Below are 288,358 nucleotides of genomic sequence, written 5' to 3'. Positions count from 1 at the left end.
ACTAACTCCATTGCTCTAAGCTTCATATTAACAAAAGGGCTAAAATTATGGTAAATTGAAGTTGGATAAAAAAGACTCTAAAATTGAATAAAGCAAGTCAATAATTAATAATAATTAAAATAAGTGTTATATTAAATCTCACTGAACAGAATGTAAAGTGATATATCGTAACGTAACAATGTCTGTGTATGGAAATCATACCTCTTCACAGTAATGAAGAGAAATTTTTAGGTGACTAAACTGTCCAAATCTAAATCAGTGAGAGGAAGAGAAAGTGTGAGCTTTATAATTCCCAATTCAGTTGTGATAGATAAAATCAGGTTTGCATCCATTGGTTTTGCAATTTTGGAGTTTAAGGTCAATTAGCTGGGCATGGTGGTGGAAGCCTGAAATCCCAGCACTTGGGAGTCTGAGGCAGGAGCATTAGTGTGGGTTGGAGGTCAACCTGGGCTACATAGTGAATTCAAGGCCAGTCTGAACTATGGAGCAAGGCCCTGTCTCAACAAACAAACAAGTCCTGGTGCTGGAAGCCAGACAATTAAAAGATGCATGCATAATAGTTGGAAAAAATGACTGAAGGATGTTTAAAAGCTATAAAGATCACATAACAAAAGTGTCTGTGTAAGAAAATGGAACAAGGAAACTGGAGAGAGAACTCAGCATCAAGACTTTTTGGCTTTCTAAAGCAAAATTTCACATTTCTTCACATAAATAAATTCCTTTATGCTCTTGTTGGTTTCTGCATGAAAGGGAGTCCCTTTGTTTACAGCAATATCACTAGGGCTCTAGTTAAATTACAGTAGGCAGAGGGGATGAGTGGAAAGAGTCTGAAGTTCTACTTCAGTCATTCAAGGCACACTTGCAGGCACAGAGGATGTTTTGGGACCAATAAATAATCAACAACTGTCTTTTCTTCTTGTTTGGGAAAATCCCACCATGAATACAGTGATGCTACTTCATATACCAAGAAATATCCCAGCCTAAAACTTCTCTATCACCAAATCCTCCACAAATAAGATGGTCTAATGAATCCCAGTTAATTCAGTACTTATTATTTGAAAGGTACAAGCATAAAATTCATGTAAAATTATACCAAAAATGAAAATAATAAGAAAGGATGTGAAAAAGAAATATTTTTACCATAGCGATGTAAAACCTAAAAATGATGTACATTGCAATCAAATATAGGCAAATAATATGAAAAGACTAAAAGCGTAAGTGCAATATCTTAGAACAATTGACAAACAGGAGGTGATAATATACTATACCTTTTTTTCAAATAGAAATATTAGACAAATGAAATGCTCCACACAAGTGAAATTGAAACAGATAGGAAATAGTTAAAATATGATTTTAGGAAAACAAAACAAAGATAATGCAAAATACAGATATCCCAAAGATATACATACAAATAGTAAATGAATTAAAGACATGTGTAAGTCAGAAAAAGTACGACTCCACATTCCTAATAGGAAATCTTCTAAAAAGAAAGCAAAATAACAAAGTAGAAAAAAAAAAAAAAAGATGTAAAATGTATAATAGATACCGTGAAATAGGAAGAAATTATTCAAAAGGAAAAAGGAACTAGAGTGAGGAAAAGCAGGATGGATGGAAGGGAAAAGAAAACACACAAGCCAGTTATAATATTATTGTCTCTTAGTTTATTGAAAATAAATGGTGGTGCTAATATGAATTAGAGAAATTTTTATTCCCATGTCTTATACTCTGAGCAACTACCTTAAAGATAATAACATGCACTGTGTTAACTATTGTTGCCCTTTTGTTATTTCATTAGGATATTTTGTTTTATATTTTTTCATAAAATAAAGCTAAAGAAAAAAGATACAAAAAAGAAATGAAAAAGATAAACAAGAGTAAAAAGATGACACCTGAAAAAGATCAGCATCAGAGATCTATCTAGTCTTATATTCTTCAATGCAAATATTCCATGGTTGCGGATTAAAATCATTAGAAAAATTTCCTTGAAAAATTATATCTATCACACACTATATATAAGCATAAAGTCAAGAGAAAATCAGTTTTGAATATGCAAAAACTCAAGAATGTTGTTCTCATGAAGATATCACAGGAAAATGTTTGGAGAAACAAGTGAAATGTGAGGGGACACAAAAGCAAGAGAATACTGGTGAGAATTTACTGGACTGATTTGCAAAATTAGGGAAAAATTCACAGTGATGATTAGAGTCAGAGAACACAGGTAAATATTATGGTGCAGTAAAGCGTGAATCAGTTAAATACAACTGAGTGGAGAATAATAATAAATAATAAATGAGCTGGGAGACAGAATTAGTGCATTCTAGCAAGACTTTCAACAATAACAGCAGGAAATTATTTAAAGAAAAAATAAACAATAGTATTTATATAAGTTACACAAATTACTTCAATAGAATTGGATGGTGGGCTGAAGTACCAATTCAACATTTAGAGAAAACAGCAAAGCAAACATAATAAAATAGGAGAAAGTAAGATGTCAAGTTAAAAACAAACAGGCAGTAAAAAGTAAAAACAAAAATTTATTCTGAAATAAAATCATTACAACCAAATATGAAAGAATCATTTTATTTTATCATGAAAAGACATTCAATTATTTGGTCATGGATGACTTCCAAATAACCTGATTTACTAAATCTACCTTTAAAAATTACAAATTCAAATCAATGATTCCAATGAAAATATTGTGTAAAATAGCACAATATAATAATCAAACAAAAACTGAATAAATATGCACATAAATGGCCATATAAGCTTAATAACATTTTGAGAAATTTTTCTTGAAATGAAGCAAAGACAAGACTGAAGTCTGAAATTCAAAACAATAATTTATTTATACTTATGAATGACATAACTACTAGTGAGATAATAGACATGTAAATCATCACTAAAATTAAAAAAAAAAAAAAAACCACCTAGCTAGTATGGACATAGATTAAATACTCCAATCTATGACTCTGATTTGAATGTATCTCCAAATAATTCCAATGTTGAATCTTTAATCAACAACTCAGTGTGTTGGTAAGTGGGATAGAGCGGTACTGAGAAACGTGGCCCCCTGGGAGCTCAGAGAGGACTTAACACATTCTTATAAATTGTTACACTAACAAATTCAGGGACCAGGTCTTCCTCTTGCCCTTCCTCCTTGCCTCCCTGTTATTCTACCATGGGATAGTGAAGCGTGGAGAACCCCAGGTACACTGACAGTGTGTCCCTGAGGTGCAAGCTTTGGAGTTACGAACTCATAAAAGTATTACTCACAAGTTTCCACTCTGTATTATCTTATGATAACAATAAAAAGACTAAGGCATATAGTAATGTCTACTTAAAATATTACATGAAAATTCCTCTCAAAGTCTAGAAAATAACACTAAATATTAAAGAATTTTACTTGATTTTAAAAAGTGAGGCAAATAATTATCTTTTTAATGATTAAATGTATCTCAGAAATAAGCATTTTAGAATGTCGTGACAGACTAAGGAAAACAGCCCACATTTTTGCAAATGATATTTCAAATTTGATAAATACATGGGAATCCACTGAAAAAGTAGTGTGCATAGTTAAAAATAGTGGTATAAAATTAATATCAGTACATAATTAACTTAAGAACACATAAAGAGTGAGAGTAAGGCCTGAGTCTTCATCACCATTGAAGTGATGTATTGTCTACAAATAATATAAAATAAGAAATATGAAAAATTGAAACTTTGAAAAGCTTCTTCAGTTAGAAAGATGAACCATACCTTACAAAGGCATGCCACCTTCCTGTAGCAAAAATAAAAATCTATACATAAAAGCTGTAAGTAAATAAAAGAGCCATAATAAGCCAGAAAAAGAATATATGTCCATTGCCTTGTAAAAAGCAACAATATGGGGACTGGGAATTTAGCTCAGCTGCATAAGCGCCTGATATCAATAAAAAGCAACAATTCACCATGAATTGCCTGGTAAGTTTCACATGATCTCAACAGAGAAAGGTTTTGAGATAAAAAGAGAAGGCGCCAAAGAAAAAGATGATAAAGTTTAGGTGGGACAATTTTGAACATCTTGAAACTCTTGAAAGGAAAGTACAAGGTAGAGGAATCATCCTATTAGTCATGAAATCTCAGCAATTTCAAAGAGAATTTTAATACCTACAAATCTGTAGCTCCAAGAACCAGAGTTGAAAAAAAAAAGCAAAAGTATATTCTTAACTTTTTTATTCAGTAAATACACTTCAAGTCATTGAAAGAAGTGATGGAATGTTCGATTAATTTTACCACAGTAACTGATTAGGGAATGGGAGCAAAGTTAAGTACCGTATCAGTCATATACCTGACGCTTGGATGTAGTCTGAGAGGAACAAACTGTGAAATATAAAACATTCATATAATAGTAGATGAGTATTTATAACTTTATAGACAAGAGCTTATTTCTGAATATTTTTATAACTCACATTTTAAAGTTAATTGATGGAATTTTGGAGACTGGATTTAAGTACCCACTACAGCGTCTTGCCACCATCTCACCCCCAAAGCCATTCCAGACCCTTGTGCCATTTGGAAAGTGTTATTTATACTGCTCTCCTGTACTTGGATAATAAAATTTTAACAGCTCAGTAGAGAAAGAAAAGGAGAAATAAAGAACATGAACATATATTTTACAAAAGACAGTCCACATAGTTTAATGGCAACATAGTCTAGAGGAAAGATTTTCAATGTGTTATCTTTCATATATTCAGGACTTAAAAATAATTTTGAAAGTATCTCTGTTTAAGACTTTGTCAAAGAGGCTATTAGAGAAAAAGCACATAGTACTTAGGATCACAACATAACACAGGCTTTAACAGCAATTAGACTTTCAGGATTAAGTATGTCAATATTAAACCTAGGATTTGAAAGCACTCCTAAATACCCATTCTTTAACTTTCCATTGAAAATTTGCTGAAAAAAACTGTCTCTATTTCAAAAAGACTTGGTAAGAATTAGCTAAAGTAATATATAAAATGATAAGTGACTACCTAAACAAATACTAAGTATAATCTAAAATTGGGAGTGCAATCAATGCTTCATATTAAACCAAACCAACAAACCACAGGCCACAGTATAGCTGCTGGAACACTATTTCCATGAGAGAATATATATAGACCAACGTAATTCCTAATTAAGGAAAAGAACCTAGAGTCAATATTATTTGAGTACTTAGAATTTAAATTTCTAACGTATTTGAAATGTTTGCCATTTCTTTGTCAAAATCCTCAGTTACCAATTTACTTTAATAATTGACTTGCTCTAATTCTATGATGGAATTATTATAATAGATTTTTTTTTCTTTTTCCTTTTTATCAGTACCAGCGATCAAACTCACGACTGCCTGCTTGCAAGGCAGGCGCTTATGCCACTGAGCTAAATCCCCAGCCCCTATAATAGACTTTTGATTACAATGTGTAGGTATTGTTTTATTTTAACAATATTGGATTGAATATTTTTATTATAAATAATCGAATCTTTTAAATGTGAAAAGAATACAGAATACATCATTCAATTAAAATAACTTCTATTTTATTTTTATTGTTTAAATAACATAAATATTTTATGTTTAAATCTAAGAAATGATAAAATACATATGAATACTATAATTTATATATAACTATAACTATAAATATAACTGCAACTTAATATTTAGATGAGCTATTATAATTCTTTTCCCTATATGGGAATATATGCATTGCTATATATAATTTAATAATTTTTAATTTTTCCTTTTTTGAGTCTCATTACACTTCCAGATGGACCTGAATTTGAGATCTTCCTGCCTCAACTTACAGAATAGTTATAATTCCAGGAATAGTCAACCACAACCAGGTGAATTTGATGTTTTTCATTAAATAACTTAGTTGATATTTACCTACTGTATAGTTTTAGCAATTTAACAGCTCTTTCTGTTTTTTCATTTTATTTATCTTAGATTTCTCAATAGAAAAGGTAAAATAATCAATTACTTGAGAAAAATTTGTATTTTCTAGATATATTCTGTGAGAATACATTTTAAAATATTTTAAGTATATTTGAACTTTCATATGAAGGTCCTTTTGTCATTTTTCCAATTAAATAGTTTACCACAGTTTTGTATGCATTTGATCATATGCTAAATTAATCAATATAATAGGCAAAATTTTAAAAATCTATTCCCCATATCTAAAGTGGGAAGTGAAGTGGAACTTGTGCATATGATGAAGTAGATACTACCTGCTTTATACAGACTGGGATAATCACCTAGCGATAATATTATTCTGTCTAATGTTCCTTGACAGATTTCAAAGTCTTGCTAACCTTAAAAAAGCAACTTGAACTGTTGGGGATATGACCATGTGGCCAGAGGGAGCTGATGGACCTTGAAAGCTGACAGCAATTTGATTCTATTGTAGCAAGAAATTAATTCCACCTATAATCGATGAGGTTGAAAGCAAATCTAGTGTTTAATTTGTAAAAAAAAAAGCAGCTCCAGATCACACTTTCAGATTAGATGAAGGAGAACCAGAGCAGTGGTCCTCTGATTTGTGGCTGCACTGATATCCTGAATCATTTCAAAATATTTACCTTTCATAGTCATTTGACTTTTGGAAAGAACTAGACGTTTCAGGATGCCAGATCTTATGCATAAGGCAGATGAGTACACACCTGTAATGCTTTTATGACCCTGCCTTTCTGTTAGATGTATTTTTATTTCAACTTGTAAAAACATCCATAAAACAGGATTTCCAAAACTGTTTCAGAACATAGAAAGAAGTGTTTTCAAAGGAAATGGTTGTGTTTTGAGAGGAATTAATGGCAATGTGTGTTCTACTGTGATACATTTTTTAAACATCCTTCATATATTTTGATCATACAATGTGCACAATATAAAATACAAAGAATAATATGATAAAATGATTTTCAAAAAGGTAATCAACTATAAATGATATCACATAAAGATGCTATTTTTATTCTGCTCTTGTCAGTTACTTAAAATACCATGAAAATTTATATTCAATAAATGTACACAGCATTTTAACAAGTTGTTACACTATAAAGGACATTAGCATTTTTATATTTAAAATTTTCATCATTGCAGATATAGTTTTTACGAATTTTGATTGTTCAACCTAAAAGAATGAAGAATAAAGAGTATCCAGTTATATATTCTAGTTCTAACAAAAATTTCAATTACCCAAAATTGGACTTTGAAACTAAAATATAGATTAATCATTTCACAAATAAAATACAATAAAACACATTTTTTAAAAAATCACTTGAGAATTATTCACAAAGCCTTAACACTTCAAATGTATCTATTATCTTACTATAAAGTGTTTTAAATCATATAACTATTAAAATAAAGGATAGCAAGAAATGAGGAAGTAGATCCTTTGCGTAAGGAAAGGACCAGGAGTCAGTGGGTGGGGAGAGAAAAGGAGGTAAGAAACAAATTTAGATGTGTATATCCATAGACCACCTCCCCATGATGAGTGTAATTATGATGTACTGCAAACACTAATCAAACTATTTTTAAGTAATAAGACTAATAATAACATTGTTAAATAATAACAAAAAAACCATTTGGAATTCAAAAATCATCTGAATGAACTACAGTTGTTGTCTTTAACTCATAAGTAATACTATTTTAGTTTAACCATGAGTAAATCTGAATCAAAGTAACAATATGGTATTTGTATGCAAGACAAAGAGTCCTCTGACTAGTCATTTGTACACTGCTCAGTGATACTCTGTGTAGCACAATGTTCTGAGACTAGATTACAACAGATTGTGCTTTACCTCCGATAAAGGAACAGAAAATCAGTATAATATTGTGACATGCGTATTGTTTGAATAAACAAATTTGAGGGTAAAAGTATCAAATCATTCTTGAGTTAAATAGCTAAACGCAGATGTGGCATTTATCCAAAAATTATTCTTATACATGAGAGAAAATATTGAAGCAAAAATGTAGAGATCTAATTTCTTTTAATTTAACTCTCCTTAAGAAGTTAAAGCAATGATTTTAATTTATAGCAATAATCTCTTACATGACTAATTAATAGTAGATAATTTACTAGGAGTATTTACTGTTGTTTATGATTATTTCATGTGAAACAGAATGAAAACAATAAACTTCGTAACACTGTAATGCCAATTACTTTCTTAAAACATACCAACATACCTTTGCTATCATTAAATTTTTCTTTAAAATTTAAATCTAGAGATTAACTTATAAGAAATAATTGCCATTGAAGTTAAATTACATAATAAAGTTTTAAAATTATCACTGTAAAAAAATCTTCATAGAATTGTGTAATTAGAACGAGAGAACATTAACAGATAAGAAGAAAAATATGGGTACATTATGGTAACATTATTATTGCTGATCATACATCCTCTCACTAAATAAGTAAGTACAATATCCAAGCTGAAGAGAGACTTACTGAATCTTATTTTTAGGAGAAAGATTAAAAAATCCTAAGTGACTTTTACCTTCAATAATGTTTAAACACTGTCTCTCAGAGCCATTTTTGAAAATACCAAGGTAAAGATTCTATGACAACTTTTGGCTGTCCTTTATAGTATTTCAAAAGAAATTTGAAACAATTATTTATTCCTTTAATTAGCATTGATTGACTGATTTTCTGGATGCTAACGATTATGTAATATTAACATTTCCAGATTTTCCCTTTAAATTTATGGTATCAGAAAATTCCCAATATCATACCTTTAAAAAGCTTTATGCATTTTGTCTAATCCTTCAATGACTAGTCAAATCCCATTAAGCATTTCGGGAGCTGTTCCTTAGCTGTGAGATTTCAAGTACTTTCTGTACCAGTTCCCTATGTTATTACTTAGAGAAGAGTTGCACTCTTGGTTTCTTGAAGTCAAACATTCCTTTGGTGCCAATCACCTGTGATAGAGAGTAGCATTTGTTACTTCTAAGCCAGAATATTTGCTCACCAGTGTGAAGCTCCAAAGATCTCTTTGCCTTCTGCATCACCGCTATAACGGAAGCATATGTGGAGATATGGATGCTGGAGAAGCAAACATCTGGAACCACTGAGCTGGAACGTGGAGAAAAGTGACCCCAGAGAGTGGCTCACACACATGGCAAGATATGAGTGAGCAAGTATATTTGTTGTATTTATCTACTGAAATTGAAGTTTATTATCCCAGGTGACTCAGTCTATTTTAACTAACCTGTTTTGTTTCCATTGTCGAATCGTAATAAAATTTCTAATTTTATAGACAATTAATTTGATTATTTCTCTTAATTTTTGTTTCTAGATAAAAGAGTGGCTAAATTGATTTGTTTTGAGTTTTTTTTTTTTTTTTTTTTTTTTTTTTAAGTAACAAAAGAGCTAATCACAGAAGCACTGTGTCACTGAGAATCCCGTGTCATTCAGTAGCTACCAATATCTTTTGACTTGTTTCTAGCTCTGGGTAAGTCTATAAACTGTACTCTGTGTCAAATGGCTCCCTACTGAAAATAAAGAAATCAGGAGGCAGTGATAGCAAAAAAAGTTGTAAAATCTTATGTCACAGGCTAGAATCGTTAGCATAACCTGAAGTGTGATTAATGCTACAAAATTACTTCTTAAAGATGTAAACATGTGACAGTTTCATGTTGTATGTCTACAGACTGAGTTTAAAGAGGGCTCTCTGTTGTGGATCTACTCACAGTGGGAGTTCATCTGCCCTTTTCCTTACTGATATCTTCCTTAAGTTTACTTCTGTTTCCGTGATATGCATGTTTTTTACTTGGAGTACGACTAAATGGTTACAACCCTAAACAGGTAATTTATATTTTGAATAAATTTTCATTCTTTTATCTTTAATAAAAGTGTTTTTCCAGTGATATTTAAGAAGATTTATGAACAGTCCTGTTAGAAGCTGTGAGAGTTGTCATCTGTTTTATCTCACATTATGTCATGCTTTGTGGCAGATAACACAATGTCTTTACCTATGGGAGTTTCAATTTGTATACGAAAATATTAATTCAGTCTTTTATTATGTAATGAGTTCCGAAGATTTGAGAAATTATATGCTTGGATTAAGCTTTTTGAGTGTGTTAGCAAAGAAGTCAACATAATTATCCATCATTTTCAGCTTGTACCAAAACTCTTGGATTGAGGCCCATTGTTCATGGGTACTTTCTTTTGTGAATGGAGATTGATGTGATTTGGATCAAAAGTGTTCCTCCAAAAGCTCATGGATTAATCCATTGTTGAGTTCACAGCTGAATGTGCTTTTAGGGGGACCACTTTTTAGAGGAAGTAGATCACCGGGTGTTCCTCAGCCCTTTCTTTTCTCTGGAGAATGTCAGTCAGTGCTTCTGTTTCTTAGCTGTGTCTCTGATTTTAGTGTCTCAGAGTACTTGGTGTCACCTGCTCAACATTTTATGTGGGAAAATTGGCTTTTTTGTATCCCATATCTAGTCCAATATGCACAATTTGTTATCATTAAACTAATCATTTTTTAATTTCAAACATCATTCAAATCTCTTTTTTTCCCTCAATGACTTCTTAGTTATACTCTCAGTTTATGTAAATAAATTTCTTTTTTGTTTCTATTCTGTGTTTGGAGAGAAAACATAACTACATGATCTGAAATTATCTATTTTATTTTTCTTATTTTAAAAAGTATTCCATTCAGTGACTGGGGTGCATATATTTCTACATAGATAAGCGATTTAAACAAAATTGCAATGCTTTATTTGTTATCTTTTATTTTTATTTATGAAAGCTCTAACTATAGGTAAGCTCTCATTAGTGCTAAGTCTGTAGGATAATATTTCTGCAAACAGTAAAAGTTAATTATCCCTCATAGTAATATAATAAGAATTAATTGCATTAATGTACATCAATCTGGACATATGATTTATTGTTTGATAATTTGTGGAATTGTTTGTACATATTTGTTAAATAAATAATCCAAATATTTGATAATCTATCTAGATTTGTTAAACATCTTTGGCTTAGAACATGCAGTTAATACAGTTTAAGTGCATTGTTTGATTATGGAAGGGACATAGAATATGCTTTCTTTCATTAAATAGGTATAAAATTTTGGGTTTTTTTTGCTAATATTATACTTTTTATGATTACAGGTCAATTTATTGATTTTACTATTTAGTGTAGCTTTTTATTTTAATATGGATTTCAAACACAAGCATAATTAGATTCATCAATCTTTATAATATAAAACTTGCTAAAATTTGTTTATATTACTTCTCCATAATGCACATTTTAGAGCAGGGCATGATGGTTCATGCCTGTAATCCCAGCATTTGGGAGACTGAAGCAGGAGAATCACTGACAGTTTCAGACCAGCCTTGGCTACATAACAAGTCAAAAGTCAGCCTGAACTACATAGTGAGACTGTATTAAAGGAAAAAATGTATATTTTCAATGAATTGTCTTTAACTTTACATGTTATATTCTTTAATGATAAATAGATGTATAAAAATAAGCAAATTATGTTAAGGTGAGATACAACAATCATAACATGTAACACATAAATACACATCTTAACTATATGCGTTCAACTTATGAATTTCAGTATCCATTTTTTTTCAAACTGGGGCTAATTTAAAGGAATGAGATTAGGATCATCCTAAAATATGATGTTTAATTAAGAAATTCAGTCATTAGGAATATCGATATATTTATACCCATTCCTGTCAAAGCAATATTGTTAGTAATTGAGGTCACAGATACAGGATAAGAAATGTAGGATAGGTAAACAGATTATATATAATCACACAATAGAATATCACATATTCCTGAGAATAAGTAAATTGACTCTACCCACAGCCATATCAATGAAAAAAAAAACAAATATGATAAGCAATAAATGCAGACATAAAAGAGATAATATCATTTATGCAGGAACAATAACAGACAGAATTATGTAGTCAAGAATCAAAACAGAGTTACCCTTGCAAAGATAATAATTATCATTGGAAAGTAGCAAGGTTAATTTTATATAGCAGTATAACAGGGCCATGAAATTCCCAGATATCAGATTAAACTTTATTTCTGGATATGAATATAAGGGTATTTCTGGAAGAGGTATTTGAACTGGAATACATTATAATTTGTATTGAATGAAATATATAATATGAATGTGCATTACCCACTCCAGCAATGACCTGATTAGAAATGAAAAGGTAGAATTTTAGGTTTTGAACCCTTTTTCTTGAGCAGAAACATAGATATTTTTCTCTTGACATTTCTCATCCTCAGATATTCAGACTCAGTATGGAATCTATATTACTGACTGGCTGTCTCTTAGTATTCCAAACTATAATACTGGCTGTCCTGGGTCTCTGCCTTGAAGATGGAAGAGTGTGTAGATTGTTGGATCTCTCTTCTCTCCTCTCCTCCCCTTCCTTTTCCACTCCCCTTCTCTCTCCTCCCTTCTTGCCTTTGTCTGTCTCTGTCTTTCTTGCTCTCTTTTGTTTGTGCTCTCTTTCACTGTGAGCAAGAGAGGAAAAATGGGTATGCTATACAGATAATCTTGTACTGCTATGATCAAAGTAATAAAAATTCACAGTGAATGCTGCTGCAGAGTAGCATCCAAAGAATAGGGAGAGAACTTTAACATGGGAATCACCTCATGCAACCTTAGTAACAACGTGTGACAAATTTCAACTTGCTCAATGTAGTTAGCTGGTTGTGAGCTATGGCTGAAGAAATTTGCAATTCAGAGTGTGCCAAAAATCATGAATCATGATCATCACATTAATGTGACATTTCATCAATTTCATTGGAGTTGCATGATCATGCTATTTCATATTCTAGCTTAAGAAATATCATGACAGAGCATTAAACCTGTGTCTTTGTTTATGATACTGAGACCAATGCTCAGAATTCTCAATTAAAATTACTCATTTTTTGTTGTGTAAACAAGGCCTATCAATCAATATCCAGCATCACAGAAATGTTAGAGGTGTTTAGTTTTTACTTGGATGGAAAGATGCAAGCTGAGATTGAACTCAGGGATACTATGATGAACTGTGAATATTAGAGCTCTGAGTACTATAAGAACATTTAAGAAATGGTGCACATAGAAAACAGCTTGAGAAATGGTCATCTTCTACCATGATAGTGCTCCATGTCACATATCACTTCTAGAGGGCAATTTCTGTTGAATTTAAACACTGTAGTGCATCTTCACCCAACTTATTCTCCAGATATGCCACCCTGAAACTTCTGGATCTTACCCAATATAAATATGACCATGGAGGTACATGCTTCTCCTTAATTCAGGACATTGAGCCAGCCACAACAGTGTAACTGAAGATACTGACGAGGACTTTGAGAGTTGCTTTAGACAATGACCAGAATGATGGGACAAATGTGTGCAAAGTGAGGGGGAACATTTTGAGGGAGAGTAATGTCAATGTGTTTTTAATTATAATAGATTTTAAAAATTTGAACGTTCACTGTGTTTTGACCATATACATATATGCATAAATGACATACATGTATGTATTTATAAATATGCACACAATTTTTTCTTTAAAAAAAAGAATAAAAATGATAATGCTGATGCATATTAACAATGGTTAGTATATTGTGTATTGTTATCTTAACAGGAGTTTATTAGATTACAAAATATATGCATGAAAAGATGATCAAACAATGAAAACACAAATAGTTCTTCTTTATGAACTAACAGAGATTAGTAGTACAATTTATCCTATTGTATATGTGTATGTGTGTATATATATATATATATATATATACACACACACAAGATTTTATATATATAAATAATCTTTTCCCTAATTTTTTCTCCTTTTCTCCATACCAATTTTCTAGTATTCCTTTCCTTTTGAGCAGTTTCTTTCCCTTTCCCAGTATCTATTGTACATCATTTTAATCATATTTACTCTTTCAGTTTTTTAAGGAAAAGGTTTACTGTGAGTCTGATTTATTTCACTTATGAAGATAGTCTCAAGTTACATTCATTTACATATAAAAATATCGAGTCTATCCTTCTTTATACCTGAGTAGTACTCCATTGCATAAAAATACACCTTTTTAAAAATACATCCAATGGGTGATGAAAATTTGGGTTGTTTTCAAAATTAAGCTATTATAAAACATGCTGCTATAAACACAGGTGCACATGTTTTGCTGTGTCATGATGTTTTCAATTTTTATGGGAAAATACCCAGAAGTGGGATAGCTGGAAGTAATGAAACTTCACATCCTAGTTTTCTGAGGAATGTCCACACTGATTTCCACAGGTCTACACTCCCATCAATAGTGGAGAAGTATTCCTTTTCCCCCACAGCACAACCAGCATTTGGTATTGGTTGATTTCTTGAAGATAGCTATTCTTTCTAGAGTGAGATGGAATCTCAGTGTTGATTCAATTTGCATGTCTCAAGTGACTAGTGATACTGACCATTTTTTCATATGTTTATCTGCTTATGTTTCTTATCTGTTTATGTTTCTTTATCTGAGAAAAGGATATTCATCTCAGGTGCACATTTTTGGATTGGGTCTTAAATTTGAGAGACCCTTTTTTTTTTTTTTTTTTTTAATCTTTATATGCTCTAGGTAGAAGTCCTTTGTTTGAGGGACAATTGGCTAAAATGTTTCCTGACTCCGTGAGTTGTTTCTTTTAACTCAGTTGCTGATTCCTTCTGATGTACAAAAGCTTTTTAGTAAGATGAGGTTTCAATTGTTGATTTTTTTGCTGTATTTCCCATGCAATCAAAGTTGTTCATGAAGACTGTGCCTACACTTAGGTATTTAACAGTTCTACCTTTTCTCTATTAAAGCAGATTTAGTGTTTCTGTTTTAACATTTAGGTCTTTGATCCATTTTGATTTCAGTTTAGTGCATACTGAGAGACTTCGGTCATCAACATGTGCAATGCCAGGTTTTGCAGAGACATTCACTTACGACACTCACTATCTTCCAGGGAACATGTTGACCCCTTTGTCAGAGATAAGATGGCTGACTGTGTTTGAAGTTATTTCTACATCTCTTAATCAGTCCAACCCATGCTTGGGTCTGTTCTTTTTGCCAGTTCCATGCTGGTTTTTTTACAGTACCTGAATACCATAATTTCAGGACAAGGATTATGATGCTCCCTTTGTTGCCCAGAATTGATTTTTCTCTTCTAGATTTTCTTCTGATTCCAAATGAATTTTAGGAATATTTTTTCTATCTCTGTGAAATATGCTATTGATATTTTGATTAGGATTGTATTCACTCTGTATAATAATTTTGGAGGTATGGAGATTTTCACTGTGTTGATTGTTCCAACCCAAGAGAAAGTGTTATCTTTTCATTTGCCAATATCTCTTCAATCTCCTTTTTCAGAATACTGTAATTTTCAGTGTAGAAAATTTTACTTCCTTTGTTACATTGATTGCTATTTCATTTTTTTTCAATCTTATTGTGAAAAGTGTTTCCTTAATTTTTCTCTCAGTGTGCTTGCTGTGTATATGAATTCTAATGATTTTTGAGTGTTGACTCTGTGTTTAGTTATGCTACTGAATTTGTTTATTAATTCTAGAAGTCTTTTGGTGGAGCTTTTGGAGTCTTCTGTGTTGAGTATCATGTCATCTGCGAATGATAGCTTAACGTCTTCCTTTCCTATTTGTTATGGATTGAGAACTAGTGGTCAGTTTAACGCGCCAGCTGGATTACATCAGCATGCATTGAGTGAAGATGCTGCTCCACCTGAGGAGGGTTGCCAGGATAAATAGGTGGAGAAGAAGGAAGGTGAGAGGGTTGAGGCGTTAAGGAGGCTTTGTGGGTTCTCCCACGAGTTGCTCTCTGAGCTGTTGGTTCTCCTGGAGAAGCTTGGGTCCTCACATTGAGCACTGCTTCCTGGCTCCTGAGGGGAAGACATGTGCTGCTTGGTCTCCAGGATAAACTCTGTCAAGCTGTTTCCTGGCATGTGCCCGACTGTGCTTGTGGTGGGAAGAGCTCGGGGCCTCTGTGTCACTGAGGACACGTGTGGTGCCTTTCAGGAGAGCCCCAGTCTTTGTTGTGAGTGTGACTTCTCGGCTCCAGCGTAGAACCCTCATCCCACTAGCACAGCTCCTTCATCCTGCTGGCATAGACTTTCTCGCTTCTACCGCTGACCCTTGGGTCTTCCCAGAAAGGATCCTTAAAAGAGACTGGCGAGAGTCCTTCTTGTGGGCTCTGGATCTCCAGTTGGACTCATGGAGGCATTGTCCTGAGCTCTGGGTTTTTATCTGGACTCATGTGGGACATTGCTGTGGGGTTTAGGCTCGTGACTAAATAATCTGTGTCTTTGGTGTTGTGGATAGATTTCCTGCATTCTCCTGTGTTAACTTCCGGTGACCATTATAAAAATATAAACTCTATGTCCCAAACCTAGTTGTTCTCTGTGTACAACCCCTGACTACAACACTATTCTTATTCCTTCTTGTCTAATTTCTCTGGCTAATGTCTTCAGAACTATATTGAGTACAAGTGGTATTAGTGACATCCCTGTCTTATTCCTGATTTTGGATTGACAGTTTTCAGTATTTTCCCATTTAGTATGATATTGACTGTTGATTTATCATAGATGGGTTTTATGATATTGAGGTAAAGAGACTATATTCAAATTTACTCTAGGATTTTTTACCATGAATGAGTGTTGGACTTTTCAAAAGCCTTTTCTGCATCTACTGAGATAATGTGATATTTGTCTTTAGCTCTTTTGATACCATGTATTATGTTTATTGACTTGTGTATATTGAAACATCCCTACATTCCTGTGATTAATCTCATTTGGTCATGGTGTATAATCTTGGTAATTTGCTGGTATTCTGTAAAGGAATTTTGCATCTATGTTATTAAGGAGATTTGCCTATAGTTCTTTTGTTTGATTGGACTTTTCTCTGGTTTTTGTACCACAGAAATATTTACCTCCAGTAATAAATTGGGGAGAACTGCTTCTCTTTCAATTTAATTAAAGAGTTTGAAGGATATTGGCATTAAATCTCTTCTAAATTTCTGGTAGAATTCAACAATGAATTAATCAGGACTTGGACTTTTCTTTGTCATTAAATTTTATTTTTCTTTCTTTATTTATTTTTCTTTTACCTTTTTTTTTTTTTTTTTTTTTTCTGCCTGAGACAAGTTCTCACTATGTAGTTCAGGCTGGCCTTGGGAAAACTTTGTAACCCAAGACTAGTCTTGAACTTGCTACAGTTCACCTGCTGCAGCCTTCTGAGTGTAGGATTATCAGAGTATACCACCATAACCAGTTTGTTGGCAAATTTTTAAATATGCTTTCTATTTCATTAAGTGATGTTGGGTTATTTAATATTTTATATCTTTTTCATTCAGCTTGAGTTTGTAGGAATCCATCTATTTCTTCTATGTTTTCTGTTTCATGCTAGTAAAGGTTTTCAAAGTGGCTATTGATAATCTAATTTCCACAGGATCCATAGTGATCTCACAATTTTTATTACTTACTGCATGATGAATTTGAATTTTTCTTTACTTTTTTCATAAGAGTAGCTAGGAGTTTGTCTATTTCATTTATTCTTTTAAATATCAACGCTGATTCTTTGATTCCTTGTGTTGTTTTCTTAGTCTCAATTGCATTAATTTATTCCCTGATCTTCATAATTTCTTCCCTTAAGGAGAATTTGGGCTTGATTTGCTCTTCTTTTTCTAGATGTGACTAGCATTAGGTGTAGCATTAGGTTTTTCATTTGTGTTTTTATTTTTGTTTTCCTGTGAGAATTCATTGCCATAAATTTCCCTCTTAGCATTGCTTTTATTATAGATTTCTGTAAGTTGTATTTACATTTTTGTTTGATTGTAGATTTTAATTTCTTATTTTATTTTTTTCTGTGTTGTATTGATTATTCAGGAGGCTGTTGTTTAATTTCCATATGTTTATGGAGTTTTTACACTTTCTTTTGTCATTGATTTCCAATTCTTTGCACTATGGTCAGATAATATGCATGCAGTTTTGTTGTGTTGAGTTGTTTTGTGTTTTGTATTAGGGATCTAACTCATGACCTTGTGCTTATGGTAGGCTGTTTTGCTGCTGAGTTATTTCCCTGGCTCTCATGGTATTATTTCATTTCCTTTGTATTTACCTACACATATTCTATGAGCTAGCATATGGTGTGTTTTAAGTGAATTCCATGTGCAACTGAGAAGAATGTATAGTCTTATGATATGGGTGGCATAAACTGTAAAGATCTACTAAGTTCATTTTTTTACAGGTTTGCTTCAGTTCTGTTATTTCTTTGCTGAATATTTTTTGTTTCATTTATCTGTCACTTTGTGACAATAGGGTATCAAGTTCCCTGTCACAATTGTGCTATTGCTTATATATTTTTCATGTCTATTAATATTTGTCTTATATAGTACAGTGCTCCCATATTGGGTGCATATGTGTTTAGGATTATTTCTTCCTCTTGAATTACTTCCCTAAGTATGTAGTGACTTTTTTTTTATCTCTTTCAATCATTCTTTGTTTGAAACTCTCATTATCTGAAAGGAAAATAGCTATCCCTGCTTTTTTCTGGCTTCCTGCTGCATGGAATATTATTCCCCATCCTTTGATTTCTAATCTGTAAATTTCTTCTTGAGATGAATACATTTCTTGTGTACAGAATATTGTTGCCTCTTGCTTCTTGATCCATTCTGCCAGTCTGTTTCTTGTGATCGGTGAACTGAGGTAATTTACACTGATGGTAAGAACTGATATGTGTTGACTTGCCTTTGTCATGTTATTTTCATGCACTTAGTTCCCTATTTTTCCTCTTTGTTTAATTGCTTGCCCTGCTTGGTAGTTTCTTCTTATTGTTGGAAATGTGGTCATTTTTGTCTCTGTCTGGAATATCTCTCAGTGTCCTTTGTAGTACTGGTTTTGTGGTTATGAATTTCTTCAGCTATTCTTTCTCTTAGATGTATCTTGTTTCTCCATTAATTTTGAAAGATAGTTTTGAAAGTTATATAAATCTTGATTTTTTTTTTATTTTGGCTGCTTCACTTGTGTGTATATGTCAGGTTTTTTTTCCATGTTTGGGAAACTTTCTACTATTACTTATGCAAATAGGTTTTTTTCTTGGTATGTTATTTGTGTTGGCTCCTGTTTCTCACTGACACCAATTATTCTTATAGTATTTTTATTTGCATCATCTAGTAGCTGTTCAATTGCTGTTTCCTGATATTTTGTTTTTTTCAAGAGTTCTTTCCTTTCATGATCACTGTGATCCTGTCTTCAAAGTCTGAAAGTCTGTCTACAGTTTCAACAGTTTTGCCACATTTCAATGAAATTTTTGCTTTTGTGAATATCTTTTTTAATCCTTTTCATGAATTTCTTTTTCTTTCCCATATTGATCGTTCATAATTTCCATCTTTTTCTGTCATCTATTTTCTTATCTTTATGTGCTCTGGATTCACTTAGCATTTCCTTTAAAAATGAATACATTTTTTTAACCTGAAAAGTTATTTCTGATCTGACTTCCTCCATAGCCTCATGGATTTATTTCTTTACTATGGTTGCTACCATGTTGTGGAGTGCCAATGGGAGTGGCTCCTGCCATTGGCACTGTTTACTTGGGTTCCCATGATGCTAAAGAGGCAATGGGAGAGTCTACACACTAGTTTTTGTAGATATAATCTATGGCACATTTTATTGATTTTAATTTTTAATTTTCAATAGTTCATGTTTGTAGCACTAATGGTTACATTCACTATAGGGGATTAGTACATGTACACAACACCTCTCAAAGTTTTACTGTTCTACTCATCCATTTTTTATTTTGCCATCACCATATTTTTTTATTTATAAGTCCTTATAAATTTAAGCACCATACATGCAGATTAAGTGCCAAACTAATAGGCCAAAACTATAAAAAAATAAGACAATTATATTAAATTGTTGTACAGTTTTAGATGCACAAATGACGCTTGATTAAAATAACTTATTTTTTCTCTTTTCTCCTACTATCTGTGTTTTATACTTTTTAATGTGCTGAATTTTTCATACAAAACAACCAAATGCTTCTTAAAGACTCCTGACTGACACAGTAAAGAGCACAGTGGAGCATTCTGGGATGTAGGACAGGTTCTATGTCTTGATCTGAATGCTTATTTCATGGATATGTTCATGTTATGAAAATTGTAACTTATGACTTATGCATTTCTCCTCTTTGTTATTCTAACATAAAAATTTCAATGTCTTTTATCTTTGCTCCCTAATGACCTAACTTTGAAATAAAGAGAAGGGTTGTATTTTCATAACCAAGTAAAACACACCTAAATATACTAATTTAAATAAATATATGGGGACTGAGGTGATAGAGTTCTTGCCTTGCATGGACAAGGCCCTATATTAGATCACCAGTATCACATACATGCAAAAAAAGTAAGTAAGTTTCTAAAAGTAAACTTGAGTTATACATCTATCTTTCTGAGTATTAAGAGAATACTTATATGGATTTTTTATTTGTTTTATGATATTTATTTATAAAATCATGTTTACTAATATTTTCTAGTTTTCATAGTGAGCTAAAGGATTCTAGTATTTATAAAACAATATGTACACTTGATTTTTATAGTATATATTCATTATCTCTTCTTTAAACATGCATAATCTATTCGAGTATATATTTCCTGGAGCCTCCATGTCAATGTATATAATTTATTTATTATATGTGTATATGGTCCATATCATTCTTTCAGGCTTTAATAATGACTGAACAAGACTGAACTTTTATGCATGCAACTCTGTTGTATATAAATACATTACAATAAATGTGTATTCATTTCAATACTGAAAGATCTGAAGAAAATCAACAGAGGTATTTAATTGTTGCTTTATGTCACACACTACATTTCTATGTTCTCCAGAATTGAAACATGATATACACTCAATACGTTAGTGAATAAATTAAAGAACAAATGAATGAAGAAGTATGAATAACTGGCTATCATATTTTGAACAAAACCACATTTAATTATTAAGCACTTGAGACACATTGAATGCTAGGAGATTGCAGATTCTGAAGAGGTATGCTATGAGGAATTTACCCTTATGATGTACTATTACATTACTAAAATATTTCAAAGCCAATTTAGTTTTGATTACGTTACTCACCCAGAAAATATGGGATAAATGGTGGAAGCTAATGAGTTCAGGGCTTCCATTCAGAATTTTAATAAATATAAAGAAACTTCTGGGATTGTGGGGTTGTATTAAATGTTTTATGAAGGAAAATTCTGTTTTGGTGGTGTAGACCTTTACAATTCTTTCACTGGGAGTTCTAAAGCAAAAATTATGCTGTTAAACCCATTTGTAACAATGTCACATGCAGTAGTTTTCTTTGGATTAAGTCTTCCAAGGCCCCAAATTAATACAGAAAAAAATACAGTTGTATTATTTTGCTACTCATGGTATTTAAACCATTATGTCACATAGAAATTCGTGAAGTCAGATGAAACATTTTAAGTATAGTGTGAGATATGACTTTTACTAGAGACACAAATATCAACATGAGGTTCATGATTTTCAAATAGCATAATAATATCTTCCAGGAATTAAAAACAGTATTTGTCATATGCATCTGACTCCTGTAGAGCCCAACTAAAAATCAGGAGTAAAAGAGTTTTCATATTTATATATTCATATGACTCAATTATAATTCTTAACATTTAATTATGATATCTCCACAAGTGGTAGAAAGTGATAGAATTAGGTTTGATAAAAGAAGTGGAATTTGGGTGGGACAAAATTGGCAAACCGGATTGTAGACATTAGTTTTAGCCAATCCAAAAGGAAGTTTGAGCAAAGGTTGCCCTAGAAAAATGCAACATAATGCTACCAAGGACCCAAACTACAGCAACCTATCAGCAGAAAATCCAGAATCCTGAAGGTGTTAACACATGGATACCAGCTATCTCTGCAGCTGAGAGGTAGATTAAACTGAAGGAAGATTCCAGCGATGCAATACCATGGTTTCCACCTTTCCTAGAGATCCTTTCCTAGAGGATCCTAGAATCCTCAGTGAAAGTCCTCTAGACATTAATTCAAAAGCAGTAAGTGAACGTACCACAGCTAAAGTAAACAAGGATTTTTTTTCATGTTCGTACAGATGGTGCTTTGTTCTAAATGAATATCTAAATGTGATATACTTTGGCTTTCATGATTGTTTATTTTATAACTCTTGAGAAGGAGCAACAACAAAAACTGTATGATAGTTCAAAGGACTTGATTAGTGGTAGTAGAGAGCTGAGTTGAATTTTTCCTAAATCATTTTTGTAGCCTAATAAAACACACATAAGCAATATGTACTTGAAGTATAATATTGCACTTGAATGTCATAAGATTACCATAATGTTAAAGCTTTACATCCTGTGATTATTTTACATTTTTTAGTGTTAAATAGACCACTGTTTCTGAACAAGACAGAGAACGTGAGTCAGATCTACATTTCAACGTAAAATGAAATTTGGAGAAAAATCTAACAGAAAATTGGATACATTTGTGATACATTTTTAGGATAGTTATCTTTGGAAATGTTAATAAACAAAATAATGATATAATCAAGTTCATTCTCCAAATATTTATGTTGAGTGAATGAAGGCATATATAGCATGGTACTCATCATATGACTGCATGCATATGATGTCTTGGAACAAGTAAACTTAATTAGTCCACAATACTAGAACTAGTAAGAATGATTCTATTTGCAAGAGTATTATATGTAAAAGGACAAATGGGGGCTTCTACATCTTGATAAAGAACTGAAATTTTCTAGATGTATGGATTTATGAAAAATTGAATATTTAGGATCGTTTATTTGTCTCAATGGATAAAAATTATACCTCAGTTTTTAAAAGTTCTTCTGAAGCCTTCTAACCATACTCAAATAACATTTGAACATTTAATATTTAATAATAGCAATTTTTATTTACCACCTAAAATGTTGAATGATTGGGATTATCTGCAATTTTAATCTTAATGTTCTGTAATAGCAACAACTCCAAAAATTATCTCTGTGTGAATAGCTTATATATATATTTATTTCAAATTAATTTTTATTACACACAGTCCAAAGTGATGCACTGTCAGGAATAAAGGTAATTTAAGCAATTTAGTATATGTGCTGCTGAAGTGAACACAAGATAATTTAAACAAAAAGGCCAAAACAGATGCAGAACTATTTAGTCATTTTTGTCATTGAGTCATTTTTTGAGATAATTTTTACCACAATTCCTAAAAATCCTGTAACTTTTGTAAATATTTCATTTTTGTTTCTTGTAACTTTAAAAGTAGAACAAAAAAATTTTAAATGGAGATAAATAATATCATGAATTATGAGAAAATATTCCTATAAAAGTGCAGCAAATCCAGACAAGTCACAGATGAAATGGATGTACAGTGGTGTACCACACTGGCATGTTGTGAAAAATACACAGCATTCATGAACAGATTAAAATGCTGTCTCATGGACAAATGATAGTTTCCAGAAACAATGAACTCTTCAGGGTGAGTCTCAAGGCCTAATTCACTTTTTGCTAAATCAAAGCAATCTTCCACATATACTGACAGAATTTTCTAAGAATCAAGTAAATTCTTCATCCTTTTGCCAGTAAACACTAAACCTTGATTAAAAAGTCTGTGGTCATTCTTGAAAATAGGCAGGAAAGAAGACATTGTATTGGGTACTGCACAATTTATTATTGATCAGATTTAGATTTTCCTAGAATAAATAACTCTATTTTGTGCAACATGAACCCTGAGAAATTTATCTGAGAAAACCATGGGAGAGTTGCAGTAATATATTTTTGTCTACTCTGCCACTCATAAAAATAGATTTCACAAGCAAATGCTATATTTTGCCAGTGTCATACTGCCAAAATCTACCAAAAACAAATCAACAAGATGAAGAATGCTGTATTCTATGAAATTTTACAATAATAAATCCAAACATACAGTCCTGGATCTTAATACTATTTGGTATATAATACCTAATTAAAGAAATTTAAACTACAGCTTTCTATAAAGAATATATGTTGCACAATGCTGATAGCACTATATGACTAGAAAGCTTTTCAAGTTTGGGGAAAAGCATACTTGTGTCTTCTGTGGGCTGCAGTAGTCTATGATTAAGTCAGTCCTATTTCTGAGAAGCAATGGATGATGAGTGTGAGAACCATGAGAAGTAGATTGATTTTAAGGAATTTTCTTGATCTTGAGGGCATTGCTCTGACAAGAAGATAAAAATGTCAGTTGCTGTCCGTTGCTGGAAATAAACACACACCAACCAAGGTAAGGTGGCCCGTTGTGGTCTAAGCAAAGCGTTGCTGGAATGGCATCAAACTCAGCGTACCTAGACATGATTCCAGAGCTTGCCCCTTCCTGGTCTATCAGGCTCATAGCCAACTCATCACGATGATTTATTGATTTTAATTCTTTAATGCTCTTTTTAAAAATCATCTGCCTTTTTTTCCTGCTGCCTTTCCTGCTCTCAGTAGTACAGATTCAACTTCCACAATATGTTCATGATTACTCATTCCTCAATTTCCCTGGTTTGACCCCAAAAAAGTTTTCGTTTCACAAATTTGATCATGTGCTCTTGCTCCATCTCTCTCTGTCTCTCTCTGTCTGTCTGTCTGTCTCTCTCTGTCTCTCTCTCTGTCTCTCTGTCTCTCTCTCTCTCTCTCTCTCTCTCTCTGTCTCTCTCTCTGTCTCTCTCTCTTCCCTCTATTTGAAATCAATGTAAGCTGTTCAACTTTTTTGTTTCTTTATATGGTGCTTTGTGGAACATATTCTTCTAGAGTTGACAAAATAAAGTACCTTAAACTGAGTGGCTTACAAACAAAAATCAGCATTTGTTTGTTTGTTTGTTTTTCATTCTGAAGCCCCAAGTCAAAATGTTAATAAATTTGTTTGTCTTAGCTTTCAGACTGTGCCTTTTCTCTGTGTCCTCTCTACCTCTTTACTCTATGTCATCATATGGTGTGTCATATTTCTTTTTTTTTTATTATGAGTATACTAATCCCATAGGATTAGGCTCAAAACAATATGTTTTCATTTAACTGGACTAGTTTAATGAAGATGTTTCCCTTAATGTAGTTTTATTTTGGGGTTTTCTAGTAAAGTGGTCTAAATATTATGCCAACTCTTCACTCAGGTGGTACGGCCCTTGAAATCAAGTGTGGCTGTACCACTTACATTGTTATCTCACCAAAACCTTTGCTTATTATAATCATTTGTTACTCAGAGGCAACACATGGCTCTCTCTTCAACCTGCACCAAGGAAGCAAAGAATAGTGTCCAGCTAGAGAAAAGTTCACAAAAGTTGACCTAGCCTCAATGTAATTCCTCAGTTTATACAAAAGGTGGTAAATGTTCCATCTCATAAACTGTGTACTTTTTCTATAGCTCTTGACTCATTTTCAGGAAGGTAGAATATTAGTTGACTTTTTATCTTTTATTGATCACTGGTAATGCATATCACAACACTCACAAGTTCATTAAAATTCATAACAGTTTGAAACTTCCCACACTTTCATCCCATCATTGGCTTTTTATAATTACTATACCTTTCTTTGAAAGATTTCTTCAAGATTTTTGGACTCGGAAGTTGTTAAAGTTATCAAATTTTTCTCCTATGTTCTAGTCCATTTTCTTAAATTTTCTATTGTCTTTTTTTGGTTAGATTTTAAATTTTTGCAAGAAAAATGTGTATCTTTTTTGATGTCCCCCAACAATTAGCAAAATTGCATAAAATGATAATGGAGTAATTAGAGGCAATGCTTATATATAATTAAAGTGTTTGATTTTTTAAATTTAATATTCCAACTATTCTACTTACAACTGTAGTTCAGTTTGCCAGTAGTGTAGGGCTCTCATATAGTACTGTTTCAAAGATATGCTTTATTAGCTGATCTGGTTAAGGGAAAAAAAAGATACAAATGTCTCAAATGTTATAAAACAACTTCAAATTTTTTTTTCATTGTCTAGATTCAATAGTGTAGCTGGAGCAAGGGTTGCTGTTTCCAATTTAACAGAAGATGTAACACTGAGACTCTTGGGAAGGCAAACAAACTTCTGATATTAAATGGGAAACAAGGCATAAAGTCCCTACTCAAATACTGGCTCTAAATCTGTGCTTGTCCTCAGATTTTTAAACTCCAATATTTTGCACAGAAGGTCTTTATAAACTTTGAGAAAAATGATAAGTGAGTACTTTTTGATTGATTTAGAAAAACATACAGGAAATGAAAGCCTATGTAAAGTAGCATGACTTGTAAAGCCCACAGTTGAATGCATTTTAAAGAAAAGAACTATTTGATAAATATATTTGCATGAATTTTCAAGTATAAATCAAGAGATTCAGAAGTGTAACCCAAGAAGAAACATATTTAACAAAATATGACCTAAAAATAGGATTTTAAAAAGTCTGATATCCAGGTCTTATCATATTCTCATCCAAGACTCACTTATCTAACATTTAAAATAAGTTTCTACTATGTCAGATACCATGGTAGTTGATAAACAAAGAAAAAAGCCCATTACAGAACTAAATGAAAATAAATGAATAAGAAAGAATAAAAAGCAATACTCATGGAATTTTTATTGGTTGCTTCATAACTATGAAGATATAGCTTAAATTGGCCTAAAAGCAACAAATAAAAGCTCTAAGCAGGTGACTGAATTATTAATTCAGGCATCACACAAACCTCACAACACCTGTAAGCATATTATGTTTATTAGGAAAATGTTTAAAAATACTAGAGACGAAAAAGAAGATAAACCACCTGGAAATAGCTGGCTACTTATGTATAAAAGAATTAGTATTGTCTTTTATAAAATAATGCTCAATATGCTAAATTGCTTATAAACACCTAGAAATCTAATGCACATGACTATGTAGTATCATTATGACATCTTAATAAACTTCTAAAATCTCTGTAACATAATTTTTTTGTTTCTAACATTTTAGTTTTTGCTTTTAATTATACTCTCATAGCCTCTCCTGTAGCTTACGAGAAATGTTGTTTATCAATGTTTGTTTTTAAGTCTAGCATATCACTATCAGCAATGCCATAACATCTATAAAGAAGTTTCGATAAGGTCTCACTTAGCTCATTAGACATTTCATTATCAATGAATTATTTTCCTTTAAATTTGTTCATAGTACATGTGAAGAGAACAATAAAAATATATCATCTGTACAAAGTGTTATAAATTGAGGTTATTTGCATTTTATTCTGAAATCTTTAGTCGAAACAAACTGTTTAGAATACTATAGAAAATAGTGCATATTTTATGAATTTGATACAGTATAAGTCATGAGGACTAATTAAGTCTAACTAATATCAGACTCAAGATGGGTATTTGTCATTTTTATTGTGATAGAAGTAATTAAAATAATTTTATGAAAGAATTATACATTGACAGTTGTTATTCTTTTTTTAAAAAAGTACAGAAAAGAAGTTTTTACAAGATAAATAACATTCATTTTAAGCTACGATCAAACATTTTGCTTTGTTTCCTTTGGTACCAGGGATCAAACTCACAACCATGTGCATGAAGGCAGGTGCTTATAACACTGAGCAAAATCCCTTGCACCAAACAAACATTTTAGGCAATTCATCAAGGAACTTTTAAAAGGAAATCTTCAATATTTAATTTAATTTAAAAACTGAACAATTAAATCATACACATCTCTCTAATGAATAAATAATTCCATATTGTCTACGTATTTGGTACATATATTTAACATGTATGTCAGCATGTATGCATGTTCACATGTATTTTATACATATATTTATAAATGTATTTTAACAAAACTATAAAAAATTTTCCAAGAAAAAAGGAAACTACTAAATGGATCAGTTTACCTATTTTTAGAATATCAGATCATTTGAAATTGCCTGAAAATGTATAATTCACTTTATGGGCTCTAAGAATGTATTTTAAATGTCAAAGAACTCTCTGGAAATTAGAAATTATGAATATTTCATTAAATCCAAAAGAATCAAGCAGTGATATCTGAGCAGTGTAAAAACTGTTAAGTATATCTAAAATTTAAAGCCTGCAACTTAAGAGTACTCCTCTGATGGTCTATAGCACAATACAAGAAAATAATAAATGAAAATGTACATAATATGAATTATTTTGTCTTTTTATTTCCTAATAATAGCATAAAATCATTGAATAAAGAAGTGAAGACTGGTTACAGTGTAGATTATGAACCTGAAGGGGCAAGTCAAACAAATATTTTCTGTACACTGAATAAGTCATTTCTTATTTTCATTTCAGTGAAAAAAATCAGTTTGGAGGGTAGCAACATATCTTGAATAAACCAAATGTAATTTGGATGAAATAAATTTTAGGTATTTAGAGATTTTATATTCTCTCAATTTTGTAAGCTGGAAGAAACAAAGTACAATATATGTAGCTCTAGTCTTCAGAGAATTTGTTATAGTTACACCAGAAATAAATGTATGTTGTTTTATATCAATGTCTCCACTACCTTTGTTTGGTATAGATGTAAATATGTCCTTAGGATTTGAGTTGAGGAAATTAACGTATTTGGATTTACATTTTTAAGATATGGATTTCAATATAATCTTTTTAGGGTAGAATGCACTAAGCAGTATACCAATAGGATTTGTATATAATTTGCATATGTATTTGTATATGTGACAGGTAAAGACTAGCAGAAACAGAACAACAAAAATATTAAGAAATAGATTTAGAAAAAAACATACACTGAAGATTTGGAGCTATTTGAAGACTTACACTTGGAAAAATAATCAGTAACAGAAGAGCATATAACTGGAATGTTTAGAGTAAGTCATTTAAAGAATTAGCTGTGGACTTTCAAACAACATAAATTCATACTTGATAAAACTGCCAGGAAAAATTGTAGCTAAGGAAATGTAGGTATGAAACAAATCATTTTAGGAGACTCACTCTATAGAGAATAAAATAAATGAAAATTTCTACTAATATAAAGATAACTAATGGTACAGAAAATATGAAAATATATTTACGTTTAACGATGTATGTTTATGATAATCTGTCTACCTATATATCTTCTCTCAATCTGTGTTAACTTGTAGCTATCTCTTTTTTAGATTTAAAGAAAAATTACTTATTCAAAAATACCCAAATAAACTGGAGAAAGTAATGGCATTTATGTTGTTTTGTACTCTGAAAACAATAGTTGTATATTTATTTTATAGTTGTGTTGTTAAAGTATGTATGTGAGCATTGAATATATCTTTTAAAATTCCACTTTCTAATTTTGCAATTAATGTTAATATTGAATCTTTTAGACAAGATATTGTAATTTCTTTTTATAAATAAAATTAACACCACTGGAACATGGACTTCCACTGATGTCCTTATTCCTCACTAAGCATAATTAGAAATTAGAAATATAAGTAAAATTGGAGAAGGCTGTGTTAAAAAATTAGTTGATCAAATCTGCTTCTGTTAACAAATGAAATCACATTAAGGAGAATAATAAGAAACTTTAAAGTGAATATTCCCTGAGAAAAACATGTTAGAAGGTGAGGAGATGTGTTTTCTTCTAAAGATGGTGATCTATGAAAAAAAGTTTTTGACTGGCTATAATTAGTTCACTTGAGCTTTGGTATTTTTAATGCCTACTTGAAGATTCAATACCACATTCTCTACCATTGAATCCCCTTAAGTCAAAAAGTCTACTTTTTGATCGAGAATATTCATAAATTTGGTGTCCAGTATAAACTTCCCAATTCCCCAGATACTTGCAACAGATCTAAGAATAAATCACAGTCTGAGTCAGGCTGCTTAAGGATACCCAATGGTACTCAGAGTTACAAAGAACAGTAAGTGAGAAAGGAGATGAATTTTTCAGTATTCCAAGGAAAATAAAGTAATATCTAATTTCTTTGTACTTCCTGTAATTTGAATACAGGTGGAGTGTTCCGCAAGTTTCATGTTTTGGAAGCTTGGTCCCCAGCATGGAAATGTGAGGGGTAATAGACTCAAAAATATTTTAAAAATGTTTAAAATAGTAAAAAGAAGGTATTAGGCCCCGAGATCATGGGGCTAGCTCCCCCAGAGGGAAACAGTGGTCTTCTGGAGTGAGTTCTTGCTAGAAAAATCTGTCATAAAAAGCCATGATCTGACCTCTGAATCATTTTCAGCCTTGTGTTTTTTCCTCTCATTCATGTTTGTGCTGCTGCTTACATCAAGTTAGCTGGCACCAAGCACTGGTTCGGGGAGCAGCCAGATGGTGGAATTTCAGCCAATGAAAATGTGAGCTGAAATATCTCTTCTCTTTATAATGAAGACCTTTTTACATATTTTATTGTTATAGCACAAGATATACTAACACAGCACTGAAATATCCTAAAGCTATGTGCTTTGAAACTATCTGAAGCATCTTTTCAGTTTTCTTCAATTGTAAATACTAGTCATGGTTATATGTTCTATTAATGTTTTATACCCCAGTTAGATGTTAAAACTTAGCTATTTTAAATCAATCACAATACATAAACAGCTTGCCTTTTATTGCAAAAAGTGACATGAGTTACAGAGAAATTAACAAATCAAATTTTCTAGAATATTCCAGTGATTCTTCAAATTTTATTAAGAGATTCAGCACACAGAATGGTTCCCTCTGCATCTTGCTCTAATTTATTTTGTGAGCTTGACCTTGCGTGGTCACCTATTTTTATTCACTTTTTTTCTTTCCATGGTTTTCTCAGTAAATTAAAACTAAGAATAAATGGAAAAAGGATTACTAGCCCTTATCATTGAACAACATTATGGATGGCATTAAGAGTTACAGTTAGAGCTCATCATGCGGCCTATGAATCAACTTCTTATGAAGAATAATATCATTTTTTAATCTATGGGGGCTTTATCTTTTTTTTTTTTTTCGGAGGGGGAGTGGGACTCATTTGAACATAGATCTCCATGACTCGTAATTTGTGTGGTACATAGTCAATTTCTGGAAGCACTATACTTCCTATTTGCAAGTCAATATAAGTAAATGTGACCTTCAGGTCTTTAGAGATGAAAAGAGACAGCCTTAAAGCTAATTCACTGTGTCACCTAAGCTCTCTTCCCCTCAGATAGAATGAAATATTGAGTCTTCCATCTAAGTGAATTTACATGTATGACCAATAAAGGGCATTTAAAATAACATTAAATGTATATCCAATTGCTGTTTAATACTTCCAAATTCTATTTAACCTCTCATGCTTCAAAAACAAAATGTCTTCTAACAAAAATAGGTTAATTTTATAAAGTTAATGTATCTAAACAATTATGACCTTGGAAAATATGCATCCATTATTAAGATGGTCTTTGAGTAAAATGATTATCATGTCAAGATAAATGAGGCATGACATTTAATGCTCAATTTTTACAAAAGTCTCAAAAGTGGAACATAGTGATACTTTGACATTATACATGGTGTAAAAGGTGATTCTAAGTGGAAATAAATGATTTAGTTTTGTAAAAACAGCCAATCCTTTCCTTTGTTCTAGCATTTTTTAATCAAACTGCTGTCACCTATGAACTTTATTACATGTGTTAGCATTAGTAATTTAAATAAATAGAAAGCATGGATTATTCATCCTTGATGGGAATAACATATGTAGTACTAATGCAATATGCAGGTTGTAAAATATGGATTATCAGAAATACAGTTTATGCTAACGTGCACATGTAATAATAAAAATAAAAATTTACAACTTACAACTTACGACTGAAACGATTACATATATCTTTTCAATATGAATGTCTTATCTAAATAAGGTAATTCAGGACACTTAAATTCATTTTAAATACTTTACAAAGTAAATATTAATGGAAAATTTTAAATGTAGAATAATAATAATGAATATTTGCTGAGTATGATACTACTAAGATTATTTTGCTGCAGCACCTCAGTTTCTCATCAGGACAAATCCTTTGGCTAGTTCTTGTCTTCTCTTTTATTATGAGAAAACTGAAGCCCAAAGAAATACAACATTTTATCAAGAATTTAGAGCCAGTTAAAAGCTAAGCTGGGATTTCAAGTCAAATACTTGTTCTAGACTTTCCAAACCATACCATCTATAAACATAATTTTTATTCATATGATCTTTTTTCATTGAATTATAAATGCATATAGATAACTATGAGCTTCAGTAGATAGAAAAATAAAATGCTGTCTGGAGTTAAATTCTATGACGATACACTAGTTATTGGATATAGTGCACTGTCATCTCTATTTTCTTAGACATACTGCTTTTCTAGTAGGGACAGATAGCCAGCATCATAAAAACTCATAAGTCGTTGCTTTTATTTCACCATGGGGAAATTTGCACAAATCTACAATGCAAACAGTCAGTCCCTTTTGAAGGTATTTGTAAAATACATGTCTGTGCACCTGTTCCTTTGAAAGTTTTACTTTGCAAATACTTTGTTTTTCTCCTTCTGGAGAATATATATATATATATATATATATATATATATATATATATATTCAAATCATTCCTCTACAAATATTTCAAAAGTATTTTCCAATAATTAGAATTCCATAGTGTGGCTAAAGTTGCTCATATATAAAGAAGATAAGTAATACTGAAGATTGTCTCATCAAACTAAAGCAAATATAGGTGTGTCAATGTTGTAAATCACAATCTGTGGAAAAGGGCTGCATTTTGTTTTATTTTTCCTCTGAGTAAACCAATTGGCTGGAAGTCATCAATGAAGACAGCTTGCCCTTGGGCAGACTGAGTTAGAGAAGGCAATTTCAAGGTATATTTCCTAAGCTTTACCTTTAGCTATAAAGTAAACATGACATGCTCTTTGGATAGGAATAATGGTCACTCTTGTCCCTTGAAGGTCACTTCCCCTTACTTAATCTTGATCTGCACCATAGTCCTTGCTATGATTTGCCAATGCAGGCAGTTTTGAATAATAGCTGGAAGACCAAGCTTCCTCCTGCAGTTTTCTCCGGTGTCTTAACCACCTACCCTAAGAGGCATATTTTTTTTTAAAGAAGATAGGATTCACTGGTGTACCTAGGTTAATTACAATTCAAGACAAACTTAAACCATATCTGTGAAGAGACTGTAAGTTACATACTAATGGGTCTTGTATAGGCCTCAACTGAATTGCCTTTCATTCAATACTGTAATCCACAAGCCAACTCTGCAAATAGCTTGTGGGTAATATTTATTGCAGATTAGCATTGGGTTTTATATATAAACCCGCAATATATACATATTTCAATATAAATGTTTTTGTCTGTTTTATACTCTTATATAAGGCAATGTGCTAGCAGGACCTATATTAATATTCCGGATAGAATTGGAAGAACATAATAGTAACATATACTTTTCAAAATTATGAGGTACCCACACAAAGGATACTTTACTATGAGAGACCATATGCCACATGCAAAGCACTACTTTTTAATGGAAATACTGGCTCATAATCAGGAAGGAAGTGGTCATTTAAGCTTTTTCTAGCTCAACATTATGAAGCTTTAACCTCATTGTCTTAAGTTCACAAATCTGTTTCATTTTTTTAAATATGCAACTAGATGTGTATTGCTAAGGCATAAAGATGATACAAAATTAGAGTTTTCAAAAGATGACACATGTTATCATTCAAACATCCAAAGCACTCCTGGTAAAACTGGGGCAAAGCACATTACCCTGAAGGGTAACAGTTGTGCCAAGGAATGCTTGGCAGATCCAGTTTTAGTCAGCCCAAGCTATTTTCTCTTTACCATGTGGCACTGTTTCATTTAACTATGAACATATGGAACTCACTAACTATTTTAAGAAAAACACAGTGTGAAGCCATTCAGTCCCTGTAGGGTAATATACAAAAGTTACAATAAACAAAGGAGAACAGAAATTTCTATATTTTAAATATATCATGAAAACTGTTACAAATGTTCTATTTTATGATGATTCATATAGAATGTAGAAGAAATCTAGTTCTTTGAATTCAAGTAAGAAAGGAAGTGTTATTGAACATTATTTCTATTAGGATTTGGATATGAAGAAAGCAAAAACTTCATCCCTACATAAAGGAGTAATGAATAGTTACTATTCACAGATTCTGACCTTAGATAAACACATTTCTTCTGTCTCTTTTAAGGGGCATGGAATGAGGAGAAGGGTCTCAATATTGTTTCTCAGATGCAAGGAACAGTTGTAAGACAGGGAGGTTGCCACAAAGGGCTGAGCAACAGGTAGTATTATCATAAATATTTATTACCATGAATAGGAAATAAAAGACATTTTTAAAAGCCTTTTCAGTTGATGTAGGTAAATTAGAAATTTCCTAATATTAATTACTTATTATACTATTATAAGAAAGATCTACTAGTTAATTTGTTATTTGGAAAGAAGAATTATCCTTTTGTACTTAGACAAAAATTTCCTTAAATGATGGGTAATTGGACACAACTTTTTTTAGGTACTCCAAAAAAGAAAGAAAGAAAGAAATCTCAAGAGTTTAGAAAATAAATCAGCATCTATTGATAATTTATTCTAGAAATATCTACTGAACATCTTTAATATTAACAATGTATAGGGGGAAATGTCTGTAAAATTCAATCACCTGGTTTTCATGAATTTTAGATTCTGTCGAAGTGAAATCTAGTACTGTAGATATTACATTTTTCTTTAACTTATATTTCAATGTTTACTTGTATGTCTTCTGTGTCTTTAGTTTTGAAAAAAATTACAGTATTTTCCATCAAAGCAAACTGTCAGAAAAGTAGACTGGCATTTAAAAAAAAAAAACATAATCTAATTGGCAGAAAAAAGCTACCTAAATTTTTGTATTACTAACACGTATTTCTAAGGGATATCTTGAGTGCTAGTAAGAACGATGTATTGTCTCTATATTTCTTAGTATTCTGCAAAGCTGAGAAGGTTTTTTTTTTTTAATTTTAAGGAAAATAATGCCATATAAAATTGGAAAATAAATAATAGAAAATGAAAGAAATATATCATTCCTTTGCTATATCACTGTATTTCTGCTGAAAGTCCTCAACACTCAGCTCATGAATTATTTTTCTTGTTTCAAAATATTTAGTTCATAATAAATATTATATTCAGAAATTTTAGTTTTAAGGGAAAATATACTATATGTTTACCTTGCAAATATATGAAACAAGTTATTTCTTATATTTCAATATTTATAATGTTAAAAAATATTTTTAAGAGAATATAAAAATGTCAGATGAAGATATGCAAACCAATCACAAAAAGTGGAGGTGAGCTCTTCCTAATGTTTAAAAAAATCTACATCTTTTCAGAATAAATAAGAAATTTCACCAATCGGAATTATGAATGTCAATGTGCTATGATACTGATCAAGAAATTTTACTTTAATAATCTTTATACCCATGGTATCAGTCAATTTAGCCCCTGCATATTCCAGAATTCTGATTGATTTTACCTGCTGTAATTTAATCCAATTACTTAAGTAATTTTTGTAATGCAAATTTTTAAAATTTAACATGTCACTAGAAATAAGATTATCTAAATTTAAATAATAACTCAATTGGAAAATACTGTTCACCATTTAGTACTAGATTAAGTAAATTAGAAGCTAATATAACTGCTTTGATTATAGTTTTAAATTGTAGATGTGTTAAATATAACAAAATTATAGATCCTCAAAAGCTCCAGTAAATGTTTGCTTCATTAATTAAATTTTAGTTATTGAGGATTTATCAGATTTAATATGATTTGGTTAATATTGGTGAAAGGTCAAATCTAAAATAGTATCAACCATTTCTCAATTCTACTATTTTTTGACATTATAAATCCATGATCCAAAAGGTTTATTAAGATCATACTCTGGAGGCAGATTAAAAATGAATTTTTGAAATTTGTATTTTAGACACTAGACTGGGCTCTGCAAGTTTCATGACCCTAGCTGGGCCATGCCCTGGGACCTTCTTTCAATCCAGGGAACTGGGACTGCATAAGGTGAGTTCCAACACACTAGCAGGGTCTGGGGAGAGTTTAAGATCATTGCTCGCAGTGGACAAAGTCCCACGCAGCTTCTGGCCAACTTAGAGGTTGGGAGTTTTTTCAGGCCCAACTAGACCATGCCCAGTGACCTTCTTCAATCAGGGGAACTGGGGACACATGAGGTAAGTTCCAGCACATTAGTGCTAGTCTGGGGAGAGCTTTGGGCCATCACACACAGTGGTTGAGAACCCCACCAGCTTCCTGGAACACAAGAGGTGGCAAGGGAGGTCCTATCAACATGACTGAATCATGCTAAGCAACCTCCATTCAGTCCCAGGAGCTGAGGGTATAGGAGGCAATTTCCAACACACCCAGCAGTGAAAGGGTTTTGGCCCAGACAGGACTCTGTAGCCAGAAAAGCCTCAACCAGAACCAGGAAGTTCCTATCTCCCCCACCCCTAGGAATTTACCTGTGGCATCATCTTCCCCACCCCTTGGAGCTTACCTATGGCACCAAACCTAGGACCAATGGGCAAACAATGCATCCCTGATGCCCCCTTAGGTTTCACCCCAAATCGAGGCTACTTACATACTTCTGACGCCACGTGTCCACCAGAGAGAAAGCCAGACTGAGCAGTTGGGGGTGCTGGTTCTCTCTTTCCGTGTTCTCAAAATAAAGGCCTCTTTTGTTTTATACTTCTCATCTTTTGGAAATAATCCTATCAAGCAGAAGCTTTGAACCATTACTTGAAGCAGAAATATAGGAAAGACAAGACAAAAGACCAAAATTCAATCTCAAACTTCCAGCCCATCCCAAGAAAGCCCAGAAGCCATGTACATAGAAGGAAATATATGCCATATATCTGAAATGCCTGAAATAATAGCAACTGAAATAAAAGAGCAACTCTGGGAAGCTTTAAAGAATTCAAATTAGAAATAATCTCCCAGGTAAAAGAAGAAATGATAAAACAAATAAAAGAAATGCTGAACATATCTAAAGAAAACACAGTTAAAAACTTAGAGGAACAATGCAAAAAGATAGAATCCCTGAATGAACAATACAGGAAACAAATGAAATACATGAAGCAGATTCAAAGAGATATACAGGAAATCAAAAATTCCATTTAGAGTTGTTAAAACCATCTCAATGAAAGTGAAGATAGAATTTCAGACCTTAAAGACAAGATTTCAGCCAGTGAACAGTAAAGAAAAGATCTCTTAAAAATAACAAAGAATCAGGAAATAATTCAACAGCTGCAAGATGATGCAAAGGAAAACAACATAAGATTGATAAGGATAAATGGAAAAAGGGGACAACACAAATAATATCAGGCTATTTATAGATAGCTGAAAATATTCCAAACATGAGACTGGAAACTGACATTTGGATTAGTGAAGCATATAGAATTTCAAATATCCATCATCAAAATAAAACTATACCCAGACACATAATAATGACTATCCTAGAAATCCAACATAAGAATAGAATATAAGAAGCAGTTAGAGAAAAAAGACAGATCACCTATAAAGGAAAATCTATTGGAATTACAGCAGACTTCTCAACAAAAATAATGAGGTCAAGAAGAGCATAAAGCCAAATATTTCAGATTTTAAAGGAACATTAATTCCAACTTAGACTGATGTAATCTACAAAACTGTCCTTCAAAATGGATGGAGAAATAAGATATTTCCATGACAAAGAATAGCTGAAGAACTTCATGATCACCAAACTAACCCTGCAAAGAATAATGAAAGACAGTCTAGATGCACATATGAAAAACCACTAAGCAAGGCAGACAATTAAACAGAATGGAAAGCAATAGCAGAAAGATAGCATGTCAACAATAAACCAATATATAATCATTATAATCATAAGTGTAAATGGTCTCATTTCACCAGTTAAAATAAACAGACTGGCAGAATGGATCAAGAAACAACATCTAATCATATGCTGTCTATAAGAAACCCATCTAACCCAAAAGGAAACTCATGGACTGAATGTCAGAGGATGGTAAACAATACTTCATGCAACAGGAACTCTGAAAAGAGTGGGGTAGCTATTCTGTTTGCAGACAATGTGAAACTCAAATCAAGAATGATCTGAAGAGGTAAAGAAGATCACTACATACTAGTTAAGGGAAAACTTCAAGAGGAAGTGATAACAATCTTAAATATATATGTACCAAATTGCTAAGCACCCAGCTATGGAAAGCAAGTATTAACAGAAATTAAAAATTAAATAAGCAATAACACAATTATAACAGGAGACCTTAACACACCATTGACACCAAGGGAGAGATCAACCAGACAGAAAATCAGCATAGAAATAACAGAACTGAATCATACCTATGAATACATGGACTCGATAGACATATACAGAGTGTTTCATCCAACAACAACAGAATATACATTCTTCTCAGCAGTACATGGGGCATTCTCTAAAATAGAACAAATACTAGCCCACAGAACATATTTAAGTAAATGCAAAAGAGTTGAAATTAACCCATGCAAGTTATCAAATCAAAGTGCTATGAAACTAGAAATTAATGATAAAAGAAACTGCAAAAATCCCACAAACGCATGGAAAATGAATAAAACCCCCTTGAGCAGTCAGTAGAAATTAAACAATACCTACAAGTAAACAAAAATACAAATACAACTTACTGGAATCTGTGGGATGCAATGAAAGCAGTCCTCAGAGGAAAATTTGTTGCACTGAGTTCCCACATCAGGAAAACAGAATGGAAACAAATAATCAACTTGATGCTACACCTCAAACATCTAGAAAAAGAAGAGAAAGTCAAGGCCAAAGCCGAAAGAAGGGAGGAAAATTATAAAAATCAAAGCAGAAATTAATGCAATAGAGACGAAGGAAACAGTCCAAAGAATCAATAAATCGAAGAGTTGGTTCTTTGAAAGAATAAATAAAATTGATAAGGCCCTAGCCAACCATATTTAAAAGAGGAAAGAAAAAACTCAAATTCATGCAATAAGGAATGAAAAAGGTGAAATCACAACAGACTGTGAAAATACTGATGATCATCAGTACCTATTTCACAAACCTCTAGTCTCATAGGTTTGGTTTTTTTTTTTTTTTTAGTATTTTTTTTTTAATTTTATTTAAGGAGAAAAGAAAAAAAAAGCAGGGAAAGGGTACAAGTTATACAGATTTACAGAAAAAAAATGAACAGTAGGAAATCACTAGTTAATGGATTACATATTGTCATCTTAGAAATAATTGTTCAAGTCACAAAATTAAAGCTTGTAAAGTGGACATTCCATCAATGATACTGCAAACAGTTCTGTTCATTGATCCAATAAAACTCCGTGATATCATTTTCTATCTTATACACTTAAATATACATGCAGTTATATAGTTTGGAGCACTTTCTTTTCCTCTCTTTTGTATCATGACTATTACACATTTTGGGTTTCATTGCTCCCACGGTTCTTATTACTTTTTTGGAAGAGAGTAAAACCTAATGTGACATAACAGAACAGAATCGGTCAAGTCAAAAGGGTGAACATAATAGATAATGTAAAAACATAATACAAGGTGATCAACAATGGTTACCATAATGCCTCCTGCTATCTCTAATAGAATTGCCTATATCGTTAGTTATAATACAATTGAACAAAACAGTAAAGAATAAAACCGACAAAACCAAAACATTGGAGACATTGTAGGTCTTCAAAAGTAGATAAAAGTCAACAAGAATGGGCGTCATAATGAATCTCATTATCTTTACAGCTGATGCCTAAACTTTCGAACCTGATACTATCCAGCAAAACAGAATAGGGGAACATCAGTTGAAAACCAGATGGTGAGAGTAATACAGGGCTTTAAATCAAGGTAATGAAAAGTCAAAGTGGGTTACTATAATATATCCTGCTATTTTTTTTCCTTTAATTAAAAGGATAAAGATAAAAAAGTAAATAATGGAGTGGAGATTGAGATAAAAGAGGGCATAACAACGAAACAGCGCAGATCAAAACATAACCATTTAAGCAGAATAGTGTTTCACCACCAGATAATCCTAACCTAAAAGTAGTTACCATATTGTCTCTCTCTTTGAAATCCTTGAGTACAACTTCGTATACTGTAGCATTAAGTATATCAAAACAATGTAAAACCATTCAAGAGAATGACAGCATTACAGAGTATTTAGAATCGACTAACAGGAAATGAACAATGGTTTCTGTATAATCTCCTTGTCTTTAAAAGGTTTTTGCTTATACTATCGTACATACTAAAATCCAATAAGATACAGCCTATTTAGACCATTGGAGACAGAGGGACAAAAGCTAGATGAGACTTCAAAACAAGATGATACTAAATCAGTATTACCTATTAAGATGTCATTTTCTCCAAAATAGCTGTTCCTATCATCCAATCTTCTCTGCCTCATTTCTGTTGAGCTCTTTTTCTGTCAGTAGCTGTCAGTTTGTCTTCTTCATTTTGTTCTCTGCTCCATTCGTTGTGGCCTCTCTGCCATTATTTCTGGATTCTTTGTATTTTTCTTTTTTTAGAATATCCTGCAATACTCTCTGTAGAGTTGAATTGGTGGTTGCAAATTCCCCCAGTTCCTCTTTATCCTGGAAGCACCTCGTTTTTCCCTCAATTTCCAGGGACAGTTGTGCAGGATATCTCAATCTTGGCTGGGGATTATTATCTTTCAAAGCTTGAATTATTTCCCCCCACGCTCTTCATGATTTGATGGTTTGTGCAGAGAAATCTGCTGTAATTCTGATGGGTGTTCCCTTGTAAGTGGTCTGTTTCTTGTCTCTTACAGCTTTTAATATTCTGTTCTTGTATTGAATTTCTGGAATTTTTATTATTATATGCCTGGGTGTTGCTCTGTTTGGGTTGTAGGTAGCTGGGGTCCTGTATGCCTCATACATCTGAGTATCTTTACCTTTTGCTAAATTAGGAAAATTCTACTGGATTATTTCTGTGAGTAGCTTTTGTAGTTCACTTGTTTGTGTCCCTACTTCTTCTTTTATGTGCTTAATCCTTAAGTTATGGGTCCTCTTATCATCTTCTTGTCTTTGTATTATTGCTGTTTGTTTCTTTATTATTTTTAAGAAGTTTTTCATTTCATTCTCCCATATTACAAGTCTGCCCTCCAGTTCAGATAGTCTGTCCTTAGTTTCTTTCAAGCTGTTATGCCAGTCTTCTATAGACTTCTTAGTATCTTGGTAGTCCCTTTGAACCTGCTTCACGTATTCTATGCTTTCTCTGTTTTCTCCATCAAACAATTCTCCCCTTCTTTTCTGTTCTTCCATTCCACCACCTGTTTTTTCTTGGGTGGTACTTAGCATTTCTCTAACTATTCTGCATACTTCTAGCTTCAGGTCGTTGATAACTTCATTCCTGAATTGGTCTATGAGGCTCTCTATATGGTGCCTTATGTGTATTGGTGCGGTGTCTGCTATTGCCTGTTTCTCAGAATTGGGGGCCGAGGAGCCTTTCTTGTTGCTGCCTCTTCCCATGCTGCCTCTTCTTCTCTGTTCCTTATATATGCAAACTTATCAGCCACAGCCTGATCGAATTGCGCCAGTTAGGTGTTCCCGCTCACCGCTGCGCACCAGGGAGTTACGGACCAGGCAGCCTATGTGTCTACCCTCCCGGCCACCATCAGGCTCTGGGATCTGGGTTGGGACAGCCCACCAGGTCCGCTGGCAGCGTCACGCAGGCCAGGCACTTTTCACCAATCCCGCCCGAGAGGGGGATGTGTGGCTGGAGTCGCCACCGCGCCCTGCTCCCGCAGGACTGCTCGGGCCCAGAAAGTCCTCTGCTGGAGTCAAACTGTGGCAGAGTGTCAGTTTCTCTCACTCACCTCACCACAAGTCAGTGCACACCTCCCTGCCGTTCGCAGATTGCCGTTCTCAGAGCTTCTGCACGTCTCTTTCCTTGCCGAGCCACTGTAGAGGCAGCCAGCCGCCACGCGGCGGGAAACCCAAATCGCGGCTCACAATGGCGCGGGGTCCAGCCTCCACACCGAGGCTTTTCTGTTCATGTTTTAGCACCAGGACTGCATTCCAAGTTGGTTTCTCTCAGCCCAGTTCGCTCCTGAGTCAGCAGAGCATATCTCCACCTGCTTATGTCTCCTTAGTCCGCACCATTCCTGGCTTCTGAGCCAAGTCTTTCAGAGAGCCTCCGGTAGTTGCTGTTATCTGTCCGCCATGTTCTCCCGGAAGTCAGTCTCATAGGTTTGAAAACACATAAGAAATGGGCAGATTCCTAGAAACATATGAAGTACCAAAACTGGGTCAAGAAGATGTAAAAGTGCTGAATAACCCAATTTCTATTAATGAAATTGAAAATGTAATTAAGTTCTCACCTACAAAGATGAGCCCAGGCCCTGATGGATTCACTGTGGAACTATACAAGAGATACAAAGAAGACTTAATTCCAACATTCCTCAAACTCTTCAATGAAATTGAAAGGGAAGCAATTCTTCCTAAGTCATTCCTGGAAGCAAATATTACTCTAGTAACAAAACCTGAGAAAGACCCAACTAAAAAGTGAACTACAGGCCAATCTCCCAACAGGGTGCAGCAAATCATTAAGAAGATTACATACCACGACCTGGTGGGATTCATCCCGGGCATGCAGAGATGGTTCAACATACATAAATAAATAAATGTAACCCACCATAAAAATAGAGCCAAAAGTAACAGTCACATGATCATTTCTGTAGTTGCAGAAAAAGCTTTTGATAAGGTCCAACATTCATTCACGATAAGAACCTTACAGAAAATTGGAATAGATGGTCTTTACTTCAATATGACAGAGGCAATCTACAAAAAATCCAACAGCCAGCATCATATTAAATGGCCCAAAACTGAAAAAGCCTTTACCTTAAAGTCAGGCACAAGACAAGGATGTCCTTTATCACCACTCCTATTCAACATAGTACTAGAAAAACTACCCAGAACTATTAGACAAGAGAGGGAAATAAAAGGGGTAAAGATAAGAAAAGAAGAAGTTAAATTATCATTATTTACAGGTTAATGATACTCTACATAGAAGACCCCCAAAACTCCATTGAATCCTCCTATGTATAATAAATAAATTCAGCAATATACCTGGATACAAAGTCAATACTCAAAAATCAATAGCATTCCTATACACTAACAACAAAATCACTGAGAGAGTAATAAGTGAAGTCACATCCTTCACACTAGCATCCAAAAAAAATGGAATGAAAGACATCAAAGATCTATACAGGGAAATTTATAATATCCTGAAAAAGAAATTGAAGAGGATCACAGAAAATGGAAAGACATCCCTTATTCATGGATAGGAAGAATAAATATTTTGAAAATGGCCATTTTCCCAAATTGTTATACAGATTCAATGCAATCCCAATGAGAATAACATCAACATACCTCATAGATTTGAAGAAATCACTCCTAAAATTCATCTGGAACCACAAGAGACCTAGAATAGCAAATTGGCAATTCTAAGCAGCAAAGGCAAGGCAGAAGGCATCACAATCCCTCATTTGAAGTTATACTACAAAGGAACTATAGTAAAAACAACCTAGTACTGGAATAAAAACAGATCTGAAGATCAATGGAATAGATTAGAAGACACAACCACTACTACAAACCATTCAACCACTTGATCTTTGAAAAAGGGACCAAATATGTTCACTGAAAGAACCACAGTCTGTTTAATAAATAGTGCTGGGAAAAACTGGTTCTCCATATGCCGAAAACTAAAACTAGACCCGTGCCTCTCACCATGTTTTAAACTAAAATCTAAATGGATCAAAGATCTGAATATTAAAACAGAAACACTATATCTGTTGGAAAACAAATTAGGTAAAAATATTTAAGACCTAGGAGTAAGTACACAATTCATGAACAGGAATCAAACTGCATGGGAAATACTTCCCAGAATCAATAGCTGGTATCATGTTTTATTAAAAAGTTTCTCCATGTCAAAAGAAATCTCCAGTATAGTGAAAAGAAAACTCACTAACTGGGAAAAATATTAGTGAACTGTCCTTCAGACAAAGGACTTCTGTCTAAAACATATAGAGAATTTTAAAAAGTCAGACCCTGAAATTCAAAGATCCAATCAAAAAATGGGCATCTGAGATGAGCACACAGTTCTTAAAGGAAGAAACATAAATAACAAATAAATACAAGAAAAAATGTTCACCATCATTGATCATTAGAGAAATGCAAATTAAAGCAACACTGCGATTCCATCTCACTCCAGAGACAATGGCCAGGATCAAGAAAACTACCAACAACAAATGCTGGAAAGGCTGTGGGGAAAAAGAAAGTCTTCTGCACTTTTGATAGGAGTGTAGACTGGTGCAGCCATTCTGGAGGTCAGTCTGGAGATGTCTCAAAAACATGGGATTGGAAGTTCTATTTTATCCAACTATTCCACTTCTAGGCATGTTCCCAGAAGAACTGAAAGCATCATACCACAGTGATATATGTGCACCCATGTAGCACAATTTGTAATAGCTGGATCTTGGAAACAACCTAAGTGTTCATCAACTGGGGAATGGATTAAAAAGCTGTGATATTTTTGTACAATGGAGTACTACTCAGGTCTAAAGAATAATCACTTGAGATATTTATAAATAAATGTATGCAACTTGAAACCATACTCATAAGTGAAATAAATCAAACTCACATGTATAGATACCATATAGTCTCCCTAATATAAGTAATGGCAAGAGTACATAAGATTTTATGGCAGTCATAATTCCCCATTGCATTGCTTTGAAGCCTTATAATATTTGCATTCATTAGTTGGAATGGTATTATTGTATTTTGCTTGATTTTCATGTGTGTGCTGGTATGAACAGCTATTTTGCAGAAAATCAGCCATTGCTGATTTAATATCATCTTGCTGTAAAGTCCTACCATGCTTTGTTCTTATTTCCATTGGTTCTATCATTTTGTATCTTATTGGATTTTAATACGTGTGATAGTATAATGAATTTTTAATTGAAAATTAGATAATATAGTAACCATTGTTCATTTTCTGTTATTTGGCTCTGAGTGTCCTGTAATATTTTCATTCTCTTAAGTTGCTTTATACTATTTTGTTATGTGTGATACTATTGTATGTGAAGGTACGCTCAACTATTTCAAAAAAAGGGATATTATGGTATTATGCTAGTATCGGGCTGTCTTGCAGTGAAGTACTGTGTCGCTTGCATTGTTCTGTTCTGATCTGCTTTGTTCTGTCCTCTTTTATCTTAATCTCTTTAAAATTAAAAAAAGAAATTTATATTTTATATTAAAAACCCTTTTTTAATGTACCACTTGGGGAAGAGTTCTGTGACATCCAGATTCTCACATCTAGGTATTGTCATTAAATTCTACATGTGCAGCATGCCAGTTCAGAACTTCTTCCATATTCAGAAATTTGAGTATTAGTTTCAAACACAATGAGCTACAGGAAGGCTTGTTATTAAGAATATAAAATATTTTATTTTTATGAGGAATTGTCATTGAAATAAAGATGAATTAGCTAATTAACCTTTAAAGGGGCTTTCAGTCCATGTTTACTGAATAATGCTTACTGCATTCTGACTTACAATGCTTTCCTAGTCATTGAAAAGTGATGTTAGAAAGTGTAACTGTGATAATGGGTTTGCAGTGATCTGACTTTGATAGCAACTGAATGTCTTTCTTTGTGACATGCTGTCATATATTGGATGATAGCTTTTTATCTGTAGCTCTTTTGTAGTCAACTTGCATCATATCCTTACCTCTATGAGAAACTCTATCTCAGGTAAATATACTGAAAATACTTTCTTGTGCCAAACTGACTTGTTTTCATTTATTTCTATGTTTAAAGCATGGACATGGTTTTGTTTCATTTTGCTTTGTTTTGACAACTTTTCTGTAAATATTAAAAAGCAGAATTCAGTAATGAAACAGTACTGGATAAGGATCTTTGGGTTTCTTAAACCACTTAAGAGGCTATAACAAAGTACTGTACCATAAATCAAGTGATTTATATACAGCAGAAATGTATTTCTACAGTTCTGGATGCTAAGAGGGCCAATATAAAAGCATCAACAGAGTCAGTATCTGGAAAGAATCCCCTTCCCATCAATCACTTCTTTTTACTTTTCTTCCCTGAAGAAAAGCCTAGGTATCTCTCTATAAATTCATTTTATAAAAGTCCTTACTCCAATCACAATCTAAACATTTCCAAAAGTTCCACTGTAACTTTGAGAATTTGAATTTAACACATAAATCTGAGAGAACATAAGTATTGAAACCATGGTGAAATTTGTTGGCTTGGTTAGTTTTGGCTTTGGTTGGCTTGGATTTGTTTGGTTTGGACTGGTTGGTAAGAGGACTTAACTCAGAAAAGCTGAGGTATACTCCCTTCATTATTTTGTTGTGAGATAAGGTCTTACTAAATTTCTCACACTGGTCTTGAATTTGAAATACTCCTTCCTCACTTTCCCAGTAGCTGAGATTACAGACATGCCCTGGACCTGTATGCAGCAGGTTTCTATAATTATTGTTTTTAAGTGTTGTTTTCCTGATATTGAATGTCATGTTTTAGTTTTTTAAAAGCTAAAGTCAGTACTGGTAGCAGCCTTTGAGATTGTATTTTTAAAGGTCCACTTTGATCTCTAATGAATCCTCTAAAGCTTTGGGATATCAGTGACTTCTACAAAACCAACAGGATATTAATGGGAAAAGTCAGAGTTTCACCTGAGTATTCCAATTGTAATTCTCTCTTCAACATTAGCAAATCCTAACACTGAGCATTAAGAAGCAAGTCTGTATCTCTACTCCAAAATACTTACTTTATCAAGTTACCCTCAACACATAAATACACAGGAATGTCTAAGTATTCTGAGACATTTTCCTTCATAAGTATATAAACCATCTCCTTACCACAACAATAAATTGCATTTTCTGTTTCTTTCTTTATTTTAAAACTTCCTTTATTATGATTGTTGCTATCTCGCTGTTCTATAACATTGACTGTTCCACTTGACTGACTCTTTTATTGCAGTTGTATTAAATGCATTTATTTTTAACTTTTTTTTTTAATCTGAGGAGGAAAAATATTATTGTTCTGTTCTCAATCGGTTAATCAGAACGCCTACACATAACGAGGTCTTTAAAGAGACTTTATTTCTACAGATTTTCTTTAGCTTTAATGTCAAATATGGTGAATGAAGACTTTTCAGCAAAACACATTTTCTTTGTGTATTTTTATAAACCATTTTAGTTCACCTTTAAGGAAAAAAAATCTGTAAATTCCAATAGAATTCTTTTGTCTTCCTTTATTCATCATTAGGCCAAGGGCTGGAAGGCAATCTTTTGTGATTTATTCATTTTGAAATCATCTCATTAATTAAGGTAGAAGTACATTTACAATAATCACTGGTAAATGATGTGAAAAAATATTTAGCCCACTCTTCTTGATTGTCCTTTCATAGTTTTCAAATTGCCATTTAAAAACTTCATTTGATTTTAGTGATGAGTATTTTGCTCAATATAAGAGCTCAAGTTTTAATTTTGTCTTCTGAGACCAGTGAGCCTCTCTGTTGTTTCTATGCAGTTTTGCTGGTTTTTGTTGCTTACTCCTTGACCGTGACAATGGAGAAGACATGGAATTTCTTTGATATCAAGGTCGAGATGACTACAAGACTCTGATTTTCAATTTACGTAATTAACAATCAACTAAACAGCATCTCTAAATGCTCAGAGTGTATATTTCTCATTTATTGATGTAAGTTGGATCTTGTCACTTGCCATACCCAAGTTCCTTGTTTGCTGACAGTCAGGTATAAAGGTAGCCAGCTAGTAATCTGCTTGATTGTGTCTTTCAATAGCTTTCAACACACCTTCAGATGGAGATAGAGAATTGGAGAAGAGCAGGAATCACAAAACCTCCAAGACAGTTACTTAAAATGTTAAACATAGAGTTAGGGCTGATGAGAGTTGGGGTGAAAGCTGTGCGCTGATGGGAAAGTAGACTTGGTGGTAGGCCTTAAATGCTGAAATAGTTTTGGAGAGTGCCTGAGTGCTGAAGAAGGAGTTGGAGGCAGGACCATGGAATGCATAGGGGTGGAGGTCGGGCAATAGCCTGCATCCCGAGGTAGAATTGTGATTGTGGGGGAGCATTGGAGGCTGGGGCTGTGCCTCCTGAGGTCATAGTTGGGGTAGGGCTGGATGGGTGAAGCTCACGGTGGAGCAGGGTAGGTGAGTTGTGAAGTATGCTTGAAGCCAGGCCCTTGAGTTCTGTGAAAGTTCCTTGCGGGGAAGTGATTGCTGATATTTACCTGGGATGGAAAAGGGCCAGGTGTAGCTGCAGGGATATGAATGGGGCGAGACTGTAAACACCGTGGTGTAATTGGTGGCAGGGCTGAAGTGGGGTAGGTGAATGAATACTGGTAGGGGTGCAGAACTGGGTTGTAAGCTGTGGCATATTTGGGGACAGGCAGGGCCAAAGGGGCTGGATGGAGTTAGGGGCGAGTCTTGAGCCTGAGCTGCGTGAGGCTGTGAGTGCTGTGATGTAATTGGGGTGGGGTAGGGCTGACTTGAGGATGAGGAGACAGCCTTGTAGGCTGAGCTGTGGGGTAGGGGCCAGGGCTGTGAGGGCTGTGGTGTAAGAGGGAGCAGGACTATGATGAGGGTGCTGAGCTAGTTAAGGGTGGAGCTGTCTGACAGCAGCCTGAGGGGGCTCTCGGGAGAGGCGGGCCTGTTAATGTCATTGAGGATTTAAGGGCAGTGGGGGGCAGGGTGGGCAGTATGGGCCATTTCGAAGGTCCAAGGGAGAGGCAGGGTGCTGGGGAGTGCAGGAGGGGGAGGGACCTATGAAAGTAGGGAGGAGTTAAGGGTGAGGAGGTCGTGGGCCTTGAAAAAAAATGTTAAATACAGACAATTTGGTATTTTGACTTTTGCAGCTAAGAAATTAATCCTGTATAACTGTTTAGTTTGGACAGCCAAAGCTTTAAAGGAAGTACATTTACATATGTAATCAGATCACATGTGATTTATAGCTGTGTTGAGGAAAAGCATTCTATATCCCTTGGAAGGCAAATGTATTCATGGTACTGAACCATTTATAAATATGTCCTTGTTCAAGGAACTATTTAATTAAAGTGAATGTTTTAGAGGAGGCACTCATCTTGCCAACTTCTTAGTGTTTACTATTTTGATTAACCAAAGGGGAACACAGCACTTGCTGGTTGTGGAATACTGTGGTCAAGGTCCAGCTTCTATCCATTAACCCATTGCTGAACTTGAAAGCCTAGATGCCCAAATATGTGTTGTCTTAGATTATACTTGCTCTAGATGACAGTTAAATTTTTTCATCTAACCTAAACGTCACAGGATAAAAGTGATCAGCACCATTCCTATCAGAGTCACTGGAAATTATGAGTCTATAGCTTTGTGTGACTTCGATTTTATTATCTGTGATAGTAGGAACAGCTATTTTGAAGAAAACAAGACATTGTAATAGCCAGTGCTGATTTAATATCATCTTGCTCTGAAGTCCTACCATGCTTTTGCTCTTTTGTTTCCTTTGGTTCTATCATGTTGTATCTTATTTGATTGTATTATGTGTGATACTATAAACAAATTTTCTATGGAAAATGAGATTATATAGTAGCCATTATTTGTTTTCTGTTATTTGGTTCTGAGTGTCCTGTAATACTTTCATTCTCTTTAATGGTTTTATACTATTTTGTTATGTTTGATACTATTATTTATGAATTCATGCTCAACTATTTCAAAGAAAGAAACATTATACTAGTTACTGTTAATTACAGGTTAATTACAGGTGAAATACTGTCTTATGTTCTGATCTGCTTTGTTATGTCCTCTTTTGTCTCAATCTCTTTAAAGTAAATTTTAAAAATAAAATAAAATGCTAAATTATGGCCAGTAAAGAAAAGAATGTAAATCTACTGTGGAATTTGATTTTATCTCAAATTGTCTAAAGCAGCTAGTTATCTCAGTACTGGCAATATCTGAAATCTCAAAAGTGAGACCAAAAAGAGGTCTAATCACAAAATGTCTTCTTGTATTTTATCATGAGAATTAATTATGAGCTAATTAAAGGAATGATTACAGTAGTTCCTTATTATCTGTGGGGAATATATCCCAAGACTACCAATAGATGCCTGAAATTCAAGTTGTCTCTGAGTTCTACATCTGTGTTAATAACTACACATGTATAGCTATGATCACTTTAGTTTATAGATTAAGCAGAGTCAGAGAATGAATTTTAAAAAAAAAACAGTTATATCAATATACTTGAATGAAGTCTTGTGAATATGATCTTTTTCTCCCAAAATATTTTATTTCTTCTCTGGGCTATAATAATATTTTCATGTCCATGGATGTGTATTTTCAGCTTTCCTTTCACTGGGACAAAATACTTGATATCCACAATTTAATGGAGAGATTTAACACGGCTTGTGGTTTTCAGAGGAATCAGCCAATCAATGGTCAGTTGGCAGCAAGACATAAATGACATAATAGGAATAGGAAAAGGAAGCACTCAGCCTCATCAGAGAAAGAGAAGAGAGAGAGGTGGGGAGAGACAGACAGAAAGAGAGAGAGAGAGAGAGAGAGAGAGAGAGAGAGAGAGAAAGAGAGAGAGAGAGACAGAGACAGAGAGAGAGAGAGAGGGAAAGACAGACAGAGAGAGAGAGAGAGAGAAAGAGAGAGAGAGAGAGTTGCATTCTTTCAGGTCTCATTCCCAGAGATTTGTGTCTGCACTTTTGGTCCCTTCTCCCAATAGCTCATTTAGCTGTTATTAGTCAAGTGATGAAAAAGAGTCTTAATGCTTCCCATCACCTTTCCAAAGCCCCATTCATAAATATAACACATTTGAGACATTTATCTCTAAACCATAACACCATGGAAAGTAAAATCAAGACAAGATGAGATCCCTTTAGATCACATTGCTTTAGAGCTAATGATTTTAGTAAGATTTATGATCACTTTCTTGGAAATATGTATGTCAGAAAAGATATAGTTTAACACATATGTTATAAAATGACAGTTCTTTCTGTCACTTCATTTAATTTTATGTCTTTGCTAAAATTATTTACTTGATCATTACATCAAGTCACTTATCTTAAAGCTTTTTAAATAATTCAAGAATTTTAAAAGATGATTTCAGAAAGTGCATAATTCCTATGAAAATATTTTATATATAGAAGATATTCGGTTTTCTTTTACATAAAATATATATTTAATTATTGACATTGATGACTCTAGTGATTAGGTGTTTGTGATTATAAGTAGCATAACAAAGTGAAATGATAATATAAACACATTTTCTTGGCTCTTGTAAATATTCTCTCTTGAATTCAGGATAATTTCTCCATAGTCTGTCTAGGATCCTGGGCCAAGGTGTTGAGTACTAATACAAATATTTTTTTTTTCCTTCTAAGACCATTTTATTTCATGGAGAGATAAGTGCAGAGCCTTTTTCACTACAAAAAATAAAATAAAATTATTACAATCTGAGCTCAAGAAATCATTTTGCAACTTCCTCTGTTATTTTAATCTTCAGTTTTTATTTTTCAAAAGAACTTCAAATTCTGTACTCCAACACTTATATGAAAATATTCTTTAGGCAAGGTTATTGGAAATAAAGATGTACTTGGAAACTAAGGAAATGATTGTACTCAGGCTAATGCAATTAGGGAAATGTCCATTAACAAGGAACATCTGAAAGAAGAATAATGGATGCCTGGATTTTAGAAAACAAGTAAAAACAGAAAGTATGGTCAAGATGTCTTATGGCACACAAAGAAGGGTGCAGACAGGCTGCAGGTAATGAATTCAGAGCATGTGTAGAGTTTTTGCCATCAGCAATTTCTCCTAACTCAGAACTGGGATATTTCTCAGTCATTACTGTTTCCAGATGCTCAGGGTCCAGATAAACGTCAACACTTTCAGCTCTGCTCCTTTTGTTCATAATGATTACTATTTTCATAGAAATGATCCAAAAGTGAATATAGTTCTCCTGAGTGGTGACGTTAAAGGAAGGAGCTGTTTCTAAGATATTCCTTGAAGGCCTCTCTGGGGAGTGCTTCCTGCCAAATGCAGTTGAACCATTATTTGAGAATCTGTTTGGCTTGCAGGCTTGAATTGGAAGCACCTTTTAAAAACAGATACTTAAAATGAAAGCAATGAGACATTATTAATATGAAATGATGTGTTAATGCAAATGGCTGGGAGTTGAACCACAAGGTTAACCATTTCAGTGTACGCCAAGATGTTGCTGAAGGAAAATCACTCATTTATGACTTTTAAACTCTTTAACAAGGATTTTATTGTTTTTTTAGTTGTTTTCCAGTCATGGTTATCAGTCATATAAAGGCATTCATAGTCCAAACATTTTTCCAGATTTCATATGTAGAGCAGACAGGAAACTTTCCAGGAAAATTACTTCTCATGAATTTTCTAATGTAGCCACGATTCTTTGAGATTGGTCTCAAGTCATCAAGTTTTACCTCACAAATCTTCTTTAGTTTGGGAGTAAAAAGTATTTGGAAGACTATTTATACTGATAAGAATTTAGTCAGCCAAATTTTTATCTTTCAGTGTTGTCAATTCAAGAAGAGGGGGGAAAATGTATATTTTAATGATTGTAGTCACTTTGGAAAATTAGAAGAATTGAAATTTTGATGAAGATTAAAAACAAGCAATATTTTCCAGTCCAATCTTTTGTATTTCAATACAAACCTTCTGTTAGACAAAATTTTCTAGGCAAAACGCATAGGAGATATATCTTCATATATAAAAATATGTATGTATCTACATTATATATATGTATATGTATTTATTGTATATATTTTGTATGTGTATGTGTATAGTATATATATGTAGAGTATGTATGTGTTGCAAATATATGTGTGTATATATGTGTGTGTGTATACAGAGCATGTATATATAGAACTCATAAGATATACATGTTTGTATGTATATCTATGCATGTCTATACATATGTACACATGTATATATGTATTTATATAGTATATATACATTTGTGTGTATGCATTTTATATATGTGTATAAAAAGAAAAAATGTATAAAGAAGTGATTCACTCCATAATGGAGACAGAGAAATCAAACAATCTGCTAATATGCCTTCTGAAAAATTAGGGCACGAGAGAAATCTTCTGTGTGATCTGTATGATCTTGAAAGCTTGAAATAGCATGTGGATTTCAATCCACGACTGAAAACATAACCACCAGGACCTCAGAGAGTAAGAGAAAACTGGTGTCTAGCTCAAGCAATAAGTCATGAAGGAGTGAATATTTCCTTTTGCTGTTTTTCATTTTCATTTTATTTGTTTATTTTTTATTTTATTTGTTTTATTTTATTCAATGGATTGGATGATGTGACCTACATCAGAGGCAATCTACTTTACTGAGTCCAAAGATTCAAACACTAATTGCATTCAGATATATTTTTCACAGACACTGCCAGAAATAACATAATTTTTACAATGCCAAGATTAATTTTTAAATGAGGTCAGAGCAGGAGCAAAGGATATTATAAAAAGTAAGCTTCCACCAAGTAAAATTTGGAACATTAGGTAGCAATTAGAAATTCATACATGTAGTTCAAGGAAAAGGAATAGGGTTGAAATCTGTTATAACAACAAAACAATCTCAAATGTTATTCTGTTACACAATGACAAGGGTATAATTAAGGAACTTATTGACATCAGACTGCAGAATGGAAGCAAACAGGTTTTCTTGCACGTTATTTGACATTTAAAATCTCTTTGAGACTAGGAAGCCCTAATTTAAAAATTTTTTCACCAGATTTTATCTGCACTACTTCTACTTTGAGACAAAGTTCTCTCTTACTGGAAACCTCAAGAGAGGTCCAAGACTGGCTCCTGCTCTTGCCATTGACTACTACTGATCAGGAGCTGCTGTGACTGGCAGGAAGGCGTCCCAGATGAGCTCTTGTTCCTGCTATTCCTGTTCCTGCTATTCTTGTTCCTGGGAGCTGCTACATCTGGCAAGAAGCTGCTCAGAGATAGGGTCTTGTTACAGCCATTGTCCCATCGCTGAAGACTGGCAGAAAGGGGATCTGAGACAAACTCCTGCTCCCTGTATTGATGGGACTCAGGGACCAGAGACTAGCGAGTCTGGTCACACAGTGCACAGTGCACATGATGGACAGCAGTTGGACTAGTAGTGCTAAAGCAACTGTAAAAATGTGAGCCAGCAGGTGGCAAGGTAGGAGAACTAGCTTTGTGCTTGGGGTCAAAGACATGAGGAATGCAAACTAAGTGGGTAGTGACACCTTTTCTTTTCCTTTATTCTTTTGTTTGTTCTTTTTCTTTCTTCTTTCCTTGTTCATCTTCTCCTTCTGCTTCTTTTCTTTTTTATTTTTGAAATCGCTGAGAACTCCAGTCACAGAAGATTAATCCCATCTTCTAAATCCAAAGACAAATCTCAGACCCAAACAGCACAAATCCATCTGCAAGTCTGCTTGAAGTACACATTCTGGGATCAAACTTGGACATATCACAGAACTGTACACACTTGAGGCTGGGGATTTAGCTCAGCGGCATAAGCACCTGCCTTGCAAGCAGGCAGTCGTAGGTTCGATCCCTGGTATCAGTAAAAATACAAAAAAAAAAAAAAAAAAATGTAGACACTAGAAAAATCTCACTTCTTTTATCTTTCTCTGTCTGATAGGTTCTCTTCTTGGTTGACCCCTGGATTAATATGTTTTATTTTGATGTTTATTATTTTTATTGTTTGTGTTTTTGTTTCTTTTCTGCTTTTCTCTCTATTCAATTTTGCTGTTTTGTTTTTCTTTCTGTATGCTTTTTGTTATTTTATTTCCATGTATGTAATTATTTTTGTTCTCTGTTTTTTCTTTTCTCATTTTTCTTCTTTTCCTTCTCTTTTCTACCCTCTTTTCTCTCTTGTTTATGAATTAATCTCTAAACATTCCCGTTGTATCATTCCACTTGTCTTCTTCCTCTCTTTCATCAACTATCTCATTTGATTTTATGAGATTTCATGGGGATAAGCATTTACTCTCTTTTTTCTGGTTCATTTCAATACTCCTTTGCTGTCTCTTCCAACCTCTCGCTCTGGTATCCTACAATTACCTAGAACTTGAGTGACCATCCTTTGCCCATCAAATTTGCTCCTACTATATTTAACCCTATATACCTCTTCATGCTATCCCCTATCCCTCTTAAATCCCTGGATAACAGGGCAAAATCACTCCACCAAGTGGAGAAATATTACATACATGTTCCTGGCATATATTGGGTTATATTATATAACTATAGAATTTGCTCCCATTGTTAAATATATCAGGCTAGTTACCAGGGTTTGTCAATAGCTGTGTTGTACTTGAGTCTGCTGTTAATGATAAAAGCACTGCTTTAACCAGTATGTCTTAATTATTTTAATCAGTTTTTCTCCCTGTATGACAACAGTGAGCTTGCAAATTACCATAACTGTCACCATTATCTAGTATCAATGGAATGGCTTTGAGTAAAAAATATAGCAACTCAACACTCTTAATATATTGGAAAGGTAATTTTTTAGGATTGAAAGATAGACCTAAAATCAACTGTATCTAGAAGAGATCTTTGAGGAACAGACATCAGCTAGGAAATCCTTGACACCAGGGATAAAGCTAACAAACATAAGGAATCTAAATGCATCAAAACACAAAAAAAGATAAAATAAAAAAAAAATAGAAAAAGACAAGAGGAAGAAGCAAAATGCAACCCTAAATGTTTAGTCTACCCAGCACAAGTCCAGAGCACAGAGAGAGACAAGAATGAAAGAAATTAAGGAATACAAAAATTTTAAAAAGTAAAAGAGGAAACTGATGCAAACCAAAAATGCCATAAACAATAAGTGGTATCAATGAAAAAAAAAATCAGACAAAAATCCAGGGGACTAAAATCTCCACTAAAAGTATCCACAAAGGATTTAATCAAGTCAATGATGCAAAACTAGACCTAGAAGTCAGGAATGTGGCTAGTGACTATAAAAAGAAAGTTAATTTTAAAGTGGCAAGGCATCATGAAAAATAATTTTTTTACAAATAATGGCAGAAAACTTTCTAAATGTGGGCAAAGAAATTGACAGAGAAATAAATAAATCATATAGAACTCCAAATAGCCATGACCAAAATAAATCTACACCAAATATAATAATCAAAATTCCAGAAATTCAGCACAATAATAAAATACTAGAAGTAACTAGAGAAAAGAAACAAATCATCTATAAAGAAAAGCCCATCAGAATCACAGCAGACTTCTCAACTCAAACCTTCAAATCAAGAAAAGAATGGAGTGAGATATTTCAAGCCCTTAAAGCCAGCAATTGTTAAACCAGATTTATGTATCCTACAAAACCATCTTTCAAATTCAACTGAGAAATTCCATGGCAAAGAACAAGTGAAGAAATTCATGATCACCAAACCTGCACTACAGAATGCCCTGAAAGATATCATAGAAAGGATTAATGAAAACCATAAGCACACAAATGCCAATAGAAAGAAACCACTAATCTGGGGAAGTACTTAAACAGGAGAAAGACAGGAAACCACCAACAGGAAAATAATATCAAAACATAAGCCAATGCCATGCTGATTTCACCACAGTAGTTTTGTAGTATAACTTCAAATCAGGGATTGTGATACCTTCTGTCTTGCCTTTGTTGCCCAGGATTGCTTTTGCTATTCTAGGTCTCTTCTGCTTCCAAATGAATTTTAAGAATAAAACCAGAGATTTAATGGAACAGATTAGAAGATGGAGACAAAACAACAAAAACAGTAAACCATCTTATCTTTGACAAAGAGACCAAACATCTTTACTGGAATAAAGACAGTCTCTTTAATAAATGTTGCTGGAAGATTGGCTTTCCACATGCCAAAGACTAAAACTAGACGTGTATCTATCACCATGCACTAAAATGAAGTTAAAATGGATCAAAGGTCTAAATATTAAAACAGAAACATACATCTACTAGAAGATAAGTAGGTAGAAATCTTGAAGACAAGGGTAGGCAAGGAGTACATGAACAAAATGCAAACAATATGGGAAATGCTTCAAAGAATCAACAACTGGGACCTCATCTTATTAAAAAGATTTTGCACTTCAAAGGAAATCACCAACATTTGAAAAGCAAACCTACCAAGTGGGAAAATCTTTAGCCAGTTGTCCCTCAGAGACATGACTTATATTTAGAACATATGAAGGATTGAAAAACATCGGGGCCCCAAAACTGGAACACCCAATCCAAAAATGGACATCTGAGATGAACATACAATTTTCAGATGAAAAAATACAAATGGCAAACAAATACATGAACATATGTTCAACATCACTGGTCATTCAAGAAATCAAATTAAACAACATTGAGATTCCATCTCACTCCATAAAAAATGGCTAGCACCAAAAAAATCAATCAAAAACAAATGTTGCTGGGTCTGTGGGAAAAAAAGAAATAATTCTCTGCTATTGGTGAGAGTATAGACAGGTAAAACCACTGTGGAAATCACTTTAGAGATTCCTCAAAAAACTAGATCTCATTTAATCCAGCTACCCTTTTCAGGATATTTACCAGGAGTACTGAAAACACCGTGACACACTGATATATGTGCACCCATGTTTATAGCAGCACAATTTGTGATAGAAAAGTCTTGAAAACAATCAAAATGGTCAACAACAGAATGGATAAAAAAGATATGATTTTTAAACAATGGAGTGTTATTCAACTATAAAGAAGAATGAAATGAGGCTTTTATAGCTAAATGGATACAACTTGAGATCATACTCATAAGTGAAATATATCACACTCACATGCATAAATTTCATATTGTCCAGTAGTGTAAAAAAAAACTGGAAGAGTAATAAGATCCAAAATGTACAATAGATATTGTGAAAATGATAGGGAAAGAAAGACCTCAAAAGGAAAAAACAACTGGGATAGGGGAAAGGAGAAAAGAAAAAAGGGAAAAGATCATATGCATATAGGTATATGCATATATGTAGGGGATGTATACACACACACACACACACACACAACTATACTACTTATCTCTGTAAGTTCAACTAAAAGAACAATGCATGCTTTCATTATTTGATTGTTGATCATTTTTGATCCCTAAATCTTATAACCTATTTCTAAGATAATAAGTTATATTAACTATCATTAATTTCCTTTTTATTTTAAAGAGAATAAAACCAAACAAAATGAAACAGAATAAAACAAATCAAAACAGCAAGAGCATTACAAGGCCTCAAGACAAGCTAATAGAAAATCAACAATGACTAGCATAATGTTTCATGTTATCTTACAAAAAAGACTGCTCAGGAAATACAACAAAGAATAAATAAATAGGATCTCATTAAAAAATCTTTTGCACAACAAATGAAATCATTAACAAATAGAAAAGACAATCCATAAATTGAGAAAATCTAATAGCCAGTTGTCCCTCAGTTAAAGGACTTATAACTAGAACACACAAAAAATTGAAAAGCAAAAAGCAAACCTTTCAAATTCAAGACCCAATCCAAAAACGAGCATCTGAGATTGCTATGTACTTCTCAGATGAAGAAAAATAAACAGCATATAAATATATGAAAAAATGTTCATCACTGGTCATTCAAGAGATGCAAATACGGCAATACTGTGATTCTATCTCATTCCAGAAAGAATAGCTATCATCAAGAAAACAATCAATAACAAATGCTGCTGTCACTGTGGGGAAACAGAAACACTTCTCCCCTGATAGTGGGTAGGTAGACTGATATGAGCACCATGGAAATCAAGGTAAAGATTTCTTAAAAACAAAACAAAACAACAGACTAGGATTAGAGGTTCCATTTGACCCAGATACTCCCCTTCTGGGTATTTCCCCAGAAGATTTAAGAACATTACACCACAATAGACCTGATAAAAAAAAACATATGGTTTTTATATAATGGAGTATTATTCAACTATAAAGTACATACATTCATATTTATAGCAGCACAGTTTGTAATAGCTAATTCTTAGAAACAACCCAAATGCCCATCAACTGAGGAATGGATGAAAAACTTTGTCATAGATTAAAAACTGGTGGTCAATTTAGTGCCAGTGGAATTAAATTATGATGGTGCTGAGTGTAGATTTTCACCTGAAGAAAGCTGCCAATATATAGAGACAAGGAGAAGGAGAAGGGAGGCGTTCAGGCATTGAGGCATTACGGCATTGTGGGTTCTCCCATGTGTTGCTGTTTGAGCTATTGGAAACTTCAGGATCTTCTGAAACCAAAATCTCTTTCACATACCTCAATAACACATAAGTCAGAGGTGAAGTATTTTTTTATGTAATCATGCAAGAGTAACCTAGAAATGTTTAAATAAATGATGCTTATTTATTATTCCTGTTATTCTTACATGTGTACATATAAGTACACACATTCTTATGCTTCATATATCTGTGGAATTTTTGTAAATATTTGAGTTTTCTGGATAGATGCAGTAACTATCTGTACCAACCCTTTCTAATTCAAGACATGATAACCCACAAAATACCATATAGAGGAATATGTAGTATGTGTAGGTACAATCACAGTTTTAGGAATAAGTTAAAGAAGGGTGTTCTGGATTAAAAATTGGTGGTCAGACTGAGGATTTCACTCGGCAGCATAAGCACCTGCCTTGCAAGCATGCAGTCATGATTTCAATCCCCAGTATTGCTAAAACAAACAAACAAACAAGCAAAAAAACTCAAAAACTGATGGTCAAAACTTAATGCCAGCTGGATTACACCAGCATGGTGCTGAGTGTTTCACCTGAGGAAAGTTGCCATCATAAATGACAACTTGGAGAAGGAGAAACTATGTGTTGAGGCTTTGAGGTGTTATGGGTCCTATGTGCTGCTGTTTGAGCTATGGTTCTCCTGGAGAAGCTCTGATCCCTACATCAAGCATTGCTTCCTGGCTTTGGAGGGGAAGACGTGTGCTGTTTGGTCTCCAGGATGAACTCCTAACACTGGCTTCCTGGCATGTTCTTAACTGTGCTTATAGTTGGAGAAGCTCAGAGCCTCTATGTTACTGAGGATGGCTGTGGTGCTTTTCAAGACAGCCCTGGTCTTTTTTATGAGTGTGACCTCTCAGCTCCAGTGTAGAACCCTCAACCTACCAGCACAAAACCCTCAACCTATCAGCACAGCTCCTTCACCCTGCTGGCATAGACTTCCTAGCTTCCACCGCTGACCTTTGGAACTTCCCAGCACAGATCCATAAAAGAGACTGGTGTGAGTTCTTTTTGTGGGCTCTGGGCCTTCAGTTCTGGACTCACTGGAGGCATTGTCATGAGCTCTGGATCTTCATCTGGTCTCATATGGGGCATTTCTGTGGGATTTGGGTCCTTGGCTAAATATTCTATGTCTTTAGTATTGTGGATAGATTTCCTGCATTTTCTTGTGTTAACTCTGGGTGACTATCATAAATAATATATTATAAACTCCATGTCCTGATTCTAATTGTTTTCTGCACAACCCCTGACTACAACAAAGGAAAAAACTCTCTCTTCCTCTGGAATCATTAAAAGGAATGATGTATTCCTGAAATAAGTTGCAGCACTCCTCTAATCTTCACCGCCCTAAGGTAATTTATCTGTAACAAGAAAAATGTAACAAAAAGAAATGATAAACTCCAAAAGAGAAACAGCAAGACAAGAGACCCTGAATTCTGAAAGCAAAACTCATTCTGAATTCCCCGATTATTTGGCAATAACTTAATATTAATGCTTCTGCCATATGAACAAACTTTTTGTCATATTTAGCTAAAAGAACTTTGTCTAATACATTATTTAAAGACAAAAGCTATATTTTATTCATATATTTATTCCCAGATTTTACATAATGCCTGACACATTTAGGTAAAGGACTTAGTGAATTTTATATCAATGCATAAAACTAATGAATATTCTTCAGATTACCTTGGGTTAATGCTTTCATATGTTCTAAATTCATTAAACGGCAGGATGAATAAAAGTTTAAATCTCCATTAAACTATATAGATGCATTGTATTGAATTTAAAGTCATATAATTTATATGCAGTAGAGCTACCTTATGATACTGTGAATAAGTATGACAGAAATATAAAAATCAGGAACTCTTTGTGACTCTTCTTTACTTTTACAATACTTTATTGGGTTGGATATTGAATACATCAAGATGGAATTTTGGATGAATCCTCTGAGTTCCTAGTTTTGTGTTATAATAGTTTCTGATCAATGATGTTTATATCTGTAAAATACTGACAGCACCAAATACCTGCATAAATATCAAACAACAGAAAATCTCATTTATTTGTAGTAGAAAGTTAAAGGCACACATCATTTAGAACAGTCTGTAAATTTCTTCCAAAGGAAACACTCTTATCATAAAACAGAGCAGGCAAATTCCTTGGTATTTTCCCAAAGGAACTGAGAAGATACATCAAGAAAAATCTGAAAATAAGTGTTTATGGCAGTTGTGACATTTAAATCTCACTTGATAAACTGACTGATTTGAGACCCACCTAGTTACGCATAATTCTGGTTCTATCTAAATGGGTAATGGAGGAATGACCTTGGGATGCATATCTGCTCCTTTCCCGTTCCTTCCTTTCTGGTGATTTATCCCTTTACTCTGCTTCTCCACCAATATGAAGTGAGCAGTTTCTGTTTTTTTTTTTTTTTGTTTGTTTTTTTGTTTGTTTTTTTTTTTCCACCATGCCCTTTCATAGTGATATTTTTGCCTTGGAATCAATTGTTCATAGACTGAAGTCATGAGCTCACAGTGAAACATAAGCCAAATTAAATATCTCCTCCTTTAAGTTGTAGGTTCTGAATTTGCTCTGCTCAATGGTTAAGGTGATTACTACAGAAAATTGGTACTAGAAAAGTAGGTTTTTGTGACTATATCTGTTCAGATTATTGTAATTTGTTTACAGGAGAAATATGGAAAGGTTTGGAGATGCAAGCTAGAAAACTCTGGAATGCCATAAGCAGAGTCTGCTGGGAAATTCTGACCTAAACTCAGAAGATAAGACTACTTTTGGAATGTAGATGGTAAAGACCTGTCTGGTGAGGCTTCAAGTGGGAATAAGTGCTCTATTGGGAACTGGACTAGATTACATGTTACACTCTGTCACTAAAGGAAAACAGTAATGTTTACACTTTGCCAGTGGCCTGAGACTTTGCAAAGCACTGAGTTTAGGAATAGTGAGCTAATTAGTCTGGCAAAGGAAATGTCAAGATGACTCAACATTCAGGCTGTGACATGGGTGTTTTAATGCTGCGTGCTTTAAATAAAATACATGATGAAAAGAAAGGAAATAAGGCAAGTGCATGTGAAAGTTTTAAATTTTGGTCTGAAAAGAAAAATGTATAATGTGACCAAAGAAAACACAATTTCACAAGAGAATAGGGGTGCCACTCCAGTACGTTGAACAGGCACAAAAAGAGAAGACATTTTGGGAACTAGCAAGATTCTACCTACAGAATCAAAAGCAAGGTTGCAAAAAATATAAAGCTTTCATTTGATAAGAGCGTGTCTGAGTCCCTGTTTGAGAAGGTCTCCTAGGAAATCTGTTCCCCATGATTCATTTCATTATGCTTGATCATCCAAGTACTCAGTGTCCACCACAGTTGTGACCCAAGGAGACCTGACCACTGCTTGAACTGGGAATATTCTCTTGATCGCATTTGTTTGGACATACAGAATGAATGAAGTATGTGATCCTAAAAGTTTCAACCAAGATTTCAAAAGAAGGTATAGAAACCCAGGAAAAGTGCCTATAAATGGTGATCCATGAAGCCGTGACATTAAAGTCAAATGGGCATGGATATCCTAGGATATCCTAGTATGTCAAGAATAGCAGAACATGGAGTATATGCCAAAGATGGCATATAAATAAGAAAATAAGCCGAATTAGCTCAAGAGCAAGGCCATGTGACTGTGATCCATAAGACAGTGGGGAGGGGCCACCCAAGAAGTTTAGAATTAACTTCTCATAACCAAGTGTCAAATATGCCGAATATGGAGCTATAGAACATAATATTTTCCTCAGAGAGTTTTGGGCCAGCTTTGGTCCTATTTTGTTCTATCACTCTATTACTTCCTTATATACTTGAAATTTTTACCCTGTGTAATTATACCTTGAGAAGATACAACTTTTTATTTTTACTGCTATCTGCAACTGTATTTTCTGTTGGGCAAAATTATCAACTTGTTATTTTCTCTAGCGATTAGGTGTGACTGAAGGAAATGTTTTTGGGTTAAAATTGGCAAGGGATGAAATGTGATGGTTGAGTTCAGTTTTCACCTTAATTGGCTGGGGAATAACATAGTTCTTTATAAAGCTTTTTGGTGGATCAGAGAGACATGATATTAAGAGCCTGTTTCTGGGACCTGGACCCTTTCTCTCTGGAGACTTTCCACCTCTGCTTCCTCACAACTTACAGTGACCAGCTTTAATTCACCATGACCTTCTGCCATGACATCTTTATCTTAATGCCAGATATTTATAGTGCTTAGTTACCATCTTATTACTGAGACAAATTACCTGACATGCACAAGTTAAAGAAGAAAAGGTTCATTTTAGTTTACAGTTTGTAGATGTTTCAGTTCATAGTTGGATGGTTCCGAGGCAGGACAGTATGGCAGAAGAGAAACAGGACATGGCAGGGCAGATAGAAAGTAGTGAAGCAATAGTTCTGAGCCTTCCTTTCCCTTTTATTTCATTCACCCAAAAGTCTGTTGTTTGATAACACTGAAACCCCGGATGCAAATTCCAATTATCCATATCCAGAACTCACTAAACCAGTCAGTAGACATATTCTTAACCTGTATTTGTACACTCTAGATCCAGCCACCTTAGAAAAGCACCTGCTATTTGCCTACAAGTTTTTGAGGAGACATCTAGATACAAGCCATAACACCTTGAATGAAACTTCTGAAACAATGAGATCAATTAAATTTCTCTTCCTTTAATTGGTGGAATGTCAGGTACTTGCCCCTAGTATGAACTACTATACCAGTTTTATTCATAATTGCTAAAATTTGAAAGCAACCATTATTTCTTTCATCATGCAAATGAATCATAATCTCTGATTTACTCAAATAATGGCATATTATTTAGGACTGAGAAAGAAACCTGCTGCCACACCATGAAAAGACATGTAGAAAGTTGCATACATAGTCCTATGTTAAGGAAGCTCACCTTCGGAGGTTAATAGCTATATAACTGTAAGTACTTGTCATTGTAGAAAAGGCAAAAATAGTGGATAGTAAAAAGGGCACTGTTTTTTCAAGCCTAAGGGAGTGAGACACATTTTTAGTTGAAACATATACATATATATGCATATATTTGATGCAGCAAAACTATACTGCAAATTATAATGGTGGGGGCTGGGGATTTAGCTCAGCGTCATAAGCGCCTGCCTTGCAAGCAGGCAGTCATGAGTTCGATCCCCAGTACCGATAAAAAAAAAGGAACAAGACCAAAAAAAGTTTAATGGTGAACAGATTGTGATACATTTCCCAAGCCTTACAGGGAACCCAAATGTAAGCTATGAACTTTGGGTGAAAATGATGCATTAATATATGTTGATTTATGTTGTACCTACATTAGTATAGGGAGTACATGAGAATTTCTTTATACTTTTGCTCTGTTTTCCTGTGAACTTAATACTTCTATAAAAATAAAAGTCTATTAAAACAACAACAACAAAAACTAAATCATGCATCATGAATATGTGTAATAAACTACAATTTAAATGATGAATTTCATTTCAAGGTAAAACTTTCTCATATTTATAGGTTAGAGTTAGTAATTTTAATCGCAGTCAGGTAGAGTTGGATCACCATTGACTATTATCTCTCTTACCACTTTTCACATCCCTTAGTTATTCCTCAGCTTGCCAAAAACCAATATTTATATCCTCCATGACACAAAGGATAGTAGAAAGATGGGTGGCTAAGAGAGAGTATTGGGCAAAATGTTCCAACTGGTTTAAAAATGTGACACAATGTCATAATCTATGTGCATAACTATTTTTTAAAAACACTTCAGATGTGCAACTTGTTTGCATATTATTCCCTGAGAATCTTTTGTTTTGGTTTCATTATCTATCATGACTGATTGTTACTGCTACTGTGGTGCTAAGCATCTAGAACCAAACGAAGCATATTTCCCTACAGTTAATTAGTGTTTAAAGTTGCAATCTTGAAAAAAAGTTGCCCCCACAGCATTTTAGTATGTATGATACATAACTTTTCCTCAAGAGACAGCCAGGCATTCAAGAAAACTGTGTGAATGAAAATTTTCCCGCCTATTGTGTTGTTAGGCATTTTAACAACATCATCATCAGTCTTTACTTTCAAAGGGTAATTTTGAAGCTGAATTGTCTCCATTAAACTTCTCCCTCTTAAGTATGCAGGGAAGCAAGTCCATACCCAGCCAATTTATATTTCTTCAAAAATCTGCATTAAAAAATCCTCTAATATCTTGATTGACTTTTACACTTAATCAAGGTATATAACTATGACATTAAGTTTTGCCATCTTTTTGTTGCCCCAACTGTTAGTGACATCAATTTTACTCATAGAAGAAGTCACCACATGTAAATCATGTTTCATGACATGTTTATGATCCTACATTCTGGAAAGATATAACACGCTTTTGAGTTTCACTTCTGGCATTTTATCAGATTGATGACATTAAGAAGTGATAGTAAAACTGTGATCCTCAGCTTTTTATTTTAAAAATTTGGAATACAACAGCACATACTTCTTTGGACATTGCTAATGTAAATGATGAACTTACCTTAAAAATTATCCATGATATAGCAAATTTCCAATAAATGTTGTCTACATAACTATTGTTACAAAAGTTATCATGTTTTATTATATTCACAACTTTGACTAATATTTTAGTGACAATATTATACAGAAGTAGTCTAAAAATAACATAATCATTGTTCAAACTAATTCATTTTGATATTTTCAAACTTTTATTATTTGTTTGCTTGCTTTTTGGTGTTAGAATACCTCAAGGTATTTTAACACCATTCTAAAATTTCTGGTTTTTTACTTCTCATTTTTTATACACAGTGTTCTAATGTTTTTTTGTTTGTTTGTTTGTTTGTTTTTTTTCTTTCTTTCTTGTTGTTATTATTGTACTGGGGATGGAACTCTTGATCTCGTGCTTGCCAGGCAGGTGCTTCACTGCTGAGCTAAATCCCCAGGGCTAATCATTTCATTTTTAACATTTTTCTTCTATTTTCTTTGTTGTCTGTGTTCTTCACTTTTTGTCTCATGTTTAAATAATAATTATTCAATTTTACAACTTGTCAAAAGTTATTATGCAATACTTGTATTTTAAATATATTTTAAGTGTGATAATGAACTGAAAATATTGATGAACTTTGTAGCTTGTCTGAAAACAAAATCATTCACAATTTATACTCATCATATAAGAAAAATAATTACAATTTAGACTCTGATAGAGGATCCTTAGAGAAATATAAATCCTTATAAACAAAAAAATTTTAATGTATTTGTAAAGAATCAAATAGCTAATGTCTATCTCCAAAAGCTGTCTGACTTGATAAGTGAAATGAAGGCAAGTTTAGCTGAATGAATGTCTTTCACAATCAAACATTACATGGGTATTGTGATAACTTCCTGTTCTGTTCCATTTTATAAGAACAGGAGATTTACACAGATGAAAGAGGATCAGGTAGCTTATTCCCTTTGGTTCTTCTAAATATCTCAAATTTAAGTATGGTAAAAGATAAAGAAATGATGAAAGATCAAGTTAGACATGACATAGAAATACAGCATGTTAAAATAAAAGTTCCTTATGATCAAAGCTGAAGAAAATTTTGCATAAAAGAAGTATGGAAATAAATGACCCAGTCACTTAACAGGGTTTCAAAATTTATTTTGCCCAAGGCTGAATACAGAAGAGAATGTAGACCATACTTCCTTCCATTGAACAATAAAATAAAAGTAAATTGTTTTTTCAAAAATCTATGCCTAATATTTTAAATAAGAAAAGCTTACCAACAGCTACTTCCTCTTTACAATGTGCCCCCAGTTTTACCCAGTTATTAAAATATTTAACAATTCAAACAAATGCATACAGATCAATTTAAGAGATTACTATCTGTAAGGTTCTGTCATTAGTGATTTGTAAGAAATCACTTGCAAATAAAGGTTTTCTCTCATTCCTACTCTTTTGGTAGTGATCAATTTTTAATATCTATGTTTATTCTCATTATCTAGAAAATAACACATGGTTAATGTCTGCATTGATTTATTTTCTCCCACTATACCTCCTTCTATGTGTCAGTTACATACTATGGAGCCTCAACTTATAAAATGACTTAGTTTAAAGCATAAGAAATACTCTACTTTTCTGTAAGTTAAAATACAAATGACAATACACTAAACTGTCTGCATCACAAAACATGACTAAATTGGGGCTGGGGATTTAGCTCAGCAGCATAAGGGCTTGCCTTGCAAGCAGGCAATCGTGAGTTCGATCCCCAGTACCAATAAAAAGGAAAAAGATCAAAAAACAAACAAACAAAAAAATGACTAAATTGAAAGATCAAAGAATTCAAGAGCCAATTATTACCTCTCACTTATACACACACAGCTGTAGAAGAACTTTTTTATTTCTCTCCTCCCTCCTTTTAACTCTTCCCTTCATTTACAAAGCTTTGTTTCTGTTTTATCCTTCTTTTACTTACTTATTTTTTACTTTGCCTTCTTTCTTTTGCCTCTCACCTTTCCCTAATTCCTCCTTCTTTTGAACTAAGGGGAATAGGGCTGAAGGGAGGTGAGGGTATTGAAAAAAACAAACAAAAATAAATGGAGCTCCAGTTACCTAAAATGTCAAATGACTGATACTGCTCGTGACAATATTACAGCTTTTGGGCTGCCCACAGTCAGAGAAGCGGGTGTTCTTCCCTCTGTCTGGTTTGAGCCAGCAGTTAAACATGACTTGCTGCTCATTGACTTGCTATAGTTTTGTGCCATATCTTGAGTATAGGTCCTCAAGAGTTTCTGATTTCATTGTTTAGTGTCATGTTTACCATAATGTTGTCTCCTACAAGCTGACCACCAGGTATCTCAGGGTATATTATGAAATAGATTTTTTTTTTCTCAATGGTTTTTTACACAGCATGCATTCTTCTTTAAGAGCAAATAGACGTGAACTTTGTAGCCTCCATTGCAAGTGACAATAGACAAGATGAGAGGAAATGAAGAGCTGCCCTATGACAAGGTGCAGACTCTGGCATCAGTGATATAGAATTGGGTATGAAACAATGGTCATCTTTTCTCTGAATGACACCCAAAGGGAACAGTTCAGTAAGTAATGGAGAAGGAAAGTAGCCCGGTACTTATGACCTGTTTCTGTAATCATGGCAAAGCCAACTCTTAATCAATAGTAGGGGAATTCACAGAAAATTATTTTCAGAGTGCTCAGCCAAGATTCTCCACCATTATGCAAGTATCATGATCTTCATTATCCGCTTGACTGAGAAATCTGCCTAGATTAGAAAAGTAAAATTCTGTATGCCCAGGTAGGTCATGGATTGTTTGACCCCTTGGCCCTTCCTCCCTGATTCTTTCCCTGATTGTCTGCTTCCCGGTTCACATGTAGAGAGAGCTTTGCTCTCCTATCTCTTCCACTGTAATGGATTTGCCTCACCTGTGTTTCATTGCAGAGGACTGACATGCAGTGAACATGTACTAATATCCAGCCAAAATCTAACTTTCCTCCTTGGAAATTGTGTAGGTCAAGTTCTTTGTCTCAATGTGGACAGGAGACAAATACAGCAATCATCAAATATAAGAATGGATTTTCTATAAATGCCAGTATCTTTCAAGAATGACCCACAGTCACAAATAGCTAGGAAAAGTAGTGCATAATGTCTTTCTACTCCAAGTAAAATACTTTCCATGAGTGTGCACATGAGGGGGACTTGTGTTCCTGGTTGCAGAAGCTTAGAGAAATCTCCAATTTTCTTATTAGGAGTAAGAAAGAATAATATATTCTTGATGTGAATATCTCACTTTTTACTTTTCTTGTATTCCTCCATTTCTCTCCCTTTTGTTTTTGATTGTTAGATTGCTTACTTTTTTGCTTTCTTTCTATCTTCCAGAAACAACATAAAAATTTGCTTACACTATGATCATGGACCTGAGGATAGAGTTATACTTTTCTAGGTCACACCTTGAATGACATCATTCTTACTAACAAGCTCTGTGTCCTCACAGCCCATTTACCTATGAATTCATCACTGGATAAAGTGCTGAATGTGTATTGTACCTTACTGCCTCCAAGGGTGCCCTCTATTGGGTCTTACCAGATCAATGTCTTGTCTAAACCACTACTATGTGTTTGTTGATTGATTGTTTTGCACAAAATGTCCTCAGCGGGTAGCAACATCCTGATTGCCCATCCTAAGAATCCACTCTGTTTCCTTGTCCTGCTGGGTTTTGTTCTACAGAATGTAGCCTCTACTACTATCAGGATGGTGGTGAATGGATGGAACTTGCATTGATAGGGGCAAAGGTACTACCCTTTCCTGTCCTCTCCACAGCACTGAATTGTATGGCCAGTCATCTCAGCTTTCTAAAGCCTTGAATGATTTCTATATTTAGAAAGAGTGGTGCTTCAAAAGATTAAGTTTCAAACTGTTAGGATTCAACATATATTTTTCCTTTATTTATTTTTCCCATCTGAGTGTTTCAGAACCAGCAATTCTGTATGTGTGTATTTTGGAAAAATTTGCCACCAAGTATATATTAATAGACGATAAAAAGAAATGTCAAAGAGAAAATGACAATACTAGAATGTAAAATTTTCTGAATACATTCAACCAGTAAGATTTAGTATATGTTGAATGTAGAATAAGAAAGAAGGGAGAGATTTCTATTTCTTGATCTTTGAAGCCTAGTAAAGAAACACAAGAGGGTAGAACTCGTGAGTGCGGATCTTTTCTCTCTGGATCTCCAACCAGAATGACTAAAAATCTCTGTAATCCAAAACATAGATTCAGCCCTTTCCTTCCAGTTCACTTTACCACATCTAGTCACTCCTCTGCACTACACCACTTCACTACAAGAAACTCTGTATTCTGTTCTGTTCAAAGCCAAGGCATTCTTCTGCTCTTCCTAAAAAAATAAGGACCTCTTACTCTTGGCAACTGTTGATGGATTGTTTTAACTTAACAAACTTAGAATTTAACTAAGTAGGCTCAGCAATTCTATATCTTTTGTATAGAGGACATATTTTGGAAGAAACCCTGCTCTTAATCGTCTCGCTGTTCCCTCTACATATACAAATACCCACCTTATAACTCTAGAAATCTTGTCACTTTACAGTAATTATGAAGTCTTTCTAACATCTAAACATGAAATACAAATTAAAACAATACTGAAATTACATCTCACTCAAGAAAGAATAGCAAAGATCAAGAAATCAACCAATAAGAAATGCTGGAGGGACTGGGAGGAAAAAACAACCCTTTTCCACAGTTGGTGTGGGTGTAGTCTGGTAAGATTACTATGGAAATCAGTTTGGAGGTACCTTAAAAAACTAGGACTAGAGGTCCCACTTGACTCAGTTATCCTGCTTCTGGGCATTTTCCCAGAAGAACTGAAAACATCATACCACAGTGATATATATGCACATGTTTATAGCAGCACAATTTGTAATAGCCACATCATGGAAACAAGCCAAATGCACATTAACTGAGAAATGCATAAAAAAAGATACGGTATTTTTGTATGACGGAGTATTACTTAGCTATAAAACATATAACATTGATGCTTTTATAGGTAAAAAGGATGAGACTTGAGACCATACACATAAGTAAAGTAAACCAGACCCACGTGTGTAAATACCATTATTATCTCCCTAGTGTAAGAAACTGAAAGAGTAATTAAAACCCAAAATCTACAATAGATATTGTTAAAGGGTAAGAAACTGCTCAAAGAGGAAAAATAACTGAGACAGAAGAAAGTAGAAAAGAAGGAAGGAAAAAGATATAATTATATATATATATATATATATATATATACATAAAATGGCTAAGATGATTATACTACTAATTCTAATAGTTCTTAACAAAAACCGTTAATACTGATACAGTTAGATGAGTTTTGCATGTTTATATTTGGTAATCTAAGCAATTCTTTTGAAGATAACAATATGCCTTATTTCAACCATTGTTACATTCCTATCACCTTGGTTTGAAAGCCTATATTGTTTTGTTTTGGGTTTTTTGTTATTGTGCTGTTATTGTTCTTACATATCTCTTTTTTGTTTTTCTTTTCTTTTTCTCTTTAAAATAAAAGCGAATAAATAAAATAATAAAAAATATGAAAAACTGTAAAAATAAGAGTGGACTGGTATATACATATAATAAAACAAAAATTCAAGGTTAAAATTCTTTGTTGCATTAGAATTTTAATAAAAAATACAGAGGAAAAAGCAAGAAAATTTTTTGCAACCTCCAAAGTAATGATTTTTCAGGCAAGAATCATCAATGACTCCTAACATACCAGTAAAAATTTCAAAATGAGCATGACATTTAAAAAACTTGAAAACATTTCTCATAAATCATATTTCAATGCAAAAAGAATATAATAATATTAAAGAGTAAAATTTGCTGAACACATTAACATAGTAATCGAAATTAACATCATCAACACTGCGATAAATTGACATTATGTGCTTTTAGAATATGCTCAAGTGAGAACGCATTATTTATGATTTATTCCCACCAAATACATTATCTGTCTCTAGTCATGAGCAAATATATGTCGGCATTTGCCTAGGGGAATAAAATCTGAACCTGACAACCAAGATGTCTGCCCTAATGGAGCCCACAGTTTAGAAATTAAAACAAAAATAGAGGAAAGTTGCTTGAGAAAAATAAAAATGGGATTGAAAAAGTAAAAAATAAAACAAGATATTATATTCAGAATCAAGTTAAATAAGTTTGATACTCTACTGGTGAATCTCCTCAATGAGACAAAATTCTCAGTAGCCACAATTTAAAGGAGGAGATGTTACTTTGTTGATGGTTTCAGTCCATGATTGGTTAGCACTACCCAATGATATCATGAAAGAAATGCATGGCGAGCAGAGCTGTTTAATTTATGGCATAGAAGGCAAAGCAAGGCAGGACAGGCCATGGCTACACTTCCATGATCTTCCCAGGCAAAGCAGGTAGTGTGCTCCACCAATCCCAAAACTACTCAAATGGAAATTCCACCCTAACCACCATATTTCATTGCTACCCAAACACATTTCCTTAAACAATACTGAATATACAGATAAACACATTAGTAAGTTTATATGTCCACCTACCATTATACAACAATATTGTATATAACTGTAAACTTCACAACCTCTTCCCCAGAGATGCAATAGTTCTAATGTTTTTCAAAAGCCCAAGTCTCTACTGAAGCACAAGTCCCATTTACAGGTGTGAGTTTCTGTAAAAACCATAGAACGTTACATAATCTTAACATAAAATGTTAGGGTGAACATGCTTATTCCAAATGGGGGTAATAAAGGGGTAGAAAATCATTGGATCAGTACAAGACTGAAACCAACAGAACAAATATTAAGACCTATACATAGCTTGATTTCTAGAACTCAGAACACATAGTGGTAAAATGTAAGTTCTGGCAACAAAATCTGTCTCAGTCATCTTCTCATCACTGTGAGAATATACCCAATTCCCATAATTTAAGGAGAGTTATCTTTGCCTCGCATTTTTCAGTATTTTCAGTTGGATAGAAACAAGCATGAAACAGCATGCCATCTCATAAAATCAGGAAGTAAAGCGAGAAAGCAGGAGCTGGTGACATCATCCAACTCCAAACAGAACTCATATCTGACAAGACAGTCATCTGCTGAACTCATCAGTGGTTAAATTTATTGATAGATATAGAGCACCATGATCCAATCACCATGGGAACCATGAGCTATTTAGGTAATACTTTGCATCTAAAACATTACATTTTTCCACGGCTCCCAAAGACTGATGTTTATCTCATTATGCTGAAAGCATTCAGTCCACCTCTTTAGAGTTGCCAAGTCTTGACATTTCCAAGATTGCTGACAAGTCCAAGTCCAAAGTCTACATTGAAACTCAAGGCCAAATCTTAGCTGTGAGCTCCTATTAAACAAAGTTAAGTTGTTCCATCATAAAATAACACATTCTATTTTGCTATATTACTATTCTAAGATGAATAAAAAGGTAATATATAAGAAAATGGCCTAAAGCAATAAATGCAGCAACATACACATAAATCTGGAAGTTCATGACCAGCACCCAGGGCCAGCTGTGTCAAGATATGAACACCAAAATACTTGAGTGGTGCCACTTCTGTAGTACTGCCATTTGTAGCCCTCATGGCATGGATCTTGGACTGACTCACTTCCCGAGCTTTCCCTGGTTTGTCTGAAAGACTGCAGTTGGTATCACTGTAGCAGATTACCTTTCTGTACTTTATTTTCCATCATAAGTAGGTTTCAAATTAATCTACATGTTTTCCAAAATCCACATCATGTAGAGTATACATCAGTTCTTTGAGTAACTCTTCAAAAATTCAGAATGTTGGATACATTCTCCATTCTTTTCCTTCACTCCTGTGTGACTATGAGTTTCAAAACATTTTATGATCACTCTGAGCCTTATTGGCTTCTATTTGTAGTACAGAAGATTTTCAGACCCCCTGATGTCTCCTGTTTTAGCATCCCTCAGGAATACAAACAATTTAGATTTTGTTGGCACTGTAAGTCAGTGGACACATACACCATTGTCTTGGCAAGTCTCCTAAAAGTTGTATTCAGATACACATTTCACTCTTTTTTTTTCCCCTGAGGGAACTTCCATGAGCTAATCTAAGCAATGATGTCTCAGGACCAGAGAGTAAAGATTCCAAGCATAGGAAAAGGATATGATATCCAGATATATAGGGATACAGAAATCCAGCCAGCTATAACCAAAATAGATGTACACCCAGACATATAATAATCAAGATTCTAGAAATCCAACACAAGAACAGAATAGTAATAGCTGTCAGAGAAAAGAAACAGATCACCTACAAAGGAAAGCCCATAAGACTCATGACAGACTTCTCGACACAAACCATTAAATCAAGAAGAGTTTGGAGCAAAGTATTCCAAGCCCTGAAAGAAAATATACCCCAACCCACATTGATGTGCCCTGCAAAACTGTCTCTCAAAATTAACGGAGAAACAAGATGCTTCCATGACATAGTGGAACCAGGGGAGTTCATAACCACCAACCCAAGCCTACAAAAAATACTGAAGGACATTCTTGAGTGAGAGAAAGAAAGACTATGGTTTCAAGAATAGCAACAGAAGAGGATTACTGAAGAGAGAAAACAGTGGAATGAAGGGAAAAAGTAGACAACCAACAGCAGAAAAATAGCATTGCAGTGATGAGGCAGAGAAAATTGGCCATAATCACTAACATGGATTGCCTCAATACACTAATAAAAAGAAAGGTAAGCAGAGTGGATCAGGAGATAGGACCATAAAAATTCTATATATAAGAAATGTATTTAACCTAAAAGAGGGCTTATGGACTAAAAATCAAAGATGAAAAAATTATGGTTTATGTGATAGGGATCCAGAAAAAGTGGAGATAGCTCACCTATCAGCTGCAAATTGGTTAGAAAGACCTAACACTTTTATACAGTGGAGAACTACTCAGCTATAAGAAAGGAAAGCTTTGAGACTTTTGTAAGTAAATGGATAAAACTTGAGACCAGGGGTAAAAAGGTTCAGAACCACTTAGGTAAATAGAGAGTTGTCTCTTTAACCTAAAAACTAAAGGAGTTAGTGGGATACAAAATGTACAATGCACCCTGGGAAAGTGAAAGGGGAGGAATTGTCTAAACAGGGAAGGCAGAGGACACTGGCCATCTTGTATTATGATATGAAACCTCTATTGCTTTCATCCCTCTGTTTAGTTTGGTTACATTCTGTTCCAGTTTGTCTACTTGTACTAGATTTGAGGGCATAGACAATTATTCCAAAGATAGCAGGTTATACTATGGTAACCATTTTTAATTTCCTATTAACTTAATCTGAAACCCTGCATTGCTTTCACTGTCTTGTTTTCACTGATGTTATTTGAATCTATCTTGTTCGACTGCTGTCTTGTCTTGACTGATTTTATTCAAATCTGTTATATTTTATAGTATCAAGTCTGAGAATATAGGCAACTACTCTGAACACGATAAGATTCACTAGGATATCCATTCTGGTTTGATTATTACCCTCTTTTGAAGTCCTATAATGTCTCCAATGTTTTGGTTTTATTGATTTTATTCCTTACTGCTATGTTCAATTTTACTGTACTTGATGATATGGGCAATTCTATTGAAGATAACAAGAGACACCTTGGTAACCATTGTAGATCACCTTGTATTGTGGTTTTAAATTGTGTACTATGTCCATCCTATTGTTTTGAATGATCCAATTTTTTCTTTTCTCATTTGGTTTTATTCTTTTAAAAATAAAAAAAAAAGAAAATCATAGATAACGAAATAAGATGTTTTGTTATCCATTTCAGGATGAATTTTCAGCTGTGACCTGTCACTGGTACTATAACCTCTAGAGTTGTTTCTTGAGGTCTTATAAAGGTGTTTTGCTTCATATATGGCTGCTCATGCAGTGTCTCTGTCAAGAAATGGATTCTATAAATTATTTAGTTACATTTTGTTTATACAACCCCTACCACATAATATAGTTTTAAACATGTGATTTCACTGGTGGTACACAAAGCACATACACATTTTTTTTTCTTTTCTAATATACTATCCATTAAAAATTTTGGATAATTGAAATGTGGAGAATTTTATTTCCTTTTTATTTTTTCTTTTAAGATTATTTGTTATTTTTTCAGACAGAAAAAATACTACTTTTATATATCTAATATTACTTTTAAATGTAAATCAGAATTTCTAATCTTACCTTTCCCTCCCTCAAAATAAATTCTTCTCTCAAAGTCCTTCTATATATAACCTTACTATTGCATTGATCAAGTCCAAGTATTTAAACCCTACTTGAAATATCTGTTTCTCTTTCCACACTTTATCTGACAGGCAATCTTATTAACTTTATATTTAAAATATGTCTCAAACACAGCCAATTTACATCTTCTTCATTGCTACCATCTGGGCTCATATCCTCTTCAACTTTACCTTAGATTATGAGAATATACTCCAAAAATTATTTCCTGCAGTTAGCCATGCTCTTTTTAAATCAATGAATGCATTTAAAAAGATCTTCAGACAAAGGATACATGACTTTTTACTCAAACTACTTATTGATTTGGCCCATAGTCAAAGACAAAGTCTATTTACAGTGTTATGCACATTCTTTTTTTTTTTTTTTTTTGTCTTTCTCGTTTTTATCCGTACCAGGGATCGAACTCACGACTGCCTGCTTGCAAGGCAGACGTTTATGCCACTGAGCTAAATCCTCAGCCCCTGTTATGCACATTCTTTCATGATCCAGAACCTTCCTGTTGACACCTGTCCTATGATACCCTGAATTTGTTATGTTATGTTCCTTGATTATGCCAAGTGTGGTCTAACCATTCTTTCTTCTGGGATAGTCCTTTCCTTTGTAATGTATTGGCTAACTCTTTTATAACCTTCAAATTTTTTGCAGATATACCCGTCTGAAACAGATTGAGTCCTATTTGTTATAAGCAACTGAATTAGATAGAAATATTATAGGCTGTCAGACAGGGTGAGGTCCTCAAAGGTGTCAGGGTACAAGGCTAAATACCTCACAACTGTGTGTGAAACAGACATGTCTTACTGTGAGCCAGGCCTCAAGTCAAAAGATCAAACAAATGCACCCATATCTTAAGGATTAATAACCTAAGTAGGTCTCTGTCACCCTGAGGAAATCAGGAGTCACCATTCCAAACTCCTAGGGAAGAGACACTGCTCTTTAAGTGTGCTTACTTGCTATATGACTCACTTCTTCATTTGTACTCAATTTAATCAATTTTACCTGAGCAATTAATCTTACAGATTGACCTTAGTTCTGTCCCACCTTATACCCACCTTGCAAGTTCCCATGTGTTCCCCACATTAGACCTGCCTCACCTTGTGGTTTTGCTCTACAAAGTCTCTGGAAATGATGGAGATGTTGGCCACTAAGAGGGGACCTCCTCTTTCCCTTAGACAGAAGCTCTTTCTCTCAGTAAATATATTCTGCTCTATTGTTTCTGAAATTTATTCTTTGATTTTAGGATAACATGAACTTGTACCAGATATACAGTAGGTTGGGATTTTCGTTCCCTGTGTCATTATCTTTACACCATATTCATCACAACCTTTGATGATAAAATGTGTAACATCATCTGCTTCATTTTACCATATACACAAGCCAGTTAAAATAGAAAATGCCTTCAACAGCAATCAGTTTATATACAGTACCTACAGACAAATATGCCCCTGCTATAGGAAATATCAGTCGATGATTTAAATATTCTCTGTGGTAGTACACTACAAAGAAAGCCGTTTAGGAACTTTTAAGTTTTAATATGTGGGATACAATATACTAATGAATTCAATATGTTATTTTAAAATCCAATGCCTCTCGAATATTTTCATTCTGTTTTCTGTAATGGTGAATTTATATGTCTAAATTTCCAAAATTAAGGATTGAACACCGGCATCTACAGCTTTCAGTCTTCTTGAGATTCATTCAGCAAATCCTTTGAGTACACAGAGTGTGATAGACTTTGGAATTGGAGCTGATATTACTGAAATACATAAATTTATTCATTCAATTAGGAAGATCAAATCTAGCAAAAAAAAGAGATACAAAACTGTTCTTAAAGCAACAAAGTATTCTATGTTAATAACTTGAAGTAAGAAAACTCAAAGTGGATAAATCATAGAATAATTACATGAGCTTATAAGCAGTGATTGTGTATACGTAGGTATGTACTGTATCATATTACATTTCTGTCCCTTAGAGTGTTTGATTAGCTGCTAGTTTATTTTATTATCTCCTAACTATTAAACAGCTCTAATGCAATTTACTGAGCAAAGTAGATATTGATCATAGTAGAAGAGGGTATTAATCGTAACTAGGAAGAAAATGCAGGCATTTCGTAGTGTTGTTAACTGAAAAATCAATAGAACTCTCATCTCCTAAGATTGTGGGACTTTGGCTATGTGTGTGACTGCACATGGCTTCCATACTCTGAATTCTTCTCTGAACCCTGAGTGTCACAAATTTAAGATGACAGCTGCGTATTTACCTTGTCAAAAATTTCAGGTTCAATAACTGGTTCACTTAGCAGCTTCATATTACTACTAGTGTGATATGATAGGCAACTCAAAGTGGCATATGGTAAAACACTGATACTTCTTGGACGTATCTACAAATATGATTTTTAAAATTGTATTCTGGAAAGTAGAGAAAGAGGAATGTTTTTCTATCAATTATTTTGATAAAAAATAAATTAATTCAATTGAGTTTTTTCAGACTCAACTTTATTATTTAAAAATGTCAGGTTAAATAATGATGAAAATAAAATGAAAAAATATTTGAAAGGTAAGCCAGTTGTAACCTTAAAAATGCATTGCTATAAAACAATGCAGTTAATAAACTCTTGTGTTCTTACTTTTCAGAACTGAACTCTCCAGTTTAGATTTATGTTTAAAGTTCTCTGATTACACATAAACTTTCACTTAGAATAAGCACACTCACATATTCTTATTCCTGCTTTGTGAGATTCTAAAGAACTCAAGTAAGATTTCATAGCTAAAATCAAATGCCTGCTATTTGACAAAAGGAACAAAATTTTATTGCTTTTTTTATCAAATATAAATCACTTTAAAGAAATATCAAAGTATTAATTATTTTAAAAGCACACAAATCACTTGCTCAAAACAAACTGGGCTTCTTACGTGTCATGGTCCCTAAGCACTCGGCTTATGGTTAAAAACCAGAATGTTAAACTTTGAATACATTCCTTGTCCAAGCAGGCTTCTAATGATTTTAAAAGAATACAGGAGATTAATAAAGGCCTTTTTATTAGCAATTAAAACCCTCCAATTATATCATCAGCATGCCACCCACCTAGTCTGAACAGTTCCTATCCTATATATGACAAGAGACCAGAGTGAAGGAAATTGCAAGTGTAAAGGGTCAGGAGGGTTTGAATGGAAACTCCTTACAGCATACTAAATACAACCTTACCAAAGAAGTGCTTTAAATTCAAAGATGATTTTTAACTTCAAATTAATATTAAAATAACACACTGTAGGTTTCTGCAAAAGTATTTAATGTATTTTAATTTCAGAATATGTTTATTTCAACAAAAATATACAGTTTTTAACATCAAGTGTTTTTCTTTTTTGTTGTTGTTATTCTCCCCCCAATCATTATTTTCTTAAGATTATAGCCTGACCTTGATATCACATTGTTGTGTATTCAAACATGTAATCTACATCTCATGACTACTTCCTAATAAAATACAGATACATTAGCTTAAAAATAAAATTAAAATCAAGTATTTTCTCTTTAAAATTGTCTTATATTTGTCACATGTTAATTTGGAGTTCTTAAAGTATTGAAGGTTGTTTCAATTTTTGGTAATTCATAAAAACATGTTTTCATCTATGTTCATCTATGTTCTTCCCACTTATGTTCTTAACATTTTATTTAATCATAGGAAGTCAGTTTTGCTAGATTTATTAGTACCATGACTAAAAATTAATGCATTCTCTTTCAATATGAATGAATTTTATCGCAACCAAAAAAAAGAGTAAGTGGAGACATATTTATTCTCTTTGAGAAAGGGTCTTGCTCTGCAGCTCAGGCTTGCCTTCAACTCACAGAAACCCTCCTGTTTCAGCCTCTCAAGTGGTTTGGTTGTAAGCACGAGCCATCATGCCCAGCTGAGACATTTTGAAGAAAATACAAGTTTATCACTCTAATTAGTTCATTTTATTTGAATGTACAGCAAAATTTATTTTAGTCCCCTAAGAAAAATTTTCACAGGTTTAAGGTAAAAGATCACCAGATTTTCTCCTCCCAACAAAATTTCTTCAAAGGGCCATTTTTGTGTAAATTTAGTAAATTTACGGGCTATAATTGAGCCAGAGATAGACATAATAAAGCTTGATTATAAAATCTGACAAATCAATAAAATAAAAAGGACATTCTTGAAAGGGATTATCTAGAGAACATTTTGTTTGAATTTCTGAGGTAATACTTTTTTCTCTAGTTTTACATTTTACTATTTCCTAGTGGGTGGCTCTTACTTTAGATATTTTAGTTGGCCATGGTAGCTTTGCCTGAGCAATAGAAACATCAGAGTCACAAATATATTAACCTAAAACAAAAACAGGTACAGTGGCGGCCCTGTTATAATTATTAACTTTCAAGTGATAGTGGTTCATATTGGCTGAATAAATATACATTAACAGAGTTTAGGAAGCTTAGTACTTGAAAAGTTTCTTAGTGGTTATTTAGTAAGACAAATTTTTCATCCTGGGACTCAAGCTCATATACAAATATTCCAAGATGAGCAATGCAAGTCAGCCTCTATTGGGGAAAGAGGGCTGAGGATGGTTCTATTCCATTTTCCATCATATGACTAAATAATTCTGGTTAGATTATTCCCTATTAGTCTAAATTTACCTCCCTTTATTTTGAAATAGCTTCTATTTAATTTACTTATTTTAACAGAAATTTAGATATGCCTCGTGTAAATTTAGCACTATTACTTGCTTTTTTAGTAACTTATCCAATAGCTATATCATATATGTTTAATAATTGGGCTAGTCTGACTCTTAGGTGCTTATGGAGTGCCTTTCTTCTAGATTTTATATTTTCATGAATAAATACAGATAAGAAGAGTATAGCATTTTATTTTATTCATTTTTAATCTTGTATCTGTAGTGTTAGGAATTCAAACCAAGATGTCAAGCCTGCTGGACTACTGCTCTACCAGGAGGTAACATCTCATTGAAGAATTGATTGAATTTTTAAATATTCTAGTGAGGATAAGCTTCAATAATCGATTACTTACCCAAGGGAAACACGAGGGAGTAAAAAAGTTTTACTCTTGGAATTGTTTCACAAATTGTATTCTCAGAAGTTTGAATGTAATCAAATTTGATTTTCAAAAGAAAAAGAGAGAAAACAGTATGGTACTGAATTAGAGAACGTGTTTTATAAAGGTGAAGTAAATTTGCATTTTTGATATTATGATTTTATTATTTTGTTTAGCATCCTTTTAAAGTAGTTAATTTTTGTCATTTTCAGAGATAACTTGTTTTCTATACAATCAGAGAGAATTAGTATTCTATTTATCTATGAGTGTTTTATTTAGAATATTTTTCCTGCTAAGTGAATGTAAATAAAATCTACTATTCATAGTCCACTTTTTATTTAATGATATGATGATCCATGATTTTTTACAAAGAAAGACACAATTTTTTATTATAGGCAAGAAATTGTGAGCAGAATTTCAACTTGTATAATAAAATGTATCAATTATTGGACATTCCTCCTTTTTCCAAATAAAGGACAAGTAAAATAAGGTAAAATGTAATAAGTGCTTGATAGTGTTCTTTATTATAGGCTATACAGTTGCTAAATTAGTGCTATGTATTACAGTATTGGCAATGAAAATCTGGTTATCTAAAAAACACTATATGCTCTCTTTATAACTAATCTCTGTATATGTACACTTTGACCAGGTATAAACACATGCTAACATTTTTTTCATGAAAGAGAAGAATATTGTCAGTGGACACACTGACAATTAAACACAGGGTGACTTCTTGTTTTGAATTTAATACAGTAAGTTACTTTGTGCAAGTCATGTGATCTCCATGAAAATTATTTGCATAATCATATAATGAAAAACAATATATATATATATATCATATAGATATACATGTAATATAATTAATCAATAAAAGACTCAAAATAATAAAATATTGATGAGATTATGAATATGTGAGGAATAGTCCATTAAGTTTCTGAGGATTCACTGTTGACTACCCACAGTATTCTAGTGAGTAGTTTAGGTGTATAATTCTAGAAAAGAAGAAATGATACAAATGAGCACTCGTGGCTGTTGTATCATAGTGTGAAGAAACAGAAGACATGGGCAGAATGTGAGATGATGATGAATGATGGGAGAGAAAATAATAAAGTATGGGAATGGGAGAGGCAACACGGGGCTACTGGGTGACATTTTTAGGCTAATGATGTACTCTGAAGAGCACAGGTAAGAACATTTGAGCAGAGATCTGATGAAAGTGTGAGAATACTTGATGTATATGACTCCAAGGTGCAATCATGCTTCCATTCAAAGAATTACAGCTGAAGGCAGGATACTTAAAAAAAAAAAAAAAAAAAAGGTGAGATTAAACTGGAGAGAAGCTGAGAAGAAAGTAGCAACTTTTAAAAAAAGATCATACAATCCAGATGTAGAAGCAAATATATTTTCTGAAACAATTCATATTACAAATATGTCAAAAATATAAATCACCTACTGGGTGTGGTGATACAGACCTATAATCTCAGCATTCAAAAGAAAGAAACAGGAAGATCTTTAGGTTTGAGGCAAGTCTGGGGCTAAATGGTGAGTTCAGGGATCTGGAACTCGGAAGGAGACCCTGTCTCAGAAAGAAAATAATAATAGTCATGAACAGAAGAAACAGAGTTTCCCGACTGTTTAGTCACCTTTAATATTTTATTACTATTATGTTATGGATTAATTGGGAGAGATGAGGAGCCATAAAATGCTTCAAGTCTGTAAAGTTTAAACAATGCTGCTTTATAAGTTTTCTACATTTCATATTGTTTCTTTTTCCTTTAATTATTCTTCATCTGTCATACTACAGATTCATTAAGGACACTGTTTACTTCCTCAGGATATCAGGTTTTGTCTTTGCCTCTTTATGTATCATGTAACACAACTAACCACAATTCCATTTGCAGTCTGACAACAGATTGAATGGAGTGTGACCATTGCTCCTCACCAATTATTACTAATAATGAAGTCTAAGCTTGTGTCCTTTTGGCAACTAGAGTTCACTGCTGGCTCTCATTTAGTTCACAGTCAGATAGCTTCCAAATGTGTGTGTGTGTGTGTGTGTGTGTGTGTGTGTGTGTGTGTGTGCGTGCACGCACACACACACACACACACACACACACCCGTCTCTCATACTGTCATGCACAGATGGACTTTTTTGGACACAAGTCCAATGCTGAATTCATTTTTATTAAACTGCATTTTGCTAGATTTAGTCTTACAACAAATTACTAATTTCTTTTTAATTGCTGATTTTTCTATTACAATTTTCTAATACGACTTGCAGCCAAGATTCCATTTTATATGTAACCAGTAACATAAAATAATCCTCTATTTAATGAGTGATAGTTGTAAAGGAATTCTCATAGTTCTAAATTCGGAGGCTCTCTCTCAACTGTTTTGTTCCTTATTACCTGGAATCCAAAATGTTACTATGCAAGATACATTCCAAGTTTTGTGGTTGTGTCTTTCAGGTGCACTTCAAAATATTACAGAAATTTCTTCAACTAGAAAACAAAAACTTTAGACAGAGGAAGAAAAACTGAGTGAAACATTTCAAAAATTATCTTCTTGATACAATGAAACATAAGTTGGAACAAGTAGTTTAAATTAATTTAAAGTAGGATATATTTGGGTAGAATACATCTTTATATATTTTCTTACAGATGAAATTCTGTTTGCTGTATTTTTGTGAAAAACTGTTTTAATTTTTTTTGTTGTTTTGTTTTGTATTGGGAATTGAACAATTGAACTCAAGACCCAGGCAGATGCTTCTGCCACTGAGCTATATGCCAGATCCAGAAAAACTCTTTTAGTTATAAAACAATTTTGCACAACAGCTTTTAAATTGGACAATCCAAATTAAATATATATTAGCATACTATAATTGTCACTTTTTTTAAAATACAGAACTATGAAAAGTTTTAGCAGTCTTTAACTTCACCTTAAGATTATTTGCCTATTATTGCATATTCCTCTCACACATGTGGTTTTATAACAATGTTTGTCTGTGTGTTTGTTTCCTTAAGAATCTACCTTCAGAATTTTGACCTCTTTATAAAAGGAATGTTGAATTTTCTTTGTATGAGCAATCATTCAGAGGCTCAAAGTGAACTTCTACTCCTAGAATATGTTCTGTGTTGAGCATTAATCATTATGAACTTCATGAAACTTTTCCTTTATCATTGTTTAAAAATTAGGCTTCATTTTTTGGCTCTATATATATATATATATATATATATATATATATATATATATAAATTTTAAATATATATATATATATATATATATACACACACATAATTAATATTCTTTCAGGGCAAGAAATTCTTTTATTGTTATTATTCACTTTGTGTAAAGCAAGGAAGAATAACCTCCTACTGTGTTTGCTCAAGAGGCCAGGAAGTGCCTGTTCTTTCTGGACACGGCTAAAATGCTTCCCTCTGTGTAGTGAAGATCCTGAATTAACTGATACTGGAGTCAAGCTCTGTTAAATAGACCACTTCCTTTCTATGAAAAGCTGTCTTTTTCAGATCTCTGGCTTCCTCTTCTGGGGAAACTCATGCTCTGATCTTCACTTGAATGTATGTTGACCTTCAGGTCTCATAGGTGGGTCTACCCCATTCACTGTGAGTTTTCTTCTGGTGTGAGGTTGCTTTTATCACGTTTTCAGGAAAAGGCCAGGTTTTCATCTTCTTTTTTTCTGCTGAATGTGTCAGATCCTAGAAATATTTCCCTGAAGCATTGTTACCGAGACCTCTGGTCCTGCCAGCTTATCCTGAATGACCAGAACCAAAAAAAAAAAAAAAAAAAAAAAAAAAAATGTTTCTTTTCGTCTACAAGGGTCGAATTAAGTTATTTTTAAAGCGACACATGAACTTGTAGAAAAATATGTCAACTGAGGTACAAGTAAAACTGAGAGTATGTCATAAATACTCTGGTCAGAGAGAAAAATATATGGTCCTATAATTTAGAAGAAACAGCCAGAGACAGCATCCTTGGAGCATTAGATATATAAATGCAAGAAGATTTCTGTTTAGGCTGCATAACAATGCAACAAGAGATTGAAGATACTGACAAGGCTTCAAAAGACCTGGCAATAAAACTGTCTCTTCCCTCTAGAGCTATTTCCAGAAGTCATTGTGAAAAAGTCATTGTACTGTATGTATTATGTGAAAGATTTGTCTTTGCTTTTGCTTGTTCCAAGTGAAATATTTACTTCATTCTATGAAAACCTATACAAATAGCATGACTAAAATCAAATAAGACAACAATAAAGAGCCTCTTTGTTTCTTTGTTTTCTAGTTCATACCTCAATTCTCCTGCTTAAAAGAGATTTCTTTTCGAGCTGAGTCTGTTAGTCCTGTTATTCACTGAGTCTGCAGCATTGTCAATATAATGTTCAAAACGGTTCTTTGTTCCCACTAACACTGATTTAGCAAGTTATCAATGAACCTGAAAATAAGAAAAAATACCATGTAAATTAATCAGTGAGAGAATTTTTCAGAAAAAAGGTATTTTACCATCTAATAGTTAAGGAAATTTGTAGAGAGATAGAAAGATCAAGAGGTCAAGAAAAGGATCCACTCAGTTTCTATCATACAAGTTAAGTTGTCACATGATAAAAGTTGCTTTGTTATACCAAGTCTTTTTTCTTACAAATTCTATGTCAAGAATTAAATTGATATGGGAAAATCTCTTCACAAGGATTTTTAAAAAAAAAAACTATAAAAGGGTGGAATAAATACATTACGATTTTCAGTAGACACTATTTTTCAATGGAAATGTGTCATAATTATGAGACTCAGATAGCAGAAATGATATTTTGGCTTGAATTTTTGAGGACAGTCAATAGGCATTCTCTCAATAACATTGCCACCCCATCCAGAGCTCTTGTAAATAATCTAGACACCATCCACTCCTCATGTTTTCTCACCATGCCTAGAAAAACTATTTGATAAGCCCAGCTGATGGTGTCATTTCCCAAGCTCTTTCACACACCTTCTTCCTGCTTTCTTCCAACAGTAATGACATTATATTGCTTAGAGACTCATAGTATGTGATGAATTTACTATTTAATAAGTAAATAAGTCCTGAAGATTTTAAGTAGTTTCTGTCTTTCAAACTTGTATCATGCACTGTGTCTTCCATATACATCAGAGTTATCATTACCTAAAATTATCAAAGATAACAAAGAGAATTTGAAATTATGTTTAGAACACTACATAAATGCTATTCCAAGAAAACAAACCAAAACTCCAAAATAACTAAGTAAACATTTCAGTTTATACACACCCCATTTAGGAAAAATGATAAACATAATAGTAGCTATATGCTTCTTACTAGCATTTTCCAATCAAACTCTTCCAAAATTTACAAATACTTTATGTGTAGAATTTTAAAAAGTGTATTATGATACATTGTCCTGGATTATTTATATTCTGCCATATAATTGTCTTTATCAATGTTTTATGCTAATTTCCAAAATTTATCATGAGTAATTTTATTACAGTAATTTTATTTAACCTATAACATTTATTTATTGAGAAAATATCTTTTGTGATTTACAGCTTCTATTACTCCTTTGATATACATTAACAGAAAATATTGTATATTATATTATACTTTATATAATTTTGACCTATGAAATGTTAGTTTCTGAATAGGAAGGAAATTTCATCTTCCATGGTAAATTATGTAGTTGTATAATTAAATTTTTGAATAAAAGCATCAAGGAATAATTTTAAGCAGTAAACTCTTACTGCTTTATTACTAAAAATCTGACACCTGTTATTGAATTCTCCAAGTTTAGTGAGGTCATAACCATGTGAGAAATTATTTACAGAATACTATTTTCAGTGGTTAATTTGAATATTAATTGCAATGTATCATCATAGTTAAGAATTTCTTCAGTTATTTTTGGGAGTAATAAAAGGAATATTCAAGGTAAGAACTAACAATATTATTTAATTTTTTTTTATCTTGAAGATGTGATAAAGTCTTACAGTCAAGACTTTCCTTTTGCTAGTATTAAAGATTGTGTCAAATCATAACATTTGAATGGCATCTTGCTCATGATAAAGCTTTAAAAATATTTTCATTAAATTGCATGACTAAATCTTGAACAAACAGGAAATATGATATGAAGTTTATATGGATATTCTATATATCAAAAATTGTTCAAATTTAAGAAGTCTCAACCAATTTTTAAAGATATATGAACAGATTTTCTTAAACAGTCTCAATTATATTTAAAAATGCTGATTTAAAATTCATACTGAAAGACTTTCCATTTTAAATTATATGTGTCATTTGAAATTATCTTAATTGAATATTGTTACAAATACTCTAGCCTATTAAGAATGTACTTTCTGCTTGCATTAGTTTCAATTGTTAAATGTTGCCAGACCATTTATCTAAAGCCTGTTACTTAAGAATCTCTATTTAATTTAAAGAAAGGATAAATAAAGCCCTTTTCTTTCAGAAAAAAAGATGCAAAACAAAATTTAGAAGAAGAATACTGTTAGGGTCTTAATATTTCAATGCTGATATATGTGTTTATTGTTGTCAATAAATGTTACAATGAATGAGTATACTCTACTTCCATATTTAAAAAGACCTGATTGAGTGAAGAGTTAAAGAAATTATTTGTTAAGATTCTATAGTCACACACACACACACACACACACACACACACACACACACACACAACACACACAGAGTTCCTGAAGATAATTTTAAATTCATGCTGTTTTAAAGTATCATCAAATGAAATTTTATTTAAAGCATATTGTTAACTGAAACTTCATCTCAGTAATGTTTATGGTTTTGGTTGGGACACAGAGTGATAGAATTAATTTTCAATTTCTACATATTAAGTGGCAGCATACAACACAAAAAGTAACTCCCCTCATTGAGAAAAATGAGGCTGTTCATTTTTGAAAGTGTATTAATTCATGGAATGCACTAGAGACTAATGTAACAACTGTGAAACATAATCAGGACAGTTCAAATAAGATAGCTTGATCCATTAAAATCTCTACTCATTTCATTCAAATAATTATCTGAGGTATCTGGGAGTTGGTAATACATATGGAGCTATTTCTTTGCCAATGACTTGTTCAATAGGATAGCTACAAAGCTCATTAAAATCACAGCAGAAATACAAATGTTACAACCAGTTTGGGAAAATGTTGTTTGTTCATACATAAAGTCTTTGTTATGTGTGAACAAGTTTATATTATAATTATCAACAAATAACTAAATATTTATCTTTCCATATGTTTATTTTCTATAGACACCAAAAAACAGAATTGTATTTTAAAATACTTATATTAAGGAACAAAATGAAGGATGGATGATAGGAACTAGGGAGGTAGATCTTTTACAAAATAGAATGAGAACAATAGACAAAGGAAGTAGTTGATATTCTACTGAATTTTATTCGTATCAAAAAATTCCAATTATTTAAAAATGCATTAGTAGGTAAACAGAGGTAGAAAAACTCTTAACAATTCAGAAACAAGTTTTACACTCTAGAAATTGTGATGTGTTTTATCTGACTTAATACAAAAAAAATTTGTAGTCATGATAGCAGTTTTCATAGCCACAGTTGATTACTATACTTTCTTTACTATTTTTTTCCCATTATTGTCTCTACTAATTTCTTTCAAAAATAATTTCACTGCATTTCAATTTGAAATAGAAACAAAAGCTATGGTGAATAAATCAAATTTCCTTTGTTAGTTTCAATTTCAAAACAGTGAAATTGACATTGTCTAAACATATCTGCAATTATCCTCTGTTTACATATTAGAATTCACACAACTTATATTAAAAATAATCCATAATTAAAACTTTTATAAAATCCAATATAAACTGAGAATGATTTAATTAATTAACACTGATAGTTACAAATACTTGGTGGTTAGAGTGAATTGAACTCATATATTGAGTCAACTAGTGATGTTTGTATATGTGCATGTGTGAATGTGTGATTTTTAGAGCATTATTTAATAATTACTTACTATTATTTCAAGAGACACTTCTTAATACTCATTAAAACACCTGCAATATGTATCAATGCTTAGATGGGTAGTTTTCTTTCTGGTAATAGATGAAAATATAGAGAAATCAAATTTCAGCTTAGATTTTATATTTCTCTTTATTATTGGATTTTTCAAAGTTCTTCCAAAAATAAAAGAAAGCATAAAGAAAGAAAATATGAAATGCACAAATTATAACAGATACTTGAGGCACAGAGACCATTTCACACATTAAAAACAAAAGGTAATTTTCATTCAGAAAATGAGAATATCACATTCAGCCTCTTAAGAGATTATATTGTAATTAAATAATTAGAAAATAGAAAAGCTGAAATATCTTCTCTGACTTTCTTAGTTCAGTATAATTCTTTTCAGAAATCTAAGATAACAATTATGTATTTACCAGATGAATGTTATAATAAAGTTTATGAGAAAATCAATCAAGTCAATCAAAACAGTCAGTATTTCCGAGTTTGAAATATATGTTCATTTTACTATCTCTCTACTCTTTCAATATCTCTGTTGAGCACCTTTTCTGCCATTATTTTTCTTTGAAACTCTCCACTTCATCCTGATGGCTTGCTTCACTTGCATAATCTCCACTTAACCTTTAATGTTGCACATCCCAAATGAAATCGACATGAGTCAATTTGTCCAAGAGAACAAAGGAAAGATAGAGCACAAAATGTACTGTGAAAATGCATGTTAAGAATATGATAATTGAACAGATGTTGAACTACATCGAAAAGATCAAAATGTTTTAATAAATCAGCCATCAAAAGTCATAGAGACAGATAGCAAAAAGGTGTTATTTCAACTGGGTAAACATGATTTTCCTTCATTTCTTATTTATTTCCACCACTGAACATATGTAGTTCCTTAAAAAGTATGAATTTCTTAAGTCATGCATTCATAGTACCACCAGATTTCTTGATAAGATCTAAAGAACATAATATTAACAAATTGTTTCTATGCACTGGTTCTTGGCAGAGAAGTACATACAATTAGTGTTGTGCCTTTCCTCTCATAGGGAGGTAAGAGTAACCATTCTCCCTATGTATACACACTGTGTTTTACTTTGTGATCAGGATCAATACAGGACAAATGAATCCTAATATACAACAGCTAATCTTCCTAGAAGCCAAAGATGTTGCCAGTGTATAACAAAAGTGGAGGTAGTAGATTATTTTTATATAGTTTGTGTTAAAATTACTGGAAAAGATTACTTTTTGAAAATTTGAGGTTTGTACCCCAGTGAGTTGGTGAAAAAGGGAAGCATTCTAGGCCAGAATGCTCACATTTTGAAGATACTTTCAAATCCTAACTATTATCACAGTTCATTCAAGACTGTAAAGCATATATAATTGGCAAACTGAGTCCTTTCTTATCATAATTAGTTTTGTGTAGATATTTAAAAGTGCTCTGGAAATTATAAACATGGAGATAGGAGAATGTTGCTTTGCAAATACAATAGTATCTTGGTACCTAAATGCTTTTGTCTACTAACAGTTTGGTTCACAAACAGAACCATTTGACAAGATTTGATTTTGGTTATGTGCTCTGTGATTGGCTATGAACACAATCAGAGTCATCTTTCCTGCACAAACACAAATATTTTTCAAAATCATGGAATAATTTTTTTTTACAACTGACCTTTCAACATGGCTAAGTAGAGAAGACATTGTGGAGTTACTCAGAGAAAATCAACTAAAATCACAGGTAATTGTAATTGCAAAAAAAGAGAGGGACATACAACCTAATGCCAAGGTCATTGTAAAATAAGAGACTGTAGATCAAATAAAATATAGATATGGGATCATAAAACAGGGAACTAGTCCACAGGGCTGCTGATTTGTTGCCTCACCTACAGACAGAATAAGACTGCCTTACTAGGAAGTTTTAAATAAAGAAAAGAAAAAATAAACAAAATACCAAAAATGAATAAATTGAAGCAGTGCGGTTCACTCAAATCACACAGGAAAGACTTTGGATATTAACTTCTTTGGCTTTTTCACCTTCCTCCAAACATTGCAGCTCAGCAGCAAGTTCTGCCAAACACATAGAAAAGCCACTAAGTTTTACTGCTTTATTTTGTAATAGTTTGTTTGGTTTTGTGTTTTTCTTGTGCCATACCAGCCAACTGGAAACTCTAAGGATAACAAAGTACTCAGGGATCACAATGCATGTAATGAGGAAAAAGTCAGCCATGTCACCCTACTATGCCCCACCCTGCAACAAGTGGCATGGTGCACAGAGATGTGCCAGTGCAAGAAAAGAGATGACTATGCAAAGACAAAGAGGAGTCAGCTATATATGGCAGTCTCAGGTTGTCTCTGTCTGAGAATGCTGCAGCAAACAGGATAGAGACACAGAGAGGAAACAGGTAAGGAATGGGTGTGCTACCAGAGGACACAGAAAGTAACTGGCTAAAGATTCTGACTCTCATCCTCCACGACCAGAGGCCAAGATCATTTCCACATCCCGCAGTAATTCTACTGCATGCTCAGTGGGATTAGCCATCAGTTTAGGGCTCTCTGACTTTGACACTACTACAGAAGCTGGCAATCCCATTCCCAGAAGTACCACATGCTGTTTTGTCTCAGGTTACTTACTGAGACCCCATTCATAATTTTCTTTTTATTCATTTTACTTATTATGCTTTTCTCATTATCATTGATTCATTTGGTTAGGTTTTTATTTTTATTTTTCAATTAATCTTCTTTCTCCCATTTCTCAACTGATTCTCTTGATTTTATATTTTCATGATTGAACACTGTCTGTAATCTTATGATTTGCACTGATAATATTTTGATTACTCCTTCATCATTGCTTTCTTGTCCCTTTCTCTAGTTTTCCAAAGGTTGCATGAACATCCTTTGTCCTCCACTCTAGCTTCCACTATATTTCTCTTCGTTTATCTATGTGTTTGTTCTCTATCCTGCTTAAATTTCCCCACTACATGGTAAAATCATTCTACCAAGGAGAAACTCTTTGTATACAAGTTGCTGATTTATGTTGGATTTTATTATGTAAATACAAATCTTGCTCCTATGGCTAAAGGAACCAAATTAATAGTTACCATAATTTATCAGTTTCTAAACTGTGCTTGATATTATTGTTGCTGCTAAATTCGCTACAGTATCTAGGATGTTCTACCTGTCATAATAAAATATTCTCCCTTCTATAATAACACTGTGATTATCTGAGGTTATAATCATCACCTTAGTTCAGTACCAAAGGTCTGAGCCAAATATGTAACAATAACTTTAATAAATTTGGAAGGCAGGCGCTTTGGAAAGACTAAAAATCAATAACAACCTACACCTAACTGACATCTCTGAAGAATAGACATTTCCTAGGGAGGACATGATACTAAGGACAAAGCTATCTAACGTAAGAAATTTACAAGTATCAACACCAAAAAAAAAAAAAAAAAAAAAAAAAAAAAAAAAAAAAAGAAAGAAAGAAAGAAAGAAAAGAAAACAACAAGATGCAAAAGCAAAATCCAACCCCAACCCCAGTTCTCCAGTTCATCCAGGAGAATTCTAGAGGATGAGGTAGTAGACAGCAGAAACAAAACTCCTCATATTTCTGCAATGATAGTCCATAAGTTTGAAGATAGGTGCATGATACTATAGAAGAAATCAGATCAGAAATAATCTCTCAGAAAAAAATGATGATGAGCATAGTGAAGCAAATCTGGAGAAGACATAAATTAAAAAAACAAAGAAATATAGGAAAATACTGGAACTATGAATGATCAACAGAGGAAAGAAATGGAATCAACAAAACAGTTTCAAATACATATTCATGAAATTAAAAATTCCAATGAAAGTTTGCAAAAACCACAGGAATAAAATTGAATACAAAGTAGCAAACATGGAAGACAGGATAGTAAATAATGAGCACAAAATGAATGTTTAAAAATAACAAAGTACTGTGAAAAAACAACCTAAAAACTTCAAGATGATGAAAAGAAAAGTAATATAAATTGATTGAAAATTGAAAAAGGAGAAATCCACACAAATGACATAAAATCTGTCCACAGAAGTAATTCCAAAAGACTTTCAAAGCACAGAAAAATAATTTGATTGACAGATAAATGAATCACACAGAACCACAATTAGCCATGGCAAAAATAAATCTACACCCTTATATATAATAATCAAGATTCTGAAAATTCACCACAAGAAAAAAATTTCATGTATGATGGAAAGTTGGTCTGAATCACAGCAGACATTTCAACACAAACACTTAAGTCAAGGAGAGTTTGGAATAAAGTAGCCCAAGTTCTGAAAGATAATATCTTTCAGCACATACTGATATACCCTTAAAAATTATCTTTCAGAATTAATGAAGAAATATGATACTTCCACGATGAAGAACAACTTAAGAAATTAATGACCTGCAAGCTAGCTCCATAAATTTTTCTGAATATTCTAGAGAGAGATAACAATGTGTACAATTCCAAGAACATCAATAAAAAGAAACCAACAGGCAGGGCAAGCAATAAAATAGAGAGAAAAGACAAGAAACCAAAAACAGAAAATAATATGACAAGGGTAAGCCATTACATATCAGCTATAAACATCAATATAAATGGTTATCATTCAAAAGAAATACACCAGCAAATTGGATCAAGAAATGAGATACTGCATGCAATATGCTGCATACAAGAAACACATTTAACTCAAAAACAAATTCATATATTGAAACTGAAGGATGAAGTACTATTGTACTCAATCCAAATGAATTAAGAAAAAAAGCAAGGGTAGTTATTACATTTGTAAAAAAATGTGAAATTCAAAGCAAGACTCATTAAAAGAGATAAAGAAAATCACTACAATATTGTTAAGGGAAATCTTGAAGATAAATATATATCAATCATAGCTATATATGCACCAAATACATTATTCTAAGCTATGCATGTGACACTCTCCAAAATGGACCACATATCAACCTAGAGAGCATGTCTAAGTGAATGCAAAGGATTTAAATTGCACAATACATATTATCTTACCATAGTACAAGAAATTGATAAAAATAAGACACAGCAAAAACTTCATAACTACATAGAAATTAATACTCTACAGAGCAAATGATGGTGGTCACAGAGTAAGCTAAAGAAGAAGTTAAATCATATGTACAACTAAATGATGATGCTCCATATCAGAATTAGTGGGGCCTATGAAAGCAATCTGAACACATAAATTTGTAGCAGTGAATTCTCATCTCAAGAAAACAGAACAAGCTCAAATAAACAACCCAATATTGAATCTCAAATTTCTAGAAAAATAAGAATAGGTCAAATCCAAAGCTCAAACAAGAAAAGAAATATACAGATGGAAGAAAAAATTCATGTAGTTGATACAGTAAAACAATAATAGAATCAATGAATTAAAGGTTTGTTTTTTAAAATATTAAATAAAATTGATAACCTCATAACTAACCTTATCAAAAAAGGAGAGAAAAGACTAAAACTCATACAGAAGTGAATGCAAAGGTAAAAGTCATGACAGGTTTTGCAGAAATCCAGAAGATCATAAATACCTATTTTGACAGACTTTAATAAAATGGAGAATCAGACAGAATTGGACAGATTCTTAGATAAATACAAAAAACAAACCAGAATCAGAAGATATAAAAATCCTAAATAACCAAGTATCAGTCAATGAAATTGAAAATACAATTAAATCTTACCAACAAATAAAGACCTGATGATTCATAGCTGAGTATTTCAAAATAAGTAGGGAAGATCAAATGCAATTACTCCTCAAACTCTGTAATGAAATTGAAAAGGAAGAATACTCCAAAACTCATTCTGGGAAGCAAGTATCACCCTTATATGAAAACCAGAGAATAATGCAACCAAAAATGAGAACTACAGGCCAATACTGCTTATGAACATAGATAAAAAAAATTCTCAATAATACATTGGCAATGGAGCAAATTATCATACAATTATATAATACAATGGAGCAAATTATCATGACGATTACACATCACAGTCAAGTAGGATTCATCCCAGAAATGCAGGGGTTTTTCAACATACACACAAATCAAAAAATGTAATATACCATGTCAAAAGAGCAAAGGACAAAAAATGACATGATTCTCTCAATAGATGTAGAAAAAGTATTTAACAAAATGCAACACCAATTCATGATTTAAAAAAAAAAAACTAAAGGAAAATCACAATATGTTGTCTTTACCTCAATCTGGTAAAAATCATCTATGTCAAACCAACAGCCAACAGCATAGTGAAAATGGTCAAAGACTGAAAGCTTTCACTCAAAAATCAGGAATAAGAGAAGGGTGTCCGCTATTAGCAGTCCTATTTAATATAGTTCTGAAAACAGAGCAGTTAGGCATGCAAAGGAAATAAAAGGAGTAAAGATATGAAAGGGATAAATTAAATTATTATTTGCAGATGACATGATACTCTACATAGAAAATCCCAAAAGCTCTACCAAAAGACTAATAAATTTATTAACCACATTCAGTTGCATAGCTGGATACAAAATCCACACTCAAAAATCAAAAGCATTTCTGTACTCAAGTAACAAATTTATTGAGTGCTAAATTAAAGAAGCAACACCTTTCACAGTAGCATTAAAAAAATAAAATTCTTAGGAAGTGTCTTGGTTATTTTTCTCTCATTGCTGAGACAAAATACTGATGTCCAAACTTAAGGAAGAGAAGGTTTATTTGGCTCAAAGATTTTCGCCCATAATCAACTGACGTCAAGGCATGATTGCATGGCAGAGTGGTAGCCATTCATGGTTGTGAAAGAAAGAAAAGTGGGGCCAGGGATTTAGCTGATCGGCATAAGCATTTGCCTTGCAAGCATGCAGTCGTGAGTTCGATCACCAGTACCAATAAAAAGGAAAGAAAACAAAGAAAGAAAGAAAGAAAGAAAGAAAGAAAGAAAGAAAGAAAAGCACTAAGATCTAAAATGGAGTGGGTTCTTTTCCTTTTTTCTACTGAATGCAGGCTACCACCTCTAGGGCAGAGACAATTCTCACACCATCTCTGACTCCTTTTGAAGAAGCTCAGGATATTAACAAAATGAAGACTCCGACCCCTGCTGAGTCACTTAGTTAAATTACTAAACTCTCAGTTTGACATAAGAACCCCCTGGAGTGGTAATCGCATGCCCTCTGCATCCAACTATGTAAAACTGCTGAGTTACTTAGTTTAGCTTCTAGACTTTAAATTGACATAATGTATCAAACATTGCAGTCTACACCTTGTCAACTTGGCAACCAGACACATTTCTGGAAACAGGTTTCCAGACATAGACAATGTTTACTCTTATTATTTAACAAGTTGAACATTACAGTACAGGCTTAACAATCCTTAAGAACCATCATAAAGTCTGTCAACATTATATAAAATATTAGAACCATAACATTTTACCCTTGCCCCTCCAAGACTCATAGACATTTCTTTTTGCAAAAGACATTTAGTCCATCTGAAAGAGTCGCCAAAGTCCTAACAGTCTCAGCATTGTGGAAAAGTTCAAATCTAAAGTCTTCTTTGAAATGTAAAGAAGGGGGCTTCCGGGAGAACATGGCAGATAGATAGCAGCAGTTTCAAAGACTCTGAGAAACAGCACTTAAAACCCAGGAATAGTGCTGGGTGAGAAATCCTAAGCAAGGGGAGATATACTTTGCCAACCCAGGAATGAACTAAACAAAGAGAAACCAACTGGAAACGCAATCCCGGTGATATAACAGGAACAGATAAGGTCTCAGCACAGAAGATGGACCCTGTGCCACTGGAAGCCAGGATTTGAATTTCTGCAGCCGCTGCTGCATCCCAATAGGCATGGCGAAGAGAGGTGCGAAAGCTCTGAGAGTGGGAAGCGGCTAATGGAGTTGAGAGTGGGACTGGCCAGGAGCCCTGCATCGACCTGTGGTGAGTGAGCAGATCGGGGACCCTTCCAAAGAATAAGAGGCTTCAGCAAAGGACATACTGGGAAAGGTGGGCTGGCCGGGAGAGGATGCTGCAATGACTTCAGTCACATATTCCCCTCTCAAGCGGGATTGGTGGGGAGTGCCTGGCCTGGCCTGTGTGACGCCACTGATTAAGACCCAATAGGCTAGCCCAAATCAGGTCCCAGTGCCTGGAGGTGCACCCTAGCAGTAAAGCCTTTGGTAGGTTGACCTGGAGGGACGGGCCCAGCATAGGCTGCCCAGGTCTCTGTCTCCCTAGTACACTGCAGTGGGTGGGAACACCTAGCTGGCGCAATTCAAACAAACTGTAACTGACAAAAAAAGAAACTGGGCCTCCTCTATACACTTATATAAAAGGAACAAAAAATATGAGAAGAGGGAGCAACAAGAAAGGCTCCTCGGCCCCCAATCCTGAGAAACAGGCAATAGCAGACATGGTACCAATAGATATAAAGCGCTATCTGCAGAGCCACAAAGAAAAGTTCAGGAATGAAGTTATTAACGACCAAAAGCAAGATATAAGTAGAATAGTTAGAGAAATGCTAAGCACCACCCAAGAAAAAACAGATGGTGGAAAAAGAACAGAAAAAAAGGGGAGAATTGTATGATGGAGAAAATAGAGAAAACATAGAATATGTGAAGCAGGTTCAAAGAGATTACCAGGAAATTAAAAACTCTATCGAAAACTGGCATAACAGCTTGAAAGAAACTAAGGATAGATTTTCTGAACCAGAGGATAGATTTATAATATGGGAGCATGAAATGAAAAACTTCTTAAAAAACAAATAGCAACAATACAAAGGCTAGAAAATGATAAGAGGATCTATAACTTAAGAATTAAGAACATAAAAGAAGAAGTAGGGACACAAACAAATGGACTACAAAAGCTATTCACAGAAATAATCCAAGAGAATTTCCCTAATTTAGCAAATGGTAAAGATACTCAGATGTATGAGGCATACAGGACCCCAGCCACCCACAACCCAAACAGAGGTATACCCAGGCATATAATAATCAAATTTCCAGAAATCCAATATAAGAACCGAATATTAAAAGCCATCAGAGACAAGAAACAGATCACTTACAATGGAACACCCATCAGAATTCAGCAGACTTCTCTGCACAAACCATCAAATCACAAAGAGCATGGGGGGAAATAATTTAAGCTTTGAAAGATAATAACCATCAGCCAAGATTGATGTATCCTGTACAACTGTCCCTAGAAATTGATGGAAAAACAATGTGCTTCCAGGATAAAGAGGAACTAGGGGAATTTGTAACCACCAATTCAACTCTACAGAGAATACTGCAGCACATTCTAAGAAAGGAAAATACCAAGATTCCAGAAATAGTGGCAGAGAGGCCACAATGAATAGAGCAGAAAGCAAAATGAAGAAGACAAACTGACAACAAATGACAGAAAAAGAGCTCAACAGAAATGAGGCAAAGAAGATCAGATGGTAGGAACAGCTATTTAGGAGAAAACAAGACATCATAATAGCTAGTGCTGATTTAGTATATCATCTTGTTTCGAAGTCCCATTAAACTTGTATTCTTCTGTCTCCATCAGTCTTAAAAGGTTGTATCTTATTGGATTTTATTATATATGATATATAAGTAAAAACCTTTATAGATAAGAAGATTATACAAAAATTATCTTTCATTTTCTGTTAACTGGTTCTAAATACCCTGTAATAATGTCATTCTCTTGAATGGTTTTATAGTGTCTTGATATGTTTGGTGCTACAGTATACGAAGTTATACTCAAAAATTTCAAGGAAAGAGACACTATGGTAACTATTTTTAGGTCAGGATATCTTGTAGTGAAACACTATTTTGCTTAAATGGTTGTTTTGACCTGTGCTGTTCTGTTGTTATGCCCCTTTTTTTTAAATCTCAATTCCTTTTTTAAATTATTTATTTTTTAAATCTTTTTAATTAAGGGAAAATAAATAAAAAATAGCAGGAAACATTATAGTAATCTACTTTGATTTCCTACTCACTTGATTTCAAATCCTGTATTGCCCTCACCATCTTGTTTTGACTGATTGTCCCCTATTCTGCTTTGCTTGATAGTACCAAGTTTGAAAGTATAGGCAACAACTGTAAAGACAATAAGATTCATTACGACGCCCATTCCAGTTGACTATTATCTTCTTTTAAAGACCTGTAATGTCTCCAATGCTTTGGTTTTATTATTTACTGTTTTTTTTTCAATTTTATTATAACTGGCAATTCTGCTTAAAATAGCAAGAGGCAGTATGGTAACCATTGTTGATCACCTTGTATTTTGTTTTTACATTATCTGTTATGTCCATCCTTTTGATTTGACTGACTCTATTCTGATATGTCACATTTGGTTTTACTCTCTTCAAAAAAGTAATAAGAAGTGTGGGAGTAATAAAACCCAAAATGTATAATTGTCATTGTACAAAAGAAAAGAAAACAAAGTGCTCTAACGTTCATAACTGCTTATATGTATAAGTGTATAAGATAGATAACCATATTACTGAGTTTTTTTGGATCATTGAACAAAACTGTTTGCACTCTCACTGTTTGAAAGTCCACTTTATATGCTTCAATTTTGTAACTTGAACAACTATTTCTAAGATGAGAATATGTAATCTATTAACCAGTGATTTCTTACTGTTTATTTTTTAAATTTTGTATTACTTGTACCCTTTTTCTGTTTTTTTCTTTTTCTCTTTTAAAAAAGTTTCCTTTTATATAAAAAAAAGAAATGTAAAGCGAACTCTTAGCTATAAGACCCATGTGCAAATGAAAAGTCAAACACTCCTAACATTCAATGGAACAAGACAAATATTTTCATTTTTCATTCCAAAAGTTTCAAATAGGGGAATACAAGGATTGGGGCCAAAGCAAGTTCAAATTCCATCAGAACAAATATTAATACCTATAGTTCCATGTAAACCATCTCAGTCAATCTGTGGTAACTTGTGAGCTCCAAAAGGCTTGAGTGATTCCACCACTATAGCACTTCTGGTGGTTATGGCTTCCTCAACTTTTCTCTTGGAATGTCTTTGCTCCCTCCTTGCAGCTTTTCTTAGTTGATTCACATTACTGAATTTTCCAAACTTCTGGATCTCCATTGCAGCTTCTGCTTCACCTTCACAGCTTCATCATCAACCTCCCAGGGGCACACTGAACACTGAGTGCCCCCCCCCTTCTGAAATCAGAGTGGAAATCTTCTCAACCCTGAAACTCTTGCATTCTGAACACACCTAAAACCAGTACCCCATAGATGATGCCAAGATGTGCTGCCAACTGGATCACTAATTAGGCTTCCCTGGGCTGTAAGGGTCAAGTGCTTGAATTGCTGAGAACTTTGAACAAAGTTTGGAGGAAACAATTCTCTATGCTGCCACCATTCTGGAACATGGTACTTTGTGACTTTCTCCTCAAAGCAAAGGCTTTCATTTTTGCAGTTTTAAGGCTAAAAAGGGTGGAGACTTGCTGCTTTTTGTGATGCATTCAGGCTATATTTTGCATTCTCTTATTCCTTTTCAGCAGTCAAGCTATCCTCAGCTCTATCTCTGTCTTTCACAGTGTTCCTGGAGCTTCCCTTCTGGTCAACCTTAATATGCTTCAAATTATTTTTCTGAGTTCTGATCTCTTGATTCACAACATAAACCTGATGAACAGGCCCCAGCCACTGCCTCAAATTTAGACTGCCTTGAAATTTTTTCTGCAGGGTTAATTAGTTCACTGTGCTTAATCTCAATTTCAGGCAAAGTCTCTGGACATGAGCAAAATACAGAAAATTTTCTGACAAGCCATAACACACACATTATCTGGACTCAAACAGCAATTCAATACATTTTTCCAACAAAAATCTGAGCCTAGCAGGATTTCTATCATCCTTCTGATTTTAGCTCTGACCAGAATCTCCCATACAAAACAGTCAATGCTGTCTAGCTCTAATCTTTCAGATACCTCTCCAAACATTTTAAAACTCTTCCCAAAAGCCATTCTCAAAGGCTCTTGAACCACAAGGTAAGGTATTGTCACAGCTCTATCTCTGGTATCATATTCTGTATTGGTTATTTTTATTGCTGAGACAAAATGCTTACAAAGTCAAAGAAGGAATGATTTATTTAGCTTAAAATTCATGGAGATTTCAGTCCATTATCAACTGACTCCAAGATAACGTGGTATAGCAGAAGGAAAACCAGTGATGTTAGTGGAAGACAGTAAAAGCAAGAAGAACTAAAACGGGGGAGTGGGGAAGCCTCTTTTCCTCTTTTTAATTCTATGCATACTACCACCCCTATGGTAGATGTAGCACTCACACCATCTTCATGGCCTCCTCTTACAGACGCTCAGGATGTTTACATAGTGAGGACCCTGGCCCCCTGTGAGTCACTTAGTTAAATTTTTAAGCTTCTCAAGTTGACACAATGAACAAGATCCCAGAGTGGTAACTGCATTTTCTCTATATTGTAGGATGTAAAACTGCTGGGTTACTTACCTAAGCTTTCAGACTTCTCAATTTTAATGTATCAAACATGACAGGAATCAGGCTGCATTGAAAATGACAGTACTCTGAAAAAGGAGGTTGAAGAAGATAACACAAAAGGGAGAGACATTCCTTGTTCTTGGAGGAAACCGAGGTTCAATAGAACAGATTAGAAGATACAGAAACAATTCCAAACACATTAAGATAATGACATTTGACAAAAGCACAAAAAACATTCACTGAAAGACTGATAGCATCCTTCATAAATGATGCTGGAAAAACTGAATCTCAACCTGCCAAGGGTTAAAACTAGTCCCATGTCTTTCACCATGAGCTACACTAAAATCAAAATGAATCAAATATCTACACATTAAAATAGAAACATTAAGTTTAATGGAGTAGAAATCAGGTAGAAATCCTGAAGACATAAGTGTAGGCAGAAATTTCATAAACAAAATTCAGACTTCAAGGGAAATATTACAAAGATTCAACAAATGGGATTTTATTATTAAAAAGTTTTTACACAACAAAATAAATCACCAATAGAGTGAGAAGACAACCCAAAGAATTGGGAAATCTGCCAGGTATCCCTCAGACAAGGACTTAAATCTTAATTTTTATGGAATATATAAATTATTTAAAAAATCAGACCGCACAAATTCAAAAGCCCAATCCAGAAATTGATATCTGAGATGAACATGTACTTCTTTAAGGAAGAAATACAAGTAGCAAGTAAATACATGAAAAAAAAAATGTTCAGAATCAAGTGACATTCAAGAGATATAAATTAAAACAATAAGATTCCATCTCATTCTGGAAAGAATAGCTTTCATTAAAAAAATCAACCAATACAAACGCTTTCAGGACTGTGGGGAGAAAGAAATCCTTTTCACTATTGGTGGAAGTGTACACTTGTGAACCACTGTGGAAATCAGTGTGGAGATTCCTTAAAATATTAGAATTAGAGATGCCATTTGACCCAATTATTGCCCTTCTGGGTGTTTTCCTAGAAGACTTAAAAATATCATACCACAGCAACATATGTGCACTCATGTTTGAAGCAGAATAATTTGTAATAGCTAAATCTTGGGAACAGCCCAAATGCCCATCAACCAAGGAATGCATAAAAGAAATGTACCTTTTTATAAATAATGGAGTATTATGCAGCTGTAAAGAAGAATGAAATTGAGACATTTATAGCTAACTGGATGGCCTTTGAGACCATAATCATATGTGAAATAAATTGGATGCATGCATGCAAATATAATTTTATCTCTCTGGTGTGTGAAACTGAAATGTAAGATCCAAAATGTATAATAGATACTGTGAAATACTATTTTTTTTCTTCAAAAGGAAAAGGAAAGTAGGCAAAGGAGAAAAGGAAAGAAAGAAAGGGAAAAGAAAATTGAGAAAAGAGTAAAATAGAAACAGAGCCTTGTAAAGTGAAACTTTCAAAGGAGGTGTGGGTGTTTCAAGGAAGGGGACATTTATGGGGAAACAGAAGAGGAATCAAGATATATTATGTACATGGACAGGTATAAGTTCTCTGTGATGAATTTGATGAATATATCTAGATTATTCAAATAAACATTTAATTTTTTTTTAAAATGTAGAACAAAGCAAATTTATGAACACAGGTGACATTGTATCTTTTCGTGAGAATTCAGATCAAATGTCTTTTAGAACTACAATTGTTAAACTACTTCAGAAAAGCAACTGTGAAAAGGAAAATGTTAGTGTTTGGGCTTGAACATTTTTCTGGATATATTGTGGATTTTGTTTTGTTCTGTTTATGTTGTGGGCAATTGGCAGATAAGTGCAAAGTTTGGAAACTGGTCCCTGCAAGTTAAAGATCTTGCCAGTGTCGTTAATAGGGTGAGCACCTTTTGTATGCACTGTGTTGGGATTCATAGAAAACCTTGTCCTTTGAAAATGGCCTTTGGTTTCAACTATTTCTCAGCAATTTGTATGCTTACACTTTGAAGGCAAAGAGATAGAAATGAGGAGGAAATTTTTCAAGGCAAAATTCTAGAAACTACTTCAGAATATATAACCTTATATATTATTGCTGTCCACACAGTTAACAAGTTCTACCAAAAAAATCTAGTTCTAGATAAAGAGGTATTCAATGTATAGAAAAACTACTTTTACAAATAACTTTTTGGGATGTTTTTGTAAAATCAGTAGAGTGACATATGTTTGTGAATCACAGGTGATATTAGGAGAGAAGGAATTGCAAGAAATGAAGGATTTTAGGTACAAATGCTACTAGTTAGCAAACATTTCTAAATATAATTGTTCTTTCATGTGTTTACTCAACACTATTCTGGATAAAGTGGATAGTTTGAGTCCATTTTGAAGCATCTAATCTTTCTATGTTTCCAAGTGCACAAAGTGCATTGAAAATAGAGGTATTTAAATAACATACTTTTATATTTTTCCTTTTGTTAAAATTAATAGTGAATACCTGTTTTTAAGGAATAGAATGATCAACCCAAATTTTATGTCAGTTTATAGAGGAAGAAAATAAAAAGACTATATACACTGTTCTTTTTGTCAGCACAATTTGTTTACTGTGCATATAAGTTGTGTACAAAGAACAAAGAAGTCCCAATGTTCAGTATCTAGACTTTCTAGATGTAAAAAAATGCAGTAAATGGCAAAAGTACAGTTAGTAAACTAACTTAATACTCTTTGTATTAAAATTCCTAAGAAAGACAATTCTTAAAATGTCTTAGGAAGAAAGAGACTTGTTGAAGTTATCACTAAGCATTACATATACATATTTGTCTCTTGGATTGATAAAAGGAAAAAGAGATTTAGGAAAAAATGTTCTTAAGTAGATGATGATTTAAAACTAGACTCCTGCCCGGCATGGTGATGCGCATCGTAATCCCAGCACTCTGGGGGCTGAGACAGGAGGACAACTGTGAATTCAAGACCAGCCTGGGCTACAAAGTGAGCCCAAGACCAACCTGAACTACATAGCGAGACCCTGACTCAAAAAAGGCAATAAATAAATAAATAAATAAATAAATAAATAAATAGAAGTAGAATCTGTAAGTATATGTGTGCAATTTATTTGATGCCAATATACCTGTAGTGAGAAATTTAAATTCTTGTTGTAAACACCTTGCATTTTAAGATAATTGAAGTTTACCTATGTAAAAGTAAGGGCCTAAATCAAGGCCTTTATGTATGTTCTGTTACTGAATAGGCATGTTGGATTTTTGGAATGAAATTGTTAAACCTGATGTCTTGCAGTGGACATGGATTGTTCATAGAGTTGCAGAGGGGACACCAGCAGAAAAGAAAGTAGTCTTTGGCTGCTAAGTGAGTTCAGATTGGCCACTGTTACATATGTATATTTCAGTTGATATTGTTGGTTATCAATGGTAAGTCCTAATGATCAAACTGTGTTAGAAGTAGCAACATATTCCTATATAATATCTGCTTTGTTTTGTTTCTAGAAGTGACCTTTGTTAAAGCCACGTCTTAGATTTAATGTGATGCTGAACTCAGTCTTCATCCTCCTTTTCCTTAGGAAGGAAAAGGGACAGTGAAGGTAAAGGCTCTTTGCTGTAATCTCTGTATCTGGAATATAGATTTAGATTTAATCATAGATCTATATGTGCATTTTTCATTAAGTACTTGGACTTAGTGTACATAAAGTTCATACTCTACTGCATGGCATCTAAGCTTTAGAGATGCATAAGATGACAATGAATGATAAAAGGGAGAGATAGTCAGTTAGCCAATCTTCAAGTATCTTTTTGTCATAGTTGAAAAAGTGCACCTAAGACTTGGAATTATTACACAGCAGGTAGGTAGTGTTACACTGGAATCAGCGGAGTACAAGCTTTATACAAGGAGGAATTTGTGCTGTGTTCAGGCTTACATTCTGGTGAGAACCATTAATGAGCAAATCTGTTCTAGCTCTGTTATAAGGACTATGTTAATAATTCAATGAGAAGATATATTTTCCTACTATCATAAAAGTAAGGAACCCATTACTTTCAGGTACAAGGGTACACTCTGTTATTTTAGGTATTATTTTAAATTGAGAATTAAGAGAAAGCAGTATTTTAATTGTAACTCTGCCAATACTTCTATCTAGAGGATTGTGACTATTTTTGTCTTCATTGAAATTTTTGTTGCCAGAAAACGAAGGAATACAATTTCTTGTAGCAAATTTAGTGTAGTATATTCTTGGTTATAAAAAAATATATATATATATACTCCTGTAACTTTGGGACTTTTAATTGGTGAATATTCATGATGTGTAGAAAAGCATGACACACACTGTACAATCTCAGTCACACAAAGTGACATGTTGTATATATACATGCGGGACCTAAAAGGACACATCGCACTAAGCTGCTTATGACTGCAGATGGCTTTGTTCTTTGCTTCTTCTTCTTTTGCTCCCTGCAATGCAAATATTAACTTTTAAAAGTTCAAATACTTTGTAAGAAAATTTTAAAAATTAAGATTAAATAAAATTAAAATTCACATCCTGAACACATGAGTTCCCTTTTCAAGTATTCAGTGTTCACATGTGATTATCGGCTACCACACTGCATCATGAAGAAACATTTCCATTACTGAAAACTACTCTCATAAAATACTGATATAAAGACTGAAATGGAAATTATTTTTATTTGTATATAATAACTTAAATATTATTTTATGTTATTGTCCAACTTCTAAGTATTTTAAAAAATTATTAGTGTATAATGAACAACTTATTATTAAACAGTGACACTACTTCAGGGTAAACAAATCGAGTATATTATTTTCAAATAATGAAAATAAAGTATTTTTACCATTTGTTTAATTTTATCTATGCTTAAATATATTTTTGAATACTTATATTAATTAGTAGACTATCAAATCATACTTTGGAAATAATAACACTTCGTTGTATTTGGGAAAAATATTTAGAGACTCAAAGTTCATTTTTTTCACTCAAAACCTCTATAAGAAATAACTGTTGATCTTCATAATGGTCTAAATACAAAAAAAGGTTTTTTTAAATGGAAAAAATTGTTTTAATTTGTATTTACATGATGAAATCTAGTTAAAGTAGAATGTTTCAGCTCTTTACCAAAAACTGTAAATTCGTTTAAGAGAAATAGAGCATCTAAAATTTTCGTCTATAGATTTGTTGTTTGGATCTCATTTACATGTACTGCAAAGATAAAAATATCACTATTTGAAAATCACTTATTACTGTCTTGTACCCATGTTAAAATGGTTTGATTCTTGATATAAAAAATACTATTGACTAGAATAATTGTCCTATTTTACAGTTTAAACATATTTTTGGTTTTTGTTTTCAACATAAAGGACAAAAATTATAAATATTTCATAAATTGATATTTCTATAGAAATGTACACATTTACATAATTAAATTACTCATTTAATGCATTTGAGTTTTTGAGAATTTTTACTCTCAAAATATTGCTTTACTCCCTTTTTATTTCAATTTATATTTATTCTAGATTAAATACATGTCATAGCCTGGTGCGGTGGTGCATGCCTGTAATTTCAGCACTCAGGAGGCTGAGAAACGAGGACAATCATGAGTTTGAGGCCAACCTGGACTGCACAGTGGGTTCACGACCAGCCTGAACTACATTTGAAGATCCTATCTCAAAATAAACAAATAAATGAATAAAACATTTCATTCTAGATCTTTTTGCACAGTGTTTTCCAATGTCCTTGTGATACAAACCCTAATGAATTATTTGTAGCTAGATCATCTTAATACTACTCATATCCAAGATGAAGCATTGATCTTCAGTAAATCTTTTCAACTATACCTAGAAATATGGTAGTCTCATTTATTTATCACTCACCGTCGTTCCAGCCACCTCCTAAAAACACTATTTATAAGCACGTGAGGATTTGGGGATCATCTGGATACCCCAAGCCCCAAAATAATCATGCACATCCTTTTGTGCAAAAGGAGCTTAGTCCATTTCTTAAAAATAAACAAAGTCCTAACAGTTTTAGCATTACTGAAAAGTCTAAAGTCTAAAGTCTCCTCTGATATTTAAGGTGAATTCTTCACTGTCTCTTTAAAATTAAAAAGAAAATTAAGTACTCTTCCAAAATACAATTTCACAAGATAAAAATTCCCATCCCCAAAGGGACAAATAGGAGAACAGAAAGTAATGGGACCAAAGCAAGACTAAAATTCAGCTGAGTCAACATTAAGTCTGTAGTTCCATATCCAGTACACAAGGTAATCTGAAGCAAGATGTGAGCTCCAAAGAGCTTCTGTAGCTGTGCCCCTATAGCATTAGTGGAGTTGCAGTTCTATGGCTTTTCTCTTGTGTCAGCTCTACTCTTTCCTTGAAGTTTTCCTCCCAAGTCTCCTGGCTTCTTCCACTTTCTGGGGTCACCACTGCACGTTTGCTTCACATTCACAGCGTCACATACTGACTGGTTACCCAAGCCTCCTTCTGAAATTAGTGCAAACTTCCCTAACCACACAACTCTTTATATTCTGCATGCACTTAAAACCAACGTGGATGATGTTAATGTAGTAGCAAAATGCATACTAACTTTCTGCCAAATCAAAACACAAATGATTGGGTATCCAACAGTCAATGTAGTTCTTGCTTCTCAATGAAAATTCCAATCTTAGTTACTTTTCTCCCATTGCTAGGAAAAAAATCTGACCCCCAAATTTAAGGAAGAAAAGGTATATTGAGCTCACAGTTTGTGAAGGTTTCAGTCCATAATCAGCTGGCTCCAAAGCAGTGCAGCATGACATGGAGGGGGGCACCCCTTCAAGTTGGCAGAAGACAGCAAAAGCAAAAATAGCAAAAAGAAAGGGAAGGAAAAGCCTCTCTTCCTCCTTTGTATTGTAAGCAGGCTGCCATTCCCCTAGGGAGGGTAGAGCACTCTCAACACCTCCATGCCTTTCTCTTGCAAAGGATAAGGATGTTTACAAATTGAGGCCCCTGGCCTCCTGCTGAGTTGCTTCTTTAGCCAGTATCTCCAAACATTTCCGAATACTTCTAGTAAGGCAGTTCCAAAGGCTCTTGAATCACATGGCCAGGTATTATCACAACAGCAACAATTCCACTTCTTGTAACATAATCTGTACTGTTTACTTTTTATTACTGAAAAATAATACTGCATACTCTCAAATTAAAAGAAAAAAGGTTTATTTTGGTTCACAGTTTGTAGAGATTTCAGTCAACACTTAACTGACTCCAAGGCAGGTAGTTTGGCAAAGCGTATTCCAGAGGAGAAACAGTTCCTGGCATGGCCCACAGAAGTCAGTGAGCAGCAGCAGCAGAGCCTGCCGTTCTCTTTTATCCCTAGCAGGCTGCAGATCTTTTAGGTCTACTAGACATATCCAGAGTGGAATTTCTATCCGCAGTCAGTCTATTCAGTCATACCCAGAACTATACTAATCCCATTTAGTTATCACACATCCTTAATCCCAGCATCACACATCCTAAATCCACCCACTTCTGAAAAGCCTCACTTATGAGTATGTAAACCTTTTGGGGGCATCTAAATATAAACCATAAGCAGATTTTAAACACTGTATAGAGTCTAACGGTGCACAAAAGGAAACAAGAATATTTACCCCAAAACTTGTGGCATTTTGAATATAGAAGGAATCCTATATAAAATGATTTTTTTCTTTTAGAATGCATTTGAGTCGATGATTCTGTCAAATTCATATGCAATTTTATCTGTGTTATGTGAACCCAGAAGATTGTGGTATAAAAATTTACAAGTTAATTGTTGCCTTTGGATACTTTTTGTCTTAGTTTGGAGTGAAGAAACGGGGATAGAACTTTCTACATCTCAAAGAAAATTCATCTTGCAGCTTTGCTTTTTTTTTTTTTTTTTTTTTTTTGGTACTGGAAATTGAACTTACAACCTCTCAAAAATGTTCTAATGCAACTAAATATTACTTTGCATCTTGTCATGTTGAAGCAATAGAAAATATGGAATACAAAAAACCAGATTTATAAAGACTTGCTTATGGAAAGTTGCTGTGAGTTCTCTACCACCCAGAGGAGATAAAGATGCTTTACTTGCATCATATTAAAAAGATAGGCTCTAAGGAGATTAATATTTACTCCATTACATTTGAGGAAGGAAAGGGAAAACAGGGCACTGCTTTCTGATTTCTATCTGAGAGACAGAATGACTAAAAAAGATGCATTGTTGGTTCGCTGCTAAGATGTGGGCCAAGGCAAAGCAGAATATCAGGATCTACATGGACTCCAACACTTTGTATGACAGTTTAATGAGAATTTCTTTAGTGAGAGTGGAATTACACAGAACTTCCCTCATCAGATCATTTTTAGGAACTGCAATAAAACCATATAGCAGTTATACAACATGCAAAGGTTAAAGTCAATGTCAACATTATTAAGAATTGGAGAGAATTATACTACCAACTTAAAGGAGGGTACTCCTATGAGATATATATTTATATATATAAAAGGTTATACATATATATACATGGTTCCTTCATATATATAATATATACTATATATTATATATAGTATATATTATATGTATATTATATATATATATGATATAGACACATATGTATATGATATATATATATATATATATATATATATATGAAGGAACCTGTTAAAAACACACAATGTCATATAACATAAATTTATTTTTAACAATTTTAGTCTACAAAATTGTAGAATCATCTGAATTTTTTATACCAGTTCACTTTTGCTTTATATTTTACTCAGTTACATCTTTGGACAAATATATGTTTATAAATCTCAAAAGTAAGTGTTATGATTGATACATTGTATCAACTTGAGACTTTTAGAAGTTTAACTGACAGACTCAGCAGGAACCCAGAATCCTTACTTTGTAAATACCCTCATCTTGTGCAAGAGCAGCTCACAGAGATTTTGTGAGTGCTACATACCCACTCTAGAAGTGCGATAATCTACAAATACTATAAGGGAGGAAAAGAGGCTTGCTTTTCCCACATTTTTTGCGCTGTTTGCTGCCTGGAAGTGTTGTCCCAATGGCATGGCACCTTGCCTTGGAACTAGCCAATTATGGACTGAAACCTCCAAAAACTGTAAGCTGAATAAACTTCTCCTTCCTTCATTTTGGGGCTTTGGTGTTTTGTTTCACAATGAGAGAAAAATAAAATTAACCAAGACAGTAATGGAGAAGTAATGAAATATTTGTAAATTTCAGGAATGGTGGAAATTTCAGTAATATAAATTTTAGAAAAGATCAGGCAACCATCTGTCTTTTCTGAATATCATTGGTTTCATGTCACCATTTTTACAAGAGATGAGAAGGAATAACCATGACTTTAAAGTGATTTAAAGTCACACTGGTAATGTTAATGAATACAGAGAAGTTAACATTCTAAGACTAGTGTAATTATAATTTGAAGTTTATTTTTACTAAACCTAATACTTCTCATTTAAAATGACAGGGAAATATGAATTCATAGTTTTTTGTTTTTTTTTTAACCAAGAGCTAGTGGGTAAATAATCACAAAGCAAGCAAATTTCAAAGGAACCCTGGAAAACAAGTAGAACTGATTTTTTAATCTATGTTCACAACGTAATTTAAAATAAAATTGTGTGAGATCGTCTATGTGGCTCTATCCTACATTTCCCTACTATCTATTTAAAAAACAATGGCAAATTATAAAGGTTTGATTTTTGGGCTCATCTCTTTCAACTCATGTTGCCAAGCAAATTCTCATTGTTCTGAAACATCTCAATTCTCCATGTATATCTTCATATTTATATATGGGCAGAGAAGAATGATTAAATGGAAAGCATGATTTGGAAGCAAAGCAGTATGTATTGCTGTCAAGAATTTGCTTACAGTTGCAGAACTATCAGCGCTAAAATACCCTCCCCCCAATTCTCCATCTCAGGGTGACAGAAAGGGTAGGTACTCCATCCATTCTGTACTTTGAGTCTCTTTATTTAGCAGCTCCTCCTTGGTGGTATGAATCCTTGTGCACATCAGGGTGCCATCTGGCTCTCTTTGTCTTATGCTACGAGTAATTGCATCATGGGGATCCATAGATGGTAAGATTGCTCTGGGAGTACATAGTTCTGTTAATGCTCCAGAAGTTCAAACTTGATGGAGAGAGAGGGCAAAAGAAACAGTAACTTGCTAACTTGTCAGCTTAGACATATCAGACACCTCAGCTCCTTCACAGCTTTGTACCTACCATTCCTATGCTAATATTTTTAATGATGTCTTTTTCAGTTTTCTAGACTTATCTCAAAGTAGAGCTACTTATTGATTTAGATTTTATAATTCTGAAACCACCATAGTCAATCTCAATTTTTCATACTACTCATTTTCCTGAACAGTCACACACCTGGTGATAATTATGTGGTCAGTGACAGACAACATACACAACAGTAGTCCCTAGAGTTGAAAATTTTCTTTTGCATAGTGATAGTGTAGCCAGCCTTTCATTGTGGCAAATATGCTACTCATGTGTCCGTGGTAATGCTCTTGTAAACAAGCCTATTGCACTGTCATGTTATAAATATAGCATTTCATATTAAGTTTAGTACATAATAACACTTGAAAATGATAGCCAACTCTGTTAATGATTCATAAGGGCACAATATAATTATTATTTTGGAATGTATTCTTTCTTCTTATAAAATGTGTTTTAGTGAAAAACAATACTCCATTAAGCCACAGCACATACATATGCCTCTACTTTTTTGTGTTTCTTTATTGCACCATTTTTTCTTGTGCTTCATCAATCAGATGTTTTAAAAAGTTTATAGTGGGATGTTTGTGGAATGATGAAATTTCACAATGACACACTTCTTAGAAGAATCTATGAGTAAGTGATGTGTGGCTATACTTTCCACTAGTGCTGTCTCCAAAAGTGCTAGTCTAAATATACTCTGTCTGCTCCCCATAGCACTATCTATAATCAGTGAAATTAACTGAAAATATTGATGTGATTTTGAAGCAATCAGTAAGTAGCTTTGATTGTTGCATGAGAGAAAAAAAGAAATGTTAATATGATTTTGTCCAAGGAGGTGAGGGTTTAAGGCTTGTTGTCATGTATCACCGATGAAGTGTCATTTTTCCTACAATCTATTGCCCTTGTCTTCTAGATATTGCTCCCCTTATTGATTATCTTGAAGCTGCTTGGTTTCACATAACAGAAACTGAATGGTAAAACAAGATCTTTATGTACAGAATTTGGCATTTCAGCCCTAATCCATGTGTGATCTCTTAGCTTGAAAACCTTGAAAAATAGATAGTAAGTCACTGTCTCTCATATGTTACTTCCTTTTGCAAAGCTAGAGTATTTGAAAACAAAGCCAGATTCCTCACTTCTAGTCTTCTTTTGCTTTTAAAGTTCCCTTAATTTTTATGTTGCAGTATATCTCATAATTCTAGTCAAATCCAGGATTTGTAAATGATCACTTTGGCAAACACTTTCATTTGTTGTTTTGACACGACTTACAACAAATTCTAACAGTATATACTATATAATCTGAGGGCAAATATTCTTTATGATTGTCTCTTGTAAAAGCAAAGTAGATTAATAATGCTTTAAAATTACTTTATGTTGACCTTGGAACACTTTTCATCAGCAGGGTTGGTAAATTACACAGGTTGTCATCTAGCCTTAACTTTTCTGCTAACAACTCCCAATGTGACCTTTGTCAGCAACTTGTGTAATTTATCCTCTGTCCTTTCATTTATCAAACAAAGAGGTAGGATAGGTTTGACTTCTTAAAAGCTTCAATAAATACAACCTAGTTGTTAGTTATTTGTTTCTCAGTTGTTTAAGAAAAGAAAATGTACATAAGGTCTTCAAGAATATATACTTATAGGCGATCATGTTGTTTTTGTTTGCTTTGATTTTTTGTTTTGCAATCATGCTTGAGAATTAAATTTAGCTATCTGTAAAATCCCATACTATTTATTCAAAAGAACCCTAGGGTCACAATTGGCCGATGATTTTTTACAGAATCTATGTTTTTAAAATCGCAACATGTAATAACTTTTTATTCGTTACTTTATTAAAAGGAGCTCAACAATAATGAGGTAAACTAGATCTGGGAACACACAACATAATATCCTCAGTGTGCAATTTTATGCATCCCTGTGATTTTGATCTTACCTTTTAATGTTATTTTAGTTTTCTGAATCCTACATTCTCTGGGCTATATGGTCCTCATTATTGAAAAAGCAACCAGTAGATGGATAACGTTCCAAATTACCTGTGGTGGAAAATATTGCTTTTTATATTTCTCATTTGGAAAGATTAGAAACTACAAACCAGTTTGAATAGGAGTAAATGACAGACATGTGGTCTTTTCTACCCCATTTACACGAACTCACCTGTGACTCTTTAGCCACAATAAGTCCTAGTGTAGATTTACCAGATGCTCACAGTGAATGAAGGTTAGTGAAGCAGCAAAACAGAAAGCATCATGAGCTGATGCTCCCCTTGGCGACTTCTTGAAGATACGTTTTCCTCAGGATTTTGTAGGGAGAAAAAACATTATTAGTAAAGGAAATACAGGAGAAAAAATATACATAATGCTGGTGATTCATCTTGATTTTATACATACAGAATTATTCATTTTCTATATATATGGAAACACTATATATATGGAAACATATATATGCATATGTATGTATCTGTGTATATATGACATATATGTTTATGCCTGCATATATATGAGTGTGTTACATGTGTGTGTCAGCCTGTGTGTGTGCTCTTTGTACAGTGCATATTAATCTCACGAAACATTGAACTTCGTGGTGGATTTTCACACATACATAACATTTAACCATATTTATCTCCCCATCACCCTTCCTTACACCTTCCTGCCTTCCTTTTCTCCTCCTCTTGTGGAAGAACTAGTATTTTATATTTTTGTTTAAATAAATTCCCCTTCCACATGCTTAGACATTAACTGAGAAGTCTGGAATATTTTCACAGCAACATTTTCCCCTATGTCCTCAGGCAAACTGCATCAGTGTGATAAAGTCTTTCGAGCAGATGGCTTTTCACCACTTACGCTTCACACATGGCCATGCCTTGTTCCTTAACCCAGTTTGTCTAAATCATAGCTCAAGGTTCAGTCTAGGGCCATAGTGAGAGGGAAAATGTGTATGTTGTTTTATAAGTTATTTTAAAATATTGTGTTTTAAGTATACAGGCATATCTTTAATGTCTTTATCATATTGCTATATTTCTCAGTGACACTGTTAGGGAGTAAACCTATTTTTATTTTGATTAAGGTTTTGCCAATAATTTGTTCATTTTCACATGAATTCACAAGGAGGTGGATCTCTTATATTTCTTTTAAATTCAAAATGCTTTAAACGTTGGTCATTAGGCAATGTAAATTTAATTTTAGGTTTTATAATTTAGGTATAAAGTTATAGCTGAGAAAATCACATAATATGTAAATAACTTATTATAAATAGTAATAAAAATAATACATTTGGCAGTAATTAATTCAAGAGGTTATTTTCTCTTTATAAACAAAGTATAGTAAAAATGTTTGCACAGCAATTACCAACAGAAATGCCTATGCTCTTTAATATTTCCATTTGAATTCCTTACTCATATAATTTTTAAACAGAACCAGCATATATATATATATATATATATATATATATACATATTTATATGATAAAAATAGTCTATGAATTTGATCTTTGTAAAACAGGTTTATTTTGTTTTTTGCTACTAATTATATGTTCTGTTCTCTCGATTTAGATCAATGTGGCTATCGTACAGAAAGCACTGTTTTCTACTTGGATTCTCTAGTCAACACACTCAGCATGATATTTTACTAACTCATACCTCCATTCGCTACCTCACTTTCATTTTAATATTTAAATCTAATTGGCAAAAGCACAGCTTATGAATTTTATCCCAAGCATCATTGCTAATTGAGTGGTGAATTATTCAAGAAAAGTGGGAACTTATCTGACAGAAAATATAGGAAAAAAATCTAAGAATATTTAAATATGCAAAAATTGCATTGTTTATGCTTATTAAAATTTAATAATAAATTTTCCGGTGTGCAGGATTACTGCTTTTGCATATGTTTTAGAAAAAGATAAGAAGGCACTAGTAACATTCATGGGAACTCAAGGGTGATAAAATAATGCTCTTTTTTTCTGTGATTCTGTTTCTACATCTATAATATTTAGACTATATTCCTTGAGTGCTACTACAATTTTTTCAAGTTGTCAGTAGTTGGGAATATCTTGGCTTAGATAATATTTGATTAGAATTGATTTAAATCATCATTATCAAGCATATGTAAACTATTTTCCTGATCAGTGAACAAATTTTTAATTATCTTCATTATAAATTACAAGTTATTCAAGCAAATTTTTTTTTTAAGATTGTGGCAACTATGTATGAAATTCACTACAAGAGGCAGAGTTGAAATACAAATACCCTGGAATTCTCATAAACTCTTAGGAGCTTCACTGACCCAGGTTTAAGTCCTAGCACTGAGCACCAATTGGAGCAATCAGAATGACAGTGTAGAGGTAATATGCTAAAAATGGCAATCAATAGGTAACCTGCTGTAAAAACCAAATACAGAAGTTTCTCTCCTTTATTTCTGTTGCTCTTCTTTTCTACTGTTCCTCATTTTCGCTTTAAGTGACTTTCAGTGGTCACCTACAATGCTCACATTTCTTAGAGTAAATACAGATGAAGAGGCTGGAGTCCCTGATCTAAGGTTTTGATTTCGTGTTTTCTCTCTTCATCAGTGTTTACATTAAGAAGCAGGTAATAAAATGGAAGTAAAGTTACTGGCCTTGTGTTATTTTTTTTCAGTGTGATCAATGTTTACACATTTTCAGTCTGGGTTTTGTGAAATATTGTTTAAAGGCAGACATAAAATACCTTTGAGTGGACAAAAGGTGATAGGAGAGGGCGAGGATAACAAGAAGGGAAGAGAGAGATAGAGGAGAGGGAGAAAGAGAGAACGAGACTCAGACCTTCATGAACTGTTTCCTAACCATGATTTTAGTTTTGCAATTTATATTTATATACTTACAGTTTCTATTTTGTACTATATTCTTTTTTGTTTAGTAGAACACATTTGTAAAATAAGATGTTTACATTGTTTGTTCTTTGTATCACTATGTATCATGTTTCTAGCTTAGCATGTGCTTGTGTGTGTGTGTGTGTGTGTGTGTGTGTGTGTGTAGGCACACACCCGTGCATGTGTATTAGAATTGATTCCAGAGGTGCTCTACCCACAGAGCTTTATCTCCAACTTTTAAAATAATCTTGTTCTGATACAAGGTTTCACTAAGTTTCAAGGTAGCTTTGAACTGTGGTCTTGCTTCCTCTGTCTCTGAGTAGCTAAGACTGCAGCATGTGCCACTATTCTGGGACAAATATGTACATTTAATAGTTCATTCTAATTAATTTTCCTGTGACTTTGAAAGCATTGACCACAATTCACTGTTATAATTTAATGTGTAATTAGCAAATATCTTTGTGACATAATTTAAAATATGTTTTGTAGAAGTTTTTAAGTTTTGATGCATTTTGTTTGATATTACAGTTAGTGTGTCTAATATTCTTGCAAATAGTCTTTGATTATACTCTTTACACTAGAGCCACTAAAGGAAATTTCTAGTGGAAAATATATTAATTTTATCTATGATTATTGTGTTATAGCTTCTAAATTTTTGTGCCAATATTGTTATCCAAAGATTTGAAAACAAATACTCATTATGCTCTCTTTGAGCAAAGAAATTGTATGCATTCCTCAATTCAAAGAAACATAAAACTTAAGTAGACCTTCTATAATTTGCATTTGTTCTTTGTGAGGTAGTTTGTCAAATGTGTTTGCCCTCATTTCTGTCATCTAATTTTCCTTGTTTTATTGATATATATATATATATATATATATATATATATATAACCATCTTACTAAAATCACACATCTGTATTCTTTAATGTTTCAAATGATTAATTGTAAATCAGTATTTACTTTCTAATCTCATTTTACACATATGACACAGGAGCATGTGAAAACTTCCTCAGGCATTTTCTGGCTTTTCTTCTGAGTCATGAAATTCATATAAATTGGCTTCTTTGATGATTCATTTCAAGTGACTCAAAGTTTATAATTATCATTGAGTATTTAAAATGAAAAAAACATTGGGCATATTGTGGTTAATCAAGACATATTGTCATTAATCACCATCAAAATATGGTCTTTTGCTTTAAACACAGTTATCCCATCTTCCTGGCCAGTTTCTGAAGCAATTCTGGATGTTCTCTTGTCCGTGTCTCTAACTGCACTGTTATGACTGCTTCTGCCATTTGAAGCCTTTAAACACATTTGTGTTTCATGACCATCTGACTTTGGGGAAGAGCCAGAATCCGTGTGGTGCAGATTGTGAAAATGGGTGGAAGTGAATACACCGTGATATGTTTACTAGTTTACCTTTCAGTTGAAAGGCACTTGGCAACAATATTTATTGTATTTTGAATCACACCTCATGAAGACAAGAAAGAGAACTTCCAGAACTATTTTAAAATTGAGAAGCAGAATGAGTATGTTAGAAACAAGGAGTATTTCAAGGAGATTAATGTCAGTTTTTCTGTTAGTATGATATTTTTAAAATTTAAATATTCACTATATATTCTTTTAAAAATTTTATTTACTTTTATTGATACATATTTGCAATATATAATGACTGGTTTATGCTGGCAAGTTGATACATGCAAATAATACATTTTAGTTACATTTTAAATTCCCTTTACCACTGCTCATCCCCTATCTCTTGGTCCCTTTCCTCTTCAAAAGAACTTCTGGTTGTATATTATCTTTTATTTTACTGTTTAACTTGTTTATAATTTGGATTTCTCATATAATAAAGCCATACACTATTTAGGCGTGTTTGTCTACTTTCTTTCATATACACTTATGGTCTCCAGGTACAACCATTTTCCTACAAGTGAGTCAAATTTATCTTCTTTATGGCAAAGTAGTAGTCCGTTTCTGTGTGTGTGTGTGTGTGTGTGTGTGTGTGTGTGTGTGTGTGTGTGTGTGTAGATATAGATACATATATGACCTTTCTTTCCCTTTTATCATGCTCTTTATATATTGGTTTACTCACAGGAGATAAATCATATGATATTTAAGTTTGTGAGTCTGATATATTTTATATTATTACATTTTCATACATTTTCCCACAAATGGCTCAAATTTATCCTTGTTTCTTTATAGCACAGAAGTACTCCATTGTATGTAAATATTACATTCTTTTATCCATTCATCTGTTAATGAAACAATGGTCTACTTCCAAGATTTGGCTCTTATGAATTGTGGTGCTATGAACTTGGATACGCATGTATCACTATAATATGGTGCCTTTAATTCTTTTAGGAAGATCCCCAGAAGGTGAAGTATTGGATTCAATGTAATTTCATTTTTTAGTATTTAGAGAAATCACCATATTAACTTCCACAGCAGTTTTCCTCGTTTACATTCCTACCAATAATGTAAGAGTTTCTTTGCCCTTAAGCCTCACCAGCGTATGTTATCATTTAATTTTTTGATATTTGTTATTCTTACTGAAGTAAGATGAAATGTCAGTGATGTTTTAATTAGCGTTTCTCTAATACTAAGTAATATAGAACGATTTTATGTACCTATGGACCATTTGATGTTCTGCTTTAGATAGTGTTTATTAATTTTTATTTCCCAATTTTTGATAAGGTTTTATTTGGGGGTATTTTTCATAATTTACATACCGTACATATTAGTTATTTCTCTTCTGCATATTCTGACTATCGTTTGTAAGCAGTATGTAATGATTATGAATAGCATAAAACGAAACTAAAACTATCATAACATGAACAATGTTATTAAAATAATTCATTCTCAACCCTTTTGATATTTACATTTTCATCAGTTTTTGGAGTCATCAAAATTAAAAATTTTTGTGCATCTTAAAATTTTAATTTTTATTAGTACATGTTTGCAAAAGATAATTACGTTCAATGTAGGTAGCACCTATGCATAGCATACCATTTTTTTAGCATCATCAAATTTATTCATTTTGAAATCTTTATCAAGGTAATTACCATCAACACAAATTAACATCCAGACTAACAAACAAATCAAAAACATATTAAACAATTATACTAATGTAGGTAAATCTTTAGATATGTTGCCCAAATTGGATTACGATAACATTTTTCTTTTTTTTTTCCCTGTTGTCTGAGGATTTATTGTTTTTGTTTTTTTGCACTTTATTTATACATTTGGCTTCTCACAGAAGAGAAACTATGCATTATATAAATTTGTGTCCGATTTATTTTATTTAAGATTATGATCTCAAGAAGCATTCATTTTCCTACAAAATGATCCGTTTATCCTTCTATAGAGCAGACTCCTACCCCATTTCACATAAATATCACATTTTCTTATCCATTCATCTCTTGATGGATTGATAGGCTTTATTTGTCTTCAATCTTTTCCTCAAAATGAATGTTCTATGGTGATATATTGGAACAGTAAACAGTCAGTCAGTTTCTGCACATCAGAAAAAAGAATGTCTTACCATGAAGTAGGTGCTCTGAATATAAGGCTTGATCTTCCCAACTGACCTTTGCATTGTCCCTTACAAAAAGTCTGGTGAAAATAAAAGTCTTCTTCAGGAACACCTTTATGGCCTATTTTATAAAATTTATTTGTAAGTTTTTATAGCTTTCTAAAAATAGAGACCTACAGATCTGAATCATTTAAGTGGAACAGATACATGCACAGCATTTATTTTTTCATGAAAATATGCCTGGCATACACCATTGCTCCTCCTTCCAGTATTCATCAATGTCTCATATTTGGGACACACTAATATGCTTTCTATCTGCACTTGTGTTTATTTAGGGTTCGTCCTCCTTTAAGCGAACATTCTAACTAATTAGTATATGACTAATAGGTTATGCTAAAAGATTAATGATCATTAGTCTTTACTACCAACATTCTAACTGTGTAGCCAGGTGTTTGTTATGTTTCTGGATTTACAATGCTTTCATGCAGAGAATTTCATCTCACCACACAAGTTATTGCAAAGCCACATCTCTGCTGAAATCAGAGACTTGGCACTGCACAATGTGAAATCTTGTGGGTAGCTGCCAGTCTTGCTTCCCATTGTGAAGCTTTCTTTGTCAGAGAAGCAGCATTAATATTCTATTAAATTATTATTATTATTATTGTTTGTTTGAGACAGGGTCTCACTATGTAGTTCAGGTTGGCCTTGAACTTACTGTGTAGCCAAGGCTGGTCTTAAACTCATGGCAATCCTCCTGCTTCAGCATCCTAGGTTCTGGGACTACATGTATGCACCACCACAACTGACAGCATTAATATTCTTTTAGAATAATTATAATCATCCTCCATAAATAAATATACAAATGTGCCATCTGCAATAATCCGAGTGTATGACAGCACACTCTGTGGGCATCTGTAAGGCCTTTGACCTTCTCACAGTGGGAAATGACTCAAACTCAGTGTAAAGTGATTACCCCCCTTTTTTTCCTTTGCTCCACTATCATTTAAGTCTAAGGCCATCACACATCCTCTCTGTCATTTTTATGTGGGAAACCCTCAGTGATAAGGTGACAGAGTTTGACAACCTATTTACCTCCCTGGTTACTATCATTCATTCTACTGACTTTTTTATCGCTATTGTGGAGATAAATAGGTAATTGCCTCTTTCTTGAAGATTTTGCAGGATGCTCTTGTAAACACTGGACAAAAATTCACAAATGATTTTCCAAGTTTAACTATGCTGTCACTATTACATCAGTAATATCCTATGTAAATAGTTTTTAAAATTTTTGTGTAATTATACAAAAATACAGACTAATACATGATGACTTCTTCACAAAATTTGAAGGCAAAATATCCAATACAAGTACAATTTTATGTTTTAAAGATGCCAAAATAATCAGTATGTTAGAAACTGACAGAAATTACTTAATTTGTCATTGTTACTATCTTTACTCTTTTTTTCCTGTTCTTTATTTTTTATGAATGCATGTTTGCGGTATGTCTTCACTTTCTTTTTGTGATAACTGGACACGACACACTGCAATTCCTTTCTCCACCCTCTCTCACCATTCCTTCATCTTTTTGTCCCCTTCCTATTTGAGAAACATTTGTATCCCTAGTTTATATTACATTTTATGTCACTCTTTATTCATAATTTGAAATTCTTATATAACATAAACTATGTGATATTTAAGCTTGTGGAAGATTATAGTTTCAAGGTAAAACTGAGTCATTTCTTGGGAAAACCAATTCATCATTATTTTTAAATAATTTTCTTTGTGTGTTAATAGAGTACATATTTTCCAAAATTTTATTGGCTTTTATTGCAAAGATTCAGCTTTATAATGCATGTTATTTATTGTATATATAATATACATATATTATATATAATATACATATATATATTATACATACATTTATGTATGTATATATACAGCAACATAGCTACAAAATTGGTTCTAAAGGTAATTTCAGGAGTTATCACATTAATCAAATATATCTACACATTTATGTAAACAGATTATAGTTATAAAATTTAGAATGTCTATATTTTTCTTTATCTTTTCAAAACACTGAGAGCCTAACACAGTGGCTCAGATGTGCTCTTCAAGTATTATACTCTGAATTGTATCTCTAGGCCTGTGTTTCCATAATACATATTTCTCACAATGTACACATTGTATGTATCGATTCATTAACATTATAAAACTTGCTAATTTACAAATTCTCAGAATTATTTACCTTACTTTAAACTCAATTTTTTTTTTGTTTTCAATTTACTTGGACCTAATACTTCTTTTAGATGAGTAAGTTAGTGATTTAGAATAATTAAATGTTAAAATAGCAAATCAGTTTTATAAAAATTAAATCCTATAGTCGTGCTACTGTATAAATTAATTGGAAAATACTTACACATTTCTCACTGATTAAATTAAAATTATTTCTGAGGATTAAAGAAAGGATCAAGTACAGTTTTACCATGCTATGGAATAAAAAAAATTCTTGCTATACAGACTATTGCAAGTGTTTATGGTGTTTAACATTCCTATTATACACTTAACATTTTTAATTCCTTGTAGAAAATGGCATCATAAAATCACAACTGACAAATCTTAGGCATTCCTATTCAATTATCATCCAATTCTTTGAGCACTTCCTGTTACCTAATGAAACTGTGCTTAGCCTGCATGTCTGTAATATGAAAAATAGGGTTCTTTTCCTATCCCTGTCTCACTTACTGAATTACAGTGGACAATAGAGAGATACCAAGTTAAATGTTATTTCCATGGAAGTGAGACTTTGTATCTGACCCCTTACCTGCTAGATCTCATTAATGAGACATAACATGAATGAGAAAAATAACAATAATTTGGGATACATTTCTTCTGGAAAAAGTAACAATGCTATATAGAAGTAAGGCTAAATTATTAGACTGATGTGAAAAAAAAAAAAAACATAAAATGTAATCATGAGTTCCAACACAGAGATTCATAGATCCTCACAGGACTTTTTTCCAGAAGCTAACTCTCATTTTGTGATTAAGAATTTGAAAATCTATATTTTAGCAGTTGTGCAAAAACTTCAAGTTTTATTTTATTACATCTCTGCAAAATTTGTAATATTGCACATATTATGATCTTAATAATTCATAATCTATTTAATCAATTCTTGTTTAAAATTTCATGCCTGTAAAATAACCACTCATTCAATTTAGAATTTTCCTTCTCGCATTTCTGCTTGATTATGATCTAAATCAATGGATACCATCTTGATCTAGCATTCAACAGCAAGTCTATGCTTCCCAGTCATTTCTGTTTGCCAAAGCATTTATGTGTAGAATTTCTGATATCATCAACAACTCTTACATAAAGCTACATTTTTCCAGATCTCTATTTTCTGACTTAAAATCCTGTTTAGACTTCTGGCTGTGCACTATAATTAGAATATTTTCATATTTTTGTTATCAAAATTTAAATCTTTGCAAGTACATAACACTTTGACTTCTAAGACTATTGATCATATCATGATTTTCCAGATGCTGTGTGATACACAGTAATTAATATCTGTGTTCTCTGAAAACTGCAATTTATGGGTTCTGTGGTTGCAGCCCAAATCATTTTTGTTATGTTAACATCACAAGAAGACCAAGGGTATGGAAAGTAAACCTCCACAAAATACCACAAAAATATTTGCTTAATATCATTTTTGAGAATTAGTTTTAGTTATCGTAATGCAGAGAAGTTACTTCTTGATGGTAGACAACAAATGCTTGCGTGTGAGCTAGAGGCATAAACAAGTGAGAGATAAATAATATAAGAACATCTAAAAAATTTATTGTTTGAACATATATCAGTTCAAACGAGTCAAAGATTTTAATAGTGAAATACTAATAAGCATTTTTGTTTGCAACAAGTAGACAGGTCACACACAAAAAAAGATGGAATGAAGGAAAGAAAGGTGACTTAATATAATGTCTTAAAATATTGTTTCACACTTGGACATGTAGTATGATGCAAATGTTCTACATGTATTCTCTCACATCATTTGATATCAGTGAATTTAATTCCCTTTTGTATGTCTTCTAAGTTGCTTATCTTTCTTGCACACAAAGTAGAGATTTTTAGAAATATGCAAATACACAAAGAAAAAGGCCAAAGAACATTAAGTGTGAGCAATAATTTTAAAATATAATTTTATTTTAAATAACATGGACTAATAATTTCCCAAATCCCTTCCAACTTTAGCAGTTTACTATTATTAACTTTGAGGGGAAAGTATAAAATTACTATATAGACATGAATCTTATAAACTTGATTTGTAAGGGTTATTCAGTTGATGTGGAACATATAAGACTGATCATACACAGAAATAGTGTAGGAAATGCAGATGAGACAAGAAAATAAGAATTATATTATTATTGTTTGCGTTTAGCTTTCACTTTGTCATTTAGTATAAAAACAAGTATACCAATACCTAATTTATTTCATATGTGCATCATTTCAAAAATTTTTAGGTCACATTACTTGATCTATTTCATTCCACCAGCACAATTTATTGCAAAACTAGAAGAGAAGTTGCATCACTCTCGGATGAATTTGAAGATACTTGCATATAGGAGGAGGAACATACTGTGAATTCATGGCCAGGTGGATGCCTGGAGACCATTACCTCGGAGGGAGCTGTGAGAATATTGTGAACACTGTAAAGCATATTGTTTTAGATCTGTATATTAGGACTGCCTTTAAATTTCTTTTTTAAAAATTGTCATATTTTTAAGCATCTTCCTTGCACTAATAAGTAACTGGATGGGAAATGCAATATCTAAACATGTAGAGAACCATATACTTTAGGCACTTGTCTCATTTCCAATTCAGACTTCTTTGTCTTTGAGTTCTTTAAGAACTGTGCTTTCTTCCCACCAGGCGCCTGTCTTCTCTCTGCCACCACATCTGCTTGTCTAGGAAATGCAATTTTGCATTCAGTTATTTCAAATAAGTTTATTTGGTGGAAAAATTTAACTATTTTAATACACGCAAATATCATGTTTCTGGAACAATCAAAAAGTGCTTTTGTAAGACAGTGTGATATATTGACCCAATTCTTAAACAACACATTGCCATTTCATTTTCAACTTTTTATCTTGCTGTCATTTTTCTTCAGAAATTTCCTATTTCTGTCATATCTTCTGTTAATGTGTTATAGATTAATAGTGATAACCATACAAAAAATTAAGAGAATACAAAAAATTGAAAAACTATCTTACGCTAAATAAATATAACTAAAGAATCCATAACATTTAAAATTATAATCTGATTATACTATAAAGACTTTATATGTGTATTCTAATTTTGTAATATATATTCAAATTTACAAATATACATTTATAATGTATATATTTACATATAGTATTTGCATACCTAGTGTATGCATATAAAAAGCCATAATAAACATATACATACAAATACCATGCATATAAATAAATGCACAGAACGCACATTGAATGTATATATAATTTACTTTAGTTTTAAAAACATTTTATATACATATTAAGTATATATAAAACATTATGCATGTGTATTTACACCTAAAATATAATATATATATTTATATATTTTTTAAAATATACATAATAAATGTTTTACAAAGCAATAATGCATTATTCAGTGTTTAGTGGTTTGTCAGTCATCAACATTTAAAATATTTAAAGTAAACTGACATTTGTTGCACATGTGTTAGTATGTTTTTATACAAATAATATTCTCAGGGCAGTGAACTTCAGCAGGTAAAGTTTTATTATTTCCCAGCCTCCGCCGCTTTACTTGTTCAAAGAATTTAAACACTTTTGTAATCCTTTATTAATAATATTTTTCATGTATGAAAAAACAAAATGATGGATATAAGACCACTGACCATACAAAAAAATCACTTACAAAACTGTAATTGCTACAAACAAAAGAAAAATAATATGTCTTTTACATGATACATTTGGTAATCTCCATATTTATTAAATTAGAGAACCTATTATTTTCTATTATATTAAAGTGTCTATTTCTAGCTAACTTTATTATTGTAAGAAAGCAACAAAAGAAAAATTGAATATAAGGGGTAGTAAGTCAAATCATTAAACAGTCTTGCCTACACGTGGTATACTTACCAAGAAAGCAAGTATAAAAAGATGATTCATCTGTGCATTTTTATTTTACTTTTTTAATTGAATGATAATAAAAGTAAATTTTGTTCAACCCATTGACAGAAACTAAATCTGTGCATACAAATAGAACACCTACTTAAATAGTTTTTGCAAGTTTTAAAACATTAAATATGCATCTTCATGCAGAAAGAAGTTCCAACGTTCAGAGCTGCTGAAATAGTCTTAAACTGCCCACCCAGATCTGCCTATGCATAAGTTCATAAATGATAAACACTCGTTTTAAGTTGGTTCAAGTTACCAAACCAGTGTGACTTTCAAACAATAATATATCATTTTAAAAGAAATAAGGAAGCTTTTAAATGATTTTAAATTAAAAGCATTTGCAAAGAATATAATTCTGTACCTTCACTGTGGTTCTTTGTTATATATTGGAAAACAACAGGGGCTGGGGATTTAGCTCAGCAGCATAAGCACCTGCCTTGTAAGCAGGCAGTCATGAGTTCAATCCCCGGTACCCATAAAAAAAAAAAAAAAAAAAAAATAGTTGTACTCATTCATATTTATTTTGATCCTACTGAGCTACCTGTTTGAACAATAATGCTTTCTTGAATCTCATTATTTGATGATGTGATTGTGATACTGGGTTTCACTGAGAAAATCAACATAAACATGATCGGAATTCATGCATATTCTCTATGACTGCTGTTTTTAAGATGTCATAAAAATAAAAGTTTCCTTACAATGTGTCTTAATTTAAAAGCAAACCAAGAGGAAGTACTTTTATTAAATAATTTAAAAACTCTTTTTACCTTCACAATCAAGATTTTTAAACTTCTCTCTATATATAAAATTATATGAGATGTATTATGTACTTAGTTAAATTCATGCATATACCATGACAGCATACCAAAGTAAAAAATTAAATAGATTTGTCATTTTATTTTGCTCAATAAATATTAGGCTAAAAGTTTACACATTTAAGCACTAGCATGCATTAAATTTCTATTTTGTTCATATCACCTATATTTCTTATAAAATAATACAAAAATATGTAAAACTAAAAACTTTGATGTCTATCACATTTAGCATCTTTTCCTGTTTGGATAACCTTGTATTTTAATAACCATTATTTTTATACCTGTTTTCTAAATAAATAAAAGTTGTTGCTACAATTTTTTATATGAGAGCCTGTGCTCATAATTTGGTGGAACATGCTTCAAGTAGTAGCCTGATTATTTCCATACTTCAAATTTTTCTTACAAGTTGATGCTCAAAATTTAAAGAAGAGGCAGTAGAAAAGAAAGCCCCAAAATTTTGTAGAATTCCTTAGCTGACTGAAAAACGGTGATGGAAAAAAAGACAGTAAGGGAATTGTGAGTACAATATGAAACTGAGTCAGAAAGGTTAGAATTTACAACAACCAGTTATAAGTTCTCCCTAAAAATCACGTATCTTTGTATGATATTAACAGCTGAACCATCCTACTGACAGATTCCTGTGTAGCTGTGTGGGATTTGGTGGGCACCAATCTGACAAAGTGACTAATGAACTCGGTGTCTTAAGTTTCCAATCACCCCAGGTCTGCTGGAAGCCTCCCCACTGCATTGTCCCTGATGCCGCCTCAGCTTCATCCTTGTGTCAGCCTAGTTTTGAAACAGCTGCCTCTCCATAAGAAATTCAATCACCTCAAGAATGCTGTAGGAACATTGAAGATTTAAGAAACAGTGGGGAGGAATCCCTGGTGTAGCAATCTGCTTTCTGTCATCTGGCTGTCTCCTCCAAAGCTCTGTCTCTTCCTTAAACCCCTACCTGCCCTGAACCCCAGGTAGTAATTATTTTCATTTTTTTATGCAGAGTTTCTTTTCTCTTCACTGCCTAGAATCCTGGCAGTGAGCCACAAATTCAGTTCTATATTTCACACTACAGGCCAAGAAATCTTATTAAAGATGAGTCCCAACAGTGTGGCAGATGCCTCCCAAAAGAAATTATCACAGCAACTGATTAGGAAAAATAATTTGGTTTAATTCTTTATACCAATAAATGTAGATTAAAGGTACATATGGAAGCTGAGCTCTTCTTGAAACTTCTGTATCATCACATTGATCCAAGCTACCTTCTTTTATTCATCCTGAAGGACTATAAAGATAAAAGTATACCTGAAGTGTTTTGTCTGCTTGTTGTCTTGTCACAGAATCAGACACAACAAATTTAGAGACTCATAAGAGATAGAAGACAGATGTGTCCTGGTTGTGATCAAGATGTGAGTAAAGAGCTCTCATTCAGAGTAAAGAAAATGCCTGCTCTGTTCACACTCTCCATTTCATCTTTTCTTAACCTCCACAACTCTGTGCTTCCTCTCAGACAGCCAACCTGCTCTCATTTTGGTGAGAGCTATTCCACTGCCCAAGATGTATTTACTTGAGATATTTATATTCCTTCACTAACTTGCGTCCTGCTTTGTGTAAGATAAGTTCAAAGACTCTAACAATGAAAACTGTGAAAAATAGCATCGTTCCAACCAGCACGCACATGAAGTGTTGCAGGAACACTGTACACATATGTGCACGTACACGGATATCCCAATCTCCCTGAACTCATTTTATCATTCTCTGTAATACTTATTATTTTCTCATCATAAATACTGTCTCAAGCCTGGCCTGGTGCCACATGTTTATAATTCCAGCCTTCAGGAGTCAAGACATTACCCTGGGTTTGAGGCCAGTTTGAAATACTTATCTACAAAAGCAAAATCAAAGCAAAACACAAAAAAGAGTGTCTTAATAGAATCCAATAAAGTAATTGTTTAACTCTTAAATCTATTCCTTTTGGAAATAAAATATAAAACATGCTTTTGCAATGCATGCCAAAAACCATGAATTTCTTTCATTTATTCTATAAGTTACTTAGGTTTTATTTGTCTCAATTTATGCAACTATAAAATAGAAGGTTTAGCAAATGTGATGTATCATGCTTTAAAAGATATAAATTCAGATGATATATTTAAAGAGATGGATTAATTATTAGCCCAAAGAAAATGACTCGGTATCCACTGATATCAAAATTTTTTGAGGACAGGTAATAACATCGATAACAAAATAAGTAAATAATACTATATTTTTGGTACTAGTAGTTTTTTGGTGGCCTTGTCTAACTTTCAAAAAATATAGCCTGAGATAGCGATTTTTGTCAAAGAGATTAGAAGAGTGCTACTAGAAGAGAAAGAAAGAAGAAAGGAAAACACCATAGGGAATGTGGTCTTTACTGCAGAGCAGCTTAAGCCTGGTCTCTTCATAAATTACACCACAGAGTATTTGCAGCGAGGGCGCCAGTGTCTTATGACCCTGTGATAATCAGACGTGGCTGTGGGGCCACAGGAGACTCCCATGGCAGGCCCTGACAAAGAGGCCTCCACTTGCTTGAAGATATCTATCTTGAAAAGAAAGCAACTTTGAGTTATGGGCAGGTGATATCCACAACTGCTAAAGGACAAGTCCACCCTAAAATGGGACAGAGGTGAGTCCTCAAGTAAACAGCCCTCTTGACAACTTCCAAAATGTTTCTGTCATTTCATAAGTTTAAAGATACCGGTTACAGGGTTTGAAATTTATTCACAAATGGTTTCATATATATTTAAATAGCAATAACTCATGTTCCTTCTATTCTCCGCCTAGTTTGTAATTGAACTGCGATTTTAGATTGGTGATCACACTCAATTTTGTTGCCTCCTAGGAATCCCTGAAATTCAGAAAGCATGCTGTGGGATGGTGATTGATTTCTTTCAGTTTGTTTATCTGAAATTTCAAGGAGATTAACAGATGGAATGTCAGATTCAAATGAAGCCTTATTGCTTTAAGTGAAAGAGTAGCAATTAGGTTGTTGTCTAAGGAGGTTAACACTCTGACAACCTGCCTTCTAAAATACTTACCATTAGGATAGGCTACTATAGATTCTAAGCATCAGAAACAGCCAATATGTCCTAGACCACTGATAAAAGTTTTTATCCTTGAATTGTATTTCTGTTAGATACATCTGCCAATAACAATAGCTCTTTTGTTACTTATTACCCAAATATATGATGAATAGAATTCATTTTTAAAGATTTTTATGGCCTACGATACATTATAAACTGACCAATATTTAATGAATAAGGTGTCAACACACACTAAGCAGATCATAAAGAAACTCAGGAAAGTAAATAACAGAAATAGTTCTTTGACTACTGAGAATTCAAAGCTATGTTTAAGCCAACTTTAAATGATCTGATGTCTCTAAGGTTTAGCACTTAATGAACCTTTCTTCACTCATTGGTCTCACAAAAGTGAATACAACAAAAAGCGTTTTAATGACAAAAAAAAAAAAACACGAAAGTATTATACTCATTCATAATTAAGTCAATCCCAGATAGATGGTACTTTTTACATGATTTATGGCTCAGCACTTTATGAGTACAGTAGAGAAATCTACAGTGTTTTCTCTCCCAAGTTATATATGCAAGCAATAGTGGAAGGAAAAGCAAAAGGAAATATATAAGAATAATAATATGCACATCATAGGTTTATAATAAATACTTCATAAGAACAGAAGAAGATGTGATTGATGAGAACATTGAAGCTTTGCAGTAGGGTTTCTCCATCTTGTTTCTATTTGGGCTTAAGTCAGAAATTGCCTAATGTCAGAAGCTATACTGTGCATTGTAGGGCATTTTCTAATCTTTCAAAACCTCTTTCCACTAAGTTATAAAAAAGAAAAGTAACTCCAGTTATGCAGCCATTGTGGCAACCAAATACAGTATAGTTCTCTGTATTCTCAAATATCACATGTGGGAATAAAGCCCTCCTGCTTGAGGCATACTACTTTATTTTATAATATGTCAGGTGGCAGAAGTTAAGTTATGGTAAAAACATAATACAAATGATGGCAAAGAGACTGTTATTCAACAGTGTTGCTATTTATTAAAAGGATACTTTTTTTTTTGGGTAAATGAAGGTACATTGTCAGCTAAAGAAGATTAGGTACTGAGAGGACAGTGAATGATAGAAAGGAGACCTCAAGACTACTCTTTTGTGAGCCTGACTTCCCAGAGGCATCTCTGAAATATGGAAAATAGAAAGTTTTCCTCATTCATAGGCTTTACTATCATGACGTGTATAATGTACAGAAATGCTAGAAACTATCTTCAGTATTTTTACATGCATAATCCGTTTCACTGTCTTCAACTTTTCTCACTATGCATATGAATAATGGTCTGGGGATATATAGCTCCAGTTGCTCCTCTTGTGGCCCTTAAAATTTCCTCTCTATATTCAATCAAAAAAATAAACTATACTAATAAACTATACTAATATATTTATTTTCACCGTTAATGTATGATTAAAGGCAATTTTATTTTTTATACTTTTGTCAACTCTCAATATAGCTATTCTTTATGTAAACATTTTGTAATGAATAAAGATGTTATTGAAAAATATATTGAAAATTGAAGCTCAAAAATTATTACAGTAAAAGACACTTTGATATTAGTCCCCTTAAAATTAGCTCTCCTTGCTTCAAATAAAATTATTTTGCTGTTTGTGTTACTTTCTGAAACAGTACTGGAAGTTCTCCGTTGTGTATTTTTAGTTGTATTATCCCAGCTTTCTTATAGGCTTCTTTAAGTTCAAATTGTTCACATTTTAATGTCATTTTGACTTTAAGAAAAAGTCAAGGAAGCACAAAGTAACAGATTCAGTGAAAAAAGTGCATGAGGATATAAGAACAAGGTAGAGGTATCAAAATCCTGGACATCAAGATATACTACAAAGTTACAGTGACTAAAACAGCATAGGACTGGCAAAAACACAGACGCATGGATCAGTGGAATAGAATAGAAATTAGAGAAACAACTCAAGGTACACTCAGCTGTGTGATTTTTGACAAAAGACCAAAAATTCCTTCACTGGAGGAAAGACACCCTCTTTAACAACTGGTGCTTGGAAAACTGGCTATGCACATGCTGAAGGTTGAACCTGAACCAATATCTCTTACTATACTCTAAACTAAAATCAAAATGGGTCAAAAATCTAGACATTAGAGCAGAAACACTTAATAAGCTGGAAGATAAAAATAGATAAAATTCTTGAAGAAACACATGTGGGTAAAAGATTTTATGAGCAAAGCTCTGGTTGCACAATAAGTAATGCCAAGAATCAATAAATGGGATCATATCAAACTGAAAAGCTTCTGCACAACAAAGAAAACCTTCTGTGGAGTGAAGAGACAACCTACAAAATGGAAACAAATTTTGCCAGCTACTCCTCCAACAAAGGGCAAATACTGAGAACAAATAAAAAATGCAGAAAAATGAAGTCCCCCCAAACTTAAAAAGCCAGTTAAAAATAGAGACCTGAAATGCATAAATACTTCTCATATGAAGAAATACAGACAATACATATATGAATAATATTCATCATCACTGGTCTTTTGTAAAATGCAAATTAAAATAACACAGATTCTATCTCACTTCAGAAAGAATGTAATTAAGAAATCAATCCATGACAAATTTTGGCAAGGCTGTGGGGAAAAAGGAACACTTCTCACTTGTTGATGGGACTATGAGCTGATACAGCCACTTTAGAAATCATTATGGAGATTCTTCAAAAATATAAAAGTAGAAATTCCATTTGACCTGCTATTCTTCTTCTAGGTATCTTCTCAAAAGAGTTGAAGACATCATATCACAATTATGCATACATACCATGTTTATAGCAGCATAATTAATTATAGGCTAAATCTTAGAAATAGCCTATATGTCCATCAAGAGATGAATAGTTACAAAATGTCTTGAGCCATTTGTAAGAAAACTGATGTGCCTTGAGACCATAATGTTAAGATGTTAAGTACTATTTTGCTTAAATGGTTATGTTTTGATCTGCGCTGATTTGCTGTTATGCCCTCTTTTATCTCAATCTCCATTTTATTATTTACTTTTTTAATCCTTTTCATTAAGGGAAAAATAAATTTAAAAAATAGCAGGATATATTATAGTAACCCACTTTGACTTTCCATTATCTTGATTTAAAGCCCTGTATTGCTCTCACCATCTTGTTTTGACTGATGTTCCTCTATTCTGTTTTGCTTGATAGTACCAGGTTCGAAAGTTTAGGCAACAGCTGTGAAGACAGTGGGATTCATTTTGATGCCCATACTGGTTGACTATTATCTACTTTTAAAGACCTATAATGTCTCCAATGTTTTGGTTTTGTTGGTTTTGTTCTTTACTGTTTTGTTCAATTTTATTATAACTAATGATACAGGCAATTGTATTAGAGATAGCGGGAGGCATTATGGTAACCACTGTTGATCACCTTGTATTATGCTTTTACATTATCTATTACGTCCGTCCTTTTGATTTGACTGACTGTTCTGTTATGTCACATTTGGTTCTACTCTCCTCCAAAAAAGTAATAAGAACTGTGGGAGCAACAAAACCCAAAATGTGTAGTTGTCATTGTACCAAAGAGAGGAAAAGAAAGTGCTCTACACGATATAACTGCATGTATATTTAAGTGTATAAGATAGATAATGATATTACTGAGTTTTGTTGGATCATTGAACAGAACTGTTTGCAGTCTCACTGTTGGAATGTCCACTTTATAAGCTTTAATTTTGTAACTTGAACAATTATATGTAATCCATTAACTAGTGATTTCCTACTGTTTATTTTTTTCTGTAAATCTGTATAACTTGCAGCCTTTCTCTGCTTTTTTTTCTTTTTCTCCTTAAATAAAATTTTAAAAAAATTTAAAAAAGATGTTAAGTAACTCAGACACACAGCTTAAATATGACATAGTGTCTCTTATGTGAAAAACAACATATATAACATATCTGAATGACAGATAATATAAAAATATTGTAATTCAGTGTGTACAATGTATCCAAAATGTGCTTGACTTGGTACAATCATCTTAAATGTTTTATAGGTTCTTTAGCTTATTAATCTGGTTTTCAATCTTAGTATGTGTGATAATTAAGTTTATAATATTTGATAAGATAAATGAATCTAAAGCTAGAAAAATAAAAGAGGAGTAGGAGGGTAGGAAAAAGGGAAATATGTTATGTATATACACCAGTTTCCCACACTGATTGTAATCAGTAAGTACTTCAACATGTACTAATAAAAGTAAAATACAAAAATTAAAAGAAAAAATGAGTGGATGATGATACAGCATAATGCATTTTTTTGTTTGTTTGTTTCTTTGTTTTTGCTTCTAAGACAAAGTAACAAAAAGAAAAAAAAGGACAAGATCTCAGCATTGTGGTTCAGGCTTGTCTGGAACTCACTATATTGCTCAAACTGGTTTCAAACATAGTGATCCTCTTATCATAGCTTCTCAAGTGTTGAAATTACAGGCATAAGCCAGCATGACCAGTCCATCGTAATGATTTTAGAAGCTTGCATGTCTACTTGAATGGCATTCAACAGCATTCACCATAATTTTTATCACACCTCATAATTGTAGTATAAATGCACAGTGAAAAAATATTCAGCTATAAAAATCATGAAATACTATCATTTTCCATAACATGGACAGAACTGGAGATTATTATGGTATGGTATGTGAATTATCTAGGACAAAAAAAACATTGCATATGATCTCTCATAAATTATATCTCAAAAAATTTATCTCCAAAAGTTGAAAATGAGAGTGGTAATTATTACAGGCTGGTGATCTAAATCAGGGTAGTGACAATTAGACAATAATAATGCACTGTACATTTTACAAACTTGGAAGAAAGGAAGTTGCATGTTTTCAACACAAAAAAATAATAATGAAGAGGTATATAAGTTTAATGTACTTTAAACATTATAAAAATGTATGTTACTATGAAACTGTTACTTAATTCCCTATTAATATGTACAAGTTTTATGATTTATTTTACAGACAGAGTTGTTACATTGCCCAGGCTGGTAATGACCAAAATTTTGTGTTTTCAGGTACTTTCGTTGCCTGATTTTCAGGACATCCTTGCATATTTTTATATCACCTTGCAGTACTGAGATCTTAGAATGAGCACAAGACTTCCTGCTTTTGTTTTAAGTAACACAGCCCTTTTTCCTTGGACCAAGAATATTATGTGCTCATTTAGCACATATGAAACTGTGACAGAAAACCTGATATTTTCTACTGCTTGATGCTCTACCTTCTTGTGCACATCTTTTCTTCATGAAAACAATGACTATCCTTGCCTATACATCAGAATTTCTTCTGAGCACAGAAAGTTTAACTCAGGAAATGGCTCAGTTCTAGAGAAATTAGAATAATCATACTGCAACTTCTATGAAAACTCTATCTTGCTCTCTCTGTCTCTCTGTCTGTATGTCTATCTGTCTGTCTCTCTGTCTGTCTGTCTGTCTCTCTCTGTCTCTCTTACATCTTGGCTTTTCTCTCCCTGTATTTCCCACTCTATTCTGTTTTCTATCATTTCTCCTCCCATATCTTCATCTTTTTATCTCTTATTCCTGTCTTTCTTTTTTGTGGTTTTCATCTTTGGTTTCTTTCTTTCTACCAGTATTCAACTCTATGTTTTAAAATAAATTAAAATAATTAGTCTTGAATGCCAGGCATCATCAGGAAGAGATGTGTTTGAAGAATTACATATAGTTTCTGTAAAATAATTTGTAAATTGATTAAAAGAAACCCTCAGTATTTAGTTTTAACCCTAATTTATATACAATTTGTAGACAATTTTATTTGTTGATATATGCAGAAAGGAGAGAAAGGGAGAGAGAGCTCGGAAACTGGCTCTAAAACTGTTCTTAGGTGCTTTCTGTTTTTCCTTTCTACATGGTTAGAGCACTCACTTCATTCCTCAGACTCCGCCATGAGACTTGGAGTGTCACTCTTCATTGTTATTTTATCTTCTCACTCCATAGAAATAAGATTTCTTGTGTAATTAGGTTTATTCAAGGAAATGAGAGCAGTGAGCTCCAAAGAGAACTTTAAGGGCCAGCAGATATTTCCACTATTGTCCGTCACCGTTTGCTGTCAGATCAGCAATGTCCCATGTAGGACAGATATAAAACCTGAAAAAGATGATCTGTCTCCTATTTTGATGCAGTCACAACATCAGTAACGATATCATCTGTTTTTCTAATGTCTTTACCTTCATTGTCTACATTTTTTATTTTAGAAAGGGAAGGTCATTAGCCATGCAGATCTTAGAAGTACAGTATTACCAGTATCTTAGTTACTCTACATCAGTAATGTAAATGACTGGGGATACTTTAGACTTAAAACACTGACTTCTGGATTGTGAGCTCTTTTCTCCACACTTTCTCAGCACATTTGATGGACTCTGGTCAATCAGCCACGAAAATACTTAGAGAAGAAAGAGAGTTAATATTAAGCGATAATATTTAAAATGAAAAATTTTTTTGTGTTCAAGATTGAGCCCAGGATCTTTATACCCAGACCATTTTTATATTTCACTTTGAGAAAGGGTCTTTTTAATTTACTTTAATTTACTTTTTAATTTCCCAGGCTACATTGGAAATTGCCTCAGCTTCTCAGAGTGTTGGAATTATATGTGTGCTCCACCACGCTCAGATGTTTTTAAGAGAACTTTTTTATGGACTGATTTCTCTAATTAGCTTTTGGATAGTTCTAACTTCATAATAGCTTTCTGTATTTACTTTCTCAGTGAAAGTGAAGTGATGTAAAGAGTTTTTAAGGTCCATTCAATACTAACATGTAGTGATCTCTCCCCAGAGTGTTGTTGACATTTATCACAATGATTTTCCACTTTGAGGAGGAAATTTCTTTCTTATATAATAATTATCTGACAAATTGAGACTTTTCCTCTTTCTCTATGACCCTTAAACATTTGAGTTTACTTAGTTCATAGATGTAAGTTCTTTCTACTTTCACAAAATACAAAATTTAGGGCCACTATCAATAATAGAAATAGATAGTTCAACCAACTTGAAAAGGCAAGGTATTTAAAAAGGAACTTACCAAATATTTTCTGCACAGATAATTGTGGACTTATTATCATGTATCATTCAGACGCTACTATCAGTAATGTTTAAGATTGGATGAAAGTGTATAACAGTTCAGTAGGATTTATCCTGAATCATTTCTAGAGAAATACAGTTGTCATGAGTCACCATGAGAGTCAATACTAATTAAGACTCAAATTACCACCTTTCTAAATGGCATGCTGGTTCTCCATGGGTAGTAGCAATAGGCTGTAAAAATGTGGAGTCAGTTTGACTTATCCTTTACGTGTTGTGAATCATCCTTATGGTAAAGGGAATATCCATATAAATCAGGCTTCATTTAGCACCTTCTTTAGATCATAGATGACTGAAGCCTTCAACTGCGATACTTTTTAAATGTTGGGAATTCCTAAGAAAAATTTCATTCTGATATTGAAACTGGAAAGATTCAAAATAAATTAATGAGATTAGCCATCTGCAGAAGTGACCCACTCTAACAGATGGTTTCTAAATGTGAAAATGATTACACAAGGGTGTTTCTTAAATCTCATTAAAGAGGCTAAAATAAAGCCAATGTAAGATAAACTGCAGCCTAATTAATTGTTACTTCTTCTATGTAATGTCAACAGAAGGCTAAGGCATGCCTAAATTCTGGACAAGGAGAAAGAAAGAAGAGCAAAAAGGCCAGAATATGACACTGGCATGAATTCATTCAACACTTACTGAACATCTCCTTACGAGCCAAATATTATATAATATGTTGCCTGGTGCTCAGAGAATAATAAAGGCAAATGTTTGTATTAGCTTGGCAAATATTTCATTCTAGTGTAGAGTGTTGGCTCAAACAACCAGATATTATTAATACTGTTCAGAAAAGTCTTCCAAATTCCACCAGTCAATTTTTCCTCATAAATTTTAGAGCTTATGTCTAATTTTTAATTTAATCATACTTAATTAAGCTTATTTTATTGAGAAAGTACTAAGTGGTAAAATTTTGATTAAAAGTAAGATAAAATCAATAACAATTATATATAGATGTATTATTTTCTGCCTTCAAAGTGTAAAGTTGAAGGAAAAACAAAATCAATGAAATATAGCCATATTATTTATTAAAAGTATATAAGAAGGTGCACAACTTTTTATTTGACATTGGGAAGTGGAGTGTGGCATGAATACATTTTTGTGAAGGGGATATCATGAGCTGGCTCTGAAAGATTTCAGCAGCTCTACAATCAGCAAATATCACTTTTATCAGTAGATATAATGATGATGATGCATTAAAAACATGAAAAATAAGGAACCAGAAAAGCTTCTGGAATACAGTAGTAATGGAACTAGTTAGTAGTAAATAAGTATAGAAAAATATTTGTAAAACTATCATCATTAATTACATGCCAAAATAAATATAGTAGATTTAATTCTGTAGAATGCCAGAAATCACACAAATTTTGACCTAATGTATAAATGAAGATTGTGGTTTTACATTTCATTGTTTCCATGCACAGCTATAAAGTTGCTTTTTGACTTTTAAACTAATCTATCGCTATTATGATGAATACACTAACAGGTGAACATCCCTAGGTATATTGATTAAATCAACATCCTGATTTTAAAATACTTAGAATTAGTAGCCCCATGATATAAATGTATAATGAAATCATAAAATAGCAAAAAGTTTTTGATTGATATTTTAGCCATCCTTTTTTTCCTACACTATGATAAGACTCAAAATTCTAAAGCTACATTATCACTGAATTAAAAACTAAAATATGATAAATTTAGTGAAATAATAATTCTTTGTTAAATGAAACTTTTCTCTCTCAAAGCTACTACTGGTAAATAATCACTTTATTGTGCATATATTCTCTTTAGAATCTGAAATATGGTAGTTGCTATTGTCTTCCCTAATTTGGAACTTGAGGACCTAAAAAGACTTCATCATCCTGTAATGATTTGATTAGTTCTATAATATGCAATAAGTATAAAAAGTGGGTGAAGAAAGGGACAACTATTTGTAAGAAGCTAGAGACAGTTAGATAATGAAGATCTCCAGTGAACTTGCTTTGAAATCTGTATTTCTTTAAATTGTTTTTTATTTTTTTTAAATGTTCTGTTCTGTTTTGATATGGTTAATCTTACCCTCTTTGAGATGTAAAACAAATGTGTAGGACTGATAATCATATTACGGAGCTTTTGTTCGATCATAGAGCAGAATGGTTTGTAGGGTCACTTTTTGAATGTCATTCTAAATACTTTAATTCTATAACCTGAACAGCTATTTCGAAGATGACAATGTGTAACTTATCAACCAGCAATTTCTTACCTTTTGTTTGTCTGTAATTTTGTATTATTTCTACCCTTTTTTTAATCTCATGTATTTTTTTTTCGTTTCCTTTTCTTTAAAAAAAAAAAAAAAAAGATTGGAGCATTGTTTCCATGATACATTTCCTAATGAAAAAGTCTATCTTCTGAAAGTGTTTTTAAATGTGTTTTTAAAGCACATTTTAATTTGCACTTCAAGTCTGAGATTATAGTTTTAAAGTATATCATTTAAGTTCTTCATAAGGATTTTTAAGATTACTGACATGAACAATTTTACACAGCTACTTTCCTTTTTTCAAATATATGCATGAATTATATTTAACAACATATCCACTGTGTCCACCATATATACTCTTAAAAGTTGCTTTGGAGAAAACTGTCATTGAAAACATTAAAAAAGAAAAAAAACAAAGAAAGAACAGTGCTTCATTTGAAAAGTAGGACACAAGTGAAAATATGTTTCTTTTGTGTGTTTTAATTTCTAAGAAAGAGTTCTACTTTCTGATTTCTAGGGAATGTAAAACCAAAAAAAAAAAAATGTTGTACTTAAATATCATAATATATAACACAACATGTAAAACATATCTGTGGGAAAACATGTTAGTTTTAATTTCTTTCTCTTTCTTGTTTTTTTGTTTTTACTTTTTTCTTTTTAATTTAAATTTCTTAACTGTTTTTGTCACTTTCTTCATATTTAGGAAAAACTACTGGGCACAATATAAGTGAAGAAATGTTTATTATATGGCTTCTAAAATTTTCAGTCCATTTCTAGCTTGTGCCAAGGCAGAATGGTAAGGCATCAGGACACTGCAAAGTGAAGCTGCTCAAGGCATCCCTGTGGGGAAACAGGCCCCTGTGGGGACCAGAGATGAAGACATACCTTCCAGGCCACACTTCCAGGGATCGGTCTCTTTAGACCGCACCCTTCTTCCTACCAGCAAGTCAAAATCCAAACTCTTTTCTGAGAAAGGGCAAACTCTTAGCTATAAGCCTCTGTGAAAATTAAAAAAAAAAAAAAAATTAAAATAAAAGAACAACATGGAGACAAAGGCACAGGCCAAGCACTTGTATTTCAAAAGAAAGGGACAAGGTCCTTGAGACCAATATGAACAAAGAAAAGCAAAACCCAGCAGGACACACATCAAATCTTGCAGCTTCAAGTCCAGCAATCTGAGCAAGTTGTAGTGATGTAACAATTCCAGAGGGCTTGTGGAGCCCTGCCCCTAAAATGTTGCCAGGAGTTTTAGCCCTCATGGCTTCTTTGTTGGGCTGACTTTGCTCACTCCTGGTGACTTCCCTCAGATATTTCATGGTTCTGGCTTCTCCAGTTTCCTAAGGCGTCCACTGTACTTTCAGCATCATTCTTACAGCTCACATACTTCCCTTTCAAGGGCACACTGCCTGGCCTCCCAGGCTTTCTTCTGAAATCTGGTAAAAAAAAAAAAAAAAACAAACTGCTAACTCTCCAACTCATGCATTGTGTATTCCTATAAGGCCATCACCAAACCATGTGGATGTTGTTAAACTCTGCTGCCAGCTCCAGCAGTAGCCAGGCTGCTTTGCATAGGTGCCTCTGAGTTCATGGATGGCTAAGCACATTACTCTCAAATTCCAGGGAATCAATTTCCTAGGCAGCCCTTCTACAACAACTGCTCAGTGGTTCTCTGCTCAAAGCAGAAGTCTCATTTTTGCAGGCCAAAGGGCTGAGGTCTTGTTTTCCGATATGCTTCAAACCACTTTTCCTATTGATTTGTCCTAAGTCTTTGGCTTCTTTTCAATGTTAATCATTTCAGCAAGCAAGCTGTCTTCTGCTCTAACTTTGTAAACTTTTAAAATCATTTAGCCATTCTCTTCTCTATTGATTCTCAACGTAGAGCTGGCTAAAAGCTCCCAACAATCCCTATGGCACAACTTCAGCATTAAGGCACTTTGAAACTTCCTCAGACAGATTAGTCTACTACCCCTTAGTTTTCAGCTTCTGCAAAGTCTTGTAACATGCACAAAACGGAAGAAATTTCCTGTCAGAACATAGCACATGTGGCCTGAAGTCCAACTGCTAGTAGAGTCCTTGTCCCAACTGAAAGCTGAGCTTGCTCTCCACCATATGCATTTCTATCAGCATTCTGGTCTTCTGCGATTCAATGAGGATTTCCCATGAAACACAACTTACAGCATTCTAGAGTTTCCCTAGGAGACATCTCCAGTGTTTGACAAACTCCCTCCTTGAATCAGTTTCAAGGAGAAATGAAAGCTGCATTAGTCATTCTTTATCACTGGGGAAAAACAACACCAAACATCCACAATTTAAAGGAGAAAATGTTCCTTTTGGTTCAGTTCATAGAGGCTTCAATCCATTATCAGCTGGCCCCTATTAAAGAAATAGAGATGCAGCAGAGGAGTAGCAGCTCATTCATGACTTTGGGCAAGCAAACAGCCAAGGGAGGACCTGGAAAGAGAGAGAGAGTTTGGAAGAGGTGCTCTCAGTGGCTGCCTCTTCCAAGCTGACTCTATCTCCTCCTAGTGAGTCAGCTATAAGCATCTATAATTCAAACATCTTCAAAAAGCCCCACCTATGTTTATATGAGGTTATAGGGTTATGTCTAGATAGAAACTATAATACTGATGTACTATTCTTTTAGATAAAATGGTGGCTGTAACTATAGGTTACAGCCTATAGTCCCATGAAAAGAATCAATAATACATTAAAATTTATTTTTGAAACTCACTTTCATATCACCAAAAATGGGAGTGCATCATAGCACCATATGCTATTGTATTGTAATGCTAATGCTATGATTTGGGGTAATTATAATTCATGGCATATATAGAATTTGTTAAAAAACCATATCCTCCAACAACTCATTGATTATATCATAGCTTAGATGTCATATATAAACTTGCATTGCCATCTTCCATTTAATTCAACCATGCTGCTCCTTCACTTATAAAACACTCATGAATAATGGAGTGAGGTAGTAGATGACATTTATTCTATATGTCACTCCTCACTCAAACCAACTTGTCTGTAAGCTCCATGTCATACAGCAGTCTTAATCAGAAATAATTTTTTTCTCTTCAAAAATGTTGAAATCCTAGACTCCTATACTTGTGACTGTGATTGTGTTTTGACATCAGGCTTTCATGAAAATAATTTTTAAGTGCATTAGAATGGGTCTTTATACAATATATTGTGTCCTTGTGTAAAGAAGTTGGACACAGACACGAGAATTTCATATGAACATTGAAATACTGTTTCCATAAGCTGAAGAACACCAATAAACCACTAAGTTAAAAGATAGATATGGAAGACTTTCCTTCACAATATTCAGAAGAAACCAACTGTGTAATTCAAAAATGAAAAAACAGGCATTTAAGCCAGCCAGTTCATGCTTCTGTGTTATAGAAGCCTTAGGACACTAATATAAGTAACAGTGACTGTCTCCTCTGAGAGCATTAAAAATGGTTATTCCATACTAGTAATCCATACTTTCTATTAATGTGGTGAAATCAAACCTCTGTTTTTATTTTTAGTGCTGTTGACAAGGGATAGACATTGTTGCTTATTCTTCCTTTGGTGCTGCCAAAAGTGAAAAACACCAATTTAAGAATGCACTAGTTATTGCATAAGGAATTTTAGAGAAGACATTTTGGGAAGTTGTGCTTTTCATCTAAATTCTATAAAATATTTTGCAATGGTCCAGTTAATGCAATCAAAAATGAAATATTGAACATTTTTACATTTTTCTGTATACTTCTGGGTAACACTTGATTTGTGATTACCATCAATAATGCACACACTATTTGAAATCAGTTGTTAGAAATCAGCATTCGTGGTCAGAAGGATGGCTGTTCCAATGTAGTGAGCCATGATGAAACACCAGCATTATGTAAAAGTTTTAGGGAGATACAGCGTCAAGAAGTATGGAACCTCCAGTTCTGCCCAGGTTTCTCAGAACACTAACTCTACTCTGGTTTTCTTAGCTTAATGGTAAGAGTAGCTCCCAAATATAATAAACCCAGATGCAGATCTCAGGAGACCTTGAAGGGCTTTTTAATTTCAGTGTCTTGATATGTGTATAGCCAATTACCTTTACAATTTCATCAGATTTGAATTCTTAGAGTACTTCCCCTTTTCATTATGAAGTACTGACTTTTGGTGGTGACAGTTATTTTAGTCACTTTCCTAGTGAGTGAGACACAATATCCAACACCCACAGCTTAAAACAGAGCTTTCTTTCAGCTTACATGCTACATAGTTCCAAGGCAGAACAGCAGAGCAGAGCAGCATAGGGAAGGACATTTGCCCAGAATGAAGCAGGCAGCCAGAAAGAGAGGTACACTTGCAGATCACATCCCATTGACCTGCCTCCTTGGACCAGGCTCCACTGTCTACCAGCCCCACATGTGAGAACGTAAGGTTCTCGATGAGCATCCTAGCATTCTGAACCCTGGAAGTAGCAGTCTCTGTTGCTTGAAGATGGTGGCTCTGAAATTGATGTTAAAAATTGATCTCTTATTTAACTATATTAAGAAGTCTGTCCTTTTGAACTTAAGAGAACTGATCTCTACAAAAACGCTAAAATGCTTCGCCTCTTATCTTTCTGTCATGTAAAGAAATAGGGGAATCTGTGAGCAGGATGCAGCAAAAGGACTTCAGACTGAAAACAACGAACATCTCTCACTAGACACCAAACCTGCCACTTCTTTGATCTTGGACTTATCCTGTAGAACTGTGTAAATACATTTTTTAAATAAAGGTGAGGATCAGGTCTTTTGTTGTAACAGTATAAACAGAATAAAAATGACCATCTTATACTTAAGAAGACCCTAAGTTGGCTTTGTACATTATATTGCCATTTTTATTTAACTGATCTAGTTACAATTGTTCAATTTACATCGCAAAAACATCAATTTAAAAATTTATATGTCTTCTCTAAAATCCCTTATGCAATAACTAGTGCATTCTTAAATTGCTATATAAATTGAACAGAAAGTGTTTGGTGAAGCCATGAAACAATCTGCCCTCATTGGTTCTTAGGGAAGCTCCTCCCTAGCAATTCAAAATATTGTGCCAAAATAAGTTAACATTTTATTTTCTTCAACTATTTTCTGGTATAGAAAAACTTGCAAATGTATTCAGAAATTATGAAGGTATCTTCCATTTATTTCTCAATAGTACAAAATTGTGTTTTCTAGTTAAAAATTATCAGCTAAATATACATATAATTAAATTTCATGATTCAAATGAATACTTTTTTAAAGGAATCAACTCATTACATAAGTGTTATACAGGAAAATTCTTGGGACATTTGTTAGCCTTTTTCCAAAGAACATTAGCATTTTTATAAGTAAAACAAGAAATGTTAGCCATTACAAAAGAAATGTTAGGCATTACAAAATAACCACTGTGTAGGAATGGTTACCTTCTCCGCATGCTCTTTATTGTAGGACAGTAGTCATAGATAGCTCCTTGCTCTACATAGGGGGCATCTGTACTTCCCAGTGCCTAACACTGTTGACCCAGTCATCTTTTATTGCTGTACTGCTTAGATGGAACAGGCTGCACCTCTGCTGGACTTTTGTTTGTTTTCTGATTTTTTTTTTTTCTATTTCAGGATCAGATGGTGGTGGCAAGCAGATCCTTCCAAGTTAATGTGTTTTCACAGCACATTGGGTTGTTGTTTATTGCACCCCAGGGTTTCACAGACTTCTTCTTTTAAATTCAGTGATTTAATGACACATGGCTTTTGCAATTCTGTACAATTCTTTAATCTAGCAATTGAAATCACTCATATACAATGATAGGCATGAGCTGGAGAATGTCTGCTCAATATTAAAATTATTTGAACAGTAGTTCTATGGAATTTGTGAATAATATGTCTATTAACTGGAACCTGAAGGTTCACTGGAATAGGCTTTTGGTAAACAATCTAGTTGTGAAGACAAGTTTTTCACTATAAATCAATACATACATTAGACATTTTTCTGCATCAATATATAGAGATTGTAAGTGTCTTTAAGTATATAGTGCCTTTAAGATCTTCAGAGATTAATTCTGTATTTTCTTTATTAACTAAGAAAGGAATTATTCTTAAGATGAAATCTGATCAACTTGATTTTTTTATGCTGGAGAAATGCCAGTTACTGTAGTTATCACAAATATAAACCGCTCTGATATTATTGAACTTTGCAAAAATATTGCCCTAGAACCTGAAAGAACATCACAAACTCTTCTCCCAAATATTTTCATTTGCTGCTTCTGATAATTCGATTAATGTATCAACAAGTGCTTGCTATGCTTCTAAGAACACAAACTGGACTCTCAAAGGTAGACAATATAAGAAAACATTAAAGTTAGCCTTGTTTATCATGTAGGCTCTGAGATTTCTCTTAGTTAACTTCATCAATCCCTAACCAATCTAGAGGAAATTGTTTCAGGTATGACTCTGACTTGATATATATACATATATGTATATATATATATACATATACATATATATATATATATATACACATACTAATACACATACACATAAAATCTCAAATAGTTCTAATATTTTCTTTTTGGTATTTTTTTATATAAAGCAATAATAGTTCACTTGTCAAAAAAGATTTATAATGCCACCTCAATCTTGAGTTTTCTTAACTTTTAACCCAGTTTCAACACTGAGAAATAATCCAAAGTATAGCTTTATCATTAGTTGAATAGAGATGTCTCAAAGGAAACCTTTTTAATTTTCCCTCAACTTATCTTCTGTTCATACTACCTTATTATGTCAGTAATTAGTTTATGTTTAGTAAATTAAGTACTACTTGGTAACTTTTTAAATAAATTGTGACTTATGATGTATGGAATATCTGTATGGGTTACATTATATACTAACTGATGGCACAGCACATGTATTTTGTTGTGGTAGATGGAGGGATGGCTACTCACAGACATTTATATTGCTGTAACTGAAACAACTGAATAGATCACCCTAAAGGGGGTGCCAAAAGGGGCTTCATAGAAATAATAGGTTAAGTGTTTTGATACAGGAAGTTAATTCTGGATTATCCATACAGGCCCAATGTAATCACAAAGACTATAATAAGAGCAAGAGGGAGACAAGAGAATTAGAGAAGGAGTGGTGGCAAGTAAGTCACCCTTGGAGTGATGCCGCATGCAGATACCACCCAGAATGTAAAAACAGGAACCAACGGATTCTGACTTTGACTATCCACTGGAAAGAAATCTGTGGTTTACCCAACCATAAGAATTGTTTTTCAGTCTTTTGATTCCCAGACTTTAGGAAAACATTTTTGTTACTGCATGTCATTATGTTTGTGGTGATTTGCTACCACAAGAACAGGAAATGCAAAGAACCACTGCATGAGAAAATCATGCCAGAAGAGTTTAGTTCAGTCTAGCTAATGAAGCTACCAGAATGGGCTTCTGTTTCCACCTAAAACTTGATGAAAATTAAGCATATAATGGTAAAGTTCTTAATAGTGCATATAGCAGGTGTAGAGCACTAATATGCAAACACTATCAAAGTATTTCTAACACTGAGCATTCAAGACATACATACAAGAAAATAATCAGAATGGAAGAAACTGCCATCAAGCATGCAAACATAAAGAAGACAAGAGAAGAGATGAAAGAATTTTTTTTTGGTCTTACAAATTTGAAATAGATAACTTTAGGGAATAGGAATGAGTAGAGGGACAGAAAATAACTAGATTAATTAAAGCGTTTTCTAAGGTAAAGTGACGATCAATTTACACATTTTCCATTCCTCAACTCAGATTACACAACGTCTCAGTCCCCAGTGTTTCTCTCAAGATAAAAATTGGAGCTGTTTCTAGAAACTGCACCTTCACAGGAAATGATGTGTCCTAAGACAGTGTTGCCCTTCTAAGTATTTCACTTTATTTAATGAACACAGGAGGGTTAGGGGGAGCATGACACATCTCTACCTGTAATTTCAAAAGTTTGTCCTGAAATCTTGAAGCTCAAACAGTACCTTCATTTGCCAGTTGGACTTCTTATCAAGAGCACAGACATTGGCAAATTACTTCTAAGGAAAGAGATCTAAGCCACTTACACGTCCGTGCTGATCAAGAAGCACACACCATGAAGAATTTCTGACAGATTGAAAGTCAGGGGTACGTGTTGAGAAATCAATCTAGAAATTGCACTTTGAACTTATATTTTATTATTAAATGAATGAAAACAATGAATGAGAAACAAGTTATTAAAAAAAAAAAAAACAAATAACCAGGTCTTTAAGGAAAATACTACAGAGACAACAAAGAAAAAAATAAGAAATATCCCCATAGATTAAATTTGTTTCTTCACAGTTGTTTGGTAAGTTTTTAAGGCCAAGAAACATAAAAAAGAAAAGTTTATTGTGAAAAAAAGAATTTGGCAAAGAAGAGAGAAGAAATTTACAAATTTGGCAGCATAATGTAGTGTTTTCATCATTAAATGTAATCTTGTCAAAGTAAAAGCAAAGAGAAAGGAATGCTCAAAAGTATCTGTGCATATTTCCCTAAGAGAAAAATGAGAAGAGAAAGTTATAAATGTGAAATTATTCCCAAATATTGGAAGAATCGGGTGTTTGGAGCAGCAACTAAGAGAAGAGTAAAACAGGACTCAGCCCCTTGAAATAACAGAAAAACAAAGGCCAATAACAGCAGAAAAGGAGATTCAAGTTTGTTTTAAGAATTTCCATAGCTCATTTATAAGAAATTTTAGAATGGTTATTTTGTGAAAATTATGAATTTACCTTTAGACATAACTTCAGTAACTTTTACATACATTTGAAACTTTTTCTAACCTACTGTTATTAGTGTTTCACAGTTTAGTATTTCTCCATAATACTTGGCCCCGTCTCTCTTCCCTTCTTCACAATCTGCCTCAGCCACACTCTGGTTCATAAATAGAACACTGCTTCTTGTTTACCATCTCGCTTCATCCCTCTGGCCTTGGCATTTATATAGGGTTCTTCAGCAAGATCCTGGCTCCCCTGAAGGTCTTTGGCTCAGTTTCATTCACTGACCTTCCCCACCGTGGATCAGTTCTGAGAGCACATGGCTTCTCACATCCTGTCAGCCCAGTAACTAGCCAAAAAATCCTCTACAATTGAAAATCAGAAAATATTATATTTTCCATGAAATATCCATCCTCATTTGAATATCCACTGGATGGATGTAAACAATTGTTTTGAGGAGCAAGGTATTTCTGTTCTTGTTCTGACTTTAGTTTATTTCTGTGCTTATTGAAGTGATGTAGAATTTCTCTTTATAGTATTTCTGTCGATTTTTCTCCAGTCATTCAAAGTTTACTCACTATAAAGTGTGTTTCTGAGCCATCTGTAGCACAATTCATTGCCCATTTATGTCTAGATCAACAAAGCATATTTCAGCAGACGTAAGTTGAATGATGATAGATTCAGAAGTGACACTAATGGAAATACTCAAAATACAAGAAGTGCTAACTGTCACATTGCCAAAAGTTACATCCATATTGAAAATTAGGCGTATATGCTGCAAAAGGCCACAAATCCAGAGATATGTTTTTAATCCTAAAATAGTTATTAAGAAGAAACTGCATGATTTTTAAAATGCAATACTATAAGAGTACACAAGAAACTGACCATGACAACTATCTGTGTGTAGTTTTATGTGTTTGGATAGTTTTTTAGTACTGTAGGGATGGAATGAGGTGTAATACATCTCACCAAGAATAGTTCCTGAATAAACTGGAAACCTAGAATTGATGTTTACGCATGTTTTTAATAGCACTTTGCTTTCAACGTTGATTGAGTTTATTGAAAACTCCCACTGGCCGTTTTTAAGTATCAAGTTAAATTGAAAGTTCCCACTAGTGTTATTGAAACCTACAACTAGAGCCAATGATGTGGACTATCACTGGTTACTTACACCCTTGGCAAGCAGTCACAGGATTTCTGAAATTAGCTGCCTTTCTGGACTGTTTTCATTGAATTAAAAAAAAAGAAGCTTTATGGGAAGTAATTACAAAGTCTTTACATTAATTCTAGTAATTAAATGTGACGATACCAATTATTATTAGCTTCTGTTCTTTTCTGTAGTACTAGAGGCAAGGGAGACCAACATGAAGGTTTATGCCTAGTTGTGCATGAATTATTTTAAATGGGAATAATTAAATATGGGAATAATTAATGAATAATTAAAAATGGGAAAATTACAAATGTATTCTATTTAAGAAACTTGAAAAAATTGAGTTTTATTTGAGTGGCAAGGGAGTGTTAGTTTCACAATGAAAATGAAAGTTGTGTCACTAGATCAAAGAACACTAATGTGACACACCTCACTTCATTCCTCAGTATTTTTTTAAAGGAAAAATTGTGTTGAGAACAACAGGTGTGTTTTTCAGGGACTTGTAGGATTAGATTCTCTTTGCTAAATGACCTCTACTTAATTTGGAATTATGTTCTGGGGACAAAAAAAAAAAATGGTGTCCTTTCCCCTTGTATTCTCCATGTATTTTTTGCTCACACCCACTCACAAGTAGTTATTAGAGCTATTAGCACGTTGACATAATAATGACTAAAGAGAAGATATATAAAACTTGTTTATACGGCCCTTTTAATAGCTGTGTACTAAATCAATGTCTAGAAAATGATTGTTTCTTTTTATTACATCCATAAATTCAGTACCAGGGAACCTAAAAACATTAGCTAATATATGACCCTCAATTATCTAAACATTTAAAACTGCAAAGGATTTCATGATAATCCTATTAGGAAATAATAGATGGTTAGTAATGCAGTGGATACATGTTTATTTCTTCTTATCTCTCAGTATTACTCTTTACCCCTTGACCGTTACCCCTGGTATCCAGAAAGGCTAATCAGATTTCCACCTACAAATTCATGTCTTTCCCTACCTGTGTTGATCGTCATGGTTCCGTAACAAACTACAATAATTGCTTCAGAGGTAAGGATAAAATTAAATATATCCAATTAAAATATTACATAATGTATACTCCAAATTCTAACATATTCTTTTCATTCAAGATAATATATTAGAAAGAGAAACTATGGCAATTTTATTATACAACCGATTCTTGCTTTAGGAAGAACCTATCCAAAGAGAAGGCAGAGTCTTGCAGAGACATGAAATGATGCACACATTCTAGGATCAAAATAACCTTGAGCTTCTTTTTTTTCTACATTTTTTTTTAAATTTGAACTTCTGTTTAATTGAGTTGGAGCTTGACAAAGAAATTTGACTATTACAGGAGTAGAACAGGATAATGAAAGGAGGAAATTAGTTATTTGTGAGATTAACAAAATACTTTGTCAAAAATGAAATGTTAAGCTTTAGATTAATATTTAGCTCATTAAGCTTTAGTTTAGCAAAGTTTCTAATACACCAGTTCTCAATCAGCACCGTGACACAATAATTAAATCCAAACCCTCCATAGTCATATCAATTTTTTAAATCAACACGAAGCATGAAGTTTTAGTTGAACTGGGCATACTCATTGTTTTTATGAATGCGTATACTGGACAGATTATATTGCATCTAAATTTAGTCATTTATCCTAATCAGGAAATTTAATTCCAATGGTGTTTAGTAATAATTAACTTAGGATATCTAAACTTTGGAGAAACTACTAAAAGTATTTTTACTATCCATATTTCAATCAATATGAAGGCTTTTTCCAAATAGCATAATGAATCTTACAAAACTCCTTTAACTGGTAAAATTAATGGTTTGTTAATCATTACAAATGAATATTAGTAATGGGCTCTCAGTAAAATTAATAGTATTCAAGATATGTAAATTGACTAAACTACTTAAGAATCACTCCTCATCTTTGCATAATCAGAGCATAAAATTCTTATAAAGCTTTATCATTACATGGTCTTGCATCTGCCATTGGGTTCAAGAATTTCTAATTATCTGCTATCAGCTAAAAAGGAAATGGAATCCTATCTCCAGAATATAAGCAAGGCTTCTTTATAAGAGCATTTCATTCAATGTGTGGCTGAAGAATTGAAAGGCTAGAGAACTTAGAAAATAAGTGTCAAGAACTAGTTTATGCCTATTTCTTAATGTTGGCATATTAAATTTCTATATGGAAGAATCTGATTTAAAATTTTCTTCCCTTTCAAACATAGCAAGACTGTAGATGTAGAGTTAATCTTCACTTAAATCAAAATTCTCTGAAAATTGTGTTGTGTGGCAAAAGTAAAAACAATAATCCTAAACACTGTTTATAATAAACATGACTTACATATTTTATAGGATCTATTATTAAATCAGTGTCTTTCAAATATCATATAGTTGTTCATGCATTTGATAATATGATTTCAAATAAAAAAACTTGTTTTCAAAAGGATGTAAAATTTGTAATTCTGTCAATGATTATCTAAAATTGAAAATAGATTGCAATGGAGATAGAATACTAAATAGTAAGTATATTAAAAATATAAAGCTAGGACTAAGTGTTTTATTTTTTAAAACTGTTATTTGATTTACTTTAAGGATTTTTAAAATTAAAAAATTGTTTAGAAAATATAATGAATAAATATTTTCCTAGAAACAATATTATTTTTCTAAGAATTAATCTTAGCTTTTAATCATGAGCAGTCTTAGTCTCCTTATTGTTTGTTGGGTACTATACGCCTCACCAAATTATCTGTGTATTTATAGGTCACACATAGTTCATAGGAAATATGTAAATTCATTCCAGAGGCAGGAATAAAAATCATAAAATAAAGTCTTTTCTTCATACACTATTCTTTAACCAAGTAATACACCTAGTTCCAATTTACTGTTTTAAACTAATCATAATTAATAAGTTGTATTTTTCTGCATTATACATGTTGTTGTAATGTCTGCCACATGATTTGTTCTTGGACTAACACAAGAATATTTCTCCTACCCAGAATACCAAGAGTTTGAAGTAGAATTTCTAGGTCATAGAGAATGTAATAGCTTAATGTGTGTTGCCTAATTCTGCTTAAAATGCTTCTCTATGTGGATGACACAGCTTGTTTCCACCTGCTGACTTCCCTGTCAATGCTTGATAATATCATGATTTAATTGTTTCCTAATCCAATGGAGTAAAATGTGCATCAAGTTAATATTTTAATTAACAATTCTTTGGTTATTTTCAAAGATAAAGCTGTTTCATAAGTGTATTAAGTAATTGGAATTTCCTCTTGTATGAATTTACTATTCATATTTTTAGTCTCTACATGCTTTCATAGATGTTCATAATCATTGTTACACAGGAGCTAGTAAGATTTCCAACCTCTGTGAAATTTAGAGACATTTAATCCCTCAATTATATCACATGTTAAAGTAATCTCATGTTTTAAAGGTGAGTTACAAAAAATAATTGTGTCGATACTGAATTGTAATAAACACTAGTATATATTTGCATATCTGCTATAAAAGTGTGCAAAATTCATAACATAGCAAGAATCAGTAACTTTTTTTCTTTTAACCTGTTTACTTTTCAGAAGAAAAAAAAATAATTGTAATTTGAAACTAAATTCCAATGAATAGATCACGGGCATGGAAGTTTTATTTTCCAGATAAAAAACAAATTTCTTACTTGGATATCAAAAAAGACATCTTTTAAAATCCCTACAGTGGTCAATTGGTAGTATTCCAAGAACTTCACTTAATACACAGCAACTTAAAATTTGGCTACAATGGATTACATATGAACTGTTTTTAAATACTTAGATTCTTAATTCTATACTTTCTTCTATAATTTAAAAGAGCTTAACTTCTCATGTTCTCATTGATTTAATTTACAAAACAGGAAAATATTTTCTTATGCTGAGTTATTCTATGAAACGTGAAATTCTTAAGCATTACAGGAATAATTTAATAATAAAGTAGAAACAAAAACTCCACTTGTTATTTTAGGGAGAATTGATTCTAACATTCCTTAGGGGGAAAAACAGGGATTACTTTTTATCTTCCAAAAATTCTAGACATACATTTCACTTTTAAAAAAAATTAGATTTTAATTTTTGTGAACTATCATTTTCTAGAAGACAATCTCATCACTTTGTTATTCAGTAAAAAATGTCTGCATTTCCACTTACTGTTTTGTAGTTTCCTAAAGTTATTTTCGCCCACTCAATGGTTCTGCTATCCGATTAGGTAATATGAAAAGTAGTGTTTCTCTTTTAAATGAAGTATTTTGTCAGAAGTTTTAGCCTGTAGGTTGTTCCCTCATCTTCACTTTATTATTTTTATAATAACCATTTAGTTAGGCTTCTGATTCTTAGATTGAATGGTAATTTACAAGTGCTTTGAAGCACACTAATTTATCATTCGTGCAACTTTTTTTATGATGAAGACCTCTGTTCAGAGTAATTTATGAAGAAGTTCATTGTCTTAGAAATATTTTAAATAACAAATGAAAGTGACACTAGATAAGCCACTGTACAAGTCTAATTAGAGATACGTGAAAGCAAGGTAAATTATGTTTTATTTTCCTTTTATTTTTATCTAGTGAAATATCTGTTCAGAAAATCTTTATGCCAATACTGTATTGAATAGTTTTTGGAGTATACATAAATATATTTGAATTGAAAATCAAACATAGAGTGGTGATTGCACTTTAGTTTGACTTAATTACAGAATAAATACTAGTGAGAAAATAACATTTTATGTTGTACCATAAATTAATATGCAATGAATCAAGAAAAATTACATAAAAGATGAGCTTATTCTTTGTTACCAGTAGACAACCACAAATGTCCTAAAACATACTTTATGAGGTTATCTGTGGTAATTATCTCTCATCAAATTTTGCTTTCTGCCAAAAGGGTGCAGACTCAGTGATGGTGATTCATGAATTTTACACAAAGGCATTCTGGGCACTGAGAATTTAGAATTTATTTAAAAGTATGTGTAGTTTTTAAAAATACTATCATTACTCTCCATAAAGTGATTGTCTTAAACTGCACAGTATTTGCTGCTGATAGTGATGACTGTGATTTCTTTCAGATTTTTCCTAAACGTTTAAAAAGAAACTTTAAAAATTATTTAGTTTAGTTTTGCAGGTGTTAGAGAGAACTTAGGAAAAGATTCTGCAGCAGTTATGCCTAATTGCTAACTTAGTTGGCTTGAGAGCCACCTGGGAGATTTGGACATCAACCTTCTGGTTTGGAATGGGCAGTTCATGGAAACATGGCCTTGGGGATTGTATCTGGTCACCTGGCTTCTTGTTTTTGGCCATTCTTCTATGCTCTGTTCTCATCCACCATAAAAGGAGCAGATTTGCTCCATCTCATCCTTCCACCACGATATTGCCACCTTGAAATAAGGTAACACGGACTGAAACTCTGAAACTGTAAGCCAAAAGAAAACCATTTTTATTTAATTGGAAAGTGTTTGATATTTTTCCCAGTAAGAAAAAAATGATCAATGTAAAAACTGGAACCAAAGAAGAGGTCTCATGTCTGTGATTCTACCTGAGTACATAATTCAGGAGTCATTGGAATTTGTTTCTGAGTAGATTTGGAAAAATTTCGACAAAAAGGCTAGAGAAGACCCATGTTGCTGTAAGCAAAGATTTGAGGGTGCTTTAGGGGCTCTGAAAAAAATACTGATAGGAATATGGATATTAAAGGCCACGCTTATCTGAAATTCCAGCTGAGAATGAGGACTCTTTTAGGAATTGTGCTACACACCATAACTGTTTCATTCAGACAAAGAATTTGTCTATATTTTCTTCATAACCTACAACTTTGTGTGAGCCTGAGTATAAAGATTTCAGACTAACTGATCTGGTTGAGGAAATTTCAAGGCAGTCCAAAATTAAAGCTAAGCCACAGGCAATGATGAGAATCCTCGATCAGATGTATAGTGAGAATTAGGAGGAAAAGCAAACCGGAGGGTCTTGAACAACTTCCCTTTTGGCGAGAAATGAACGCCATTTAAGTTGGGGCCAAAGGAGATGTGGTTGCTAAAGAGATTAGTGCCCCTAAAAAACAAACCAAACCAAACAACTTTTTGTTGTCAAGCTGCTTTGAGATCACCTTAGGAATAACGTCAACCATGACAGGTGGAAGGTTACAAAATTAAAAACTTTTTTATTTGAAAGACAGCCTCTGGGCTCCTGATTTGAGAAACGAGGCCTAGGAAATTGATTCCATGTCAATGATACATTTCACCATTCTCTTTCATCATACAGACACTGAGAAACTATTGAAGAGATGGTTCAAAATGGCCTGGCTACTACTTGGACTGGTAGCAGACCTTGGTATGACCCACATGATGGCTGATTATACAGGCATGCAAAATGCAAGCGTGATAGGGTAATGGAAGCTTTCATTTAGACTTTCTAGGTAGACCTATGTGGCCAGCAAGAAATGTGTAATAGGGTAAAAGTGATTAACAATTACACCTTCAAGCAGACAATGCACAAAACTGTGAGAATAAAACCAAAGCTGCATGGAGACTCCAGAAAGCTGGAGATGTCAGAAATCAAAAAATGCCTAGAAGTACTTTAAGAAGTGACAGGAGTTACCCCAAGAGAAAGGTCATGTGAGCTGCAACCCACAAAGCCATAAAATGGGCTGCTCAAACTCTTTGAACTCATATCTTATCATCATTTGCCCCAGATCTGTTCATATAAGATTTAATGTTTGCTCTTGCTTTGGTCAAATACTTTACAATTTTCCTGTTCTTTCTTTTCGAAATGAGAATGTTTGCCCTACACTACTGTGTTTTGGGATTACTTTTTCATTTTTATCAGAGTCTCAGAGTTCACTATGGATTGAAACTTCTGAGAAATGCTGGTATTTTTGAGACCTAGGAAGGAACGAGTGCATTTTTGGTTTTGTGCAGGAAATTAGCATCATGCTAAGTGGAATTATGAACTTGTTATTGTCCCTATAGAAAGATTAAATATGGTTTAAGAAGATATGTTTAAGTGTCAAGTTGACCGTGTTGGAATGTGATCTTTAATATTAATTGTTAACTTGATTAGTTTGATAGACATACAAGATGATAAAACACACTTTGGGTGTGTCTAAGATAGTCATGGAATAATTAGCTGGAGGAATATATCTGACTCTTGACCTCTTTCTTCATAGCATTCTTCCATTGTGTTCTCTTTTGGTTTCCATGAAGCAAGCAGTTTTATGCCATTGTGCCCTTCTGCCATGATACTCCTGCCTTGGAACCAGCTGATAACAGACTAAACCTCAGAAAAGATGAAACAAAATAAATTTCTCCTCCCTGAAGTTGCAGATATCAGGTATTTTGTACTATGAATGGGAAAACTTACCAATTCAGTTGCATACTAGCAAATATTATATTTGCCAAAATTATTTTTTATTCAGAAATGTTTAAAACTGTTATATTTTTCAATATATTCTCCATGCTGATGTTATAAGTACAATGTTAATAGTAGCAAAATCTTTTTTTATCCTAATATAAGCCCTAGTAAGTGTGATCAACTGGAAATAGAAAATATTGATAAAGAAGGATACTTATGTAATTTATATTTTTTGAATTTAAGAAACTTGTAACACATAATATGATTCTTAATTTTATCTTTTGGTTGAATTAAGAGATGTTTGGAAAGGTAAGGAAAATTTTAAAATGAACTGTATTATATAAACATGTAATCTTCAAGATGAATGTAAACTTACTATAAACATTTGCTAATAAAATTTAAAATAGGTAAAACAAATAAACATAGAGACATAACAAAATACAAAGAAGACCCAATTTAAAATCAAACCAAAAAGATTTTATTTTAGTAAAGCTTTAATATTTCAGCTGCTTGAGTTTTTTACATATGATGTAAGAGTTTTTGTATTTATAATCATAACACTTTATTATGCAAGTTTCTGAATGTTGCTTATTCTCCAATAAGAATACAATTTGTTCATTTTTCATTTATAAAGCAATTTATTTTAAATTTGGGCTGTTATCAAGAAAACAAAATTTTCTTGTGGGTTAATACATGATTAAATCTGTATTTACAATGTTCCAGGATTCCTATGTTAGTTATAAGGAAACAAGTTAAGGAGCAGAAACACAGTCTAATAGAGTTCACTATGTGAAAAGATAGAGATATATATCCAGAAACATGACAATATTATGTATAAATCCAATCATATGACTTCAGGACTTATATAATATGACAGAGAGGAAAAAAAAGCGGAAACAATGAGATTAGTAAGGCTTCACTGAAAGGATGCTATCTATACTGTTCCTTAAGGGTTGATCATTGTATTGATAGGTATAGAAAGGATAGAAAAGACATTCTAGGGACACATGGAGCAAGAATACACACATCTAGGATCATATGGCACTGGCAAGCACTGATTTCATGGGGAGAAGTTGGAGGGAATAAGGTCAGATGGTGAAGATTTATGAACTCACTGGGGCAATGATTACAGACATAGGAAATGATATGTTATGACAAATGATAATCATTGTTTGTATTATGGGGAAAGAGGACCTGGAAAGAATATCCTTAGGAGTGTACTAAACTATGTGAGCAAATCATCATATCAACTAGTGGGATTAGGGTGGAAAATGAGTCTTTGGTCTTAGTTTAGGCATTACTTTTGAGTCCTTAGAGTTAAGAAAAGGAATTAGAAGTCACAGGTGCATATCTTTTGCATTCCTGCATAGATGAGACCCTTTTACATTAGCTGAAATAAGAAATCTAGAAGAAAGAATTTGTCAGAATGTGAAAATCTTGTGCTCATAGTTGAACAAGTTTATATATGAAGAGGTAGTGATCTCCCATTTATTGCAAATACACATATAGATTTGACAAAATTAATTCTGTAAGCAGTGCTCTTGACATGAGTGAAATTTGGGCAAAAATTTCAAAAAGTTAAAATTAGGACTCAATAATCAACATTAGAAATAAATAAAAGGTCTCAGCTGAAAGCTTGAGGACATTTTAAGATCCTGTTCTTCTTTTGGGTACCAGGTATTACCATAATCCACTCATAAAAGAATTGCTAAGATTTAGTCTTACCTTCTTAAACAACTACGGGATGCTTTTGAATGACTGTCTTGGAACAGCATCTCTAACTCTGTACTTCAAGTCTAGTGTCTTGGTCACTTTTCTTTGTCATTGTTGAGACAAAATACCTGACACCCAAAATGAGAGAAGGAAAAGTTTATGTAGCTTACAGTGTTTGGAGTATTCAGTCCATATTCAGGTGGCTCAACAGGCAGGGTGGCATGGCTAAAGGGCAACCGCTCATAGTGGCCAAAAGCAACAAGAGTGGAAAGGGCAAAAATGGGAAAGCACGGCCTCTTTCCTGCTTTATATTATATGGGAGTTACCCGCCCTTGGTGGGTGCAGCTCTCACACTACCAATCCCAGAGCTGAACAGTGAACCAATCACAAGCACTCAACTCAGTCACCCTAGAAATGCCCCCACCATGACTGCATGAGACTTTGGGAGGACATTTAGACAAACCGCAACTTCCTAACTGCCTTGTTAGCCTTGAAAGTAATATTTTTCTACTGTGAATTCACCTAGGCTTCAATTGATACTTCCTCTGCAATCTATCTAGCCTTTGCAATGAAAAAATAAATCTATTGGTAGAGAAAATCTGTCCCCCAAATTCACATCAACACTACCGAATTTCTTTCTTTCTGAAATATTCAACTCTGATTCTTTATGTTTTCTTTATCTGATGATTTCAAATTGACATTTTTTTACAACTTTTCTTTAGTCACTTCTATATCTGGACTCTGCATTTTGTTTTGAGGGTTAGGGGAGATAATCAGATAAAACATTTATCACAAGCAGTTTTAAATTACTCCCACTTCATTTTGATTGTTTCTCGACTGAAGCATCATGGAACCATGATTTAATTATTTACTTCCTCTTTCTTTCAATTTGATTTATAAACAAAGAACCATAATTTATTTTACTTTATTTTCATTCACAAAATTAGTGTCTGATATGAATAAAAGTTATTCGAATAGGTAATATGCCTTTATAAACTATACAAAGTTTTTTAGGACCAAGAAAAGAAGGACATCATCTGTACCTGATGGGAAAAACAATTTTTTGAAATATGCACATTATTGAAATGTGCTTGATATCTTTGCAGTGTATGCTCCCACCACTTTGAATTTCTTGATGTCACTACCACCTCATACCATGCTATATCCCCTGTATTTGTCTTTTTAAACTTCGTCTGTGTGCAATATTCCAATTGTTTTTCCTAATCTATGAAAGTTTTTTTAGATTCTCAAAATGGTACTTCCTCAGCAAAGATTTCCTCAATCTCCTCATCTCTATGGTAGTTCAACAATTTGCATTTGTTGATGTTCCATATCAGCCAGTGTTTTACTCGAGAAATAGATATAGCACAGGGTATACAAATGTATAAGAAATTTCAAGACTGGCTTATGATGAGCAGCCACAAAGTCTGAAGAGAAATTGTGCAGAGGGTGTCTGCATGCTGCAGACTGAAGGTTTCAGTTCAAGGTCTGGAGTCCACTACAGTGTCTTGTGCAAGTCCACATCAGGAGGCCAATTGATCTATAAAAGGAGGTTTAATAATGTATACCAGAAGGTTGAAGGATCTGACGTAGAATCGAAGAGTCTGAGATAGAAGCCAGAAGATTATATCCAAGCTGAAGGCAAAGACAGAAGCTCCTCTAAAGAACAGGAGCAAGTCCATTCTTCCTCATCTCTTCTTCATACCATCCAAGTGATGAGCCACCCTTTGGTGTGTCCTCTGCTCTCCATAGGTTGAGTTGCTGTATTGGGTCCTGACATAGATCCCCAATCTCCCAATGAGTGTAAGGTGGAGGCTTAAAAAAACTTAGACAGGCGATATGATTTTAGGGCTCCAGGAGGATCAAAACCTTTTAGCTGAACATGAAACTCTGAAAGCAAAGACAAAGGCTTCTCTCTACTGCCCTTCTTGTTAGGTCCAAAACAAAGACCCAGGAAACTGAGGAAAGCATGGAAGTGAGCAGGACCTTGGGAGTCATTTCAAAGACTTCTCCAAGTAATAAGTTATGCCAATTTAGGAGAACTGTCTTATAACCAGGATGGCATTTATAGTAGGAGTGCGACTGCAGGACTGAAATTCCTTCAGCTACAGTCTCTGTTTATTTAACTAGTATTGGAGCCTTTTGAGGTACTTCTGGCCTCACAGGCCACTACAGGCCTCAGCCAGGACGAGTGATTCATATAAGGTCACTTACTATGAATCAGCTCCCATTGCCAGGCAAGGGGCCGAGGCTAGGACAGCCTCACAGATAAACATAGAAAGCCAATCAGTTAATTTTAAATCCTGCTAGAGCCACTTCATAATGGTCTCCAACATTGCTGAGTCAACTTAGTTAAGCTTCTAAACTTCTCAGGTTGATACAATCAACTATTACGTATTTCTTTGCCATATGAAGAGAAAATAAAATATGGAATCTACATATAAAATATTTTCCAAACCCTTCTACTAAAAGCAAATCTCCATGGATGGTTTATAGATTGAGAATAAAAACTTTAGTTTCATTTCTCTTTTAAATATCACACACACACACACACACACACACACACACACACACAAAATGCAACAAGTATGTCAAAGTCATTAGCTTCTTCTTATGTATGAGAAAACTTAAGGTTTGTGAATGTTAGGAAAATTACTGAAATTTACAAAGATAGTGCTATAGCTATGTATAGTGGTAACCATCCCAAAATACTTACATTGAAATCTAATCTCCAAAACAATGATTTTAACATATACAACTTTCAGAATGTGATTAGGACAGGCAGGAAGAATCCAATGAATGGGATTAGTACCCTTATTAAAAAGCCTGAAGGAGCACATTTACCCCTCCCCCATATGAAGACTCAGTGAGAAGCCATCTCTTATGTGCAAGACCAAACCTTTATCTGACAACAAACCTGCTGGTATATTGCTTTTTAACTTCTGGGCCTCAAAGAATATTAGAAAAATTAACTTTTGTTGTAAAAGCTACCTCTTTTGTGATATTTTCGTATAGTGGTCCAAATGCAATAAAACAAAGCAATATAAAATATAAAATGATAAAGTGCTCTAAACAAATGTTGTTCTGAATTTTAATACTTGATACCTGTCATAGTGTCTGGCATTGGATAGACTGTAAATCTTGTGACACAGAATGGAATTACTAAGAAAACTTTACATTTTTCTATTTTATTTTATTATATTACATTGCATTGTACTGCATTACATTTCAATGAGATATATGAGCTCACATTCACTTATCTTCAAGGTTAAGCATTTCTAGGTTAATCTCTAAGCACTAAATTTGATTCATCTTCAGTTATTTTAGGCATAATAATAAAGAGACAGCAATCAATTATTGACTTTAAAAATCAACCTTATGAAAATATCAACCTTACGAAAACAAATAAGCAATGTCATGCTTGTGTATGATTTTATAAAATTATAGAACTTCCAGAAAAAGGGCATGTGTTAGTGAAACATTTTATTTCAATAACATGGTAATTTGTATAAAGGAAAATTACAACCATACTTCATCTGTAACTCAGTAAGTGTCCCATGAATACTTGTGAAATCATATTTATGAACAGGAGACCAAGTTCTTAACTTTTAGTAGTGCATCTCATATGTTGCTGGACTGTGGGTCTATTTCAAAATCTCATATACTTTGAGGCCGTTGGACAAAATTTTCATTTTAAAGAAGATTATATTCACTTCTTTAAAATTATTCAAAACTAAGAAGAGGAAATATTATTCCCTGAAGACTAGAAAAAGTGTTACATTGTCATATGCTCAATGAAAAAAAAATCATTTCAAAGAATTGTGAATCTTCATGAAAAATTCACTATATGATAATCATATATTATGTGTTAAAATGCAAATTAAGCACGCAATAAAATGCAAAAAGCTCTTTATTACAGCTGTGAGATTCAAGAATTGCTTTTTATGTCTTTACCTACTGAGTCCCATAGAAGAAAGACTGATAATACATGGTATTTCTGGACTAGAATTAAAGAACTTAAAATTGATGAAATTACACACACACACACACACACACACACACACACACACACACATGCATACATACACACATGTTTACAGCATTAACCCTTTGAAAACTATAAACAGATTTGCAACTCTTGGAAAATCAACTCTGTGATTCTCTTATACACTATTACCTAGCATCTTCCTAGGTAGATTACTTACCTACCTAGATTACTTCATTTCCTATTCTTTTTTGGATATCAAAGTATTTCAAAGTGATTCCAATAGTTTAAAGATTTAGTTGACTTCAGTAAATAATAAAACATTTTCTAAAGCAAATTAGAAATAGTCTACTCACTGAAACCCTCATTTTATAGTCCTGTCAATAGATCAGTACTATAATGTCATGATCAAATTAGAAAACTACAAGACAACCCTGTGGTGAACTTTTACATTCACAGTTTGAACAAAGGTTTAATTTTATTTGTTATTTGTTTTTCTTTGTGACAGAGTCTTGCTATGTAATTCATAACAGCCTTGAACTCACCTTGTAGGCCAGGCTGACCTCAAATTCATGATGCTCCTGTCTTGGTCTCAAGAGTGCTGAAATTATAGGAGTGAGCTACCATATCCACCCCTTAGCTTTAAAGACAACTTGGTAGCTTAAGTAATTCAAGGAAAGAACAGACATGTAAATGTTTTATTAATTGCTCTCACTTTTTGTACTAACTGAATTTTACTACTAACATAAAATACTTATTATTGTGCAAAACATTAGGGGTGAGCCAGAACAGATATTATGAAATGATGGAACAATTTCTAATTAGTAAATAGATGTTCCATTGCTTCAACTATAAACTTAATTTTAAAATTCATAATCTGCTAAATTCATCACATTTACATAAAAGATTGTTCACTTCTATTAGAGTATTATTTGTGATAGGCACTGAAATAAAACAGAAGTCAGATTTCTACTCTGAAACTGAAATGGAGTTCTTTGCTTTTGGTTTGTTATAAAGAATGCTCCAAATGACACAAATGTCTGCAGACAGGTTTAGGTACATTAGGAACTGCTGCAGTTTCCACATCTTCTTTGGTGTGTCATCCTTTGCAAAATTATCCCAAGCTTGTATTTAATTATCCCAAACTTTGCAAGTTTTTATTCTTCTTTTTAATATTTACTTTACAGAAAGTGTTTTCTAAACCTTTAAAGAGATAAATAGATTAATATCTTTCTGTTCAAACTCTTTCTCAGAATTAAGTTCCTTTTATTTTAAAATTTGTAAATCAGGAAATATATATTATAAGCCACAAAAACAAAATAACCAATTTAATCATACAAACTATCTCAATAAATTTTCACATATAGACATATCACCAAAATTTTTGCTAATGAAAAATATACACTCTAGGTGTTTTCTCCCTATTTCAAATTTTAGGTCGAGTAACTGAGTTCTGGGCTGTTTTATTTTGTTTTGGTTAGAAATTCTTAATTGTGTGATCTCACTTTCTTTCCTTTCCAACTATTATCATAAGGACAAGGTTTGGAACAAACACTAGAACTAATAAAAAGAAATACATTTGGCACAAAGAAAATGGCAGTGAAAAATGTCTATCTTCCTTTGAGCATTATAGCATTATTTCCTCAGTTGATGCTATCTGAAGTGATAGTTTGAACTCTCTGTCAATTCCTCTTAGTAGATCTTTTGTTTTGAAAAATAAAGCAAGATTGAGCTATCACACAAGTACTAATGAAAACAATTTAAGTTCAAACTTTCAGATTCAGAGGTGAAGTTAGACATTAGAAGGCTTCCATAGTATCAGCCATACACAGTTGGAATAAGAAAGTAATTAAGCAGAGGAGGAGCTAGGCAGATCTGGGGTGCCCTCACCGGCCTCTCTGCGTGTCTGGAGGACTCTGGATATCTGCGCCCAGGCTGCTGGAGTTCCCTCAGGCTTCCAGGTGCAGTGAAAGAGAGAGGTGGGTTTGAGGCTTCCACATCAGCCTCCCCATTCCCGGCTTCATTTGGAGACCTGCTGAGCTCCCGATAGGTGGGCTGGCCCACACTACCAGCCTAGCCCAGCCTGTTTAGCTGCCGCGCCTGGCCATAGGTCTGCAGAGGAGGAGCTGGGCAGATCTGGGGTGCCCTCACTGGCCTCTCTGCGTGTCTGGAGGACTCTGGATATCTGCGCCCAGACTGCTGGAGTTCCCTCAGGCTTCCAGGTGCAGAGAAGGAGAGAGGTGGGTTTGAGGCTTCCACATCAGCCTCCCCATTCCCGGCTTCATTTGGAGACCTGCTGAGCTCCCCATAGATGGGCTGGCCCACACTACCAGCCTAGCCCAGCCTGTTTAGCTGCCACGCCTGGCCATAGGCCTGCAGAGGAGGAGCTGGGCAGATCTGGGGTGCCCTCACTGGCCTCTCTGCGTGTCTGGAGGACTCTGGATATCTGCGCCCAGGCTGCTGGAGTTCCCTCAGGCTTCCAGGTGCAGTGAAGGAGAGAGGTGGGTTTGAGGCTTCCACATCAGCCTCCCCATTCCCGGCTTCATTTGGAGACCTGCTGAGCTCCCGATAGGTGGGCTGGCCCACACTACCAGCCTAGCCCAGCCTGTTTAGCTGCCGCGCCTGGCCATAGGTCTGCAGAGGAGGAGCTGGGCAGATCTGGGGTGCCCTCACTGGCCTCTCTGCGTGTCTGGAGGACTCTGGATATCTGCGCCCAGACTGCTGGAGTTCCCTCAGGCTTCCAGGTGCAGTGAAGGAGAGAGGTGGGTTTGAGGCTTCCACATCAGCCTCCCCATTCCCGGCTTCACTTGGAGACCTGCTGAGCTCCCCATAGGTGGGCTGGCCCACACTACCAGCCTAGCCCAGCCTGTTTGGCTGCCGAGCCTGGCCATTGGTCTGCAGAGGAGGAGCTGGGCAGATTTGGGGTGCCTGCATCAGCCTCTCCATGTGTCTGGAGGACTGTGGATATCTCTGCAACCAGGGAGGGTCCACAGGTTCCTGAAGCACTGCGGCCTGTGGTGAGTGCCCTAACCCGGCTGCGATTGAAGAACTGTGGAGCTTCCAAGGGGCAGGTGGGCGCACAGTGTCCCTGAGGCCCAGCTTGTCTGGAACTGCGGAGTTCTGAGCAGGCAGAGGAGGGCCACTAGTTCTGTAGGCCTAATGGCTTGGGGTAGCACGGCGCCAGAGTCTCAGTAGCTCCAAACATAGAAGGGGATTTTCAACAGATCCTGAGGAAGCTTTCAGATAACACTTGAAACACAGAAATATAGGAAAATGACAAAACGAAAGACCAAATTACAACCTCAAACCTCCAGCCCATCTCAAGAAACCCTAGGAGCGATGTATATAGAAGAAAATATATCCCATCCACCTCATATATCGGACACAATAGCCACTGAAATTGACAAGCAACTCCAGGAAGCTTTAAAGAAATTCAAACTCGAAATAATCTCCCAGATAAAAGAAGAAATGATAAAAGAAATGAAAGAGATTCTAAATATATCTAAAGAAAACACAGATAAAAAATTGGAGGAACTAAACAAAAAGATAGAATCCCTAGACAAGCAATATAAGAAACAAACAGAATACATAATGCAGATGCACAGAGATATACAGGAAATAAAAAACTCCACTGAAAGTTGTAAAAACTACCTTAATGAAAGTGAAGATAGAATTTCAGACCTTGAAGACAGGATTGCAGCTAGTGAACAGGAAAGGAAAGATCTTTTGAAAATAACAAGGAACCAGGAAACAACAATTCAACAACTGCAAGACGATGCAAAGAAGAATAACATAAGAATGATAGGGATTAATGAAAGAGAGGGAGACAACATGAAGGATGTCAGGAGGATATTTAGAGAAGTAATAGCTGAAAATTTCCCAAGCATGAGATCAGAAACTGACATCAGGATCAGTGAAGCATATGGAACTCCAAACAGTCATAACCAAAATAAAACTACACCCAGACATATAATAATCACCATCCCAGAAATCCAACACAAGAATAGATTATTAAAAGCTGTCAGAGAGAAAAGACAAATCACTTATAAAGGAAAACCTATCAGAATCACAGCAGACTTCTCAGCACAAACGATAAAGTCAAGAAGAGCATGGAGTGAAGTATTCCAGATCCTAAAGCAAAATGATTTCCAACCAAGACTGATATATCCTGCAAAACTATCATTCAAAATAGATGGTGCAATATGATACTTCCATGACAAAGAACAGCTGAAGAACTTCATGAACACCAAACCAACCCTGCAAAAAATATTGAAAGACAGTTTAGATACACAAAGGAAAAAACCACTAAGCAAAGCAAATAATTAAACAGAACCGAAAGATAAAGATGCAACAGCAGAGAGATAACAATCCTACAATTAACCAGCATTTAACAGTAATAACCATTAATGTAAATGGTCTCAATGCACCAATCAAAAGAAACAGACTAGCAGAATGGATCAAGAAACAAAATCCAATCATATGCTGTTTACAGGAAACCCATCTAACCCAGAAAGATACTCACAGACTGAAAGTCAAAGGATGGAAAACAATTCTTCATGCAGCAGGAATCCAAAAAAAGGCAGGAGTAGCCATTCTGTTTGCAGACAACGTGAACTTTAAACCAACAATGACCATAAAGGACAAAGAAGGTCACTACATACTCGTAAGGGGAAAACTCCAAGAGGAAGAGATAACTATCTTAAATATATACGCACCAAACTCCAGAGCACCCAGTTATATAAAACAATTATTAACAGAAATGAAAACTCAAATTATCAGTAACACAATTGTAACAGGAGACCTTAATACACCACTGACACCAAGGGACAGATCAACCAGACAGAAAATGAGCAAAAAAATAACAGAACTGAATCACACCTGTGAACAAATGGGTTTGATAGACATATACAGAATGTTCCACCCAACAACATCAGAATACACATTCTTCTCAGCAGTACATGGATCATTTTCTAAAATAGACCATATATTAGCTCACAGAACATATTTAAGCAAATGCAAAAGAGTTGAAATCATCCCTTGTATATTATCGGATCATAGCGCTCTGAAATTAGAAATTAATGACAAAGGATACTGCAAAAATTCCGCAAACACATGGAAACTAAATAACACACTCTTGAGTAATCAGTGGGTCACAGAAGAAATTAAAGAAGAAATTAAACAATACCTAAAAGAAAATGAAAATGCAGATACAACTTACCGGAATCTGTGGGATGCAATGAAAGCTGTTCTGAGAGGAAAATTTATTGCACTGAGTTCCCACATCAGGAAAACAAAATGAATACAAATAAATAACTTAATGCTACACCTCAAACAGCTAGAAAAAGAAGAGCAAGTCAAGCCCAAAGCCAAAAGAAGAGAGGAAATTATAAAAATCAGAGCAGAAATCAATGCAATAGAGACTAAGAAAACAATCCAAAGAATCAACGAATCAAAGAGTTGGTTCTTTGAAAGAATAAATAAAATCGATAAGCCCCTAGCCAACCTTATTAAAAAAAGGAAAGAAAAAGCTCAAATTCATGCAATAAGAAATGAAAAAGGAGAAATCACTACAGACCCAATAGAAATACAGAGGATCATCAACACCTATTTCGAAAACCTCTACTCTCAAAAGTTTGATAACACAGAAGAAATAGACAGATTCTTAGAAGCATATGAAGTACTAAAGCTAGATCAAGAGGATATAAAACTGTTGAATAACCCAATCTCTGCTAATGAAATTGAGAATGTAATTGGGTCCTTGCCCACCAAGAAGAGCCCAGGCCCAGATGGATTCACTGCAGAATTCTACAAGAAATATAAAGAAGACCTAATGCCGACACTCCTCAAACTATTCAATGAAATTGAAAGGGAAGCAATCCTTCCTAAGTCATTCCTGGAAGCAAATATTACTCTAGTACCAAAACCTGAGAAAGACCCAACTATAAAAGAGAACTATAGACCGATCTCCCTAATGAACACAGATGCAAAAATCCTCAATAAAATATTGGCAAATAGGATCCAGCAAATCATCAAGAAGATTATACACCATGACCAAGTGGGATTCATCCCAGGAATGCAAGGATGGTTCAACATACGCAAATCAATAAATGTAATCCACCATATCAATAAAGCCAAAAATAAGAATCACATGATCATCTCTATAGATGCAGAAAAAGCCTTCGATAAGGTCCAACACTTATTCATGATAAGAACTTTACAGAAAATTGGAATAAATGGTCTTTACCTCAATATAATAAAGGCCATTTATGACAAACCAACAGCCAGCATCATACTAAATGGCCAAAAATTGAAAGCCTTTACTTTAAAATCGGGTACAAGACAAGGATGTCCTTTATCACCACTCCTATTTAATATAGTACTGGAAGTACTAGCCAGAGCAATTAGGCAAGAAAGAGAAATGAAAGGGGTAAAGATAGGAAAAGAAGAAGTTAAATTATCATTGTTTGCAGATGACATGATACTCTACATAGAAGACCCCCTAAACTCCATTGAAATACTCTTAGATACAATAAATAAATTCAGTAATGTGGCTGGATACAAAATCAATACTCAGAAATCAATAGCATTCCTATACACGAACAACAAAATTACAGAGAGGGAAATAAGAGAAACTGGACTATTCACATTAGCAAGCAAAAAAATGAAATATTTAGGAATTACTCTTATGAAAGAAGTGAAAGACTTATACAGTGAAAATTATAATACACTGAAAAAGGAAATTGAAGATGATCTCAGAAAATGGAAAGACATCCCTTGCTCATGGATAGGAAGAACAAACATTGTGAAAATGGCCATTCTCCCAAAACTGTTATACAGATTCAATGCAATCCCAATAGAAATACCATCAACATACCTTATAGATCTAGAGAAATCACTCCTAAATTTCATCTGGAACCAGAAGAGACCTAGAATCGCAAAGGCAATTCTAAGCAGCAAAGACAAAGCAGGAGGCATCACAATCCCTGACTTGAAGTTATACTACAAAGCAACAGTAGTAAAATCAACATGGTATTGGAATCAAAACAGAGCTGAAGATCAGTGGAATAGATTAGAAGATACAACCACAACTACGAACACACTCAACCACCTTATTTTTGATAAAGGAGCCAAGCAGGTTCACTGGAAGAACAACAGTCTCTTTAATAAATGGTGCTGGAAAAACTGGCTCTCCATTTGCCGAAAACTAAAGCTAGACCCATGTCTATCACCATGTACTAAATTAAAATCTAAATGGATCAAAGATCTGAATATTAAAACAGAAACACTAAATCTATTGGAAGACAAAATAGGTAGAAACCTTGGAGACATAGGAGTAGGTAAAGAATTCATGAACAGGACTCAAACCGCACGGGAAATACTTCCCAGAATCAATAACTGGGACCACTTCTTATTAAAAAGTTTCTGCATGTCAAAAGAAATCTCCAGCATAGTGAAAAGAAAACCCACAAACTGGGAAAAGATTTTAGTGAACTCTCTCTCAGACAAGGGCCTCTTGTCTAAAACATATAAAGAATTAAATAAACTCAGACCTCCGAAATTCAAAGATCCAATCCAAAAATGGGCATCTGAGATGAATATGCAATTCTCAGATGAAGAAATGCAAATGGCAAATAAATACATGAAAAAATGCTCATCATCATTGGTCATTAGAGAAATGCAAATTAAAACCACACTGAGATACCATCTCACTCCTGAAAGAATGGCCAGGATCAAGAAAACCAACAACAAATGCTGGAGAGGCTGTGGGGAAAAAGGAACTCTCCTGCACTGCTGGTGGGAGTGTAGACTGGTACAGCCTTTGTGGAGATCTGTCTGGAGATTTCTCAAAAAGTTGGGACTGGAAATCCCATTTATTCCAGCTATTCAACTTCTAGGCATATTCCCAGAAGAACTGAAAGCTTCATACCACAGTGATATATGTGCACCTATGTTTATAGCAGCACAATTTGTAATCGCCAGATCTTGGAAACAACCCAAGTGCCCATCAACTGAGGAATGGATAAAAAAGTTGTGGTATTTCTATACAATGCAGTATTATTCAGCTATAAAGAAGGATCACATTGAGATATTTATCAATAAATGGGCGCAGCTTGAGACCATACTCATTAGTGAAATAAATCAATCTCGCATGTGTGAATACCGAATAGTTTCCCTAATGTAAATAATGATTCAAATATATAAAAATATGTGGTAATCATGATTCCCCATTAGGTGGCCTTAAAGCCTTATAAAGTTTTCACTCATTAATTAGAAAGGCTTTATTCTGGGCTTCTTGATATGAAAATATTTGAAGCTAGAGTATATGAAGTTTTATCCAAATATTTCAAGGAAAAAGACACTATGGTAACTACTATTAAGTCAGGTTATAAGGTGGTGAAGTACTAGGTTGTTGAAACAGTCATGCTGTGACCTCTATTGTTATATTGTTATGTCCTGTTTTATCTCAATCTCCCCCTTATTGTTTCAAAAAAAATTATTTAGTCATTTCTTATGTTTGTCTTAATTAAAGAAAAAATTCAAAAAAATTAGGATATATAAATAGTAACTCTTTTCGATTTCCTATTAACTTGTTTTGAAGTCCTGTAGTACTCCCACGATCTTGTTTTGACTGATTAGACTCTGTTCCATTCTATATGATAGTATCAAGTTTGAAGACATAGGCAACTACTTTGAAGACAATAAGATTCACTAAGATACCCATTCTGGTTTGACTATTGTCTTCTTTGGAAGTCCTGTAATGTTTACAATGCCTAAGTTTTATTGGTCTTGTTCTCTACTGTTTTGTCCAACTTTATAATATCTAATAAGATAGACAATTCTTTTTAAGGAAACAAGGGACAACGTTGATAACCATTGTTGATAAACTTGTACTCTGTTCTACACCATGTGCTATGTCTATCCTTGGTATTGACTGACAGCTTTGTTTTGCCATATTTGACTGTATTCTTCACCCCCCCCCAAAGAAAGTAATAAGCACTAAGGAGTAATAAAATCCAAGATGTGTAAATTTTGTTGTAAAAAAGAGAGGGAAAAAAAAAAGAAAAAGAGCTCTAACGGATATAACAGCAAGTGTGTTTGGGGGTGTTAAATAGCTGACTTTATCAATGTTTTTGGAACATTGAACACAGCTGTTTGCAGTCTCCCTGTTTGAATGTCCACCTTGTGTTCTTTGATACTGTGATTTGAGGAACTATTTTCAAGAAGATAGTGTGTAATCTACTAGCAGGTAATTTCTTACTGTTATGTTTTTTTGTTTTGTTTTGTAGTTCTGTATTGCGTGTACCCTTACGCCGCTTTGGTTTGTTTTGTGTTTTTCTCTTTTTCCTCTTAAATAAAAAAAAAAAAGAAAGTAATTAAGATTCAGCGGGAACATTAAACATTTTATGATATGAGTTATTATGTAGCTCATTTACCTGAATTTTTTTGAACATACTACATATCCCAGGTAGGCTGTTAGCTCATGGATATCTTTTTGCCTCATCCTGTCAAATGCTGGGCTTACAAGTTTGTCCCACCACCATGTCCAACAGAACATTAAACATTTTTAAATAAATTGTTTGTTTTCAATTCTCAGTATTAGAATTATATAATTTGAAAGAGACGGGTAGTATAGTTCAAGTAACAGAATTTAAAAATCTGCAATCTCCAGAAATAGCAATATATATTAGGTGTCCAGTAGTAGTTGTAATTTAGTAACATAGAATACATGATAGTTAAATTTTTCTAATAAATATTGTTTTAGGCAAGCCATGCAGAAATAGACAAGTCAGTACCTCCCAAGAGTTGGCCATGCTGGGATTGGGGGAGCCCACCAAGAAGCCAGTTAGCCCATTTTCTGATAAACTGTGCAAGCCATGTGGGGTCCAGAAAGTGAGAAGTCAGACAGCACCTCCTGTGAGCCTACCAGTACATGGACTGAGAATCAAGAACATTCCCCACTCCTGTAGGCAACCATTGGTTCAGAGAACAGGCTGATTTGATAGCAACTGACATACAAAAAGCAACTGAATGACTTTGCAGGCCTGGAGCACTCCTGCGCATCTGTTAGATGACAGTATGCAGTATAGCAAATATGGGGGTTTCCTTCTATCTTATTTTTGAGGTAAAATACTGTTCTCACCGTTTTTTTTTTTTTGATCCAATTAATTGTTCTAATTTATTCAATGTTCTGTTTTGATTGGTTTTATATTGCTTTATTTTGGTTTGATTTTCCTATTCCTGATGCAATGGACAACTATTTTGAAGATAACAAGATATAGTATGATGGTCATTGTGGTTTTCCTATTATACTGCTTTGAAGTTCTATATCAATTTCACTGCTTTGTTTTGGCTGGCCTTATTCTGTTTTGTTTTGTTGGGTTTTATTGTCTTTAAAGCAAAAAGAAAAATATTATTTTAGATGCAAATTTTTACAAAAGAACTTAATTATAGACATATCTCACTTATGGAGTAAGGTCCCTACCAATTGATCTCTTCACGCATGGAGTCATAAAGAAAATATGTATAAACTAACAATGTTATGTCATGTAGTGTGGTTATATAAGAGAAGAACATGGAGATAGTAAGGCACAAATTCCTTACATTGGCTCAAGATGGGTTTGTGAATTTTGCGTAAGTAGAAATTTTATTTGTTATGCATACTTTGACTGAAGTTTCATGGCATTATTATGTAATAAAATCATCAAAAGTTATTTAACAAAGGTCGTGAATGTCTATTTGCTCACTTACATTTCCACATACATTTTCTTGCAGCTCCAAAATGTGTAAAATGATGGAACTATTTTTATGAGTTATGTTTTAAATGTCTTATTAAGCATGTGCAGCACAATGTTGTACATTTTCTATACATATCAACTCCTGAAATCTCATAATAATCTTATGAAAAATATAGTACTAATTTTTACTTGACACTACACTTTGCCTCTTTGCAGAGTTAGTAAATATACCTAAGCCTAAACAGTGTGGCTGTAAAAATTTGCATATTACTAACTACCATTTATTTAGCCCATCCATATGACCATTTATTTTTGTAACATTTCCTCCCTTTCTTCTTCAGGTCATCCTAATTCTACAATCTAATTACTGAAGGTTAAAGAATTCAAATTCAAATGGCTTAATGGGTGTTTCAATGACAATTCCATATTCTGGCAGCTAAAAGACATTTTTTAAAAAACAGTGAATGAATGAATGAATGAATGAATGTAATTTTAAGAATTCAAGTTTTCTTAGATTCCCCACAAATTATCTTCTTAACTTAGATAGAACCATCAACTTTGACTTTTCAGACCCTTCTGATCTTGCAGGAATAAGAAAAATATATCAGTTCACATGAAATGTCTCTCTTGTGTTTTCCTATGTACATTTAAAATTCTGCAGCCTGTAACTTTTCACGTTGAAATGTCCATTTACACACTTTCAAAGGGGGATGATGATAAAGATCCATAAAAACACATCAGAATTCAATGGAAATGAATGCATGGGGCTATTTCAGAGATCTGAACTGCTACACAGAATGTGTTATAATACAATTATACATAGTAAAGTCCCTTAGGAAGAGAATATCCAACTGAGATTAACAGTAAAGGCATTTTTGAAAAGCAGCTAGACAAAACTATAACCTGGAATGCAAGAAGCATGAATCAAAATTTAAAAGTTGGTAGACTAAGTTATTAAAAAGGGATTGTGTAAGGAGGCATATAATTGTCAGGATGAAGTAACTTTCTGTTAAAATGAGTTACCTGTATATAGGAACAATACCTAAAATAATTGTCCTAGCAGGTTAATATCATTATAAAATATAAAAGAAAAATAGTAATATAAAAGACCCCTATGTTGTTTGATAATTAAGCACCTGATGAGAGGAGAAATAATGTTATTTCTAACATAATCATTAGACATTAAAATTACAGGGTAGAAAAAATGTTGAAGTTTAAAAATAAAATACCAAAGTACAATGGATAAGAATTGAAACATCATGCTGTTTTTGCCTAATTCTCAAAGTTCTTTTTAAGAAAAATTTTGTAACATATAAGTAAGAGTCATCTCTAAGTTAAGGTAGAAACAGCCTATTTATAGATAATTATGCATAAAGAATTATGCATTGTCTCAAAACCTTGAAAATAACACAACTTTCTAGAGATTAGACTTCCTTTCGGTATATAATTTTAAAATTCAGTTTCAACTCATTTCTCAAAAATCGAAACTCTAAACCTAAATCTCTAATGCATTTTATAGACAACGATAAAGATGGCATTTTACCAAGTACATAAACTGAGAGTCAGTTTCAGTAGCAAAGTATGATCCTAGGACAAAGAAGTTTATTGATATGTTTAATCATGAGGTTTATTTGCATCAAATACAAAGCTGACACTAAAATTCTAAGTCAATATACTAGTATGATGCATATATAGATATTCATCAGAGTAGAATCATTTAGCTTATCTAAATTTCTTTAATTCTGGGAAACAATTTAGATTCTTTGCATATCATAAAGCAATGCATACAATATTTTATGTTATTTTTATTGCTAAGAAGAGTACCATGTTATGAATTTCCAATTTAATATTCTACAATTACAGAGTGTAACTGGTACTTAGGGCATTTAGTTACCTCCTATGGGAGTTAAAGGTAAGACACAAATGAAAATTAATAGTATGAAGAAATCATGTATATGTTAATTGGGTAAGGAAATTGTTTAATTGATGAATTAAATATTTCATAAACTCACTCTTTTTCAGATAATTTATAATTACTAATATGATACCTTTACTTTAAAACTACTTAAAACAATTGTATTTAAGATATCAGTCTATATGTTGATGAATGCAAATTAATTTTTCTACTTTTTTCTAAAACTCTAGACATGCAATAGAAAAACTGTAAAATATATCAGAGATATTTGCATTGAATTTTATAAAAACAAGTGGCACAACTATATATTATATATATATATTATATATACTGTACATGCTAGTGCTTTAGGTTGTAAATTTTCCATCATTCATATTTGAAAGGCATGTGAAAAAACTGATTTTGGATTCATATAAAAAAAAAACCTCATCATACTTCTCTGATATAATGAACATGATAATAAATTCACCTACACGTACATAAATTGCTTTGAAAAATGATTTCTTTAAATATAATACATTATGTTTAAAATATCATTTAACTACTCTATAATTAAGTGACTTGTTTTTCTTTTAAAGTCCAGCTATATTATAATCAACTTACTTGTATTAAACTTTTATTTATATAACATTATTCTTTTTTTTTATTTTTAAAGGCAAAGAAAATAAAATGGAATAAAGCCAATCAAAATAAAACAGTGAGGAGCTGGGGATTTAGCTCAGTGGCATAAGCGCCTGTTTGGCAAGCACTAGGTCATGAGCTCAATCCCTGTTACTAAAAAATAATAATAATAAAATAAAATAGCGAAAGTGATATAAGACTTTAAAACAGATAATAGGAAATCAACCGTTGCTACATAATGCCTCCTGTTATGTTCAAAATTGCTGCCCAGATCATCAGACATAATAAAATCAGATAAAACAGAACAGAGTAAAGCTAATCAAAATAAAACATTGAATAAAACAAAATAGTAAAACACAGCAAAACAAAATAGAACATGATTGTGGATTTCAAAAACAAGACAGAAGAAACTCCCCAATAGTTGCTATACTTCATATTGTTATGCTCTAAATAGATGCTCAGACTAATGGTTTTAGGCCTATAAAGTCAATCCAATAATATAGGTATTAAGTTGTTTTGGTACCTCCAAACTATCAGCTCTATGTTCCTCTGGGTTAACTGGTAGCTTATTGGGGAGAGGAGGCTGGCTCTTTTTGTCTCACAGACAGTGCACTGTTGGCTCATGGAAAGGTCATTTCCTGTTTCTCCTCCCAGCCCACAGTACTACTGGCTCACAGCTATACCTCTATAACATTATTTTTTAGACCAAAATATATAAGGTACTTCATTCTGAATGTTCTGATTTTTCCATCAAAGATTACCTATCATTTTCTTAAATAAGACAAAGAAAGATATTACAGTATTTTAAAGCATGGTGTTTTATCACAGCTTATAATTTTGCATTTCAAAAAAGCTTATCACTTCTCAGCCTTCTGGCTAAGATAAAATGTAAAATAAAGCGAATATTATTCTAAAATAAACATTGAACATTCTGTCAGTTTGATTTAGATCTTCTGTTTTAGTTACTCTAGTTTAGGTACACACTTATAAAGTAGATTAAAGCGTAATTTCTTTCTCTTTTATATAAAAGCCTTTGTTTGTTGGTCAAATTAAAATCTAGGTAGGATTTAAGCAAAAATTTAGTAATTCTGTCATACGTTTTATAAGACAATTTATTTTTTGCATTGGTTGTTGTTCTAACTACTCTATAATTAAACTTCTTAACTGACTATATGACATAAAAATGGTACCTTTTCTATGAGTAAAAGATTGTGTGGTTGGTTAATGCTTTTAGTCTTTTACATTAGATGTTTGCTTTAATAAGTTGACAGAGTCAAACAAGTTTCATTATTTGACTTTTAGTCAAAATTCCATTACTGTAAAGATATTTTCAATTGTTAAATATATTCATAAGGAATTATTTCTTATCAGAATTCTAAATGAAATATGAAATTCTATTTGATTCTTTTATTTATGTCATAAGAACTTACTCATAGTTTTCATTTAAAAGATTTTTTACAAAAAATCTCTCTTTTGTATACTACCAAGATAAACTATATATCTTTGTAACATACTAGTTGAGCCCAAAACCTTAATTACCTCCTAAAAATGTGGATGGATATCACTTTGTCTATTATGCCTTGAGGGGGTCTGGTGCATGGCAATTTGTCCACTAAATTTAACAGTAGATATAACTTGATGAGACTCCCAAGTTCTCTGTTGAATACAGATTTGTCTTTAGCATCTTTCAGAATTTCAAGATATCTCTTTTCTTCTAATTATTTATTTTTTTCATTATATACTGTACATTGAGCCACTGTGTCCATAAGTGGATGCTTTATGTAATAAATTTCTTTATCTACTTATGCAACAGAATCAGAGCAACCAAAATGAGGTAATCCAGTCAAGGACATCAGAACAAATGAGCATGACAGTAACAAATCATCACCCAACTTACTCCACTCACATTCAATTCAGAAATGTCTCATGAAGAACAAACTTAATTCTCTACATTTCAAATAAACCCAGTCGTGAATTCTATAACAGTGGACAGTATAAAACTGGAAGCCCATGTCTTTCCAGCCAGGTCTAATTTAGAATGCAAGAATCTATCTGATACATATATAGCAAAGTAGTTACTATATATCTAATCCTTGATAGAAATTTATTTTCTAATGGGGAAATATATATCTATCTATATCTATATCTATATCTATATCTATATCCTCTATATCTATGTAATATTATGAGACAACCAAAAACTGTAACTTCATCTTACATTGCCTGTTAGAATAGATAAACAATGAAGTGACTATTAGAGGGGAAAACACTTTATTCATTTTAGGACTGTTTATTTTGTTTTATGATCCATGCTTTGCAAATTAAGTTTCTTTCAGAAAACGCATTTAAACACAACAACAATAAAAAAAAGCATTAAGGAATAAATATATATAAAGGAAGAATAATGAAACCATTCCAAAATGAATTTGACAAAATGGAGATGGTCATAGCTGTTTAGAAGCCAGGGAAATGGGCCCATTTCCAGTACGTCTCAAGTTGTTTAAAAAAACCAGCATTGTTTTAATGCTTATTTTGTGATTCTCTAGAGACTCAAGTCACATCTGCAGCATCAGTGTGAAATGTGTAGGATGACACATATACTGATAATGAACCAGTCATAAGCAGTCAAGAAACTTAAATTGCATGTTCATTTGGATAGAAATTTGTTCAAATGAATTTAAAATCCAATATTACTAACAAAGACAATTTGTTTCCATGACATTCTTTGCTGTTACACAATGCTATCAGACAAAGATTAGTACCAGAGTACTGAGTGAATCATTTAAATGTTGTTGGAAAATTGTGAAAAATTGATGTCTTTGTTTCCAAAGACAAAGAAATGGAGGAGGGATCCATGGAGTGCACTTTTAATAAAAGAATAAAGGGAAGAGGATAAAAATAGAAGTCATCTTTCATTTCTAATCAACACTTTTCTCCATTTCATATCACTTTCTCACCTTATTCAATAATTTCGAAGGACTGAAAAATTCTGAAATTCTTCCTTTTCCCCTTGTCTCTCATTCTTGATTCTCTGGGTATTGCCTTATTTATTAACACCTATATGCAAAGATTTTACTGTGATACATGATAAATGCCAATCCAAAGTTGCACAAAATGATAATTTTCACCTTCTTTCTTGATATTTCAACATGCCTACAACCTTCACCTTGAATTTCATCCTCTTGCTCTGTATCACCTGTAAAAATGTTTTGATATTGCAATTAGTTTTTTGTCTTGATTTTTGCACTAGTAATTGAACTCAGAATCTTGTGTTTACCAGCCAGGTTGCTTGTGCCACTGAGCCATATCCAGTCCACAGTTAGTTTTAATTTGTTTCAGTGTTTATTAGTACACATTCTAGAGTACAATTTTATGTTTTTGTTAGTAGTTGGTACATCTGCATAACATCTCAATTCTTTTTAACCGCTTTCCTCTCCAATCTTTCTCCGTCCTCTCTTGATCCCCTTCCCATTTGGAAAAGGATCCCCTTATTTCCTATAACCTAACTTTTACATTGCTGTTTATATTTCAGGTTTCACATGGATTCGGTTTTCCTATCCAAACTACCCATTGTCTTCTATTCTGCAATACCTAAAAATTAGTGTTGCCGGTTTGTTATTGTCCTTCCTTTCTTGTCATGTCATACACTCTCTTTCATATGCCTTGTCAGCAGGCACAATTAAGAAAACAATGCACCTACTGATTTAAAAGACTGTTTAATTCAATTGTCCATTGTTAAACTTACCAGACCCTTCACAAGCCTCTCCTTCCCCTAAATTCTTCATTTTGGTAAAAGGATCCAAGGTCAATCTGAATGTTTAATCTAAAAACATGAGTTTCCAAGATTTGCTAATTTCCTTTAAGTTTAAATATGAGGACTGATGTTTCCATATCTGTTTTAGCTTTGTTTTCTTCCTATTTCCATCCAGAGAATAAATCTGTAAGCTTTTCATGGAACTGTTCTCCAGTTTTTTTTTTTTTCCTGCTCTCCCACTTCAAAGCTAGAGGTCTATTTCTAAAATTCATAATTATGATACTCCTTTACATTAAATTTCTTCAAGACTCCATTATCATATAGAATGAAATCCAAAGTCCTTTTCATTAAGTGAACTTCAGCTATAGTTACAGATGTTCAATGATTTGAAGAATGTTGTCTAACTTCATTTGTAAACAAATGTGACAATGTAGACTTTATAAATGTAAGGCTATATACATGTAAAGCTATACAGATGTAAGAGATAGTCTTGAGAAACACAAAATGGTATCAGGAATTTATAGGACCCAATAATGATCCAACTTATGAATCCAAAGGGGTAGTCAAAGGGATACATGTGTTGGAAAGAATAAAGAAATTAAGGACAAGTCTGTAGAGTCACAGTTGCATATACAAAGAAATCTGAAATTAGAAATTTGATGTTTAATTTGTAAAACCCTGTGATATTAATTATTCCTTATTTGACTTAATCAAATAGTTTAGGTAGTAGTAAGATCAAAAATTCCATCAGAAAAATAAAGTATATTTATTTGTGATATATCAAAAATTTTGGTGATTTATTTGTGAAATACCACTCCTAAATCCTTAAATCCTTAGATTTTTACTGTGTGAATCTACTATATTAACTTCCTACTCTAAATAAATTACCACAAATTTAGTATCAAAATGAACTCCCATTAATCTTTTTATATATCTTCATGTCAGGAATCCTGATATAACATATTTATATTCTTTTCTCAGGGTTTCACAAGGCTGAAGATTTCACTATGTAGATTATTTTCTCATTAGAAAGTCAAATGGGGGAAATATTTCCTAAAGTTGTTTGGGAACTGCATTACCTTTTAACTGATTTTTATATTCTCTTCCAAAATGTTTATGTTCTGATCAGCACAAATAGTCTACCTTGACTGACAACTCAGTACCATTTTTATTAATTTAGTATCTATTTATATACAAAAGTCCTAAATAAATTGACTTTAAATTTAGATTATATAACAATAAAACTTTGTCATGTTTTATTGTTTAAAAGAATAGTCATTCTTGCTTGCCCGCAAGAAGAGAGGATTAAATATTGGTATTAGTCACTGGATGTCATGGTGCTTGTTTCTACCTAAATAAATATATGTCAGAACAAGTTGGGTAGGTAATGAATTCAAAAAGTTTTCATCTCTAGATATTTTAGTAAAGATCCACTACTCTGAATCTCAAAGCCGGAAGAACCTACAAGACATGATCTAGCCTACTGTGATGTGATAAGCTTGTCAATTTGACTGGATTAAGAGATTCCTGGAGAAGTAGTTTTATCATGGTGGCAGACTCATCAAAAGTTAACTCCATACTCTAAGTACATAGTTGGAAGTGTTATTAGGTGGTGAGACCCACTGGGTAGGGAATCACTGATGATAGGGCTTTGGAAAGTGTATCTGCTATTTGTGTTTTTCTCCTGTGCTCTACTCCCCACATTCCCCAAAAATGTGCAAGTTTGTTACACCACTCACTACTGTCATAGTACAGACACAGCACAGACTGAAGCCATAAGCAAAACTAAACCATTCACACTTTTATTTGATAGGTATATGTTAGAGTGTGGAAAATTTGACTAATATTCCCAGGCAAAAATTCACATAACCCTAATCTAGAACATTTGCAGACTGAATTAACCAAAGCTTCCTGTCTCTAATACCTAAAGCATAAAATTCTTCTCTTGCTAATCTATCCAATTAATTCTCTTATAGTCTGACATTCAAAGTAATAGCAGTAGATAAGTACCATGTTCAAAAGTAATACCTTGGGTAGTGTCAGCTTTGAATACTTCACTATTACCTGTGGATTCTACACGTAGTTTTGCAAAATAGTTGTCATTTTCTTGCATTTTGTAGCCTTTTTGATTTAATTTTCAAGATGTGTTTCATTTAAACTTAAGTCTAACCTATGCTTTATGAGTCATAGTGCTTAATGTCAGTTTTCATTGCAAAAACATTATATGGGCTTTTAAAGTATCATGTTAATCTAAGTATTTTTAAATTATGTTCACATGAAGGAATGAACACTCATGTTAGTATAAAATATTTTACAGTTTATATTTGTTGAACAATAGCTTTTATTTAACAAATATTTTGCTATTTTCCCCCCATCATACCTTTGTTTAGCTTACAATGGTTCAGGTTGCTTTCACTGGCCTTAGTCATTGTATTTTGAATGTTGCTATCTAGGTCATGATTGACAGTATTAAATAGATCTGGGCCAAGTCTCTATAGAGCTCTTCTTATTATGTCTTCTGCTCTTACTCTGGACTACCACTGTTAATAATTTTCAGATAAGGGACTGGGGATTTAGCTCAGCGGCATAAGCGCCTGCCTTGCAAGCAGGCAGTCGTGAGTTCGATCCCTGGTACCGATGAAAAGGAAAAAGACAAATAATAATAATAATAATAATGGTCTTCAGATAAGCCACCAAGGTAGTCATTCTACAATTGGTTGTAACTCTAACAGTCCAGTTGAACAATTTCCAATTTCCCAATATGTTGATGAATATATCATCTATAACAAAAACCAAAAGTTTCAATTTGTTATATTTACTGATTTTCTTATATTTTGAAAGTCATTATTTTGCATAAAAAGATTTTCTCTTTGAATCAAAGTCCTATGGTAAATTTTCCTCTATTAGAACTTTTTTGTTAAGTTCAAGTACAAACTTTGAACATAAAATTTTCATTTTTTTATTTTAAAAGACTCTTCGTTGTCTTCTTTATTCTTAATGAATTATATGAAACCAAATCTTACAGCTTCTTTTATTATTCAAACATTCATTTCGTAATAAGTTTAACTGATTCAGTCTCTATGTTTATATAATTTTTCTGTATTTCATTATTTTTTATTCCATCTTTCTTAATTTGTTTCATTTTAGTCCATTTTATAGGTTTCTATTTTAATTTTCTGCAAAGATCAAGGATGAAGCCAATATCATTAAAATTTGTCTTTTTCACTGTCATTCTCTTTTATCTAGTTTTCTTCAGTGGTCATTAAAGTTTACTATCTAAGTGTTTTGCAGTTACTTTATGGTATATGTATTTGAATCTCATTTGTTGTTTCTTACTTTTTCTCTCCAAGTATATATTCAATAATTTCCATTGATTTTTAATATAGTAATTGTCTTCTTTTGAAATCAGATTCCATATTTGATTAAATGGTGGACTTAAACACTTTTAATATATCATACTAAAGTTATAATTCTTGATTTCATAAAATGTATGTCTTGCTATATAATGATAGTTGTTTGGACTAAAAGTATTTCCCCGAATTTAAGGAGAAATGAGGAAAGAAATCTAACTTATGAGAAATATTTTAAACCTGGAAAAAGAAGAGAAAATATGACACACTAATACAGTATTAATTTTCTTTTTCCTCAATAAAATTTCAAGAAGTCAAATAATTATGAATGCCAAAATATATATTAATTCCCATAGAAAGAACTTTCCATGCATAAGTAAACATGAAGAAAATATTTGCTTTTCTTTCTTTATTATTGTGACTAAGACTAGATTTTTTAGAATTTGTTCATCTATTCAAAGAAGAAAAACTCAAATAAAACCATAAATTGAAAAGGATACATTCAAATGTAGTTCTCAAAACTGAGTGATTATTATAATGAATTATAAAGAGCAATTATACTGCAACAAATCAGATGATTATTAGTACAAACATAAAGGCAACCAAAATTGATTGAAGAAAAAAATAGAAAGTCTGAAGAGAACAATGAAATACCAGGGGATCAAATCAGTACTCAAATCATAGCATTAAAGGATGAATACATCAGTCTTTCTTAAGGTCTCCCAAAAACTTGAAAAAGAAAGAGAACTTCTACACGCATTTTATGAGTTCAGCATGACAGTCACATCATGGCCAATTAAAAGTAAACCTATAGGTGATTCCCTGATAAACATATACAGAAATCCTCAAATAAACATTGGCAAGTTGAATTAGACAACATCATGACTAAGGGACACCTACACCTGGTATGCAAAGATAGTTCACCATAAAGAAATTAATATGATGGACCACATTTACATAATGAAAGATAAAAATCATATCATATTACTATAAGAAAAAAACACATTATAAAATTAACTGATTCATGATTCTAAAATCTCTATAAAACAGTTACAGAAGGGTGTTATCTTACAACATAAAAAGCCATATATTGAAAACACACATCTATCATCATACATATCTCATACCATATATAAAAATCAGCTCAGAAAGGTTTAGGGCTAAACTTATCTTTGACAAAGGGCCCAAACATATTCACTGGAAGAAAGAGTCTTTTCAATAAATAGTGCTGGAAAATTGGATTTCCACACACTGAAGACTAAAATTAGACACATGTCGTTACTATGCACTAAAAATAGTCAAAACGGTTCAAATATTTAAATATTAAAACAGAAACACTAAATCTACTTGGAGAAAAGCTAGGTAGAAATCTTGAAGACTTTGGAGTAGGCAGAGAATTCTTGAAAAAAATCCACAGCACAGGAAGTATTTCAAAGAACAAACAAATGGGGCCTCATTTTATTAAAAACATTTTTGTATGTCAAAAGACATTACCAACACAGTGAAAAGACAACCTGCAGAATGGAAGAAATCTTTAGCAAACTTTAGGCAAAAGACTTTTGCTCCTCAGACATAAAGATTTGAAAAAATAAAGACTTCCCAGTTCAAAGATCCAGTCCAAAAATGGGCTGGTAAGATGAATATACATTTCTGATATGAAGAAATACAAAATGGCAAACAAATATATGAAAAAAATGATCATCATTCATCATTCAATAAATTCAAATTAAAATAACACTGAGGTTCAATCTCACTCCAGAAAGAATGGCCATCATCAAGAAACCAACCAGTAACAAATGCTGGTGGGGCTGTGGATGAAAGGGAATAATTTTCCATGGTTGGTGATTGTGTAGACTGGTACAGCCACTGTGGGAACCAGTGCAGAGATTTCTCAAAAAACTAGGCATGTAAATCTAATTTGAGCCAGTTATTTCTCTTCTGAATATTTTCCCCAAAGAATTAAAAACATCATACCACAGTGATATGTGTATACTCATTTTGTAGCAGAACAATTTGTAGTAGTTAAATCTTGGAAACAACCCAAATGTCCACCAACTGCTAAATGCATTAAAAAGATGTAGTATTTTTATACAATGGAGTATTACTCAGATATAAGAAGGATAAACTTGAAGCTTATATAGGTAAATGGCTGCAACTGGAGACCATACTCATAAGTGAAATTAATCACACTCATGTGTAAGCATCGCATTGTTTTCTTAGTGTCTAAAACTGAAAGAGTAAATAAGACCCAAAATGTACAATAGAAATTGTGAAAGAGGAATAAACTTCTTAAAAGGAAAGAACAACTGGAATGGGGAAAGGGAAAAAGAAAGGACATATATATATATATATATATATATATATATATATATATATAATCATACTACTAATCATGTTACTAATAGAAGATAATCATACTAATAATCTCTTTTAGTTCATCAAAAGAATAGTTTCTGCTTTCATTATTTGATCATTTTTTCAGGCCTGTATCTTGTGATCTGAGTAACCACTTTGCAGCTAACTATATGCAATATTGCAACCATCATTAATCTCCTGTTAAGTTGATTTGAAATTCTGTACTAGTTTTTATAGTTCTTTTTGTCTTGCTTTGTTTTAAAAAGAAGACTTAGGAGTAAACATATGATTTAAAACATAAAAGTAGTAGAACAAAACATAGGGCTACTGACCTTGACATTGTTTTGGGAAATTACTGAATATTACACAAAAACACAGGTATCATAAGCCAAAGTAAATTCATTGTATTTCATCATGGTGAACAATTTCTGAATAGCAAAAGAAACAATCAAAATTGAAAAATGTGAGAAGAAATTTACCAAAATATATCTATGGTTCATACTGAAAATACATAAGGAAATCAATCCATACCAGAAAAAAATACATTTGAAAGCTGAACTAAGAATTAAATAGATACTTATAGACATTGCAAGAAGACATATAAATGACTAGCACATGCATCAAATGATCCTTAATATAACTAATTCAGTTAATTCCTTCTAGGTATCTGCTTAACATAGCTAACAATATTGTATTACATCAATACATGGATAATAATGTTTATAGCCACATAACTCATAATAGCTAAATATTGGAAGCAACCTTTATGTCCATCAACAGACAGACGAATAAAGAGACTGTGATATCTGTACCTAAAGAAATACTAGTTGCCTCTAAAGAAGGTAAACTTAAGTCCTTTATAAGAAAATGAATGTACTTCGAAAACAATGTTAAATGAAATAAATCATACAGAAATGCTTAAATACGCTTATTTTCTTTCATATGAGAAATCTAAAGAAAAGTAAAGAACAAAATACAGTGGACCCTTGTCATACAAACTCAATTCCTTCCTGAGAGTTGACTGTAACACAAAGTGGTTATAAATCAAGATAATTTTTCCCATAAGAAATAATGGAAATACCCGTAATGCATTCCAAACTTCCCAAAGCCCCCCTTAACTAAACTTTTCACAATAAAAAGTATTGCATAATGTGCACAATTTACCGGAAGCACCAATAACTTTTTCTAATCTACTCACCAAAAAGTTATAAAATGTTTCTAGTTTACCAGAAACAATAATTCTATACTGTATTCACCATTCAAGTTGACATCTTTGGCGAGTTGGAAAGGAACATAAAAAGTAAAATGTTTATTGGTCAAACTTGAGTCTCCTTTTCTAATTACATCAGGAATCTGGCTCTCTGGGGTCCTTTCTCTCCTTGGGATAGTTTATAGCCCACTGGGACCTGCTTTTGACTCCTTAGTTCTCAACCTTTACAGAACAAACTGGTTTAAGATTGTGTGTATCTCACTTTCTTTAACACTATTCTGTAGTTTGACATGACATGATATGACTTGCTGTGTCATTAAGCAAGGAAATGCAATGATTGGCCTTTTCTCCTTCTGGATGGGTCTGCTTTACATATGTTTGTAGCTCTGCCCATTTTGTTCAGAATTTCCTTTATTTCAGAACTTTGCTACATTGATGGTTGATCCTCCCCTACTCTTCAGAAAACTCCCTAGCTGCATTCTCTATTGCTCAGTCGGAAAGAAGTTCCTCTGCAGACACGTTCCTCTGAGTGTTCTTAACCAGTTCCTCAATATCACCATTGTCTATCTGCAAGCCCGTGGACTCTGCAACAGTGACAATGTCATTAATCGCATAGTCAATTAAAGAATCAGTCTCTCTACACAGCCTTCAAAAATCTATCCCCTATTTAATATTAGGCCACAGTTTCTTCTTTTCAGATCTCAAAGTCTTTAGAGAGACAATGGCCCATGATTTCTCAATTAACCCCACACAGGAAAAGATAATTTAATGTTCCTTATAGAACTCTTTAAGGGTTAAATCTGTATCTGAGACTTCTGGAAGCACTTCAGGAGCTATGTATAGCAATCGCTTGATGTATGACTTCTAACATTAGCTATAACCTCCTTGCCCATAGTCTGCAGTAGAGGATTTGTAATAGGTGGAAGGAACTCGACTGAGAATCATGGAATTCTTCAGCCAATTTTTCTTGCAAATCTTGTGTATGAACAGGAGAATTGTCCATCATGAGGAGAGCTTTGAGTAGTAAAACTTTGTTCTCTAGATATTTCTTAATGGTAGGACAGAAAGCTTCCCTGATCCATTTAAGAAAAAGTACTCTTTCATACCCAGGTTTTGCATTAGATCTCCGTATGACCCCTCGCCTAGTATTCATGACTTTGTTTTCTGAGCGCGAGGGGTCTCAGGGTGATAAATCAAGAGAGACTATTTTCAGGTTATCACTCACATTGGCACAGAGACTTTTATAGGTGTGTGACCTGGCATTTTCTTTTCTTTCTGGGTAATGTATGTATAGCAAGTACCAGTTTCATCACAGTTGAAAACTTAGTGAGCACAAAAGCCTTTTCTCTGTGTCACTGTTTGAAAGAGGTATAATTTTCACCAGTCTTTTTTTTATCAGTGCTGGTTGCTTTACCAACCTGTTTACTGTAGGAAACCTAGCTCTAAATTTAAAATTGTGAAACTACCCTTTACTGCATGAAATGTTTCACCATTTTCCTTTGTTGAGAGATTATTCTTTACTAGGTCTGCATCAGAGGACCTATTTTTTCAAAAGTTATAGACTCAGAAAACCTATAATTTGTCATCTACCATTAATTTATCTACACTAGTAATACCCTTACTATCCCATCTAACACTATTGATCATGACTAACTAATTCTAGTAACATCTTCAGCAACACTAGCTTCCTTATACAAAACATTCTCTATAAAATTGTCAAGACAATTAGTTTTGACATGCTGTACACATTAGTTAGTCCAGTCACATGAGTGCCACTCTCATATTTCTCCATAATTTCCCCTTCTTTTTATTGTGATTGCATTCTTACCTAATCTTTCTTCTTTAACTTTTTAAAAATCTTTTTTGGAGCCATTTTGACAGCAATTATTAAAACTATTATATAAAACACTGACCAAAATCATGTGCAAAAATCAGCACATCTGGGCACATATGAATGCTTATATATGCTTTGCTGGCATTGCTAACCTTTATATACAGCCACACAAGACACCAGAATTTGGTTGTTACTCAACACTTTAGTCATAAATTAAACTTAAAATTCTTGTCATAACCCCCATTGTTTGTATGTGAAGCCAGCTGTATCTCAAGGATTCACTGTAAAAGATTGGTGAAAGGAAACAGGGAAATTGTTCTGCAAATGGACAGGACACCAAGAGATGAAGAGTGCTGGGAGGGAAAATGAGTAGACATAAAAATATTTAAGATATGTTTTGCTCATGTGTCAAAGATGTACACTGAATGCAACAATTATATGTAAAATCTTGAACTAAAAAAGCAAAAGTGGAAAAGGGGCCTTAGAGAAAGAGGTGGGAGAAAAGACAGGACAGGAAGGGCAATAAAAATAATCATTTTATTAGGTAAACATACCTACTCCCTAGGATGAATGTAAGCATTACTTACAATAAGCATGTTCTAATAAAATTTGCAAAAGTAAACTAAAAATTTAATCTAATAACTGCTTGAATAGCTATTATCAAAAGGACATAAGATATGTACTTTTTACTTAGATGTGGAAAAAATGAAGCCATGTACATTGTTGTGGTTAGAAAATTAGTATAGCCATATAGTCAATGTTATGAAGATTATTTGAAAAATTTAATTATAACCAGCAATCACACTTCTGGATTATATCCAAAGAAAATGACGTTTATACCTCAGTGTAAAATTTGCATCCCGATACTCATTTATGTCTATTCACAATTGCCATCACAAATGTAATACTGAACTAAGAATGGAAGATGCATCATACTCTGGTCAGTGAGACGTTATAACTAAAATTCACAAATTAAAGGAGAAGATATTTATTTTGACTCATAGTTTGTTGGTGCTTCAGTTCATAGTCAGCTCACTCCAAATCAGTTCAGCATGGTAAAGGGGCGTAGTGGAGAAGAAACACTTCATAGAATGGCAGAAGGAAGTAGAGAAAACACAAGGGAAAGGGGTGGGAGATACAATCTTGGGTATACCCACGTGACTCACCCCTCCCACTAGGTCTCACTTCCCGAGAGCACCGTTAGCCATAAACTCATTGGTGGACTGGTCTGCTGGTATTATGCCCCATGAACTAACAACCTCCACAAACCTCCAGTGATGAAAGTATGAGACTTAGGTAAACAACAGAAACAAAGCATATCACAAGTAACATAGAAATATGCACAATATGATCTGAATCATAAAATTTTGAAAAGTAATCTTTTTTTTTTGTCTTTTTCGTTTTTATCGGTAACAGGCAAACTCACGACTGCCTGCTTGCAAGGCAGGCGCTTATGCCGCTGAGCTAAATCCCCAGCCCCAAAAAGTAATTTTTTACTACAGTTAAGAAAAGAGATTTCTTTTGAGCAGAAAATATGAGGTCTTAATTGAAGAAAGTTTATGGATGCTGCAATAAAGTCCTTCAAATGTACTATTTTCAGTGTGAAATTTTCTTTTAAATAGTATTTCCTATTTATTGCTTGTAAAAACACAACTGCTTTTCTTTCTTACCTGATTTTGCATTCAGGACTCTCATATTTTTGCATTCTGATTTTATTATGCATACATGTAATAGATCATAAGTATTGTACATTCAGTTCTTGACCACTTCAATAAAGAATATCAAATGAAAGTTTTGGCCTCCCAGTGCATAAAAATGTTCACTTTATTGTAGTTTTTAAAGTATGTAATAGCATTATGTCTAGTAAAACAATATACATACCTCAATAAGATATATTTATTTCTTAGAATATTAATGATCATTTAAGCTTTTAGTGAGTCATAATCTGTTTTGTTGGCATGAGGTTTTGTATTGATGTTGATGGCTGCTGACTGGTCAAGGTGATATTTGCTGAAGGTTAGATGGTGGATGGTAATAAGAAAACAATGCAGTTTGTCACATTAGTTGACTGTTCTTTTCTTGAAAATTATTCCTGTAGCCTGACTCTGTGAGATAGCATTGTATCTGTAGTAGAATTCCTGTCAAAATTGGAGTCAGTCTTCTCAAATGCTTGGCATCATTTTATTGACTATGCTTATGTAACATTCTAAATTCTTTGTCAGTGTTTTAACAATGGTCACAGCATCTTCACCAGAAGCAGATTATATCACAAGCAACCACTTTCTGGGAACATTCTTAAGAAGAAAAAGTTCACCAACTGAAATTGTATCATATGATCATAGTAACTAGTGACATCCTCAGATTGCATATTGAATTCTATTCTCATATTTCTCTTGACATGTCCACCATATCTGCAGCTTCTTCCTCCACTGGTTCTAAGCCACATCGATTAAAATCATCTGTTTTTCATATTACTGATATTGTTGAGTTTTTTACTTCCTGTCATGACTCATGAGCATTTTAATGGCATCTTGAATGGTAAATCGTTGCAGGGGTGGTTAGTTCACTTTGCCCAGATCCATCAAAAGAATCATTATGTATGGTAGTTGTAGGATTATGAGATAAATGCATTTATTAAATCATAATACTTGAAAGTTGAAATTACTCCTTGATTCATGGGCCACAGATGATGATGGGTTAGCAAGCATGAAAACATTAATCTCATCGTACACAAAAGACAGGGCTGTGGATGATCAGTTGGAAAGAAATTCCAGTGAACAGTGTTATTTTGATAGGGTTCTTCTTTTTTGGGAATAGTTCAAAAGGAGTCTGAAAGTATCCAGAAAAGTGGATTGTCCACAGAGACCTTGTTATTCATGTTTCCTTGTTTCATTTATAAAGCACAAATAGAGTAATTTTAGTGTAAATTTTGCTGTCTGTAGCATTTCTAGAATGGTAAATAAGCATTGGCTTCAACTTGACATTTTAGTCGGAACACTAAAGCTTTCTTCATATCACTAATAAGATTGCTTTGTTTTTATTTTGACTATATTCACTGGGATAACACTTATTCAAGAATTTTTCTTTGGTTTTGTTTTATTTACATTATTTATTTAGGCCTTATGTATGCATGAAAATAAGCAAATTTGTCACCTCTTTTGATTCATACAATGTTCCATGTTGGCTCATCAAGTTTTCCATTCTTTGGAAAATAATTTCTTCTTGAATATTTGGGCCAATCGATGAATAAAATAGTCTAGGAATGATTTCTTTACTTAATTATCAAAGTAAATATATGCTATATTTTTTGCGATTGATTCAGATGGTTATTATAAATCCATTATTTATCTAGACATCTCTTGTCAATTTCAGAATCCACATTTTTGCTAAAAATTGTCCATTTCTTCTATATGTTCATATGTATAGATAAAATATATTTTAGACTGTTTACTTATAAATTTACATTTATTTTAATCATTTTATTTCTTATCTAAAAGCATATTTATAAACTTCTATTACAACTGGTCGTATTACAACTAAGGTGATGTATGGTTGCTTAGAAACACTTTTTGACAAAATATTAACTGACAAACTGACAAAATAATGTTAACTGGCTTTGTTAATTTTATTTGTTAACCTATTAATATTTTATACAATTTTCTCATTTTAAATTAGTGTATTTTATCAAATTTATTCCATAACTAATGCAATAACAATAAGTTTGAATAGTCTTCTTTTGCTTTTAATAGTTTCTGCAGTATTCATTAATTCTATAAATTTCACTTCAAATTATATTCTATCTAAATCTCAGAAATTTTGCTACATTTTATTCAATTCCATTATAATCTGTTCTTTATCATGCACATTTGTATTACTTTTCAGATATGTGTATGATTATTTAATTTACATTTTCATTTTCAATCTTTGATTCATTGAGAATTTAGCCTTTATAATATGGATTCTTGATATTTATCTATGCTATAAAAACTTGCTATGCTCTTATATTTATAATTAAAAATATGTACTTTTTACACATAGCTTTATCTAATATTTTTATGTTTTATTAATTTATTTTAATGAAAAATAGTTATGAATATTGTTGGAGTGCAATGTGTTCTGATAATTTTCTAAACTAAAAATAATCAAGATAATTGACATTCATTACCTCAGCAACTTTTGTGGATAGAGAACATGTCAAAAAAAAATTTCAAACTGAATGTGGTAATACATGTCAGTAAATTCAGAACTTGGGAGGCTGAGGCAGGAGGATTGCCACATGAGGCTGACTAAGTTAAAGCCACATGCTCAGTTAAAGCCAAACTTGAACTACAGAGGAAGACCTTGCCTCAAAAAAAACCCCTAAAACTGAAAAGGTAAAAATAATGTCTTCACAACTTTGTAATATGGAATACACAATTGTTTACTGTGCATGAAGTTCACTAGGCCATCAAAATGTATTCCTTCAATCTAACTGATCCAAATGAAACTTGTATCATTTGATCAATATACTTCCTTTCCATATTCCTCTTTTAATCCCTCTAATCCCAAGGGCAGCACATCTGGTAAAATTCTACTTTCAATTTGCATTTGATGTATCATTCTCGGATTGCACATATAAATGAGATCATACAGTGTTGATCTTTTTGTACCTAATTTCTTTCATTTGACATGCTATCTTTTACTTTTTTTCTTGTTGTTGTGAGTGATACAATTGGGTTTTTTAAGTTGAATAATATTTCATTGTGTATATATATGTATATATCATATTTTCTTTATTCATTAATCTTTTGATGACACTTAGGAAAATTTTCTTGAAACACAATATGTGAATTATTACTTTCTTTTGTGTTTGCAGATAATTATATACTATCTCTTTCATTCACGTGTTTGCAATGCTGTACTAAAATTACCTTGTTCTCATTTATTCTCTTCGGCACATTTTGAGCACTATCTGAATTGAGACAGTATCAGTGCAGTTCACAACTGTACCTCCTTTGTTACATGGGTCTCAATTGTTGCATGGCCTATGGAGGCTATGGAAGTATCTTTTTGTTTGGGGTTATATCAAGATGTTCCCTTCCAAACCTCATATACTTTGAGGCTGGGGTTGTGGAAGGTGATTGAATTATGTGGGACTACACCTGGCTTGATGTTAGAAGGGAGGCTTTGTTGGAAGTGGCAAGTCCCTGGGGATGTGACCCAGAAGGGGTTATCTCCCTCACTGACTCTGTCTTTTCTGTGTCTCTGTTGCTTTCTGGCTGACAAAATGTGAACAGTTATACTCCACCATGCCCTTCTGCCATGCTGTTTAGCCAGCTAAATAGAGACTGAACACGAGTCAAGGTAAGCTTTTACTCTCAATTTGCAAGAGTTAGATACTGCTTCTCAGCCACAAGGAAAGTAACTGAACCAAGATTTTTCACTTTTGTGTATGCATCTATAATATATAAAAGTCATTATTAATATGACATTGTAATTTTAAACACAATGTATATGCCTAGTGCTATTATGAGTTCTTTGCCTGTTTCCTGATCTTTTTCTATATAGCATTCAACAAACTGGTGTCTCTTAATCCTAGTCAACCCACTTTGCTCGGATACTGACACACACTATGTTTAAATTATCTGCTGCCTTCATCACTTTCTATTGTGCTGCTGAGACACAGTACTGCACAGCACAATTTAAGGCAAGAGATGTTTATTTTTATTTATTTGTGTGTTTATTTACTTGGTACCAGAGATAGACTCATGACATGCACTCACTCGCAAGGCAGACACTTATAGGTGTTCATTTTGACTCACAGCTTTAGAAGTTTCATTCCATGATCATGGCTTCAGTGCAGAAACCACATGCAAGAAGGACCAGGCAAAGAAAATAGCTCAATTAAAGCAGCCATATGGTAGAGAGAGAAATCAAGAGCTGGTGAAAGTCATATGCTCCATACTATGCCTCATCCAACCAAACATGGCCTCCTTGGAGCATATTCTACTATGGATTCATCAACAAATTAATTTACCAGTGAGCATAACTAGCCCCATTTATTAACACATGTGACTTCTGAGGGGGAGACATTATAGACCTAAACTATATGTCCTAAAAATATTATTTTCTGAATTATGCTTGTGTGACATTTTCCATATTATTTTGTTCCTTCTCCTCTGGCCACACAATCATTACATTTTCATTACTATTTATTTTCTGTGTTTTGAGTAAGTAACGCTTCCATCTTCTTTTCTGATATTGCTAATCAAATGACTATGTGAGAAATTTTTTCTAAAAACCTAATTTTTTGATTCCAAAACTCCTCTCAAGAACCAAATTCTTGTAAGAAAAATTCTTTGATACTTAATTTATCTTGACTTCTAGTGAATGTATTCTTTGACTACAATTGGAAACATGACTATTTATAATTAGTCAAGTTTGTATATAGCCTTTTAGTAATAAATATAATTCAGTAGAAATTCAGCACTTACATAATCTTAACTGTGATTCGCTTAAAATTGAAACATACACTTTTGAAAGACAATAAGTGAGTTTTACTTGTTCTAGTTTAATAAATAAATTATAAACCAAGCAATTCATTCATTTAATTTTTAGCATAATTTAATGCCACAAACTTCAACTTGAACTGTATTTTGAAACTTAGTTAAATGACTCATCTTCAGTATGAAAATATATAAAGAAAAGAATAAAAACCAAGTATTTGGAAATGAGATATAATCTCAGAAACTTTGATACAGGTCAAGACAACATTGAGAAAGAATACTCAGCAGAAATAGTGAAGCTTTGCTTAACTTCTCCAGACAATTTGTTAAAAGAAAAGATGAAATATTGTACTGTAACTTTCCATTAGTGAAAAAAAATGATAAAATAGATATGATAAAGATTATATCTTTACAACATGCACTAAAATAATAGATCAACAAAAATTAAAAAGCTAATAAGCAAATTATTCATAATGAATTGAAAGAAAATTAGACTAAATTGCAAAAATATTAAACTCTAGAATTTCTAAATTCAAAAACTATTGACAAAACCACAAATATGTATATCATAACCATAAAAAATTTAATAATATATTTTTAAAATTAACTTTAAACAGCTCATATTTGATACATAATAAAAAAGTTTAAAATTAAAATATTAATGGCACTAGTGCATAAGTATATATGGGAAAGATATTAAGAGCTAATAATTCAAATAGATAAAAAGGTCTTAGAAACAGATACAATCATAATAAATGCAAATGGGCCAGGGGTTTAGCTCAGTGGCATAAGTGTCTTCCTGGAAAGCTCAAAGTCATGAGTTTGATCCCCAGTACCAAAAAAAGAAAAAGAGTCATAATAAATATAAATGTAAACAAATATAAGAAAATGTTAATAATGTATTAAGGAGTAATGAAAAAGAAATTTCCAGTTTTCTCATTTGGCATTTAAGCTTGAAAAATATCAGAACCTGACTTTGACAAACATGGGAAAAATAATTTACTTTTGAAAAGCAGTAGCAGTAAGAAAAAGCTATGAAAACTCATTAAGAAATTAGATGAGATAGCTATAGATTAAAAGTTGATATATAAAAATAAAATAAATATACACAAACATAAATTTTAAGGTAACATATCCTCCAAATATATTAAATATTAATATGTGTTCACATTACATATATAGAAAAATTGCCTAATTTAACTGTAGGAATTTAAATTATCGTAATACAATTAAACACAAGGAATTCCCAGGGGTGGGGATTTATCTCAGTGGTATAAGTGCCTGCCTAGTAAGTGTGTGGTCATCAGTTCAATCCCTGGTAACAAAAAGGAAAAAAAAAAAAAAAAGGAGTTCTCAAATAGAAACTTATATAAAATAGTGTGAAAAATAGAAAGATAAACTGAAAAAAGTAAGAGTTAATTATATATCATAGAATATTAATGATGTTTTAAAGACTATGTAATAACAGATGTATTATAAAATGAGGAAACATAAATTTGGAAACAATATGAGACAGCTTTATATTTGTTATTCAAAAAATCTTAAATCTTTCACAATTAGAATAGTTCACAGTAATATCACTGAAAAAAAGTCCACTACGTTGATTTATCCCTGTCACACATGGTAATGTATACAGGTTATGAGGAAAATCAAATTGTTGTTCATCTGTCAAATTGAACTCTTTTCCAAAATTATTCTACCCATTTTAGATATCTCAAATTTGCAAATTAGTCTTATAAGTGAATTGTCAGAATCGACAATAAATCATTCTAGGGTTTTGATTCAGATTCCATTCATTCTGTGAATCCAAATGAAACATTTGACAGATTTACAGAATCACGTGTTCTTTTGCACACAATTATTTCTTCTGTAATCCTTGATCTATTTAATTTTATTTTAGTTTTCACAGTTTTAACTACAAATGCTTTACAAATTTTTTTTCAAGTATATACTTAAATTTTTATAATTTTAAGGTTTTCATACGTAGTCTGATATTTTGCAGACTTTCGATGTTGCATATGTCTGGCATAAAAGATCCTGTTGTCTGAGAATGAAAACATTTTTAATACCACATTTCCAAACTAGAGGCATTTTAGTGTTCTTGTCAGGTTGGATAGTGAAAATTTCCATTAAAATGAAATGTCTAGAGAAAATATTTTAAGTTTGGAAAATGCCAATAATATTTTGCCATCTAGAAAAATGTTTTGGAGATTCGTTAAAGATAGACATAGTTATGAAACAAATGAATATTATATTATTTAGAAAACTAGTACAAATCATAAGCTATCTTATTTTAACTTCCAGCACTGAGTCTTTGTGTGCAAGCTTTGGGTTTCCATAGATGAATGGATTTTTTGAAAAGAAGTGTCAGTGATCATTGTGTCTGTGAAAATGTAATTTATTTTTCAAAAGTAATATGTACCACAAAATTGAAATGCTAAAATCTTATTGACTTTGTTAAGTAAAATATCACCATTTTGCAATGTAAATAAGTAAAGGATTCTTAAGATTAAACTAGTCTTAGTACCCATTTAACACTTTAATCTCTTTATCAATTGTTTGAATGGCTTTGCTGACAAATGATGCACTGTATTCTGAAATGCCTCAATCTACTTTTGAATTTTTCTAATTGCTCATTGTGAAGTCTTTATTTGAATTTAATCTCTCAGTACATTCTTTCCAATGATCCTTTTTCTAATTTTTTCTTCTCTGACATATCTTTTCTCAATGTTATATATCTTAAATGGAATTACAAAGTATTATTATATAATTCTAAGCTCAGTCTCTCTGTTGCAATCTTTTTTTTTTTTTTTTTTGGAAAACAATTCAACTTTTATAAATTTCTACTAAAAATTAAAAATATAAATCATCATCCAGGCATTCTCTTATCAATGTTCCAAACAGTACTCTTTGGTAACTGGTTTAAGGTGGCTTTTGCTTTTCTGATAGAAAACCCCAGTTCTTCAAGTAGAATTAATCATCTCCATTTTTGTAAGCTAATAGGTGGCATTATTTTCTATACAAATGGAAAATAAAAAGCCAGCATCGAATAAAGTAGCACTGAGAACAATCCTAAAGATGTTGTTTGAGCTTTTAGCTCTAGCCATTCCTGAGGTGTAGTAGAAAAGCCAATAAATTCATTTTCTTACCTACAAAAAAGAAAGAAAAAAAGCATGAGATCTTTAAGTAAAATACCAATCTAATGCATTCATGTTCTGTAGCGGTTTCCTGCCATATATTGCTACTTTCTATAAAGAAAATTTCCCTATACCAGGCTTTGTAGTTTAAATTATAGAAAATAATAATTTATTCTCCATATAATTTCTCTCATGATAATATTTCTAATCTCATTCATCCACTAATCATATAAGAAGTGTTCAAATGTTGAACATACTGTAAGCTAGGTATTAGCATTTTCAAAAGAGGAAGCAAAGTCCTTCTATGGTTCATAATAGTGGCCTTTATATTACAATGTAATAAGTGCTATGAAGACTTGCATAAAGTTATTAATGAATAGATAAAGGATCACTTAACTTTACTTCTGAAAACCTGAAGGAAGATGGTACATTTTCTCTAAAAACTGCGTAGGAAAGATTAAAAATAAGAAAGCTAACAAAGAGAGAAAGAGTACACTGGGCCAAGGGAATCCTATAGACAAAGAAATTGAGAAATTACCATTTAAGGAGTTCCACAAAATGCAGTTTGAATTCCTCAGATTATGTGACTCTTATTTGGAATTTTTTGGTTTTTATTTTGGTTTGCTTGTTTTCACCTATTACTTTTTTTTCTCTATTTCTCCAGACACTACTTGCAGGATTAGCTGTATTTGAAGACACTGCAAACACCAGACAAGGTCATCATCCCCACTTTTATCTGTGGATTAACACATGGAAGAAGTGGAATAACTGTGGCTTTGTCTCAGTCAGAGTAGCCTATTTGTAAGAATTTGAAAATGCTTTCTACTAGGACATACAAAATGGGAGGGAGAGAGTTGGCCATTACATTAACTAAATGACATAAAAAGCAGACTGGTCCAACAATAGACGTTAGCAAGGGCTTTGTGGAATTCTAACTGAGATAGGCAGTGTCACTGAATTGATAAAACATGTCTCCACAGTTTTATATTAATGAAAACAAAGTCTTTGTAAAAGGCTTAGCATTAGTACTTCCAACAGCAATAGCAGCCTCTGCGTTAACAGCTGTTTTATGTAGGTGACGGGCTGACAGGAGAATAATCAAGAGTTTATTTCTGGCTGAATTTTAGTCTTTTCTTTCATTTGCGAGTTTTGTTTGAAAAGAACTACATCCATATTCTTTGCTTTGTCAGCAGTCTTCTTTTTCAAGTTGTTGAAGCTTTTCATAGATAGCTGGAAAGTAACTGAACTTTTTAGTTATTTGTTACATTTGCGTGCTGTTCTTTATGACTTTGAGTTTGAAATAAGCAAAATAAAGTTATTCACACCTAAAACTTAGATTTTGGTCTATTTGTAACAAAACACTTTAAACCTGCATAAGTACTGGTATCACATTAGAACTGTGTCACCCTAGGTTGCTGTGTATACTTTTGGCATTCAGCAAATGTTTAGATAAATCTCGGCAATGGGTTTCAATTCTGACCAGAATCAGAGTAATTCTACATATTCTGAGAAATCAAATTACCTTAAAGGAAATGGTATTAGGTCTACATCATCATTAGTTGGCACATTTATTTTTATGTGTTGTTAAGGAAGAAAATAACACATTTTTGAAGACACACTAATGTTCTGGATCTAGGATACTGTTTAGGTCGCTACAGATGATACCCAAATGATACTCTTGTGATCAGAAAATGTTATTTGCCATAGCTAATCGCCTCTATAATAAAAACTCTGATGAGCAGATTCTGGATACTTTCTGTACAACATAGATTAAACCAGCAACAGTTGGAAAGTGTACAAACTATTTGGTTCAATTTATTTCATAAGTCAATAAAGATGGGTACTCAATCTGAAAACCAAAAAGTAGAAGTCGATCAATAAACAAATTTATATCTGTATATACTCAGGAGAGAAGGGACTGTAAAGATGTTAGGCAATGCAAATTATCACATGAAACATAAAATAACAAAATATACATGCACTTTACTCAACATAATAGGAAAGTTTCTTCTAATATATTTGAAATTATATTTAAGATTTTGTTATTTGTACATGTATGGAGTGCATAATGTTTACACTCATTTTAGCAAGTGGTTATTCCTTTCCTTCTTTCTGTCTCTAGGTCAAATTTTCCTATTTGCCTTGTTATTATTATTATTATTATTGTTCTTATTATTAATTTGTAGTTCAGGTTTTCAACATATGAAGATTATATCCATCAAGGTTAGTTGGTACTTGAACCAATTTAATTCTTTTATTCCTAGTGTTTGATTTTTGGAACACACATAATAAAGGGACATAATAAAATCTTTTTCTCTTCAAATTCTTGCTCCCTCAAGTCTTCTATGTAATACATATGAATTTCATGCAAAGATTCAAAAAACCTCACTCCAGCATAAACATGTTAAATCTTGTTATGGCTCCTGTATCTGAGACCTGACCTAACCCCCAGCCTCCTAAAATGAGTTACGGTGGAGGCTTAAATAAGGAGAGACAATGGAATACAGCCTGGGGGAAACCCAGGAAGGTCAGACCTCTTTGGGAGTAAAGATATGAACTTTTCTGAAAAGCCCAGATTTATTTCACAGATTTGGTGGGTGCAGGAAGCGGAGGGTGCTAAAGCCCACTGAAGTTATGATAGACTCAGTGAACTTTGCTAATAAAGAGAACTTCTTGATCTCTAAGGTTGTAAGCTTTATTCCAGCACAGGGAGTGTCAGCAGCCTCTGTCCTCAGCAGCTTCAGCTGTGGCTCTATCTCACCTTTGGAGCACTGTGAATGTGAACTTTTCCAACACAGCCAGACGTCCTTTCATAATCAGCAATGTAAGGCTTACATAGTGTCATTCCCACACCCTGGTTTTGATGCTACCATGCATGCATTGTTTTAAATACATCACCTCATTTAATTCTTATAGGAAATATAACAAGGCAAGAAAGAATTAACTTCATTTTACAAATAAAAAAGTTGACTTGTAGCAAATTTAAGGAACAAAAGATTGCATTTACTTTTAGTACTCAGCATTATCCTACTATAAGAGCAAAACTATGCTTTAGATTGATCGATGATGCCTCAAGAATTTGTTTTGTTACTAAGGATATATTTAATGAAGTATACTTGTAATATTTAATACAAAAACAATAAAATGTATAATAAAATATTTTACTCACTGACTGAACCTTATTAGCCAAGAGTGAACTTGGAGATAGAGAATTCTATAGGATTAAAAATCAAAGTAAGTATTTATGCTTATATATTCCTCAAAAATTAGTAGGAAGTGGAACATATAATTTAGGACAGCTAAACTTTCTATGATTGTATTTTATTAGATGGAACTAAAGAAAGAGAGGAAAGGGGCTACCGTTTTTTAGGATAGTAAATTGATGGTGCATATTTTCATAATAGAACTCTCAGAATGAATTTTTAAAATAAAATTTGCTTGAGTTTTATAATAGTTAAGCATTTAATTATAAAAATGTTATAAATTCTTTTGTTCCTTACACATGCAAACTACTCCCTTTAAAAGTACAGGCACAAGTCTTACTAAATTGGGTTCAAAATAATAATAGTAAATGAGATTTTAAAAATATAATTAGCTTACCTGTGACTAAAAAATCCATAGTTTGCTTTTATTACAGTATAACATATTAAAAATTCTAAACCAAGATTAAATGCTAGTTAAGTCAATCTATAAAACACTTAATATATGCTAATAGAAAAATATTTAATTAAAATATAAAAGCATAAATCAAGACACTATAAAGTCATTAACCAGATTACACTAAGAGAATCTCAACTAATATAGTGCTATATATCTTCAGTCTTTCATCTGTGCGTGTAAAACTATCAATAAATAATTCCATTGTGAAAATACTTATGTGTACTGCAATCTACTGAGAAGTCCAGGTTCAATAGTTGATGAGGATAAAGAACAAGACCCTAATCAAGTTTTTATAACCATAAAAGCTCTCCTGATCAAATGATGTCAAAAGTGAGACCTGGCAGATATTAACTCAGGAAAAGGTTTAAGAGTAAGGACAAGAGAAGGTGAAATAAAAGTGTGTTTCAAAGAGAAAAAATATGAGAAAGATTTAGAGATGAGAGAAAGATCAATATGTTCAAGAAATTTAAAATCAGATAAAAATGTTTTCTAGCATTGAAGAGGAGAAAGAATCTATAGTTGTTTTTTGGCTGTGGTCTGTGAGGATAAAAAGAAGAGAATGGATTCAAGACAGTTCCTCATTATTTAGAGAGAACTCATTATTAAAGTAAGAGAGAAAAATAAATTGAGGATAAAGTTTCTGGTTTCAGCGACTACACAAAGCCAACATTGACTAATGTAGGTGATCCTTGAGGAAGATTAGATTCGATGAGTAAGATGACATAATCACTTTGAAAGATGTTGTGTCTGATGTGTTAGGAAGCTATGACTTCTATAACAGTACCACACGACGAACGGCTTACAAAACAGGGAACAACTTTCTCACAGTTCTGGAGTCTGGATATCAGAGACCAAGGAGTTGGTAGCATTGGTTTCAGTAACTCACCATCTTTGGCTTGTAGAACACCATTTACTTCAAGTATCCTCGAACGGGTGTGCATGCTTGCTTTGTGCGTGTGTGTGTGTACCTGAGTGTGTGTCTGTATATGTGTGCCCTGATAACATCTTTTTATACAGACATAAATCAGATTGAATTACGAGCCACTTCAAATACCTCATTTATTCTTGTCTTTTAAAGGTGCTATCTCTAGTCACAGTCTGAGATCCTGGGGGTTAGATTTAGACATCTGTATTTGGAAGGGAAAAGGCCGCAATTCAGCCTGTAAAACTCAAGTAGACCACTGGAAATAAGGGTCTGATATACAGAGAATCCAACAATAAGTATCATCTTACTAGCTTTCTTGTCAGAATTATTTAAGGAAAACAAATAAATAATCAGGTTAGGATGCAACCCACACGTGATATATTTAATAAATTTCAAATATGAAATTCCTTTCTCCATGGTCTTCTAGTGTAATGTGAATAAAGCCTCATTTTAGCTCTTTATTAGATTAAAACACCAAATGTTTTTGACTTCAGGCCTTTGCATTTGCTTTTTCCTATTATATTGAGCATCCTTCTTCCTCCTGCTTACATGGCTGGCTCTGATTCTTTCTTAAAAATATTTATTCAGATAGGACCTTTTCAGTAGCTGTTTTTCAAGTATCTACTTCATTTCTTCATTTTGAGCTTGTTTAGAGTATGTAGCAGGGAGCAAGGAAACAATCCTCCTCCTGCAGGGTAGTCCCCCAGTTTGATCAAGTCAACAAGGGTAGCAGGATCACAGACGGAGCAGGGAGGGAGGGAGGAGACGCCCACCCAAACCAAGCCTGGAGGTTAATGGGGTGACTGATATCGCAGTCAGATCGCCCTCATGGCTTCATTTCTTCATTGCATTATCACAAATTGACCTGTTACATATTTATTGGTCCCTGTTCTCTATAACTGTGTAATTTGGTAGCTAAAATACAATTTGGTCATTTTGTTCATTATTCTGTCTACAGTGTGTAAAAAAGGGCTCGTAGTAGGCCTTCAATATATATTTGTTGAATAAATTAGCATATAAGTCAATTATTACTTATTGTATAGATCGTTTTCACAATTTTGTGAATTGAATGAAGCTACGTAAGGCTGTTAAGTATTATCATATTTCAATTTCTTAAATATTTGTCTGTTTCTGTTTCTTTTCTGACTTTCTGTCCATATACATTCACTGTTGAGATACAACATGATCACAGTATTTATTGAAAGTACAAAATATTGTTTAAAATGTATATAACATTTATAAATCTTCCCAATTCCTTCCCTAAAAACCATCATATCATGTTCACTTCTAATAATTTGCAGTTTTAGTTCTGATTTTTCAGCTATTTTTCATGTATCTCCTCTCGGCAAGAAACTCCAAGATCTGTTCCTGTTTATTTATTCAGATTTTATGCAAAGGAATAAGTTATAACTCCTTGAGACAGAGCATCTCATTTTCCAAGACACCCCACAGATATCAGCAATTACACTGCGATACAAAAGGTTTCCATCCAGGCAAATAATTTGTTTTCTAGTGAAAAATAAAGGATATCTCACCTCCGAAGAGATTTTTTTGTTTCTTTCATAACTGTGAATGACCTATGAGACCTATCTGGTCTTTCCACAAATGAAATAAAGAAAATCCTTCAAGGGTAAAATATTATTTATTCTATAAAAAAAACAATTTTAAATTAAAAAAGAAAGTGGCTTGTATCATATCATGTGTGTGATTTGAATCACTTTCAGCTAGTACAGTAGTGTTGTACCCACTTTAAAAATATATTTTCTGTATAACATGTTAGTAGAAGGAAGAAAATATTTTATTTCAAAATAAGCATTTCAGTAAGCATGAAAAACATTCTCACATTATTAAAATAAATGAAATCTTGCCATGCATGAATATTTTGTAACTTACTGACAAATAAAATCAAGTAAAACTTTTACCTTATACACCAGCTTCTAAGAAAAAGTTCCAAAATTGATGTGAAATATGGTTTTGCTTTATATACAGGATAGAAAACACTTAGCCACTTTTAAATAGTAAAATAATTGAATTAGACAAAATAATTTCTAATTTACCTATGATTACTAAAAGTGCATAAAACAGTTTTATTTGTCTTAATTTTTAACTTTCTTTTACTGCATTTTTCATGCAGATAGTAACCAATTTCTTAAATTTTGTTTCAATTAATTTTGCAAGTTTTCAACATTCTAGGTTATACCTTATAGATTAAAAGACATTCACACAAATTATATGCCAAAGCATTCTTTTTTCTTTGTTTTATGACTCCTTCCTTGATTGAAGTCTTCCTTATATTTCATCTGGATTTTTAATTGTGTCTTCTCTCTTACTGTCAATTATTCCCAATTAATTGGAATGTTACTCAGCTTTACTATGCACCAAGCCTGAAATATTCTGGAAAATGGAATAAAAAAGTATTTTTACTTTGGAAATTTTATCTTTTTGAAAATGGAATAAAAATTATATTTCCAAAAAATATTTTGGAAATGGAACCAAAAAGATTGTTAAACATTATGAACTTTTACAACAGGCATGGCTTTATAATAAATTAGTTAGTCTCTCCAATTAATATAAACTGGAAATAATATCAAATCTGGTTGTCTAAAAAATGAAAATATTAAATATAGTAAAAAGCATGGAGTTAAATATAACAAGTGTTGAATGACTGCTAATGATTCATAATTTTTGGATAAAAAGCATTCAAACAAATTTTATTAAATAATATTTCTTAAAATGTACACTTAATAATTATTTTCAACCTAGTCATGGTCGCACATATTTGTAATCTCAGAACTTAGATAGCAAAAGCAGGAGAAGTTTGAGATCCCAAATTTGGTTCATAATAATTTAATAAAACTTTGTCTCAAAAAATATGTATACTAAAAAGGGATTGAGACATACCTAAGGTATCCCTGGGTTTAATCACTAGTCTAACAAAAAGAAAAGTTTTCAGATAGAGTCCAGTTTACCCGTAGAGGGTTTAATTGACTTTGATCTTATGTTAAGAGTGCATTTTTTGTATTGTGATGCGGCCTTTTTTCATAAACCACTTGCAACCTAGTGGTGAAAAATAAAATATCTGTAATGACAGTGACTTGGAAGGCTGAAAGGATAAATCAAAACTTTTGGGTCAGCTTGCAAAGCTTTGTCTCAAAAGAAATTTTAAATGAGACTGGCATATAATGCAGTGGTATAGTGCTTTCCTGGTGTACACACAGCCCTGGTCTCAAACTTTAGTACTGATAAAAAGAAGGAAGGAAAGGAGGGAGGAAAGAAGGAAAGAGAAAGAGGAGAAAGGAAAGAAAGAAAGGAAGGAAGGAAGAAAGAAAGAAAAAAGAAAGTAAGTAAGAAAGAAAGAAAGAAAGAAAGAAAGAAAGAAAGAAAGAAAGAAAGAGAGCGAAAGAAAAAAAGAGGAAAAAAACAACAAAATCCAAAACTTTGGAATGAGAAACTCATTGTGTTACTTTGAGGCTGCCAAAATATTGCATTATTGGTTGAAAGTGACATTACAACTTCAAAAGAAATTAGAGTGATAATAATATTAAAATAGTGATCATTTTATAATACTTTCTCTGCCCTGGGGTAAACTTGAATATTTTTGCCATTGTAAGATAATTTAACCACCACAATATATGCATGAAGTAGGGATTGTTGTAAGTTTTTGACAATTATTCTAAAGTAACAAATATAAAAAAGCACAGTTGAGTAATTTTTCATGGTATTCCAACTTGTGTGTTTCTTACTTTAAGACCTAAGATTCACCAGTCTTGTTCTACAGCTCCGGCATGTACTCTTAACAATTATGAGATACAGCCTTCTTTACAGTATACTCTTTAATGCACTTTGTAGTATAAAATCACCTCTGAAAATTCAGTATTTCATGATTTCATGACTAATATATCCATATCTTCTAGCCTGTTTTACTAGAAAAGTCAAATTTTGAAGCCAATAGAAGGCAGCACTTAAACTTCATGCCAGCAGACTGTTGTGGGATAATTCCACAATGGCAAAAGCACTGAGTTTACAGAGAACTTAGTTTATATAGAATTTAGAAGTGGGAGGCACAAAGTGACAAACTTTTACATAATTGGTTAAATGCATGGAGTCATATATGGACAGACAGGCTAGTCTTGAACAGATTTGTTGAAACACAGTTATTGTTTATCATAACATAGAAACACTACAGGGAACAATAGGAAGGACTCTTGCAAAATGAACATAATTAAAGACATTACCGTAATGTGGAAACATTCTCTGGAGGAGACCCTTAGAGAGTGAGCATAGTTAAAGGCTTCCTTGATTAGCTGGGTGTGCCTTAAGATTTTGACAATTACTCTGACTCAGTGCTCATCAGTGATATGCATTTGGATTTGCTTTATTTATTTACTTACTTACTTATTTATTTTGGCACCAGGAATTGACCTCAGAACTTTGTGCTTGCCAGGCAGGTGTTTATGCTGCTGAGCTATATCCCTGGTTCACAGGTGGGTTTTAGACACTGTCAAGGTCAACTGAATTCAGCAGAAGCAGCAGAACAGAAACTCCATCAGAGATCTCTAATTTATCATCAAATGCCTATAAATTTGTATTTTATAATGTTTTGACATTGTCATTGGTGCCTCATAATTCCCCTCTGTTTCTATTATAGAGGAGGATATTTTCCTTCAGTTTCCCCAGTGCCTTCAGTAGCAAGGAGCTCATAAATGGGAGTCGCTTTAAAAGAAGTTGGTGGTGTATAACTTTACAACTTGGGGTGTCTATTTATATTCCTAATTTTCCATGTTCATACATGCATAACATTACAGCATTCACATTTTGTATTACGGTTATAAATTAATGTATTGACCACTTTGATTTCAGCACTGCAATAGTGGACAGCTCCTCGCAAAACACTCTCCACTTTGGCAATATTAGGAATTTCTTCTGCCTACTTTCTCCCGTCTACAGACATCTTTTAGCAGGAGCACAGAGGTGTTATTTGAATACTCAGAGGCACTCTTCACCAACAACATGCTTTAACTGCTCTTCCTGTAGATACATTGTTCTGAGACTCATTCGGCTGGATTCCTCAGGACATCTTTATTGGCAGTTATCCACTATAGTAAACAATTCAGTGCTCATGCTCATTGGCATTTTTCTTCCTTGCTGCACTTTCCATTTTCTTTCTTTTTTCCACCTGCAAGCACTGAAAAGAATGCCCTGCACACAAGATTGTCTAAGGCATTATTTTCAGGTTCATAATGAAAGAGGAAAGGACAAAGGAGATTTGCTTGTAAAGTTCTAAGTTAAGTATGTTCCCTCCAGTATGTTGTGAGGTATAATAAAATAGTAATAATATTACCCACTCCAAAACATTAATCCTGTTTGGAAATATCCTTTTTTGATTTTTAAGCATAAATTTCATTACAGCAGATCCATGAATGAAGGGGGTAACAACAAAATGAACATAAGAAACATTGTGATACACAAGGAAACTCCCTTTTAGTCCCATGAGTCCTGATAATCATAACGACCAAAATACAAAACAAAAACTGGTTATTTTCAACATTTTGTTTTGTGAGCTTGACTTGACTTCCAATGAAGTTGATTTGAGAAAGAAGAAATAAAGACTACATGAGACTATTCTATTTATTTGGACAAGTTATGTAAGGGTAAATTATCTAGGATATTTTCATATAGGAAATAAGTATAAAAAATTTTATAAATGTAGTCTTAATAATACTATTTTCCCTCATTGATTTTGAAACTGAATTTAAATGTACCTGAGGTTCATCTAGGCTAATTTTATAGTTGATATCATATTTTTGTACCCTAAAATTAAAACATAGTGTCAAACTCTTAGAAGAGTGTGTAGATTATACTTTCCCTTCCTTAATGTTTTCATTGCCCTGCTATATTTAGACCAGTTTTTATACTTTTAAAAAATCTTCCCTAACTTCAGAAAATATATTACCTATTTGAAAAGATCAGTATCAGTAAATAATATTAAGAAGAACCTCAAAATATACTTTATGATATAGAAAATAAGATATTAAAGTATAATAAAGTACTTAAAGATAACTAGAAAAGAGAAATTGTTGATCACAGAAGTTTGATGATGAAGAGAATTATATGCAAGATTGAGAAAAACACCAGTAAAAATGATAGAAACATATTTCAGCTTCTCTGAAACTATACTGACGCATAAGATGATATTTATAAAAGAAATCCAGACCACTACAATCAAGAATATTTCAAAGAAATAATTCTAGGTCAGTTGTTAAAATATTTAAAGTTTTTAGTATTTTAGTAGAAATTGTTTAAAAAATTCATATGAGCATATTAATTTACATAAAATATTACATTAATTAAAACAAATAAACGATGCCTTCATAAGTATGAATACACTAAAATAAAGATAAATAAATTATAGTAACACAAATAGATTTAAAATACATATAAAAATATATAAACATTTATGTGTAATATAATTTGATGTGAACAAAGATAAACTTCTAATTCATATATATTATAAAATTCATGAAAATATTAAAATTCAAAATTATTATAAATAAAGGAGCTTGTAGGATTTTAAAAATAAAGCTACACAATGTTAACATTTGCTGAAGTTTCAGGGCAAAAAATAAATATATACACCATGCAAGACCCGTGAAAAGGAAACCAACTGTTCCTGTGAGTCAACAGAGGTCATGCCAGAAGTCTGGGAAGAGCACATCAAGAAGCTAGCTTGGTCTCATAAGCCACACAAACCAGGCCGGGACCCATGAAGAGAGAAGTCAGATTGCCTTTCCCATGAGCTGATCGGTACCATGGCTAAGAATCAAGATCCCCCAACACCTACCCCATAAGCAACTGGCTGATTTGAAGGACAGGCTGAGTTGATAGCATTGTAGGTACAAAAACAACTAAATATTTGTATTGTTTGATTAACTTTGTAGAACTAAGGCTGTTAGTCTAAGCACCTATTCGGAGAATGACAGAATGCAATATAGCAAATAAGTGTGATTTTCTTCTGTCTTTTTTTTCAAAACCAATATTATTCTCACTGCTTTATTTTGTTACACTTTACTGTTTTATCTTGTTCAATGCTCTGTTTTGAATGGTTTAATTCAATTTTACTGTGTCTGAGGAAATGGACAACTATTTTAAAGATAACAAGATATGTTATGGTAGCCATAGTTGATGACCTATTATCCTGTTTGAAGTTTCACTGTTTTGTTTTGATTGGTCTTATTCTGTTTTGTATCATTGGTATTATTATCTTTAAAATTTAAAAAATTTAAAAATAAAGAAATAAATATAGAATAATATATGTGGATAGATACTGAATTCAACAAATTTTGATGATTGCCATTTTTGGTGTTTCATTGTCAAATATAATTAACTTTTCTTTATACTTCAAATATTTATTTTAAAACATGGATTGAGAGAACAGAGAAGGCAAAGAAATGTATGCAATAAAAAATAAATGCATGTAAGGATTTTTTTTTACCTAATTGATTTATAACCCTAAAAAGGAGTAAAGAAACTGTTGAGTACACAACACCCAAGAAGCTTCATAGATTAATTTGATCTCTTAGCAAATCTAAAGATTTGAATCTTACATTTGTAATTTAGGCTAAATTCCTTGTTTGGGAGCATATTTGAAGGAGTCCCTGCTTTTAACTAGATTTGAGCAGATAAGTGGCCACTTACCCAAGAAAGAAACAGAAAATACGCTTGGATTTGTGTTTCATGTAATTTGTCCAAGTCTTTCGGGAGTTGAGCCCCAGGTGGGGTTTTATGTTGTGGTTCTCTGTGCATCAGTAGAGCATCCCAATGAGTCCTGTTGCTGGACTTCCCACATCTCTACATTTCTCAGTTGCATTTGGTTCCTACACTGCAGAGGATGGCTGACACACCAATCACTTAGGGATGACCTAGGAAATTTCAAAGAAGAACTTGAACACTACCTATACTGTGGCACATCTTCAATGTATTTTAAAAATGTATGTTAAAATTTGCAGGGTGAATACGCAGGTGAAATGTTTGTTTTGTTCATTTTTCCTCTCAACTTTTTGCTCTTCTATGGAAATCAATTTTAATGTCAGCAATCCTTTGTGTGACATATTCATTTAAATTAGATAGCTTTCGACACTTAACTGGACACAGGCAAACCATGATGTGCACAAACACATATCAAACAAGGGGGAGTTATCATGCGCAAAAAATCTGTATTGTGGAAACTTCATCCTCCCTCAGGCTGTCTTTCATCTCCTACTCAGCAACAAGTTACATTTCATTAACTGATAACTAAAATTTATCTAGTCTAAGTGAAAATATTAATATGAAACAAGTTCTACAGTTTTTTTTTACCCATTATAAGTGGAGATAATCTGGTTCAACAGGATTTAATGCCTATAAATTATCATCAAATGTAGGACACCATATACAATTTGTAAATGGCTACCAGTTCAGAAAAAACAGATACTAATCATGAAAAATTGAAAAGGAAATAGCTGTTTAAATAAAAGAAAAACTATATTATATAATTTGACAAAGAGGTAAATAAGAAAAAGAAAATCTGATTAAGAAGGGGTGATCTGCTATTGTTTGCTGCCTACTATATTTTCTTTCCTCCATTATATCTTTTCTTGTTCTGTTCTGTGTTTATCATTTTCACAGGCTTATAGTTACTAACATGCCCTCCTGTACATTTATAATTGTTATCCTACATCCTTTCATGATTTGAGCCTGTGCCCAACTATATTCACAAATGCTTTGGAAAGTAAATGAAGCCACAGTGCCTGCTTTTAGTACAACAAAAGGAAAAGATAAAAAGAAATCATGAAGAAATAAGGTCCTGAGTTCATCCCTTTCTCATTTCCAAGTAGCTCAGCCTGGAGAGATGGCTCTCAATAAGATCTATCACAGTGAAACCAAAAGCTGGCTAGAGCCTCCTGACCCCTACCACAAGGCCAATATCCATGAAATGAAACTGAAACATAAAATCTTTACTGTCCAGTGGCAAGGTGACCATCTATACTACTTATTTCTACCCTAAACTTTGGTAGCTAAGCTGGGAGCAAGATCTCACCTATTGGGGAGCAGAACGTGGAAGTCAGCAGAAGACTTTAAAAGCTCATAGCCACGGCTGTCACAGTGAGATCTAACACCAAAGCCCCCAAATACAGACCAGATCTTATAGATGCAGTATCTAAAATTGTGATATCATCAGGAGAGCCATGCTTCTGAGACTGCGCAATCCCTACAGCGATGATCCTCTGGTAAGACCTAGCTTAATGTTGGTGGTCAGGGGATGAGCTTCTTCATTCTCCAAATTCCAAAGAGCAAACCTATCATCAGACCAATGCTTATAGATTTATCTCTATGACTTCGCTGGCACAAAGCAAAGATCTATGCATGAGTGAAACAGTCTCAAGGTTTAGCCTGCATCAATGCCAGTGGTGTTTTGGGCCTCAGGGTACCACTAAGATTCTCTAGGTCATTGTGACTGTGTGATTCTGGCAGAACACAAGAGTATCATCTGTGTAAGTATCCAGAGGACTACCTTGGCCAACACTACATATCTCAGATATCATAGCATGGAGGAGGACCCCACTCTGAGGGCGTAAGTCAGAGAAATAAGCTCACAACTCCAGAACACATTGCTTTAGAAATGAAATTTAACACTGAGGATGTCTTAAAGAACTTCATCTCTAATTCTACCTACAAAAGGATCGTTTGGAACAGGTCGTGTCCCAGAATCAGACACAATCTATCAAGCTTTTATTCTAGCTACTATAACTTGTGACTTATTGCAGTTGTCTTGGTCCTAAGTTTTCCTCAGCAGCACGAAGTTTGTATTACCCTTTAACTTTTTCTAATGCTGTGCTGGATTTGTCAGGCTGTGGGCTAAGGATACAACATATTTGATGGCATGGGTGGCTACAGACATGTCATAGGATCCCGAAGCCAGCCCATGCATGGTGATTCTGCCCAGGGTAAGATTCAATTCTTGCATGCTGGCCATAAAACTCTCACTGTGGAGAAGCCATCTTTGGATCTAATTGGGCCTGTATGAAACATTTATAGAATTGAGATAAATATGGTCTTGGATCACCTCCTAATGTTAAAAAGTGACTCACTCTGTAATACCAACTATAGAATGTGGCAAATTGGGCATGGATAACAGCCAATTCTAAAATCCTAAGGTAACTATAGCCTAATAGAAATAGAATAAACAGAATACATGTAATTTCTGAAAAGTTAGGCACAAAAAGGTATATTAGGAAAATTTAGAAAACCACTGAATTGTTCAATGTCCAATATTGCTCCAAGAATTAAAATATTTTAGACAAAAATGACCTCACCTCATAATCAAACTAAGGTAGCAAAACCTAATCTGATAGTATGTAGGATGGGAAGCTCTCAGAAAAATTAAACCAACTGTAGATTATGCTGTTCTTGTGTGCGTGGATGATTGAATGATAAATCAATAAGCTGAAGGGACAGGAACAAAACCTATACATAAGTGGGCTCAACCAATAATCTTATTGGCTGGAAAGCATAAAAATAAAAGAAGGGAGTATTTTTTATTCTTAAGGAAGATGTGTTGTGCACTACAAATTATAAATTGGGAGTAGGGATTGATTGAAGCATTGTTGTCCTGCCCTGTCAATAGATGGGAATACAGAAACCCCCTCTGTCTGCTAGTACCTGAGGCCTCAATAGTACATCAGGGTGTGGTTCTCACAGGGCAAGACAAGACCTGCTGAGAATGACAAGGATCTTTAGAACAATGTACTAGAGGCAGTAAAAATTATTTTTGGGGAAAAAAATCCCCAGATTTTTATTAAACCATTACTTATTCTTGCAATAATGTTTTGTTTCTCTTCTACTAGTGCACCACAATCACCATCAATGGTCCATGAATTACTCACTGTGCCCTTTGAAAATGCATATGTGTACATGCTCAATAAATAGAGGCAATCTTGGAGAGACATTGTCTTTCCCAATGCTGAAGTACTGACCTCTCGGTCCTTTTATTCATTAGTAAAATTGCCTCTGTCTTTCACTTCATCCTTTGCTGTACCCCTCTTAAAGGCAGTTGAGGATCTTGTCCAGGTCTCTTGTAAATATCTTCAGTTTTCACCATTGCATTTGGATACTGGTCTCCAGTTTCTTCCCTTCCAACAGAAACTCGCATTGGTGACTCTACACTGAGTTTGCAGGCCTTCAGCCTGCACCTGTTGGGTCCTCCAGCTGTCCAGCACTCCGGTGGTGATTTTGAATTCATCAACCTGTTATCTACCAGACGGCTGTTTTGACTCTTCCGCCTCTGATCCTGTAAACTTACCTAGTGAACCTCTTAATATAATTATACATATATTTTATAATGATCCCCCTAGAAAACCTTATCACAGTACAGGAACCATCAGAGTGATAGCCTGGAAAGAAAATCAAAGGAAAATTGAAGTCTTGCCCCCTACTTTATGATAGTAGTGCCAATCTGCCAATCTTTGACATTGCCTTTGGATGCTTCTTCTGTATTTCATTCAGACTTCTAAGGCAGATTCTTTGGCTTCCCAACAGACTAACACTAGTGACTACAGAGAGTTTGCAGTTCTTTAACATTTGTCTGTTATTGAATCCTTTGGCTCTTTCCTGTACATATGCTATTTTGTATTTGTTTACTGGATTCCAAAGATGAGCAATGGGACTCTTCCACTTCCAAAACTCTAGGCTACCCAATAAAAGCTCTGTACATGTATTTTATATTGGTTGTGTTCCTCTAGTGAACTCTAAATAATATAACACTTGTATCAAAAAAAAAGTCAGAAAGAATTCTGATTAAGCGAACTGTTGCTATATTTTAAGGAAGTAGAAGCACAAGAATAAAAACAAACTCAAAATTAACAGAAAAAATAATGAAAAAGAGACTAAAAGATAAAAAGTTTCAATGAAATAAACAGCTTATTCGTTGATAAAATAAACAAATAGAGCTTAAAAACCAAGAGAGGCAAATAAAATCAAGAAATGAAAAGGAAGACATTACAACTGATCACAGAGAAACAAAAAAACATTAGAAGAAATTATAGTCAAGTACATTCCAATAAGCTTGGTTATTTGTTTGTTTGTTTCGGTACTGGGAATTAAACTCAGGACCTTGTGCTTGCTAGCCCAGCACTGTGCCACTGAACTATATCTCTAGTCAAAATTGGTAATTTAAGAAGATATAAGTTAATTCATATGCCAAGATTGAAATTGAATCATGAGAAACTAGAAAAACTGAAGAAACAAGAAACAGGTATCAAAATTTAATCTGTAGCAAACAGAATATCATTGAATACATTGAGAACTATGTGGCTGCTTTAAGTCTACCAGTTTCAAAAATCAATTCCTTTCAAGTTAACCTAAGACATAGAAAGTAAAAATTTTTTAAAATTCTATCTACAAGGCCAGCATTAACCTGTTATCTAGAAGAGACAAGAATGCAAAGAAAATAAAGTAACAAAGAAAGAAATTTTTAGTCCAATATCCTTGATGGACATAAATGCAAATATCTTCAACAAATTATTAACAAAACAAATCCCCTTTACCTAATGTCTGCTCCCTTTTCACCCATTCTAGTTCATTTTTCCTTTTGATAAAATCTGTCCCATTTCACAATATCTATTTTGCATCTCAGATCTTATTAATTCTTTCAATTTCTCCCATGCAGGAGATAAAACAGTGCTTTCACATATTTCTGATTTATTTCACTTATAAGTATAGTCTCAAGCTGCGTCCATTTACCTATAAAAGTCCCAGGGCTGGGGATTTAGCTCAGCGGCATAAGCGCCTGCCTTGTAAGCAACCAGTCGTGAGTTCCATCCCTGGTACTGGTAAAAACGAAAAAGACAAAAGTCCCAAATTTATCCTTCTTTATGGGTAAGTAGTACCCCAAAGTATAAAAATACTATATCTTTTTTAATCCATTCCTCAGTTAATGGGCATTTGGGTTGTCTCAAACATTCAGCTATTACAACTTGTGCTGCTATAAACTTGTGTGTACATATATTCTTCTGGGAAGATACACAGAAGGGGAATAGATAGATCTAATGGGATCCTTAATCTTAGATTTTTAAAGAATCTCTGTACCCATTTATACAGTGGTTGTACCAGCCTATACTCCCTCAACAGTAAAAAAGGATTCCTTTTCCCTCAAAGCTCAGCCAGCATTTGTTACTGATTTCCTGATGTTAGCCATTTTTTCAGGAGTGATATGAAATCCCAATATGATTTGAATTTGAACTTCTCAAATGACAAGTGATGTTGACTGTCTTTCATAAGTTTATTTTCTATTTGTATTTCTTTATCAGAAAAATATGTATTCATCTTAGATGTCCATTTTTTGATTGGGCCTTTGAATTTGGTGAATCTGAGTGTTTTAATTCTATATATGTTCTACATAAAACTCCTTTAAGGGATATTGGTTAAGTTTTTTCATACTTTGTGCATTTTTTAATTCTATTGGTCATTTTTGTGATGTGCTAAAGCTTTTTAATAAGATGAGATCCCAGCTGTTGATCCTTTGAGTGATTTCCTACACAACCTAAGTTTTGTTCACGAACTCTCTCTTTCTTACGTTTTCAAGATTTCTACCTACGTTCTCTTTCATTGAATGTTTTTATTTTAATATTTTGATCCTTTATCTTTATTAACTTTAGTTTAGTGACTGGTGATAAACACATGTATCTACTTTAGTCTTATGTAGCATGTAGGCAGCGTTTTTCCAGCACCATTTGTTAAAGAAGATATCTTCTATCCATTGTGCATGTTTGGCCACTTTGTCAAAAATAGGGTGACTGAATGTGCTTATAGCTGTGTCTGTATTTTCTAATTTGTTGCACTGATCCTCAGGTCTGATCTGTTTTGTTTTGTTTTGTTTTGTTTTGTCAATCGCATGCTGATTTTGTCACAGTAGCTTTTATAATTTCAAGTCAGGAATTGTGATGCCTCTAGCATGCCTTTGTTGCTCAGGACTTCCTTTGCTACTATAGATCTCCTCTGATTCCAGATGAATTTCAGGAACATTTTCTTTAATTCTATAAGATATGCTAATGGAATTTTGATCAAGATTGCATTAAATCTGTGTGATAATTTTTGCAGCATTGACCTTCTTGCAATATTGGTTATTTCTATCTATGAGCAAGGGATATATTTCCATTTTTTGGCATCTTCTTGCATCTCCTTTTCAGAGTATTGTAAATTTCAATAGATATATCTTTTACTTACTTTGTTAAATTGATTCCTTTTATTTCTATTTTGTTTTGTTTTGTTTAGATGCTATTAAATGTGTGTGGTTTCCCCAATTTTGCTCTCAGTGAATTTTTTGCAAAGGAATGATATTGACATTTTCAATGTTGACTCTGTATCCAGCTATGCTACTGAATTTGGTGATTTATTAAATCTAGAAGTATTTTGACAAATGTTCTGTATACAGTATCATGTCATCTGTATACAACGTTAATTTAACTTCTTTCCTATAGAGTTCCTATCAAACTCTATTCCTCTCTCTTTTCTAATTTCTTTGGCTAATATTTCTAAAACTATATTGAACAGGAACAAGGATAGTACATAATCTTGTCTTGTTCTTGCTTTTAGAGTGATTGCTTTCAATTTTTAATCATTTAGAATAATGTTGGCTGTTGGTTTGTCATAGATGGATTTTATCAAGTTGTGATAAAGACTAACCTAATTTTCTGTAGAGTTTTTAATCAAGAATGAGTGTTGGGCTTTGTCAAAAGCTTTTTCTGTATCTATTGAAATGATCATGTAATTTTTTTCTTTGAATCTGTTGATCTGGTGTGTTACATTTATTTATGTGCATATGTTGAACCATCCCTGAATTCCTGTGTTGAATCCCACTTGGTCATAGTGCATAATCTTCTCGATAACTGGCTGCATTTTGCTTGCTAGTGTCTTATTGAGGACTTTTGCATTTATGTTCATTAGAGAACTTGGCCTATGGTTCTCTTTTTTGATTAGATTTTTTCTGGTTTTTGTATCAAGGTAATACTTTCCACTAGGAGTGGCACAAGCAGTATTGCTTCCCTTTCAATTTCATTAAAGATATTGAGGAGGATTAGTATTAAATCTCCTCTAAATTTCTTGTAGAATTCAGCAGTGAATCCATCAGGATGCAGTGTTATCCTTTGTTGGTAGGTTTTTAATTACATTTTCAATTTTGTTGATTGACATTGAATTATTCAGAAATTTTATGTCTTTTTTATTCAATTTGGCAATTCATACATAACTAGGAACCTCTCCATTTTCTAGTGTGTTTTCCATCCTATGAGAGTAAGGATTTTCAAGGTAGTTATTGCTGATCTTCTGAATTTCCACAGGGTCTGTAGTGATTTTACCCTTTTAATTCTACACTGAATGAATTTGAGTCTTTTCATTTTTGTAATAATATTGACTAAGGGTTCATCAATTTTATTTATTCTTTCAAAGAACCAATTATTTGATTAATTCTTTTATTGTGTTCTTAGTCTCAATTGTGTTGATTTCTGTTCTGATATTTATAATTTTCTCCCTTTTATCAGCTTTGGGGTTCACTTGCTCTTCTTCTAGAAGCTTGAGATGGAACTTTAGGTTATTTGTGCCATTATGTTTTTCTGATTTGAGAATTCACTGCTATAAGTTTCCCTTTTAGTACTACTTTCATTGTGTCTCATGTGTTCTGGTATGTTATATATGCATTTTCATTTAGTTTTAGATATTGTTTAATTTCTTCTTTAATTCATCTGTGACACACTGGTTGATCAGGAAGAAGGTATTTAATTACCATGTGTTTACGGAACTTTTGTGGTTTCTTTTGCCATTGATTTCTAATTTCATTGCACTATTATGCACGGGATAATTTCAAATCCTTTGCATTTACTTAAGTATGATCTGTGGGCTAGTATATTGTTTATTTTAAATAGCATCCCCTATGCAGCTGAGAAGAATTCTGATGTTGGGTGGAAAACTCTGTAAACATTGACTACATACCTTTTTTTAACAGGTTTGGTTCATTTCTGATATTTCTATGCTGATTTTTTGTCTGGTTTCTCAATTGTGACAGTGGGGTATTAAGGTCCCCCATTACAATTATGTTATTGCTCATTTGATTTTTCATGTCTAGTATTGTTTGTCTTATATTGTTGTGTGCTCTCATGTTTCATGAATACATATTCATGTTAGTTATCTCCTCCTCTTGAAGACAAAGATTCCCTAACAAGTATGTCTCTTTTTTATCATTCTTTGTCTCTTTATCTCTTTTTATCATTCTTGGTTTGAAGTTTATGCTATCTGCCAAAAGAATAGCTATCCCTGAATTTCTCTGGGTTCCTTTTGCATGGAATATTATTTCCCACAATTTGACTTTCAATCTTTAAATTTATTTTATAGTAAAATGTATTTGTTATATGCAGAATATTGTTGAATTTTCTCGATACTCTGCCAGTCTGTTTCTTTTGATTTGTGAATTAAGGCAATTTACATTGATGGTTATAACTGACATGCATCGACTTATCTTTATCATGCTATTTTCCTGCTATCGGTTCCCTATTTCTGCTCTCTGTTAACTGCTTGCCCTGCCTGCTGGTTTCTTTGTGCTGTTCTTGCAGTTGTGATCATTTTTATCTTTAAAATAGCTTTCGGTACTCTTTGTAGAGTTGGCTTGGTGGTTATGAATTTCTTCCATTGTTCTTTTTCATGGAAATAACATATCTCCATTAATTTGAAAGATAGTTTTTCAAGATACATCAGACTGGATTTATTTCTTCATCTCAGTTGCTATCAGTTTAGAAATTTCATATGTGCGTATTCCATTTTCCACTATCACATTGTCTCCATGACTTGCTATTGTTGGGCTGGAGTTCTGAGATTGAATTTTTCTTCTGTGTCTTATTTTCTATTTCAAACTTTTTCATTTTAGATTCTATTTTGATCCTTGTAAGTTTTTTATGTAGGTACCTTACCACTAGTATCAAGTTCTCTTCACATAAGGTTCGTTCTACTTGAATGTCTTTTGTGTGTAAGGAGTTCTTGGTTTGTGTCTGTTCCAAGATCCTTCCTTACCATTAACAAAGAGTGAGGTGTTGGTATCTATTTCACTCAGTACCCAATCCTTTGGTGCTGTGGTGTGTTGAGATTACTACCCCAAAACTTCCTGGTATTGTTACAAAAGGGAAAGCAACTGATTTAAACAGACATGATATAATTAGCAATAACAGTAGCATTAACTACAATTTGGATACTGACAAACTGTGGTAACTATTAATTTTTTATCTTTAACCCAAGGAGTAACCGTTCACACATTGGGAGTTGTATGCGAAGTGTTTCTTCTTGATACCATGTTTTCACCCTGTGGTAGGGAAATTTAAGAAAGATAGTGAATTAAACAAAGATAACTGAATTCGTTCTCGGAGTTTGGGGTATGGTAGACTGTGCATGGAGTTCTCAGCTGATTAGAAAAGAGAGAAAAAAGATAATAAAAAATAAAAAGAGAAAAAAAGAGAAAAGGGAATCCTCATTCACCTGCTTCTATTTGGTTTTGCTTTGTTCCCTTGCACAACTTGACTTGCCACATGTTGGCTTGTATTTTACTGCTGCTTCTGACAATTTCACTCTGCTAGTCCTGCCTGACCAGTGCACTCTGGCTAGGGTCTGGCTGTGAGGCTGACTTTCTTGCTGGTCTCTGTACCTTCTCACACTTAACCTGTATCACTGCAGTAGGGAAGGGAGGGGCTGGTCTTTGGATTACTCCTAATTACTGCTTACCTGGTTTGCAGCAGCTGCCAGTCTCTGTCTCACATTGTTTTTATATGACATGATCCTGTATATTTAAATCTCATTCTAACTAGAATCAATAAATGATTTCAGCAAAACTGCAGGACATGAAACCAACATACAAATGTTGCTGTATGCCAATAACAAAATTATCTTAAATAGAAGTCAAAAATTCTATTTCAAGTAAATGCAAAAATATCCAAAAAATAAATTTAATAAGGTGAAATAGCTACAAATGAAAATTTAAAATATTGATGAACAAAATTTAAAAAGACTCAAAAACTGAAAAATCAATCCTGTGTTCATGGATTAAAAGAATAAATATTATTAGAATACCCATAATGTACAAAGCACTGAGATATTCAGTGCAATTTTTATCACAATACCAATAATTCTTCAATGAACTAGGAAAAATATCCTAAACTTTAAGTAGAACACTAAGAAATCCTGACTCACCAAAATTATCCTGAGCAAAAAGCATTCAAAGAGACATTATAATACCTGCCTTCAAAAGATACTACCAAACTATAACAATAAAAACAACATTGTATTGGCATAAATATAGATACATAGAACAATGGAATAAACTTTAAAAAGCTGAAATTAACTCGTGCATCTACAATGAACTGATTTTTGACAAATATTCAAAGAACACATTTTGGAGAAAGTGCGGTATTTTCAATAAACGATGTTGAGAAAATAGGATCACATGAAGAAAAGTGAAACAAGATCTTTATCTCTTGCAAGTTATCAAAACCATCTCAAAAATGATTGAAGATTTAAATGTAATAGCTGAAACTATGAAACTACACGAACAAAACAAGAAAATTCAAGACATCAAAATGTACAAAGATTTCTTTGAGATCTCAAAAGCACAGAAATAAAAGCAAAAAATAGTCATAGATAAATGGAATGACATCAAACTATAAAGCTTCTGCACAGCAAAGGAATCACTCAGTAGAGTGCAGTGACAACCTACAGAAAGAAAATAATAAAGGAAAGAATATTTTTAAGTAAACTATCTGAGAGGGAGTTGATATCCAAAATATATAAGAAACCTCAGGAACTTGGTGTCAAACAAGAAAATAATCCAATTTAAAAATGGAAAATAGCCTTAAATAAATAGACTTTTGTCACAGCAAGACCTACCAAGAACAACAGACATATGCAACATTCTCAACATCATTAGTAGTCAGCAAAATACAGATAAAAATCACACCGATATGTCACAGCAAATCATAGAATAACTTATTTAAAAGACTAATGATAAAAAGCACTGGTAAGAGTGGGGATAAAAAAAGAACATTTACACAGAGTTGGGAGGAATGTAAATTAATGTGGCTCTAAAAAAAGCATATAGAAGTTGCTAGAAATTTTCAACATGATGTGATTCAGCAGTCTCACTAACTCTATACTCTAAGGAAGTGAAATCAGTGTGTTGGAGAGACATCTGCACCCCCATGTTCACTGAAATGTTGTCACAGTAACTAAGAAATAGAAACAACCTTAGTGTCTATCAGCTAACAAATGGATAACGAACATGTAGAAAAGTTACACAATTAAATACTGTTTAGTCATTAAATATAAATCCTGCTATTTGCAACAACATAAATGCAACTGAGTGTCACTATGTTAAGTGAAATGAATCAAATACAGAAGGACAAGTATACACCATCTCACTTATGTTTGAAATTAAGCAATGTTAATCTCACAGAAATTGAAAGTAGCATCATGGTTACCAGATACTAGGGAGCAAAACAGTGAGAAAAAGATTAGGGAAATTTAATCAGTGGGTACTAAAGTTAGAGGTTGAAGATGTAGCTCAGTAGCACAACAGCCGCCTGACAAATATGAGGTCATGAGTTTGGTTCCCAGAAAAAGAGTTAGATAGGAGTAGTAATTTATAATAACAATAAATACTGTGTTTCGAAAATTTAGAAAAAATGATTTAGCAAGGTTTTTATTTTTACTAGTTATTTGTTGATGAGCTCAGAGATTCATTTCTTTTCTTAGTTGTTGGGAAAAGTGCCATATGGAGTGATTAATTCTGATGTTAATTTCAGTAGGTGGAGAAAAACCTAGGAAATTGCCCAAGTACACACCAGGGAGGTAAGACCTTGTGCACTATATATTGCCTCTGGTCTTTCTTCTCTGACTCTATTCTCTTCTTCTGCTTCATAGTAACTATAAATTGAGCATCTTTGCCTTGCCACACCCTTCTGCTGTGACATTTCTAGCTTGGAAACAGAAGACCATTGACAGAATTGCCTGAAACTGTAAGACAAACGGAACCTCTCCTCCTTGAAGTTGTGGAGGTTGGATATTACGACTTAGTAATGGGAAAGTTAATTACTGCACACAATAAATATGGGAATGATAATATGTCTTTTGTATGCTTCATTATTCATCCATAAAGAAGAACAAAATTCTGTCATTTTCAGTTAAATGGATGTAACTAGGAGATACTACATTATACAAAATAAGCCAAACACACAAACACAATGATGGCATGATCTGTTTCATATGTGAAAACTCAAGAAGCTTTTTAAAAATGAAAAAAAAAATGATCTGAAGATGCAATAGTGATTATGAGGCATATAGAGAGGTTTAAAGGAGAAAAGGAGAGAAGAGTTGAGCATGACCCATGTACCCTCTATGCATGTCTATGAATCTCACAATGAATTATATTAATATGTACCATTATTATGTGTTAATGAATGTATATTCTTAAAAGCTTTTACTAATAAAAATAAACAAGGAGAGGGTTAGGTTTAATCTGGTTCACACATTACATAAAGCATACATGTATGAAAACATCAATCATCACATTAATAGGTATTATTTTGTATTTTTTTGTTTTGCTTTGTTTAGGTGATGGTATTTAAACCTAGAGCTTTTACACTGAGCTACATCCTTAGCCTTATTTATTTACTTGCTCACTAACTTATTTAATTACTTATTTGAGACACAGTCCCTCCACTAACTTGCCAAAGGAAGGCTTGAACAGGCAATCTCCTTGCTTCATCCTCCAATTATGCTATATCAATTAAAAATAAATTTAAAAGGTATCAATATGCAGTGTAGTGATTAGTGTTAGTTTCCTACTATATTTTTTGAAATTCTGTGTCATTTGCATCCTTTTTCTGTTTTGCTTTTTTAAAATAAAAAATGAAAATATTCCCCTTCAAGACAACATGTATATTTTAGGAAAAAAAAGTATTTAAATGTTACAACTTACAAGTTCAAAATAGCTAGATGACTCAAATACAAAAAACAGTATGTTTAATCTATGACAAATAAACTTGCACGTCAAATTTTCCCCTTCTCTAAAGTAAAATAATAATAATAATAGTAATAGTAATAACAATGGTAAAAGGTCAGGAAGAAGTAAAGCTTTGATATTTAACAGGAAAAACTTTAGAGGAGACACAATAGAGAAGGATCATGGGAGTTATAAATAAATAGATGATCTCTAAATATGTTGAAGAGGTAGAAAGAAAAACAATATGAAAGGATAAAAGAAGAAAGAAATTCCAGGTTGAGAACAAAGTCTAAGACAAGGCTCGGGATGAGAAGTTGATCACTTTTGATATCGACCCAAAATTAAAAATCAGAAACCATTCCCTTCTCTTTTTTTTACGAATAAATGGAGTTGAGTTCCTCTCCAATTGACAACTTACTGTAACTATGGAGTTTGGCAGAAGTGATATTCTGGGACTGCAAATACTAGGTTGTCAGAAGTGTTGCCGGTTCTACCTGGTCTTCATAGCTTGTCCTCCACTGGAACCTGCGGATAGGTTTAAACAGAAATCCCTGCAGCTCCAAAAAGACTCACATAGAGAGAAACTGGAAGTTCTGACTAAAAGTCCCAGTGGAACTCCAAATGACAGTGAACACGAATGTGACAGTTGTATCAATCAGAGATATGAAATAGATCTTCATGCCCAGATGGACAACTCCAGATTATGCTTCATCATACAGAAATAAGCTCTCCTGTAAGTCCCTATCAAAATTGTATACATGTGAACAAAATAAATGATTATTGTCTCTATTACCCACTATACTTTAGAATAGTTTATAATAAACCATTAAGTAACTAAAATATTATAGCTTAAAGTCAAATAGAATGGATATGTTAACTTTCTCAGAATTGCATATTGATTCCCTCAAAGGGAAATCCTGAAATTCCAGAAATTGAATGAAATTAAAGAAAAGGTCTCAAAATAGCAGAAAAAGACATACATGAGTCAAACATTAACCAGCATCCATGAAAAGAACCATAAAAGGCAGCAGGGTGGCCAAGAGTTTGAGGCCAGCCTGGGCTACATAGTAAGTTCAGAACTAATCTAAACTGAAGAATGAGACTGTTTCAGAAACCAAACCAAAACAATCTAAACCCCCCCCCCAAAAAAAAATGAAAAAAAAAAAAAGAAACAAAAAAAACCCCACAACATAAGTATAATTTTTATCCCTGAAAAACAATAAAGAAAATTCTGTGAAGCATTTGTTCGTAATCTCAGATACTCTAGAGGTGAGGCACAAGAATACAAGTTCAAGGCCAACCTGGCAAACTTAGAAATCTCATTGAAATAAATTTTAGAAATGGATTAGAGATATACCTCAGAGACATAGAACCTACCTGGCAAGTGTGAGGCCATGATTTGACTCCCAATACAAACAAACAAACAAATAAAAATGATAGGAAGTAGGTAATGGTGAACTACTTACCTAGCATTCAAGCGGCTTCAGGTCCAATCCTTAATACCAGGAAAAAGAGAGAAAAACTAATATGGTATGAGAAAGTCAGTAATAAAAGTACAAATTATTAAAAAATATTTTTTTAAAATTGGAGGGAACGATTGTTCATTATGTCTGGCATTAAAATAAATTGTTAGTAGAGATTAAACCTAATATTTCTAATGAAAATCATGAAATGGAAGGTGGAAACTTCAGAGAAAGGCTATCGGTTACACTTGTAAAAATAAGAAACATTATTCATATCACGATTGCATTAGATTTTGAAGGGAGAGAATTTTTCCAATGAATAGTCAAAAAGGTAAAAAGAGGTAAAAAGAAAAGATGGCTCTGATAATTCCGTATTTGGTAATGAGTATCAGGAAAATACAAATGGAGCAAAGAGATCAAACATTGCAATATTGTTAGGATATTTGATTTGTACACTGGGAGGTTATTCTTGTGCAATGGGCAAAATTTTCCTTGAAATATAAAAGAAATTATATTCAAAGTTCACAGTTTCCAAATATAAATAAAAATTGAGCCTGTTTGCAAAAATAATAATCCTGCTATATGAATTGCCTACTAAAGCCAAGGTATCATAATATACAACTTTAATAATGTGGTCAGGTGAAGTTTTTCTGTTTTTATTCTGCTTTTGTGTTTTGTGTGTTATAAAAATTAAGATTGGACACCATAAAGGTAAGCTGCAAAATCATTTCTAAGTAAGTTGGTTCAGGTCATAACATAATGCACTGTTGATTTGACTCAGAAATGAAGTAGCAAAGATTTTCTGGAATAGGATAAATGGAAACATGAGAATCAGTCTTTTCACCACCTTTTTGGCTTTAGGTAACCACATGTAAACATAATTAATCCAGTATTACATATTAAACTAGGAAAAAATAATGGACAGATTTTCAATTCCCTGTCAGTCTTTAACTTTTTTCCTACTGTACATTAAAATAAAATAATGAGTACTAGAAATTGTTATGTGCTATTTAATATCCACTTTTTGTTTATTCTTATCTGCTACCCAATTTAAGCAATAAAGAATGTTTTTCCTGAAAAGTTCACTTCTCTGACTTGTTAGTACTAATGAACTGTTAAGGTTGTCAGATGGACTTTGAGAAAGTAAACACAGCTAAGCAAGTCTCACCAGGTATCTACCATTTAAGGAATAAAAATGGCATTTCTTAGATTTCTTTCACCATAGAGAGGCAATCATAAGATCAGTTAGGAAGTATGGAAAATAATGACTTCTTTTTCTTGATCTAAACAAACCAAGAACCTGCAGCTAAGAAACTACTATATGTAATTACATGTACTTATTTTCTTATATCTATAATTTTGTTATTTTTCCTCATTTGTTTGTATTTTTATTTTTTATTTCACTACACCAGTTCTTTACTACTTATTTTTGGTAGTTCAAATATATTTTAAGTTTAATTCTGGTAAATTGAAATTAACCACTCAACTCAAAAATATCTACTAGATAATGGGACCAAGCATTAAAAAACTAATAAATTCACTACTCAGAGCTAAGCAACTAGACATGTTCCAAAATTACTCTTTTATTTATTAAAATAATTAAAATTTTATTACCTTGTACATTCTTTATTCTCTGACATGTTATTAGCATTTATAAAAATGAAATCTTATATTTGTTATAGGAAAAATAATTACATAACCTATTTTCAACACATACTAACCCTTTCTTTTTTCATTTTTAATTCTCAGTTTCTTCTTGTCTGTGTCTATTTACGGTTTGTTTGCATGTGTGTTTACTTCTTGCTCTTAGCTTTTGAGCTCCTTTTTCACTTATTTTTCACAGTTTGCTCTTTCTAAACTTGTTTTTTTTTTTTTTTTTTTTTTTTCCTTACAGGACTAGTTTATCCTTGTTTTCCTGCTTTGAACTTATATAACTTCCTGTATTAAACACTTAATTAGTCAATTATAGCTAAAATTTGTAATGCAACCACTTAAAATTTTTTTGCTAGAAGCAGCTCTACTTCAGTAACTACCTGTGTATTTCACTTTTTAATAGTTATTTCTGCAATACTTAACTGAAGTTGTAATGACTGAAGTAGATATAATAAAAAATCAATAGTTCAAAGCCATTGTTTTCCCTTATTGAGATATTAAGATAGTAGCAATATTCTGTTGCTATTCTTAAAAGGTATATAAAATCCAAACTGTGTATTATATATACTTGAAGTGATTTTAGTTTAACCTTTACATAGAATAATAGGCAACTAGTTTATCAAAAATTTCTAAGAATCCAATGTCTGTGAAACCACAGATGTGAAATTGTAATCACTCTAACCCATATCCTTATTTTTCCAGTTTTCCCCCAGTAATCATAAAACCATTTTATTACTTTGAAATGTTGTTTGTTATCCAATACTGTATTAGTCTTCTTTCCTATTGCTGGAACAAAATGCACACGAAATTCAAGGGAGAGCTTTTATTTTGGGTCATAGTTTGTAGGGAGTTTCAGTCCATAATCAGCTGGCATTGCTGAAGAGCAGTACCTAAACAGCTGCTAAGGGGATGTGGATGGCAAGCACAGAGGGTCAAGAAGGAGTAATTCAGAGAGAGTGAGCCTTCCTGGTAACAACCAGAGACCTGCTTCTTCCTACTGGGCCCCACACCATAATGCCACAATTAGTTGTAGTGCTTCAATAAACCAATCACCTTTCAAAACCCTTCTTGAAGTGTGGACTGATATCTGGATACAAATTATATCAGATACCTGTTATTTTAATTCATAAAAAGAATTGATTCAAATAAAAGAAACATTCAATTTTAGGTTAGCTGGCATATTATCTTTCTTCAAACAAGGTTAAAAATGTGAATTTAACTTTAAGAAATGACATGAGTAATAATAGCTAAAAGTAAAATTGCCACATTTGAAACTTGCATCAAAAGTTTCAAAAAGTTTACTATCTTAAGTGAATTATGAGAGTAAATAATGTATTAGGGACCACAAATTCAAAGTGACTGGTTTTGCATATTTCCTTATGATATGAAAGGAAGAACTGAGATTATTGGTGTCACCCATCTAAGATTTCCCACTGACTCTTCTTAGCATTCAAACTATGTATGTTTTGTGAGTCATCTCAGGATTATACTCAAGGTCAAGATACTTCTCCTAAATTAGTGTAATTTGCTACTTGGAAAGGTTTTTGAACCATTCCCAAGATCTTGCTTAGTTTCCTATGATTTCCACTCTAATGCCTTCCTTGATTGAAAAAATAAATACAAGCTTCCCAGGACGTTCCTCATCTTAACTCCCAGTCTCAAACTCTGAAGAGGGTTTTGATTCCCCTGAAGCCCTAAAATCCCACCACTCATATCATTTATGATAAGCCTTCAACTTACACTTGTTTGGGAGATTGGGGATCTTGGCCAGGTCCCTGCAGTAATGTGTTAACATAATACTTGTTCTTAAGAATTCATTAATTCATTTATTCATTCAGTAAATTGTTGTTAAGCATTTCCAATTAATTTGACAAACGCAATAACTTGCTGAGAAAAGTGATCTAAAGAAAATGATAATGATTCTATGAGACTATTTTTAAAAACCTTGATCATTTTGAAGAGGAACACAAAATTATTTTTATTTTATTTTACTTTATTTGGCCTTGGGTATCAAACTCACGATCTTGTGCTTGCCAAGCTGGCACTTATGCCACTGAGCTAAATCCCCAGCCCACAAAATCATTTCTAAATGTGATGATCTGACTGAATTTGGGAAGTAAATTATTACCATAGCAAAATTATCACAATTATATTTCCCTACCAAAAAAACTTAATTGTAACTTTTTCTAAAATTCAAAACAAAAGTACAAGTAGGGAAACTTAAGAGTTTCATATACTGTATCTCAGGATTCTTTCAGTTGTAATAAAAGCATGATTCAGATTAGGTTGAAAAGAAGCAAAAGATGTTGAAAACAGGCTATGGAATGATATGAGCATGACTACTGTTCTGGAGCTTCCTGTGACATTTTGAATTAGGCACTGAGGTGAACCCTGGGTTGTATCATTCAGATCCTCCATTAATGATTGGTGAGAGATACAGGCGTCAGCCATCAGTTGTCAGCACCACTCAGGATTCCCTATCTTCAGAGAGTAGTCACTCATGGATAGACACACTCTTGCCTAGACAGTTCACTTCTAAGAACTTATCAAGGTGCTGTACAATAGTGATATCTTGTTCTAACAGGATAGATTTCATGTCCTACCGCAGCTGTAAGACTTCCAGTTATTCTTCTAAGACTGTCCAGTAGATGTGCACTGCTCAACTTCTCTCTTCTCCTCCTAAGTCTCTGCTTGCTTTACTTCCTTTTATCAATGCTACTGTCAAACCAATGTTAATAAACATCCTGGATGATGACTTCCATTTTAGAATCCAATTCCTGAAAACCCTCTTGTGATAATTACACCCTCTGATCTGTTTTCTCATCTATGATATGAGAATGATAAAACATTTCTTGTTCAATTATTGTAAGTTGTATTGAGAATATTAACAGAAATTACTCTGATGACTCACAAATAATAAGTGGCCTATAAATTATATCTACAGTGATGGTGGGAATGACTGGGAAAGAATTAGAAAAAGCAACAGTAATTGAGATTCAAATTAAGAATGAGGTCATTGCATTCTGTACCTGTCTTATTCTCTCTATAGTTTTTATGAACAACCATGTGTTTTTCGCTTAGTTTTGTCGGTTTACTCATCTGACTTTACCACCAAACAGTCTCTTTCAAGTCATGGGAGGAAGACAGATGTGACTTGAATGACAACACAATTTTTTTTTTCTGTCCTCAGAAAGTGTTTTAGGGGTCTACTTCAATTCTGAATTCTGGCCTGAATTACATAATGTTACTTATTGTATGCCCACTAACTTTTATCTGTCTTCTTAGACAAACCTACCTGACTAATTATACTGACCAGATTTTAGATTGAACTGACCAAAGTTAGTGCTTTAGACTTTGGACATTGTTAAAATGTTCATCTTCTAGTAAGAATTCATTGTTTATGAAGGTTAAAAGATTAATTGAGCAACATTCCTTTTCAGATGACTTCCTGAGTGTAGACCAATAGCAGAAAGTGAAAAAAGGCACATTTAGAGTGCTGCAATAGAGGGCTGGCCATTAGGAAAAGGGAAAAAAAAAAAAAAAGAATGGAGAGACTTAACTCCTGTAAATACATGTCTTTCACTTTTGTTATAATGTCAGCATAAGTGTTCGGGGATCGATAAGTCTTAACTTAAGGCTGATATCAGAAAAGATATTAACATCATCATACATCACCCTATGCTTACTCTACACAGAATATGCTTGTATGCTTAAATTTTGGCTATGAAGAAAACAGCCAATGAAATAATTTAATCACAAAACAGAAGCTTTCATCATTCTTTGCCTGTCTCCTTTCATTAGGTGTGAATGCTGGGACTACATTGAGCTCACATTAAGAAGACAGGAGGAAGCACCACCCAGCAGCGAATGAGCTTTTCCCACAGATGCTGGCTGATGGAAGGAGGATGAAATACACTGTTTTCCTAAAAGCTGTTGAATTTGCCTTAACAAATTTCTAAACCTTAATTGCTTAACTTGCAAAATCTTTCAATCTTGGACTAAAGATTTATCTTTGCCTTTCTTCCTGGCTGACTCGAGAATTCGTCTGGTAGAACACAGCCGCTTTAGAGACAATGTCCTGATTTCTCTCACACTCCGGCCTGAGCAACAACACTTCTGCTGGTAACATTTTGTGTCCCAACTCCAAGAAAGATTTTTTTTTAGTTTTATTTCTTCTTTATTTATTTTTTACTTTAAAAACCAAAGCAGAAAAAAAGGGTCAAAATGAGACAATTTTTTTAAAAATATTAGGAAATTAACACTAGTTAATACATTACACGTTGTTAACTTAGAAGTAGTTGTTCGGATTACACGGTCTAGGCATTGTAATGATGAAAGGGAAAGAAAGTGCTCAAAAGGAAAGAACAACTGGGATAAAGAAAGGAGAAAAGAAGAAAGGAAAAGATTTTATGTATGTAGATATACATATATAAATGTATGCGTGTATATGTATGCAAGATAGCTACACTACTGATATATTAGTTTTTCTTTATTTTAATTATAAAAACTGTTAAACATAATTAGAATTACAGAAGAAAATAATTAAAATAATTCCAATCTGACCACACTCCTACAGCTCTATCTGTTCTGTATATTGTTTACTAGCCATTTTGTCCTCCAGCAAAATTATTGTTGTCACTGTGTGACACTTTGCATGCTGCTTTTTAAACTTAATATCTTATAATAAATTTTTAACATCTTCACATGATGATGCTTAGCATCATATAATTCATCTGGGTATTTACAGAGACTTCAAAATTGTAAGACTTCCATGTGCTCCACAAAGTAAGTATGTTGGCCTCCTTATTTCTTACTATTGAACATAATTATTCCTTCCCAAATTCACAATTGTAATTGATAAAATACCTTGTAAATATTTTATATACACAGAGGCCCGCTCCCATTTTACGTTATTTCTTCATGGAAAATGTCTAATAAGGTATTTTGAAAAGTAAACAAAGTATCTTTCAAACATGGCCATGAAGTGAATGAGAACTCTGTATATGAATAAAAGTTTCTAAATTTCAACACATTTCATTTTCAAGAAAGGCACTGCAGTGGGAGATGCAGCACATCACCAGATGCTGCTTGCCATCAGCCTACTGCCACCTGCACACTACAGTTTCTCTTAGGCACTTCACATCTTGGAGTCTCACGATGAGCTTCCCTCAGTCTAACAATGCTCTTCTCTATGGCACTTGGTTGCCCATATTGGGCTCAGACAAAACTCTGAGCTTGACTCTGTGCTATGTACTTCTCTGAAAGAGCAGAGAGGGAGGGAGAGAAGTCAATTACAACACCGACCTTTAAATATCACATTAGATACGGCGTCTTTAGAAGACCATACACTCAAGCCTTTCCATAGCATTTCTAAAGGAATGCAATTTGTAATTAAACTTCTGCCTTCTTTATGCTAAAGAAGAGATAAGTACATTTGATTAGCAATCTGACTTGCAGTGAAAAGGTTTCAATTCCTACTGCTATGTTTCAAGAGCTTGTCTTCCTAATGTCTGGACTCAGTTATTAATCTTTCATAACAGTCTTTGGAGTCCTAACCTCTAAAGACTGATTTCCTGCCAACAGATTGACCTTCAATCCCATAACAAGCATCACTTCCAGATTTAAGTGTATGATTGCATTCTGTAGGTTGACTTTGCACTCTTTTGGCTGTTTCTCAGGCTGTGCAGAAGCTTTTTTATTTGACATGATCCCATTTGTTACAACAAAATTATAAATAAAGAGCAAAATAAAATATAGATAATAAGAAGTAGAGAAATAGATCTTTCTCAAATGATAACAGGATAAACAAAAGGAGGGAAGGAATAAAGGGGATGAAAACAGGAATTAAGCTATATAAGAAACGCACAGTTTCAAAATAAAAAGCTACCTAAGAACAATGAGTAAAGTTGATAATATTTTCACAATTTCAAATAGAAGTGAGGATTTCATTTATTCTTCAAAAATGGATTATGCTCTTGTATCATTTAAGGACTGATTACATTAAATAAAACATTTAGGATTTTAGATAACCTATTTAATGTCAGATATTTTACCAAAACACAAAAAGAGAAACCTCCAAGATGTAGAACACTGAATTTTCCAATATGAAAAGTGTTCATGCATATATGAAATTTTTCTCAGCTAAAAGTATAAATTTATTTATTGTTGCCATCATTGTGTCAAGGAAAGTTTACAGAGAGAGACAGACGGGGAGGAGAGACAGGTAGAAAAAGAGATAGAGGAGAGAGATATAGAAAAATAGAGAAGTAGAGATAGAAATAGCAATATTGGAGATAGACATACAGATGATAAAAAGATAATAGATACACATAACTAGAAATGGGTCCCTCAGACCCATATTCATATAGAGAAAATAACAGCTATCTCAACAGTTTCCTCACATTCCAAAATTTTACCAAAAAATGTTATCATAATTTCATTTGGTGACTGTTGATTTATTCACTTCCAAAAGACTTACAGAATTATAACTAGTTAATTAACTATCATACTTATAAACATTTTAATAAAATATTAAAATTGTACAATTTTACAAATGCAATAAACTATAAATGTATGGAACTACTGACCAAACTAAGATAGCAAGTGCATGCCTCATCCAAAAAAGTTTGTATAAAACTTTGTACACTTCCACTACCATTACTCCTCACCCACCATCTTTCTAGAATGCTCTAAAACCTTCTTTTTTGTTATCTGGAAAACAGTGACTCATTACTGTGCACATAAAGTAACAATTTTTTATATGTATGTATCACACTGTTTATCCATTCACTTGTTGATTAATTGTGTAGTTGATTTTTTACTCATCAAAAATAAACTGCTCAATATAGCTACACAATTTTCTCTGTTGACATATTTTTATCTTCAAAACTATATACTTGGTTCAGACAACTGATACACATTTATCTTTTTAAGAAATTATTAAACCATTCCCCACAATGCTTGCACAATTTTGCATTCCCAGTAGCAGTATATGGCAGTTCAAATGCTCTAAGTCCCTGATAAAATTTAAATGGCCAATCTTTTTAATTTTGACCATTCTAATAAGGACATAATATAATTTCATTGGTGAATCATTTTGCATTTCCCTAAAGACAGATGATGTTAAGCACCATTCCAAGTGTCTATTTGCTTCTAGATATCTTTCATAAAATATTTTTGCATATTGTATACCTGTTTCATTTATATTGATTATTTTCTTGTAGTTGTGTTTTAAAGTCTTGAATTTGCCTTTCATACATATGTGATGCGTACACATTGTCCCAGTCTGTAGACGTTTATTCTTTTAGCAGTATGTTGTTTTTACTTTAAAAATTTCTTAACTTACATGAATTTTTATATGAATTTACAGTGTGGTGTCACAAAAGTAATTTCTGTTTTGTTCTAGATATTTTTTAGTTTTAGGTCTTACATTTAGATTCATTATTCATTTCAATTAGTTTCTGTGTATTATGCAAATTACAAATGAATGTTCATTTTTTTCAATGCATATGAATTATTTTAACAGTTACTAAAAATATTTCTTCTTTGATTTATCTTTGTTAATTTTTTCAGAAATACATTCATAGGTGTACATCTCGCTGTTTTCACTTCCACTGACATAACTGTCTATCCTAATATAAAACAGTTTTTGTGTCTTACCTGACATCTTGGAATTAAATCTCTCAATTTTTGTTTTTTTCCAAAACTGCTTTACTTGTAAAGTTCAATATAAACTTTAGAATCTGTATCAATTTCAACAAAATCACCTGCTGGATTTTAATTTAGATTGCAAAGACTAAATAGCAATTTGGATAATTTGACAATCTAACAGTATTAAGTTTTCTCCAGTATCATGCAATATTATCTTCACTTATTTAGATATTCTTTACTTTTCTAAAAAAAGTTATTATTTTTTAATATGTGGACCTTCCATATGTTTTATCAGATTTATCCTAGGGTATTTCATATTTTAAATACTGATACAAATTTTATAGAACTTTTAATTTTAATTTCCAAGGATATATTTATAATATGTAAATTTTATTGTATATTGGTCTTCTACTCTGTACAATTATCAATTTATAGCATTTAGTAATGCTTAAATACTTAATTGGCTTCTGTAACTTTGTTGATTCCATCAGATTTCTATATGCACAATTTTCTAAGATAAAAATAATTGCACTAACTTTATCCAATGTTAGTGACTTTTAATTTTCTTTTTATTTTACACAAATATTGAGTAGAATTTGTGTCAATATTACTGGCTTTTAAAAATAATCTCAAGTGTGAATCATTCATTTTTAGACAATTTAAATGATACTAACAATGAGTTTTCCCTACATATTGTTTATGAAGATGAGCATTTTATTTCATTCACAGATAACTGAGACTTTTTAAGATGGATTTTTATTTTTGTCAATTGCTATTTACACTTATTTAAATAATTGTATAGTTCTAGTTTAAAATTTTTGAATAATAAACTAGCTTTGTATTACTGGGTTAAATCATACTTAGTTACAATGTAAAATCAAATTCATGCACTGTTTAATTTCATTTGTCAATTGTTTAAGTTTCTAAAATGCATTTAGCTAGTATTTAAAGTGAAAGTATTTGGAGAAATTTATGCGGTACAGTGTGAGAGTTCAGCACATGCCTACTTTGCACAATGATCAATTTGAGATAATCAGTATATCCAGAGCTTTTTTTTTAAACATTTGTGATAAAAGACTCAAAATCTTTTAAAGCTACATTTAATATGCAGTATATTATGTTGATAAAAATCTCTTATAAATAGAGAATATAATAGTGGTAACAAGACGTTGGAAAGGATAGGGGTAGAGAAGTTGGGGAGACTTTTATGAATGTGTATGTAGTTATAAATAAAAAATAGGTACTATTTAAGTTCTATTTAATATTGCACAGTTGGAAGATGATAGTCAAAAACAGTTTTTTACCTAGTCATGAAAAATTATTATGCCTGTCTTTAGGAACAGTCTTTATTTTTTTAATAATGTTTTTGCCCCATTTCAGTATCAGGTAAACTCTGGACTCGTAGACTAAACTGAATGATATTTCACTTTTGTGATTTCCTCCAAGAGCTGATTTACATTTTTACTTGAATGTTTCTTTCATGTCTTTTACCAGAGGTAACTACCTTATATTAACCTTCATTCTTCAGTAAAATTAATGCCTACATTCCTTAGTATTATGCTTAAAAGTTAAAAGAATTCTGACTACATAGTAGCAAGCTAAGGAATATTCAGGCAATACATGAAAGACTGAGAAAAAAAACTAAGCAACATAATAAATTTTCCTCTTGTTTTACTATTTGCTGATTTAGTAACCCTTGAGATATCTTCTTAATATTAATTTGAAATGTTATTGCCCAATTAACTTCAAAGGAGCAGACCACCAGTTTTAGTTTATCTATGTGTTCATTTTTTCTTTTCTTTTTTTTTTTTTCCTGGCATAGTTTTAAGAATTATGTGATGAATTAATTTCTTAAAGTAATTAGCATCTCTCCTATGTTGTCATGCAAGAAAAATACTTATCATCCTTTCTGTCTTTACAAAAGAACACTTTTTTAGTTTTCATATTTATATTTTAATAAAAGCATCTAGTTTTAAAAGCCTAAATATTTTGTTTTGCACATGGGAAAGAATAAGTGGCTTAAAAGTGTTTTCTCAATTCTGTTTGTGGTTCAACAACACCCAATGTTTCTGCTCAATTCCATTACTAAGCATAAATTTGCAACTCCAACCTACCATTTACTAATTATCTACCACCCTGACATCTAATTTTTAAGAATAATTTGAATTTCTAAATCACTTCAAAACCTAATGGAACTCAAATGCTATTACAGCTGAAACCACTTAATAGGGCCTTGTTAATAAAGGCAATCCAGTTAAATTAGGCACTTTCAGTGAACATATTTTATCTTGGCCACTTGATATAATCCAAAATAATAATAATGGCTAATAAGTACAGCCTGATAACAGGGGCATTTTCTCCATTAACTATTTTCCTGAGCTATTAAGATTTTTCTGTCTCAGAGTCACTGATTTGAGATTCTGTTATAAATTTCAATTTCTTCCTTCCACAGAGGAAAACAAACATTCATAGTAGAGTGATATCACTGTAACTCAGAGTGACATGAAAGTCACTTCAACAATGGGCACCCATTGATTATTTTACCTCCCAGCAAAAGAAAGTCAAAAACAGTTTTTTGTACTCCTTTCTTTCAATCAGCTACTTTTGTCCATTTTTATATTAATTTTCTGAACTAAATCAGGATTAAGATTCCGGAAATTATCATTTAACATTATCCTATATGAGGGAAGCACTTTGAAAATTGAATACTTTTCATCACGTTTAAGATCCTTCAAACAAAATACCAGAAGATTGCAGAACACCTAGCAATTTCAAAAAGTAAACATTCAAAGCCTCATACATAGTAGAGTTAATTTTTATTTCTATCCCTTTCTTCTGAGAAACTTAGTCCTACATGCAGTAGTTTCTATACTTAAACAACACCTCCTACAATTCTATATTTATGAATAAAAGAGCTGTTTTTTTTAGGTCAAAAAAGATCTGAGTAAAATAACAAATGACTTGCTACTTTCATTTTCCCGATAGTTTCTGAGCGTCAAAACCAATCGAATCTCTAACTCATTGCCAGTATTCTTTTAATTTGTTCTGTTTATTAAATATCTACTATATGACAAATATTATGGTATGCTCATTTATATCTATATATCCACACATACTGGGCCAGATATTTCCATTCTATTTTCCGAAGGAAAAATCAAAATTGCATGTTTTCAAAAGACTTCACACAATTCTAAACGGATTGGAGCAAAGCAAGCAAAGAGGGACTCTCTAGTGATATCTTAAGAAAAAAGAAATAAGCACTTTTCCTGTAAGCCCACTTTTTCTGCTGGCTGCCAGAGGACCTCCTTTGTTGTGAGGAGACAGCTAACATTGCTAGTGGGAACTTCTGTTGGATTTCAAACTGAGAGGGTTGGAACTTTCCAGAAAATCGCCCAAATGGTAATTTAGGTGATTGAAATAATTGGAAGGAACCTATCATCAGTTTTCCCTCTGTAGGATATCTCTGGAATGCCCTTTCAGTTTCTATTCTTCTTGAGTCTGAGTAACAGTTTATTATGTATATATGCTATGTTTTCTTTCTCTGTTTATCTGATTATCTGTTGATAAGCACTGGGCCCCTTCTATTTCTTGGCTATTGTGAATTGTCCAGTATTAAACATGAATATGCAAATATCCCTGAATATGCTAACTTTAATTGCTTTGGTCTATATCAATGAAAGGAATAGCTGGATTAAATGGTAGTTCTAACTTTAGAGTTTTGGAGGAAACTTTGTAAAAATTTGCAATGTTTTTACTAATTTACAATCCCTCTATCAAAATAGAATCTTTCTTCCCCACACCCTAACCAGAATGTATTGAGTTTTATTTTGTTCATTTGTTTGTTTGTTTGTATTCTTGATATGCATTAAGACTACAGTGACATAAAATCTCACCATAGTTTTCATTTGCATTTCCTCTTCCTGGATATTTACTTCTGATATGTATAAATTCTAATCCCCTATTCAATCTCTAATTCATTTATTTTACTTTTTGTTTCCATAATTTCTGTACTTCATGTTTTTTGTCATATACTTTATATTTCTTTGTACATACTCTAATTTTGTCTTTTGCTTCATTTAATGAGCAAAATTCAGTTTTGCTTCATTTAATGAACCAAAATTCAGTTTTGGATGTCCGTGTCAGATGACTCCAGAAGACTTCAGTATTCTGTGTCTGATTTTATTGCTTATTTTTCCTGGATCTCATTAATTTTACTTTTTCTCTTGTGTTCCTAGTTATTTCTTATTTTTATTGTTTTTGCTTGCAGGACGCTGTATTTGAAAAATTACAAAAAAAGATTCAAGGGCTAAGATGATATACAGTATTTCATGAAGCATTTTTTGTTTGCTTCCTGGGGCAACCTGGGAACTAGCAGTGTCCTATTACTTTAATTCAATCTCAGAGTTTGAGATGATTCAAATCTGGGCTGTTGTCTCTGTGTAGACTGGCCTACTTATGATGCACTGTTGTATTTATCAAATACATTCTTGAAGGCTTTGGCTAAAAAAAGGGTTACACAGGGTCCTTGACTTTCAGCCACTATTTGAAATATCATCAGTCACCAGTAAACGAAAAACATTTCAAAGTGTCAAGCTTTTCTCTTTGAATTTTTATCCATGCCAAGCATTGACTTTAAAATGGCTTTTTAAAATATATTTCTTTTAGCATCGATGGCAAAATTAATCCAAGTTAGTTTTTACTGAAAAATTATAAATTGTAAATTTAAACTACTGTCTTTAACTTTTATTCCTAGATTCTCTTATTTGTAAATTTGTTCAGTTAAATGCAAAGATTAGTTTTCCTTTTTGGTCTTTAGATTTTATGTTTTTTGTAAGTGGAAATAATTATTTTAAATTTTATGCCTAATAATTGCAATGCTTAAAGTCTTCATGGAACATATTCAGTTTTTCATGACTTTTGATCATGTTGATTTTCTTATATCTGGCTTCAGTATATTTTTATAGTTATAAAGTTATGCCTCTTTAGAACTTTGTTATACCTGTATTCAAGTATATTATATGACATGCAGTTTGATTTTATTTAGAATTTCTCTTGCATTGAGTGAAAATACAATAAAACACATAGTGAAATATTCAACTATGAAGGTAATTATTTTTCAGGACAAAATACTATGCTTAGGATTTTTGGGTCACACTAATGCTAATTATATTTTATTGTGTATAGCAAAATTTATTTCTTAAAAGGCCACTGTAACTTATTTTGCAGCAATATTTGGACTCCAAACTTTACAGTGAACATTGCAAAACTTATAAAGGAAAGAAATAAGATGGTAACAGAACTGAAATCCAGACTTGATATAAAAAGACAAAACAGACAAACACATAATGATGTTTTGGTTAACACTGAACAACATACAAATTGGTTCATAAGATATTGGAACCACAAAATTCTTATCACCTAGAGTCTTTGAAGCCATTTGGAGCCATTGCAGCACAAAGTGCTTCTTCTTCTTCTTCTTCTTCTTCTTCTTCTTCTTCTTCTTTTCTTTTTGATATTTGAGGTACAAATAAACCTACTGTTTGACCAAGCATTTAATGTGTAACAGTTGATACTGCATGGTACATAATACTTGAAATCAATTTTGTATTACTTGCTTATAAATTAACTATAATACTCATTTTACAATTATTTTATTGTAATCCCTTTATTTCTAAAAAAAACTATTGTAAAACAGTGTGCTGTGTTATATTGGCAGCAGCTTCCTCTACTCAGTACTTGCCACATTTTTTGATTGCATTATTCTCTGCTGTGTTTGATTTAACCACATGTTATTTAAAACATAATTGTACACACACACGCACACACTCTATATAGCCCAAGTATTTAAGTAGTGGTGTCATCTTTATATCCTCTATATTGTTTCCATAATGAAGAAATAACCCAATTTTTTATTTCTCAGAAGTATTTCCAGCAAGTCACAATGTCTGCTACCAAGATATTATAATAACAAAGCAAGTATAAGGCACTTACCTGCCCTCCCTAAGAAGATTCCCTTCTCATTCGCTACCAAGCAATAGGGATGGACATGAGAAGTGAAGGTGTTTATTGGAAGTGGAATAACTTGTAAGACTGGACTTGGTATAGATAACATAATTATGTTATGACCTTTTCAAAGCCTCTGTCTATTTTATACTACATGTCAAAATCTGTTAAATCCCCATGGTATAGCATAGGAAAACACCCTATGAAAACTAGTTTTTCCTGATGTATCCTTACTTTAAAAATTAAGTATCATGACTGTGAGAAGAGATTGATTTTGATACTGGCAAGTATTTCCTTCTTTTTTGATTTTTAAAGAAAATTTGTTTTATTTCCTGTTGGCTTCTTTTTTGTAACAATATTTTTGGCTTAGTGCTTGTACTGAGCAATTATCATGAAAACAATGATACACCATGTAATAACTATTATTATTTTCATATTGCCTAGTCAGGAAAATTTTCTTTATATTTTCATAAAATAAAAAGAAAACCATGATTCTAAATTAATATAGAAGTTTAAATCTCCGTGAGGAATGGATCAGTAAAGTGAGCCCGTATCACAGCTCTTCACTTACGTTTTCACCCAAAGCAGTCTGCTTTTCCAAACTTTATCGATTTTACCTGTTAATCAATTTATCCTGAAGACAGGAATTTGCACCTAAAAGTTTGCTTTCACACCATTTCATTTATAAGATACTTTACACCAGAATGTTCCATGAACATTACTTACTGTTTGGTTTACCTACATTTAGAGCCATGATAGCTCTTCTGCATCAACAGCACAATCATTTTTTTTTTTTTATTTTAACATAGTGAACCTAGAATAGCACATATATAAGTTAAAAGTGCGTATTATTTACTCTTTGGAAAATTGATTCCAAAATCTTTACTAGTTTTTCATAGATGAAGGAGTCCTTACCCACAAAGAAGAAACTGTAGTACCTTACTTGTGTAAAACAAAGATAAAATATGATGCTTTTTAGCTGGATTACTTTGACTTTGTAAATCTGTCTAGCCCATACTCTTTTTTAAATATTCAAAAATTTTTTAGTTAAACTGTGAAACATGGTTAATCTCAATTTTTAAATACAAGATCCCATATTTTCTATCAAATTACTATAATTTAAAACAATGTACTTAGAAAATTGCGAATTTCAATAAATATTTGTTTTTTTAATTTTCAAGAGAAAAACAATAAATATGCAAACAAACCAATAAACAACAACAAAAGCAAAACAGCAACAACAAAAACAATAGTAGCAATATAGGATTTCAAAACAAGATGATAGGAATTTAATAATGGTTGTTACATTGCATATTGTGTCTTCAAAATAGTTGCTGAGGTTACAAGATACAGGCATAAAGCAAAACAACACAAAAGAACAAAACGTTGGATTTCAAAGACAAAATTGGAAGAAATCTCCTACAGTTGATATAATGCATATGTTGTCCTCCATATAGATGCTGATATTATTAACTTGAAGACTACAAAGTTAATCAAAAATACAAGCATTGAGTGGTTTATTTTTTCCATTTCTGTCACTATCATCTTAACCTGAATTTTTCCAAATCAGCCAGTTGCTCAATGGGGAGGGGTGATTGTTCTTGTCTCTCAGCACACTTATCCACTGGTTCACAGGAAGCATGACTTTGCTTTTTGATTCTCCTCTTGGCCCACATGGCTGCCACTGGCCTTGATTATTCAAACTTTTAATTTGCATCATCAACTATCTTTTCCAGATGTTCTTTTATATAATAGGATTTTGCTTAGCTTTCCTACTGTATACAGTATATAATATGAAAAACATGAACAGATACAAAAAATAATAGAATACTAGCAATTAAAATGTCTCTATAGCCATTTAGCTTCCCATTACCTAATATATTTATATAAAATATGTAACTTTATATACAATATATTTAGCAATATATTACAGGGAATTTATGGATAAGTTCTTGTTAATTACTTTAGAAATATGACTGAAAAAAAGTTTTCTGATTATTTCCTATTAGTTATTTAATACTTTCAAATTCTCATAATTTCACTTAATTTCTCTTCATATCTCTGTTATAGATTCTCCTCATGTTCTTCCTTGGGACTGACAAAATATGTTTCAGTTGTGTTAAGTAGCATTCCTTTATAATCTCTTTAAGTGTATGTCACGTTTCACCACATTTTTCCTTTTGTAAATAATTTCCATAATTAATTAGTATAAAAATACATTTGAAGATAACAAGATAGTATTCAGTGCTAATTTTCTTATTTTGAAGTTCTGTATTACTTTCACTGTTTTGTTCTGATCAGCTTTATTATGTTTTATTTTTCATTTTATTCTCTTAAAAATAAAAAAGTATATAATAAAAGTATATAAAAATAACACTGATTGGAGACAAGAAAATTATTAAGAATACCCTCTTGAGATTAAAGATATTATATAATACCTAGTTGTTTGAGTAGAACAGAAATAATATTCATACCTATCACTGAACAGAAAATATAGTATGCATCAGCAGAATAATTCATTAATTTATTTATCAACTATGTGAAACATCTATGTTGACATTAGATGTTCCTTTAGATGTTAGGGATAGAACTCTCTTGCCCAGACATTATAGGAAACATCTAATAAGGAAACAAAGAAAAAAATAGGATTTTAATTAAAAACAATAAAATGGGATCTGGTATGGAGAATCACAGAGAATTTAAAACTTCCATTTTGTAGAAGTGTTAAGGCAGCCTTTGTTCATGAAGGTAACATTTGAGCCTTAAGTAGTCGTTGCCTAGCTCTGTGAGGTCTATCTTCACCATAGACAGATTAAAAGGTCATATAAGCAGGTAATTAAATGATACAGTCACAGTAAAAACTTGCATGTAAAAAGAAATACATCCATAATGAGAGACAATTGGTACTGGGAGGCTATGCAAGTCTGGTAAACAAACAAACAAACAAAAAAAAAATGTTATCCACCATGCAATATACTTTCCCTTGATACTACAAAACTATTATCCCAACAAAATACATTAATCATTAACCTTCCAGATCTATATTCTGATGAAAGTGTTGGAGAAAGATTTTCATTAGGAGAAGCAGCTTGCTAACTTATGCTTGGTCCTTTAGTCACAATGAAGTTAGCCCGCCTTCATGCTACTCAGGTGAACCACAGAAGACCATGAACCCTAGAGTTTATAGATTTTGTAGGCAAAACTAATTGTTTAAAACTATTCTCAAGCATAGAAAACATTATTTTCACATAAATTCACCAACTACAGTTCAGGAAGTAGTCTCAGAGAGGATGACAAACCCTTTGTTTTATCTTTAAAGACAAAAATAATTTTGTCAAAATTTTTCATATCTTCTTTTTCTTTTTTTTTTTGGACAAATGCAGCTATGTTTATCAAAAGATTCATTTCGCCATCATTTTGCATATATATTAATCTTTACCTCATCTGTCAACTGTACTTTACATTTTATTTCTAAAGCCTTACTAATTTATTTATCTCAGAAATAACTATAAAAGTAATCTCACCTCTTTATTTGCACAACCAAAGTAACTTAAAAAATTTTAAGAAGTTATAATTAAAACAACATTTATATTACTGTACTAAAGAAAGTAAGCAATTGTGAAAGATAATCTTGATAGTTTCATTTGGCTTATGTCTAGAGATTCCTATCATTTTTCTCTTTACTAAAAAAAGTGTTTTGCCCTTCTAGATGATAAAGTGTTTTACTCTTTAAATAATCTTCTCTTAAATACTTCATATATGATCTCATATACCACAGCACTATTAAAAATAGAATAAATTTCACAACTATATATTTAACATCTTCATAAAAGTCACCTCTGTTGAGAAAAAATCTAACAGCAAGAATCAATCTTCAAGAATTCTAGGAAAGTGAATTTATTTTTAGATCAAGTTAAAACTATTGATTATAATAATCAATTTGTGCTCAAACGTGTTGATTAATTCATACAACTTTGCTGCTGAGATTATTTCTTGGTATTGATAAAGCTTATCCAAATAAGAAAGCTGGATTAGAGAGAAACATATTTGCATGTTCCTATAGCTAAGCATTTTCCCAGAATCTCTCTTTAAAAGGCAATCTGCTTATCTTTCAGATCATACATGATCTAACCAATAGGATCTCTAGATTAGAGAGAACGATATTAACTATCAATTCTACCCCACTGTTATTGTACCTATTCATTCCTCAAGTACATCTCCAGATTCAATATCTGTAGAAAGTATGTGATGTTCACAATAGTTGGGTGGTCAGGCTAAAGAAAAAAAAATGAAACAGTCATAAATTCAGGATAGCTCTTTAGTACGTTTTCAGTTTAGGAGTTAATTTTATCTTAAGTTGAGAAATAGCTCTATAAATTTCTGAATATGCCACGGGTTGAATCGCATCCCATCAAAATTCATATGTTAACACAACAACTTCCATCTTTTGGGTAAGTACCTATCAAAGGCCCACATTTTCAAATCTTGGTGCGCAATGTGTGGCATTATTTGCAAGTGCCAAAACCTTTAAGAGGTTCAATCTAAGAAGAAGTTGGCTCACTGGAAGTAGACCCTTGAAGTTGACATTGGGGCCCAACACCTTCCTTTGTCTCTCATGTACTCATCCATGAGATCAGTGGATTTTCTCTGCCACAGGATCCTGCCATGCTGTAGTATGCTGCTATGGGCTCAAAAGCGATGGGCCAACCAACCATGGACTGAATGCTTCCCAACCTAGTGAAAATAAACCCTTTCTCTTCTTATGTTGATTATAACTGACATTTTGTTATGTTAATGAGAAGCTTATTAACACAAGGTCTATCTATATTTAGAGATAGGGACTATAGGAGGTTACTAGCTAGTAACAAGTTTGTCAAAATGAATTTCAATACAGTTATGTTGCTGCCTTGCAGTACAGAATTTGTGTATACAGTGTAAGGGCTGGCATATGACTGGGCAGAGAGAAGAACCAATGAGAACAAAAGAAATCTGTCATCCATAAACCGAGGTCAAGACTCACAAGAAAGCAAGCCTGCCAACACTTAATCTTGGACTTCTACATTCCAGAACTATAATAAAAATATTTGTTATTTAAACCACCTACTATATGTTGTTTTTTTTTAACGAAACCCCAATAAATTAATACTGAGGTGGTTCAGAGAATAATGAGCTATTTTTTAAAAAAAAATAATCTCCATCCATTGTGCTGAAAAACATCAGCAAATGAAAAATTACATATATGGCATTGAAAGTTGTACTTTAGTGTTTTACAAATTCTCCATAAAGCATGTCATATTGTCTTATAGTCTTCACAAATTGCATTTTTAATTTATTGATTTTAATTCACCCTACTATTGTGTTTTTGTATCTGTGGAATAGTCTCATTAGAACAAAAAAACATTTATGAATCAGTTAGCTAATCACAAACTTTTTATTTTCTCATGGCAAATGTAACCCATTATAGATAAATAATTGTAAGGATTATATGCAAGAATTTGTTTGTTCTAATAAATATTTAATGGAGAAAGTCAGTACAGAGCAAAAAACAGATACGTGCAATCTAGTGATTCGATGCACTTAAAACTCATTTTAGATTGAAGGTATTTAGGATATTTGACATCTTCATATCTGGCATCTTTGAGCATCTAATAATTTAGTGTTATAATCAGAGATAGTCTAGGGCTACATAAATTATTTTCTCATTTTCTCAGCATGGGATTTATGAATGCCGTTATATTTGCATGTTCCTATAGCTAAGCATTTTCCCAGAATCTCTCTTTAAAAGGCAATCTGCTTATCTTTCAGATCATACATGATCTAACCAATAGGATCTCTAGTGAGCATTATTTATCCCTAGGCAAAATGAAGACTTTTTATACTAATCTATAATTCCAATCTTTTCCTTAATGGTTGGTTTTTCATTCATAGTTTATGAATTGTGGCTTTAAAATGCAAATGAGTTTTTTAGTTCAATTCATTGGCATTCCAAAAGATTTTGTAACAGTATAGAAACACTTCAGCTGTCTCTTCATACTCTTTTCAAAAACTTTTAGAAATATTCCACAAATCTTACAATTTTCTATAAATCAGCACGTATGAAGTTAACCAAAACAAAGTCAACACTGGACCCAGATGCTTCATTATACATTCAGAGAATTTCAGCATTAGAGTGGCCTTGGAGGATGATTTACATAGGTAAGACAATAAATCCGATTTTTTTTTGCATCTAACTTAAGTTTTATGTCAACTATACCATTCTCTAGAGATGAATTATATGAAATTGCTAGTGTTGCTGTTATAAAAGAATCATTTTAAATACAGCCCTTTACTCAAAAAATTTGTTCATGTACCATGACCATCACATAAGTGGGAGATGATTAGAAACTGAATTAGAGACACAGATTCCCCAGATCTGAGCCTTCGTTTAAAGAAAATTCTCAAATTCTTGTTGTATACCTTCATGTTTGAGATGCCCTCAACAAAAAGTTTAGTCTTAACCTTTAACACAGAATTCTAAAACTGATACAGCTATCTTACCACTTAGTAGAAAAAAAAAAAAAAATAGAAAAGATAATTTAAGAAAAAAAATTTACAAATTAAAGCTATGGCTGGGGATGTAGTTCAGAGCACATCTCTGTATTAGAAAAAAATATAAAAATACTAGAAAAAAGCATTACTAATATTTTCTAGAAAATATCCAAAAAAATTACTAAACTAAAAAGGAGGGAAAAGTCTATATAGATTGAATTTGCTGTAACAGCGTAATATTAAAAACAGCTTTGGGATCTAGTTTAAAATTATAGTGCCATATTATTATAAAACAAAATTTTTGGCAAAATTAAGGAAAGTAAACTCTGCCTTTGTCTCTCTCTCTCTCTCTCTCTCTCTCTCTCTCTCTCACACACACACACACACACACACACACACACACACACACCAACACACTATATGTACACAAACCATGGAATTTTTTATCAGTACATTAAAATCTTTATAATGAGCCCTATCCTCCCCCTCATACCATTTAATACCTTTCTATAGCTTTAAGACTTGATATCTTTAAAAAATGTCATAAATTTTAAAATGTTACATAGCCACTGTAGCTATATTTATCATAATACTTTTTCTTCTCTCCTTTCAGGGTTGACATATTATAAGTTAATATGCTGAACATTTTTCAGCTTTGCAAGGATGAGAAAGGAGGTGAAAATGGGTTAGAGTTACTATTTATACTAAGGATGAATGAACATTCTTTGCCATTTTCCTGGAATGTCAAAACCTCATATGAGAATATCTGCTTTTTTGCTTTGAAGTACTTTTCTTTTTTATATAAATAACAGTACAATAATCAAGCATTACCAGAGTTCTTCTTTTTAAACTTTCTTTAAAATACACATATATGCAAATAAACTAAGTATATATGTATCTATCCCCTCAAAAGTTATCATTAAACCCACTCTGTTTTGCATTTAAAACTGAACTTAGCATCCCAAAAGAAACTCCATGAGAGCCTAGTATTTAATTTATTACAAAAATAAAGTTATACATGTTGGCATTATAATAAATTGAGCATTTTGTGTTTGTGCTGTGCTGCTAATCTTTGATGCACTGGAAAAATCTGGTATGTCACCTTGTCCCCTCAAACACACGGAGGAGGACAGAATCAAGGTCAATCAAGCCAAAAAAATATTTAAACAGAAAATTGGGCACAACTGTGATTCAGCAGCCAATCTAAGTGGCTGATTATAGTTTTCTTGCCTACTTAAACTTGCAGCTGTGCTTAGAGAAAAAAAAAAGAAAACAGAAAAAAGAACAGAGTAAGTTGAAACATTATGAAAAAAAGACAAAATAAATGGTTTTGAAACTGAGTTTCTCTACCTGTGCTGGAACTCTTTGACTCCAGAAGGAATTGCCTGATGATAATTAGAAAAATGATGTGACTATTATGGAAATAAATAGTAAATAGAGCTTTATCTTATCATGGACTGAATTTTTATTGTAGAAATCACAATATATGCTCTCATTTTGCATCCATATAATTTATCTTTATGTTATATTTTGCTCTGTTGACAAGAGGTTTGTCTCACAATTTTTCTAAATTTTTGTTTTTAAGTTCTTTCTCAGGGCAAATGATGGATGTAGTTACACTCTGCCAGTGAGTGGGTGAGTAGGCATGGTTGTTGGTGTTGTGTCCAGTGAGAGAGAAAAAGAGAAATGAGTTAGATAATTTGGCAGTATACATTTAGAATATTACAGTTACATAGAGGCTTAACAGTTCAACTGCGCTAGTCAAATCAGCTGAGATTGGTAAATATCTTTCATATACACATCTGAAATAATTAAATGAATATTTATACCAGCTTCATAATCCTTCATCAAGGTATATTGCACCGTCTTAATCTATCTAGGCCTCAGTGTTTTCTTTTAGACCACAGGCCACATTATCATTTTTGATCCAGCAAAAGTAAGCAAATTGTAGCACTCAATTTAACGGAGTGAAAGCTATTTTTCCCTACATTTACACTTTATCATATTTTTAAAATCACTACTTATATGCCACAAAGCCTGTCCATATCACAGCAATCACATTCACCATATTTGAAGAAATTTGCCCTGCAGTAATGCATGATTATGTTTCTCAGTAATTTGAATGTTATAGTTTAAAAAAAAAAAACTTTTATTCTACAGTTTAACACAAGAATTTATTTGTAAAATGTAGAAGCAAAAAAAAATCTTAAAAAGACCCTACTATATTAAATGTAATGTTACCTAGGTATCAAATTTGAGAAAAGAGACAAATTAGTGCATGACATGTTTCAGAAGTTTCAATGCATCGTGGAAAGCAGTGTAGCCCATTTTGAAGTACTTGGTGTGAGCAGCATAGAAAATGTGTCTCAGATTCAGCCTCTGTGGCTTCATATGGGGATTATAAGCCATCCCTCCAAAGCAATGCAAAAATTTCTAACAAATATAATTTTCCAATCTCTTCTTAACCAATTCAGTGGAAAAAAATGAGCCTTTCAAACTTTCAAAGTCTCAAATTCAATTAAAAGTAAAACAGAGCAGTTCCTTAGAGGAACAAGTGTCCGTTACTTAACTCAAACACTAATAAAGAAATTACTCAGAGATCCAAAGTATCATAGGAGAATCCAGCTATAATAACAAAAGGTAAAGTTTTCTACCATTAATAAGTTACTTGAGGAAACCAGTGTTCTCTTATAGCCACTTCTCCAATCCCCTACCATTTCTAGAGGAAATATGGAAAGGGAATTGGGTAACATTAGTAAGGCTTTCCTGCCTAGTTTTGAATGTTTTATGTCTTGCCATTTTATTTGGGCTTTGAAAGTAAAATTGGCAATGCAATGATGTTAGACCTGTTTTCCTTCCTTACACGCACTTCTACATTAGTTCAGGTAGATCTATTACACTGTATATCCTCCTTATTGATTTACTTTCAAATACAGTTCTTGAATAACATCTCTTCTTTTTAATCCATTTAACCATCAGCTTGTACACTAATTAATATCTTGATGTCCTAAAAACAAACTTTGGTTGTAACTTTATTGCTCCTCACTCACACAGTATATTGACAAACAGCCTGTAGGTAAACCCTAAGTTTGACTCAGATCTTTGATTTTTCTTTCCTTAAAAAAATCTCATGACAGAGATGACTAACTTTCTAATCATGATTCATTTTTCAACTTGCATATCAGAATTGTAAAAGAATAGTGGATACCCAAGAAGTGATATATTTCCCCACTTTATTGAACAAAAGTTAGGACACATGGGCTCTATTTAATGAATATAAAGTGAAAAAAAGCTATGTTTTTGTTTTCTTGGGGAATATGTTTAAGAAGTCAATGCACCTTCACCATTATTATTGTATATCAGCAAACAGTGTATTGATGCCCGAAGCCCCAAGTCATGTTTATTGGGAGCTTTTACAGAACTATCTCCCTGAACGTCTGTTGAAAAGAACCCTCTCCTTCCAAAACACTATTTAGGGTACAAAATGAAAAATGAATAGTTACTGGAAATTTTGTTACATATGCACTTGCCAGAAATAACCAACTGTACTGTTAAAAGAAAACTTTGTTATAAAACACTGATTAAATATAATATTTCCATTATAATAATTAGTACTTAAAACCTAAAATAATATTGATACAATTCATTCAAATATATCCCACATCCACCTACCTCTTTCTTCTAGTGCCAACAGGATAGTTCAAAGCAACATCAATATTTAACAAAGTATTTTAATAGCTTACTAGTAGCCTCTTGCTTTGATGCTTACTTTTTTTAAATTTCTGTGCAATAAAGTAATTGCTTTGAAATCCAAATCTGCACAATGTAACTTTCTAGATTGAAATAGTTTAACAGATTTCTAATAAATTTAAACTAAGCCAATTAAAATGTGGCCAAAGTATGAGTAACAATTACATCAAAGAAAATACACAGATGATAAATCAATTTATTGAAAAATATTAACTATTATTTGCCATCAATTAATTGAAAGTTAAAATAATGAGATATCCCTATGCACATATCATAATAGCAAAAATATAGAACACTGACAACACAAATGTTCCCAACTATATATATATATATATATATATATATATATGCAACATTATTACATTTAATATTTGTGGAATATTATGCAGCCATAAAGAGTGAAATGCTGTCACTTGCTCTAATATGTACTAGCCTGAAAAACAGTATGTTAAGTGAAAAAAGCCAGGCACAGAAAAATACAACACATTCAGAAATTATAAAAGCTAATCTTAGTGAAGTAGAGTGTAATAGTAGTGATCACATGTTGATAAGAAGGTGGAAAGAAAATAGTTAATATCTACAGATGTGCAATTGGAAAAGAGGAATAACTTCTACATGTTGCCTAGCACAGTAGTTTAAATATGGTTGAAATAATTAATTTCATACTTCAAAAAATATATAAAGGATTTTGAATATTTCTAATTGAAAGATCATATGTATATAGATAGAGAGCTATAGACATATAAATATATATTGGTATAGGTATCAATATTTGAGGTCTAATTATGCCTATTACTCTAATCATTGCACATTATATATATATATATATATATATATATATATATATAGAGAGAGAGAGAGAGAGAGAGAGAGAGAGATCACATTTTACTATGCACAATTATGTGCCATTTAAAATATTTTAAGTAGTCAAATTCACAAACATGTACAAAAATATTTTTAAGTATCTTTGAATTTTGTTCTTGACATTTGGATATATCAGTCCTAGAACCTGAGAAAGCAGGAAGACAAAAAATAAAATAAATATGTAAAAAGAATTTCTGTTTTATTTGTTCATTTTTGAGGTTTCTTTAGTGCCTGGTGATCCCTGAATGGGCTTTTGTCTTTGAGAAAGAGACAAAAATATGACAGCCTTGGTAGGGATAGAATTCAGCAGCACAAGTATCTGTTTGACAAGTGCAAGATTCTGAGTTTGATTATCAATATCACTTAAAAAAAAAAAAGACTGCCATTCCACAAGTATGAGCTGAAGCAATTGTGCAGAACACACAAATTAGGCCATAAATGATCTTAGTGCTCACAGGAAAAGGATGTGGGGTTATCACTTTTTCATCCGTGGAGCTATTCCCCTTCTCCATGAATTGAACAGTAACATAAGATACTTGCATGACGTAAGCTTACTGTGCCTAACTTTAGATACTCAATACAATTACTCACAGGAGTAAAAGCCTCAGGCCATAGGAGTGGAGAGTAATCGCTTGATTCTGCAAAATGCTGGTAAGAATTTGGAGCTCTACCAACTTCTCCTGTAGCCTCTAAAGCAGACCTTCAGTTTAAGCCAGGTTCCTCTTTCCCTGCCCTGTCCTTTCAGTAACCATAAGAACTACTTGATGCTTCTGATTCAAAGCCTCTCCTCATTTCTAAAAATGATTTTATGTCTTTAGTTTTTCCAGACTCTCACTATTGCTTGCTGCGATCTAGTTGAAATCTTTCACCAGTACCCCTGTTTTCCTAAAGCCTATTTATTTTCCTTCTGAATTAGAATGTAAAATAGAATTTAGGGGTGGGAACTTATAGTGGTGAATCAATGTACATGCTCAATCTGTGGTGTTTATACAGAAACCTCAGACAGGATATTTGAATCTATATAATAAATATTTCAGTATATGATAAATATAAATACTACCATAAGTACATAATAATTATGTATAAATACTATTGGAACAAGTAGTCAACTGATCATGTATAAGTCACAAATGAAATTATGAGAAATCACTCAAAACTATTAGGTTGAATGAAATCAAGTTGTTGACATTCCAGGATACTGAACATAAGAAAATGACCAAAAAATTCTAAACAGATTAAATTCTCTGATTATAGTCCAAGATTTTATAGTCTAAGTAACTTTCTGGTATCAGTACCTACATACATGCATAGAAGAAAATGCTAATTGGAATATCATATGTAAAATTTATGGAATTTAGTAAAAATTATAATCTGGGATAATATATACCAATAATCAATTTACTAGAAAGTTAAAAAAAGTATCAAACTAATGATGCATTTTAACATGTAACAGAAAAATAAGAATAAATAAGGAAATAATAAAAGTGAAAGCACCAATCAATAAGTAATCCAATTTTATAATTTATATTTCTACTTTTCAACTTTTATCAGAATTTAGAACCCTATTTCTTAAGGCCTATTCACTATTTTCCTTAGATAATTGACAAGAAAGAATTAAAATGTGTTTTATACTTATACCAACTCCTTAAAATAAATGTAATAATGATGTATTGCAAACATATGTTAATAAAGTTTTCTTGTTTGTTGACACACTATATATAGTTCAGGCTGACTTTGAAATCACTGTGTAGCCTAGGTTGGCCTCAAACTCTCAGCAATCCTCCTGACTCAGCCTCATCATGTGCTAGGATTGCAGGCTTGGGTCACTACACCTAGCTGTACTAAGAACTCTTTCCAAGATTTTTAAGAAAAGAATTTTAGATAATTTGGAGAATTGTTCAAAATTTAGAACAAATTCATAACTGTAGACCATCTACACAGGATCATGTTTTCACATAGAATATTCATATTACAAGGAACTTCAAAAAAAGAAAAAGGAAATGACTTTGTCACCTTCTTTTCAAATCACGCTGCCCTTATCATTAGTCATGTTAATATCCTAAATAATGATTCAGTTTCTGATGTTAGAAGTCTCCAATTATTCAAATTTCCCTCTTCTCTTTTGTCTTGGCATCAAATTATTAAACACATGAGCATTATTACAGCCATAATCTGAACTTCTATTAAATTTTATGTAAATTATTGCAAAGCAGATTTGTCTCTGTACTCAATAAAACAGCAGATTATGTCTCTTTCACTTAAGAAAGAAAAAGAAATGAAAACCTTATTGCGGAAAAATAGTCATACACAGAAGCAGTATTTCATGGATGCAGTATTGATTTCTAATTCTAGAAAATATCCTGTTGGGTCATTTACAATATACTGACTTTTAATTCAAAAATGATTCTAATTCAATGCTTACACAGAATCATAGAAATCATCAACCTATATTTGTAACAGTTCTGAAAAATTCAATATGCAAAAAGCAGCAACAAGAGGTCCAGGTAATAGTGCAAGCTTAGTGATTAGTAGTCGAGAAAATATACTTTGAATTTAGGAAACCTGGGTAATTTATCTTGGACAGAGCGCTTCCCTGAATTTTGTCCCAAAGACATTATCTTTATTATACTTTCAAAAAACAAATCAGTTTTGTCTCAGAGATACAGTTTCTATTTTCCAAGACTACTTATAAACAGTCTTGAAAATTTCATCCACAGCAAAGGCAATCAGTAGCTCTACTCACAAAATGTTTAGTAAAGTAAGAAACACATGCAAAATGGTCTCCCAACACATACTTGTACCCATCAACTTTTTATGCTTGGTTAGAAAGACAATTACTTTGGAGGGAAACTGAAGAATATCATGGAGTACAGACCAGAACCATCTTTCACCCACTCTGATTGCTTCATATTGATTGAGTCCCTGCCCTGGATCACACACTGATCACAGTTCTAATGAGATACGAGCGATTATAGAAATATTTCTGTCTTCTTGAAACTTCCATTCTACAAAGAAGAGGCTGGAATATCAAGAAAAGACATGTACATATTTGGGCCTTTGATCCATGTGTTCCACAGCTACAGATTCAATAATCACAAAAGGAAAATACTGAAAAAAAATCCCAAAAGGTCCCAAATGCAATGTTTGAATTGTCTCCCATCAAACACTACAGTGAATCTGCGTGGAGAAAGTGATGTGTAGGCACACCCTTCTGGAACCTCCACTTTTTCAGAGATGCTCAGTCACCTGCACCTCTGCTCATTCCTGATTTCGCTTGTCCTTCTTGTCTTATGGAGTCAGGTCTATAGTGATTGCATTTGCACCCAGCAAGTAAAGACTTTTTCCCTGTCATTGTTCCCAAAATAATGCAGTGTAACAACTCTTAGCCCAGTACTTACATATTCGGTATCATAACTAATATAAAATTATTTAAAGTGTATATGACAACTTATGAGTAGGTTATAGGCAAATGTAAGCTATTTTATATAAAAAATGGAGCAATTATGAACTTGAGTACAGAGCATTGTGGAATTAATCCCTTTCTGATATAAAGAGATAAGTGAGTTCACATTAGATGGTGATTTTATTTAAAAATAAAAGCAAGGTAAAGGGATGCAAAGTTAGATTGTGTAACACAGTTAGATTGTGTAACTAGTGCTGATCTCTCTGATGAGAAGACCTGAGAAAACATGGAACTATGCCACTATTTGAAGGAAAAGCATTTTCTCCAGATGGACAAAAAGAGTATATCTGACAGGGTTGCAGACGATTTAGCAGGTCACTACAGTTGCAGCACACTGATTATGGGGAATAAAGGTTTAGTGAAAAGTAACATGAAGGAATTAATGGGGTGATACGATCCAGAGTTTCAAAACACTGGAAATACAGTGGACTTTATTATGATATGAAGAGCCATGAGAAAATTTTGTGCAGAAAACTGAAAATAATCACAAATAATTTTTAAATCATTGTGCTGAAATTAGGTTAGATGGTAAGAAGGCTGTGTGCCAAAAAACTTTGGGTTGATGTCAATAATACAGGTGAGAATCCATGGTAACTTACTGTAGTGTGTTCACAGTGTATAAAGATTTGCAGTATATTGAATGCTGACCTGGTAAGATGTTATGGATGTGAGAAAAAAATGGCTATGCTTAATGCCAAGATTTCTACTCTCTACAGTTATAAAAACAAGCAACTAGTGAGGAAAATACTATAAAATCATTTATTTTTAATCACATTCTTATACTCTGTCACTATATATTTTCAAAACCTTTTTCAACATTATTTATCTCCTCAAGTTTAAAGCTTTTGATTAAACTGACTAATCATCAAAGTACTAGAAAGCTCGGAGCAAATTCTGCTAAATGTATGATGCTTCAATTTTAATTTCATGCTGAAATATGTAAATATTGCAGTCGGTGTATTTTCATAGACTGTCTTTTGATTCCACTAAAACTAAAACTCTGGAAAATATTTGTGTAGGAGAAAACTTGGAAAAGTGAATCATTTGTATTTATAATTTTATAACTCTATGGGTAATATACTGATTTCAGAGATGGGGAAAATTATAACAATTTTCAAAGTAACAATTTTGTAGAGAGTACATATATATTAATATAATTGAGGCTATAAAATTTCCTACAGATTTAAATATTCTAAAGCAAAACTGTAGAATTTTAAGGAGTTATATAATTCTAAAATTATACTGACTGCCAAGTAGAGACAGCACACATTCTCACAGTGAAACTTTTTTTAAACAAACAAAAATCAACCTTCCACAAACATGTTATATCTCAGTTGCTCCAATGAATGCATAAAAGCATTTATTTGACACCACAGCATCTCTTCTGATTGACACATATTACTTCTGTGTGGTTCTCTTCCTCTGAAAAGCAAAAGGCAAGACAGAATAAATACACAAGATAATTATGAGAAACTAGTGAAGGATGGACTACAAGGATCCGGAGAAGACAGAGAAAAGATTTCAGGTAGCACGTATTTGACATACGATAAAGCCAGGTGATAAAGGAGGAAGCCTGGATAGAAACAATTTTTATCTCTAGAGCAGTTATTTCTGAAGCAGTGTCACTAAGGCTAGTGGAAAATCACCTGGCAAAAATGGCCCAATTGGACTGTTCTGATTGGAAAGAATGGTCGACCTATAAAACAATTACAAGCTCAGATGTTAGCTGGAAACAAGGGAAAAGTTTGAGCAGCTTTAATGGCACAGGTGATCTGAAGAAATGTATTCAAATACACTTCTCATGAAGATTTTCTTTAAGGAAGCACTGAACACCACACCTTATAACTGCCTCAACGTCTATGACAATCTTTCAAATACTTCAGGTAACATTGAGATAAAGTCATCGTTGCTAACTGTTTTCAAAGTTTTTCTTTTGCTAATGGAATCTATATATAATAATATATAATTGATAATAATTATGGCTTCTCTTTTTATATTAAACAAAAACTTGGCATCATCAACAATAAAATTAGTTTACATTCTTCTAACAAAATGAAATGTCATAGTTTACAGAGGAACAGGAAGTCTCAACTTTTCCAGCTGCATATGTTAGATTGTCTTTTGAGGTATATTAACCTACAATAATTAATACTTGCAGTAAAACTTTGTGTTTCTTTAATAGAATTCTGTCTTCAGAGTCTAATGTGAATATTGTACTCATGTTATTCAATCACAAATGGTATACATTTTTTCAAATTATCACCAAAGCTGCTTTATTCTTGAATTATAAAAATAAACTTTTATTTCTCTGGATAAGTTATGAGAAACAGGTTTATTACAAAAAGAATTCCAAATGTTAAATGAAGAACTGTAGTTGTACACATCTGTTGTGAGAGCAATTAGATCTTTTTTCTGTACAAACAGAACATGATCATTTAGTCAATGATATTATGGTCAGAACTGAAAGTGAATCAGGATAACTCACAAACCCATATTAGTTTATTTCTATGCAATAATTAAGAATAATATAATGTTTAAAAATGAACAATCTATGAAAAATGGCAACTCAAGTAATAATTCAGTAAACATCTTAAAAATTATAAATACAAGACTGTTACGATGGACTAATATGCTAAAAGCCAACAATTATTTTCTATACATGAAATTTCTACAAAAATTGAGGATAGTTTTCAACACTGTCCATAAGAAAGAAGGACTAAACTGGAAAAATAATGCTGGAAACTTTTATACCAAAAAGAAAAGGTAAAGTCAACTAGAAAGCCCTCTATGAGTTTGACAGAGCTTTAAGAAGGAGTGATTTTTGTAGATTTGTGCCTCTTTTCTTTTCTTTTTTTTTTTTTTTTTTTTTTTTTTTTTTTTTTTGGTCTTTTTCATTTTTATCGGTACCAGGGATCGAACTCACGACCGCCTGCTTGCAAGGCAGGTGCTTATGCCGCTGAGCTAAATCCCCAGCTGTGCCTCTTTTCATACACCGCTGGAAAAAGCAAATTTACTTCCCTACGTTTCAATGTCTTAATATAGAAAATGAGATAATGAAAATGACAGGACAGGGCTGGGGATTTAGCTCAGCGGCATAAGTGCCTGCCTTGCAAGCAGGCAGTCATGAGTTCAATCCCTGGTACCGATAAAAAAAGAAAAAGAGAAGAAAAAAAAAAAAAAAGAAAAAAGAAAGTGTTTTAATAATGAATAATTTAGTCATTAGTAACTTTAGAAAATATGATCATGTATACATTTGGTGTTACAGGTCTTTAGTTATTTTTTAATCATTGAGACGGAATATCCAACACCCAAAATTAAAGGATGAAAAGATTTGGCTTTTAGCTTGTAGAGGTTTCAGTCCACAGTCGCCTGGCTCCAAGTTAGGATGATGCGGCAGAGAGGCATCGCAGAGGGAAATGACGGTTCATGGTAAGGAAGGCTGGAGGCAGCAAAAGCAGTGAAGCAACAAGGTAACAAAGAAACTATGAGCAGCCAGCGATGGTGGCAGCCCACTTCCTGTCCCTTCTATTCTATCCAGACTATCTGCCCTTAGGATGAGTACTATCCACACTCTTGGGGGGACAACTTGAATCCTGCATCACACAACCTAGATCTAACCAGCCTTGAAAAACCCCATCTGTGACCAAATGAGGCTTTAGGAGGCTCTGTCAATACAGGCCATAATGTGGCATAGATAGATCCATTAGCAAGACTTCCTCAGGATAATGCAATGCAATGTGATATGGATCCTATGGCTTAAATCATATCCTCCAAAGCCAGCCTTTCATGAAACACTGTATCTTTTGCCCAGCATCATGTTCCATATGCTTTCAAATGTCTTACACTATTGACTCTCTGAATCTGGGTATTGTAATTCTAGAGTTTAGAAAATTCACAGAGGACATGAATTTTTTGTATATTGCCTCTTCTTTAAACCAACTCAGAAAACAAAACAAAACAAAACAAAACAAAACAAAAACTTTGCTTCCTAGGTTCTCTTCAACAAAGTACGATTTGCTGACCTTAGCACATTAATGTCAAAACTTTCCTTGAGTAAAAAGCAACAGCTACTTTTACTTACAGTTCTCCATGTCGCTGGTACTGTGTTAAAAGTCTCTCTTATCTCAATAGGCATAAATAAACTGTAGCTGAAGGAGTAGGAAGTGATTTGGAAGAGATTATGGGTCAGTGAGCTTTAAATCCTGGATCACAGGAATCCACATCTGTGTCTGAAACTCATATTATCAACACCACACGGCAGGCCACCTTCATTTCATTACTTATTTGACCATAATCTAAAAAACTATCCTGTCAAAATAATAAACAAATTTTTTTTAAATGCATACTTTTATGGATGGCAGGCATCACTAAAAAAAAACTAGATTGAGAATTTGGATGTAAAATGATAACTAAAACTTAACCAACAGCCACCTGAGTGAGTTATCTAGTCTATCTAGATTTTTAAAATTCCCATGACTCTATTGTAAAATCATTATATTAAATGATAAATCCTTGGAAATGCTCAGTATTCTTTTTTAATATTTATTTGCTGTCTTGGTTCATTTTAATATCGCAAAATGGCACATAATTGTTAATTTATAAACAACAGTGACTAGTGAGTTAATTTCTCACTGTTCTAGTGTATAGTAAGCACTAATCCCTGCTTCCAGGACCTTCTTGATACATTTTCCAAAGAAGAATTCTGATCCTTCACCCAGAAAAAGGGAGAGAAAATGCCAAACAGTTCAAGAAGCAGACTTTAAAAAGTCATTAATTTCACTCTTAGGGGTAGGAGTTTTCATAAGCTAATCTAACCATTTCTTAAAGGTCCTGCTTCTTAGTATTTATCACATTGACTTTTCTTTTTTTTTTTTTTATTTAAAGGAAAAACAAAACAAAACATATAAGGGTACAAGTAATACAGAATTCCCAAAAAAAAAGGTAAGAAATCACTAGTTAATAGATTACATATTGTCATCTTAAAAATAGTTATTCAAGTTACAGAATTAAAGCATGCGGACATTCAAACAGTGAGACTGCAAACAGTTGTGTTCAGTGATCCAACAAAAACTCAGTAATGTGGTCATCTATCTTAACACACCTAACCACACTTGCAGTTGTATCATTTAGAGCACTTTTTTTCCCTCTTTTTTTTTTTTTACAACAAATTTACACATTTTGGGTTTTATTATTGCCATAGTTCTTATTACTTTTTTTGGAAGAGAATAAAACCAAATATGACAAAACAAAGGAGTCAGTCAAAACAAAGGATGGACATAGTACATGATGTAAAAACAGAGTACAAGCTTATCAACACTGGTTACCATAAGGCCTCTTGCTTCCTTAAAAAGAATTGCCTATATCATTAGGTATAATAAAATTGAACAAAACAATACAGAACAAGACCAATAAAACCTAAACAATGGAAACATTACAGACTTCAAAAGAAGATAATAGTCAAAAAATTAGCAGGATATTATAGTATTTTTTGATTTCCTTATAACTTGATTTGAAGTCCTGTAATACACCCACTATCTTGTTTTGACCGATTTTACTCTGTTCGGTTCTGTTTGATAGTATCAAGTTTGACGATATAGGCAACTACTTTGAAGGCAATAAGAATCACTATGATGGCCGTTCTGGTTTGACTATCACATTGACTTTTATGCTTCAACATCCAAGTTTTGGAAAGTGTTTATTCAAATGACAGCAAATGCAACTTAAGGTCTCTGCATGAGATTTGAAAGCACAGAGATATAATTCCCATGTTTAAATTTAACAATTGTCATAAGTACTTCTTAACACTTTTTTTCATTATGACTTTCCATAAGAATCTTTTAAAAATTTTCACCCTGGTTTCCTCTTGTATTATTATTTTCCTGTCTCTGGGGAAAGCACACCCAAATATGCATTTTAAAGGAAGGGAAGTTTGTTGTGGCTCATAATTTCAGAAGGTTCAGTCCATAGTCAGATGACTTCCAAGAAGAAATTGCATGAAAGGATGGTAGAGAAAGATTATTTACCTTATGGTAACAAGATAACAGGGAGAGAAGGGAGGAGCCTAGGACAAAAATACACTCATGCGTGTCACAGACTCAGTGAACCATCTCTAGCCAGTTTCCACCTCCCGATGCCAACTTAGCTGCGAACTCATGAGTAGACTAGCGAATGACAGAATAATACACAAATGAGTATAGCACTCCCATGATCCAATCACCTTCCAAATATATGAGACTTTTGGAAGACATTTTAGATCCAAATCATAGCAGTTTTCTTACTGCCTTTAAATTACATACTAAGTAACCAGAAAGTTTTCATTAGAGATAAAAATTGGAGGACCGAAGAGCACTATAATAAGTCTTTCCTGCCTGCTTCCCCAAATGGATTTTTGCTCCTTTGGAGGTCTTCCCTCCCACTGATTAGAGTAAACTGATGTTGCAAATGATACAGGATCACATGAAGACCTCCACTGATGCTGACACATTCTGTTGCCTTGGACATAAACAGGACCTGTAGCTCTGTAAACTGCTGCTCTGTCTACAAACTCCTCGATAGAGTTTACAAATCCTGGACTAAGTATGTATACATCTGATGAAGGGTACTAGCATATCTGCGCAAGATCCAAATCATCAAAGTTGCAAAAGACAGAAGAGAGACACGCAGGTTCATCCTTTGGGATTGCAGTTCACGCTCCTAAATTCCAGGGTTTTGTTGTTCATCTCTATTTTGTCCCTATCTCTCCTTTTATGTTGAGTTTGAATCCAACACAAATAACAAGAATAGAGCCTAAATTGGATTGTTAATCATTTCTTACAGTTATGTAGGGTCCAATACCTATAATAAATTCATTACATATTATTTAGTTATATTTTTCCTCTGATGCAAGCATACTTGATAAGTATGTGACAACTGTTTTAGAAAATAACAATTTAAGAACATTTAAATAAATACATGTGAATTATTCTTTTCTTTTAAAATAAAATCAACAATGTAATGAAATGGGAAAAAAGATAAAACCACTGTATGTACACAACCTCATGTTTTCACTTTCTGTTAGTAATTCCTATTTATTTTAGTACCTAAGTATGGCACTCGTGTCACTTACCGTTAAAATTACCCAGAGAAAGAACCTTCTTTGATACATAGGTTCTGTCTAACCACAGCAATATTTGTTGTCAGTGTTTATAAGATTGTTCCTTTATCTCTGTTTATCTTTGTTTTGTGTTACCTTTATCTGATTTTGAATTGTTTTTAATTAAAATAATATAGATGCTTTTCTGATTTGTTTTTCTTTCAAAAATTTCTTGGGGCAGAACATTGGGTGATAATTTCTAATGTTTAAATGTTTTCTTCAATCATCCATGGTCTTCAAGATTGTTCAAATATTATAACAAAAAGAATAATAATAACTGAGAAGAAATTTAAAAAATAACAGGTTTGAAGCTTTTTAAAATGAAAGCCCAAAATCGATCACTAAAAAAAGTGTGCTTTCTTCCTTCCTTGAAGAATCAATCTCATGTATAGAATAAAATGAGTGACTAAGGGGCAACTCAGCCTCAGGATGAGAATCTGTTCAGAGTGTGTATTTGTTGGATAAAAAATGTGCATTATATTATCAGATGGGATAAGCTTCTCATACAGTTTGTGTTTTCATAATTTTTGAATGTGTAATCAGAATTTTAAATAAATGAAATTCATGCATTTATTAAAATATCAAATCATCAAAATAAATGCATCTGTGTTTATTACATGCCCCAGAAATAGTCTGAAGCTAGCAAATTTCTGAAGCTAGTAAAGGATTCTGTGCTGTGGTACATTGTTTAAAATTCTTTACTTAAAAACAATAACATTTAAGATACCCACAAACAAATGTGTATGGGTGCTGTGCACAGTGTGTGGAAGGGTGCGGAGTATGTTGTTACATGCTCTTAAAAATTTCAATATGGTTTAATTTTACCTTAGATCAAAGTTTTCAAAATTAACAAAAATGTTTTCATATTTCTTTGAGTAAAGAAATGTCAAAGTGTATCATTTCTAAAGAGTCGTGCTTCTAGAAAATTGGTCATTCAAGATAATTTCTATTCTTTCTTAAAAATTACACCATTTTTTCAGTAAGTCATGTTTGGAACATTTACATTCAGACCTGGTTCTATTAATATTTAAGACATGATTTAAAAATTGTGCCTATTATTGCTTCTTTGATAATATGGTGACTGTGGCATAAAATATGGGCATATTTAGAAAAAAAAATCATAGCACAGGCTCTTAGTTATGAGAGAACATCTGTTGTAACTGCCACTTGACTTATCTTGAAAAGAGATTCCCATTAACATGGAAGTAAAGGGAAATACATTTGTGGGAAAATATAAACATTTTGAGATACCATTTGGGACTTACCATAAACAATTAACTAAATTCATATTTCAAATTACTTACAACCTGTTTAAAATATGTAGAAACAATTTCAAGATTTTTCCTATAATCCTATTCTAAAATCTTTTTCTAAGACTGTGATTTGCCTGCATTTCTTCTTTTGTTATCCAAAGATAGTAATTCCATCCTTTTCCATTATTCCACTTGAGTAATTCAGCCATTTCAAATACTTTATTACCTGTAATTCTTTACCAGCAGAAATGAAATCAGATGGTATATCAAGAATCGAATGTGTGGACAGATTTAAGTATGCTTTATCACTATCACAGACCAGATTAGCACAAAATTGCATTTTGAGACTGTCAAAGTATGTCAGGGAAGCTATCATTTAGGAATAGTTTCTCAGAGTATGCACATGGCTTAAAAAGTACAAGTTGAATGATTGCTTATATAGACAAGTCTCTTAATTGTGACAATGAAAGCCAGAGCACATGAAACTCTGTGACCTGCAGGCAAAGGCTCAACAATAGATATGATGTGGCACAAAGAAGTGCGGAATACACAGAAATAGTTGCATGTGCTCTGATACACATAAAGAGATGAGAGAAACAGAGAGGTAAATCATATGATTTTCATTAATTTTTTTTCTAACAAAGTGAATAATTTTATAAGTTTTCAAACAAATATATGGCACAAGCATTTAAATATGTAATTAGGCATTCTCAATATAATATAATTTTACACTTGATTCTCATCATTGTTTTCCATTCATTACTCATTTACGTGGAGGAGGTAGATAATCCAACGACAACAGGTATATGGCAAACTATCCAATGACTTAATCATATACAACAATGAGTTCTTGTATTCAGGGATTCATCAGGCTAGAAATTCAGACATAGCAGTGATGGTTCATTTTTATTCCATGTTGCCTGGGGCCTTAACAGGAATAATCCTAAATCTTATTAACACCTATATTTGGCCAGGATGATGAATTTTGGGAAGCAGACATTGTTCTTCTATTTATTCTTTCCTGTTGGGTTCATTTAGATTACCTCAGAGCGTGGTGGTTTGATTCATAAGACCAGTTTACTAAGAAATAGTTTTATGAACTTTTATACTTTGAATTATCTAGCTTTATAAGCCATATAGTCTGATTCCTACTGAACTCTATCAAACCTCTACCCAGAGGTAAGGAAAGAAAATACAGGCCTCAATTCTCAGTAGGATGAGGGGCAAGCTATATGTTAGAGTAAATGGGGCAGGAGTTGATGTTGCAGTTACTTAGGCAAATATATGAGTTGTGATTAAAATATATGATGAACATCTAAATTTAAACAAAAATATGCTTTGAATTCACTTGTCTCATCATTCTTGTTACTTTGTAAGCAACTCTGGAAGTTCTTTGTCCTGGTTGTCTTATGAAAATTGATAAAGAAATAGTGAATGGCACTGCTGAGTGGCATCAATCAGAAAGGCAGGCTCATAAAAACTTGATGGTGCATCCTTGTCCACCATATCAGGGCAGCCCTGAAGTGCATTTAAAGACACTCAGAAAGAGAATTTCACAACTGCTTCAGAAAGTGGAAAGGGTGAGTGTGTTCAAAGCAAGAGGCAGCATTTTGAAGGGGATTAATGACAATATGTCTTTTACTGTAACAAAATGTTTCTTAACTTAAACATTAACCATGAATTTCCATGACAACTCCTAATATTCCACAACAGGCAAGAAACTGGAACTTATACTTCTTTCAGAGACTCTGCTCACTTTCATATCATTCATATACAGTAAGTACACTCTTTTGTTCATTTCTTACTCTGTGTGTACCTGTGTGTGTGCCTGTGTCAGAGAGAGGGAGAGAGAGAGAGAGAGAGAGAGAGAGAGAGAGAGAAACAGAAAGACAGAGACAAAGAGAGAGACAGAAAGAGAGAGAAACAGAAAGACAGAGACAGAGACAGAGAGACAGAGAGACAGACAGAGAGAAGAGAGAGAGAGAGAATAGGACTTGAACTCACTGCACTATATTCCCTAGTCTTTTATTTTTATTTTTTTCTTTTATTTTGAGACAGGGTTTTAGTAAGTGATTAAGTTGTTCACACTGAGCAGGAACTTATCCTGGAAATCCTGCCCTCATCTCCCTAAAGCCTGGCAATAACAGGTGTGTGCATTAACACTAGACCTCCCTGCTGTTTCATGAAGCATATTCTTTTTTAAAAATTTATTTTGAAAAGAATAAGACCAAATGAGTGAAAATGAAATAGGGTCTGTCAAAACAAAAGGATGGACATAATACATGACTTAAAACCAAAATACAAGACACTCAACAATGGTTACCGTAATGTCTCTTGTTATCTTCAATAGAATTGCCCATATCATCAAGCATAATAAAACTGAACATAGCAGTACAGAACAAAATCTATAAAAATAAAACATTGGAAACATTATTGGACCTCAAAAGAGGGTAATAGTCAAACCAGAATGGGTATCCTAGTGAATCTTATTGTGTTCAGAGTAGTTGCCTATATTCTCAGACTTCATACTATAAAACGTAACAGATTTGAATAAATCAGTCAAGAGAAGACAGCAATCAAACAAGATAGATTCAAATAACATCAGTCAAAACAAGACAGTGAAAGTAATAAAAGGCTTCAAATTAAGTTAATAGGAAATCAAAAATGTTACCATAGTGTGGCCTGCTACCTTCGGAATAGCTGTCTATGCTCTCAAATCTAGTACAAGTAGACAAAATGGAACAGAATATAACCAAAGCAAACAGAGGGATGAAAGCAATATGGGTTTCAAATCATGATACAAGATTACCAGTATCCTCTGCCTTCCCTATTTAGATAATTCCTCCCCTTTCACTTTCCCAGGGTGCATTGTACATTTTTTACCCCACTGACTCCTTTAATATTTAGATTAGGTAGGCAACAAAAGATCTTATCTCTTTATCTATGATTTTCTTTTTTTTTTATTTTGAAAAGGAAAAAGCAAATAAGAAAAAAATGGAGTCATTCAAAACAATAGGCTGCACATAGTACACAATTTAAAACCACAATACAAGGTGATCTACAATAGTTACCAAGGTGTCTCTTGTTATCTTCAATAGAATTGCCCATATCATCAGGCACAATAAAATTGAACATAGCAGTATGGAATAAAATCAATAAAAACAAAATATTATAGACATTATAAGACTTCAATAGAAGATAATAGTCAAACCAGAAAGTGTAACATAGTGAATCTTATTGTCTTCAAAGTAGTTGCCTGTATCCTCAGACTTAATACTGTCAGACAAAACATTCAAATAAAATTAATCAAAACAAAACAGTGATAAAACAAAACAGATTCAAATAAAATCAGTCAAAACAAGACAGTGAAAGCAATACAGGGCTTCAAATTAAGTTAATAGGAAATCAAAAATCGTTACCATAGTATAGCCTGCGATCTTTGACTAGCTGTCCATGCCATCAAATCTAGTACAATTAGACAAACTGAAACAGAATATAACCAAACTAAACAGAGTGATGAAAACAAGATTAACAATGTCCACTTCTTTCCCTTTCTAGACATTTCCTACTTTTTCACTTTCACAGGGTACATTGTACATTTTGTATCCCGCTTACTCCTTTAATATTTGTATCCTGTTGACTCCTTTAATATTTAGGCAACCTGCTATTCACCTAAGTGATTCTGAACCTTTTTACACCTGAGTATGACCTAAAATTGTATCCATTTACCTACAAGAGCTTAAAGGTTTTCCTTCCTTACAGCTGAGTGGTTCTCCATTGCATAAAAGTGTTACGTTTTCCAACCAATCTGCAGCTGATGGGCAAACTAACCCCACTTTTTTCTGGATCCCTGTAACATACAGCATTATTTTCTCATCTTTGACTTTCAGTCTATAAACCCTCTTTCAGTATAATTTTGTTCATTATATAGAGCATCTTGATGGACCCTATCTCCTGATCCACTCTGCCTGTGTTTCTTTTTATTAGTGTATTGAGGGTATTCATATTGGCTATTGTGGCCAATCTTCTCTACCTCATCTCTGCCATGCTATTTTTGTGCCATTGGCTGTCTACTTTTCCCCTTCATTCCACTGTCTTCCCCATTCAGTGAGCTCCCTCTGCCACTGTTCCTGAAATCATGGTCTTTTTTCTCTCTCTCTAGAATGTCCTTCAGTATTTTTTCTAGGGTTGGATTGTGGTCACAAACTCCCCCAGTTCTTCTTTGTCATGGAACCATCTTGTTTCTCCATTAATTTTGAGGGATAGTTTTTCAGGGTACATCAATCTAGGTTGGCAATTATTTTCTATTTGGACTTGGAACACTTCACTCCAAGATCTTCTTGATTTGATGGCTTGTGTCGAGGAGTCTGTTATGATTCTGATGGGTTTTCCTTTATAGGTGATTTGTTTCTTTTCTCTGACAGCTTTTAACATTCTGTTCTTGTGTTGAATTTTTTTGATTTTATTACATGACTGAGAGTAGATCTATTTTGGTTATAGCTGCCTGTGGTTCTGCATGCCTCATATATTTGGACATCATTTCCTTTTCCTATGTTTGGGAAGTTTTCTTTAATTATTTCTGTAAATAGCCTTTGTATTTCATTTGTCTTTACCCCTACTTCTTCACATTTTTTATTCTTAAGTTAGAGATCTTCTTGTCATCTTCTAGCCTTTGTATTGTTATTTCCTGAATCCTTGTTCTTTTTAAGAGATCTTTCCTTTTACAATCACTAGCTGCAAACCTGTCTTCAAGGTTTGATAGTCTATCTCTAGTTTCTTTCAAGCAGTTTTGCCAGCATTTGATGAAGTTTTATATTTCCTAGTAATCTCTTTGAATCTGTTTCATGTACTCTAAATTTTTTATATTCTTCATTGAAGGTTTCCCTCCTTTTTCTATCCTCCTCTATTCTTCCATCTGTGTCCTCTTAAGAGGTGCTTAGCATTTCTTTTATTATTTTTCTTGTATTTTCTTTTACCTATATTAATATTTCTGTTTTAAGTTCTTTTATAATTTTGTGAAGTTGTTTCTTTATGTCAGATGCTGTTGCTTCAGAAACTGTAGGTGTGAGAATCCCAATCTCTTCTGTGTTTCCATCTCCTGGACCAGTACTGCTTGGGTTAGAGGCTGGAGACTGCCTTTTGCTTATTCCTCTTGTCATGTTCCTGGTGTCTTCCAGACAAGTGGGTGGTGGTGTCCCCCACACTTCTTGTATTGATTATAATTACTTCAGCATGCTGGCTAGAGATTGTTGCTTTCTCCAATCTTCTGTTGATTACTGAAGTATTAGCAGAGGCAGGGCAGGCTGGCCCCTCCTTTCTGAGCTAGTTAACCACAAGGAGTCTTAACTTTAGTGTGTGCCACTCAATCATGGTTGGTTAGAGAGAGCTTTAGGGAAACCTCAGCCTTGACTATTGGATTGCACACAGAAGTGAGACTGAGTCCAAGCAATTTTCACCAGTCTGCTCTGTGCTAGGAGTGGCTGAATGAAGCCAGCTGCAGTTCTAGTTCTGGGCTTATCCTCCCCATCTCCAAATCGGTGCCTGGCCAATCGCCTACCCCCACAGAAGGACCAAGTGCTCCACACTCACCTCAAGCTGCTGCACTTCTCTGGTCCACAGCCTTCCTCGATGCATGTGTCTTTCCACCAAGGCCCTCAGGCTTGTTAACCCCCAACTTCACTGTGACCATGTGTCTCTGGATTCCAGTGGCACTTCACACACAATGGAATCAGTTCTGGTGAGAGTGTGTCTAGCTCCCGTCTTCTGTTAAGCTTTTCTTTTCTTTATATTTTTTTTTTCACTTTACTTTCTCCCTGGGTTGAGAGGATCCATTTCTCTCCTTCTGTTTTTTCCAGAATGCTATATTTCAGCATCTGGGCTGTTTCTCTCAGAGAGGCTTTTCACTTTCCCGCTTATTCTTAAGTGATTAAGTGACAGATAAATTTCAACTTCAGACCTTAGATTACACTGTATACTATATTTTATATTATGATGAGTATTACATTGGATTTTACTTAGTGGATCAGAATATTTGTTACAGTGGTAAATTCATCTACTTTAGAAAGTTACTGAATTTTTAATATTTTAATATTTTAATGTTTTTTAAAGTTAAAAGTTTTATGAGACCATTTTGTTAAGACAATGACACTGTGGGAGAGAACACAGAATATGGCTAGCAAGAATTGAGGAATAATTTTGATATTTCTTTAAATTATGAATTTACTGATCCTTCATGGAATAATCAGTAAATTCTTCCTTGTGCTCTGTTTAGAAGATCTCATCATCTCCTTGTTTACATTTATATAGTGGCTTTGTCGGGTATAAGCATTATTGTAAGGTGTGGGGATTTTGATGTGTATCTACATTACCAGGAGTAAGCAGAGAGCTAGTGAGATGTTTTGATGACGCCACAGGGACACATTTCTGGGATGGTCTGCAATGGAAATCAATTTGGTACCAGAGGGTCACTCATGTGTTCTATCTTCTCAGGTAATTCAAACTCCGGCTGCTCAGAGGCAACCAGTTAAAGAAGCCAGAGCTCTAAGGAACTTCGGTGGCTCATAGTATTTATAACATACATGAGCAGATTGGAGGGAAAAGGCACAGCATATAAAGAAAAATGCAAAGACTGATAAGAAAATGCATAGACAATTCATACACTTAAGAACATAGTAAAGAGTAAAATGCATTCATGAATTATGTAGTCAAATACAATCTCGATCGCTTTAGTGAAATCTTGTGTTAGGGGATTGGACTCTAAAGAGGTTATGTTCAATGATAACAATCTTAACACAATGTTTCATGGCAAACAAACAAACAAAATATGGCCTGCATCTACAAAGCTGAAACTATAGGCTACAACTTATGATCCGGATAACGTAGTGATACCCTATCTTAAAATTAAAAGAAAAAGAAATAAAAAAAAGAAAAGACTGAGGAGATAGCTTTGTGTAAAGGCCCTGAGTTTATTTCCTAGTATGAAAACAAAAACAAAATTCCTCTATATATTTTCCAAGGAGATTTGAAAATTATTAAGTGAAGTTTTTTTCACTGTCATTATTCCTGACTTGGTTACCAAGATTGGGGTACTTTGTCAATCTTACTATGTATGAGAAAGGTTTGTTAACAAATACAATGATAGCATATATTTTTATTCATGTTTTTGTATGACCAAATACCATCCAACCAACTATAAACTATTTTACCTTAAAAAGAAATTTACCATAGAGGGTTTTCAAATTTTAAACATTATTATATATCAACCAAATATCCTTTGTTAAGTGGAAAAGAACAGATATAGGAAATATGGACTTTCCTTGTATGTCCATTTTTTCTTCGACAGTTTACAGAGCCTCAGCTAAACGACAAGAGCAAAAAAGGAACTCTGAGTATTACTTGTCAAAAATAAAAAAAAAAAATTAAATGAAAGAGCATGAAACCACTCCAACAACATCAACTTTGTTTTGTGATGGCAGGCTATTTACATCACCAAAAGACACTTAGCAGTAGGAAAAGAATCTCTGGTGCTCAGATTTCTTTTGGAGAAGAAAAATATGGTCTGCTCATTTCAACAGCTGTCAAGCATTTTATCATCAATCTTTGCCTCATTCCTTGGGGAAGGGTTTGCTATATAGCCAAAAAACACTACAGCTGATGAGCAAGGCATGCTGAGATACAGAACATTATGGGATAACACCCTCCATTAATATTTTTGATGGAATAGCCAACAACAAAAATCAGGTATGCAGGTATTCCAATCAAATTTTAATATAGATATAAAAGGCCAACATATTATATACATTAGTTTAGTTAGATAGGTAAGTAAATAGATAGTAGATAAATAAAAGGATGTAATACTAACACCTAATCTGTGTAATGTTATAAATAATAGTTTGGAACTAACATATGCTTTTAAGTAAGTACACTGCATATTGATATATACACATTCAGCTTCAAAGAATGCATCATGAGGATATATTTGAACTTTTAGAAGTGAAGTCACATAGCCTACAAACACCCAGACTTACAATTCCAGATGATATGAGTCTCTTCTGAAGAAGGATGTGCTATTGCTAAGAGCAAGATAAATATGTATGACTAGCTTATTAATTAATTGATTTGGACAAACTTTATTAATGTAAGATACAAAATAAAAGAAACCTTGCTAAGTTACCAGTTTTATTATTAATTTGAAATTTTCCTACAGATCTCCCTTTAGCTGAAATAATCATTCTCCCAGGGAGATGGAAAGCATTTGTTTTTAAGGTCATTAATGTTGTGTGTCACGATTTTCATATGTACCATGACACATACGAAATTGTTTTTCTTTAATTGTGAAAAGTCTAAACACGATCTAAATAAAAGGTATCAAGTTACATGAGCCAACTGAAATTCAGGGCAGAGCCATACATTTATATATCCTCAAAGGAACGGTTACTATTCTACAGCAATTATGTCAAGAGAAGTTGGAAGTATGACAAAGGACCCCTAGAACTGTGATAATCTATTTTCACTTATTTGCCTGCTTATACTTTACTAGTTATCTTTCCTAATCTTTTATATTTTTCATTTCATTTTTCCATATGATTATCTAACATACCTTCATCTGTTTTTATTATGTCACATATCCTCTCACTCTATAATCTAATGAGGCACAAGGAAAAAGAAGTGCAAAGAAAATCATTCAGCTTTTCATGTTATTTTTCATCCCCTAAGTTATAGACATTGAACAATTAACAATACAAGTTGTGCAAGACTACATTTCTTCAGATGTTTAGCCATTGAGTTAAATGGTACTGTTTGAATTGTTTTTAGGATGAGAAAAGATGATGTGTGTAGCATGCACACAGAATAGAAGGAGCAATATTTTGAGAATTACATGGTACCATTCATTGTGAAAACGGCCAAGCACCAGTAAGCTCTGTGCCTATTTGTTCTGCTATTTTAGAGGATGATTTAGACTCTGCTGTAACCTGAGTTGCTCTATTGTAGTTGATCATGATTTTAAAAGACACCGGCATTTACTTTCTTAGTGTGTGCACAGAATAAACAAACATTTAGGTATTTACTCTGCACAGCTCAAATCCATGGCTCTACAACTGTCAATATCCCAAATCCATTAGGCAAATGCCTAGAAAAGTATGGAAAGCAAGCAACTAGAAGCATCAACAAACAAGTGTAGAACTTTATAAAAAGATGCTCACTTTGACCTTTCAGTTTACTGCATGCAGTCTTCCAATCCACTCTGACCTGGATTCAACCATTACAATTTTAAAATGTTAGATAAGAGCAATAAGGTCTGTTCATAAAATGTATAGACTATTTCCTTGTCATTATTTCCAAAACAAAGCAGTATTATATCTATGCATGTAGAATTTAAAAGTAATATGGACACATTTTATGCTTATATATCAGGAAATGCATAGGCTATATGTGAATACATCATTTTACATGAGATGTTCAAGTGTCTGTATTTTCTATCTGTAGCAATCCTGGGGTCAATTCACTGTGCATACTGTAATATAAGAATGACATACAAAACAAAATACAAACTAGAGTTCAAACAAAATGACTAAAAACTCTTCTGCATCTGGGTATAGAGGCACATGTCTATAATCTCAGCTACTTAGGAGACAGACAGGAGAATCTTGAATAGGAGTTCAGCTGGGGCAATTTAACACAATATCAACTCAAATGAAAATTCCTTTAATTAATCCCTTGGAATTTAACTACTGTTACTAGTTGATTCTGTAAGCAGTATCATTTCTGACAATAAGTGTTACATACCTATTAGTAATAAGACCAAAAAAATAAAAATTTCTATTCAGTTGTCTGCCTGTCTTTCTATGGTTTCTAAATACATTCTTCTGCCGAGTTCTTAATTATCATCAGACTTCTCACCACCCATGTTTTCATTGTTCAGTTTTCTTCACCACTGCAAAAGCTTCATAGCTGGTGAAGTACTTTCTCAGAACTTCTAAGATGATGTGTATATGTATATTGATAGTGCATCTATTAAAGTCTACTGTGTGCTTTCAGTTTTAAGTTTTATCTTACTTTTACTTCTTATCTACCTTAAGAGACATAATTCTCATGTTTTAAATCAAGAATCAAGAGATTAAGTAACAGACAAAATATCAGACTAGTTCATAAAGATATGGAATCACAAATCCCAGGAGAATCTGTCTTTGAGGTCTGTGAAATAGTAATCCTAAAACTCGATGAATACTTTTGTAATATGAGGATAAAATCACCTTTTTTTTAGTAGATTCATACAATTTTTGGTAGCCAAACATAATATAGCATAGTGTCTACCAACTAACAATAGAAATGTCAGATTTTGTATTGCCGATGAGGTTTTCATTTTGCATTCCATGCCACATATTTACATTTAACAAGTTTTAATAGATTCTTCTATCTCACTTCTGGTCTGCTCAACCAAAACGACCTAGCTTTCCACCTTGAATGTTTTCAGGGTGTTCTACATTTGTAACTCTTAGAATCAAGGTGACTTCTGTGTAATTTATCCCCTGAAAATTCTTGTGCTGCATCCAAACTACAAGCAACTCAGATTGCTGCCCTATCTGAGTAAAGAAACTTTAAAATGTCTTTGAACTAAAATGAAGTCATAAGAGCATACCTTAATTCCACTTGCCTGATGTCTTTTTAAGAAAGATATACACAGGATTCGGAGTGTGTGTACACAGAAGAAAGGCCAAGTGAAGAGAAACAATAGCGAGAGGCTTCATTAGAAGATATCTACAAACACGAAAAGAAAGAACAAAAAGGAAGGAAGAAAAGAAGGGAGGAAGCAAGGAAAGAAGAGAGGGGCAAAGAGGGAAAAGTAAGCAAAACCATTGCCTGTATTTTAGTCTTAGAATTTTAGCCTTTAGAAACATGAGAAAATAAATTTCTGTTTGTTAGTGCACATAGGCTGTGATACTCTGCGGTGGCAGTTCTAGCAAAATGATGCTGAGACTTTCAAATGGTACTTATAGGAGTACAGAAAGAATAGGGGGAACAATTGAGAGGCTTCCCTCTGAACCTCTTGTTGAGCTAATCCTTGCAAAATTTTGAATGAGCTTGATGACCCATTTTTCTGCAGCTGTGATGTGATCTTTAATAATATGTTAATGTATCAACCTCAGCCTTTTAAACATAAGTTCCTGGAGAAATGCCTTAACACTAAGGAAAGTCACAATTAACTTTTGATTTGGAACACTTATCCTTGATAAGGAATGAAAAGTAATTGAGGTAACAAAACATGCCTCGCATTTACCTATCCTGCATATTCTATCTGTAGCCTCTGATTTTCTCTTCATAAAATTTTGTAGAAATCCAGGGCATAAAAGCCGGGCGTGGTGGCTCACACCTGTAATCCCAGCACTCAGGAGGCTGAGGCAGGAGGATCATTGCGAGTTCGAGACCAGCCTGGGCTACAAAGTGAGCTCGAGGCCAGCCTGAACTGCATAGCAAGACCTGTTTCAAAAAGACAAAAAAAAGAAAGAAAGAAAGAAATCCAGGGTATAACTCAGAGCACAGCACCAGCCTGGCAAGTGTAAAGTCCTGAATTTCATTCCTGATTTAAAAAAAAAGAAAGAAAGAAAAGAAATCCTGTAGGGAGATGGGATGGAACAATGTCTTACAATTTAAACATTTGGAAAATTCTGTGACCAAGAAATTCAAATGATAACTAGACAAGAAGAAAAAAACCACAATTTCAAAAATTGCTAAAAGATAAATTATAAATGTGCTGTCTCAAGTAGACACTAAAGCAAAACCAATAGGTAGTGTACTTAGAAGTGCTCCATGAAACAAATGGGAAGAAGGAGAGAAATGTCAGGACATGTTAGGCAGAAAAGTTAATGAAGCATTCATCAGAATGAAAATCCAATTTGTAATGTAATATTCTCAAAGGTTGCTCAGGAAACTGACACATTGGGTGATATATTTCTAGAGAAAGCACATTGTGTGTAGGTGTGCATGCATATGAATTATAACACCCTGTTTCAGTGGTCAGTCTTAAATTTGAGAGGTTTAAGGTAAGTGGAAGGCAGATCATGCCTACTCATTGTTATGGAAATAGATGTGTGCACAAGAAATTGTCTTACAGAGAGAATGTATCCAAGATGAACCTTTCTGGGACTCATAAAAAGAAGTCAAACAATGCCAGATGATCATTCCTAGCTCCATCTAATCATCATGCCCCAAAAGGGTAATCACTACTCTGGTTTTGAAGATCAGAGATTAGTTTTGCATGGTTTTAAAAAGTATAAGTGGAAACATAAATGTGTGCTTTTAGGTTTGCTTCTTTTAATCATTTTGTGGAATTTGTCCATATTGTTGCATGTAGGACTAGTTCATTTATCCTCATTGAAGCTTAGAATTCCATTATTTGAATGCAATGGTTTATTTATTATTTATTGAAAACTAACATATAACTACATTGTTTCTTGGTCAACTTGAAGTTTACTTCAATACAATTGGTATATTATTGATTTTTCTGGCTATATGCAGATAAAAGAAACAGCTGCAATTTCTTCTTAAATTGAAACTATTTGGGGTTATGTTAAATATAATTTAAAGATTCTAATACAAAAAATATTTTATATGTAAGTACTTTTATGCTCTACAAACATAGTTCATAAAATATACATTCCTAGTTTTTAAGTATTAAGAAGTTAATAATTACTTATAGAGACTACTTACTATATGCAAGTTACTTTGATGTATAATGGAGTTATACAATACAAAAATAACAGAATTCTAATGTTATACATTATTAACATTATATTTGAAGAACCCTAGAGATGTGAAAAATAATAAGCAGGACTCAATATTCTAACTGGCTAAATAAAACAATGTACAGCCTTTTCCTTAAGAACAGAGATCTAATTCAGATCTGAACAATTCAAAGAAAGCTTCCTGGGTGAAGTGAAATAATTACATTTTTCAAAAAGTTCAGAAGTATCGAGCAATGGAAAGAAGTGTGTAGGTCTGGAGGTAAGGAAGCGGTTGGCACTCAAAGTGGAACAACAACATTTTGGTTTGTTTAAAGTTTAACATTGTTTAAGCCCTCGTTTAAAAAACAAAGGGAGTCGAATAAGCGCTTAGCACAGTTAAACTCTCACATCTATGTAAAATAGCTATTCTAGCTATATCTATTCTAGCTACAGCTATTCTAGCTGTATCTATTCTAGATTCTAGAAATACGGAACCATTTACAGAAATAACACTTGTATTTGATTATTTAAATTTCCAGTAATGCTAATGAAATTATATTTTATCACCAAAGCTCCAACCAGTGTTTGATTTATGAAATAAAATAAAATAAATTATTGTAAGCAAAGTTTATTAAGTGTCCTTCATTTACTTCAGTTTTAAGTATATTATACTGCAGAACTCTAGTGTACTCAAGCTTTTTTGATATTAAAAAATTCAGAAGAATACTAAAATTCACTTCCTTGCTTTGTTGGCAAATTATCACTGAATGAACTACAAAAATAAAGAAATGGAAGAAAACAAAGAAATTAAAATTCATGGAAAACAAGTAAGAAAGAACCAGAAATCATAGATTAAATTGGTTGAATTTTCTTGATCACACACTTGCTAAACTTGCACAATGTTATGGTTTATGTCTGGATTCCCACCAAAGCCTCATGTCTCATGCTTTGGTGGAACATTCAGACACAAACCATAACACTGTGAAAGTCTAACAAGTGTGTGTGGCTTCTAAGGTTTGTAATTGATTCAGAGTCCAACCTTGAGGTTATGATTGTGAGCACAACACCTGCGTAGGGCAGGTGGCCTGCATACAGTATAAGGGAGAGAAAGAGCCTTGATTTCTTGCTCCTTCTCTTGTTGCTTTTACTCTCTTCCACTGCCATGAACTGTTGCCCCTCCACCATGTGCCACCGTGCCTCAGAGCCAGCTGATTATGGACTAAAACCTTTATGGACTGTGAGATAAATAAATCTTTCCTCCCTTAATTCTGAGCTTCAGGCCTTTTGTCTCAGCAAAGAGAGAAGAGTAACCAACACACTTAGCATGTACAAAAGACATAGTTTCCCAGTAGGCTTTCCTTCTGCACACAAGGAATCATTCCTTCTTCTTTATAAATATGTCTTCTATATGTGTTATGAAACTACATAGGCATATTAACATTTCATATTGTACCTCTAATCTTTAATCAAAGAACTTTAGTTTTAACATGACTACAAATACTTCTTGTTTCTGATAAAATAAATGTATGATCTTTATACATCTTAAAATGTGTAATTGTTTAAATTATTGACATTTACAATATGCATAAACTACTGCAGCTAGTATGATTCTTTCATTTATTTATTTAGTGCATCTGTATCAGAATTGATATCTGTGTCAATTTAGGATTATGTTCAGCACCATAAAGTAAAAATTGATTACAATGGATTAATTCATCTCTTTAATTTTCCTAATTTATTTTCCTACTTCTGCTATGGTTGCATTTTGTTTTGGTGTGACAAACAACACAGAGATAATCCAAGACTGACACAGAACTGTTAGCACACATGCCTCTTCTGTTTCTCTTCCTCCATCCTTTGCTTGCAGTTTTACATTCATGGCAACCTTACCTTAGCCACTGTCCCATGGTTGATGTCTATGGCCCGCAGGTCTCATGAGTTTGCATTGTGCATTGTGATTGGTTCATTGTCTAGCACTTTGCATTGTGCATTTGTGATTGGTTCATTGTCTAGTGCTTGGATTGGGGAGGTGAATGCTACACTGGCCTAGAGGTGGAGCCAGGATATAATGTAATGGCAGGAAGAAGGTGTGTCTTGCTCTTTTGCCTGTTTCTTTCTTGCTGTTTGCAGCTGCATGAACTGTGGCCCTGCCATGTCAGCTTGCCTTGGAGCCAACTGAGTATGGACTGAAACCTCCAAAAACTGGAACAAACTGTAAGAAATAAACCTTTCCTTTCCCAGCTTTGGGCTTCAGGTATTTTGTCTCTGCAATGAGTAAAAAAGTAGCTAAGACAGCCACTCTGTGATGAAGGAAGAAGCATCAAAGAAAATGGTACAGTGCATATTCAGGAAAGTACATTCCCTAAAAGTCCACACAAGAATATCATTTGCTTTCTACTATCTTGAAGAGATTTAGCAATATTGTGCTTATTGGAGTATTTGCCACCCTCCAATCAGCATGAAATGCAATCAACTAGGTATTTTGCAGGCACCTAATAATGTCTGCCACAGGATTATACACACTACAATTCTATTTACTAATTTTACTACACTGAATTATACCAATTTTCTATAACTTAAAAAATGTTCTTGAACATGATATAAGGACCACATGTCTCTGAATCATTCATTTACTCACTTCTCTATTGAAGAGATATTTAGGGATTCTTTCTTCTCTTTTTATTAATATAAAGTTTGGTCAATATTTATGGTCTGTAATGTTTTATACAATTTAAATTTCAACGAGTAATTTAGTATTTTATACTTATAGATTTTGTATGACATTTTATGCTCTTTTAGTAGCATATAAAATATATTGTTTTAATAACAATCCTTTTCCAGGAAAGTATATATAAGCACATTTCCTTGCCTAGTTTTATCTTTAGCATGAACATTATTTTAAATCATGGACAGTTATCACTATCAGGAATGTCTGCTTTATAAAAATTAAAATCATGGTCTGAGGCTTCTGATAAGCTGATTTTCTCTGACTCTAACACTGAGAAGCAGTAACGCAGTTGTACCAGTCTACAGATGTCTCTTAGCAGTAGTACATGAGGGACACTTTTGTCAGAACAGTGTTTCACTCGGGATAGAAATGGTGAAAGGACAGACAGAAAGGAAAGAACAGGGGAAAGAAGCTGAGATTGGGAATTCCTGAGTGCGATATCACAAAATGAGATCAAGGAAATCTGAGAGACAGTCGCCTACACTCAAGACCCTTCTGTCACACACACCTCTGCTCCACTCCACATCACTCCTTTATGTGCTGTTCTTGAAGACATTGGAACAGAAAGAAAAATCCCTTTTGTGGAAGGTTAATTCATTTTGACTCAATTGCAAAATTACTATATACCTTGACTTTCATTAATAAAAAATCTTTAATTTCTTCATCTTTTTTCCTGACTAAAAGGGGGGAAAATTTGATCAAAGCACATTGTATATGAAACACTTTCACCCCAAAATACTATACAAGGAGAGTGTAGTGGGGTAACTAGAGGTGGAAACAATTAAATTAGGTTATCCACACATGCAAATCTGCCAACGTGAAACCTATTAATCTATACACCCATATAAGGAGGCAAAGCAGGGTTGATGGGAAGGTCATAGAATAGAAGAAAGAAATAAGCAAGATATATTATGCACAGGTACAAATTTCCTATGGTGAATGTGATCACTGTATATACTTAAAATATACCAATAAATTTAATTAATTCAAATATATGAGGAAAATAATATTTAAATCATTTTCTTTTTTTTTTAAACTGATTTCCCTTTCTGAGAATTCTTCATGTCTATCATATTCTGTAGCAAATAAAATCAGATACTAATCTGATGCCCAGAATGGGCTCAGAGTCATTTGCTTGTTTTTCTGCATAATGAGCCTCTTGTGTTGACCTCTTGGAGAGTTTCTCAAGCTGAGTTTCTGGAGAAAGCATCATTGCATGTGGCAGTGGAGATTTTCTCCTGACTTTTGCATTTCAAGTTGTGGTTGCAGCAGATGCAATTAAAATGATGAAACAGGAACAGGTTGACTCTCTGGGAGAATTGTACCCAGCATTTTTTCAAAACACTCGAAAGCACATCCGAAGAGAAGGTGCTAGCTTAGACAGGTCACATGCTAAGAAGACTAGCTGATTAAATATGGTACTCGAAAATATACTGTTCAGTTTTTCAAGTAAGTATTAGCATACCACATGTATCATAAACCTTATTTTAAAAAATTGCCATTTTTTGTTGTTGTAAATTAAACACATTAGACTCAACACAGTGCAGAAAAGCAAGTGATAAGACTGTGAGTACTCAACTTGCAAACACTCAAGTTGTGAATTTTCACAGACATAAAAAAACCTCATATTATGAACACTCATTCTTATAAGATTTTGTTGAATGTACCAGTGAAACCAACTTACGAACAGTGTCTCTGAAAAGAACTTGTTCATAAATCCAGGATTTACTATAGTGTGTAAGCATAAATGAATCTTTAGATCACAAATGCAATATTACGTCTGAAAATTTTCAAAGGGAATAGATATCAGGACAACTAGATAATATTTTTATTATTGGATTATAGCAAAGGTTATTATCAGTGAACACCATCTCTTTGATTCAATATACAACTAATAAAAAGTTAAATGAGGTGGTGAAAAGTATATTTTTAGATTCTTAGCGGATAACAAGTCTGCCCAAACTATATTAATAAAATGTTGTCCTATTACCTGCCTTTCATCCCTTTCACTTGTAAAGGTATGTCAAAAACCAAGAGCTCACCAGAATTCAGGGGGATATTTTCATTCAAAAGTGCACATTCAAAGGAGGTAACTTCTGTCATAATCAAGAATATTGAAATTAGATATGAAAGCCTCAATCTTGCAAGCAGGACCTTAACAACCTATGAAATACCTGTGTGCATAGACTATGCCAGTTCTCCATGAGCTAAGCTTGTCCATGTAGGCCCTTCATCAAAAATCTTACAGATGAAAGGAATTAGACAATTTGCAAGCTAACAAATACTACTAAAGGCCAATTCACTAAGAATAATATTCAATCTTGCAACGAAGAAGTTGTAATGAATGAAGGATAAAAAAAAGCTATTTCTGCCTATTGAATTAGAATATGTATATGATAAGAAACAATGTTGTAATTTGCATCCAGAGTTGTGAATTCAATCCTTTTCTTCACATTTAAAAATCATAGCAAAAGTATGTGGCTAAACATCTCTGTTGCCTGTGATGTCCATATCAAGAAAAGCTGTGCATTTCAGAGAACCGACTTTATATTCAACGCCAGGAATTGTGTAAACACTTGTACCTTCATGTAGTTATATCACCCATTAAAACCAAAATCTAATATCACATATATGTGTAATGAATGTGTAAGACTGTAATATGGTTCATGTACTTTATTTAGTTTATCTTTCTATGCTTACTTTCTCTTGCTTTGTTTCTCTCAGGTGCTCTTTTCATTCTATTTCATCTTTTCTTAGAAAGCTGTTTTGCTTAAAGACTATTGAAAAACTATAAATTATATATTTAACAATGAGGAGCTGTATGTAAAATAATTTGACAAAACCTTTAAAATTTTTGTGCTCTTAAATTTATATATGAAAATCAGAAATAAAAATCAAAAGGTAAGAAATGACGAATACAATATATCCACTGAAAACTAAGATAAACTAAAGTAAAACGAAACCTTATGCAAAATAAAATTTAATTTAAATTGTAACAAAAATATGATTTAATTGTAAAAGTATGGCAGAATTATCAGTGCGCAGTTTGTGCATATGAGAATGAAAGAAGGAAAGAGCAGTAAAAAGTGACTTTGTTGTCTACATATATCCACAAATAGGAACACTTCATGATGCAACTAATTTTACTAAGAGAATTTTTTGTCTCACGTTTTACCATTTCAAAATATGGTTATTCTTATAGCAGTCAAACATAAATACTATCTTCCAACAGAATTAAATGCTATCAATTTTCGTTAAAGGTTGAATATCTTCATTGTATTCAAACCTTTAACCTGGCTAAGCCTAAATGTATTGTTCTCAAGCAACAAAATTTTATAATTCATGCTTTATTAGAAGGTATTTAATAGCTGGATCAGCCAAAAGACTTACAGCAGCTAGAAATATTGATAAAGTTCGGGAGAAAATAGAAATCCAGGACTCACATGTTTTCATCCTGCTTGTGGAGATTTTTCTATTGTGATTATGCTGCCTGTCCTTCATATGCTTGTGTTCTAGGCCTGCTGAGAGAGAAACTTTGCATTACAATTAAGTATGATGTAGGCATATTTTAATGCTTATTTTAACAAAATTCAAATTACGGTGAAGTTTAGCTGCACATTGTCAACTATGTGCTGGAGAAGCCCTCGTGTTTCATTTTCTTCTCTGAGAATGGTATTTCCCCTCCGAGATGAGAATGGGACTCAAGGAAGCAGGCAACTCTACTTGCACAATTCAATGTCCAGGCATCAGTGGACAGATGGGCTGTGTTAAAGAGTCTCCAAAGCTCCTAACAGAGGCAGGAGGCAAACAAAATAGTCGAGGGCAGTACAGTAGTGAAGTCTAGTGTCAGGCTGACAGTAGAAATGTGAGGGAAATCTGTTAAAGTCAGTGCTCAGGCTGAAGGCAGCTGGACAATGACAGGAAAGCCACAAGGGTCACTGCTCACACAGCACTTGTGCCATGACTGCGGGAGCTATGGGGCCTGGAACAGGAGAAGCAGCTGGACATGAGGTGGATCCAAGTGCTGAGGCAGGAGGCAGGTGGTCACAGGAGGAGGAAAAGATGAGTTTGGTGCTATGGAGCATCTGCCCTCACAGTGGCTGCTGTGGAAATGCTCTACAAAGATTAAAATGTAGAGGGAAAAGCACTTATTTTGGCTAATCATCCTCAAATGCAATTTTGACACCCATGGCGTTGAAAGGAAAGAGCTATTATAGACAACAGAGCAAGAAATGTGGATTTCTCTGGGGCTAAATTGTCTTAGAGCAAAGTACAGACACATTTCCAGAAGAGGCCAAATGGTCAGTGAGAAATATTTAACTAACTTCGGGCTTTTACACTGAATAGTGTGCTTCCAAGCTAGCTGCTAAATATTGTTGGTCTTATTTTACTCATGTATCTTGACACATCCTGACAGACCGCAGAATCCCCAAACAAGCTACATGTGCAAAATACTTTTACTTCAAAAGAAAATGTGTTGATGTAATTGTTATGTATGTCATTAAATGCAAATCTTCATTACAAAATTTTATCTATAAGATGCATCATGAAACTACTGGAATTTCTGGGTTAATTATTGATGTGGCTTTAAAGGATTTTCTACTATTCGTAATAGACAGTCAAATGTGTGGAATTTTCTTATACTGGCTATTTTAAAGAAGATAAGTAAAATCTATATTTTAAATTAATATTTTCTATTCATCCTAGGAAGACAAAACTGTAGAACTTCCATAGCATAAAGAATCCCTACACCCTCTACCGAGCTAGTGGAAAGGCCTTGACTTCACTGCAGTGTGAATGGACCCCCAACAAAAAATATAAATAAATCAAAAAGAAATAAAATAACCATTATTACAGTTATTAGGAAAATAATTGAAGTAGGCATATTTTAACCATGTTTTTTGTCCAGAACCATGTGTTTTCATGGTGATACATTCTTAAAAATTAAAATGTTACTCTCAGTAAGGTTGTCTGTGAACTCTGTCTCTCTGTCTCTCTGTCTCTCTGTATCTCTCTCTCTCTCTCTCTCTCTCACACACACACACACACACACACACACACACACACACACACACACACTTTAGTAATGCTATACTGATGCTCAGTCTGTCTTCCACTAAAGTAGAATTTTTTTCCAAACTAAATTAATAATAAATATAGATTCCCAACTTCTTACATGTTATTCTTATTAGATCACAGGAAAGGTAGAATAATCTGTATTTTAACAAGCCCATTAGGGAACCAGTAAATTTAAGAAATATACTTCAAGATACCACTAGCTACTGCAATAGGTAAATAACCCATTCATGTAGATTTTGTCTTGGGACAGAACATCCATGATAGCACTAATAAGCTGTGCATGAAATTGATTTCATCTGTATTGGAGACATAATTTGTTCTGCAGTATGTCCTGTTTTGCTGTTGACTCACTGTCATTTCAGTTGTTTGTCTGTGGTGTGATCTTGTATATAACCTCAATTACAGGGAAGAATTTTTAACTTTCTCAATTATGAAATTTGCTTTTCCCTCTCTTCAGTTTACTGACTTCTCAAAGAGGAAATCTAAAGTCCCAGAATTCAGTTTCTTCTAACTGATTTCAGTTCAAGGTGAAAGCTTAAAACCAAGCAAAACTCTAACAAGCAAAGAATATAGTCCAAAAAAAGGAACAAAAATTGTCCTTTTATTTGAATCCTTTTTTTCTTGGCTTTGTTTTGTGCTTTATAACCATTTTTTTTACACTTAATGCACATTTGAATTGATGTCTTAGTGAATTTCAAGCATAAATGGGGTAGTTCAGGGTCTTATTATCTTAACCACCATGCTTATTGGTGCTATATTATAATGGGATTAAACCAAAACAAGAAACAACCATTTGAGTTTGTTTCCTTGTTTTAGAGCATTTTCACATTCCAGCTTCTCAGCATAAAAAGGATTAGCAGAACAAAGAGCACTGTACTGGAATACTAAATGCCTGAACTTTCTATGTCCTTGAACAAATTTAAACTGAAAAAAAATTCTCAAAACCCTTTTTGCTAATGCTAAAACAATGAAACAACATACATATCCAGTAATTCTGCAGCTACCATATCTAAGCTCTATATCTTGAATAAATAGGATACTTTGAGAAGCCATCCAAACTCTCTTTGATTGTTTGGTTTCTGTTTTATAAATTGCTGCTGTCAGTTTGCATGTTACCAAACATACAACCAGTTAATACATAAAGGAACAAGAGAATGAAGCCACCTTGCTGCTGCAACATTGTATGGGCTTACCTAAGGTATTCTTTAACCTTGAAAATTTATCCTACGTAGAAGTAGAGTTCTGGATATTCATTCATCAGTTTGGATAGTTCCAAATAAAATTTTAAGATTTGGAAAAGAAGGGTTTTTTATTTGCAATTAAATAAATGGACCAAAGCTTTTATTGCACAAAACATAATCCTTCCTAGTAAATATTTATGAATTAAATGAATAAAATTCAAAAAAAGTTGAGCACTAAAATTGTAAACCTAAACTGATCTTCTTAATACTAAAACCAATGTTATAGGAAAAAACTGCAGTTTAAATTATAACCTTTCATTTTAACATTGCAAACAAACATAAAAGTTTAAATCTCAAAATAAATACAATTTAAGCATATATTTTCTAAAGACTATATGTCTATATAGTAATTGCATCCAACAGAATATGTTACAGGACTAAAGTTACATTGAATTTTCTTTTCTGTATCACAATCGTAAGATGAAATTCCAACAAAATCTCTTATAAAAGTTGACAGGTCACTTTTAAAATATCTATGGAAGACTAAAGGATCAAGAATGGCTGATATATTATATAGAAAACAACTCAACTGAAGATTTACCCTTTTAGGTATCAGGAACTCCAAAGAAGCTATAACACGTATAACATAGTTAGCATTATATTGGATTTTGCAAGTCAACAGATTAAATATAATAAAGAGTTTGATATGTGACAAGGATGGAATACAAGATAAATCCATGATGAAAAACAATTCCATGACTTAAAATGATGAAACTTATCATTTATATGTAAACAATTAAAGAAATTAAATTATTGCCTTATGATTTACATACAGGAAAATTCAGATATGATATGATATGAACTTATCAAAAAAGCTTTAAATATTTAATTGAAATTATAGGTGAATATCTAATTAAACTCTATATAAAGAACATGTTTCAAGCAAGAAAGAAAAATTGTCAACTATTTGACATGATTGATAATTTTGTTCATTTAAATTAAGATTTCCGCATTTTTAAAAGACAAAGTAAGAGAAAACAAGGTAAAACTGGTAGAAGATATTTGCAACAATACAATAAAAATGCAAGGTTTTACAATCAAAGAAACTCTCTTTAAAAAACAAAAAAGGAAAAGAGAAAAAAAAAAGATGTCTAGATTCGGAAGACAGTGGGCAGTGTTACTGTATATCCTGTTTTGAAGCTATGTATTGTTTTCATTGTTCTGTTTAGCTAGGTTTTATCATATATGATGACATGGGCAGCTATTTCAAAAATACCAAAATGTAGTATAGTAGCCATTATTAACTAGCATTTGGATGCATATGTATTAATATTATTAGCAAAGTAATGTATAAAAAGGCATTAGAAATTAACTCAAATGAAGAAGAAATGTTACTTATTGTTTATTCATTCAATATAACTCTATAGCAAGGAAAAGAACAAGGAAGATGGAAAATAACAAGTTGATGAAATTCATTCACTATGAAACAGTTATCTTGTTTTGGAGCCCTGTATTGCTTTACTTGTTTTCTTTTCATTGATTTATTCGATTTTGTTTGCTGGTTTTATTTTGTTTGATGGTATAAGCAGCTACTTTCAGATAACAAGGTGCATTATGGTAGCCACTCTTGTATTCCTACTGTCTTGTTTTGAAGTCCTGTGTTGCTTTTATTGTTTTGGTTTTCATTTGTTTTGCGTTGTGTTTTGTTTGATTTTATTGTGCCTGATGGTATAGGATGTTATTTTGAAGATAGCAAGAGGCATCATTGTAACCATCATTGGTTTCCTTTTGTCTTGTTTTGAAGTCTTTTATCACATTCATTGTTGTTTTGACTATCTCTGTTTTGTTTTATTTTTTGTTTTATTCTCTTGAAAAAAAAAGAATTCTGACAATATCATAGTACAGAAGATAATTTATTCATCATTATATTGAACCTAAAATGACTCGAATTCAAAAATTGTCATTCACCTGGTCTATTTGTTAACATTTACATTTCTGTTTATATACCTAAGAGTAACAACTACAACTAAGCATTTGGATGCATATGTATTAATATTACTAGCAAAGTAATATATTAAAAGGCATTATAAATTAATTCAAATGAAGAATAAATGCTAATTGTTGCTTATTAATCCAATGTAACTCTTTAGCAAGGAAAATAAAGAAGATGGACAAATAATAGATTGATGAAATTCATTCACTGCAATGTTGGCAGCAGGAAAAAGGAAACTGAGCTAACCTTAGAGGATATAAACTCCATGATTTCCTTTTTAAAAGTTCAAAGTTTCTATCTGAAACCAGATAGAGAGCTAGAGATATGGTAATATAAGACTGACCTGTATGTCTCTACTTATATGTATATGTGAAAACATGTGTGTGCATTTTATATGTATAAAGTACCTATATATGCTATATAATCTAAGCAAGAGGAAAATAGTTACAAATACAGATACTGGACATCCCAGGAGGGCAAAGTTCCATACAACAGAATGTGTAAGTAGATTGGAGTTTATAGCCCATTCTTGGTTTGGTTAGTGGCCTCAGTGTTATTCAGTGTAATTTAAGGATAGATATAGATCATAAGAAATGGCAGTGAGAGAGAAAGAGAGAAAAAGAGAGGAAGACATAGACAGATACAGAGAGATAGAAATAGACAGAGAGAGAGAGAGAGAGAGAGACAGAGAGAGAGAGAGAGAGAGAGAGAGAGAGAGAGAGAGATTCCATGAAGGAACAACAGGGTATGGTAACAATTCTATGACTCTCAAATTCATTACATTAAAAAGTAAAAGAGAAAATAATACCATTTGACTCAAGACCATTTCTCAAATGTCAGTGCATAATAACATCACCTGAATTGCTTTGCAAAAATTCATTCTATTGAGCTCTCATCTCCAGAGACTGTACTTTGGCCTATATTATATGGAAACAACAAATAGTACACAAAAGATTCTGATGCAGATGAGAATAACAAAATATATGAAAAACTGCTCTATCAAAATTTCGTCATGGGTTCTATCATGAAAAACAGTATTTACAAAATGTGTATGTCACAGTGAGCCACTTGCCCTCTGTCCTAAATGACACAACTTTATGTTCTCATGATCCTCTCTTCTTCTAGCCACAGAGTCTATTTTATGTACTATGCTTAATATTAAGCCCTCAA

The sequence above is a fragment of the Cavia porcellus genome, unplaced genomic scaffold, assembly GCF_034190915.1.
Source record: "Cavia porcellus strain 051 isolate PalLab524CR breed Dunkin Hartley unplaced genomic scaffold, mCavPor4.1 scaffold_15, whole genome shotgun sequence".
Taxonomy (NCBI): domain Eukaryota; kingdom Metazoa; phylum Chordata; class Mammalia; order Rodentia; family Caviidae; genus Cavia; species Cavia porcellus.
The sequence above is the reverse complement of the archived record's forward strand: the minus strand, read 5'-3'. Positions refer to the sequence as shown.